At 39.5% G+C, this 288,358-nt stretch overlaps 1 non-coding gene across 1 annotated transcript; it reads right to left on the reverse strand.

The window, feature by feature from the left end:
* Positions 1–31,575: 31,575 nt before the first annotated feature.
* LOC115031880 (U6 spliceosomal RNA) lies at positions 31,576–31,682 on the reverse strand. The gene has a single exon (XR_003837516.1). It is a non-coding gene; the product is annotated as a U6 spliceosomal RNA (small nuclear RNA).
* Between the last annotated feature and the right edge of the window lie 256,676 nt (positions 31,683–288,358).

Genomic DNA, 288,358 nt, shown 5'->3' on the forward strand with positions numbered 1-288,358 from the left:
GCCCTAATACACAGGAAGAGAAGCCACTGTTGGGAGATGCAGATCTTCATACGTTCCCTGGAGCCACAGTCTCCACAACACAATAGGAACTACTTAATTTGAGGTCCATGTGAGTCACATTCACAGCCTAGTGAGTGATTTAAGGTTCAGTTTCATTCAACCCCCAGGCTTGGCATTTCCTCCATCCTTCATCGGATCCCTAGTAATAGGGATGATTTTATTTTTATTTTTAGTATTTTTAAGGAAAGAGCCCACCCAGGGACTTCTTTCAGATGGCATTGTGCACTGTGTTTTGTTCATCAGACTGTTTTAATGGAAGGAAGCTATCAAGCGCCTAGGCACATATCTTACTGGAGAAGATAACAGGTTACTACTGAAAATTTCAGTGTTTAGACATAGATTAAAGCCATAGTTCTCGTCAGTAAATCCTAAAGTTTCCCCAGAGCTTTGTGATCTTTACCTCAGCAGCACTAAACATGGTGAGATACATTCGCTGTTGAATGTATCAACATTTTACTGTGGGAAATGGCCTCTTGCCCATTGGATTCAGCCTTAGGGTTGTCAATCAAGGTGTTCCCGTCTTGGCCAATAGTAGGGTAAGGGACTCTAAAGGCAGCCAAATGCTTTGTCTCTAGAATTTGAATATTAATAGAAGACAAATCTGTTCCGAGTGTCTTTTTGTTCCTAGTCCCTCCAAGATCCCTGAGTGGTCCCACCAGCTGCCTTTCTTTTCAAGAAATGCTTCTGCACTTTATATTTGGCTCCAAAAGCAATCATGTACACCACAAACCAGTTCATTTTTGTTAATGTCAGAGTTACTATTCATTTCTTACATCTACAACTTGCAATAGCTCTTAAGCTCTTCACAGTGGGCCACATTATTTCCAGGTTCCATGCTTGATGCAGTGGAGTCAAAATCCTGGGCATTGAGGCCCAGGAAGATGGCTCAGCTAGTAAGTGCTTGTTGTATAAATTTGAGGACCTGCACCTACATAAAGAGTCTGGCGTGGCAGCTCAATAATCTCAATAGAGGCAGGAGAATCTTTGGGGGCTTCTCAGTGAACCATTCTAGGCAAGTCATTGAGTTCCAGGTTCACTGGGACAACCTGTTTTACAGAAGAGTATGGATTGCAATTGAAAAAGGTATTTGATGCAACATCAGGCTATCACACACAGGCACATATATATGCATGCAAGAAAGGAAGAAAGGAAAGGAAGAAAGGAAGAGAGGAAGGAAGGAAGGAAGGAAGAAAAGAAGGAAGGAAGAAAGGAAGAAAGGGAGAAAGGAAGAAAGGAAGAAAGGGAGAAAGGAAGAAAGAAAGAAAGAAAGAAAAGAGAAGAGAAGAGCAGAGCAGAGAAGAGAAGAGAAGAAAAGAAAGAAAGAAAGAAAAAGAGATCCTTGCTGTTTCTGTGATTCAGCGCAGCTGGCCTAGTTCAGAGATGGCCATTGGGAGACTCTTGTAGGCCTTCCAAAGGCCTCTAAATGTGATCTGGCAGGCTCCGGGAGACAGGTGCACCTGTGATTGGTTGCCTGGCTGGCTCCTTTGGAACTTGAGAGAGAAATGATAGGTGTCAATGTCTGGTAGAAGAGGAAATTGCCTTAGATGCCACAGGAGAAGCTCAGTTTGGATTTTTTCCCTGCTTCTTAGGGTCCTATCCTATAATTTCTTTTTAAGGTGGTGAAATCCTTTCTGTCAGAGCCTGCTTCTTGTCAAAATCCCACTTTAAGTGTCCTCTCCCTAGTGACATCTTCCCTGAATGCACATCCCTGAGTAGTCCCAGCTTATCCTCTTACTTGACTTATACCCACCACAACAGCATCCAGGTTGTTTGTTGGGAACTAATGGGGGTGTAGGGGAAAGAGGGGGGAGGAAGGATAGCCCACGTCTGGCCAGAGTTCCTCCTATGCTCTGGGAAGGTGGAGTGGGAGGGCTGCCGGATGCTTTCCACTCATCCCCGGGTGGGCATCTAAGCCACTGACCCTACTAGATGGGGGTAGACAAGGGGCAGCCCCCTAAATGGGGGCCCCCAGGGTGATATTCTTGGCCTTGGGGTTGTGGGAGAGAGGGCTGAGGGAAAGAGGCTCCCACACAGGCGAGAGTCCTTAGTCCGAGCCTTGACTGGAGCACAGAAAGGCCTTCCATCGGGAGATTAGAAACGGCTCATTAGGAGAAAGGCTATCCCATCGTCCAAGCACAGCGCGGGCCATGATGAACAGAGACAGTCTATGGTTTTAGAGCTTTATTGTAGAAAGGCAGGGGGATGAACAGAGACAGTCTATGGTTTTAGAGCTTTATTGTAGAAAGGCAGGTGGAAAGAGAAAAGGTAAAAGAGAGAGACCGGCCATGGCCAAGAGGAGAGAAGGGGGAAAAGAGGAGAGAGAAGAAAGGCTAGAATAAGAGGGAGAGAGCAAGAGGGTGAGAGGAGAGAGTAAGAGAGCAAGGTGGGGTTAAGCAGCCCCTCTTATGGTGAGCTGTTATCTTTACTGTTGCTAGGTAACTGGGAGGAGTTTAGCCTGAAGGTCAGAAGCTTGGGACATTGTCTAAGTGATTAAAAGCCACGCTTCTCCTGTGGGGGCTGAGGGGGGCGTAACTTTGACAAGAGCCTTGAGTCCAGGAGACATGAGGGAACGCTTACCAGGCCATGTAGGTGAATTATCACCACTCTGGGGTTCAGACCTCAGCTCGACTGGAGACCAGACTGTCTGTGTATAGCTCAATGCCCAACAGTTGTTCATTTATTGTTTTCCCCATAGTTTCAGGAAAGCAGGTTCTTGGAATACATAGCTTAGTAGTTTGCAAAGTGATTGTCTTTCAGGGACAAGGACCTGAGTTCAATCCCTGGAACCTATGTTTAGAAAAAAGCCAGGCATAGTGGAATGTGCTTGTAATCTGAGCACTGGGGAGATGAGTCAAGTGAATTCCTTGGGCTGGCTGGTCAGCTGGACTACCTCCTTGGCAACTGAGAGATTCTATCTCAAAAATAAAGATGAAAGATTCATGGAGGGTAACAGTTCAAGTTACTTTTTTTGGCTGTTACCTGCATGTGCATACATGTACACACACACACACACACACACACAAACTCACATGGTTCCTTTTCTGTTTTGTCCTCTAAGATAAGCATTAAATAAGCCCATTTTAAAGAACAAGGTCTCTTTTTCTGTGAGGTGTTCTTGTGAGTTGTTGCTTGAAACAATATGTTTAAGCCCCAATCCCTGGTACTTGTGACTGGGATTTCATTTGGGAAGAGGGTTGTTTTAGCTGAGGCTGTAGCGGCATAGTGGCTCCTAATCTTGTAACTGATGTTTTTATGAGAAGAGGGATGTTGGGACATGTTGGGAAAACACTGTGGAGATGGAGGCAGAGACTGGGGGTATATTGGGACACCTATAAATATTATTGGCTTGGAGTCAGAGAGTATCATGGGGTCAGATTTTGAACAGAGCCGCTAGAAGAGTCACCTATCTAATGCTTTGATTTCAGATTTTATCCTCCAGAACCAGAAGAAAGGAAACACCTGACATTTTAAGGCTTGTAGTTGGGGTACTTTACTATGGTGGCCCTGGCAAATGAATGAGTGAACTTTTCCCTACATGAATGCCTTCCCTAACATCACAATAAATATGTAAGCTATTTCCTTCTTATCTGAAAATTCCCAATCTTTAAAAAAATGCCAATGTATCATTTATTCTTTCACTAAAACACTGTTGAGACTCTTAGAAGTCAAGAAAGCCTTGGACACACACACACACACACAGACACACACACACAGACACACACACACACACACACACACACCACTTTCTTATGACATTATTCCAGCTAATTAGCCACTTTCTCCTCTGTGATTACCTAGCACTTCATAGAAGCCTTTAGTGTAGCCCTTTTCACACTGCACTCTTATGTAGAATTTTAGCTTTTTGATCTCTAGGTCCTAATGATCTTTACTACCTCCTGCATACTGCATCATGTTTAATAAATCCAAGAAATGAGTGAATTAATGATGGACTAAAAATCACATTCATAATAATCACAGGGAAATATTAGCTCACTGCCAAAGAGTCTATGAAAAGCCATGACCTTTTGGGTTGCATATATATATTTGTGGTATTTATGTATATGCATATGTGTATTGTGTCTAGAGGTGTGTATGTGTTTGTATTATGTGTGTGTATATGTGGGTGTAGGTATGGGTACATGTGTGTGGGAGCATGCATGTGCAAGAGAGAGTGTGGAAGGTGGGAGAGGAAAAGGAAGAAAAGGGGGAACAACCTTGAGTGTCATTTCTCATGTACCTTCTACCTTTCTATTTGAGATAGGGTCTTTCACACACTTAGAACTTTTCAAAGTAGGTCACCCACCTATGCACATGCAAACACACACACACACACACACACACACACACACACACACACACACACACACACACACACTAATGCCACACATACAGATCAGAAAAAGACAGATTAGAAGTTTCCAATAGTACCTTTGGCAGTGAGTTAGTACTTCCTTATATATAATGAATATGAGTTTTATTCTACCTTTACTCATTCATTCATTCATTCATTCATTCATTCATTCATTCATTCACTGGGTTTATTAACATTTTACTGGTATCAGACATGATACTGCAAGCATTAAAATTTTTGAGAACATAGGTGGCCACTAAGTCTCAGAGATCTGCCTGTCTATGCCCATCATCTCAATACCACTATGACTGTAAAAATAATACCATACCTGGCTCTTTACATGGGTCCAGGGGATTCTAACTCAGGTCCTCACACTTGCAAGGCAAATATTTTTTACCAACAAATTCATCTTTCTAGACTCTGAGAATTCATCCTAATGTAATAATATCACAGGGATCATAAATAAATAAAATTGGACTGGTTTGTCCAGGAGGTCATAAGTTCTCTGTTGCTGGAAGCATTCAAGCATAGCATGGTCTAGAAATGACTGGAAAGAGCCTTGTGCTCTCAGGCCACCCACAGATAAAGTGGTGGTTAAATCTGGCCTTCCACCTTCTGCATGCTACCTGATGCTACTTGTGTATCTTTGGCCATGGCATCCTCTGTAGACTGTTGTCCAAGGATCTGAAAAAGTTGCCTGTAAACATTTACTAGAGTCAGAGTTTTCTGAACCCACCACAGTGCTTATGTTTGCAGACAGTAGAGCTATGCAGCAATAATGGGTAGGAGAGAGTTTTCCAGAGAGGACAGGCTATTAGCTGCCCCTGTAGTTCGATGTAATATACCAGAAGTAGCCCTTGGAATCTTAGGAAGGTAGAAACTGAATTTCTCCATGGGATTTCAGGGTCTTTTGAAGTAAAGGGTTCTGGGAGGTAGAGGACTTAGGGGCTTGTGCAAGATTTAATGTAATTATCTGCTTGCAGTCAATATGGGAAGCACATATGCTGCTTTCTCATTTGTGTAGCCTTGTTTATAAAATTTGACTTTCTAATTAATTTTCAATGAAAGTTAGGCTTGCAACATTAAATTAGCAAGACTGTATGGCAAACAAGTTTGTGGGTAAGAAAGAGAATGTAATAGAGAGTCATACTCCAGCAGATATATAAATATGCCCAAGGGGTCCCAAGCAGGAGGAAATGAGGAGGATAGGATATAAAAAGAGAAAGAGGGATTTGATCTTCTCTTGATATTTATTAAGAGTGATGTTTTTTTGAGATTTGAAGGTAAGTAATAAAACTATAGACTTCCCAGGTTCCAATTGCCTCCTGTTTATTGATGTCTATGTGACTTGTTACATTTTCAAAATGCTATTGTAGATGTTTATTCATATCCTCATAATAATCTTCTGCTTAAAGGTGTTATCTCCATTTGGAAAGTTTAGAAAGTGAAGGTAAATGTAGGGTTCAAGTGTGTGTGATCACCAGGGCCTTTTAACCTGTAAGGAAAGCATCCTCCCAGTCATTTAATGTTTTACCCATGTCAAATCCCCAATACTCTGCTAACTCTGACCTAGTTTCAGACGCTTTTGTCCAAAGCAAATGTAGTAGCTATTATGGTTTGGATGTAAAATGTTTCCCATAGGCTCAAGTGTTTGAATATTTGTTCCCCAAATGGTACAATTTGGGGAGGTTTTAGGACCATTTAGAGGTGTATCATTGGATTTGAGTTTGTTTATGTATTTATTTATGTATTTATTTATTTTATACGAGTACACTGTACGTATCTTTGGACACACCAGAAGAGGGCATTGGATCCCTTTATATGTGGTTGTGAGTGACACTGTGGTTGCTGGGAATTGAACTCAGAACCTCTGGCAGAGCAGTCAGTGTTCTTAAATGCAGAGCCATCTCTCTAGCCTGGGTTTGAGGTTTCAAGAGTTAGAGGTTGGTTCGATTTTTCGTCCTGTCTCTGCTTCTTAATCTGCCAAGATATGAGAAGGAGAATCCACAAACTCATGGTGCTGCCCTGGACCAAGCTAAACTACTATGCCTTCTTCACTGTAATGAGCATTATTTTTGAGCCCATAAACCCTCCTTTAAGCTGCTTCTGTCAGATATTTATCATAATGATTAGAAAATTAATACAGTGGTTGATGAAACTGGATGCCTCTTTGTGGCTTGAACTCAACATTTGTGCTTGTTAATTTATTATTATTATTATTATTATTATTAATTTCATTTACATTTCCAATGCTATCCCAAAAGTCACCCACACCCTCCCACACCCACTCCCCCATCCACCCACTCCCAGCTCTTGGCCCTGGCATTCCCCTGTACTGAGGGATATAAGGTATGCACGACCAATGGACCTCTCTTTCCACTGATGGCCGACCAGGCCATGTTCTGATACATATGCAGCTAGAGACATGAGCTTTGGGGGGGTACTGGTTAGTTCATATTGTTGTTCCACCTATAGGGTTGCAGATCCCCCCAGCTCCCTGGGTACTTCCTCCAGCTCCTCCATTGGGGACCCTGTGATCCATCCAATAGCTGACTGTGAGCATCCACTTCTGTGTTTTCTAGGCTCTGGCATAGTCTCACAAGAGACAGCTATATCTGGGTCCTTTCAGCAAAATCTTGCTAGTGTATGCAATGGTGTCAGCATTTGGAGGCTGATTATGGGATGGATCCCCGGGTATGGCAGTCTCTAGATGGTCCATCCTTTCATGTCAGCTCCAAAAGCTGTCTCTGTAGCTCCTACCATGGGTGCCTTGCTCCCAATTCCAAGAAGGGGCAAAGTATCCACACCTTCATCTTCATTCTTCCCAAGCTTCATGTGTTTCCCAAATTGTATCTTATATCTTGGGTATTCTAAGTTTCTGAGCTAATATCCACTTATCAGTGAGTACATGTCATGTGAGTTTTTTGTGATTCAGTTACCTCACTCAGGATGATGCCCTTCAGGTCCATCCATTTGCCTAGGAATTTCATAAATTCCTTCTTTTTAATAGCGGAATAGTACTCCATTTTGCAAATGTACCACATTTTCTGTATCCATTCCCCTGTTGAGGGGCATCAGGGTTTTTTTTTTCCAGCTTCTGGTTATTATAAACAAGGCTGCTAAAGAACACAGTGGAGCATGTGTCCTTCTTACTGGTTGGAACATCTTCTGGATATATGCCCAGGAGAGGTATTGTGGGATTCTCCGATAGCATCTTGTCTGATATTTTGAGGAACCACCAGATTGATTTCCAGAGTGGTTGTACAAGCTTGCAATCCCACCAACAATGGAGGAGTGTTCCTCTTTCTCCACATCCTCACCAACATCTGCTGTCACCTAACTTTTGATCTTAGCCATTCTGACTGGTGTGAGGTAGAATCTCAGGTTTGTTTTGATTTGCATTTCCTGATGATTAAGGATGCTGAACATTTTTTTCAGGTGCTTTTCAGCCATTCGGTATTCCTCAGGTGAGAATTCTTTGTTTAGCTCTGAGCCCCATTTTTTAATGGGGTTATTTGATTTTCTGGAGTCCACCTTCTTGAGTTCTTTATATATATTAGATATTAGTCCCATATCTGATTTAGGATAGGTAAAGATCCTTTCCCAATCTGTTGGTGGCATTTTTGTCTTATTGACAGCGTCCTGGCCTGGCATTTGTGTTCTCTCAGTGATTTTAGGTGTGTTGTCAAGATGCTAGTGTGTGCTGTCTCTAGTTTCTTTTTGGAGGCACTCAGAGCTATGAGTTTCCCTCTTAGAAATGCGTTCTTTGTGTCCCATAAGTTGGGTATATTGTGACTTCATTTTCATTAAACTCTAAAAAGTCCTTAATTTCTTTCTTTATTCCTTCCTGGACCAAGGTATCCTTGAGAAGAGTGTTGTTCAGTTTCCACATGAATGTTGGCTTTCTACTATTTATGTTGTTATTGAAGATCAGCCTTAGTCCATGGTGATCTGATAGGATGCATGGGACAATTTCAGTATTTTTGTATCTGTTGAGGCTTGTTTTGTGACCAATTATATGGTCAGTTTTGAAGAAGATACCATGAGGTGCTGAGAAGAAGTTATATCCTTCTGTTTTAGGATAAAATGTTCCCTAGATATCTATTAAGTCCATTTGTTTCATAACTTCTGTTAGTTTCACTGTGTCCCGGTTTAGTTTTTGTTTCCATCATCTGTCCATTGATGAGAGTGGTATGTTGAAGTCTCCCAGTATTATTGTGTGAGGTGCAATGTGTGCTTTGAGCTTTACTAAAGTTTCTTTAATGAATGTGGCTATCCTTGCATTTGGAGCATAGATATTCCGAATTGAATGTTCCTCTTGGAAGATTTTAGCTTTCATGAGTATGAAGTGCCCCTCCTTGTCTTTTTTGATAACTTTGGGTTTTAAGTCGATTTTATTCGATATTAGAATGGCTACTCCAGTTTGTTTCTTCAGACCATTTGCTTGGAAAATGGTTTTCCAGCCTTTCACTCTGAGGTAGTGTCTGTCTTTTTCCCTGAGATGGGTTTCCTGTAAGCAGCAAAATGTTGGATCCTGTTTGTGTAGCCAGTCTGTTAGTGTATGTCTTTTTATTGGGGAATTGAATCCATTGATATTAAGAGATATTAAGGAAAAGTAACTGTTGCTTCCTTTTATTTTTGTTGTTAGAGTTGGCATTCTGTTCTTCTGGCTGTCTTCTTTTAGGTTTGTTGAAGGATAATTTCTTGCTTTTTCTAGGATGTGGTTTCTGTCCTAGTATTTTTTTTTTCTGTTATTATCCTTTGAAGGGCTGGATTCGTGGAAAGATAATGTGTGAATTTGGTTTTGTCGTGGAATACTTTGGTTTCTCCACCTCTGGTAATTGATACTGTGGCTGGGTATAGTAGCCTGGCCTGGCATTTGTGTTCTCTCAGTGTCTGTATAACATCTGTCCCGGATCTTCTGGCTTTCATAGTCTCTGGTGAAAAATCTGGTGTAATTCTGATAGGCCTGCCTTTATGTTACTTGACCTTTTTCCCTTACTGCTTTTAATATTCTATCTTTATTTAGTGCATTTGTTGTTCCAATTATTATGTGTCAGGAGGAATTTTTTTCTGGTCCAGTCTATTTGGAGTTCTGTAGGCTTCCTGTATGTTCATGGACATGTCTTTCTTTAGGATTGGGAAGTTTTCTTCTATAATTTTGTTGAAGATATTTGCTGGCCCTTTAAGTTGAAAATCTTCATTCTCATCTACTCCTATTATCCATAGGTTTGGTCTTCTCATTGTGTCCTGGATTTCCTGGATGTTTTGAGTTAGGATCTTTTTGCATTTTGTATTTTCTTTGATTGTTGTTCCGATGTTCTCTATGGAATCTTCTGCACCTGAGATTCTCTCTTCCATCTCTTGTATTCTGTTGCTGATGCTTGCATCTATGGTTCCAGACTTCTTTCCTAGGGTTTCTATCTCCAGTGTTGCCTCACTTTGCATTTTCTTTATTTTGTACTTCCCTTTTTATGTCTTGAATGGTTTTATTCAATTCCATCACCTGTTTGGTCGTGTTTTCCTGCAAGTCTTTATGGGATTTTTGTGTTTCCTCTTTAAGGTCTCCTACCTGTTTAGCTGTGTTCTCCTGTATTTCTTTAAGTGAGTTATTAAAGTCCTTCTTGATGTCCTCTACCATCATCATGAGATATGCTTTTAAATCCATATGCTTTTCGGTTGTGTTGGGGTGCCCAGGACTGGGTGGGGTGGGAGTGCTGTGTTCTGATGATGGTGAGTGGTCTTAGTTTCTGTTAGTAAGATTCTTACATTTTCCTTTTGCCACCTGGTAATCTCTGGTGTTAGTTGTTATATTTGTCTCTGGTTAGAGCTTGTTCCTCACGTGATTATGTTAGCCTGTATCAGCAGGCCTGGGAGACTAGCTCTCTCCTTAGTTTCATTGGTCAGAGTATTCTCTGCAGGCAAGCTCTCCTCTTGTAGGGAAGGTGCCCAGATATCTGGTGTTCGAACCTGCCTCTGGCAGAAGTTGTGTTCCACTCACCAGAGGTCTTAAGATCCCGTGGAGGGTCCTGTGGGGTCCTTGCAGGTGTCCGGAGACTCCATGCCCAAGGAACTCCGGTGCTGGTGTGGACTGAAAGGGACTTGTGACCCTGATCAGGCCAGGTTTTCTGCTTCCCTAATTAATGCAGTCTCAGGTCCCGTGCCATTGGATTGGAGCAGACGCTGTGTTCCACTCACCAGAGGTCTTAATTTCCTGTGGCGGGTCCTGTGGGGACCTTGCGGGTGTCTGGATGAGAAATCCTATTCTTACTAAGGCCAAAGGACTTCATGAAAACCTGGGCTGGAGGGTAGAATGAACCTATTCTTGGGGAGACTTTGTGGGAAATGCCGAGTCACTACATTGTGCACGCAAAGATGAAAAATGAGCTAGAGAGAGACATAATCTGATATCTCAGTCAAAGTTTTGCAAATGCCAGGACATTCACATGTGCCAGCTACCAGCATTCCTCAGTTGGATTAGATCCTGAAATTTACATGCATTGCCTTATTCTGCACTCTCTTATCTCCACATTCAACAGTAGAAAGTTCCTCAGATGTATTCTATAAGTACTGCTTCCACCCTGATGCTGTCTGGGCTATATGTCCCCTTAGGATGCCTTTCTTTTACCAGTTTTCTGCTTTGGATGATTGTATCCTGATTCTATCAACCTGTGATGCTCCCATTAACCTCCTATTCGAGTTTCCTCTTCCAATAGCTTCCAGATATCAAACAGCATAATTAATGCCACTATTCTTCATAACAACTCAAATTATGTACATATCTCTGTAGTTATAAGTAAGGAGACAGACTTTGGAAAAAGTGACGTAACAGAGGCAGCACAGCAGGGAAACAGCAGGATTAGGACTCAAGAGATGTCCATGTTCAGGTTCCAAGGTACTGGGAACTCTCCTTTTACATTTCTGAGCTACCCCATTGTTTTAAAATAAAAAGCAATGGATGTGTCAGGAGATGGGAACTATTCCTCAATGAATGACAGGAACTACCTTATGTGCTGTGTTTTTTAGGCAAATGCATGCCAGCTCTGTGAGTATGTGTGAGTTCCTAGGGGAAAAATAAATCATTTACCACTTAACAGCAGTTAGTTTGTCTGGGGAGGCATTTCAGTCAGTATAGTGCTTGTTGTGAAAGCATTAGAGACTGTGTTTGATCCTCAGAATCCACAAAAAAGTCAGATGTCATGCCAAATGCTGGAGATGCAAAGATTGGTGAATTCTGAGGCTCACTGACCAGACAGCACAGTCCAGTTGATGAGTTCCATGGTAGTAAATGCATAATTTGGGTTGTTATGAGGACTAGAGGCATTAATTATGTGTTCGACATCTTGGAAGCTATTGAAGAGGAAACTCAAATGGGAGAGTAATGGGGGCATCTCTGCTGTCTTAAACAAAAGCATAGTAGATGTGTTCTGAGGAGTGGAATGATGTTGTCACTCTGCTCATGCCACATGCACGTGTATTCTCTTGTACACACACATGTATAAACAAAACATTCAGAGGGAGAAGAGGAAGAGAAAAAGACGGAGGAAATTACAACTGGCTTATTCATTAAGCAAATATGTGCCAAGTACCTCCATATACCAGCATTATCTTGGACACTTGAAATAGAGCTGTGAAAAGTGACACTTGTTCTCCAGGGCCTTAATGGCTTGCTGGGGTAGGGACAATCAATCAATGGATATTTTTTAGTGGTGATGAAAACAGCGGAAAAACTGAAGCTGGCACAGGAGTAGAAAGTACTCCAGGGTAATCAATTTCTAGTTCACATAAAATAGTCAGGGAAGGTCACAGTGGTGAGGTTGTATTTGGGCAGACACTTAAAGAACATAATTCTAAGTGCAGACAGAATCAAGCACAGATAACCTGTAGCAGAATCCTCATCTGTCCTATTTGTAACTCAGCAAGAAAGTTTGGGCTATTATAGCAGAGGACGTGAAGAGAAGAATGTTTGCTAGAGTCTTGAGGAAGGTGGGACATGGACATGTGTCATTGGGCTTCATTGGGACTTTAAGGACAGTCTTTTTTATCTTGATGGAGGGAGTGTGGAACTGGGTAGATTTGAGGAATGTGGTATGATCAGAACTCTGCTTCAGGAAGATAGTTCTGTGTGCTACATAAAAACCCCTAAGGCAGGAAAGGTATCTAAATGGAGGATGCATATTTAGGAAGCAGAGATGGTGGTATGGATCAGAGGTATTTCAGTGGAGCATATGAGCAACATACATACAAGTATCAGTAATTACTTGGGGGACTGAAGCGACAAGGCTCACTGATGCGAGAGAAAAAGACAAGTTAAGTGTGAATTTATGTTTGACAGTATCCTGAAATGGCACACTTAGAATAGGAACTTCACAAGGCTAAGATTTTTGCTTCGAACCCAAGTGTAGAGACTATGCCTAGCATGCTACATCATATATGTGTTTTTAATGTAAATGAAAGGAACTGCCTTGGGGCAGGACTCAGACATTTACCTGACATCATTTGTAATTCATTCTTCTAGTCTGTGGTTTGTCTTTTCAGTTTCTTAAGGACTTTGTTTTAAAAGCAATTTTCTTCATTATGATGAAATGAAATGAATCACGTTTAAAAATAGATCATCCTTTTGGTGTCATAGCTAAAGAACTGTTGCCTAACACAAGGTCACAAAGACTTTTCTACCCATATTCCCCTCTAGAATTTTATATTTTCCACATATATTTATGATATTTTTTCTGTATATGTGCATATATGTGTATGCATGTTCATGTATGTGGGGGTGCATAAATGTGTGCAAACATGTTGAGATTAGAGGGTTCTCTGGAGTGAATCCTCAGGAATGCAGTTCACCTCCTCTGAGACAGAGTCTCTCATTGGCCTAGAGCTCACTAAGTTGACTATACTGTCTGACCATTGATTTTCAGGGGTCTTCCTGTCTTTGCATCCCCAGCACTGGGATTAAAAAGATGTATTATCACAGACGGCTTTTATATGTAGATTCTGAGGATTAAACCAGGATCCTCATCCTTGTGAAGTAAGCTCTTTATTGACTGAGACATCTTCCTGGCCCTTGAGGTATGGTTTGATGTACTCCTTTTGTACGTGGAGAGTTGGTTTGATTTGAGCTAGCTTTGACGAGTAATATACATGGCATCAGCTGGACAAGGAAGACAGAGGAAACAGTAGGTACAAAACCACTGTTGTAGGGTTGGAGAACCCAGCAGAGAATGTGACCATGAAGCTGGATGAATATTGTGGTTGGCTGGAGTGCAACTCTCTAAAAACTAGAGATGGGATTTAAGACTTCAGGGAAGGCAATGTCTAGACTACATAGTGACTGGCATAATCTGGCATTTCCCCAGAGTGTATTAGCTATAAGTGCTCTGGGGAAATACCAAGTTACTTCCCAGTTTACAGATGTTTATAAAGTTTCAAAGTAATGGCATTTGGTTTCAGGCCTCAGTTACCATGTGGCTTCCTATTTTGCTAACCATGATTACTTGAGTGCCAAAGAAAATATTAAATAATAACAATAACAAAAGAAGTCAACCCTTACAGAGAGGGTTATACAGAATCTATTTTGGGCAGAATTGACCTAACCCACTGATATGTAACATATCTACATCATCCTGGAGAAAGAACCTGGATGGCTGATACTCTCTTAGAGATGCTATTTCTGATCATTGTCTGGGGTGAAGCTGGGGAAGGTTCTTTCATTAAATATGTGAAAATCCCAAATGAGAGTCAGGCTCTGAGAAGACACCAACAGCATTGACTTCTTACCACATTCAAAGAGAAGCCATTGAAAAGGGCTCAATGCTGTTTTCCATTTACCATGCTAAACACACCTCGTGAAGAAGAAATGTTGGGCTTAGAAGTTCATGTAAGGAGAAAATAGTGTAATTGCATCTTGGTGAGGAAGCCAAGGTCTTGGTCTAGTATTTGGCTTGGATCAGACAAGCATTCCATTCTGGGAACAATGCTGCCAGACAGCAACTTAGAAGCTGGATTATCTGCCAAACATGTTCAACCTTTTGACATTGCAGCATAGCATCCATGAAGTTCACACTTTAGAACTATACAATCAAGTTATAAAAAGGACACAAAACATGTGATATTTTAACCAAGTTTGTGATTTTTGGGTTAGGCTATATTCATAGCTATCCTTAGATACATGCTAACCATGCTAACCATCACTGCTTGGGCACACCTCTTAGGCTCAAGTCCTATCTCTTCCTTGAGGGTGGCTGTGTGACATTGGGAAAATAATTTACAATTTCAGTATATAACTTGCTTTATGTATTCAATAGGAAGAAGGGGTTTTCTCCCTCTCCTTTGTTGGGTATTTCAGCTAATGCCATCCCTAACTTAGTCCTGGGAGCCTCTTTCTTTCCTGGCATCTAGGACTTTCTAGTGGCTATTCCCATTTCCCTATCCTTCATTGATACACACCTTCACTCAATTTCCTGACTTCTCCGTCTCCTCCCACACCTGATCCTGACCCCTTTTTCCATTTCCCATTCTCTTCCTCTCAGTCCCTCCTTCCCTCTAGCTCCCATGATTATTTTGTTTCCTCTTCTAAGTAGGACTGATGCATCCACAGTTTGGTCTTCCTTCTTCTTGAGATTCATATGGTCTGTGAGTTGTATTGTGGGTATTCAGAACTTTTTGCTTTATGAAGTTAGACTCCAGAGAACCAAATATCCCCAAATAACCCTATTAAAAATGAGGTACAGATATAAACAAAGAATTCTCAATGAGGAATCTCTAATGGCCAAGAGACACCTAAAGAAATGTTTAACATCCTTAGTCATCAGGGAAATCCAAATCGAAACAACCCTGAGATTCTACCTTACATTAGTCAGAATGGCCAAGATCAAAAACCCAGGTGAAAGCAGATGTTGGTGAGGATGTGGTGAAAGAGGAACACTTCTCCATTGCTGGTGGGATTGCAAGCTGGTACAATCACTCTGGAAATCACTCTTGTGGTTCCTTAAAAAATTGGAAATAGTTTTACCTAAGGACCCAGCTATACCTGTCCTAGGCATATACCCAGAAGATGCTCCAACATATAACAAGGACACATGGTCTACTATGTTCATAGCAGCCTTACTTATAATAGCCAGAAGCTGGAAAGAATCCAGACGTCCTTCAACCGAGGAATGGATACAGAAAATGTGGTACATTTACACAATGGAGCACTATTCAGCTACTAAAAACAATGACTTCATGAAATTCATGGGCAAATTGATAGAACTACAAAATATTATATTGAGTGAGGTAACTCAGTCATAAAAGAACACACATGGTATTCACTCACTGATAAGTGGATATTAAAGTAATTTTTAAGCATAATTTTTTGAATCTTTGGGAATTTCACATTATTTACCCCAATTCCACTAATTTCTTAGTTCTTCTGTATCTTTCCTCTCCTTTGTAACCTCTTCCCTAAAATAAAATAAAAATAAATATCAGAAAAGAAAACCATACCAAACCAAATAATTAAATCTAAAAATCAAGAAATCATTTTGCTGACTCGTTTATCAACTACAGTCTGCTCTGCATACAACCATTCTGCTCCTCTGTCTTTCCTTCCTTTACAACACATATTTGTTCATCTTATTGGCACTGGAAATTGTGGTGTGTACACAGTATATGATTTCCCATAAACATCTTTACTTTTAAATGTTCATTGTTATGGGTCCAGTTCTCCTAAGTCCATAACACATCAAGGTCTGGGCATGGCCTGATGGCTCTGTGGTATGCTTCCACTGCTGGTCAGAGTGTCTCAGCAAGCTTTTCCACAGTGTCCACCCTTAAAGTGATTTTTAGTGTTTATGTCTTCGCAGTTCTAGAAGGTTAAGTAAAAAGTGCTCATTAAACACACAGCCTGGAGGAGAAAAGCAATATTATATTTTTACTATTTTACAAGGATGCAAAGCACTAATTTAAGACAAATTATTATCATAACATTGTATGTAATTGCCAAGTGGATAATGGAGCCAAGAATCTTCAAAACTCATGTACTTAATAAACTGTGGTAATTCCTTAGAACTAAATGTATTTATTGTATATGTCTAAGAATGCTGTTGATAATTATATCAGTGCTTAGGTACAGAGCTAGTTTTCAAGAATTATTTGAAGACTTTTAAAACAAAACACAACAAAATAAAACCAATCAATTAAAATCTCTCTCTCTCTCTCTCTCTCTCTCTCTCTCTCTCTCTCTCTCTCTCTCTCTGTGCATGCATGATGAGTCTATGCATAACTGTGCAGAAGACAAAGGTTGATGCCAACTTTCTTCCGATATCACTATCTACCTTATTTTTTGAGGCAAAGTCTCTTCAATGAATCTGAAGTTTTGTGACTGGCTATAATGTCTGGGGAGCGAGCTTTGGGGATCATGCCCGTGCTGGGATCACAGATATACATCACTATGACTGACTTTAATGTGATTCTCAGAGATCTGAACTAGGTCCTTATAAGTGTCTAGCAAGCACTTTAGCCACTGGGTCATCTCTCCAGTCTATAATCTTGCCACTCATCAGTCATTTCCTGAGAACTTCCTAACATGTGTATTTGGAAACTCCCAGTGAGGAGGCAGGAAATCAGTTCTAGGATGGGGGAAAAGAAGGTAAGCTGTCTCCTTGTGGGAACAGACAGATGTCCCTTTCCTTTTCCTGGTTTTGCTTTAGGAGAATGTACCATGGCCCCTGTCCATTTCCATTTTGCTTCTCTAGCCAATAATGTTGGCGTGTTTTTGTCCATTTAGGCCAATGAGACTTAATTGCCTGCTAATTTTGTATTGGATTGAATTCATTTCAAGACCAAATTAATTAAAACAGACAGAGCTCCCTTCATCTGTTATTCATGAGCTTGTTAGAACAGAAGAGAGCACGTTAGTTGTATTGAAGATACCACATTGTTTTAATGACATTCTTTTAGGTGTCTGTTAATGGGACTTTTGAGGATCCCAACATGGCTTCTTCAATTTGTGGCTGTAAATTTCATAGGGTTTTGCTTTGGCAAATACTTTGTCTATCTATCTATCTATCTATCTATCTATCTATCTATCTATCTATCTATCTATCTATCTATCTGGTATCCATCTATCATTTATTTATCTTTCTATCCATCTATCTATCATCATCTATCTGTCTATCTATTTATAAATGGATGCTTTAATATCTCAGATTTCAGAAGGTCAGAAGTTGGTTTGGGGCTGTATTGGAGAGTCGGGACCCAAAAGGAATGTCCCTAATGTTTAGCTGCTTACTTTATTTTTTTTTAATATTTGATTTACATCCTTATAACAAATTAGAAATAAGGTTCTGTACATATGCATATTTTGTGTTGAATGCATTCCCCTGCATCCTCCACTTCTTTTTCTGAACCTTTCCCCCTTTCCCCTTAACCAGATTTACTAGTATTTTTATGTCATATATACATACATGGTCTTCTGTATGTATGTATGTCAAATGTGGGAACCAAAATGAGAGAAAATATACAATATTTGTCTTTTGGGGCTGTATTAACTTCAGCAGCATGTTTCCCCCCCCCAAACAGTGGCTTTTTTTTTCTTACAGTGGAACAAATTTCATTGTGTGTATGTGCTGAAGACAAATTAGTGAACAGCTTGTAGGAATTGGCAAGATAATGGTGAGGAGTATTCAGTGCTCTTAAGAAGGAGAAGGTTTGATTACAATTCAGCATCTTAGTGTTACTTCTCCTGGAGTGTTATTCTTTACTATGTGTAACATGCAGTAAGTGTTGACAAGTATGAACTTATCACAGCTGCATTCTAATGAGCAGTGTGGCTTATCCTGGCTGCTAGAATCTGCTCTGCAGGAGAGACATTCTACCCCATTGAGATACCTATTTAAGAAATTTACTCAGAGGCGAACTTCTGAAGTCTGATTTGTGTGTGTGTGTGTGTGTGTGTGTGTGTTTAGCCAGTACATGTGTGTGTGAAGGCCACAAGTAGACATCTGCTGTCTTTGAATATATATATATATATATATATATATATATATATATATATATGTATATATTTGAGAAAGGGGCTCTCAGTAAACCCAAGGCTTAATGTGTCAGCTAGGCTAAATGGGCTGTGAGCCAACAAATCTTCCTATTTCACCTTTTAGTGCTAGTTTACAGGTACTTGCTGTCACACTCAGCCTTTTACGTGTGTGTTGGGGATCTGAGCTCTGGGTCCATGTTTGCATAGAGAACACTTTTCCTCTGAACCATTTACTTAACCTACAAATCATATTCTAAATGAAAATGAAATAAAAGGGTTATAGGAGAAATAATTGAATACATATTTTATAATGAGGTTGTTATATACTGGATATTGAAAACAACACTAGATTTCTGTGCACAGACCTTAAGTTGTACCCTATCAGTATCTCCTTGTTATTTTCACTAATGATACAACAAAGATTCTTTCTCAGGGATTCTTTCTCTATTTCTGTCTTGGGAGGAAATCACACAACTTAATTGCCAAAGCTGGAGTGAGAGTCATGATCCATTCTAGCTAACCATGTGGAGGAAACAATCATCCTGGAGCTGGTTCACAGACAACCTTTGGAGGGCTGGCTACCTGTCAGCATAAAATTAGGCAGGCAAAAGTTTTGTCCTTGGAAAGATTATAGTCTTACCAAAGCATCTTTTGGAGCTGGTGGCAGGAGAAGAGTTAGGGGAAAGTCTCATCATGCACACAGGTTGGATACTACTAGGCTGTCTTCTAGAAGGAAGGCCAAGACTGTAGTTGACAACTGTACAGGGACTGTTGCTGGTTGATACTTGTGCAGACTCTGGAGTAGGGTCCTTGTTTGAGATACTCTGCTTCTCTGCAGATAATTAGTGACTTGTGTTTTAAACAATATTCACAGATAATTGGAACTGAAATTAATAGTTTTTTGAACATCTAGTAGGGACCTAATTGTATCAAATCTCTTTTTTTCTGACCACTATTAGAAGGTTTACCTCTCTCTCTCTCTCTCTCTCTCTCTCTCTCTCTCTCTCTCTCTCTGTGTGTGTGTGTGTGTGTGTGTGTGTAAGCTTCTATTCAAGATGAGAAGCTTGGTCTTTAAGGAGGAATAGTCACTCAGTGAAGAGCACCTGTGCAGGATCCTACCTTTATGTGGGACTCTGAAGTACACAGTAGAAGAATGATGTGGGTGATGTTGAGGTATAATGGGTAGGAAGATGAGGAGGTGAACCTGGGAGTCTAGTTGTATTTGATGGTATGAGAATAGCTTTTAAGGGATATTTATGACCATTTTTTCTGGGGGATCTGAGAGCCATATGAAGGGGTACATTTAATTGGTCATGTCATGAGTCATGGGGAAGGACTTTGCTCTGTGGGGTGATCTTGAAGGTTTTCTTCTTTTCCCATATTTGCTGGATGAACTCAGTTGATACCAAGAACTGATAGGTGGGTAAGGGGTGACAGACAGAGAGAATGAAAGAAGGTGAGAGAAGACTGCAAATCCCTCATTAAGCATGGGTCAGCCTCTCAGGGTTTTAAAGGGGAGCTGAGCACTTTTTACCCTTGGACTTGTGGAGAGTTTAACCAATACTTAGAAAAAAGGTTTCCATAATAGTCCATGAATGTTTAGAAAATGATTGTTTGTTCTGATACTGTGGTACATTCTGACAGTAAGCATAATAGCTGACACTTGTGAAACACTTCTCATCTGGCCAACACCTTCATCTAGTCTTCACAAAGTCTGTGTGATGAATATCATCACTACTGTAGTTGTCATATCCATCTCTTACAGTCATTGAAAACAATCTCATTGACAAGACTGAGTGTTAATATCTTCCTTCTGGAGTCTGCCAAATTTTATACTTATGGGCTTGTTAATCTGCCACAAAGACAACAGATTATCATGACTAGGAAGCCTCAAACAGGAGTGTTACTCACTCATTTGTTCAATCACTCAATTAAACCTAATTAAACTCTTGTGTACACCAACTAGAAAGACTTTGGGAGAATAGTGATGGCAGAAAGCCCCAAAGAGTCATAGTTACCACACCCAAGTGTTTGTAACTTCAGGAAAAAGATAGATTTTAAGGAAATAATCATGAATGCAAATGATAGTAATAGTATTTTCATAGTTATGTGTTAAGAGCTGGTGTACTCCGAGATGGACCAGTCAGGGATTAATGGAAGAAGTTCTCAAATAAAGGAAACTAGGTAAGAACAGAGATAGCTAGAACATCCTACGTGATGAGACACATAGTAAATGATAGTTTTTGTGTAGAGGATAGAGTTGGGAGGAAAGAACACTAAAGAAGAATTTCTATGACCTAAGGACATAATGGACATGATGGACAGAAGGTTGAAATATGAGGCTTTACTATCCACAAAAGAAAAGGTTGTATAGAGAGCATTAAACACACATGGCAATATATCTGTTGCATGTGAAGAAAACTCAGACATATTTTAAAGTACTTTATTCTCATAAGTGCCTATTATTTGATATCAGAAAGAATTTCAGAAAAATAGACCATTTCTGGGAGTGGGGATTCCCAATATTGATCTTAGGTTTGTGAGATCAGCCCACATTTGGGATAATATGGCTGTAAATGTTGGTTCCTTTGGTCCTATGATTTCTTATATTTGATTTATATGAGAAAGGGTCATAAGAGAATAAAAAAACTAACCTTCTACAGATGGTCTTGGCTGCTGGTGTAATCTGCCAAAAGTGGCAGATATCATGGGTTGCATATCACTGCCTGTGTCTTGCTTGTGCTTCTTTATTTATACCTTTGAAAAGTGGTGAGCTCTCCAGTGAGTCTCCCCTCTCTGAGTCAGAAGTGTCTTCAAATACACCAATATTCATCATCCTATGACATGTGACTAGGTCTCACAGGCAGCCTCAGCTTAGAGAGAGGAGGTGGAGCAGAGACTGAGGTGCTGGCACACCAACAATATTTCTACTTGTAAGAAGTTGATATCCGCAGTCAGCAGTAAATTGGACACTTTCAAAGACACAGAACTAGGCACCAATTATAAGGCTCAACCCATTCCTGTGCATGAAGATACAAACCAAACCAACCAAACAACGGAGACATTGCAATGAAGAGCATTTTGAGAAGTGCAAGGCAAAGAAAGAACAGTTGCTGACTACAGAGATTTACTGTTTCCAAAAAGCACCAGCCTCTCTAGGTTTCAATTTCTCCAATTATAAAATTGGGATGAAAACGTTTATCTGCCACAAATGCTGCACTGACAACTTAAGATAATGAGAATCTAGTGTTTAACCTGGAGCTCAGCAGACACTGTGACTCAGCAAAATTGCCATTGATGCTGATATTTATTGGGCATTTACTATGAGCTGGAAATCAGTTTATACTCCGAGCCTATGACCAAGATACAGGAGGCTCTGGATCTCACAGAGCTTCTATTTTAAGTAGGGGGTAGAGAGAAATCAAGATCAAGATCAATATAGAGATAGAAGAAGGGAAGGAAAGGGAGAAGGGAGACAGAAATGACACCTGACATAATAGAATATTATGAAGAGACAAAGGTAAGGTTAGAGTGCAATTTAATACATACTCTGTTGTAATGGAAGGAGACTTGGGATTGAGTGATACATAAAGGAAAGGTTTAATTTTTTGTTTATTGTTCTGTAGACTCGGAAGTCCATGAACAAAGGTATGACATCTCTTTGGCCTCTGAGAAAAACCTCATGGTAGACAGGTAACTGAGAACATTCAGAAAAGACAAAATGTAAGTAATGAACTCTCTATGCCACCCACTTCTGTTGTAGCTAACCCAGCCTCAAGAGAATGAACCTGATTTCCTGAGAACAACATTGTACTCTCTGAAGGAATGAATAGCCCTTAACAGTATCCTCTTTGAATACTGTTGCAATGCCAATATGATTTTCAAAGTGGAGAAGCCACACTGGAAGAACAGCAAGGGCTTCCTTTAAACTGAGTGGATGATTTGAAGTTGAAACTCAGAGGTTAAGAAGGAGCCAGGACATATACCCAAAAGATGCCCCACCATACCACAGGGGTACATGCTCCACTATGTCATAGAGGCCTTATCAGTGACAGCCAGAAACTAGAAACAACCCAGATATCCCACAATAGAAGAAGGGATACAGAAAATGTGCTTCATTTACACAATGGAATACTATTCAGCTATTAAGAATGAGGACATCAGTGTTGAGGAAGGGATTCTAGTGGCCAACTGGTGACTGTATCAGTCTGGGAGAACTAAGAGAGGAAGACCCAGACTCCCAATCAGTGCCAGTGGCTGCAGGTTTTCCTCTCAGTGGGTGGAAGGTGGGGTGGCTTACCTCCAGGGCCTTCAGTCTCTTCAGGAGCACTCTGCTCTCTTCTTTCCCCTCCTCCACACTACTGTGCTCGCTTCTTGAGTCCTCATCAGCTGTCATGTGGAGATCACCCAGTGCTGCTTGCTCTTTTCTCTCTTCTTCAGTTAGTCGTTCCTGAAACCGGAAACAAACAAACAAACAAACAAACAAACAAACACAACAAAAACCCCTAAAACAAAACAAAACAAAAAAAAAACCCCACTGTTTTCACTAATCTACAGCTGGAATATATCTATTCTAAAGGGGAGAAGTCTGGATCTTTCCTGGGCTGAGGTAAAGATAGAATTAGTAAGCAAGGTGAGCAGTGCTTATATTAGTGAGCACAGTAGATTTTTATTTTGTCTGTGAAATATGTGCACAAGGGTTCACATGTGTACACACATGCACATGTGCGTGCATGTATGAAGGAGGCCCATAACTTTATTTATTCATTTTTTGAGACAAGAATTCTCACCAATCTAAAACTCCACCACATAAGCAAGGCTATCTGACAGCAAGTCCCAGGGTTCTGTCATTTCCCATGTCCTCAGTATTGGCATTTCAAACAAACATCACCATTCCTAATCATTTTACATGGGATCTGTGGACTGAACTGAGGTCCTCATGCTGGCAAATCAACTTAACCAATAAGTACTTTATTAATTGTAGTGTTTTCCCAGTCCTACCTTTCAAGTTGTTTTTTAAAATTTTGATTTGTTTTGTTTTCCCCCTAAACTCTGGTAAAGTAAAGCGATAGGGCCACAATATCTGAAGATTCATGTTATCTGCCCAGTTGGAGAATCTGCAAAGGTCACCAAGCTTCAGGCACAATCATATGGTTAATCTAATTGTATTAATACAATACAATCCATCTATGTTTTTTTTTTTGTTTTTTTTGTTTTTTTTGTTTTTCGAGACAGGGTTTCTCTGTATAGCCCTGGCTGTCCTGGAACTCACTTTGTAGACCAGGCTGGCCTCGAACTCAGAAATCCGCCTGCCTCTGACTCCCGAGTGCTGGGATTAAAGGCGTGCGCCACCACGCCCGGCCTCCATCTATGTTTTAAGCAGAGAATATCTCAACTGTCTTGATGCCTTCACTTGTAAAAGGTAAAGAGGATCATAAAATTCAATGGACATATAACACATTAATTAATTCAAGGAAAATAAATGTCATAAAATTTTAAAATGGTTTAAAAAAATGAATGAGGACATCACGAGAACTAGAGAATATCATCCTGAGTGATGTAACTCAGACCCAAAAGGACATGCATTGCATGTACTCAATGTTAAGGGGATATTATCTAAAAAAGTATAGAATACCTAGGATAAAATCAACAGACCTCAAGAAGGTTAACAAGCAGAAGAGCCCAAGTGAGGATACTTCAATCCCACTTGGAAAGTAGAAGAAAATAATCCTGGGAGGCAGAGGGAGGGATCTGGGTAGGAGAGGGGAGAGAGAGGGGAAAAGAGAAACATGATCAAGTATGGGAGTTGGGGAGATAGGAGAGAAGCCCTGAGGGCCAGCAGAATGAATAGAAATATGCAACCTGGGGGTGGGGGAGGTGGGAGGACCCTCTAGAAAGTACTGGAGACCTGGAAGGTGAGAGACTATCAGGTCTCAAGACTCAAAGGGAGGGACCTTAGATGAAGTGTCCTACAGTGAGGAGAGGAAACTCATAGCATCCATCTAGTAGAAAGACAGGGCAACAAGTAGAGGGATGGGGTTGTCATCTCACTGTCAAAAACTCTGACCCAGAATTGTTCCTGTCTAAGAGAACTGCAGGGACAAAAGTGGAGAAGAGACTGACGAAAGGAGGTCCAGTGATTGGCCCAACTTGGGATCCATCTCAAGGGGAAGCTCCAAGGCCTGACACTATTACTGATGCTATAGTGTGCTTACAGACAGTAGCCTAGCATGGCAGTCCTCTGAGAGGCCCAACAAGTGACTGAGACAGATGCAGATACTTACACCCAACCATTAGACGAAGGCAGGGACTCCTGTGGTTGAATTTGGGGAAGGCTGGAAGAAGCTGAAGAGGAGAGTGACCCCATAGGAAGACCAGCAGTCTCAACTAACCTGGTCCCCTGAGATCCCTCAGACTCTGAGCCACCAACCAGGCAGCATACACGAGCTGGTCCGAGGACCCCAGACATACATATACAGCAGAGGACTGCCTGGTCTGGCCCTAGTGGGAGAAGATGCACCTAACCTCGAAAGACTTGAGGCTCCAGGGAGTGGGGAGGCCTGGTGGGGGTGGAGAGGAACATCCTCTTGGAGACAGGGACTGGAGGAATGGGCTAAGGAACTGTAGGATGATGGATCAGGAGGGGACAATGGCTGAACTGTAAATAAATAAAAGTAACAATAATGATGATGATGGCAATAATAATAACAATAAAGAAGATTCCAGGAAGGAAAGTGTAAAAGGAAAAGTCCTCCAGACAGCCAGAGAAACTAAGCTCAGGCCTGAGGCTTCCAGCATCCCATTGGAAGATCAGGGAGAAAGCGAAGAAGGTTGAGCCGAGAAAGCAGGTAAATGGGATGAACAGGAGAGGACAATGCATGCACCTTTCAGGCCACAATAAAATTTCCATCTTATTTCAAAAGCAGTGAGAAACCAGGGATGATGCTAAGTAAGAGTATGACTTGGACCAATTTGTATTTTCATAAGGTCCTTCTGAATTCTGTCAGAGAGTGGATGGGAGAAAGTGGGAGGGAAGAAAACAAGGAGAAGGCTACAGCCAGTTGTTCACTCACAAGCATGCTTTCCTTCTCACTTTCCGTGTTTCTTAAACAATGATCTTTTAAGTCTCATTATAAAAAAAATATCAAGGTCTGTTTCCCCACAGCTTAGATCTATGCTGAAGCTGTGATTCTCTTTCCTTGATGGAGTGTGGTAGAAGATTATGGCTCTCTCAATCTCAGGAATCAAGAGACCTTGATGTCTGCTTGAACAATAATACAGCTGCTGAGTCAATGTACTTGGGCTGATCTGCTGGAATGGAAAAATCAGATGGACTACAGAGAAAGTGTCCCCGCAGAGGCCACCAGGGACCAGACCATCCCCAGCCAAATCAGAAAACATACTACAGGAATAGGTTTGAGTTCAGAAAAGACAGAAGAGCCACTTTTGATGAGCCCCACTCAGTTTTTAGAGCCATAACACTGTGAGCTACATAACTTGTTTTTTTTTTAAGCTTTGTAAATAATTTATCTATGGTTGTATAGGTAGGAAAGATGCATTTTGTCATGTTGGATAGCAAAGGAGTTGAGAACTCTTTGAACTCTTCAGGAGTCAGGGTAGGAGGAAGGTTGTTCCATTTATTTAAGAGAATTTGAATCAGAAAGCATGTTTTCTCTCCCTCCATTTCTCAAGGAGTTTGACTTTTCATATACATTTCTTTTTTTGAATTTAATTTTATTTGTAATTCATTTTTTACACTCGGTATTCCATTTCCCACCCCTCCCCATCCACTCTCTGACTGCTCCACATCCCACACCTCTCTCCCACCCCACCCCATCTCCACTTGCATGCCTCCAACCCCCACCCCACCTGACTTCTAAACACCCTGGGGCCTCCAGTCTCTTGAGGGTTAGGTGCATCATCTCTGAATGAACACAGACCTGGAAGTCCTCTACTGTATATGTGTTGGGGGCCTCATATCAGCTGGTGTTTACTGTTTGTTTGGTGGTCCAGTGTTTGTAAGCTCTCAGGGGTCCAGATTAATTAAGACTGCTGGTCCTCCTACAGAATTGCCTTCTCCTTAGCTTCTTTCAGTCTTTCCTAATTCAACAACAGGAGTCAGCTGCTTCTGTCCATTGGTTGGGTGCAAATAGCTGCATCTGACTCTTTCAGCTGCTTGTTGGGTCTTTTGGGGACACCCATGATAGGTTCCTTTTTTGTGAGTGCTCCATAGCCTCAGTAATAGTGTCAGATCTTGGGACCTCCCCTTAGCTGGATCCCACTTTGGGCCTGTCACTGGACCTTCTTTTCCTCAGGCTCCTCTCCATTTCCATTCCTGTAATTCTTTCAGACAGAAACAATTATGGATCAGAAGTATAACTGTGGGATGGCAGCCCCATTCCTTACTTGATGTCCTGTCTTCCTGATGGGGGTGGGATCCATAAGTTCCCTCTCCCTACTGTCTGGCATTCCATCAAAGGTCCCTCCCTGTGAGTCCTGGGAGTCTCTCACCTCCCAGGTCTCTGGTGCATTCTGGGGTCCCCCCCCAAACTCCTATTTCCTGAGGTTGCCTGTTTCCATTCTTTCTGCTGGCCCTCAGGGCTTCAGTACTTTTCCCTCACCCAATATCAGACCAGGTTCCTCTCTCCCCTCCTCTGCTTCCTCCACCTGGTCCACTTTCCCTCCCAAGTCCCTCGCTCCCCACTTGTGATTGCTTTCTTCTCTCTCCCAAGTGGGGCTGAGGCAGCATCACTTGGGCACTTCACCTTCTTGAGCCTTTTGAATTCTGTGGACTGTATCTTGTGTATTCTGTATGTTTTTTTCCCTTTTCTTTGTTGTCTAATATCCACTTATTAATGAGTGCATACCATGCATATCCTTTTGGGTTTGAGTTACCTCACTCAGGATGATATCTTCTAGTTCCATCCATTTGCCTGCAAAAGTCAGGATGTCCTCATTCTTAATAGCTGAGTAGTATTCCATTGTGTAAATGAACCATATTTTCTGTATCCATTTTTCTGTCCTGGGACATCTAGGTTGTTTCCAGCTTCAGGCCATCACAAATAAGGCCACTATGAACATAGTGGAACACATTCTCCTGCGGCATAGTGGGGCATCTTTTGGTATATCCCCAAGAGTGGTATAGCTGGGTCTTCTGGTAGATCTATTTCCAATTTTCTGAGTAATCTCCAGATTGATTTCCAGAGTGGTTGTACCAGTTTGCAATCCCACCAGCAATGGAAGAGTGTTACTCTTTCTCCACATCCTCTCCAACATGTGTTGTCATCTGAGGTTTTGATTTTAGCCATTCTGACTGGTGTAAGGTGGAATCTCAGGGTCGTTTTGATTTGCATTTCTCTGATCACTAAGGACTTTGAACATTTCTTTAGGTGTTTCTCAGCCATTGGAAATTCCTCAGTTGTGAATTCTCGGTTTAGTACTATATCCCATTTTTTGTTTGGGTTGTTTGGTTTTTTGGTGATTAACTTCTTGAGTTCTTTATATATTTTGGATATTAGCCCTCTATCAGATGTGGGGTTAGTGAAGATTTTTTTCCCAACCAGTAGGTTGCCAATTTGTCTTATCAACTATGTCCTTTGCCTTACAGAAGCTTTCCAGTTTTATGAGGTACCATTTATCAATTCTTGATCTTAGAGCATGAGCCATTGATGTTCTGTTTAGGAAATTTTCCCCTGTCAATGAGTTCAAGGCTCTTTCCCAATTTCTCTTCTGTTAGATTCAGTGGATCTGGTTTTATATTGAGGTCCTTGATTCTCTTGGAATTAAGCTTTTACAAGGTGGCAAATATGGGTCTATTTTCATTCTTTTACATACAGACAACCAGTTAGACCAGCAGCATTTATTGAGGATGCTTTCTTTTTTCCATTGTTTATTTTTGGCATCTTGGTCAAAGATCAAGTGACTGTAAGTGTGTGGTTTTATTTCTGGGTCATCAATTCTGTTCCACTGATCTACCTGTCTGTCTCTGTACCAATACCATGCAGTATTTTATCACTATTGCTCTGTAGTAAAGCTTGAGATCAGGGATGGGAGGTTAGTGATTCCTCCAGCTGTTATTTATTGTTGAGAGTTGTTTTCACTATTCTGGGGTTTTCACCTTTCCAGATGAATTTGCGTATTGCTCTTTCCACGTCTCTGAAGAATTGTGTTGGGATTTTGATGTGAATTACATTGAATCTATAGATTGCCTTTGGTAGGATGGCCATTTTTACTATGTTAATTCTGTCTATCCATGAGCATGAGCGATCTCTCCATTTTCTGAGATCTTCTTCGATTTTTTTCTTGAGAGACTTGAAGTTATTGTCATACAGGTCTTTCACTTGTTTGGTTAGAGTTACCCCAAGATATCTGTGGCTATTGTGAAGGGAATTGTTTCCCTAATTTCTTTCTCAACCTGTTTATCCTTTGTATAAAGGAAGGCTACTGATTTATTTGGGTTAATTTTATATCTGGGCACTTTGCTAAAGTTGTTTATCAGCTGGAGAAGTTCTCTTGTAGAGTTTTTTGGGGTCACTTATGTATACTATTATATCATCTGCAAATAGTGATGCCTTTATTTCTTCTTTAACAATTTGTATCCCCTTGATCTTTTTTTATTGTCTTATTTTTCTAGCTAACACTTCAAGTACTCTATTGAATATATGGGGAGAGTGGGCATCCTTGTCCTGTCCCCAATTTCAGTGGGATTGCTTAAAGTATGTCTCTGTTTAATTTGGTATTGGTTGTTGGTTTGCAGTATAATGCTTTTATTATGTTTAGTTATAGGCCTTGAATTCCTGATCTTTCTAACACTTTTAGCATGAGGGGGTGTTGTATTTTGTCAAGTGCTTTTTCTGCATCTAAGGAGATGATCTTTGCGTTTGTTTATATAGTGGATTATGTTTATAGATTTTCACATATTAAACCAATCTTGCATCCCTGGGATGAAGCCTACTTGATCATGGTGAATGATGGTTTTGATGTATTCTTTGATTTGGTTTGCAAATTTATTGAGTATTTTTGCATTGATATTCATAAGCAAGATTGGTCTGATGTTCTTCTTTTTTGGTTGGGTCCTTGTGTGGTTTAGGTATCAGAGTAATTGTGGCTTCAGAGAACGAGTTAGGTAGTATTCCTTTTGTTTCTATTTTATGGAATAGTTTGAGGAAACTTGGTTTCAGGTCTTTGAAGGTCTGGTAGAATTCTGCACTAAATCCATCTTGTCCTGGACTTTTTTGGGGGGGGGTTGGGGGATTTTTAATGTCTTCTTTTATTTCCTTGTGTTATATGGGCCTCTTTAGATAGTTTAGCTGCTCTTGATTTAACTTTGTTATATGGCATCTGTCTAGAAAACCATTCATTTCATCTAGATTTTACAGTTTTGTTGAGTGTAGGCTTTTATAGTAGGAGCTGATAGGTTTTTGAATTTCCTCCATTTCTGTTGTTATGTTTCCCTTTTCATTTCGGATTTTATTAATTTGGATATAGTCTCTTGGCCCTTTAGTTAGTTTGGCTAGGGATTTATCTATCTTGTTCATGATTTCAAAGAACCAGCTTTTGGTTTTGTTGATTCTTTGTATTATTTTCTTAGTTTCTATTTGGTTGATTTCAGCCTGAGTTTGACTATTTCCTGTCTTCTACTCCTCTTGAGTGAGTTTGCTTCTTTTTGTTCTAGGGCTCTCAGGTGTGCTGTTAAGTTGTTAGTGTAAGATCTCTCTAGGGCACTTTACTAGAGCACTTAGTGCTTTGAACTTTCCTCTTAGCACTGCTTTCATTGTGTCCCATAGGTTTGGGTATAAAGTGTCAACAGTTTCATTAAATTCAAGAAAGTCTATAATTTCTTTCTTTATTTCTTCCCTGACCAAGTTATCACTGATTAAAGAGTTGTTCAGTTTTCACGTTTATGTGGGCTATCTGTAGTTTTTGCTGTTATTGAAGACCAGCCTCAGGCCATGGTGGTCTGATAGGATGCATGGTATTATTTCCATCTTCTCGTATCTGTTGAGGGTTGTTTTGTGACCAATTATATGGTTGATTTTGGAGACCATAACATGAGCTGCAGAGAAGAAGGTGTATTCTTTTGTTTTAGGGTGAAATATTCCGTACATAACTGTTAAATCTATTTGGTTCATAACCTCTCTTAGTTTCACTGTGTCTCTGTTTAGTTTCTGTTTCAATAACCTGTCCATTGGTGAGAGTGGGGTGTTGAAATCTCCCACTATTATTGTGTGGGGTTCAATGTGAATTTTGAGTTTTAGTAAAGTTTCTTTTATGAATTTGGGTGATCTTGCATTTGGGGCATATATGTTCAGAATTGAGACTTTCTCTTGGTGGATTTTCCCCTTGATGAATATGAAGTGTCCTTCTTCATCATGCTTGATAACTTTTGGGTCAAAGTCTATTTTATTGGATAGTAGGATCGCAACTCCTGCTTGCTTCCTTGGACCATTTTCTTGGAAGACCCTTTTCCATCCTTTTACTCTGTGATAGTGCCTGTCTTTGTTGTTGAGGTATGTTTTTTGTCTGCAGCAAAATACTGGATATTGTTTTCATATCCCATCTGTTAGCTTATGTCTTTTTATAGATGAGTTGAGTCCATTAATATTGAGAGATACTAAGGAGAGATGACTGTTGGTTACTGACATGTTTGGTTTTGTAGGTGGTTTTATGTGCTTGTGGCTCCCTGCTTTTGACTTCGTTGTGAGATACTTAATATCTTGTCCTTTCTTTGGTGCAGGTATCTTCCTTATGTTGGAGTTTTCCTTCTAGTATCCTCTGTAAGGCTGGGTTGTTAGCTAGATACTGTTTGACTTTGGTTTTGTCCTGGAATATTTTGTTTTCTCCATCTATGTTGATTGAGAGTTTTGTTGGGTATAGTAGCCTGGACTGGCATTTGTGTTCTCTTAGAGTCTGCATGACCTCTGACCAGGCTCTTCTGGCTTTCATAGTCTCTGTTGAGAAGTCTGGTATAATTCTGATAGGTCTACCTTTATATGTTACTTGGCCTTTTTCCCTTGTGGCTTTTAATATTCTTTCATTACTCTGTGCATTTAGTGTTTTGATAATTATGTGATGAGAATATTTTCTCTTCTGGTCCCATTTATTTGGTGTTCTACAGGCTTCTTGTACCATTATGTCCATCACTTTCTTCAAAATTATGCAACACTTCACAAATTTGTGTGTCATCCTTGCTCAGGGGCCATGCTAATCGTCTCTGATTCATTCCAATTTTAGTATATGGGCTGCCAAAGTGAGCATATAATTTGTTGTTTTAAGCCAGCAAGTTTTGGATAGTTTGGTGCATAGCAAGAGCCAACCAATACAGAAGACAACTGGTACTTAAGTTATCCAGGCTAAAGATAATGGTGACCTGGGCCAAGAAGGATGTAACACATTATAACTAAAGTTGACATGTATTGGAGTTGATGCTGATAAAATCACATCACTGACAATGAAAATGAGAGGGGAAGAGGAACAAGGTTGTTCCACATGAAGAGTACAGTAGCCAATCATAGATAGCATGGCCACAGTTTAGTACTAGATAAACTGCAAATCCCAGAAGGTCTCAATACCATGAGAGCTAAGAATGGTAAGTAACAACTGCTGCATCTCATCTGTCTATTTTTGCTCTCCAGGAGTTCATCGAGTCTTGGCTCATTTAATGACAGTCAACTTGCCTGCCCATTTAAAGATGGCTAAGTACTCATTCACAAAATGTTAGATGTATTTGTTCAATAGTTCTCAGTCAGATTTTTCCAGGGCCATTATATTTTAAGGGAACCTTAGTCAATTTAGGTAGAAATGTCTTCAAAATGTCATTTTCTCAGGACTGCAAAGTTATGATAGGGCAGGACAGTACAGAAATTCCTCCATCTTGTACTTTTCCTGGGGCCATTTTAGGTTTAACTAGAATTTTATCTTATTGATGGAGAATCCTGTGAAAAATTATTCATCTCTATTCTAGCAATATGAGGTCAAGGTGTCCCAGAGAACTTAGCTTATATTAAACTGCCTGCTTTTTCTAGCTTTCCCCTCCAGCTAACTTAGCTTCTGTTAAACTGCTTGCTTGCACATAACCTTCCTTTACAGATGCTGAGCAAGATACCTGGGAATGGTTTTTGCTTTTAAAAACCCCTTACTCTAAATACTTGGCACTACACTTGGATCCTGAATACCTGCATATAGTTCCAACTACCAGAAAAAAGGTTTTCAGTTGACTATAAACTGTCATCTCTGTATATAGTCCCAACTACCAGAAAAAGGGTTTTCACTTGACTATAAATAGTCATCTCTGGTGGGCTCTCTGTCATGAAGGCATGCAGGTGACTTAGTGTTCTAAGTCACTTGAATAAAATGGATTTTTGAAGAGGGGTCTGAAACAACTGAGAAAGACGGTCCCATGGGTACATGGCAGGAAACAGTAAATATAGCCACCATGAGGCAGCTCAGTGCTCCTCAAAATGTGTCTAGGCCAACAGCATTTGCATTATAATTGAGGTTCTCAAGTCTCTCCAGAACTTCTAGGAGGGTGAAGCCTATAGATGTATCAGAATATGTGTGTATGTATGTGTGTGTGTGTGTGTGTGTGTGAGATGGCCTCAAATTTGTAGTGGAGCCAAAACTGGTCTTGAACTTGTGATCTTCCTGCCTCTACCTCCCAAATACTAGGATCATAGGCATGTGTCAGCATTTCTGACTTGTTATTTAAAATATTGAAGTATAATTTATATGCTGCAAGGAATCAACACATTTCATGTGCAGGTCTGAATTTTTCACTATGGTTCAGAAATTGTAATGCAATGTGGGGGTTCACACCTGTAGTCCTATCATTCAGGAAGCTGAGATAGGAGAATCCGCATAAGCTTGAGGCAGCCTGTGTGACATAGTGAGACTCTGTTTCAAGTAAAATAAAACAGCAAAGCAAAATAAGCAAAGCAAGGGAATAGCTCAATATCTCTACTTTCTCCTGAGAATTCTTTCCTGGTGAGCCTCTATGTATCCTATGGCCTGCCCATAACTGAGCTGTTTTCTGACCATATGCATTTTCACAAGCAATGTTTTCAGGAGCACTCTGGTTTATTCTGATTCGTGGTAAAGTTTAAGTTTAAGAGCTGTTGCATTATTTGAAGTGGGAGACTCCCTTAACCTGCAAGAACTTCACTCTGGGGCCTTTTAGTTCCAAATTGCTGTCTTCTACTGAATAAACTATGATCATTTCCCATCTTAACATTTGTAGGGAGGGTTCTGCAATACATGTGCCACATATACGGTAAGGCATTTTTATAAATGAAGTGTGTGCTTTGAAAAGAACACTGGTAAATAAATGGTTTCCTTTCATTCTGTCTAAAACATGAGCTATGGCTTACATTGTTAATCATATAAAGGGTTATAGGAATGCTCCGTCTCTCATTTCACACATGCCTCATATTCTATTCAGATGGCTGCTGTGAGAAATATTAAAAAAGAACAGCAAGTTCCCACACTACTCTGGGTACCGGTGGGTCACATAGCACCAGTGGGGTGTTCTCATCTTGTCAGATTCTCTGGCCAGGTGGTTCCTGAAACATCTCCTCCACCTAATTCACTAAGTTCCCACTGGCAGGTTGCTACTATGCCAGCTCCATGCTTAAAACCCCCTAAGGCCTTTGTGGTTCACATCAGGCAAAACCACGCTTTGTTGCTGCACCTTTCTCTCTGGAACCCAGTTGAGTAGCCACGAGAAGAAAAACACCACACAAACTTAGGTCAGAAATAATGGTAACTCAATCTCTGGGTGCAACAACCAGAATGCTAATCTTGTAAGCCAATTTAAATCTAATTTATCTGGTGGCGAATCCTGGAGGATCTGCCATGAAACTAGGAGACACTAGCAGGTACATCTTGCTCTTTCACTATCCCCAATCCAGAAGCCACTAGCTCTTTCCTGCTTACTCTCTCCCTTCTTCCAACCTGAAAGTCCTGCTTACTATAAATGATATCTCTGGGTTCAAAAGGAAGAGGACACTGAGAATTGTGGAGAGACACAGTCCTTTTTTCCTCATTATTAAGGAGGTTGGATTTTAATAACTATGCAAAATACATACCATTTTCTTTCTATAAAAGTTAACTGGATATAAGATATTTTCTAATTCTATAACATTCAAATATCTGTGTCCTCAGTACAAATGTGTGTGAGAAAATCAAACTTACCAGTGTAAGATGATGTCTTAATTTTAGGTTCTGTTACTGGGATAAAATATATTGATAAAATCAACTGAGCAAAATAGTTTATTAAGATTATAATTTGAGATTACGGTCTACTATTGTGAGAAAGTGGAGGCAGGAGTTTGGACAACCATGGACAAGAGTATGCATTAGTGTTTTGCCTACATGTATTTAAGTGTACTATGTGCAGGTCTAGTGCTCATAAAGGACAGGAGAAGACTCAGATTCTCAAAAACTAGGGAAAGAGATGGTTAAGAGCCATCATGTGAATGTTAGGAACCAAACCTGGGTCCTCTGCAAGACCAGGAAGTGCTCTTAATAGCTGAGCCATCTCAACTCCTTTATATTATATTTTATCTATTTAAGGATACTCTCTTGTTTTTTGACTTTGCTGAATACTTTATTTATATTTCAGTTAAATTGTTATTTAATGTGTATTGAGATGAACCTATATTCTTTATGCAATGACTTGGATAATTTTAGTTTTAGATTGTTTTTCATTCTTTGGCTATATTGATGAATATATGATCAAAATGAAATATTTTAAAGGTAAGGTTCTAGAATATTTGAAAAGAATAGAATTTCTAAGAGTGGAAAAATATTATCATAGATGAAAGAGTATTTAAACTAATAAATAGACTAGATTCAGCTAGAGAGAGAATTGATGAACTGGAGTTGTCACTGAGGAAACCATCTAGATTAGAATGCACAAAGAGAAATAAAAGATGTTAGACTGGACAATAAACCACAGTAAAAAGGAAATGGTACAATATATAACCAATAGGAAATAGAGACAAATACAGAAGTAATATTTAAAGAGTTCATAATTAGGACTTTATCTCAATTTGTGAAAGATACAAGCTTTAAATTTTAATAATTATAATAAATATTGAGTATAAAGATTTAAGAAAACAATGAGAAGAGATATTACACTGTCAATATAATGAGAAGAGAGGTGAGTAAGGAATATCTCACTCATTCTTTAAACATTTTACTCGACAGCCAGTCCCACAGCACCCAAGGGAGGCTACACTTCCAGGTGCTCTAAAACACCCAGAATCCCTTAAAGAGTTACAGGAAAACACAATTAAACAAGTGAAGGAAATGAACAAAACCATCCAAGATCTAAAAATGGAAGTAGAAAAAAATAAAGAAATCACAAAGGGAGACAACCCTGGAGTTAGAAAATCTAAGAAAGAGACCAGGAGTCACAGATGCAAGCATCACCAACAGAATACAAGAGATAGAAGAGAGAATCTCAGGGACAGAAAATACCATAGAAAACATTGACACAACAGTCAAAGAAAATGCAAAATGCTAAAAGATCCTAACCCCAAAATGTCCAGAAAATCCAGGACACAATGAGAAGACCAAACCTAAGGATAGAAGAGAATGAAGATTCCCAACTTAAAGGGCCAGTAAATATCTTCAATAAAATTATAGAAGAAAACTTCCCTAACCTAAAAAAAGAGATGACAATGAACATATAAGAAGTCTACAAAACTCCAAATAGACTGGACCAGAAAAAATTCCTCCTGACACATAATAATCAAAACACCAAACGCACTAAACAAAGAAAATATTAAAAGCAGTAAGGGTAAAAGGTCAAGTAACATATAAAGGTAGACCTATCAGAATAACGCCAGACTTTTCATCAGAGACTATGGAAGCTAGAAGATCCTGGGCAGATGTCATACAGACCCTAAGAGAACAGAAATGCCAGCCCAGACTACCATACTCAGCAAAATTCTCAATTACCACACAGAGAAACCAAGATATTCCATGACAAAACCAAATTTACACAATATCTTTCCTCAAATTCAGCCCTATAAAGGATAGTAGATGGAAAACACAAATACAAGGAGGGAAACTACACCCTAGAAAAAGGAAGAAAGTAATCTTTCAACAAACCTAAAAGAATATAGCCACATAAACATAGTTCTACCTCTAACAACAAAAATTACAGGAAGTAACAATAACTTTTCCTTAATATATCTCTTAAGATCAATGGACTCAATTCCCAAATAAAAAGACATAGTCTAACAGACTGGCCACGTAAACAGGACCCAACATTTTGCTGCATATAGAAAACACTCCTCAGGGTCAAAGACAGACATTACCTCAAAGTGTGGGTGCTTTGGTCCTATTTAGAAGGAGAACAAAATACTCACAGGAGCCAATATGGAGATAAAGTGTAGAGCAGAGACTGAAGGAAAGGCCATCCAGAGACTGTCCCATCTGGGGATTCATCCCATATACAGTTACCAAACCCAGACACTATTGTGGATGCCAAGAAGTGCATGTTGAAGGGAACTTGATATGGCTGTCTCCTGAGACTTCCTGCAGAGGCTTACAAATACAGAGATGGATGCCTGCAGCCAACCATTAAGGTCCTCAATAGAGGAGTTAGAGAAAGGACCAAAGGAGTTGAAGGGGATTCCAACCCCACAGGAAGAACAACAATATCAACCAACCAGTCCCCTAAGAGCTCCCAGGTACTAAGCTATCAATGAAGGAGTACACATGGCTCTAGCTGTATATGTTTCAGAGGATGGCCTTGCCATGCATCAATGGGAGGAGAGGTCTTTTTGTCTTATGAAGGCTCAATAGATGCCCCAGTGTAAGGGAACTGAGGGTGGGGAGGTGGGAGTGTGTGTGTGGGTGGAGGAACACCTTCATAGAAGCAGGGGGACGGAGGATGGGATAGGAGGCTTGTATTGGTAAAGGGGATAACATTTGAAATGTAAATAAAGAAAATATCCAATAAAAATTTAAAAAAAGAAAGAAAAATGCATTCAAAGAAAACCCATTTGCATTTTCCAAGACAGTTGTGCTTACAAAACACCCTTAGTTATTTTCTGCTTTGTAGTTATACTTCCTTTGCACAATAAGCTAATAAAAGTGTTAATCTGGTCTATTTCTCATGTAAGTATGGGTTTGGAAAATGTCACTTTCCTGCAGGCAATAGGTGGCATATAGAAAATAGAGAAAAATATAGTAATGTCACAGTAGAATAGAAGTTTCTTCTTTTGATCCAAACACTTCAATTCCACAGTCAAGATCCCATTTGGTGCCAGGTGCTGTCCAGGGTCTTAAGATTTAGAGATAAGGATGGTATGGGTGTCAGAACCCTCATTGACATTCAATGTCCAACGAAAGACCAGTAAGTGGTTGAACCTGGGCTCATTTCCTGGACTACTGGGTTCTAAAGGCATGTTAGAAACTTCTGAATAATGCTTCTTTCAGTATCTGCAACCTTTGTGAATGACAAGATGATTCTATGACAACCGTGATTCTAGTACATTGCTGACAGATAGTTGGATATGATAACTTTACTATCACAATTGCATGTCAGACATTTATTGTGATAAGGATAGGGGAGTACAAAGAGTCATAATTTGAGGGCCAGGGACCTCATCAATGAGCAGTTCTGTACCTTGCCCTTGGCCAGCAGTTGGGAATGTTATTCTTGGCTCCACTGGCACTTTCATCCTAGCCAGAAGCCAGAAATGTCATAAATGTTTAGAGGTACTTGGCGAAGTTATGTTTTCTTGCCATTGTTATCCAGGTCTATGCCATTTTGTAAAGAGCCTCTGTTTTGGTTAGATGATCATAATTTCCCAAACTATAGTAATTTGTATTTTCAGAACTAAAATCATTTGTTTCCTAGATTCTTTCCTACTGTGGTGAATCTCCAGTAATGGACAGTCACAGGCATGTTTGTCAACCACCTGGCATTCTTTCACTTAGCGCTTCCTGTACACTCCTAGCAATGGTCAATCTTGGGCTAAAAAGAGGACAATTCATGACTCCATTAGCTTCCACCACAACTATTTCTACTTTGTAAATAGACACTGAGCGTATCTCTAACTAGAGATCATCCTTTGAAATATTATTTTTTTTGTAAATAAGAGTAAACCTGTTCTGTTGTTCATCATTTGTTTTTGTTTGTCTTTCTTGTTCCCTTCTTTTCCTTTCATAAAACCCCCTGAAAGCTATACCTGAAGGTATGACAAAACTCCATCTCAGGACCTAGAAATCACTGGCCTGGGCTGAGTTTGGTGGCCATTGATTGTTTCTGATTCTAACGTCACCAAGTTATGCGCTAGATAAGAAAGACTTTATTGCACTCAGATAGTTTTCATGTTTTCTACCATATCAATCGAAAGCTTTTCAGACACCAGGAAATAAACACCGAGGAAATTTTAGAGGGATAAAGGCAGGTAGAGGAAAATAGGGTTGGGATTCTTAGAAGGACTAGGAATTTTGGGCTAAAAGAACACAACTCATGATTCCATTTTCTTCCCCAGCAACTATTTCTACTTTGTAAGTAAACAATGACAATGAGATCGTGGGTATGCCCTTAAATATATATAATAAGAGGAAACCTGTTCTATTGTTCTATTGTCCATCATTAGTTTAATTCCTTGTTCGTTTTTGTCTGTCTTTCTTGTTCACCTTCTTTTTCTTTTATACAATTTCCTGAAAGCTATTCTTGAAGGTGTAGCTTTCATTTCTCATGGAAAAAGAAGTGGGGGATAAAAAGTCCTGTTTGAGGACAAACCTCTGGATGAAAGTATAAAAAAATAGGAGGACCCAGGGCACTGATAAAAAAAACCCTAGATCCAGGCCTAGTTCTCCTACTTCAATGGACTCCCAACTCAGGGTCCTTTTCCATTCTAAGGAGAGATATCAGCTTGTTCCAATAAAATATTTTTACTTTTGCTCTCTAGATTTAGGCCTATTGTCTTTTCTGGACTGCCAATTCTTTGCCTGTCCCATGGAACCAAACTGGGTTAACACTAGAATCAAATTGCAAATATAGGTTTTAAATTTCAGTGAGATCAAATTGATCAGTGTTCTCCTGTATGTACTCCTATTTTGATGCCATGTTTACAAGCTCCCAGCCAAGCCCTAACACCTGAAGACTTTCTTAGTGTTCTGCAAGTTTTATGTTTTCCATTTAAAACCTGGACTTAATTTTTGTAGAGTATTGTGGATTTAGGTTCAGCCTCATTTTTTTTTCCTTTTGGAATTGAATACCTTTTGTACCTTTGTGAAGAATCAGCTGGCAAGACTTCCTTATAACAATTCCATTTATTACATCCTATAGATCTTAGTGCCTTTCCCTTTGCAAGGACAACAATGCTCTGTTTACTGTAAATACACACCCTATCTCGAAACTGAGTGAAGTGAGTCCTTTTTCTTCTCTCTTTTAAAAACTGCTTTATCTGCTTGGTTCCTTTCTCTCTTTCCAATTCATTGATAGTTTTCTCAAGATGTACTGCTGATGTAGTTGGCTAAAACAAATAGACCCCAAATGAAACTGACTCTTTTTTTCTCTCGACTTTGATGGCCAATTTTAATTGACAACTTGACTAGATTGAGGGAGTTCCAGAATATAATCCAAGGATACTCCTGGGCATGCCTGTGAGGATGCCCATGGAGGAATGGTGTGAGAGAGAGTCAACTGAGTGGGAAAATTCACCCTGAATGTTATAGTGTCCCAAAGGCTGGAGACCTTGGGTGGCTGAGACTGGGAGGAGGATGCCAGCTTCCTTCCACATTTGACTCTTTTCAATGGCCTTTACCTGTGACTGTCATGAGGGACATCAGAGTCTAGGTTCTTCACTCTTGGAAATGTGATCACAGTAGTGGTTTTCAATGGCTTTCAGGCCTGCATAATTGACCTCACTTTTGTTCTGAGGTCTTGACCTTCTAAGACCAAACCTGCTATTTTCCTTGGTTCTCCAACATGCTGAAGATAGTGTGGGACTATTGAGCTCATTGTCATGTGAGCCAGTGTAAAATAAAATCCCCTTTTATATTTTCTGTTGGTTCTCTTTCTCTGGAGTGCTCAGACTAACACATAGGTCTAAGCCTCATGTCTTACACAAAAGTTAACTCAAAAGATATATTAGACTGTTAAGTGTTAGACCACAAAGCTTTGAGTAAACATGGGAGAAAAATCTTTATAGGCTAGGCCTATAATTTCAAGAAATAAAAGATAAATTAAAATAACAATAAATAATAATAATAATAATAATAATAAACAACTAGGCTTGGTAGAGAAACTTTTAGAAACCACAAAAACTGTAAGAGAAGGGAAAATAATAAATTAGACAACATCAAAATAAAATAATGTGCTCTGCACAGGAATGATAAGATAAATTATGGAGTAGGAGAAAGTACTTAGAAAAGGCACATCCAGGAGAGGATGTTCTGTGAAGAACACAGAAAAACCAGAGTAACAACTAGGAAAAGGGTAAAAGACAGCAGAGAGAGACAGAGACAGAGACAGAGAGAGAGAGAGAGAGAGAGAGAGAGAGAGAGAGAGAGAGAATAGACACATGAGTTGTCTATCAACCTTTTCCTACACGGGAACATGAACACTGCAACAGAATATCACCAAACACCTGTGGGAATGGCTTTGAATATGAAATGACAACATCAAATGCATCTAGGCTGCTGAGAAAGGAGTGTGAAACCACTACCGATGGGAAGCGGTTCAGCCGCATTGGAATGTATTCTGGCAGTTTTTTTTTCCCTAGAACTAAGCACAGGAATTCTATTTTTGCACATTGACCTTACCTCCAGAAATACCGAGGAAATCTAATTAGGCCCAGTCTTGTGATTATGAGTGATCTTGATTTTCTCCATAGAAAATGTCTGAATTCTGAAACTTTGTTTATTTCCATCTGCTTCTTTTATCTGGTACTTTTCTTTTTCTCTTTTCTTTTTTGGTACTTACCTTTCTATTGGCTCAGATCCAACATCCACCTGTGGCGTTGGCCTTGGACTTTTCACTTTAAAGGAGGCTCTTTAGTTTTTCCACACAGATACTTAAGCAGCAAACTGTCTTCTCTCTGCTTCCCTGGGAATAGTTCTAAGAGCTAGTCTCCCAAGCCTCTGCAGTTATGCCTTCTTGCGTTTAATTCTCTCTCTGAAGCAGATGCCACTGAAGCAGCGTGATTCCAGCCAATCCAGTCAGTGTTTGTTCTTTGACCTTCCTCTTTTCTCTAGAAGTAATTTCCCAGTCCATCTTACTTTATGATTCCCATAGTAACCCTCTCTTAAAATATATATATTTTTTTCTCCCAAGAGGAAAATAATTGGTTTCCAAGCTGGTGCCCTAAAAATAAGGAAACATAATGTGAATATAAATACATTTCTTCAGAAAAGGTTCTTTTAGCTGGAATATAACTGCTTTACCACATAGGGCAACTAGGATGATAAAGAAAATAGAGCCAGTAACAAGTTGATTTTGATTTCTGGGTCTAAGCAGTATTCAATAAACATGAAATTTTCCATCTTCCCTGTGTGTGTGTGTGTGTGTGTGTGTGTGTGTGTGTGTGCTTGTGTGTGTGTATGCACACAGGTGCTTGTTCATCTGTGTGTGCATGTGCATGTGGAGATAGGAGTTTGAAGTCTCAAATAGTCCTCCATACCTCTTTTACCTTAATCAATGAGGCAGGACCTCTCAATCAAATCTGAGCTTACCTACATGGCTAGCCTTGCTAAGATAGATTGCTCTGTGGATGTCCCATGTCTGCATCCCAAGGCTGGAATCACTGGTGGGCTACCACACTTATCAAGCATTCCTGCGAGTTTTGGGCATCTGAACTCCTGTCTACATAATTGCAAGGCAAGTACTTTCCCACAGATCCATCTCCTCAGCCCCGAAAGTGTTAATTATTATTATAATGATTTAGATTTTCCACTCTGTCTGGAGGTACCTACTGATCAACTAGAGCATTCTTTTTTGTTAAAATGAACTATTTTCTAATAACTTTGATTGTAAAGAAAATTTGTAGAGTCTTAAGATATCCATATCTGTCTTGCCCCATATTGACTTCTTATAGTACATTTGTTACAACGAAAAAGAACCACAACTGGACAGTATTGCTGACTAAATTTCACATTTAATTTTTATTTCACTAGTTTTTACCTAATATTATATATATTATATAAGCTTACCTCTGTATCTATATGCATGCATGCATATGCTTTTATAGATAATACACACATATCTGTGTTTATATATGATGAATTATAAGACTAAATCAAAATATATAACAAAGAAAAATGGGGATAGCAACATGGCTACTTGCAATCGAACATGGTACTTGCAATCCAAGCCTCATGCCCTGAGTTCAGTTCCCCAAATCAGTGTAAGGAGTCAGGTGCAATAGTGTGCACCTGAAATCCCAGCACCCCACAGTGAAACAAGAGGCAAAACAGGAGTATCAACAAGGATGTGGAGCAGGTAGTGCAGTGGCAGTAGCAAGAGAGGTAGACCCTGACTCAACGAGGGCATAAAGCAAACCAACTCCTGAAAGTTGTGCACACACACACAAGAGAGAAAGAGAGAGATACAGAGACAAAGACAGAGAGACAGAGAGACAGAGAGACAGACAGAAGGGGCATGTGGGTTGGGGAAGATAAACTGTCTGGAGACACCTACTTCTCAATTAGATTTTTTCCACATTTAAATAAAGAATTTTGGAAGAAGAATGCTAGAAAACCTGTAGTCCATGCCTTAGCCAGAGAGCTAAAAGAAAGCAGCTTTTCTAGGGAAAGAGTGGTGTTCAGACAGATTTACGAGGAAAAGAACAGAAGGGGGGTTCTCAGATTCTGGTAGGCACCAAGCTTGGAATTAAATTGAAACTCACCAGCATCTGTATTTTTCAGTCCAATCGGGCTTGGAATATATTGGCTCATTTGGGAATATAAAATAAGGATGCTGATAATGTTAATAACAGTAAAGAACGACACCCTCAGCACTCCCTATTCATTACATACTCTCTGACTTTGTTTGTGTTTTCTTGGGCTTGCTCCCAGACTACATTTTCTCTTTATTACTGATAGTCTAGCTCATCTCAGGATGGGAAGATGTTGGATGTGACCAAAACATCCACCACTGGCCATTTATTGACCAGCCTCAAGAAAATGCCCTCATATTTTTCTAAAGTTTGTTGAAGTCTGACGTCCTGATTATTCTCATATTAGGTTCTGCTTTGGACAGGATTACTAAGCCAAATTGGAATTCATGGTTGTTAGGCATTTCTGGCACATCATTGAAAAGCAAGTCCAGAGGGGCTTCTTGCCTTACTCTGCCCGTTAGATTTTGCACCCAGATACACGTGCCCACTAAGGTGAGGCTGTTGCTATACTAGGACCTTTACTTGCTCTGGTGTAGGCTATTTCTGGTGTTGAATTTCCAACAACTCTCATAAAATCCTGCCTTTTACTTGTGTGGCCATGGAAGCTGAGCATCAGTTGCTTTATTTAGTGGATGCCCTGGCCAGTTATAATTTGTTTGTTGGTTTTTACCTCTTTCTTCTCCAGCATCCTATATAGCACCTTTCGGCAATGTGAAAGCTAGCTAACAGGGTGGAATCTTTCACCCCAATTTCATGTTGGCTTTTCTATATCCATGTCTTGAAATTGTATGGTGGATGCAAGATGTAAGAAATCTTTTAAATACTTTTAGCATACAATATTAGGCCAACTTGCCCATTGCAAATTTACTTACATGATATAAGTCATCTTTTGTGGAATATGAATATGTTTTACTCATTTGCTAAGCTGTGAGCTATAGAAGATAGAGCCTCTAAAAGTGTGTGACGCTTTGGAAAAGAATGAAATAGTTTGAGATATATTTCTTCTTCTTCTTCTTCTTTTTTTTTAGTTGTTAATTTCTTTTTTTTTAATTTTTAATTTTTTATTTTATTTTTAGTTAGGTATTTTCCTCATTTACATTTCCAATGCTATCCCAAAAGTCCCCCATACCCAGCCCCCCACTCCCCTACCCATCCACTCCCCCTTTTTGGCCCTGGCATTCCCCTGTACTGGGGCATATAAAGTTTGCAAGTCCAATGGGCCTCTCTTTCCAGTGATGGCCGACTAGGCCATCTTTTGATACATATGCAGCTAGAGACAAGAGTTCCGGGGTACTGGTTAGTTCATATTCTTGTTCCACCTATAGGATTGCAGACCCCTTTAGTTCCTTGGGTACTTTCTCTAGCTCCTCCATTGGGGGCCCTGTGATCCATTCAATAGCTGACTGTGAGCATCCACTTCTGTGTTTGCTAGGCCCTGGCATAGTCTCACAAGAGATAGCTATATCTGGGTCCTTTCAGCAAAATCTTGCTAGTGTATACAATGGTGTCAGCGTTTGGAAGCTGATTATGGGATGGATCCCTGGATATGGCAATCACTAGATGGTCCATCCTTTCATGACAGCTCCAAATTTTGTCTCTGTAACTCCTTCCATGGGTGGTTTGTTCCCAATTCTAAGAAGGGGCAAAGTGTCCACACTTTGAGCAGTGAGTAACTAACTCTATTCACAGCCAATGACAACCGAACAAAGGGGCAAAGTGTCCACACTTTGAGCAGTGAGTAACTAACTCTATTCACAGCCAATGGCAACAGAACAAAGAAGTCAGGCACTAGGACTGAAATATATCTCAATTTCTGAGATATATTTCAGTTTCTGAGATATATTTCAGTCCTAGTGCCTGACTTCTTTGCTCTGTTGCCATTGACTGTGAATAGAGTTAGTTACTCACTCCTCTGTTGAGCCTGCAGGGTGAGCAAAGGACTTAGCAGGTAAGTCAGCAATTTGAAGTGTTTTCTGTTATTCTACAAAGCTGCTTTCATTTTTTCTTCATGGGTGTCATGCATCTGGTCATCAGCACACAAGGTCTATGTCTGCTGAGCAAGGCTGTGATTGTCAGTAGTTCTTATTGAACTTTTGGTCTCATACTCTTAAGAGATTGTTAAGGCCTCCCCAAATCACTGTTGGGAATAATGGTTGCTGTCTGGGCTCCATAGTGTACAGGAGCCCAAGGACACTAAAATAATTTTCCCACAGGTGATGACTATTTTTGTCTAGTTTTACTGCTAGAAACATGCAACTTATTCCCCAGCTTGGACACTGCCATATGTTACATGTCTTGTATCTCAGTGGGAACATGAGTGGTTTTCTGGTTCACAAGATAAATTAGGTAAATTGAGAGCCATGAATGGACATTTCTGCACACACAACTGCACTAATGGAACTTTTCAAGCACCCGAGGGGCCCATGAAGTCACAACAGCTGCACTGTCAGCCTTTCCTCATGAGTGTGCTAACACCCCAGATTGTCTGAGTTGTTTCTATGTCCCTTTCTGGAATCTTCATTAAAAAACACCACAATCTTCTTGTACCATAACCTACAGGAATTCTTTGATATGATGTTTACAATCTGCCACAGTTCAAGGATCCCACAAAAGTCACAGGTATCACTAGATTTTGGCATCAGAATGCTCCAGGATCCCATATGATACCCTAGTTAATATTTGCATGACCTTGGGGAGTTTAATGTTTTTGGGTATAAGTTTTCTTTAAAATGGAGGTAAGTGAACCATTCGACTAGGATTGTGGTATAATAGATTGACTTACAAAGCATATGTCTGATAGCTTCATGTAGGTATTAGCATTTCTATTTTTCTGGTGAAGAAACAAAATTGTGTGGGATGTCCCATTCAACACAAGGAGCTGGTAATGATAGAGTGTCATCAGTGTGGGATCCTCCATGAAGATGTTCTTCAGTTCTAGAGACACAATAGGCCTTACAAGTTCTACACTGGAATGTAAACGAAATAGAGGCAGACTTTAATACACAGGTTAAAATTCTGACATCTGTATGAGTCCAGCCTGATTTAATGTAGGCATCGCTGTTTTGCTTTCTTCCTCCATTAATTCATTTGTTTATTTGTTTTGCATCCCAATTGCTGTCTCTCCTCCTGGTGTCCCAATCTTTTGTGCTTTTGGATTTGAATATGCTGTGAGTCCTTCATCTTTAGAGTCTCTTTTCATCTTTCAAGGCCTATTCATATGCATCTCTGGGAAGCTGTTCCTAAATTGCATGCTTAGGCTGAAATCCTGTACTTCAAAGAATTGGAGCTTTGGACTTGGATGGAATTCTTATAACCTTGAGTTTCTTACCTGGTCTCTCTGGGCTCCAGCTTCCATGTTTTAATAGGAATGATAATTATGACCTTATGGGATCTTTGTGAGGAACAAATGACCCAAGAGCATTATGTTTCTGGCTTCAGTGCTTCTTAACAAAAACTTATTTTATCTTTACAATTTTCCTCAGGAATGCTTATTTTATCTTTTTTACTTAGACTGACAGCTCAACATTCTATTTCTACTTCTAGATAACATCACCTATCTACTTCTAGATAGCATCTAGATAGGGTGACCAAACATCACCTTAGGGTGAAGTCAGAGGGTTTTTTAAGCAGCTTGGGAAGACACAACCCCTATCCTCTGCAGGAAAATGATAATGATCGAGCCTGGATATGAGTTATAAGAAAAGTAGAACCCCAGAGGAGATTATATTCTCATTCTAGGCAAGTCTGTCATGCCCAGGCTAGGCTCTAGGAGGAAAGAATGAATTCCAAGATTACTTAGGTGAGGCCCCCTGCAGAACATCACATTGATCCAATATATAGAAAAACTTAAAGCCAATTGGCTCCACTATGCTGGTTTCTCTTCATTTTGATGATAAACCTGAAAAAAGCAACTTGAAGAAGAGGATTTATTTTGGGTCAGGGTTTTAGAGCATTTGCTTCAAGGTCACCTGAATCCATTGTTTTGGGTCCAAAGTGAGGCAGAAAATCACAGTGATAGAAGTTGCTCACTTGATGGTAGACTGGGAGAAAACAAGAAGTGGTGGGGACAGATCTACCCATAGTTACTGACTTCATTCAACTAAGCCTCACTTCCTAGTGCTCACCATCTCCACTAATGCCATTAAAGCTTGAATTCATTAGTGGTTCTCTCCCTATTCAATCTCTTCTCAACAGTGCTATCAGCTGGGTACCAAGACTTTAATACTTTAGCCTGTGGAAAACAGTTCTTATTTAAACCTTAATACTTGATTATAGCCCAGCTAAGGTTCAAGGCACTCTTGCTGTCATTAAACTTCTTAAGCATTGAATGATCTAGAATGTAGAGGACAACCCCATCAAAGTAAAAAACAAATGATTGCATTTTGTCTTTCTCTTTTCTAGAGAGAGGGTACAATGTCTGGCAGGACTTTGTGGGTTGCATTTATGGTGTGTTTTGCTGTTGGGAATTCTGATTTAAAATATTTCCCATCCAAACATACAGGCTAAGCTAGGTGTTATCACAACCATTCACTCCATTTACAGTCAATGCTAGCCATACCATCATTTCTAGAGGAGACTTTGAGGACTGGTTCTCTTTATCTGGAGATAAAAAAAAATCATGTAAGTGTGTGTGTATGTGTGTATGTGTGTGTGTGAGAGAGAGAGAGACAGAGAGAGAGAGAGAGAGAGAGAGAGAGAGAGAGAGAGAGAGAGAGAGAGAGAGAGACAGAGACAGAGACAGAGACAGAAAGAGACAGAAAGTGAGAGTTTCACGTGAAGGTCAGAGGACAGTCTTGGGCAATGGTCTTCACCTTTCCACCTTGTTTAAGCCTGAGAATTGTTTTCACTATTGAGTATGGCAGGCAAGCTTGTACACAAGTTTTCAAGGAATTATCCTGCCTCTGCCTTCCATTCACCATAGGAGTGTGGGAATTACAAATATGTGCTAGCTACCCTATCTAACAGAGAAAAAGTTCTGTTTTTTAAGCCAGCAGGCTCTGGTATTTTGTAATCATATCCTGAGCAGGCTAGTTCTCTTCTTTGAAGTTTTTCCAGGCAAAGAGGCCAACTGTAGTCACATAGTGGCTGCTCCTGAAATTCAATCTATGAAGCCTGTGTATCAGGACAGAGCAAGGGTGGACTCTAGTGGATACTATAATGGGCTGTACAGGCTTTTTACTTCATGACAGAGGCTTTAATTCCTTAAGAATCATATAGAACATTCTGCCATGTCTTCTAGAACTCCTCTCCACAGAAGTTCACATCCTTATCTAAGTACATGCCTATCATAGGAACATCCTGCATCCAATGGCCAGCAGACATAGATATAAAGAGGTTTGGAGACCTTGCCTTAAATTAGAAATACTCTGAAAGACCATCTGAGCACCAGCATTCCCTGAGAGAAGAGCTGAGGCCCATGGGGTCAAGACTGAATTACAACTGAGTATCTTCAGAGGCCCTCTACTTCTCTGGTCCCCTACAGTTGATGGCAACAAAACCTTTCAATGTTTCCTGCATGTGCATGGTTATCTTAGGTCTGTTTCATAAAAAATTTAACTGTAGACACTTTCATATTATAAATATTTTATTATGTTACCTCATATGAAATTTATAGATATTATACCTACTTCAATACAAAATTCAAAGTAACATATGTCCCTTAATTATAAACTGTTGGAGAATCAAAGTAAAGATATAGTCAAACAACATATTAATGGCTTTAATTTTTAATAACACAAAAATATACCAGGTAACTCTAAAGCAGAAGATAAGAAGCAGTCAGGTGCTTGTGTCATAAAATCACCATGAACTGGAGGGTCTCATGTTCAGGGATACTGTTTGATCAATGCTACTCGGCTGCTGCTGGCCATCCTGACATGGGGGGAGTGTATGGATATCTGTCACTGCCAAAAAGCTTTACCTAAAACTCTCAAACCATTCCCTTCATTTACATGGAGGTTGTTTCTCTAGCTAGCTCACTGCAAACACAGGGTGAAAATTATTTGGTGTTTTTATGTACAGCTCAGAAAGCTTCTCACCTCAAGTAATTAGAAGCTTTTTTTCCCCTACAGAACTGCCTGCCAGGATGTCTGCAGGTTTTGAGGGTTATAGGCAGATCTTATTGTTTGGAGCTAATGTGAAACTTGTATGCTTCCCAATACCTCAAACTTTGAGTTCCCATCATTGATACACCAAACCATTTCCATATATTTCCCATGTACCACCTGGATTCTCTGCTAAAAAGGAAGTACCAGAGGCAGTGGGAATGGATTTTGTGTACTAGCCCCAAGCTAAAGACATCTACTTCAGCATACTGTCACTCTGTTACAGCAGTTGGTTTAAGACCAGGCTTGTATGACCCAACCCCAGCACTTCTGCAATGACATCCTCCCTTTGTGATAGGAAGGTGATGATCAAGAACACAACTTGCTTGGCTTCTGGGACCCCACTCCTTTCTTTTCTTTTGATTCTCACCAATTTGAGAAGTGTGTAAATGTGACATCTTTTAAGGATGTCCTTCCTAGTTAGCATTAAGGATTATACCAAGACCTTTGGAAAGGTGGCCTGGAGTCTTAACTAAGTTAATCTTGAATGTCATGATTGGGGAGCTCTGGCTCTAGAATGCTCTCTTTTTCTCTTTTCTTAATACAGGCAGCTAGGGTAGGAAAGGTTAGCTTTTGTGGTTCAATAGCCTAGTAATTGTTAATTAGATGGCTCAGACTGCATTTGAAAAGTTGCAAAGGACATTTGTGGGTGATTACTTTGGCGAGAGACATGTATCTCCCTCTCTCTTTTCTTTCTTTTTTTTTTTTTTCATTTTGTCTCAGGAGGCTCCCTCCACTGCTCTATACCTTCCATAACTAGACTGATCCACTTCTCACTTGAAAACATAGATATAAGCTGGGTATGGTGGCACACACCTTTAATCCCAGCACTTGGGAGGCAGAGGCAGGTGGATTTCTGAGTTTGAGGCCAGCCTGGTCTACAGAGTGAGTTCCAGGTTCCAGGACAGCCAGGGCGATACAAAGAAATCCTGTCTCGAAAACAAAACAAAACAAAACAAAAACCCCATAGAGATAAAGAGGATGACAAAGTGTTGCTAGGGATGCTGGATAGAGTGCATAATCCTCCATATGTACCAATTTCTTTGCTACATTGACAAAGAAACACATTGGATGACTTGGGTGTTTGGCGATTATTTTGTTTTGTGGTTCCTCTTTGATAAAGGACCAGGAAGCCGTACGAAGCTGTGTATTGTAGATTTAGTCATTGAACTAAAACTCAATTTATTTTCCATTGTAGATAAAGCCATTGGTTAAGTAACAGAAGGACACTTAGGCAATTAAATATCTCCTTGGGTGACAATATTTGTTTGACCACTACCTGGCAGAAACAACAAGGACCAAAACATATCAGGACATTTCATACCTCATCTCTAGAAATACATGAAGCCATACTGTGTGTCATTTCTACCCAATGAGTTTTAGGTAAAGCTACACCAATGGCTTGGTGGATCTCTGTTTAAGATTCATATTTCTTTTCTTAAAGAGCTGCAAATTTCTCTGCCTTCTCTCAAACCTTGTCTTTCAGTGCTGAAAAAATGAGAGAACCAGAATGAAGGACAGCTCTGTGACTGACAATCTCCAATACCATCTGGAAGAAAGAAAGACTCCTCACCAAAGTGAAGCAAGTTTTTCAAATTAAACTACAAATATCCAGCAAAGAAATCTAGACCTGAATGTTTATCCTGTCTGTTTGTATAGTTGATTCTGAAGCACACAGTACATGGTCTTGAAGCAAATGGTATCAGGGCTAGATAACTCAATATATGAGACCACTCTCAAGTGAACAGCCATTGAAGGAACTGCAGGACCGGACTGAAGATTGCTAATGGGATAATTACTGCTGTATTTCCAACTTAGAATACACTAGGTTATTCTCTTTGCTTACAGTTAAGAATGGAAACACTTCTCTAATATATATATATATATATATATATATATATAAATATATATATGATCAATACTTGTTGTGCTTCTCTCTGGAGGCTGGACAACTGGATAATTTTAAGTATATTTTGTTCTCTCTGTCTCTGTCTGTCCCTGTCTCTCTATCTCTGTCTTTCCACAGCTCTCTCTCTTCTCTCTCTCTGTCTCTCTCTGTCTCTCTCTGTCTGTCTCTCTCTGTCTCTCTGTCTCTCTCTCTCCTCTCTCTCTCTCTTGTGTGTGTGTGTGTGTGTGTATGTGCATGTGCATGTGCGTGTGTGCGTGTGTGTGTGCATGTGCATGTGTGTGTGTGCGTGTGCGTGCTTTCATGTGTCCGTGAATGCCTGCAGAGTCAGAAAAGAGCATTGAGTCCCATGGAGCTAGAATTAAAGGTGGTTATGAACGTTCTTACATCGATGCTGGGATCCAAAGTTGGGTCCCCTGGAAGACTGACAAGTGATCTTAGTCTCTAAGCCATCTCTCTAGACCGGTATTTTCTCACTCTGGGAATGTATATATTTGTAGGGCAGTGGGCTGCACACAGACAGCCTGGTCTCCAGTCGAGCATAGGTCTTGAATCCCGGAGCCCCAGTGGGTGGAGATTTCCACCTGCATGGGATGGCAGATGTTTGGCCATGTTTCCTGGGCATCTGGGTCCTGTAACATAGCTACAGTCTCCCACAGCCCCCTGCAGAGAGGTGAGTGACTATCAGTCATGCAGACAATGTCCCAAGCTTCTGGCATTTTGGCTAGACTCCACCCCCACAGTTACCTGATAGCCCAGCCCACTATAAAAGGGAAGGCTTAGTCCCTCCTAGCTCTCTTTAAGCTTTTACCTTTCCTACTCTCCTCTCTAGCCCTCCTTCTTTCTTTCCCTTACCCCCTCTCTGCAGATGGCCATGGTTGGCCTCTCTCTTTCTATCTTCTCTTCTTCCCCTGCCTTTCTACAATAAAGCTCTAAAACCACAGTCTGTCTTCACTCATCAAGGCTCGTCGTGCTTGAATGATGGGATAGGCTTTCCCCTAACGAGCTGTGTCTAACATCCCACCAGAAGGCCTTTCTGTGCTCCAGCCACAGATTGGACCAAGAACTCTCACCCAAGTAAGAACCATCTAGCGCCCCCCTCTCCTCCTGCCCTTTTCTCCCTTCAGTCCCGGGGCCGACGAGCCGCCCCCAAGAACCCCATTCTGTTTTCAGCTCTTCTACAATATCCAGCGTAGGATGCTATAGACTGAGAACCTGTTATCTAGGACTGCCCCTTGTCCGCACCCCAGTGAGCTGAGATTCCTTGGCTTCCCACAGCCAGATGCCCATCAGGGGCTGCATGGAAAGTGTGTGGCAGTCCTTCCGTGCCCACCCGTCCAGAGCACCGGAACTCTGGCGGGATGCAGGTTTTCTCCCACTCCCTTTATTTCCCCAGTGCCCACTGTCCCTCATATATTAGCCCATGTTTTGAAGATAGAGTGAATGGAAAACTATAAGGAATAAATCAGTTGCCTAGCGACAAACTGAAATGGAGGAGAACTATCTCTGATTGATCAAACAGAAAAAAAGTTGTTTGTTCTAAGCTGCTAGACTTCTATCACACTTAGTGGGACCATGAGCCTCTGGAAGAAAGTCACTGGCTTAATCATCTCTGAGCTCCTAAGCAGCTGGCATGTGTAAAGCCCAGCACATGTTGGGTGATTAGGCAATCATTCAGCCTGAGGAATAGATCTGGGTCTATACTGAGGGATGACTTCCACTTCCTGTTTGAAATGTTGGTAGACCCTCTGTAGAGCAGGAGCCCTACTGTCTTTACTGTTCTTTCTTGCACACCCATCCCTTGACCTGGAAGACTGGATCTCCCTCCTCCTTTTCCAGATGTTTGCCTGGAAAACAGCCATTCTTTTCTTCAGCTTCACATAAGTGCCAGCACCTCTGCAAAAACCATCCTATTTGACTTTTTTATTCCCACAATGTCTTGTGCAAACTGGCAAGGTATAACTCATTATGCTATGTCTGATGGACTTTTTATTCTCTCTCTTTATTTACTGAAAGTGTCCTGAAGCTAGGAGATGTGTTTCTCCTCCTTTATATGTATGTAACCAACATATTGATCTGAGTTACATGGTAAGTGAATGTTTGTAGAGTGAAGGAATGAAGGCTAAATTTGAAAACCATCTAAATCCAAGAACAATAATTTCAGAATGTCAGCTTCATGACATTACTAGTATCAAAGTGATTATCAATACAACTTGAGGTTTATCATTTTAATTTTATAAAAATAGTCAGAAATTATGTCATTAAACAGTTTTGTGAGGTAATAATGGGAATCAAAAACCATTACTCTCCATAGGGAGGTTCAGTGAGTCCACAACTGGGTATGTGCTTCAAGCCTTTGAAGCCTCAAGCCATCTCCAATTCATCCTCTCTGCTTCAGGATGGTGGTTGGATGTGATTGCTCAGCTTCCGGTTCTTGCTGCCATGCCGCTGTGCCATGACTGATTCTTATTCTTCTCAAACTGTAAGCCAAACTAAACTCTTTCTTCCTTGAGTCACTTTTACTCATGACATTTTATCACAGCAATAGAGAAGTGACTAATTCATATGCAATGAGAGGGTTGATAAGACCTGATCAATATAATTGTCACTATGGTGGAATTATATGGAATAAGTTGAGTCAAAGTAAGAATACCACAGACTTAAACTATTACACTGTGGAATGATAAGTTATTAAATATTCTGGATTTTCTACCTTTCTCTCCCTGTACTAAAATGAATTCTAACTTCGCACAAGTTGGTCTCTTTCTTCTCATATGACCCAAAACTAGACACACACATTGTATATATTGAAGTTATAAGAGCCTTACAAAGGTATTGAGACATACAACCAAAGATTACTTGGAAAAATTTTCAGCTGCTTAAAATCAGCATTTAACTGTCATCATTGTTTAAGTGGCCACACCCAGCAGGTCTTAGCTGTATGAGAAGTAAATTTGTTCATTATGGTTTATGCTTCTTTTCTCAGATAGGCCTTGATCTCATTTATCCCTAACACATCCCTAATTCTCCAACCAGATTGTGTTAGGTTTCATATTTCACCACTGTTGTAAATAATTTACCACTTCCTCTCATGGCTGGTTCTTGGTCTATTACTGTGAATTATTTACTGAAGAAGTTCTGACTTGAGGAACTAAGATAATGCCACAAGTTATTTGTGTGAAAGGGATGTGAGCCTTCTCTCTTTACAGATCTTAGCTTTTGCTCAGCACCTTGGAAACATTAAGTATGTTGTTTTCCTAGCCAATCTCTCATAAAAATAAAAGAAGTTGCTGTCCCAGTTGAATAGAGGAATAAAGGGATGTTTATTCCTTTGACATGGATGTTTGGTAACTGCCACTTCAAAATCTGTGGCCACATGAATCTCTGGAAAGGGAAACCAGTCTCCCCTATAACTTACTTAAGGTGTATCATGTGTGTGTGTGTGTGTGTATGTTTACTTTCAATTTTGCTACTGTTCAGAGAAGTAGCAGAAAAGTTAGGGAGCTTTCAGAAACTCTTACACATGCTTTACATGGCAAAGAGAACTTTATCCTTTCAACATATAGGCACAAGCACATCTGTGTGTGTATGTGTGTTTATACACACACACACACACACATATATATATGTCTTTGTGTATGTGTGCACACATGTGTTCATGTGTATATATGTGTATATGTGTGTATACTCGTGCATGTGTATATTTTTCTCTTCTTTGCTTCCTGAGACTATTAGGTGCTCTAGACCTGTCTTGTACATTCTCCATTTTTCACTTCAGCATTAGTTATTTTGCTAAGGAGCTGCTCTTCATTACTGCTTGCTGATATAGGTCTGAAGAGTTGGCAAACCAAAGAGATGGATTGCATGTATGTATACTAATCTAGGTATAATATATATGCATATCCATAAACATATGTTATCAACTTTATTTATATGAGGTGATTATGAGTTAATAATCATGTACTGAACACTGGCCTGATACCACATAGACCTTTTTTTGAGCATTTATCCTTCTCTAGTCTGTAACCTTTGACCTTAACTAGTTAATATTAGTCAATGCATTGTGTTTTCCAAATTGCTAACCCATGCCACTTTGGCTTTAATGCTTAGCTGTCTTACTATTTACCATGCCTTTTTACTTTCTACATGTTCTAATCAGCTACTGAATACCTATGCCTATTCAAATATTAACTAAAACTAAATATATTTCAATAGAATCCAAAGTTAGGTATCTTAAGTCAAAGGATCAATATTGTAAGTAATTCAGATCTATCCATGGCAAAATGGACAGCACATTTCTATGGCCACACAAACTCCTGCTGTCGAGTTGGGAACTTGTCTCTTCCTGTGTTGCTCCGTTATCCATAGGCCAGTTATGTTATAACTTTGGCTATCAGAGATAATGTTGGCCTAGCTTACAATTGGATCTTACACTTACCTAAGGAATGGGGTTGGGCTACTATTGTCAAGAGTTAGGTAGTATAAAGGACCAAGAATAAAAGGTTCATTAGAGAGAATACTCCAGGGAGGCTGGAAGCTGGGTCATAAGGAATACTGTGGAGAATGAAGGATGACCTAGGGGAAGCCAAGAGAGCATCTTCTGTTAAGGGCATACGAGTCTGTAAGTATCCTATTGCTGAATGGCCTGTTGGTGAGTCAGCCTGCTCAAAGTAATGGGGGTGTTTTGAACTATGGAGAGGGTGGGGCATAATTTTGGAGAGTTGTTTCTTGGCAGACTATACATAAACAGTTTTGGACTTATTGTCATGGTGAGTTGGGAGAGAATTTAAAGCTGGAGAGCTATGTGGTTCTGTATCTTTTAGAACTATCACCTTGATGGCTATCATCTTTTATCATCAGTGGTGGGGCTGTGCAATAGGAGTGTGATTAGTATCCAGGCAGAAGAAAACCAGGACTTTGACTTTGCATCTCCTTTGACCCTGTAGTTCTTGTTTTCTTCTACTTCTTAAAACTCCCACTCCCCATGGGTTGTCTTGACAATCGTTTCTTCCAGGTCTTCTTGTTTCCTGTTTCTTTTTCTTGAGTGTGTGAGTTTATTACAGTCACACAAACATTGCCTCAAAAACAGTACCAGTTTACTAGATTAGAATTCTGTGAGTTAAAAGTCTGACTTAGGTTTCCCTTGACTGAAACTAGACCACCTGAAGGGTTCCTGCTGGACATTGCAGGATCTTTCTAATTCTAGAACCTTCCATCCTGGTCCCATTTTCTTGTTCAGAACCACTTTCTCCATTGCATCATCTGCTTTCAATTTTCTTTTCTTCTTTTAAGGATCTACTTTTAAAGTGCAATTGCACTGGCCCATTCACATGTTCTGAAACATTCTCCTTAACTTAATCACATATTCTGAATCTTTTTTTATCACATGAAGTCACAGACTCTGGGGTACAGAGCTGTATAACTTTTGGGTTCCACTACTATGACTTTGACACTAAGTGATCGATGGACATTTCTGCAACCCACATCGAAACTCATATACATAGAAGTATATGATGATTAGTCTCAATGGCCAACTTGAAGGACTTTAGAATAACCATGGAAAAGGATCTCTGAGCATGTCTGTGAGAGATTTTCTAGATTACGTTAATTGAGATATACAGACCCTCATATGTGGACTGCACCATTCTGTGGGCTGGGAGCCTGGACTGAGTACAAAGATGAGACCAACGTTCATCTCTCTCTGCTACCTGACTGAGGATGTAATGTGACCAGCTTCATCATGCTCCTGCTGCCATGATGTGTACATTATGATGGATGTGAGTATGAGTCAGAATATATCCTTTCTCCTTACATTGCTTTCATCAAGTTTTTGCCACAGCAACAAGAAAGTAACCTATGGAACCAAATATCTTGTTTTTATATGGCCCATATATGAATGTTTTAACATTTTAAGTGGCTGAAGAAATTCAAGACTAGTATTTTGTGATTCAATAAGATTATGTAATATTAAGTGTTAATGCCAAACAGACCATTTTTATGGTCTATTAAAAATGGAGATGTGGACTCCTAGAACCTGTGAGCCCACAGGGTATCTTGGCTATGAAGTACTGCTGGGTTAATGATCCAGCAGGATAACTTTAGTGTCAGAGTCTTCTGTACTGTTCTGATGAGATAGGAAGGCACAGGAAGTCAAAAGTAATGATCAGGTGAGAGAAATGGGGACAAGCAGGTAGCATTGTTCCTATGCACCAGAGAATGAACACAGAGGGAGCCATGAAACACAGAGGCAGCAGCTTTCAGTTGGATTCAGGATGTTCTGCAAGGCAGGTTAGGAATTGCCTTGAGAGAGAGAGAGAGAGAGAGAGAGAGAGAGAGAGAGAGAGAGATTGTAGTTTTCTTTGTTGGTGGTGGTGTTTTGTGTTTTTTCTTTTAAGAGAAAAACACATGGAAGTTTGGCAAAGAATAAAGCTTACATTGTGGACCAATTTTCCTGTGTTGTCAAACTTCATCAGCAGAAGTGACTACCTAGCAGGAAAAGTAAACTGAGAAGTCAACTATGTCTTCAGCTCTTTGCAACCATTATCTCCAGTTCTCACTGTGGTCCTGCAGTCTGTGTAGAAGTAATGAGAGGTATAAAAAAAGAGGCTCTAGAAGTTCTGTGAATGTCTACTTGAGTTCAAACCAGGATTCTAACAAACTGATCACAGTAGAAGGAAATATTTCAGAAATATGATGGAGCCACTGAAGATAAATTCCCATGCCAACAAGGCTGGCTTCTGGGGCTATCCTGAAGATAGATGTCTTAAATAGAAAGAGTATGTCTAGAGGAGGCCAGCAAGGATGCCCAAGTGTCTTATAATGATTCAGGAGAACTGTTCTACATGATATTTTGTCTTATAAAGTGATGAGATTGAAAATTGTCTTTTGTTTCCAAAAATCTGAAGAGCAACAAGCAGAAGTTACCAGAGAAGAGGATTTCAGTTCCCTGAAAGGAAGCACTTTCTACTTCCGTGGTCCCATGGCTAGGATGGACCATCATGATACTGATGGCATATAGCATGAATATTTGCTGTATCTTTGAGAATAAACTTTGTCTGCCGTTCAGGTATAAGCCAAAGAAGATTCCATCTTGATAGCAAGTTGCTTATGAAGTTATTTCTAGCTCTGGGACTCTATAACAATTAGACCTTTTCTCTTTTGTGCCTTCCCATTACCTGGTTAATACTTATGTCCTATGTCTAATCACTTTCTTCTAGGGTGCCTTCCCAGACTGCTGAGGCTCTGTAAAATGCAGGATACATCTTTCATCTAGACTGGGGCTTGTTATACTTGTCTACAGAGGCAAAGATGAGAAAAAAATGTTTTAGCCTTACAAACTAAATGACCTCTTTTAACACTGTTCAACAGAGCTGCTATAGCCTGAAGATAACCACAGACATTCTTCAGTAATGGGATGGCTATGTTCCTATAATAATGTACCCATATAATAAGCTGATAGGATGACTCTGGTTTCTGTGTGGTTAGTTATTCAATGCCCCATGATCTGGACCATTTATTTATTTGTGAAAAGCAATTTCTTATAGAGTCATGAAGCAATGTGTAATCATTTAACTCTTCAGTTATGCTTAATTTCCCCCCTTTTATGGGTAGGTCCCCTTTTCCTTCATTAGACTGAGAAGCACTTTGGAGCCAAGGATCAAGTTAATCTCTAAATAGCCCCATGAGCCCAGCATGATGACTCTAACTTCAGTGTAATTTAACAAGATTTATGAATTTGAACAAGGAGTCATTGAATCATTGACATTTATGCACACAAGCATGAACTGTAGAGACAAGTTGGCTCACAAACTTCCTTTCTTTGATGAAAACTCCAAAGCTCAGGCAGGAGGTGCAACATTCATAATATGGGACTCTTTGGACCTGGATATGTTGACCATGGTGATGTGTCTAAGATAGACTAAGAGTGTCTCATGATTGAATTTCAAGAACTATGTTGAATTGAGATAGGAGAGTTAGGCACATCACACCTGTCATGTTTTTGAATTTAACATCTAGTACATCTTGCCACATAGTTATAATCTGCATTAGCTATTTTTGTTAAAACGAAATACCTGAAAAAACCTTCTGAGAGGGTTTATAGTTTGAGGAGTTATAGTCCATCATGATCAGGAAGACATAACAGAAGGAGAAGGAGAAGGAGGCATCTGGTCATATTGTGTCAACAATTGGGAAGCAGAGAAAGAGATGAATATTGCTAGTTTGCTTTCTCTTTTTTTCCCCAGTTTCTTTGGCCTAGGTTCTCAACCCATGGGATGCTGCCATCACATTCAGGGTGGCTCTTCCTTCCCTAGTTAACCCTCTTTATAAGCCCCTCATTGACAAACCCTGAAGCATGCCCCGTCATTGATTCTGACTTGAGTCAACTTGTCAAAGATGAATTATTACAGCTTTAAACAGCAGCATTACATGCTGGGTCTGCTTAAAAGTACTGGTTGTCACATATGCGAAGCTTCTAAATATCTGGCACTGTATTAATCACTTAGTTTTTAAGTGCCTTTCCTTAGATCACTGTGAGCCCCTTACCAACAACTAAAAGTTTAATTAAAAGAACATACCATGACACATACATACTGTCCATTAAGTAAGTGGTTTCATTAAATACTTCACTGCATATAGGCAATGAGACTTTCTTTGTGATCCCAGCAAAAATAAACTATATACACCAATGACATAGGTAGAGTACAGCTTTTTCAAGAGTAAATTGCAAGGCCTCATTGAGATTTTACAGCTAGAAACCTCAATGTGCATGCTTATGGCAGTCTGATCCAATCTTTGGAAGGATAATGAAGGTTTTTGTAGGATTGACCTCATTTTAATTCATTCCAGATCACAGTGTCATCATGGCTGGTAGATGAACAAAGAAATGCCAACTAAACTCCCAGCTATCAACTTCACTTACACAGTCAGGAATGCATAACAGGTGCTCAGATATTTATTGATTGACCCTTTATTTTCTCATTAGTATGTGCTCTCATAGGGTTTGTAACATAACACACACAACATCAATTCCTGTAAAACTCCAGGGGTTTGACAGTGAATTATTTTGCCCCCTCTTGCTCTTATTTTTTTTCCTTTTCCTTCCTCCCTCCCTTTCTTCCTTCCTTCCTCCCTCTCTCCCTCCCTCCCTCCTTCCCTTCCTTCCCTCCTTACTTCCCTCTTCCTTTCTTTCTTCCCTTCTTCCCTTCTTCCCTTCTTTCCTTCTTTCTTTATTTCCTTCCTTCCTTCCTCCCTCCCTCCCTCCCTCCCTCCCTCCCTCCCTCCCTCCCTCCTTCCTTCCTTCCTTTCTTCCTTCCTTCCTTCCTTCCTTCCTCCCTTCCTCCCTTCCTTCCTCCCTCCCGCCCTCCCCCTTTCTTTCTTTCTTTCTTTCTTTCTTTCTTTCTTTCTTTCTTTCTTTCTTTCTTTCTTTCTGTCTGTCTGTCTGTCTGTCTGTCTGTCTGTCTTTCTTTCTTTCTTTCTTTCTTTCTTTCTTTCTTCCTTCCTTCCTTCCTTCCTTCCTTCCTTCCTTCCTTCCTTCCTTCCTTCCTTCCTTCCTTTCTTTCTTTCTTTCTTTCTTTCTTTCTTTCTTTCTTTCTTTCTTTCTTTCCTTCGTGCTATTGTCGCTGTTGGCAAATTGCCCCTTGGGATACAAAGGGCCAAAGGACTTTCTCTTTTTTCCTCAGCCACAGAAGTTAGGTTCAAGTCAAGCTTTTTTTGTGTCCATTTGGAAGCCCCAAAAGCTGGCACCAGAGCAGAGAGGGTGGAGGAAGAAAAATTAATGACATTAACCAAGATTATGTTCTCTGAATGCTGTGCTCCCCATGACAGCATGATATAATTTGTAAAAGCACAACCTCATGTGGCTGGCTGGGGCTGCTCCAATCAGACCAGGCAGGAACATAGTGGGTAGAGAATTAGCGATGTGCTTACTTTGATAGAAGGAGGATTGGATAAATACAAGGAGAAATAGCCAGGATGGGAGGATTATATTGAAGGCTCAGCTCTGCTGCTTTGAGTTTAGAAACTGTAAGTGAATTGCTTAATTTTTCATGGGAAGAATGAAAGTGAGCAGAGGGGCACAGAGTAGTTGCCCAGCCCTGCTCTGATACCCAGGAGCTCTCTGTGCTTCATTCCTTGTCCCGTCCAGTTTGTACCACATACTCACCCTGAAGTCAGAGGACAACCTTGGTTTTTAATGCCTTATTTGAAGCTCTTGTTCTTTGCCTCAGAGTATTCCAAGTTAGGTGGACCATGGGCTTCATTTTTTTTCTTGTCTCTGCCTTCTATCTCATTGTAGGAGAACTGGGGTTCCAGATGCATGTTCCTACATTACACATTTAAGTGAAACTTTTAAGGTCTTCTCCCTTGTATCACAATTACTCTATGGCTGGACCATCTCCCTAGCCCATATTGTTGGTTCTATAGTAGGCTGACTAAGTCTCCTATAATTCAAAAAGGGCATGTCCATGTCCTAATACCTAACCATCAAGTATGTGAATATTTAGGAAAAGGTCACTGTGTACCAGCTGGGTTCTAAGTCCAATGACATGCATTCCCACAGGAAGAGAGACACACACACTGTGAAGATGAAGACAGAGACTTAAATCGATATGACCATAGCCCAGGAATAACAGTGTACCACTAGAAGCTCAAAGAGCAAGGGATAGGGTGTGTCTCTCTTGCAAAGCCTCAGCAGAGCCCTGTTGGCCCCTATATTTCAGATATCAAGCTCAAGAGTTACGAAAATATAAGTTTATCTTTTCACAAACCCCCTCCTTGATGGTAATTGGCTGAAGCAAACACAGGAATCTAATATACACTCTGAAGACAGGACAAATAGGGCACCTGTCCAAAATATAATCAGGGCAGTGATTGTTCAAAGTCTATTTATATATTGTTTTTCTGAATCAATACCTTAAAGCTTTTCTGCTAGAGTTTTCTGGCAAGTTTGCTCTGTTTACTAGAGAACTAAACTCCCAGAAAGATCTGAACTTCAGGGTTACCTTGCTGTCTCCCTGGGCGAAAAAAGAAATGCCATTTCCCTTTGCCTGCTCTAGTGGTCCAAGTCAGTAGGAAGACAATAGGAGACAGCTCTGTGCCCTCAAGCTTTGCAGCTATGAACACTTTCAGCTTCCACATGGAGACTGCAATTTTAAGAGTGTCACAATGAAGGGTATAAGCTCTAGGAAGTTGCCTGGTGAGACTGACCCCCAAACAGGCAAGAGCCCTGGGGAATGAGCCTCATGGATTGGTAGGTGGCTTAGTTACTCTTTGGCTAAGTGTGATAAAAGACAACCACAAAACCAGGTAAGGCAAGAAGGGTTCATTTTGGCTCTCAGTCCATATAGCAGGGAAGCTCTGCAGGGAGTAGCTTGATGGGCTGTTCATCCTGCATCCACAATCAGGAAACACAGAGCAGTGAGTTCTAGTGCTCAGCTTGCTTTCTTCTCTTTATTTAGTCCAAGACACTAGCCCATGAAATGGTGCCCACCCACAGTTAAGGTGAGTCTATGCCGATTTATCTATTCTAGACAGTCCTTCACACTATACCCAAGGATTCTCTCATTGCTCCTATCAAGTTGACAATCTCAATCATGATATCAGGTAACCCTATGGTGGCTCAGGGTTATATGTATTCTCTGGTATTGGCTATCATGTCTTTTTGTTTATGCTGTCTTTACAGGTCTTTGGGCATTTCTTTAGTTCCACATTGGGGTGGGGTATAATCAGTTTTCTATTTAGAGAATCCAGATTTCAACCCATTCCCTGTATTCAGCTCTATGATCACTGGCCTCACCTTCTGCTTTTTGAGATCTTGTCCACTTCCAGGTTGTGCAGGTAACAAAGTTTACCTTGAAAAACTATTGATGATTGAATATCCATTGAAATAGTTGTAGATAATATTTACTAAATGCTTAGTATAACTCAAGGTCTACACTATGAAAATAAATGCTCTAAGATAATTCTTGTAGTAATAGCAGAGGCAGATTTTGCTTTGTCTTTATTTAATACAAAAGTGACAGAAACTGAAAAGGTTAGAGTATTTACCCTGGATATCCAGACAGGGTAGGATACAATGTTAGTCCTCTACTCAGGACCATCTAACACAAAACCCGTGCTTTAACTCTTCTGACATATTGTGGTCCCTATGCTAGTAAATTGTCAGATTTTTTGTGTGCATGTGTGTGTGTGTGTGCATGTGTGTGTGTGTGTGTGCATTCACTTATATGTGTAAGTATGTCTGTGACAGATTTATATGTTTGTGTGCTCACTGTAAGAGGTAGACTTTCTACCTCTTTTTTTTTTCCAGATAGAGTCTCTCACTAAATCTAGAATTCACTGTTTTATCTAGACCGATTAGCCAGTGAAGCCTCAGGATCTAGTTGTCTCTGTTTTTGCCAAGTTCTGGGGTTTCAGATCCTATGTCCCTACAATTTTTTTTTGTCCCTACAATTTTTTTGTTGTCCCTACAACTTTTATATATGTGCTGTGGGAACTTAGGTCCCCAGGTTTGCATAGCAAGTAATTTACTCTCTGAGCTATGTGCCTAGGCCATATTCTTTTTCATTTGCAAAAATAAAAAAGTATATTTGTACATGTGTGTATGTATACACATATATGTGTAATAATGGCCAAATTATGGTTGAGAGCCAAAATAATCCCACCACTTATTTTTGTAAATAAAGTTTTATTGGAACATAGCCACATTTATCTGATTTCATATCACTTGTGGCTCTATGATACTTTTGGGCTAAAATAGCACAATGAAGAAAAGCTTTTGTGTTAAAAAATTGATAATATATTTGCCATCTGTCACTTCATAGAAAGCTTGATAACCCCTAAGTTAGCCGAGAAAACACTAGCTTTGCAGTAAGCATTGTCAGATTCAAGTTCAGACTCTCACCATTTGCTCATGTGACAGTGGCAAACCCTTTGAGCCTGCAGATATTTTGTTCTTCTGAAAAGCAGGCAGATCAGAGAAGTGAAGGAGAATAGTCAGCAGAAGTTCTGAACAGAGGTTCTTCCCTCTTATGGCTCTCTATATACATAATCAGGTGGTTTCCTGGCACCCTCCTCATACTGCTTTCTATTGCCCTAAAAGAGGCTGTTGGTGTGTGTGGGGGGGTCTACTGGTCCTTGGTTTGCAGGCATCCCTACCCAAGTTCTTCCTTGCATCTGTAGGACACCAGTTCTCACGGACAAATCTGTCCTGTCTAGGGCTTTCCACTGTACTACAGGTCCAGGGTCCTGCTTCAACCAGTAATAGGACCAGACCAGCTAAACTGGATAGCTGTTCTACCCTGAGCTGTACAGAAATCTAGATTCCCCATAGCCAACAGCCTTAGATTCTTTGAAAAAGTGCCGAGGCTTGGCCCCTGTTTTTCTTGACTTCTTGCCAAGCCTATTACATGTGTCTGAACTGCAAGGACTGGAAGAATTACGATTTCCATTTGGCTTCCCCAGCCGTTTAGTCTAATTTGTACTGGCTTTGAAATACAGCGATTGCTGTTTTTGTTGTTTGGGCACTGTTTGAAATCCTGTCTTTTTTTTTCTTCCTCTTTTTCTTTTGGTTGTTTTTATGGCCCCCTACCCCTCACACTCCCAGGTTTGGGGTAGGGAAAGAGTATAATGTGAAAAAATAATCCTCAAATCTGGAAATGCAGCCACCACCACCAGAGACCTAATTCCCACATAGACAGTTTGCTCCAACACTGAATTTCATTAACTGGAGGGCTGCATTGTAAGGCAAAGCATGATAATGAGGTTTCAGCTAATAGGAGCACATGGAATGTTTTTACCATTAGCTTTAGTTTCCAACCTGTTGGGGGAGGGGATGGAGCTGGTTTAGCAGATTCCCTTACCCATGTGGGGATGCATGGAAGACCCTAGTACTTTCCTCAAGCCTCACACTTCTGCTCTCATCCTCTATGCCTGTCAGACCTCTCCAGGGAGGACTCCATCACAAGAATGAATGGGAGTGGGTGGAATCAAAAACTGACTTTGCAATGGGGAAAGGAGTTGCCAAATACCTCGTTTTCAGTCAAGCCTCTAGGATCAATTTTGTTCTTTGCTGCTTGACTTCCTGACATGACTAGACTCACCCTTTTGTCCAGGAATGGGTGACACCATGGTTTTCTTGGGTTTGCCTCCTGCATCTCTGACTGCATTCTTTAACTATTTTTTGTTTAGTAATCTCTATGTGTGTCTTGTGTCCGTGCATGTATGTGGAGGCCAGAGGACAACAACAAGGTATCTTCCTCAGTTGCTCTCCACCTTATGTTTTGAGAATCTAGAGCTCATTTATTTGCTGGTGCTGGTCCATGAGCTCCAGAATCTGCTTGTTTCCTTTCCCTTGGGCCTAGAGTTGGAGATGTGCCACTACACCTGATTTCATATGAGTATTGAGGAGCTGAAGTCAGGTTCTCTGCTTATAGGATGTGGTCGTTTGGAAAAGAATGGCACCCATACTCATATTTGAATGCTTAGGGAGTGGCATTAGGAGGTGTGGCCTTATTGGAGTAGGTATGCCCTGTTGGAGGAAGTTTGTCACTGGGCTTTGGGGTTTCTAATGTCTAAGGCAGGTCCAATGTTACTCTCTTTTCCTATTTGCCTGAAGATACAGATCTAGAACTCTTAAGCTCCTTCTCCAGCACCATGTCTGCTTGCCTGCTATCATGCTTCTTGACATGATGATGATGGACTAAGTCCCTGAGCCAGTCCCAATTTAAATGCTTTCCTTTATGAGTTGCCATGGTCATGGTATCTCTTCCTAGTAGGAGAACATTAAGACATAGAACAAGCACTTTACTGACTAAGCCATTTCCACTGGCCCTTCATCCATCCATTTATGCTTCTTCCTTTTGCATCCATATTGCTCCTGAGCATTAGGAAATTGAGGAATCAAAATAAAATAAAAACCATAGTGTTGCACAAATATTTGTCTAGTTTCTCCATCTCTCTATCTTCTTTCTCTACAGCCCTTTTCTTCCTAGGGACTTTAAATGCCAGGTGCTTGCTGAGCACTGGAGATGAGATGAGGGTCAAAGACTGTCCCGGATATCCTCGCAGTCAACAGCCTGTGACCGTACCTCTCTGTTTATACTATACTCCTAGATTTTCTCCACTTCTGAGCTCCAATATGGCTAAGACAAATTTATTTCCCAAGCTGTAATCTCCATAGAAATTTATGATTCATGTCAGAAATGTAGAGAGAGAAAAGGATTTTACAACTCACACAAGAGGCTAGAGGTATTAGAGAAGGAGAGTTGCTTATGCAAGATCACACAGCATGGGGTGTTTCTTGCATGGACACCCTTTCCACATAATCCCTAGCTACCATCACATCACAAATGCATACTTTAAGGGATGATGAACTCTAGAGCAGGCATTCTTGGTGCTCCATGCAGGAGCCATTTGCTTGGCATACATGCACACTCTTGCTTATCCTACAAGCTGGCAGTGCTGTTGGCTCATTATGCCCATCTCAGGCTTGATTGGAATAAGATTATACTTAGCAGATAGTATCGTGTACCCAAGGTGGCTGAGATATTAGTCTCTCATCTACCCCAATGTGAAACTGTGACCAACGAGTTGTGTTCATTTGAACAGGAGGACACTCTCTGTGCCCTCCTCCGGCTTTCCAGAACAATGCCTTGCACATAGGAGCCCCACCCTCAGTACTTATTGAATTGAATCTAGTAAAACTGCATGAGGAAAAGCATTGCAAATCAAGATAGGGATATGATGGCTGCTACAACAGCACAAAACAGGGCTCTGTCAGCCAGGGGCCAGGGTATTCCGAGGGAAAGTCTCATTATGAGAGCCACTAAGCAGGGTGTGCACATCATTTAAAATAAATAGCTGCTTAAGCTTGTGTTGTCAGTGGTGCCACATGTGTCTCTAGGATTTGTGTGGAAGTGTCTGGGTCATTGTTCTGTTGTAAAATGTTTAGAATTGGGTGGAGCAGGGCTGCTTTTGAAGACAACTGTGAATTCCAGCCACTAAAATCCTCCAGCTGTCTGGCTCTCCCCTTGATGTTGGTCATAGATGTCATTGTTTACTTTCCATGGCCATCCAATTAGATTCCACTGCTTCCTCACTGGAGAATATTGGCAGCAGTTGAAAACTGAGAGCAAGCTCCCGTGACTTTGGATCTTTTATTTTCTTAGATGTCTCCCAAGAAACACTGCTAGAGCTAAAGAACTGTTGAAGGCCAATATTAATTTTTTTCCTAGTGGTTATTTATCTGCTGACATCTTTTTCCATCTGCTCATATTCAGAAAAGCCCTATGAGGTTCTGTCTCTTAAACAACCATGGTGTTATTTTAGTGGTGTGTGTGTGTGCGCGCGCGTGTGTGCGCGCGCGCGCGCGTGCGCGTGTGTCTAGGCTTCAAAGTAATTGGTGCAGCATATTTAAAAGTCAAGCAAATACATCAGGTTATTAGTATGTTTTAAGTCTAATTTCAATTGGTTCATGTGCCTTACTTACTGACACAACTCCATTTATTTACTGTACATGATAAAACTGGAACAAGAAATGAATTTACAGTCTGGAATGAGCCAAATAAATCTCAGTAAAAACATTTCCTTTAACAGCCCCATAAAGACCCTCACATCTCTGGCTACACTACTGGGTGTTGAAAAACATGTTCACAGGACTTAAAAGCCAAGGCGTAAGGGAAGCAGTTTCACTTTACACAGGCCTACTCTTGAAATAGGCCTATATTCCAATCCACCCCCAATCTTTTCTTTAGTACCTAACATCTATAGTCCCTAAATGGTGTGAACAGAAAGTATTTGATCTATCCAGTTCATAGAAAAAAAGACAAACTTTTCAGTTTATCTCTATTGAATAGTGAGATATGGAGGTAATTCAGTGAACCAAACTGTCTAGATAGCTTTGTGAACGGTGTATTCAGAGAATGTGTGCAGCAGGGAAAATTAGTAAAACACCATTAAGGGGCAGTTTGGCAGGGCATGTCCAGAGCCATCAGCTGCTTCTTGTCTGAGGGCTCAACAATGGGGATGTCAGGGTGGAAATGGAGAAATAATCTAATGAGAAAGAAGAGCTCCTGGTGAGTCAGGGATGGCTGGGCAGAGTTGTCTGTGATATGTTGCATTGTAAATGACTTCCTGTGTTGGTAACATTTACTTGTGGAAAGAGTATGTGGTTTTTACAAAGTGATGGTAATAATGTCGAAACATAAAAGGCAACACTATGGTGTGAAGTGGGAAATGAGCCACCAACAGTAACATGTAATTACAAAGGAAATATGAAGATACACGACAAAAGAAGAGGAGTGGACTCTGAGAATCTTTGTGGAAAGGTCACTGTGTGTGTGTGTGTGCATGCTACTGTGCATGTGTGTGTTCAGTGTGAGAATGCTATGTAACTGTACACATATGTTGATAAAACATGTTTTCTATTCAAAATATTATTTTCATGAATAACAATACTAGAGAGCAGAGAGAGTTAAGGATACACTCTTATGATATTTTAGAATTAAACAAATGGATGAAATCTTAGGCATGCCTGGTAGGACCTCTTGTGAGTTATTTGACTTTGAGTTTCAGATTCTGCATGAATAAAGCAGAAATGAAAATGAAAATATTTACTCCCAGACTCTATATACATCACAGTTTACGGTAGTTCTTTATTATTTCAGCCTAATATCCATCTGTCTGTTCACCTACTATTTGTTTATCAACATATTTATTGTTTGCCTATCATCTATCTACTCACTTGTATATTTGTCACCTATCTATCAACTTATATATTTATTGTCCTGAAATGACAGGTAAGACTGGAAATTCACTATACAAACAGTTTCTGGTTGGATTCTGGGAAAGACAGAAGAAAGGCAACTTTTGTAAACAGAGACAGAGGTGCTTCTGACAAGAAGATTGGAAGAAAGTTAGAAAAAAGCAGCCTCCTTGCTTCTGCAGACCTTTTCCTTTTCATTAGAGAAAAATGTGTTTGTTAACCATGCTGTTGTCTTTTAAAATTAGACTTTTAGGACATTGGTTTTATTTTTTTAAAGAGGTGTAGCAGGGGGCTTCGGTGTGGCTCAGTCAGTAGAACACTTGCATAGCCTCTGTGAAACATTGGCTTTGAATCACCACAAAACACTGTGCTTGGTAGCACAGGCCTTAAACCCAAGACCTGGAGAAATGGAGGCAGGAGATCAGAAGTCCAAAGTCAACCTTTCTCAGTTACATAATGAAGACAGCATTAGCTATAAGAGTCTGGGGGGGCAGGGGTGTGGAGAGAGAGACAGAGAGAGAGAGAGACAGAGACAGAGACAGAGAGAGACAGAGAGACAGAGACAGAGAGAGAGACAGAGAGACAGAGAGACAGAGAGAGACAGAGAGAGACAGAGAACTAAATATGCAGTGTTCAGCCATAAGGTTAAGAAGAAGCACCAGAAGGAGAAACGTCTCAAAGTGGCAGTTTAAGATGAAATAGAAAGAGACAACCTTTAATTGAAATGAAACTGGAAAAATAAAGGAGACATCAAATAAATGGGAAGTAAGTGTAAGGAAGGATAGAAGCGCACAATGAGAGGAGCAGAAGTGGATGGACTGAGGCTGGGAGTAAAGAACAAGTCCTAAGGAAAATGTGGGTCACTTCCTACAAGCAACATCAATATCCAGAGGACCAGCCTCTGAATTGTGTCATAATATTCCAAGTGTGCCTTTTCTCTCTCTTTTTTCTTTTATTATTTACTTTATCTACATTTCAAATATTATCCCCTATCCAAGTTTCCCCTCTGAAAATCTCATATCCCTTCCTACTCCCCCTGCTCCCCAACCAACCCACTCACACTTCCTGGTTCTGGAATTCCCCTATAATGAGCATATAATCTTCCCAAGACCAAGGGCCTCTCCTCCCATTGATGACTGATTAGGCCATCCTCTGCTACATATGCAGCTAGAGACACAAGGCTGCTATGAACATAGTGGAGAATGTGTCCTTATTACAAGTTAGAACATCTTCTGGGTATATGCCCAGGAGTGGTATTGCTGGATCTTCCAGTAGTACTATGTTCAATTTTCTGAGGAACCGCCAGACTGATTTCCAGAGTGGTTCTACCAGCTTGCAATCCCACCAACAATGGAGGAGTGTTCCTCTTTCTCCATATCCTCACCAGCATCTGCTGTCACTTGAGTTTTTGATCTTAGCCATTCTGACTGGTGTGAGGTAGAATCTCAGGATTGTTTTGATTTACATTTCCCTGATGATTAAGGATGTTGAACATTTTTTTCAGGTGCTTCTCAGCCATTCAGTATTCCTCAGTTGAGAATTCTTTGTTTATCTCTGTACTTCATTTTTTTTATTACATCTTTTCCTCAATTACATTTCTAATGCTATCCCAAAAGTCCCCCATACCCCCCACTTCCCTACCCACCCATTCCCATTTTTTTGGCCCTGGCGTTCCCCTGTACTGGGGCATATAAAGTTTGCATGTCCAATGGGCCTCTCTTTCCAGTGATGGCCGACTAGGTTGGAGCTGTGACGAAAGGATGGACCATCTAGAGACTGCCATATCCAGAGATCCATCCCATGATCAGCATCCAAACGCTGACACCATTGCATTCACTAGCAAGATTTTGCTGAAAGGACCCAGATATAGCTGTCTCTTGTGAGACTGTACCTCATTTTTTAATAGGGGTATTTGGTTTTCTGGAGACCAACTTCTTGAGTTCTTTATACCTATTGGATATTAACCCCCTATCAATTTAGGATTGGTAAAGATCTTTTTCCAATTTATTGGTTGCCTTTTTGTCTTATTGACAGTGTCCTTTTCCTTACAGAAGCTTTGCAATTTTATGAGGTCCCATTTATCTTACAGAACAAGCCACTGGTGTTCTGTTCCGGAATTTTCCCCCTGTGGCCATATCTTCGAGGCTCTTCACAATTTTTCCTCTATAAGTTTCAGTGTCTCTGGTTTTATGTGGAGTTCCTTGATCCACTTAAGACTTGAGCTTTGTAGAAGGAGATAAGACTGGATCAATTCACATTCTTCTACATGATAACTGCCAGTTGAGCCAGCACCATTTGTTGAAAATGCTGCCTTTTTTTCACTGTATGGTTTTAGCTCCTTTGTCAAAGATCAAGTGATCACAAGTGTGCGGGTTCATGTGTGGGTCTTCATTTCTATTCCATTGAACTACCTGTGTGTTGCTGTACCAGTACCATGCAGTTTTTATCACAATTGCTCTGTATGTAGTACAGCTTGAGGTCAGACATAGTGATTTCCCCAGAAGTTCTTTTATTGTTGAGAATAGTTTTTGCTATCCTGGTTTTTTTTTTATTTTTGTTTTTTTATTTTAAATTCCAGATGAATTTGCAAATTGTCTTTCTAAATCTGTGAAGAATTGAGTTAAAGTTTTGATGGGGATTGCATTGAATCTATAGATAGCTTTCAGCAAGATAGTCATTTTACTATATTAATTCTGCCAATCCACGAGCATGGGAGATCTTTCCATCTTCTGAGATTTTCTTCAATTTCTTTCTTCAGAGACTTGAGGTTCTTATCAGACAGGTCTTTTACTTCCTTAGAGTAACACCAAGATATTTTATATTATTTGTGACTATTGTGAAGGGTGTTGTTTCCCTAATTTTTTCTCAGCCTGTTTATCTTTTGTGTAGAGAAAGGCCACTGATTTGTTTGAGTTAATTTTATATCCAGCTACTGCATTAAATTTGTTTATCAGGTTTACAAGTTCTCTGGTGAAATTTTTGGGGTTACTTAAGTATACTATTATATCCTCTGCAAATAGTCATATTATGTCTTCTCCTTTTCCTATTTGTATTCCTTTGATCTCTTTTTGTTGTCTAAATGCTAGTTCTTCAAATAGTATATTGAATAGGTATGGATAGAGTGGGCAGCCTTGTCTAGTCTGTGACTGCATCTAGGGGCTTCATCCCATTTCTTAGTGTCATTTGAAGCCATACAAACTCTCTTTTCTGCCTGCTGCCTGCCCCTTTGTTACATGATTTGACTTTTATTTGCTTTTCTTCAAACTCTAGCTAACCTTACTCACATTCTTTTCTATGTATGCTAAACACACAATGCTGGTTTTATTACAGTTTTTTTCTTGTATAGTATTTGAAATTTTGGTAGTACTTGATGTTATTCAGGACTAGATGGGCCTGAATATTTCTCTGCTATTCATCCCCATTCAATGGACTCTCGGAAGAAGGGAAGATGTGGAAATTGTCACTTCACATGCATCAAGTCACTCTGTTTATACCCATAGTACACACCTTGTACAAACTTGGCTCACATTTGAGCTAGGTGTTGCATGTCTTTTCTGTTGTAGATTTGCTATGATGCTGTTCCTTGGAAAGGTTCATGTATTGTAGAGGTTTGTCCTCAGCTGGTAGTAGAGTCTTGGGTCCTAGAAACCTTAGGAGTAGGGCCTAGCCAGAAGACATAGGTCACTGAACATGTCTTCTTAGGGGAAAGTCTTTCTGGCCTCTACCTATACATGTCTGCTTCATGTCTGCTATAAGTCAAATAGACTGCTCTGCTACATGCTTCTACTACTACGGTGTTCTGCCAACCACATGAGGTTACTCAACCACAAACTGAACCTCTGAAATTATGAGTGTGCTGGTTAGTGTTTTTTTCTTTCTTGTTTTTCTTTCTGTTTTTGTTTGTTTGTTTTTTGTTTTGGTTTGGTTTGGCTTGGTTTGGTTTGTCAACTTGACACACACTGGAGTCATCTGTGAAAAGAGAATGTCAATGGAGGAATTGTCTCAATCAGATTGATCTGAAAGCAAGTCTATGGGACATTTCCTTGATTAATGACTGATAGAGTAGGGCCAACATTACCCCAGGTTAGGCCACCTCTGGCAGGTAGATCTGGATTGCATAACAAAAGTATTTGAGTAACCAATGGTGAACCAGCCAGAAAGAAACATTATTTCATGGTTTCTGTTTTAGTTCCTGTTTTTAGTTCCTACCCTAGCTTCCCTTAATGATGGACTATGATCTGTAAGCTAAATTAACCATTTCCTCCTAAGTTGGTTTTGAAAAGTGTGTTGTTATAAAAGTTTATGACAAACAATGACAATGAACTCAAATAAGTTGCTCCTGTCAGATATCTTGGCTATAGCCACAAAAAACTTAGAAATATAGAAACTTTGCACCAGAGAAATATGGTCATTGTTCTGATTACCTGATCATATTGTTTGTAACCCTCTGGGACTTAACTGTTGGAAGAGTTCACAATAGGATGGAAAAGCAGCCTAGAAAAGACACAGGATACTCTAAGCAGAGCTTAATGTGCAAGTCTGGATGGATCACAGACCAGACGGCAAGTATGTAAAGTATATAGAGTAAACTCTAGTTCAGATGTACAGGTATTCAGAGAATACAGTACTCCTGGTCCCAGGGGCCAGGTGTTGATGTCTGACCTGGGCATTATACAAAAAAAAAAAAAAATCCTGATTATATAACCATACAGAATGTAAGACCTATAGGATTTTAGAGATAGCCACCTAGATTTCAAAGGAAGACCTAGAAACCCAGGCAAACACATGTCAGAGTCTTTGTGGATGCCCTCTGAAAGGGGACAGCATTGAAGGTTTGGAGATGAGGCATAAGTTACATTAGAGACCCAAGGCTACTAGAGATGTTGGGAATTTGGAACATCTGTGAAGAAAGGTCATATTGGCTCCAAATAGCAAGGTCATCTGGTGGGAGTCTTCATGTTCCTTGGAGCTCAGTTATGGTACCATGCATCCCGGCATATGCCTGGTGCCCCAGACACATAGTAGCAGGATTTAATATTTTTTCCTGCTAGGCTTTAGTATTACTTTGGTGTAATCCTTCCCTATTATCTCTTGTTCCACTCATTTTTGTAATGAAATAACTATCCTGTGCGATGTATGTTGGAAGTGCATAGCCTAAACATTTTCTTAATTTTCATCGTTAAGAGTTGCTTTGAGATTTTCCTCTCCTGTGAGTCTCTGAGGTGGGTCCATGCAGGAAAGCGGGGGCCACAGAAGGAACAGAGCTTCTTGAACAAGGTCCCTACAGAACTTCATCCTCAGCCAAGAGGTGGATCTGACCCTCAGTCCTCTATGCACCTCCCCTGCCAGAGGAGAGCTTGCCTCTAGGGAGTGCTCTGACTCCTGAACTCAGGTGAGATTGCAATTTTCTCTCCAGTGACTCTCTGAGGTGGGTCCTCACAGGAGAGCAAGGCAACCTGTCCCTCTGGAATGGTCCTACCGGCCTACATCTGCAGCCAGGAGGTGGGGCTGTTCCACAGCCCTCTGCAGTGGTCTTCCTAGGAGAGAGCTGGTCTCTCAGGAGTGCTGACACAGGCTAACAGACTCAAAGGAGGAAAAAGCTCCAGCTAGAGACAGCTAGAACATATAACACCAGAGATTACCAGATGGCAAAAGGTAAACTTAAGAATCTTACCAACAGAAACAAAGAATACTTGGCATCATTGGAACCCAGTATTACCAACACAGTGAGTCCTGGATACTCCAACACACCAGAAAAGAAAGATTCAGATTTAAAATCATATCTCATGATACTGGTAGAGGATTTTAAGAAGGAAATTAGTAACTCCCTTAAATACAGGAGAACACAACTAAACAGGTGAAGTCCTTAAAGAGGAAACACAAAAATCCCTTAAAGAATTACAGGAAAACACAACCAAACAGGTGAAGGAATTGAACAAAAACATCCAGATCTAAAAATGGAAGTAGAAACAATAAAGAAAACAGAAAGGGAGACAAATCTGGAGATGGAAAAGGTAGGAAAGAAATCAGAAGTCATAGATACAAGCATCACCAACAGAATAAAAGAGATGGAAGACAGAATCTCAGGGGCAGAACATATCATAGAAAACATAGACACAACAATCAAAGAAAGTGCGAAATGCTAAATGATCCTAACACAAAACATCCAGGAAATCCAGGAAACAATGAGAAGAACAAACCTAAGGATGATAGGTAGAGATGAGAATGATGATCATCAACTTAAAGGGACAGTAAATGTCTTCAACAAAATTATAGGAGAAAATTTCCCTAATCTGAAGAAAGAGATGCCATGAATATACAAGCTGCCTAAAGAACTCCAAATAGATTGGACCACAAAAGAAATTCTTCCTGACATCAAATGCACTAAATAAAGAAAGAACACTAAGAGCAGTAAGGAAAAATAGTCAAGTAACATGTATAGGCAGATGTATTAGAATTACACCAGACTTCTCAACAGAGACTATGAAAGCCAGAAGATCCTGAACAGATGTTATACAGTCCCTAAGAGAACACAAATGCCAGCCCAGGCTACTATACCCAGCCAAACTCTCAATTACCATAGATGGAGAAACCAAAGTATTCCATAACAAAACCAAATTCACAAAATATCTTTCCATGAACCCAGCCCTACAAAGGATAATAAAGGGTGAACTCTAACACAAGGAGGGAAACTATGCCCTAGATAATGCAAGAAAGTAATCCTTCACCAAATCTAAAAGAAGATAGTCACAAGAACAGAATCCCAACTCTAACAACAAAAAGAACAGCAAGTAACAATTACTTTTCCCTAATATCTCTTAATATCAATAGACTCAATTCCCCAATAAAAAGACATAGACCAACAGACTGGCTACATAAACAGGACCCAACATTTTTCTGCATACCGGAAACCCACCTCAGGGACAAAGAAAGATACTACCTCAGAGTGAAAGGCTAGAAAACAATTTTCCAGGCAAATGGTCCTAAGAAACAAGCTGGAGTAGCCATTATAATATTGAATAAAACCGTCTTTCAACCTAAAATTATCAAAAAGGACAAGGAGGGGCAATTCATACTCATTAAAGGTAAAATCTTCCGAGAGGAACTCTCAATTCTGAATATCTATGCTCCAAATGCAAGGGCAGCCACATTCATTAAAGAATTTTAGTAAAGCCCAAAACATACATTGTACCACACACAATAATAGTGTGAGACTTCAAAAACCCACTGTCATCAATGGACAGATCCTGGAAACAGAAACTAAACAGAGACACAGTGAAAGTAGCAGAAGTTATGAAGCGAATAGATTTAACAGATATTGACAGAACATTTTATCCTAAAACAAAAGGATATACCTTCTTCTCAGCACCTCATGGTACCTTCTCCAAAATTGACCATATAATTGGTCACAAAACAGGCCTCAACAGATACAAAAATATTGAAATTGTCCCATGCATCCTATCAGATCACCATAGACGAAGGCTGATCTTAAATAACAACATAAATTATAGAAAAGCAACATACATGTGGAAGATTAAACAACACTCTGCTCAATGATAACTTTGTCAAGGAAGAAATAAGAAAGAAACTAAGGACTTTTTAGAGTTTAATGAAAATGAAGCCACAACATATCCAAACTCATGGGTCACAATGAAAGCAGTACTAAGAGGAAAACTCAAAGCTATGAGATCCTCCAAAAGAAACTGGAGAGAGCATAAAATAGTAGTTTGACAGCACACCTAAAAGCTCTAGAACAAAAGGAAGCAAATTCACCAAGAGGAGTAGACAGCAGGAAATAATCAAACCCAGAGCTGAAATCAACCAAGTGGAAACAAAAAGAACTATACAAAGAATCAACCAAACCAGGAGCTGGTTCTTTGAGAAAATCAACAAGATAGATAATCCCTTAGCCAGAACTAACTAGAGGGCACAGGGACAATATCCTAATTAACAAAATCAGAAATGAAAAGGCAGACATAATAACAGAATCTGAGGAAATCCAAAAATCACCAGATCCTACTACTTAAAGGCTATACTCAACAAAACTGGAAAACCTGGATGAAATGGACAATTTTCTAGACAGATACCAGGTACCAAAGTTATTTCAGGATCAGATTAATGATCTAAACAGTTCCAAATCCCCTAAAGAAATTGAAACACTCAATAATAGTCTCCTAACCAAAAAAAAAGTCCAGAACCAGTGCAGAGTTCTATTAGATCTTCAAAGAAGACCTAATTCCAATTGTTCTCAAACTGCTCCACAAAATAGATACAGAAGGTACTCTACCCAATTCATTCTTTGAAGCCACAATTACTCTGATACCTAAACCACACAAAGACCCAACAAAGAAAGAGTACTTTAGAACAATTTCTCTTTTGAATATCGATGCAAAAATACTCAATAATATTCTTGCAAATAGAATCCAAAAACACATCAAAACAATCATCCATCACAGTCATGTAGGCTTCATCTCAGGGATGCAGAAATGGTTCAATATATGGAAATCCATCAACACAGTCTACTATATAAACAAACTCAAAGACAACAACCACATGATCATCTCATTAGATGCTAAGAAAGTATTTGACAAAATCCAACACTCCATCATGATAAAAGTCTTGGAAAGATTAGGAATTCAAGGCCTATACCTAAACATAGTGAAAGCAATATACAGCAAACCAGTAGCCAACATCAAACTAAATGGAGAGAAACTTGAAGCAATCCCACCAAAATCAAGGACTAGACAAGGCTGCCCACTTTCTCCCTATCTATTCAGTATAGTAATTGAAGTCCTAGCCAGAGCATTTACACAACAAAAGGAGATCAAAGGGGAACAAAAAGGAAAAAAGAAGTCAAATTTTCACTATTTGTAGATGACATGATAGTATATATAAGTGATCCCAGAAATTCCATCAGAGAACTCCTAAATCTGATAAACAACTTCAGTGCAGTAGCTGGATATAAAATTAACTCAAACAAATCAGTGGCCTTTCTCTACACAAAAGATAAACAGGCTGAGAAAGAAATTAGGGAAACAACACCCTTCACAATAGTCACAAATAATATAAACTACCTTGGTGTGACTCTAACTAAGGAAGTAAAAGACTTGTATGATAAGAACCTCAAGTCTCTGAAGAAAGAAATTGAAGAAAATCTCAGAAGATGGAAAGATCTCCCATGCTCATGGATTGGCAGGATTAATATAATAAAAATTGCTATCTTGCTGAAAGCTATCTACAGATTCAATGCAATCCCCATCAAAACTTTAACTCAATTCTTCACAGATTTAGAAAGGGCAATTTTCAAATTCATCTGGAATTAAAAAAAGAAAAACCAGGATAGCAAAATCTATTCTCAACAATAAAAGAACTTCTGGGGGAATCACCATGCTTGACCTTAAGCTGTACAACAGAGCAATTGTGATTAAAAACTGCATGGTACTGGTACAGCAATAGACAGGTAGTTCAATGGAGTAGAAATGAAGACCTAGAAATGAACCCACACACTTGTGGTCACTTGATCTTTGACAAAGGAACTAAAACCATCCTGTGGGAAACAGGCAGCATTTTCAACAAATGGTGCTGGTTCAACTGGAGGTTAGCATGTAGAAGAATGCAATTTGATCCATTCCTATCTCCTTGTAGAAAGCTCAAGTCTAAGTGGATCAAGGAACTCCTCATAAAAGCAGAGACACTGAAACTTATAGAGGAGGAATTGTGAAGAACCACAAAGATATGGGCACAGGGGAAAAAATCCTAAACAGAACAGCAATGGCTTGTGCTGTGAGATTGAGAATTGACAAATGGGACCTCATAAAATTGCAAAGCTTTTGTAAGGAAAAGGACACTGTCAATAAGACAAAAAGTCCACCATAGATTGGGATAGCATCTTTACCAATCTAAATCAGATAGGGGGCTAATATCCAATATATATAAAGAACTCAAGAAGTTGGTCTCCAGAAAACCAAATAAGCCTATTTAAAAATTAGGTAAATTCAAGAATTTTTCCCCTGTGCCCATATCTTCAAGGCTTTTCCCCACTTTCTCCTCTATAAGTTTCAGTGTCTCTGGTTTTATGTGAAGTTCCTTGATCCACTTAGATTTGACTTTAGTACAAGGAGAAGACACTGTGCCCCTTCTTAGAATTGGGAACAAAACACCCATGGAAGGAGTTACAGAGACAAAGTTTGGATCTGTGATGAAAGGATGGACCATCTAGAGACTGCCATATCCAGGGATACATCCCATAATCAGCTTCCAAACGCTGACACCATTGCATACACTAGCAAGATTTTGCTGAAAGGACCCAGATATAGCTGTCTCTTGTGAAACTATGCCGGGGCCTAGCAAACACAGAAGTGGATGCTCACAGTCAGCTATTGGATGGATCACAGGGCTCCCAATGGAGAAGCTAGAGAAAGTACCCAAGGAGTTAAAGGGATCTGCAACCCTATAGGGGGAACAACATGATGAACTAACCAGTACCCCGGAGCTCTTGACTCTAGCTGCATATGTATCGAAAGATGGCCTAGTCAGCCATCACTGGAAAGAGAGGCCCATTGGACTTGCAAACTTTATATGCCCCAATACAGGGGAATGCCAGGGCCAAAAGAATGGGAATGGGTGGGTAGGGAAGTGGGGGGGGGGGTATGGGGGACTTTTGGGATAGCATTGGAAATGTAATTGAGGAAATGCTGGCAAGGATGTGAAGAAAGAGGAACTGTCCTCCATTGTTGGTAGGATTGCAAGCTGGTAGAACCACTCTGGAAATCATTATGGCGGTTCCTCACAAAATTAGACATAGTACTACTGGAAGATCCAGCAATACCACTCCTGGGCTTATCCCCAGAAAATGTTTCAACTTGTAATAGGACACATGCTCCATTATGTTCATAGCAGCCTTATTTATAATAGCCAGAAGCTGGAAAGAATCCAGATGTCCCTCAACAGAGGAGTGGATACAGGGAATGTGGTACATTTACATAATGGAGTACTACTCAGCTATTAAAAAACGAATTTATGAAATTCTTAGGCAAATGGATGGATTCCAAGGATATCATCCTGAGTGAAATGAGCCAATCACAATAGAACACATATGATATGCACTCACTGATAAGTGAATATTAGCCTAGAAACTTAGAATTTCCAACATACAATTTCCAAAACACATGAAACTCAAGAAGAAGGAAGATCAAAGTGTGGATACTTTGTTCCTTCTTAGAATGGGGAACAAAATATCCATGGAAGGAGTTACAAAGACAATGTTCAGAGCAAGAGACTGAAGGAATGACCCTCCAGAGATTACCCCACCTGGGGATCCATCCCATCAACCAGCACCAAACTCAGACACTGTTGCAGATGCCAACAAGAGCTTGCTGACAGGAGCCTGATATAGCTGTCTTCTGAGAGTGTCTGCCAGTGCCTGGCAAATACAGAAGTGGATGCTCACAGTCATCCATTGCATGGAGCACAGTGTCCCCAGTCCAGGAGCTAGAGAAAGTACCCAAGGAACTAACCAGTACCCCTAGAGCTCCCTGGGACTAAACCACCAATCAAAGAAAATACATGGTGGGACTTGTGTCTCTAGCTGCATATTTAGCAGAGGATGGCCTAGTCGGTCATCAATGGAATGAGAGGCCCTTGGTCTTGGGAAGATTCTATGCCCCATTATAGAGAATGCCAGAACCAGGAAGTTGGAGTGGGTGGGTTGGGGAGCAGGGGATGGGAGCGGGGATATGTGATTTTCTGAGTGCTAACTAGGAAAGAGAATAACATTTGAAATGTAAATAAAGAAAATATCTAATAAAAAGTAATTAAAATTTTAAAAATGTTGCTTTGAGTCACAGAGAAGAATTTGATTTTAGGATTTTACACAGTGTAACAATTGCTAGGGAATTGTGAAGATGAACTGAATGAAGTTTGCATTATGAGATGGGCATGAGCTTCTAGGAATCAGAGAATGATATGCCCTAATTATCTATAATTATCAACCTGATGCAGGCTGAGTCAGCTTCAGAGTTCTGAGCATGTCCGAGGAACACTATCTTGATTATTTATTTTTGTAAGAGGGGCCAGCCCACTGTGGGTGATACGATTCCCTACCTAGGTGTTTCTAGGATCTAGAAAAAAACTAGCTAACATAAACCTGGGATTGAGTTAGTAAGCAACTTCATAATTTCTGTTTCAAGTTCCTAATTTCCTGGCGTGACTTCCCTTTGATAAACTTTGACCATGTAGTATAAGCCAAATAAACCCTTTTCTTCCATGTTACTTCTGATCATGGTGTTTTTGTTCTTTAAATAGATTATTTTCTCATACAATATATCCCAATTATAGTTTTCCCTTTGTCTTCTCCTCCCAGTTCCCGCCCACATTCCTTCCCCCATGGATCTACTCCCTTTCTGTTTCTCATTAGAAAAGAGAAATCTTAAGAGATGATAACCAAACACGACAAAATAAAAATATAGTAAGATGAAGCAAAACTACCATATCAAAGTTGGACATGGCAACCCAACTGGAGGAAAAGTGTCACAGCAACAGAGACAAAAGCCAGAGATACAGTCAGGAATCGAATACTAAGATAAAAGATATAATGTATGTGGAGATGATCTGGGTAGGCCCCATGCTTTCTATGTCAGTCTCTGGGAGGTCATATGAATCTTATTTAATTGATTCAGAGGACTTTGTTCTCCTGATGTCCTCTATCCCATCTGGCTCTTACAATCTTTCTCCTGCTGCGTCTGTGTGATTTCCTGAGCTCCGAGGAGAGAAATTTAATGAAAACCTTCATTTAGACACTCTCTCAACATAATGTCTGGCTGTGGGTTTCTGCATTTGTTCCTATCTGCTCCCAGATGACTGGATGATGATGACTGGATAAAGTGCTGATCTATGATTATAGTGGAATATGATTAGAAATCATCTTACTGATTTCTTTTAGACAAGAGATTCTAGATCTCTGTACTATCTAGATTCTGGTTCTTGGCTACCCAAGAAGTGTCATGTGTGACCAGAAATGTTTTGGCTTAGGACCCTAATAACCATGTTCTCAGAACAAAGGAGATTGATTTTCCTCAGAGGGACAGAGGACCAGAATAAGAAACAAGGATGGATATAGAGGGTGAAGGAGAGAAGGTAAATGAAGCAAGAAAGGGAGGAGGGGTATTTGTTCCAGAATGGGACAAAGGACTGCCTCTAGATTGAGAGGCAGGTGTGGCTCATAGATAAATGGCAGTTTATAAAAGAAAACAGGGAAATTTGTGGTAGGATGAGTTGGCTTCTTTTTCAATTGGGCATGTTAATTAAGGTGAGGCAAAAGGGAGCTTTTGATTGCAGGACTTCAACACTGTAATAGCTGGACCTTGGCTGTTGGCCTCAGGTGGAGGAAGTGGACAAATAAGGGAATAGGCCTCCGTGGCTAGCTTTAGCAATGTAATCTAATGGTTTCAGCAAGGCAGAGGGAATGGGAGAAGGGTAAAGCTTACCATGCTTGCTACTCCTGGACTGGCTAGAGTCCCTTCAGGGACTAGCTGGAGCAAGTAAATCACTGGGAATATATCCTTTCGAAATAACGTCCTTTTATCTGTTTTCTTTCTTCTACTCTGCCATAATATTCTTTCTCACCATGAGACCTGAGTCAACACAGCTATGAACTAAAGCCCTTGAAACTGTGAGCCCAAACAAATAATTCTTTTCTTGTATTGATGCTGATATGTATTTTGTTACAGCAGAGTAGAAGTAGCCAATGTTATCCCAAATCCATTTCTTTGTCTTACTTTGTTTATAGTTCTTTTTTCTTATAGTAACTGTACTGGCTAGTTTTGTGTCAACTTGACACAGCTGGAGTTATCACAGAGAAAGGAGCTTCAGTTGAGGAAATGCCTCCATGAGATCCAATTGTAAGGCATTTTCTCAATTAGTGATCAAGGGGGAAAGGCCCCTTGCGGGTGGTGCCATCTCTGGGCTGGTAGTCTTGGGTTCTATAAGAGAGCAGGTTGAGCAAGCCAGGGGAGGCAAGCCAATAAAGAACATCCCTCCATGGCCTCTTCATCAGCTCCTGCTTTCTGACCTGCTTGAGTTCCAGTCCTGACTTCTTTGGTGATGAACAGCAGCATGGAAGTGTAAGCCAAATAAACCCTTTCCTCCCCAACTTGCTTCTTGGTCATGATGTTTGTGCAGGAATAGAAACCCTGACTAAGACAGTAACTTATTAGGACTTCATATCTTAACCCTCTGAAATGAGTTAAGGTTATATGACTTCATGTAATCCAGTATGAACCTTGGGTCCTACAGATATCATGATATAGAGCAGAAATTCCCTATGATGCAAAAGACATGTTTCATAACTCTGAAATAAATGTGTTGAGAAGCCTTTAAAATATTCTTTAAAAAAACATGAATTGGCTAACACATTCTGATACCCTGAGAATGGTACAAGGTCTGAGAAATGGTTATTTTAATAGAATCTTCTGACTGCACAGAGATAGGAAGCTTGGAAATACCTCTGAGTGTAATATGTCACTATCCAGTGATTCCAACCATTCAATATTTTAAACTCTGACCAATCAGTTATTCTCATTTTGGGGGATTTGATAGTTCATTTTTTGCTCTTATACCAGAATACCTTAATGAGATGATTTATAAAGAACATAGACTATTTTCTACAAGCTTTAGGGGCTGGAAATCCTCAAGCATAATGTTTATCTGGTGAAGGGCCTTCAAGTCACACAAAAACTTGGCAGAGGACACTAGACAAAACAAGCCTGTACGAGCTCAGGTCTCTCTTCTCATCCTGTTATTAGGACTATACCCTCATGACCTCATCCAACCACATTTCTCCCAAAGGTTCCACTTCCAATGTTATCAAGAGAAGAAACGAAAGATTAAGTTTTCCACCTTGCTGCTTAGGTTACTCCATCTCACCCCCTTTTGCCACGTGCCTTTTGCCAGTGCTCACCCCCACCTCCATTTCCAGCATTGCTGCTTAGGTTATCCCATCCCTGTGCCTTTTGCCAGTTCTCACCCCCATCTCCATGCTGATGACTCCCTTATCTTTTGACTTTCCTCATAGTCATGCTCAGGAGTTGGAGATCTAGAAAATAACCTTCTTATTAATAACCAACACCTGTGAAAATTATGCATCTAAAATGCAACATGTCATAAATTAACTCATGTCTTTTTCACTAAATTGGTTCTGCCTTGTACATTTCTCATTTCAGTGATGCTACCGATTTACCTGTCAACCAAGCACAAAACACAGCAATCATTCTTAGCCTTCTTTTCTTTCATCTTCATGCACAATTAGTCACATGTCCTGTAAATTCTCCCTCTGAAGTACCCTTAAATTCTGTTCCACCATACTTAAATTAAGTTTCTTATCCCCATTTCTTGGCTATATTACTCAAATCCTGTCTAGCTCATTTCCCTGGAGATAACTAATCCCGCATCAGTCAGGAGTCTATTTCTAAGATACAAATCAGATTTAGTCAAATCCTTTATTCAAAATATTTAGTGCCCCCCTACCATTAATGGTTCATACTACCCCAATGTCATTTTCTGACTCTCATTAATGACTGTCCAATCCCCTTTGAGAACTGCCTATGGACACAAAGGAGCTTTTAGTGAGCCTCTCTCATCACAATAAAAATAAAATTTCTTTTGTGGTTACTGTTTACACACTCTACCCTAAATCTGTGATGCTCTCCAGTGTTTTCTTTTCCTGGTGTAGGTGTGCTGCTTTCCATCACTTAGTGCCAATGTCTTCAAGACATTCTCTTCTCATTACTACTCCAGTGATGCCTCATTGGTACAGTGTGTTCTAATGGCCTTGTTGTTGGCTATACATGCCACTCAAGTGGCAAGGGAGGCTCTCTGCATCAGGGACTCCCTTAGTAAACTTTGTATACTTTGTAAACCCTCAAGGCAGGAAAGTGGCCAGGCCCCCACCTAAGGAGCTCTAGCAACCAGGCCTCTCCCCAAGATGTCTCTGTCATAATGGAGTTTCCAGCCTCTGTAACTGTTACAAAGGTCATCTCCAGCCCCTCAACAGGACCTCCCTAGATTATTCTAGCCACCAATCCCTGCATAGGAAAACCTACTAATCCCTGACCTCTGCCAAGTTTAGGACTTGAAATCCCATCAATCATTACCCTAGAAATCTCTACTGTAGTAAAGTGCCACCCCCCAAAATCCCCTGTATAATCACTGACTGCTCTTTGTGAAACTCCAGGCTGGAGCAGAGGGCAGCAATGCCTTGATCTGTCCTTCTCCATGGACTCTCCAATAAATTTCTTTCATGAGATTTGCTGCCTGGTGTGACTCTATCATTGGAAGAAGACAAGAAGCAATGAAGAGAAGAATGGGACAAGGGAAAAGGAAGAGGGGCTTAGGCTCCTGCACTCAGCTCAGCTGGGCTCCCTCCTTGGGAACTGCAATGCCTCTGTCATGGAGGCTTCCTCTCAGAGCTGTGTGGTTCCTCAGCTCTCATGTCTCAGGATGTCCTTCCAATGGGACACTGTCCTACCTCAGAGCTGTGTGGTTCCTGTTACTCTCCACATTTGAGTTCTACAGGGGGAGAATATACAGAAAGGCTTTGAAACTGTTAGCCTTCAGAAGACGAAGTGGGGTTCATTTGTTTACAGCTTGGTCTTTGCCTAAACAGGAACACAGGCTCATTTGGAGTTTAATTCTCTTCTATAGCAAGCTCTACAGAGTCAGTATGATATTAGAGGGAGACTGAACTTTGAGATTAGAGACTTGAATCTAGACTTTTTTTTAAAATTAATAGGGACAATTCTGAGAATCTAGTGACTTTGTAATTCCAAAATCCCTTACTTTTAGGGGTTATAATTTGCAAGCACTTGGTAAATGGCCATTGCCATTCTCATCCCTGCTCTGGTCTTCTCCATCACAGGATAGTCTTCTTCATCATAAGCTGAAAGGAAGAGTGCATTTAGTCAAGCAATTGCTTGTGATTCTGATTCATTCTCTTTCCCAGGTAGTGTGCACACATGTGTGAGTGTGTGTGTGTGTGTGTGTGTGTGTGTGTATACTCATTAAGCTCTTCAATCCTGCTTCTTCTCCTGGCTGGTAGAGTGGTATGTGCATGGGAATGCTGATTGATGACTCTGGTTTGTGACCCCAGCTTTGGCCTGATAGTGTTAAGGACATGGAATATATCTTTGTTGGTTTTCCTCTTTTTAAAACTGACAATTAAAACCTTTAGATTTATGACATGCATCACTAGACTTTGGCGCATTTATATATTGGAATGACTAACTCAACTTATTTAACTTATGTGCATTGCCTCAAATACATTTTTTTTTTGTAATGAAGACTTCTTCCAGTCATTTTTGAGTAGAATGGATAGTTATTAGCTGTAGTCATTGTGTATAAAACAGGTCTCAGGAACTTATTCCTCCTGTGTATATGAGTTTTTGTTTCTTTGGATTAATATTCCCCTCTCTGAAGTCCAGGTAACAAGCACCCCACTCCTTTACCCATTATTTTTAGATTCCAAATATAAATGAGACCATGTCGTTCTTGTTGTTTTATGCCTTGTTCATCTCACCTAGCACGTAGCACAGGTTGATCCATCATGTCACAAGTGATAGAATTTCTTTCCTTTACAAGGCTAGTCTCTCAGTCTCTCTCTGACTCTGTCTCTGTCTGTCTCTCTGTTTCTTTCCTCTCTCTCAGAGAGGGAGAGAGAGAGAGAGAGAGAGAGAGAGAGAGAGAGAGAGAGAGAGAGAGAGAGAGAGAGAGAGAGAGAGGGGAGGGGAGGGGAGGGGAGGGGAGGGGAGGGGAGGGGAGGGGAGGGGAGGGGAGGGGAGGGGAGGGGAGGGGAGGGGAGATTGCTATTATCTATGAATACAGCTGTCTCTTAACTGTACTGTTATCATTTCCACACATAGGAATGAAATGGCTGTATCAAATGGTAACTGAGATTTTAGTGTTTTGTGATGTACTATATCATTTTCCCACATACCATTTCCCATCAACAGCTAGTATGCTCTCTTTTCTACATTCTTGTTTTCTTCTTGTTTCTACATACTTGTTTTCTTCTATTGTGTTGATAGCTGTCTCTAACCAGTTTGGGGCCTGTCTTTTGATGTACATTTCTGTGATGATTACTGATGTTGAATAACTTTTCACATGACTGCTAGCCATTTGTATGTTTTCTGGGGGTGGGATACTTATTAAGCTTCTTTCCCTATTTTAAAAAAAATTGATTGTTGGTTCATTCCTATGAAGTTGTGGGAGGCTCTTCTGTATTCTGGATATTAGCTCCTTATCATTTCTTCTGTTTGTATCTACTGTCTCACCCTTGATGGGCTGTGCCTCTCATCTGTTGTACAGAAGCTTTGGAGTGTGATGTTATCTCACTTGTCTATCTCTGCTTTTGTCATTTGTGCCCTTGAGACCACACCCAACTGCTAAGTACTATGGCAGAGAACTGAGACCACATCCAATTGCTAAGCCCTATGGCACAGAACTTTACCTTCATGTTTTTCTTGTAGTTATTTCATGCGTTCAGGTCTTATATTTAAATACGTAATCCATTGAGTTGACTTTCATGTATGGTATAAGATAAAGGTTTAGGTTTATTTTTTTTATTTTATTATTTTTTTAATATTTTTTTATTACATATTTTCCTCAATTACATTTCCAATGATATCCCAAAAGTCCCCCATACCCTCCCCCCCACTTCCCTACCCACCCATTCCCATTTTTTGGCCCTGGCGTTCCCCTGTACTGGGGCATATAAAGTTTGTGTGTCCAATGGGCCTCTCTTTCCAGTGATGGCCGACTAGGCCATCTTTTGATACATATGCAGCTATAGTCAAGAGCTCCGGGGTACTGGTTAGTTCAGAATGTTGTTGCACCTATAGGGTTGCAGATCCCTTTAGTTCCTTGGGTACTTTCTCTAGCTCCTCCATTGGGAGCCCTGCGATCCATCCAATAGCTGACTGTGAGCATCCACTTCTGTGTTTGCTAGGCCCCAGCATTGTCTCATAAGAGACAGCTATATCTGGGACCTTTCAGCAAAATCATGCTAGTGTATGCAATGGTGTCAGCGTTTGGAAGCTGAATATGGGGTGGATCCCTGGATATGGCAGTCTCTAGATGGTCCATTCTTTCGTCACAGCTCCAAACTTTGTCTCTGTAACTCCTTCCATGGGTGTTTTGTTCCCAATTCTAAGAAGGGGCAAAGTGTCCACACTTTGGTCTTCGTTTTTTTTGAGTTTAATGCATTTAGCAAATTGTATCTTATATCTTGAGTATCCTAAGTCTCTGGGCTAATATCCACTTATCAGTGAGTACATATTGTGTGAGTTCTTTTGTGATTGTGTTACCTCACTCAGGATGATGCCCTCCAGGTCCATCCATTTGCTTAGGAATTTCATAAATTCATTCTTTTTAATAGCTGAGTAGTACTCCATTATGCAAATGTACCACATTTTCTCTATTCATTTCTCTGTTGAGGGGCATCTGGGTTCTTTCCAGCTTCTGGCTATTATAAATAAGGCTGCTATGAACATAGTGGAGCATGTGTCCTTCTTATCGGTTGGGACATCTTCTGGATATATGCCCAGGAGAAGTATTGCTGGATCCTCCGGTAGTACTATGTCCAATTTTCTGAGGAACCGCCTGACTGATTTCCAGAGTGGTTGTACAAGCTTGCAATCCCACCAACAATGGAGGAGTGTTCCTCTTTCTCCACATCCTCGCCAGCATCTGCTGTCACCTGAATTTTTGATCTTAGCCATTCTGACTGGTGTGAGGTGGAATCTCAGGGTTGTTTTGATTTGCATTTCCCTGATGATTAAGGATGTTGAACATTTTTTCAGGTGCTTCTCTGCCATTCGGTATTCCTTAGGTGAGAATTAAGGTTTAGGTTTATTGTATATGGCTTCATATATGTAGAATGTGAGACATCCTAGCCTCATCATGTACTCTTATGCTTTTTCTTTGTGTTTGCTAGTTAAAAATTCAGCTAACTACACTTCTATGAAGTCAGTAATTCTCCTAAGAGAGGCTACCTTCATTAATTAAAAGATGGCATTATTTAAGGCAGATATTTTACAATTGCTTTTAATGGCTTTCTGTGTCATTGAGACAACTGATAGTACTAGAGCTTTAGTCAAATTAGCCTCAATCTTTTACGTATAAAATATTCAATTATGCAGTCAGGGCTGTTTTCTAAAATGTTCTGAGGTGATGAAACTTGTATAATCTGCTCTGGCTCTAAGTAAGACTACAAGTCTCATGAGTCTATTTGAACACATGAATTGTATTTTACTTGACCAAGACACTGAACTTTTAATTAAAGTCTATTTAAATTAATTTAAGTTTAAATTGAATTTAGCTACATGTGTCTACTAATACTATCACTTAAAGTTTAGTATAAAAAATCTCCTGTGTTTATTGCCCAGATGTATAAAAGTTTTACCAGGACTTTTCAGTGTATATTTCAGAATTTTTCAGGGAGGCAAAGCATTGTAGGTGTAGTTTAGTTTCCGTGCAACACTAAGTGCTTTCCCCACCCTATCTCACTATGTACCCTCTGTAACAGGCATAACCACCCTTTTGAACATAGTTTAACATTTCTATGAATGGTTTTAGGCTTGTGCTCTATTTTAGGGTTGATGGGGTTCTGCATCTGCTCTGGGGTGGGGAAGCGCAGTCTTTGAGTCCCAAGGATAGCCAGAGCTGGCTTGGGTGTCCTGGGTATGTAAGGAGGCCCGCCATCTGGTTCTCAGGTTTTGGACACCCTGGATGCTCCTGGATGCTGCAGAAGAGCTGAGAAAGGAATGGGGGCCCATGGACTGGATCTAGCCTGGGGCAGAGGGGGAAAAGAGGGGAGCTCAGGTTGGATCCCACAGGGATAGTGTCCTTGGCTTGGTCATGGCCATGGTTGGGAGTGCAGAGAAGCCTTCTACTGGAGATTAGACAGCCTCCATGGCTCCCCACAGCAGATCCTTGTGGAAAGTTAAGGCATTCATTGTCATGGTGGAAAGTGGATGAGTAAAACTGTGCCTCCTTCCTCAGGGTGGGCCTGAGGTTAAATACCTTTTGCAGGGAGGAGTGTCTGGAAAGTAGAATTTATTGGCTAAGTCCTTTAGATACCTCATTAAAATGGAGATCTGTCTTGAGGCTACCTGTGTTGCCATTACATGACTGAAGGCCACAAATCCATAGATGTAATGCGGTCTTGTGCCAAAAGCCTAGTGTCCAGGAACCAGGTTAAATGCCTGCAGTCCCTTTAGAGTCACCAGGGTTTTTAGCCTTAGGTCAACTGGGAACCAGGCTGCCTTTCATGGCATGTCCCTTCTGTAATAGGCATAACCACTCTTTTGAGCATAGTTTAACATTTCTATGAAAATTTTTACACTTATGCTCTATATTTACATACTTATAAATAAAGTGTTGTGTTTTGCAAGTGTTGGTCACATTGTACTTCATATATCTTTCTACAGCTTCCCATCCTACTCTGCATAGTTTGAGACACATCCCTTTGACATAGGTACAGCCACCTCACTGCTTTTGTCTCTGGCGTTCAATTCCCATAAATGACTATTTTATGACTTATTTATTACTTTTCCTATAAAGAGAAACTTGTTCAGAGTATATGTAATTTTTCATTTATGAATTATGTTGCAGTTATGACCATGTACATGTCCCCAGGTGTGTGAGAGACTTTCTACATGGGTGAGTGGAATCACTGGATTGTGGGATTGTCTTCAGTTTTGTAATGTGTTAACAAATTGGTCCCTAAAGCATCATTTCAAAGGACCCCCAAATCAGTGTGCAGGTGGAAGGAAACATCTGGAGGTGGCAAAAAAATATGTGCTGACTAAATAACCCATGTGTATACCTCAGTTGACACATCTCCAACTTCCACCTACATTAGTCTAGTTGAAGTTTAAAATAAGAAATGTATGCTATCTCATTGATTGTCTCCAGGCTCTGTATTTTTTTGTATCTTAAAGATACATTGTTCATTGATATTCCTTCCTCTTCCCTTTACCCTGCCACTCCTTTTCTCCTTTTTCCAATTCCCTTCCTCTTTCTCACTTGTTAATGTGGCAAGCAAAGCTACATAAAATGTGGCTGGGAATAGAGACAAAAGGCACAGTTTTCCTGAGAAGCACACAATGGCCACATTAGGTGAAAGAAATGATCTGATGGATAAGGAATGGAAGTGTCATGTCCATGGATGCCAGAATGTCAGGGAGAACATTCTCTCCAAACATAAATTTTTACTTCAATGGCATTTGGGTTAATAAGCAAGTGGGGGTACTTGCTGGGGGTTCAATGGGAGAGTCACAAGCAGGACAGAGTGCAAACAGCAGGCTGTTTAGTACCACCAGGGAACAATTAGTGAAAATTGCAATGGATGAAGCAGGGCAGGAGCCGAGCCAGATGGTAACGGCTGTTGTATGTCATGTGAAAGTGCTTGTATTTCATCTTAAGGGCAAGGATGTGCCACTAGCAGTTGGCATCTGTTGTTACCAAGCATCCATTCCCTTCCTTCTCTAATAGAGCTTCTTTCAACCTTCCTGTGGTAAAAGTCAATTCTACAAGTTTCTGGGAGTAGCCAATCAGTCTTCCTTCACCAGGTAACCTAGCCAATAAACAAACAAACAAACAAACAAACAAACAAACAAACAAATCATAGTTCTCTAAACTTCTTGTTTGAGGGCTAGGGATATGTTCAAAACAGATCAATCAGAATCCTTCTCTGATGCTTTAAGTAAAGACGAGAGAGAAGACTTCTGTTTTCTAGACAGGGAATAAGATTTGTTACAGGAGATTCAATAGTAATAGTAAACCCAATTAAGATGCTAAATATCTGATTTGGGGGAAGCATTCTGTCCTAGAGACTGTGCACTTGGCTATTCCCTTTCTCTCTTTCCCACATTAAGTCTCCTATTTTAGGTCACAAAGGCTCTGCAACCAAAACCCATTCTGTATCCATTCACATATTTCTACTTGTATACCTGAAATTCATACAAGGCCCTGCCTTCTCCCATCAGGCCCATTGCATTTAATGTCCATTCTGCTTGCAGTGGAGTGATGTGTGCCAGTATAGAACTCATCTAGTGCTTCATTCACATTTTCTTTTATACTTTGAAGTTTAACTTTACATTATGGTTCAAGATACATGTACTACATGTAACATGTAGCCACATGCTATAGTCACAGAGCAGTGAAGAGCTATATACAAGAGGCATTTTCAGTGGTCATTAGTTATGAAGGTAACAGAACTTCATAGTGAAAAGTATATAGCACAGGATATAGCACATGTGGAGGAAGTGAAAAGTAACCAATGTTGGACTACAACAATGACATTTATATTGGACAGCTTTCTTATGTTCTTGAGTCAATATGATTGGCTTCTGACCCAGGACTTTTGTATGAAGGTCCATCTTCCTAGAGTTATTTCTGTCACAGGCCTCTTTATGGCTACCTCATTTATGTCATTCAAGACTCAACTCACATGGCATCTCCTGTCCTTGAGGCCTCGTAAACCACATCAAAACTTCTTTACTTTTGATGATAGGTCTCTGTTTCATGAGATGTCCTAGTAGGAACTGGGGGATAGGGAGTCAAAGCAGTACTTCCTGAACAGAGGAATGACTACCAGGTTCATCGCTGTTATCACCTCCTATTCTAAGCTCCTGCCCATTTATAATTTCAAAGGACCATCTATATGGTGTCTTCATTTTTCTGCTGTCTAAGCACTCAGAGGCTCATGTTTGAGATCCAGAGCTATTCTGCATACTTCTGGGGACATTGCAGAGAGCAGAGAGGAGAATCTCCTGCTCCCTGCTCCAGTCGACATTCCTTCTTGCTTTCTCTGGGGCTTGGCAGCGATCTGAGAGCCCAAGAAGAATCCAAACGAATTCTGTGATTGGTCTCTACAGGAAGATTGAGATGCAGGGCCTCGGCTCATGATGGCAGTTTCATGTTTGTAGCTATACATTGCTTTGCAGGCTCAGAATTGGTTGGATATGAGGTCTAATCCACCACCAACTCCCAGATTCCTAGACAGAGACTTCTTTTTTTTTTTTCTTTCTTTCTTTTATTTATTTATTTATTTTTATTTTATTTTATTAGATATTTTCTTCATTTACATTTCAAATGCTATCCTGAAAGTCCTCTATACTTTCCCCCTGCCCTGCTCCCCTACCTACCCACTCCCACTTCTTGGCCCTGGCATTCCCCTGTTCTGGGGCATATAAAGTTTGCAAGACCAAGGGGCCTCTCTTCCCAATGATGACTGACTAGGCCATCTTCTGCTACATATGCAGCCAGAGACATGAGCTCTGGGGGGTACTGGTTAGTTCATATTGTTGTTCCACCTATAGGGTTGCAGACCCCTTCAGCTCCTTGGATACTTTCTCTAGCTCCTCTACTGGGGGCCCTGTGTTCCATTCTGTAGATGACTGTGAGCATCCACTTCTGTATTTGCCAGGCACTGGCATAGCCTCACAAGAGACAGCTAAATCAGGTAGACAGAGACTTCTAACAGCTCACAGAGATGGACAGGAAGGGACCGAGTACAAGACACTAGTAGACAAGAGAGTGGTACTTTAGTCTTAGCTGAAAAAGTTTCTGGCCTGAGGCTATACTATAGTTGCTGGATGTTTAATGCAGCCAGAAGCCAGTATATCCTCATCACTGCTGGGCAGATGAAATTCCTAGACCTGAATCAATTCAGAAAGACTGATGTCTCCGTCATTGTAGTAGCCTCATGTTTGGGATAAGATGCACCCGAGAGAAGGAGTGTACCAGGACACGAAATTACAGTTTTTCTTTCACCCAGCTGCATTTGTTCAGTTTATGGGATAACTCATTTCTGTTCAACACACCACTTTCCTTAGTCTTTGTTTACTAACTCTTCACCTACATCTTACCATCCCCCTGGAGTCTTAGTCCCACTGTGGGTACTCTTGCTCATGATTAACATGCACCTAGAAGCTGGAATATGATTAGAATTTGAATATCACATATACACAGGGCCTACCCCTCTGCGGGAGGCTGTTGAGCTCCTATAGATCAGGTTTGTTAGATACAGGATGCTGTGATGTCTGACTCTTGCAGGGTGCTATGATGGACACCTGACATCATGCCTCATGCCCACTAAGACTGCTTCTTTCTATATACAACAGAAGGGTACTACTGAATTTCTCATGTGCTTTGTCCCCAAGGCCTCCAAACTTGTCTCTTGTTGCCATTCAGTGAGTGAGCACTAATGAGACAGTGCTGAAGAAATTAAGACCCTTGGCCTCTTTGGGTTGCAGGCTATTTGAGAACAGACATATTTAGTCTAGACTAGAGTGCAACTTGAATCCCAGCAGGGACATACAAAGACAAACTTCCTGAAGGATATTGGGAGAATATAAAAGGTGAAGACTCACACAATCTGGTTTAGGACAGCAAAATCCTTGTGCTTTCAACCATCATTTCTTCCTACTTCCTCCACGTGTGCTATATCCTGTTTGTTTCTTGAATACATCTGATGGTATTAATTTCCATAATGTCTACATAGATCACTATTCCACTTCCATCATGTGTCCCCTCTAACATGGCTGCTATAATGAAAGAAGCCTTCCCTGGTCACTGGGTCTTAAGTTATTCTATTTTTCCCTGCCTCTATTAAGTGACTTATTTCTCTTTGTAGCATGTACAATCATTTGACGTAGAAGAGTGTTAATTTATATCTGTCTTCTTTCTGTCTTTTCAAACTAGAATGTAAGCTCCATCAGGCAGTTTGGATATTGAACACCATTAAGTCCCCAGCACCTGCCACTCATAGTAATTATGTTCAATGAATGGGTGAATGATGCAGGGGTCCAAGCAAGTGACCTTCATCTGAACTTGGAGGACAGGCAAAAGAATGGAGAAGAAGTGGAGGGAAAGCCAGCAGACAGATGATGGAAGAAGAAAGGAGAATGAGTTAGTGGCCATGGTAGGACAAAGAACATTCTGGTATGTGGAAAGAGACTGTCACCTCTCTTGAGATTTTCTTGAGTTCCACCAATCAAGCCCGTGTGCTGCTCCTTTACTCAGGGGTGTAAACACCTTCAGCTCAGTCCAATTCTTACTTCTGCAACAGGTCAGCTGTCTCAGTCTTCCAAATATCATGCTTTTTTTTAATTTTTAAATTTTTTTTAGCTCTAGCTTTGCTCCTTACTTCCTGTGGGACCTTGTAGTGTCCCTTCTTGGGTCCTGTCTGGCCCTTATTGCTTGCACTCTACTTTTGGTCTGCTGCCTGAGATTGTCTCAGCCTTTCAGGTGATTCACTTGATCCCTTACAAGTTTCTCCAGGACCAAGTCTAATTCACATCAAAATTGCAGAAAGGCATTTCAAAGCAGCTCTTAGATTTAGAAGGCAAACAGACATGAATCTTATTTCTGGCTTTCCCTTATCACCAGCTAGGCACTTGGGCACATCACTTAGCTTTGTTGGACCTCAGTGTCTTCCATAAAATGTGGAAGAAAACATGTTCCTTGTATGGTTCCTTTGAGGATTAAAGAAAATTAAGTAAAATTCCACTGAAACTGATTACAACATGAAGAGGTGCTCAAAATAAATTAGAGCTTCTTTCCTCTCAAACTGTTCCCACTCACAACTTTTCCCTCGCTCTAAGGTTCCACAGCTTCTAGCATGACTCTCCTACAAAGTCAACTCCATAACTTTCTATAGAACCTAAACCAAGCCAGGCAGCCAGGACTTTAGCTAATTAGTAGGTTAGAATTTTAAGCAACTTGAACTTCTCAGAGGAGATACTGGGCTCCATTAATCAGAGGAGGTCATCCAGACTTGTGTATGGGAGACTCAGGCATCACAGAGTTCAACATAAAATTTAACTGATACAGCAAAGTTTCTGTTTGAAACTGCTGATTATCCATTTGCTGATGCGAGCTGGTGCCCATGTTGGGGCGACAGTTTTATTTATTTATTTGTGAGCTGATGTCCTTTCAATGTTGATTCCATCTTTCTTCCAGTGGCTCTCTGGTACCCATCCAGCAAGTGGAGTGTGCTTAGTTGCGCAGAATCTAATTATGTTATAGAACAGTTAGGGATGGCACAGTACGGTTTTTCTCATCTGTTCTCCTTCCAAAGCACTCAGGAAAATGGATGAGATGGAAATGGTGCAAAGCGACCATTTCACTCCAGTTGATACATAAACAGAGACCAGATGGTGGCATGGCTCCACTTTTGAATGAAAGAAAAGCTTATTTGTTTCTTTTGTTTGCAGACCAAGGAATTACTTCAGGCTCTGCTCACACAATTGGAGGAGTCTGTTTCTCTAGCTCTAATGTGAAAAATGTTTTCTCCTTTCTATATTTACATAATAACAGACAATAATCCTGTGCTCCTGCTATTTGACAGGTACTGAACTGTACTTTCTGGAATTCCCATAATACTCTTCGAAGTGAGTAGTCTTACTATTTCCAGGTCATATAGAGGTTAACTTGCCCAGGCCCACAACTAAATGCTAGATGTCGGGGGTCAGAATCAGATAAACTTCCTCCAAAGCAACATTTTTAATTGCATGCTAATATTAATGCAGGTCACAATGATTAATATATTAATAAGTTAATAAAATGTTAACAGAAAAACAAAATAGAAGATGACTGATTGTGGCCACATATGCTGGTGTTCTCATCAATTTCCCTGTTTCTGATTCTGTTCTGTGTAGAATATATTTCCCTGTATCCTTTGCAGTGAAGTGTGGACATGAGACCAACTACACTGAGAAACTGGAATGAAATTCATGGCTGTTACTTTTGTACTTCTTAGTTAATAACAAATATTGGGGGACAGAAGATGGCTCAGTAAGTGAAGAAACTCACCACAGTCTCCTGGTGACCTTCGTTGTCTTCTGATTCCACATACAATAACACGTGTTATGGCAGACATGCCTTTATCCCACAAAATAAATAAATAAATAAGTAAGTAAATAAATAAATAAATGTAATTAAGATTCATTTGAGAATTACTATGTCTTCCAGACATTATCATTTCTTTCCCCTGGTTGGATATGTCTATTGTCTGGAGATGCCTTGGGAAAATTATGCTAAGGGCAGAGCCATATCACTCCCCTTGCCCCAAGCCTGCCTGCCTGTCTGTCAGTCTGTTGTTTATTTATTTATTTATTTATTTATTTATTTATTTATTTATTTACTTACTTACTTGTTGTGTGTGTGTGTGTGTGTGTTGTATAGTTTGTAGTACAACTTTACAGGGAGTCAGTTCTTTCCTTCAACCATGTAGGCTCTGGCATTGAGCTCAGGTTGTTAAGCTTGGTGGCTTTTACCTGATGAGCCATTGTATAGTCCCCCCAAATTGTAATGACTTAAAGGTTTCTCAGGTGACATTCACTATTCTACAAAAGTCACCAATTTCACTGCTTTTTAAGTGACTAATTTTTTATGGCAGTCTAGACTTCCTTATGAATATGATTTTCCTTATTTCATAGCATCAAAGACCCATTTGCTTTTCAAGAAAATCCAGATCAACTTTCTAATCACGTAATGCTCTGGAATCCTCCACCCACGGGTCACGTATTTCCTATCCAGGCAATCCATTCTATTCTAAAAGTTCTCTTAGAAAGATTTATTTGTTTGTTTTTAGGGGCTGGGGAGATAGCACAGTTTGTAATGTTCTTGCCTTGTAAGCATGAGGACCTGAATTCAATCCCTAGGGCCCATATAAAAACAAAGGTAGAAACACTTGTAATCCCAGTGCTTGGGAGGTGAAAACAAGAGGATCCTTGAGGCTTGCCAGTCAGCCAGCCTAGCTGGATCAATGAGCTTCAGGCCAATAAGAAACGTCTTAAAGAGGGAATGGTGAATAGTAACTGAGGAATGACACCTAGAACTGTCTCCTGGTGTCCATCTACATGTACACACACACACACACACACGCTTTTGAGTATGCACATGAGCTCACACACACTTGAAAAAAGAAAGTTAATTTTATTTTATTTTACTTTTTTTTAAATTCTAAGATAAAATGCAGTTCCTAGGTAGGGCTTCAGTGTTCCTAATGGCCATGGAAACTAGTTTCTATGAGGTTCACCATTTTTAAAAATACAGTGGTCCTGGCTCCTGGGTTAAATTTTCCCAACACCTTATCCCCTTCTTTAAACCTGGCCTTGAGGTTCAAGTACCAACTCCCAGCCATACTTCTGGATGGTCAGAAACTCTCAAGATGTTTAGACATGCAGGACCATTCCAAGCTTGCTATATATGGTTTCTTAGCTTGGAGGATATCAGGAAGAGCACTTCCTCCCTCTCATTTCCAGGCTCACATCCATTTATCTGCATATTAAATTCGTCAACCATTTACTTATTCAGTTCAAGGACGCTTGAAAATCACAGGAATGTTTCAGTCTATACTTGTTATGGCTGGTTTTCTCTAAGCCTCCTGTGATCTTCTCTGTTTTATGGTCCTCCTTGTCCTGGACACACACCCAGGCTTTAACGGACATCCCTGTTGGAGTTCCTGCAATGACATTGCATTCTGTGATTGTCTGGTCAGAACTGTCCCCTCCCTACTCTTCCACCTGATATTACTCCCTGGATGACGACTGACTGGCAGAGGAAGTTCTGACAGACAGCTTCTAAAGAAAAATAAACCTTAATTTGTCATCCCAAATCCCCAATATTGGCAAGCCACAATTAACAGCATTTATTTCCAATATAGGACTAGTTTATGTACATGTAGATTGGCATTTTTAATACCAGGAAAGATGGCTTGACCTTGAAAATGACATTACTAAGATGATTATTTAATTCAGTGATTGATGAACTGTGTTGTATTCAGTAGAAAACCTCTATATCCCCAACACAAGTTTCAGTACTTTCTTGGTTTTAGTGGGAAAACAGTTTAATCAAGTTAAAGGTATTCTAGAGCAGTGCTTCTCAAGCTAAGGGTGGTGAAGTCCTTGGAGGGAGGGAGGCAACAAACAACTCTTTCACAGGCCCTAAAACCGCCAAAACCATAGTTACCTAATTACAATTCATAACAGTGGCAAAATTACAGTTATAAAGTAGCAAGGAAAATAATTTTATGGTTGATAGTACAGCAGGAGGAACTGTATTAAAGGGATATACAACATTAGGAGGGTGGAGAACCAGTAGAAGAAAGGACTCTTGAATGTTTTCCTGGAAATGTTCACTTCTTCTGATTTTACTTATACTACAAATCCTGTGATCTGGTCCTTTCCCTTGCAGGTGACCAAGTCCAAGCCCTTCCCCTGCCACCCTTATCTCTCTCTATTTCTGTGTCTCTGTGTATATGCCTCACCTCCATGTGTAAGTCTCTTTCTCTTTCTGACTTTCTCTTACAAATGCTCATACACACACACACACACACACACACACACACACACACACACACACACACACACACACACACACAGAGAGAGAGAGAGAGAGAGAGAGAGAGAGAGAGAGAGAGAGCTTTTTGACAAAGTTAAACTTTTTCTTCTTTTAAATGAAGTTTTAGCTATTCATACTTTTTTTCTAACTAGGCATCTCCCAGGACAGCTGGTTCAGATCTCTTCTCTGTCCCTAGAGAACCTCTTTTCTGGCCAGGTCATTTCCTTGCATTCTAGTAAGGGGATGTACCTTCATTTTGAGGGTGCATTGATAGCTTACAGACCAGTTCTTTCCTAGGACCACTTAGAAGTTAAGGCCACCTAGTAGCCTAGTGACCAAGCATGAAAAATTACAAGAAATAAAATGGTTTTATCTTCACAGATTTATCTTCCCAGAAGATCTGAGACATCCTCAGTATTTCTTGATGGAAAAGGGTGGGGCAGGTGCTTGTGTCTTTGCAAACATAATTGGCTTAACATAAGCTGCAAGAACAAAATAACCTGGATTGACAGCTTACACAGCAGCTATTTTATTTCGTATAATTCCAGATGCTGGGAAGGTCAAGGTCAAGGTGCTGGTCCATTCAGTTTTACCTAGAGTCCCTTTTACTCATTGCAGATAAGGGTCCTCTTGCTACAACTTTTAAAAGGGGGGAGGGAGAGGATGGAAGGTGAGGAGACACAGACAATCAGAGAGAGACTGAGAAAGAGACAGAGAGATAGACATATATCTCCATATATAGGTGTTTGCGAGTGTGTGTGTGTGTGTGTGTGTGTGTAATGCAAGAGCTGTGTTCTAGTCTCTATTATAGAGGCATTACTTGATGTTTAGGGACTCAATTCCTATGATAGTATCTAGACCTCCATTTTTGGGAAGAGGGCATCAACACACAAATTTTAGAGATTTTGTAAGTCAGTCTATTATTTCTTTAGAAGCCAGTTCATATGTTTCTCTAATATTTAACTTTGACTACTAAGCTTTACCTTGCCAGATTGGGTTGGTCAGAGGAGGTAGCATTAAAACAGCAAGGTTTTAAGGCCATATGTGTAGATGAAAATAACACCATCTTTTCAGAAACAAGAGAATTCATTGTTTATGCAAATGTCATCTCTTGTTTTTAATGAATGCCTTCTTAAATCTTAAAGTATTTCACAAAGAATGAGGAAACAGTCACAGGCAACTCCAGTGAAAATCTTCCAAAAAGTTGAATGTGAATCAAAACAAACTTCTGGTATGCTAGGATAGATAGCTCATGATGGTGACCTGGAGCCCTTAAAGCACATTTGCTTACTTCACATGTGTAAGCTTAGAACATCTCTTGGATTTCAGTGCTGTAGGCTAAAGAGTTATAATCATAATGGGTAAAGGATACCATAATATCACAGGACACCTTGAATATCCTTTCTCCTAGGCCCTTGTTTGACCCCAACCAAATTACTAATCAGAAGTATTCACAAGTCACATCTACTTGTCATCTCCCCAGGCTCTATTCTCAGTGAGTCCCTCCTTTGTCTTTTCAGGGTGCTTGGTCACCACCTCTTTTAGCATTGATCATATTACATCATTATAGTTTATTATTACGTGAGCTCTTGTATGCTAGGTACTGTGCTTAAATGCTTTTCTTTTGATACCTTGGAGATCTCGGAAAAAGCATAAATGAAAGAATAGGGGAAAGACCTCCATACTAGAGAAGTCAGGTTTGCTAGCCAAAGGGCATCTATCTAGAATGTGCAGACATGATGTATACCAGGTTTTGTTATACTTGGTTTATGGATGGAAAATGGACCTGAGTAAAAGTTATGTTTTAGTTACTTTTTCATAGCTGTGGCAGAATACCTAGCAGAGGGTGGAGTTTATTTTTGCTCATTTTTCAGAACATAGAGTTCATCAGGGTAAAGTAGTTATGATGGCTGAGGCAGCTCAGTGTATGCTGGCAGGAACTTGGAGTGATGGCTTCCTACATGGTGCTGAGCAGGAAGAAGAAAGGTTGAGCTGGATGTAGGACAGGACTGCAGTGATCTATTCTCTGTCACCCACCTCCACAAGCTTTATATTCTACCCACAAGGCTCCATGATCTCCCCAAATATCACCTTCATCTGGGAAGCAAATGTTTGAACACAGGAGCCTAAAGGGAGTATACACCACCTTCAGACTACAACAGTCTAACAAGCTTGTTCAAGGTCACATGGAGACTAATTAGTCAACTGAAAATTCATATCAAAGGCGGTCCTTTTCCACTGCTTCATGGATATAATTAACCCCAGTAAGTACTTTGAGAAGTCTAGTAGCCTTGTGAGCTCAGGTGGAATTCACATTTGCAAGACTAAGGGTATCATAAGAAGATTGTAACTCCTTTGGATAGAAGTGACTCAGAATGGAATATTGGAGGCAAACTTCTCACTGATCAGATATTAAAGTGAAATACTGATAGGATTGGTGGTCGCCTGCCTGAAGTAAGGTCATTACCTTCTGGATAGCAACTATTTCAAATTTACCTGTCTTCTCCCCCTAGGGCGACTATCTGAGAGGACTGGAATGGGCTGTGAGTCTGTAGCAAACCCAGAATATCCATTTGCTAGAGTGGAAATGCCCTGATGTTTGATCCCATTTACTTGAGTAAGACTTTATATCCAGGTGTCTCAGGTTTTAAATTACATGTCAGAGGCAATTTGCTCTCTGTATGTGACAAGAGGGGCTGTCCTTTTGGGGCAGCTTATGTGAGTTCAGTGTGTGTGTGTGTGTGTGTGTGTGTGTGTGTGTGTGTGTGTGCGCGTGATGTTTGGTGCATGCTTATGAGTGTGCACAGTGTATGCATATGTGGTAGTCAGAATAGTACATCAGGAGTCTTGCTATATTGTGCACTCTCTCTCTGATTCCCTTGAGACAGAGTTTTTCACTGGACTGGAAGCTTATTTCATCTAGGCTGTCTGGCTAGTATGCTTTTGGGATCCTTTGGTCTCCTTGTCAATGCTGGGGTTAAGGGAATGTACAGACACACCCAATATTTTACATGAGAGCTGTGGATTTGAACTCAGATCCTTATGCTTACAGATCAGGTACACTTACCCACTGAGCCACACTGTAGGCTAAAAGTCAGGATTTTAATCTGAGACCAAGAAAAGCTGGGCTTATCATCCAGTGGGACTGGGAAAGCCTTGGGACAACAATGGGAATAACTATTTAGTTGTGGGTTGTTTGGTTTTTCTTTTTTTGTTTATTTTTAAAAGACAAGTTCTCCTGAAGCCTTTGATGTTCTGAAGTTCACTATGTGTCAGAGCTGGCCTTGAACTGCTGTCCTTCCTGTCTCTACCTCCCCAGTTACAAGGCTTTAGGTGTGTGCCACTCCATTTGGCTGGACACATTATTTTGAAGCTGCCCATTCAGCCTCCAGCAGAAAAGATGAGTGTATAGCTATCTGGTGTGAGCCTAGGTTGGGATGTGGATATATTCAAATTGGGGGAGGGGGAAGGCCCAGACTGGAGATGTAAATTAAGGGAATGTTTACTAATTGTCAGCACAGTTTTACTATATCATCTCATAATTTTAAACTATCTTAAATTTCAAGTGACAATGAGTATACATATTTGTGTTTTCACAGTGTGCTTTGATATGTACAGAGATTAGTGATTAAATCAAATTAATGATCACTTCGTGCACTTCACATCTTCACACACTTACTTTTTGTAGTGTGAACATTAAAAATATCTCTTAGCAATTGTGAAATGTGTGTTGCATCATTATTAAATATAGTTGTCAATGTGATGATTCTCAAAGACATTTTTTAAGTGAAATTTTGTACCCTCTGATTTTGGTCATTAGATTCTTAATATGGTCCTGGGAGATGGCATTTTCTTACTTTATGATAGAGAAAACCAATTATAGATAGAGGTCTTAGCTCTCATCTGGGCAGTGGTGCAGTTGGTTGATAGCCTGGGATTTGCAACATCATTGGCTATATTGTATTTGATATGCCCAGAGCAGAAGCAGGTGTATGGTGGAGCAGGGATGAGTTAGATGCCAAACTTCACTGGAGTTTCTGGCTGCCATGTCAGATTTAACAAGAGTTGACAGTAGATTCAATGATGTGGATGGTGTTACTTCTGGAAAAACTGGCCTTTGTTGGCTCATTCTTTCCTCTGTTAATCTGAGTCTTCCAGGTTCACGTTGGAGAGTCTAACATGTAGAAATGGACATTTAAAATTTGTATCTATCTATCTATCTATCTATCTATCTATCTATCTATCTATCTATCTATCTATCTATCTATGTGTGGAGGCCGGAGAACATCTCAGTGGAATTGGTTCCTCCTTTCTCCTTTACATGTATTCTGAAGACAGAACTCAGTTCAATAGACTTTATGGCAGGTGCCTTTCCACCTGATTCTTCTTGTCAAATGGGCATTTTGTTTTAAATTATCTTCTGTAGTAGTGCTTCTCAGCCTGTGGGTTTAGACTCTTTTGGGGTGTTGAACAACCTGTTCACAGGGGTCATCTAAGACCATCAAGAAACAAAGACAGTTACATTACAAGTCACAACAGTTGAAAAATTACAGTTATGAAGTAGCACTGAAAATAATTTTATGGTTGAGGGTCACCACAAACATGACGAACAATGTTAAAGGGTTGCAATATTAGGAAGGTTGAGAACCACTGTTCTATAGGATCCCTTTGGGAGGTCAAAAGAATGGTGCAACACATTTGAGAAGGTCCCTGTTTCCCCAGGAAGGAGAATATATTCCATAGCTTGTGTATACAGCAGGCCTTTAACAGCTCTCAAAAAGGAGAGTGCATTCCAGAGCCCATGTTTTACATCAGGCTCCCTGGTGAGACTCTGCTGCTCTTTAGAAGTCTCCAAACTGCATCATGGAAATAATGAAAGAGAAATCTAAATGTCCTATCCAGACCTTTCCTGGCTTTAGAGCCTTATTTTCACCCAGGAAACCATGTGAATGCTTTATCTTACTTCGGACCAGTGGGGGTTGGTCACATCAAGAATAGTTGGCTTGGAGGACATCTCAGCCTGTTCAATTTATAGATGTTTGAGGTGAAAGGACACTAAATGTTTCTTAGTGCTGGCATGTTATAGTCTCTCACCAAATTCCTTAACTTTTTTGAGTTTGTATATCTCATCCGTGGGATAGAAATGCTACTTTCTTTCTAGTAGGACTCTTATGGATCAAATGAGGCAGGATCATGTATGGTCCTCGGTGTGGACTGTGGACTAAACTGATCTTCAAATCTATATTTTACTCAAAATCTGAGTTTCGCAGGTCATTTACATAAACTCCCCCAGTCCTTAGTGTGTTTATTCCTATGGAAGTCAGAACTAACCAACCCCATAATTAGACAAGATCATTGCTAGTTTTTCCATCACCTGATTTGGTGTGATGGAAAACTAGAAAACAACATTTCATGCTCCAGTTGGTACTGGCTGCATACCTGGGCTCACAATTTGGAAGTACTGTGCTCTCAGCCAGGCAGCTTTTCTCAGTACCACATGCTTACTGGAAACTTCCAAGCATTGTTGGGATGATCAGTTTCTGTCATCTCCAGCAGCATTACAAGCAGCCAATTAACATTAGCAGTTATTATTATGTCAAAATATTGGTTATTCACCACTTTATCAATGGACAGCTTGGACTGTTTCATTCTTTTCTTGTGAGATGGTCTCTGCCTTCTAATAAACAGATCTTCACCTTCAACCTGTGATCCACAGATAAAGAAAGGTCACTTCTCCTCTGTGTCAATGACAGTTAGGCTGTTCTTTTGGGATATTGATGGGAAAATGCACCCCTGTCCCCGAGTTCTCTCTACACCTGTGTCTATGGCCACCTGCCTCTTCATCTCTTCTTGTCAAGAGATAGGACCTACTTTTCTGTTGTTTGAATCTAGGCTGGCCATCAGACTCAGCTTTTTGGATTTCCCCTATATTCTGGGAATATTGCCATCACTGCCTGACAAGCCCAAGAAACCCTCCTACATTGGTAGCAAGCCAATGTCCAAACAATGTGAATGAAAGTTTTGTAGATCGCCAATCCCCAGTGGCTTACCACAGGACCAAGACATGAAGGGAAAACCAGTTAAGAACAGCCCAAACAGACTTCGAGACTCATAAGCTAAACAAACAAACAAACAAACAAACAAACAAACAAATACACGCTGTTTACTATCTCTTTGTCCCTCATGTTTGGAGCTGTTTGTTATGTTGTGTTGTTGTGCCTGTGGATAACTGACACATGTTTGGGCTTGTTGTGGTTGCACCCAGTATGAATCACACTGGAAAACAAAATTCAACTTATTCAATACCGTAAGTATTGTACTCCTCTGTCCCATTGCCGAGCAAACCCTCAACTTAAATCTTTGTCCTTATGTCTCTTGTGCTCTGCTCCTAAGCTCAAAGTGATTTCCTCACCTTCCATTTTTTTTTTCTGCCACCTCCTCGGTAAGACTGTGGGAATCTTAGCATAGCCCTGGGGCTTTCTTGCTGCTGCTCTCAATTTCAAAGGACATTTGATTCTGGCACAGCCACACAGTGCTGGGCTTAATGACATCTTAGTGCTCCCACTAGAAAAAGCCCAGCTTTTTCCAAGGGTATATAACTTAGCTATATATGATCCACTCCAGGGTAAAACTGAGCAAACAAGTCCTACCACCCAAAGGCGGTTTTGGGTTTTAAATTATGAAATAAATCATCCTGAACTTTTATGTTTTCTTGGGGGTTTGTTTTTGTTTTTCTCTCTTGGTTCCAAACTTCCACAGTAGCTTTCCACTTTGAGATTATTTATTACTTGCTTCTCTTCTCCCTTTGAGTGTATTTGTTTTGTAGAAAGACAAATCACCCCTGTACCCTGGAACCTGAAATCTTGTGCCAGGTGGAGCATATGGGCTGGGAAAGGGTCAAAAGTAAAGTAGTGGGGATGCGGAGCATGGGGGGTTAAGCATCACTCAGGCGGTGGGCTAAGCTGCTAGAGGAAGGAAAAGAATTCTCAAGCCACGCTAGTTCCTGGACATGACTGAAAATCAAATTTTCTTGATGTTCAAGTCCTGGCGTGAGCTTCCCTGCTTTTCCTATGAGACCCAGATCTTGGAAGACTCTGTAAACAGTCTTCTTACTCTGAAGACCCATGTCCATAAAGCTTTACTGCATGAGCTACACCATAAAAATTAGAGACCCCATTGCTATGGAGGTTGTAAAGATATTTTAATGCTGTGGTTTTCAACCTGGAGGTCAGGCACTGCTTGGAACCTACAAATAACTTTTTAAAAGGGGATTCTCACAGTCTTGAATGATTTAGGATTATCTATTGAACATATAGATCTAGTTTCTCACAAATTCATGGTTGTTATTTGACACATGTGCATAGTCACCAAATGTTGTTTTGAATAACGATTTGAAAGCATCTCTAAGGACATCATATATTTTGCTCATTACACTTGGTTCAATATTAAATACAGCAATTTATTATGAGGGAGGAACTTCATTTTATTTTATTTTTATTTTTAGGTTATGAAGGAGCCTTTGTATATGTAACCTACTGGAAACAATGTCCAGATACGAAGGGTGTCTGGAAGCCTGGGTATTCCATTTAGGCTTGCCTAATACTTGTGGGATTGGATGTTTTCTTTCTGAAGATGTTGTCTAGGTTTATACATGGGGCTTAAGAAGGCTACAAAGGCTGTAAGTATGAAAACCATAACAAAATAGTCAGTGGCAGGTTTCTGACTGGCTGGGAGTTCCAGCCTCTAAGTATGCAGTAATTATATTGAGTGGCAATCTTGCTACTCATTAGAAGTTACCCACAGGTTATGCTTAACCTTGATTTTCAGTTTGGTAGATTTAGAATCACCTAGGAAACAACCATTTGGTTTTGCCTGTGAGGGCTTTCTGTAGAGATTTAACTGAGAAAGGAAGGCTTAACCCTGAACATGAGTGGTACCACCTCTCTTGCTGCTATCCTGGATGAGTGCAAAGGTGAAAGCTTTTGATACCCAAGCTTTCTTTTCTGTGTGCTTCCTAATTGTAGCTGTCTCATGTCCCTGTGGCCAGACCTGCTCTGCCTTGATGGACTGTGTCTCCTCAAACCATGAGTCCCAAACTATTCCTCCCTGTAGTGACTTTGTCAGACATTTTGGCACAGCAATAAACAAATGACTAGTGTACCCTAGCATGGGAGGATATAGCTCTGGGTAGGCTGTGATGTCAGGGAGCTATGGAAGCCATCCATGTATCCACAGTGATTCTGACATAATGCACCCTGGACCTAGGATTTATTTCATAAGGGCTTTCAACACACCCTTTGGAGGTGAAAGGACAGGCCTCAACACAGGATATACCAAGACCAAGTCCTCAGCACAAAGAAGACTTATTTGCCCCAGAGGAACAAAGGGCAGGGAATAAAGGACAAAGAGAAAAGACAGGATGAGGGAGAAGGGAAATTGGGCAAGGGAAAAGGGCAAGGATATTGGCTTTGGAAGGACAAAGGACTGCCTTTGAATAGGGAAGAGGCAGATATGACCCATAGACAAATAGTAGTTTATAAAGGGAAACAGGGAAACCTGTTAGGATGAGTTGGTTTATTTTGATTGAGCGTATTAGTTAGGGTACCCAAAAGGGGTTTTTGGTTGCAGGACTTAAGTACTCAGATAGCTGGACCTTGGTGGTCAGCTTCAAGAGAAGGGAATAAAGCTAAATAAGGGAATAGACTTTTCTGTCTACCTTTAGAAATCTAATTTAACAGTTTAGCAAGGCAGACAGATTTTGAGGAAGAGAAAGGTCTGTCAGAGCCATGTTTGCCATGCTTGGGCCTACTAGAGCCCTTCAGGAAGGAGACAGATACAAATTCTTTACCAACGGTTGCATAAGACTCTACTCACGACCTCAATTAGGTAGACAATAATCCTTTCACTATGAATAACTGCATTTTTGGGGGGTGAACCTGGCTTCTTTTAAGATATGAAAGTAGGCAGCTTTGGGACAACACTTCAAGTATAATAAATGCCTTAATCTTATCCAGTTTCTTGAAAGATACCCTGCATTTACCATCTGGTTTCTTATTTTTCCCCAATAATAGAACAGCTCAGATTTTCAGGGCTTTGGACCACAGGGTCTGCTGTTCTCATATTCAGCATGTCCTTCCTCTACTCTTTGCTTGTAGGACCTCACTTACAACCCTGCTTGGTTTCTTTCTCTAGGTTTCTGTAGCTCTTTGCCTACCTCGTTCCCCTCAGGCAAATGCAGTTTAATATAGAATTAGTTGGGGTGTGTTTATGTCTATTTCTCAAATTCAAGTCTCATTGCACAAGTTATACAATTCCATGGTTCAGTTTTATTGTCCATAAATTTGGAAATGATCCCCACTTCACAGTGAAGGATTTAATTTCACTTGAGACAAATTTCATGTGCCGCAGACTGGCCTTGAATTCACTATGTGACTGAGATGGCCTTGGTCTTCTGATCCCCCAAGATAGAGAATCAGATGCTGATAGAGATAGAGAATATTCTACCCTACTATATGCAGTTCTGGGGATCAAACCCACAGCTCTTTTCACACTAAGGAAACACTTTTTATTCTATCAATTGATCAATATTATGAAACAAAATTGGTCAGAGAAGTGCTTACAAGTAAGACTGTATGGAAACCCTTCCCTCTACCTTTTTTTCATTGGAATTCCTTTTGGTTCGTAGGCTAGGGAAACTAGATATTCATGCTCTAGTCATACTAACAAACAGGGATGCCCATGGAACTAGGAAAAGACCAGTGGGATGCATGTCGTCTTTGGTTGGCTTTATGTAGCATCTAGAGTTGCAGAATCTGTCTTGTAGCCCTTAAATGACAAATCAATACAGTAATAGTATGTAGATTCTGTGTTCTGTGGCCAGTTAAAGTACTTAGCAAGCACTGTCATTTGTAAGTTCTGTCCTTTGTGTTTAAAAGCACTTTAAATGGAGAGTTTAAGTGTATAATTGTGTCTATTGAATAAGAATTTCTATTGCATTTTGCTTCCTAGGGGGAAAAACTCAACACAATTCACCTATATTTGCAGGCCATCAGTACAATCCCATCACATGAGTAGGCACAACCATGTTGGGCTGATTTACATTCTTTCTGTTTCTTTCGAGTAAGAAACTGAGCACACGTAAGCACTCCCACAGCTTTTAGTCTGTGTTTTAATCTATCTTTTGCACAGAAACCACACTGATGACAAATTTCTTTCCTCTCACACCTTCAGTGGTTGTCCTAATAAAATGAAGAAAAGAAAAGAAAAAAAGAAAAGGAAAAGGAATAACCCACATCAGTGGGCAACTGTGTTTCTCAACAACTTGACTGTAATCTATGTTCTTAATGTCATCTCCCCCTGCATCCCAGCCAGTCCTTGGTACCACATGCTCTGGTTTCTCTCCCTCCTCTCTCCAAGCAGATACCTTCCCACATTGTGCTTCCAGTCTCTTCTCCACCCATCTTTGATTCAAGATGCAAGGCAAGCTGTGCTGCTATAGCTGTTTGTTCCAGCTGGTAGGAGTGAAGACTTGCTTTAAAAGAGTAATATATTAGGGGATGTATTTAAGGAGAGAATCAACAGGGCTCAGAGGTTGGCAGTTGGGCCACATGCAATTCAGACTGGTCTGACAAAATAGTGAGTGTATATATACAGTCAGTGTACATTTACAAGGCTGTCATCGAATCTGCCCATTCATTCAAGCAAGAGAAACCACCCACCAGTCATTATTGAGGACATTTGCTTTGTAAAACTATACAGTCAGACAAACTTTTGGGGAGACAACAGACATACCTTATAGCTTGAACTGTAACTGCTGTCACATTTTCATCGAGTCATAGCTCTTCCTTCCCCATGAATCCAGAAAAACATTATAGAGAAAAAAAATACTATGTCTAGTTGAAAAGTTGTTCCGTGGGGGCCACATGCACACCTCCCAGGGCCAGGGCTTGGCTAGGGCAGCCAGTGGACTGTTTATTACTGCAGCTTACAGAAATGTATGAGCACATGCAAGCATTTTATCTCTTTCTTTAGAGGAAAGAACCAAATGGGGGTGCCTGAGTGCATAAAGCAGCCCTCCCTTCAAGTCCATATGCAGAGTAAGAAAGAGTTCATCTAAAACAATTCATGTCTCACTGGGTGAGAAATTCATCTGGAAAGGAAAAATTGCAGTGAAGGCTAGATGCCAAGTGATTTCTTTTCTGGGTAAAAGTCTGTGAAAGTAGCATTAGGTGTCTTAGCAACGGGAAATGGGAAGATCTGATTCAGATGTGCAAGGTGCTTGCATGCTTTCTGTTAATCTCAGCTGTAAGTGGAGAGGGGGCATGAAATATCCATCTCATGGGTGCATGCATGAGTGTGTGTGTGTGTGTGTGTGTGTGTGTGTGTGCATGAGATGGATGTAGAGGTCAGAAGACAACAATAAATGTCATTCCTCAGTTGTTGTCTGTCTTTGTTTTTTGAGACAGGGTCTCTTGGCCTGAAACTTAACTGATTTGGCTAGACCAGCTGGAGAGTCAGTCCCACATATCTGTCTGTCTCCACCTCCCCAGTGCTGGGTTTGCAAATTTGACATTTTGCCTGGCTTTTCAAAAGACTTTTTACGTAGGTTCTGGAGATAAAATTCAGTTCCATATATTTCTGGCACAGGACTTTACTGACTTAGTGATATCCTTGGTCCTATTCCACATATTTAGACATTAAGGCATTGTGAGTGGAAGTGCTCACTGCAGAAAGATTGTAGAGAGTTTTCAAAAGGAGGAAATATAATGGGGTCACACCCTTAGGTAAAGAAATACAGGTACCTAATGACTGCTGAGAGAGGGGGAATTAGCTCTCCCAGGGATGAACACCCTAAATGGTTACCCAATAAAAAAATGATCAGCCCTGAAACCATATACCTGTGAACAACAAAAAGAGTCTCAGTAGGCTGCATTCATATATCTGTGAGCACACACACCCAATGATGGAGAATGAGTCAGCTGACTTTCATGCACTCATCAGGCTAGTGCCTCATTATTGCTTTCATTCATTGGCTAAGGCTCAAAGAGTCTTCTGTCTCCATGGCACCAGTCTATAAAATGTTTAGAAGCATGTGAGGCTGATCACAATCAAAAGTCTCAGGTTAGGGAAAGCTAAGCTACAGACCCATTCAACCCTTTAGGAGAAATGATGGTTCAGGGGTTCAATTCACTATCCCAAAGTCACAGAACCAGTAAAGGAAGAACTAAAACTAGAACTCAGTTTATTTGGCTTCTAAGTTCATGCTCCCTTAATTATTATTAGATCAGGGCCAGCACTGCTCATTCCTTAGCATGGTGGTTTGGATTGATGTGTACATTCCAGATCCTCCATTCCTCTTTCTCTCTCTTGAGGTGTTCTGGAGTCTGCAGTGTGTCTACCACGTTTCAACTCTTCAGTGCTTCCTGAGTGGTTCTTAGCTGATCCAATAAATTACCCTGTGCCAAGATTTTAATGGGGGCCTTAATGTCTTGCAAAGCCCAGGTACATTATTTGCATTTTAACAGTGCCTTTTAATTCAGTACCACTTGTTTCAGCTTAATACAACTGATAAGAGGAGGTGAACAAGTTGGAAGCACTTTGTTCTGTGCTATGGTAGATATGGAAGGAAATAAGTTTTGAGTCTCTTTGAAGGCTCCCTGAAGGCAGCAGTGGGAGAAAACCTAAACAATTAAATTGAACACACAGGAAAAAGTGCCAAGTAAGAATTTGTAAGTAAAACAGCATTTTTGTCTTATTGGTTTATTATTTATTATCATTTTTAAGTGTGTGTGTTTATGTATGTGTTTATGTGTGTTTGTTTGTGTGTGTGTGTGTGTGAGAGAGAGAGAGAGAGAGAGAGAGCAAAATATATTGTATAATTTTTTAATTTAAAAAACTGTAAGTGTGTTATAGATGTAAAACAGGAGGATTTCGGTTTAATCTAAATGAATAACTAACGGACTCCTCCTGAGTCCTCACTTGGATCCAAGTTCAAATGTGTAGAAAGTAAGGCTGCTTCAACTGAATGTGGGTTAACCTGCTTTGGATGGGGTCTCAGATGAGCTACAGTAGGCTCTGCTCTATTCACTGCACAGCTTCCTGCTCTAGTCTCAGACTCTTTGCATTTCTTTCAACTCTGCTAGCTCAGCCTGTCATTTGGAGAGCTCTGTGGCCTTTTCAGCCCTGACTTCACATTGCTGAAAGGCTAGCACTCAGTCTTATGGAACATGAGAAGACAGAGAAATGCACAAGACTCCAGGCAGTGTTTGACTCCCACTCAGAGATGCGGCACTCAGAATTGTATGTATATTTTGGGGTCTGTGCTGTAAGATGGATAGGCCTGAGCTGATGCAGAAAGGGTTTACGTCTATGTCATAGAAGGAAGAGATGAAGAGTCAGGACATTATTCCAATGAGAAAATGAAAGAGATGAGTCAGCAAGAGGAAGTATAGAGATTGAGGACTGAAAATCAGCTTTGAGACCTTGTGTGTAAGCAAGGGAAGCATTGATTGTTTTATATTTTAGAAAGTGGAACCAAGGTCAACGAAAAAGGTTAATGTGAGTAAGACTAGGCATATTCAGAGACTGTCCCAAAATTCACAATTGCTCCTAGAAGTACAGAGGTGTTTAGAGCAACTCATTGTGTACTTTCTAGATTCCTTTCCCCTTCTTATTATAAATGTACTGATCTAAAGTCCTGGGAGAGACAGGGCATTGAATGATAAGAGCATTTATTGTCATTGTTAATATCAACAAGCTGCCAGAGAACTGGTCTGGTTTAGAATATATGATGAATGAAGTCAGGAAGATGTGGCCAATTTGTATAGGTATTTTAATGGTAGAGTCATAAAGATTCCTGATGTATATAAAAATAAGTTGTGAAATACACACACACACACACACACACACACACACACACGCCCGTGTGCGCACGTGTATGTGTGTGTGTGTGAAAATCTGAGGATATCTGGGAAGCTGTGGCACCAAATTGCTATCTTTGTAGGTGGGAGCCATTGAGCATTTAGCTGTTGAGAGGAAGGGAAGTTTCAGACAATTTGACTTTGAGCTGTATTTGAGATATCAAGGAGAGAAGTTGAATAAATGGAATCCAAGACTTCATAGAAGTCCACTCTAGGGGTGTGTATTTGTGAACTATATTTACAGAGTTCCGTTTGTAGATCTATAGATATGTGATTGCAGTTCTAGAGAATCCAATGAACAGGTGTGCACTGTGAAATTAAGCATGGGCCAGTGACAGTTGATGCCCCATTGGGTACTACTGTCTTGTTATGTCATTGCCATTCTGATTAATATTCTCTGGTGTTTGCACAATGAAGTTATGTAATAATGCATCTCTACAAACAGAGAATCATTTGGGAATATGTCCAGAATTGTTGTGCATCCAGCATCCCTAGCTTGTACCCAGATACAGGTTCCAATCTAGTGACAGCAGAAAAACACTTAACTGAATGTTCAAAATGCTCCCAAAGGAGCATAGAAGGCAAACCCCTTCTTAAAACTTATGCCAAGACTCCTCTATTCCTGGCTTTAATGGTTATGAGCTAAAAGCAGATCCCCTAGTCTGTGATTTTAGAGGGTCTTTCTTGTATTTTAGACATAATTGATTGTGAAACTTTTGCTTGAATATCTTTCAGGCAACCCTCTCAAGCTCATCACATCCAAGCTGCATTCATCTCTTTTCCTGCCTCCTTGGCAGATTTTATTCTTTTCTATTATCCTCAAATCATGCCCTCGGACACTTGTCTAAACCACAAAACAAAGTATCACTCCTCAACCTCACATATAACTTAGTCAATCATACATTATCATACCTATCTTCAACATCTTCTCAAGATACCTAATCTCCTGCAGCCCTGCTGCCTTTATTCAAATCTAGGCCACCCTGTGGACCACTGTGTCAGCTTCTCACTAGTTTTTTATCTTGGGTCCTGATTCCTCCAATACATTGTATCCTGTAGACAGCTGAAATGAGGTCAGAGAGACTCAAATGTGAACACTATAACCATTCTTTTTTTTTCTTTTTCATTAGATATTTCCTTTGTTTACATTTCAAATGTGGTATCCTTTCCTAGTTTTCCCTCTGAAAATCCCCTATCCCCTCCCCACTCCAAGGTATTTTATATTATTTATGACCATTGTGAAGGGTGTTGTTTCCCTAATTTCTTTCTCATCCTGTTTATCCTTTGTGTAGAGAAAGGCAACTGATTTGTTTGAGTTAATTTTATATCCAGCTACTGCACGGAAGCTGTTTATCAGGTTTAGGAGTTCTCTGGTGGAATTTTTAGGGTCACTTATATATACTATCATATCATCTGCAAAAAGTGATATTTTGACTTCTTCCTTTCCAATTTGTATCCCCTTGACCTCCATTTGTTGTTTAATTGCTCTGGCTAGAACTTCAAGTACTATATTGAATAGGTAGGGAGAAAGTGGCAGCCATGTCTACTCACTGATTTTAGTGGGATTGTTTCCAGCTTCTCTCCATTTACTTTGATGTTGGCTATTGGTTTGCTGTAGATTGCGTTTATTATGTTTAGGTATGGGCCTTGAATTCCTGATCTTTCCAAGACTTTTATCATGAATGGGTGTTGGATTTTGGCAAATGCTTTCTCTGCATCTAACTAGATGATCATGTGGTTTTTGTCTTTGAGTTTGCTTATATAGTGGATTAGTTGATGGATTTCCATATATTAAACCATCCCTGCATCCATGGAATAAAGCCTACTTGATGAAGATGGATGATCATTTTGATGTGTTCTTGGATTCATTTAGTGAAAATTTTATTGAGTATTTTTGCATCAATATTAATAAGGGAAATTGGTCTGAAGTTCTCTCTTTGTTGGGTCTTTATGTGATTTAGGTATCAGAGTAATTGTGGCTTCATAGAATGAATTGGGTAGAGTACCTTCTGTTTCTATTTTGTGGATTAGTATGAGGAGAATTGGAATTAGGTCTTCTTTGAAGGTCTGTAGAACTCTGCACTAAACCCATCTGGTCCTAGCCTTCTATTTACTTAGGGGATATGGGACAGTTTAGGTCATTAATCTGATTCTGATTTAAATTTGGTTACTGGAATCTGTCTAGAAATTTGTCCATTTCATCCAGGTTCTCTAGTTTTGCTGAGTATAACCTTTTGTAGAAGGATCTGAGGATGTTTTGGATTTCCTCAGATTATGTTGTCATGTCTCCCTTTTCATTTCTGATTTTGTTAATTAGGATACTGTCCCTGTACCCTCTAGTTAGTCTGGCTAAGGGTTTATCTATCCTGTTGATTTTCTCAAAGAACCAGCTCCTCATTTGGTTGATTCTTTGTATAGTTCTTTTTGTTTCTACTTGTTTGATTTCAGCCCTTACCTTAGTTTGATTATTTCCTGCAGTCTACTCCTCTTGGGTGAATTTGCTTCCTTTTGTTCTAGAGCGTCTATGTGTGCTATCAAGCTGCTAGTTTGTGCTTTCTCTAGTTTCTTATTGGCAGCACTCAGAGCTATGAGTTTTCCTCTTAGAACTGCTTTCATGTGTCTCATAAGTTTAGGTATGTTGTGGCTTCATTTTCATTAAACTTTAAAAAGTCTTTAATTTTTTCTTATTTCTTCCTTGATCAAGATATCATTGAGTAGAGTGTTGTTCAGCTTCCAGGTATATGTTGGTTTTTTATTATTTATGTTGTTATTGAAGATCAGCTTTAGTGTGTGGTGATCTGATAGGAATCATTGGATAATTTCAATAATTTTTTATCTGTTGAGGCCTGTTTTGTGACCAATTATATGGTCAGTTTTAGAGAAGGTACCATGAGGTATTTAAAAGAAGGTATATCCTTTTGTTTTAGGATAAAATGTTCTGTAGATATCTGTTAAATCTATTTGTTTTATAACTTCTGTTAGTCTCACTGTGTCTCTGCTTAGTTTTTGTTTCCAGGATCTGTCCATTGATGAGAATAAGGTGTTAAAGTCTCCCACTATCATTGTGTGGTGCAATGTGTGCTTTTACTAAAGTTTCTTTAATGAATGTGGATGGCCTTGCATTTGGACCATAGATGTTCAGAATTGAGAGTTCATCTTGGAAGATTTTATCTTTGATGAGTATGAAGTGCTTCTCCTTCTCTTTTCTAACTTTGGGTTAGAAGTCAGTTTTATTCAATATTAGAATGGCTACTCCAGTTTGTTTCTTCAGACCATTTGCTTGGAAAATTGTTTTCCAGTCTTTTACTCTGAGGTAATGACTGTCTTTTTTTTTCCCTGAGGTGGGTTTCCTGTAAGCAGCAAAATGTTGGGTCCTGTTTATGTAGCCAGTCTATGGCCTTTTATTGGGGAATTGAGTCCATTGATATAAAGGAAAAGTAATTGTTGCTTCCTGTTATTTTTGTTGTTAGAGTTGCGATTCTGTTCTTGCAGCTATCTTCTTTTAGGTTTGTTGAAGGATTACTTACTTGTTTTTTCTAGGGCGTCATTTCTGTCTTTGAGTTAGAGTTTTCCCTTTATTATCCTTTGAAGGGCTGGATTCATGGAAAGATATTGTGTGAATTTGGTTTTGTTATAGAATACTTTGGTTTCTCCACCTATGGTAATTGAGAGTTTTGCTGGGTATAGTAGCCTGGGCTGGCATTGTGTTCTCTTAGTGTCTGTATAACATCTGTCCAGGATCTTCTGGCTTTCATAGTGTTCGTTGAGAAGTCTGGTGTAATTCTGATAGGTCTGCTTTTATATGTTACTTGACCTTTTTCCTTTACTGCTTTTAATATGATATCTTTATTTAGTGCATTTGTTGTTCTGATTCTTATGTGTCAGGAGGAATTACTTTTGTGGTTCAGTCTATTTGGAGTTCTGTAGGCTTCTTGTGTTTTCATGGGCATCTCTCTCTTTAGGTTAGGGAGTTTTCTTCTATAATTTTATTGAAGATATTTGCTGGCCCTTTAAGTTGAAAGCCTTCATTCTCGTCTATACTTATTATCTATAGGTTTGGTCTTCTCATTGTGTCCTGAATTTCCTGGATGTTTTGAGTTAGGATCTTCGATAGTTGTGTCCATGTTTTCTATGGAATCTTCTGCACCTTGATTCCCTCTTTCATCTCTTGTATTCTGTTGCTGATGCTTGCATCTATGGTTCCTGATTTCTTTCCTAGGATTTCTATTTCCAGACTTGTCTCCCTTTGTGATTTATTTATTGTTTCTCCTTCCATTTTTAGATCCTGGATGGTTTTGTTCAATTCTTTCACTTATTTGGTAGTGTTTTCCTGTAACTCTTTTTTAGGAATTTTTGTGTTTCCTCTTTAAGGGCTTCTAGATGTTTACCTGTGTTATCCTGTATTTTTTTTTAATGGAGTTATTTATTTTCTTCTCAAAGTCCTCCATCATTATCATGAGAAGTGACTTCAGATCTATATCTTGCTTTTCTGGTGTGATGTTATATCCAGGACTTGCTGTGTTGGGAGAGTTTGGGTCTGATGATACCAAGTGACCTTGGTTTCTGTTGCTTCTGTTCTTATCATTGCCTCCTGCCATCTGATTACCTCACTTGCTAGCTACCTTCAATATATCTGATTAGATCCTGTCTTTCCTATAATCCCTGTTGATTCAGGACTCCTCAGAGTCCAGCTTTCTCTGTGATCCTGTGATTCTGGGATCCTGTGAACCTGAGATTCTGGGTATGTCAGAGTTCTTGGCAGTCAAGCTTCCTCTGAGACCCTGAGTTCCTGGTGTGACCAAGTTCCTTGTATCCTGGTATCCTGGAATCCTAAGATCCTGGGTATGTTACAGCTTGTGGAAGTGATGTCTCTTCTGGGGACAGTGGGGCTGTCTGGTGTGTTTAAAATGAAGGTATACCAGTACTGATCAGTAGGAACTAGAGGTGCTGGTCAGGCAGGGCTCCCGTGTCCTTGCTCCTGCTGTCACAGGCCCATCATGACTGGTGTGTAACAGATGTTGTGTTCCACTCACCAGTGATTCCAAGATCCTGGGCTTGCTAGGGCACCTGTGGCATGGAGAGTCCTCTGCAGACCTTGGGACAGTCTGCTGAGTTCGTGCCCAAGGTGGCCTGGGCACCGTTCTTAATGTCTGAAGTTATTCTTTACTCTAAGGATAATGTCAAGCTGCTGGACAGCTGTATATTCTTCACCATCTGCATTAAGTAACTCCTACTCATTCTTTCTTCCCAGTACCTTCAGAAAGTACTCTTTAGCTCTTCCTCCCAAGTCTGGGATTGATATTCTTTCTGCATGCTTTTGGAAGGTTTGTTGGTCTTTCCTAAACAGTATTTTGTCCATCATATCATACTTGCTACTTTATCTGTGCACTGTAAGCTCAAATAGAATGAAGCAGGGGCAGGGAATCTCTGGCTTGTTTCCTGCTTCTACCCAGACCGTGGGGCATAGGAGAGTTCTCAGGTCATGGAAAGCTTAGAAAATGACAGGTTGGAAAATGAATGAGTAGTTGGGTGGAATGATTTATAGACAAATAAATAAGTGATACATGTGAGGATAATATTTAAAATACACTTATAGAACAAGAGCAACTACTAATGAGAATAAATGCCTACTATAAAAATACATCAGCAGTAGAAAGGCCTCTACTTTACCCCGTGACTTTCCTTTTGTGGTAAACCTGGCCAAAAACTTGTGGCTGGGGAGTTCAAAGACTTGGCTGAAGAACCTATTGCTGTTGTTTTACTAAATAGACATGGTGTCAAATTACCTTTTAAATACTTTAAAGCCATTGCTTAGTGCCACTCTCAGCCTTTATCAGAGAAGATTCTTTTTATAGTAGGCAGCCGTTAATACAAAGACCCAAACTGGTAAAAACACAGAGACTGAGTGTCTGTGGGGTGCTCAGCCCTAAATGGGACATCTCTTTCACACCCTCACCTCCAAAGTCTCAGGGACTATCCTAGAAGTGGCAAAAAGAAGGTAAGAGCCAGAGGCTGTGGATGAGTGCTATAATATAGTGTCTTTGAGACATGAATAGTTATTATACACATGAACCCAATAATGCTTTGGTTGCCAGCACAAGACCTGCACGGAAGGGGTCCATTACCCCTTATCATCATGCCTAGGACTGTGAAGCCACACCTGTCACTGAAGGTCTATGAATCAAAAAGGATATATAGATTAATGCAGGAAGAAGTTTGTTGTGGAGGAAGAGGGTTCAGTGGGATGGGGTGATAAAAGAAAAAAAAAGTTGGTGAAAATGCCTCAAATTTAGTGTCTACATATGAAATTTTCAAAGATTAAATGACTGTAGCAACTAACCGAAATCATAACCTCTTGCCGAATGTCAGCTTTATGTGGATGGATGGATGTAGCATAGTCCTAAGAAATGGGAGCAGGAAAATATTCAGAAACAAGATCAAATGGATCAATACTCATTGGGGTCTTTCAGAGAAGACTTGGAAAAATATGATATTAGAGGGAGACATTCTTGTTCTTGGGTCTATGGACCCCTGCAATTGCTGGTGACTCGTTCATTAAGTTTGTGGATTTAAATGGCATGTTACACCATAGCTTTCATTAGGTTTCCAGAGGGGTCTATGACCTAGAAAAAGGTTAAGACCACTGCTTTAAAAACACCAAATCTTCAAAGGCTGACATGCCCCGCTTTGAGGCTTTACTCACCATGGGGGCTTTGAAGCTATAAAGGCCATTCTCAAAGGTTCCCACATTCATGCAGGGGGCCTGCACTTTTTTCTGATGAGGAGTTATTTTTGATTTCTCTGAAGTATCCTGAGAATGGGCCTAGTGAGTGTAGGGAGAAAGGGGCTGATTCTAGGCCTGCAGACCCAGGTCTGTGATAGATGGGGGGTGGCAGCCACAATGGTACTGTTGCCTATGGTCTACTCCTTGCAAGGAGTCCCAATGAGCCCTGCAGAGAGGAAAGGCAGTAGTTGCCCTTATTTAGCTGGGAGGTGAAATTTATTAGTACTTGAATTCATTTGGATTCAAATAAAAAGTTTTAGAAAAAGTCTTTTCGAGTGTCAGAGTCTGAAACTGGATCACGTTAAGAGAGTAAATGAAGACAATAACGAGATGGTGATCAACATGGGTGCTTTGGCATGAGCTGGTGATTTAGGGAAGAGCGGGTGCTATTGTGTTATTGTATGTGTTCATATGTGCATTTTTTTGTTTTTTTGTTTTTTTGTTTTTTTGCAGAACTAACCACTCTCCTGTAAACACACCCACTCCCATGTGATTTTTAAATCAAGTAAAAATTGCACAGTATAATTTGTGGCCACAGGGGACCTTGAAGTATCCAATCTGTTCATCAGTCCTGAGAAAAATCGAGTGAAGCTTGCTTTGACTGCAGGCTAATGCTTGATGCTCCCTAGTATCTGTTTTACACACAGTCATATGCTTCCTTGGGTCCACTTATGTGACATATGCACATATACATACTCCCACCCACACAGTTAATTTCCCCTCTATTTAGTTTCCTTTCAGATAACACTCAGGTTTTGTGAGTACCAGAGGTGGACATTTCAAATCAAACCAAGTTCTTCCCCTTTAAGACGTATCAGGCTTCTAGGGATGAGTGAGAATGGACAGGGCATTGGCTGGTTACTTAACTGTGTCTTGCTTATGACTATAACTTGTGGCCTTTGCAGTTCCTTTCTAAAAGTGTAAGGCCACCATCTTTAATTAACTTCCTTGATTCAACCTGGTTGTGGTTAATGAAGCAGCTAATTGTTTGGCAGGGTGATTTTTCTTGCCATGGTCTCCATGATTCGTGTTCAGAGGCAGACTGCCTGGTATATAAGAGACTATAAGTTGAACCTCCAGCATACTGGCTGGAGAAATGGCTCATCTGATAAATTATTTGCTTTGTAAGTATGTGGATATAAGTCCTTGTAAAAAAAAGTAGGACATGGTAGTGTGTGGATGTAATCCTAGTCTGTGGAAGTAAAGGCAGGGAGATTAGGGGTGTGTGTATGTGTGTGTGTTTGTGTGTGTGTGTGTGTGTGTGTGTGAGAGAGAGAGAGAGAGAGAGAGAGAGAGAGAGAGAGATCACTGATACCTGTCAAAAGAGTTTCATTATAAATGGGAGATGGGAAGGGAAAGCTCTGAAGTCTATGGCTCTCAGAAAAAGTAGGAATTATGAACACAACAGTTAGATGTTAATGACGGGTGGTAGGTAGGCCTTACCCACTGTCTTTCCTGGTTGTCAAGAACACAATTCCTGCAAAAATAGAGGTCTGAGCCTAGACTATAGCTTTGCCCTGAGGTTGATACTGGGAGAATTTGGGGTGACAAGAATGGCAGTCTGGATTTAATCAGGAACACAAGAAAAGGTTTAAAAAGAATGACAGCCCAGGAACTCATTATTTGAAGTATCTCATATAGTAGGAAGGTGGCCTCTCCGAGAGGGAATGCTTATGGGCAAGTCTTCAGCTATGTCAGTCAACAATTCCTTTGCCATATGTCCCAGTGCCTTTCTCTGTCTTCCTCTGCTCTTATCTAGCACAAAGGACAAAAAAGCTATAGGTTTTATATGAAGCCATGATGACTTCAGTATACTCATGAATATGTAAGCTATCCAACCTGTGAGTACAATAGTACTCACTATATACTATATGCTATAGTATATGTACATAATCAGTGAGGGACCTGACCAAAAGTTTAAAGAATAAATCATCTACAAATACTTAAACAGAGATATAGAGCATCTACAAAAGAGGATGAAACACCTAAGACTACTCAGGGCAGTAAGTTGTAATTACTTCTGGGGTAGAGAAAGGAAAATATGAGAAAAAATACCAGAGCTGGCAAGAGTTGAAACCATAGAAGAGTCTTAGTCAATTAGTAGAGATATACAAAGGTGCTGCTAAGTAGAGATCAGTTTGGAGGAATTACAGGAAATCAATGATCTAATATTTTTCTCTTGAAATGCATCCATCCCCTGCTAGTGTCTACAACTGGCCAAAGTCATTGGGAAGTTAGAGGCAGGGAATCAGGAGGATACTGTCCACAAATGTCAGCCTCTAGTGGCTCAGAACAGGTGGAAAAGGTGGGCCATGCTGGAAAGAGTCCACATAAATTCTCTAGTATGATTCAGACCCAAATCTTATTTTTTTCACATAATTTTCTCCATGCCACTCCAGAACTGGCTATACTAGTGAGACTGAGGACCTGATTAAGGCCCATTCCTTGTCCTGTCCAGATCACTGTTCCAAATCTTTACATAATGGAGTGCACAATACAGATGGTCAAACGCTTGACAAGACCCTGAACTTTTATTCTATTATTCTCATTGTGTTTTTTTAAACCTTTGCTTGTTTTTTATATTTTTTCCCTTTTTTGATATATCTATGATTCTGAGCAGTACTTCTAAAATGTTTGTTGTCTACTCTTGAATTTACAGTACCTGTGTTACTTTTGTATTGCTGTGATAAAACACCAGGACAGAGGCAACTTATACAAGAAAGTTAAGTAAGAAGTTAATTGGGCTTACAGTTCAAAGGATTAGAGTCCATGTTGGTGCTACAAATTAAAACCTGACAGATCACAGCATGATCTACAAGCACAAGACAAAGAGAGAAAACACTGGGAATTGCAGGACTCTTAAAACCTGAAAGCCCACCCCAGTGACACACTTCCTCTAACAACCTCATGCCTTCTACTTCTCCCCAAAGAGTTCCAGCAACTGGGAACGAAGTATTTAAACATATATACTTATAGGGACCACAATCATTCAAACATTATCTTGCACAAGATTGGGGTATAGGAACTAGTATTATCTCAGCAACTTAGGAGTATATGAAAGGGGGATTATAAAGTCAAGGCCAGCATGACTATAGATTGAGCTCAAAGCTGACTTGGAAATTTAATGAGACACTGTCCCAAAATAAAAGTAAAAATAGACTGGGGCTATAGCTCAGCGATGAAGCACTACTTAGTGTATACCAGATCCTAGGTTCAATCTATTCTCACAGGGTGGGGATAGAGAAGGACATTATCTGATGACCCTAACCTAATCACTGAGCATTTTTAGTGCCTAGAGATTACAACAGTAAGCTATTTGTCAACTTGACAGAAGTTAGAAAATGCCCCCAGTGGATTGGAGGTCCTGTGGTACTCTCCCACAATTGATGTGGGAGGCTTGTACCCACTGTAGGCAGTGCCAATACTGAGCATGTGGTTCTGTTCTGTAAAAGAAAGCAGAATGAGCAAGCCAAGGGGAGTAAGCCCATAAGGAATATTCCTCCACAGTCTCTGCTTCAGTTCTTGTCTCTAGGTGCCTTGCCTGAGATCCTGCCCTGACTTCCTCCTGTAAGATGGACTCATATCAAGACTAAAATTATCACTATATTTGTCAGAGGAAATAAGCCCTTTGCTTCCTTTTCCCTTGGTGTTAGCCTAGTCTTTATCACAGCAAAATAAATCTAACTGGACAGAGCTAGTTATTCTGGCTGCTGGCAGAAATCAGCAGATAAGAGACAGGGGGGGGGGATATCAGATGCAATTGCTAGGACTGAAGATGTAAAATGCATGTAACAAAAAAGGTAAGGTGCTTTTTATATTTAAGGCTGGATATTGATCGCAGAGGTGTATGCGAGCCAGGTAAGAATTATAATACTGAAGTGTATCACCAACACAATGAAGGGTTCTTGAGAAGTAAAACACGGTTCCCAGTTGTTTGAAGTTCTATTTTAGTTACAAATTACTAGATTCTTTCAACCATTTGAATTGTCTTGCACTGTTGATTGCCATGGTGTCCCATACTTCATGCCTCTGAATGAAGAGCTAATTTTATGATAAAGTAAATATATCTTTGGGTTTGCACTCTTTGGGCTCTTTCTGTGAGGAGAAACTTCCTTGATAAAATGGCTGTTCAACACACATCACTTTCGGTGCAAACTAAGAAAACATCCTATGAGATTTGAACTTACAGGAAGCATCATATGTTGAAATCAGTGCCCTCTTTATAGTACTGCCTTCTTCCACAAGCTCAAATGTGTGAGTCAAGATGAATGGAATGGAGTGAGAGTATGCCCATGTTAGTCAGCTTTGCATCAATATGAAGAAATACCCTATGAATGTTAATAATAAAGCAATCAGAAATTTATTTTGATTCTTAGCTCTGGAATTTCAAATCTAGAATCAGGAAGCCCTGGCATTTGTACCTCCATGGAGGTACATCATGGCAAAAGAGTATAAGAAAGAGAGTATGTAAGAGAGTTAAAGCCAGGAACACATACATGGTGTGGAGCTGGTGTTACAAAGTTTCCTGTGAGGGCATATTCTCCATTACCCAAGGACCTTTAAAAATGTTTCATTTCTAAAATCTTCTAGAACATCTTCCAGCATCAACTACCTGGTTTTCCTGTGTCATCTATCACTCAAGTGGCTTTAGTTTGTCTTTGATTATCTGTTACTATATAGTAGGTTAAGGTGAACTTTTGTAATTTGAAACCACAAGCATTTATCAGTCAACTCTGTTTCTGGGACTCTCCTGAAGCCATAATCACTGTATGTTGGAGTGGGAACCTCATCTGAAGACCCAGCTGGGAAAGGATTCTCTTGTAAGTTTGCTCATGTGGGATTCAGCAGTTTTATAATGTGTGTGTGACTAGAGACCTTGGTTATCCCATGTGCTTCTTTATTGACTGGCCTTTTTGGCAGGAACCTCCTAACATATCAAGCTTAGCCAGGGCAAAAGTACCAAAAGCAGGCAGAGCTCTCTCAGATATCAGCAGTTAAGTCTGATACTCAGCAGTTAAAGGTGCTTACTACTTTTGCAGAGAACCCAGGTTGGTTTCCCAGAACCCATGTGGTCCACAACTGTCTCTAACTCTAGTTCCAGAGAATCTGATGCTCTTCTCTAGCTTCTTTGGCAACTTCATACACATACAACACATGATGAAACAAACAAGGTAGCAAGCATTCATCCATTGTGCCCCACTACCCAAAAGAACTAAATTAGAGATACTTTAAGACTCAAGGTAACTTTCTGACACCCTCTTAGTACGGCCTTGTCCAAAAGGCTTGAGCAATCGAAAAGCAATTGAAGTTACATAAATCAAGATGATTACTGACTAAGGTCCTAGAGCAGTGGTTCTCAGCTTGTGGGTCACAACCCCTTTGGGTGTGTGTGAAATGACCCTTTCACAGGGGTCACATATCAGATATCCTGTTTATAAGGTATTTACATTACAATTCATAACAGTAGCAAAATTAAAGTTATGAAGTAACAGTGAAATTAATCTTATGCTTGGGGAGAGGTCACCAGCACATAAAGAACTCTGTTAAAGGGTTACAGCATTAGGAAAGCTGAGAACCACTGTCCTAGAGGATAAGGGTTTTAAGTCTTCCTTTTTGTTGAACATATAGGAGATAGTCTTCAGATAGTAAGTGTGATATTAATAGTGGGAGAAAGAAGAAGTGGTTATCAATTTATTCTTGGTGACATTACAGAACTGTGAAGTATAACAACAAACATGTAGGTGAGTTAATTATTTCTTTGATTTCATCCTTCTCCTACTACTTTATAGGAAGAATACTGTTGGAATTATATTTTAATTTTAAGGTGGGAATATGACTGAATGGGCATTGTCACTGACTCTATAATATGGAATTTGGTATCTTGTGTCAGGTAAGAACACAGGTTTTCCATCTCAATCACAAGAGTGTGAAAACCAAATGAAGTAGGGACAAGGTGAGGATGGTGGGTGAATGGATTGTACTTTCTTGCTTTGTTTCATCAGATACACTCCTCACTCTCTTCCATCGTTCTTCTGTGAACCATGATGTTAACTTCTAGGGCTTGTTGGATTCCTTTTGGGTTCAGGCAATGGCAGTTATTGACAGAAGACTGGAAGGTAGGAGGTGAGAGAGCTGGAATATTTATCATCCTTGCCTATTTAGCATCCTGTTTTTCTTTGAGGTCATAGTCTGTCAATGGTTGCTTTCTCTTAATAAATGTCTCCAATGGAAACATCTTGCTCTAACAAGCCACACATCTCACTACTTCCAGGGACAACCATTGCTTTTCATCTAACAGCCTCGAGGTGTATTGCTGTTGATTGTGTATTCCTTTAACCCTTTCCACACATTTACAAATAGTCATTTCTTTACTCATGTTTGTCATGCTATATCACATGTGATTTAGTTGTTGTGATTCAGCAGGAAGTTTTATGATGTTTGGGTTCCTTTCCCACTTAGGAAATATATATGCTAAGTTATGGTGCCAAATCATTTAACACATTTTACTATAAAATTAATCTTGTGTAGTATGTGTGTGTCCAGTGGTGTTTGTGGTATATGCACATGACTATGATGATGTATGACTGTATGCAGAAGCCAGAGTAGGATACAGGATGTCTTCTTTATTGCTCTCTGCTTTATTCCCTTGACACAAGATCTCTCGAAGAACTTGAATCTAAGCTTAAAATTTCAATGGTCAGGCTGGCCAACAAGCTATTATCCACCAGTCTTTGACTCTCAATTCTAGGATTACAGACATATACATCAATATATGGCTTTTTAATGTGTGGAACAGAGATTCAAACAAATCTTCATGTTTGTGCAAACACTTTTATCTCCCTAGTCTCTTGTCTTGCATCTCTTAAAGATGTTGTATAAAAGTGTTGAATGTATGTGTTGTAAAATCTGCTGCAGAGCTTTTTCAGAATGAAGAACTGAGAAACACTGAAATAAATATATAACAAAGACTGCTAGAGGAGAGTCACGGCGAGGCAGTCTCTTTCCAGAAGGATTTATGCATCTGGCTAGATTCATTCAATAACACGGACTTGTAGTAACATTGCTGAGGTTCTCATGAGTCTCACCTCTGATAAAAAAGAAGCAATAAGATTTGGTAGTCTACAGGTCTCCTCTTGAAAGAGAGAGGAGAAGGAAGATTTTATTTTACTTTTATTTTTATTTTTATTTTTGCTAAAGTGTGGAGACTAACAGAGGCAGAACGCAGCACACATTTTATGCAGGTAACATCTCTTGCCAAAGGCTGTCCCTGAGCCTCACCTCTGTTTTTACTTCAGGCTGGTGAGTTGGTAGTCAGAAGACTATTCCTTGTCCCACTGAGACCCATCAAAGCTCAGCTTTCTACTGCTTAGAACTTCACAGGTGGATTATTTTACTCCTGCTCCTACTTCCCGTCTGCCCAAATCTGGCTCATGGTACTCAGTGTGCCCCTGAGCATCTCAGAGGAGCCTAATTAGGTTTGCAAAATGCCTCATGCTATTTTTAAAGCTTGACTTTCAGTTGACTTTAAAGCAAAATATTTGAATAAGTTGCTGTCCTTGGCTTTGAGATGCTGGCAGCAATTGGTCTGGCAGGGAGCTTTTTGATCCAGCTTTCTTCTGGGAGGAAGCACTGGACCATGTTGAGAACTTGTTTCCTCATTCCCTTCAGGACTTGAACTCTGTCTAAGAAAATACATGCCAAAATACAAAATTCAAAGCTTCCATCTGTGTATTTTTTTCCTCATAATCCTTTTCCAGGAATATAGTCTCTAGAGTTATCATTTTCAGTGGGCTTTAGCTAGCCTCTGTGTCCTCTAATATTTGGTGATCTTTTTTTCTGGGTAATACTTATGGATAAGCCCTATGACATAGCATTGATAAAGACCCTCAAAGAATATGGAAAGAACTAATATTATATCCCTATGTAAAGAGGAGATTTATAGACTGTGTATATGATATGACCACAATTGCTTAAACTATGCCCAGGAACTAGAGCAATAAATGCCTTTGAGAAGTAGAAAAATGAGCCCTCCCCCCTTTTTGAGAAATACTTTATATTTATATATAGACCATATGTCACATGCATGGAGAAAATATCATTAACATTATTTAAGATAAATACAGTAGGTTTGAGATCACCATTTACAATTTTCAGATTGTAACTACTCAGGGCACCTGGATGAAGGGTGAGCTGGGGTTCAGGTTTAGGCAGTGCTTGGTGATTGTATAGACTAACCTGGCCAGGGTGAGAACTTTTATATTTCATTCCAAGAGAGACACCTTTTCTGCCCCCCCCCCAGATGCTTTGTGAAGACTAGCTGAGTCGCAGTATACAGAGCTGATGAGTAAGCTAACTAGTTTCCTAATGGTGAGATTAGGGTCCTTGATAATTTCTATAAACAGGAATCATATACCATAAATATTTATGCATTTGTACTTGACATTAAATCCTTGGAGTTGAGGAATGAATGACTCACATTTAAAAAATTTTAAAGATGAGCTAGGGTCAAAGCTTGCCCAGCTGGCTCCAAATCAATAAGAACTGCTTTCAAAATGGCCAGGACCTCTAAAACTAGGTCCTGCAGGGACACACTTCAACACATCAGCAGAGCTCAGGGGATGGGGATGTTCCCAAAGTTCTTCGGCCAGGAGGCAGGTCTGAACGTCAGATATCTGTGCACCTTCCCTGCCAGAGGAGAGCTTGCCTGCAGAGAGTACTCTGATCACTGAAACTCAGGGGAGAGCTAGTCTCCCAGGTGTGCTGATAGAGGCTAACAGAATCACAGGAGAAATAAGCTCTAACGAGGACAATTATAACAACTAACTCCAGAGATTACCAGATGGTTAAGGCAATTGTAAGAATCTTACTAACAGAAACCAAGACCACTCACCATCATCAGAACACAGCACTCCCACCTCAGACAGTCCTGGATACCACAACATACCCAATAAGCTAGATCCAGATTTAAAAGCATATCTCATGATGATGGTAGAGGACATGAAGAAGGACTTTAATAATTCACTTAAAGAAATACAGGAGAACACTGCTAAAGAAGCACAAGTCCTTAAAGAAAAACATGAAAACAACCAAACAGGTAGAAGTCCTTAAAGAAAAACAGGAAAACACAACCAAACAGGTGATGGAATTGAACAAAACCATACAAAACCTAAAAATGGAAGTAGACACAATAAAGAAAACCCAAAGGGAAGCAACGCTGGAGATAGAAACCCTAGGAAAGAAATCAGGAACCATAGATGCAAGCATCAGCAGCAAAATACAAGAGATGGAAGAGAGAATCTCAGGTGGAGAAGATTCCATAGAGAACATGGGCAAAATAATCAAAGAAAATGCAAAATGCTAAAAGATCCTAAGTCAAAACATCCAGAAAATCCAGGACACAATGAGAAGACCAAACCTACAGATAATAGGAGTAGATGAGAATGAAGATTTTTCAACTTAAAGGGCCAGGAAATATCTTCAACAAAATTATAGAAGAAAACTCCCCAAACCTAAAGAAAGAGATGCCCACGAACATACAAGAAGCCTATAGAACACCAAATAGACTGGGCCAGAAAAGAAATCCCCCCCCACACACACATAATAATCAGAACAACAAATGCACTAAATAAAGATAGAATATTAAAAGCAGTAAGGGAAAAAGGTCAAGTAACATATAAAGGCAGGGCTATCAGAATTACACCAGACTTTTCACAAGACACTGTGAAAGCCAGAAGATCCTGGACAGATGTTATACAGACACTAAGAGAACACAAATGCCAGCCCAGGCTCCTATATCCAGCCAAACTTTCAATTACGATAGATGGAGAAGCCAAAGTCATCCATGACAAAACCAAATTCACAGAATATCTTTCCATGAATCCAGCCCTTCAAAGGATGATAACAGAAAAAAAAAAAAAAAAAAAAAAAAAAAAAAAAAAAAACAAGGACGGGAACTATGTCCTAGAAAAGGCAAGAAAGTAATCCTTCAACAAACCTGAAAGAAGACAGCCACAAAAAAGAATGCCAACTCTAACAACAAAAATAATAAGAAGCAACAACTACTTTTCCTTAATATCTCTTAATATCAATGGATTCAATACCCCAATTAAAATACATAGACTGACAGACTGGCTACACAAACATTACCCAAAATTTTGTTTGCTTTCAGGAAACCCATCTCAGGGAAAAAGACAGACACTACCTCAGAGTGAAAGGCTGGAAAACAATTTTCCAAGCAAACGGTCTGAAGAAACAAGCTGGAGTAGCCATTCTAATATCTAATAAAATCGACTTCCAACCTGAAGTTATCAAAAAAGACAAGGAGGGGCACTTCGTACTCATCAAAGGTAAAATCTTCCAAGAGGAACTCTCAATTCTGAATATCTATGCTCCAAATGCATGGGCAGCCACATTCATTAAAGAAACTTTAGTAAAGCTCAAAGCACACATTGCACCTCACACAATGATAGTGGGAGACTTCAACACCCCACTTTCATCAATAGAAGATCATGGAAACAGCAACTAAACAGAGACACAGTGAAGCAAACAGAAGTTATGAAACAAATGGATTTAACAGATATCTACAGGACATTTTATCCTAAAACAAAAGGATATACCTTCTTCTCAGCACCTCATGGTACCTTCTCCAAAATTGACCATATAATTGGTCACAAAACAGGCCTCAACAGATACAAAAATATTGAAATTGTCCCATGCATCCTGTTAGATCACCATGGACTAAGGCTGATCTTCAATAACAACATAAATAATAGAAAGCTAACTTTCACATGGAAAGTGAACAACACTATACTCAAAGATATCTTGGTCAAGGAAGGAATAAAGAAAGAAATTAAAGACTTTTTAGAGTTTAAGGAAAATGAAGCCACAACATACCCAAACTAATGGGACACAATGAAAGCATTTATAAGAGGAAAACACATATCTCTGAGTGCCTCAAAAAAAAAAAAAAAAAAAAAAACCAAACCAAAACAAAAAACTAGAGAGAGCACACACTAGCAGCTTGACAACACACCTAAAAGCTCTAGAAGCAAAGGAAGCAAATTCACCCAAGTGGAGTAGATGGCCTGAAATAATCAAACTCAGGGGTGAAATCTACCAAGTGGAAACAAGAAGAACTATTCAAAGAATCAACCAGATGAGGAACTGGTTCTTTGAGAAAATTAACAAGATAGATAAACCCTTAGCAGACTCACTAGAGGCCACAGAGACAGCATCCTAATTAACCAAATCAGAAATGAAAAGGGAGACATAACAACAGATCCTGAAGAAATCCAAAACACCATAAGATCCTTCTACAAAATGCTATACTCAACAGAACTAGCGAAACTGGATGAAATAGACAAATTTCTAGACAGATACCAGGTACAAAAGTTAAATCAGGATAAGATTAATGATCTAAACAGTCCTATATCCCCTTCAGAAATAGAGCAGTCATTAATAGTCTCCCAAACAAACAAAAAAAACCAAAAAACAAAAACAAACAAACAAACAAACAAACAAAAAAACCCAGTACCAGATGGGTTTAGTGCAGAGTTCTATCAGACCTTCAAAGAAGGTCTAATTCCAGTTCTTCACAAACTATTCCACAAAATGGAAGCAGAATGTGCTCTACCCAATTCATTCTATGAAGCCACAATTACTCTGACACCTAAACCACAGAAAGACCCAACAAAGATAGAGAACTTCAGACCAATTTCCCTTTTGAATATCGATGCAAAATTACTCAATAAAATTCTCGCTAACTGAATCCAAGAACACATCAAAACCATCATCCATTCTGACCAAATAGGTTTCATCCCAGGGATGCAGGGATGGTTTAATATATGGAAATCCATCAATGTACTCCACTATATACACAAACTCAAAGACAAAAACCACATAATCATCCTGGAGTTAGATGGGGAGAAAGCATTTGACAAAATCCAACACCCATTCATGATAAAAGTCTTGGAAAGATCCGGAATTTGAGTTCCATACCTAAACATGATAAAAGCAACCTTCAGCAAACCAGTAGCCAACATCAAATAAATGGTGAGAAGCTGGAAGCAATCCCACTAAAATCAGGGACTAGACAAGGCTGCCCACTTTCGCCCTACCTATTCAACATAGTACTTGAAGTCCTAGCCAGGGCAATTCGACAACAAAAGTAGGTCAAGGGGATACAAATTGGAAAGGAAGAAGTCAAAATATCACTTTTTGCAGATGATATGATTGTATATATAAGTGACCCAAAAAATTCCACCAGAGATAACCTAAATCTGATAAACAGCTTCAGTGAAGTAGCTGGATATAAAGTTAACTCAAAGAAGTCACTGGCCTTTCTCTACACAAAGGATAAACAGAATGAGAGAGAAATTAGGGAAACAACACCATTAACAATAGTCACAAATATTATAAAACACCTTGGTGTGACTCTCACTAGGGAAGTGAAAGATCTGTATGATAAGAACTTCAAGTCTCTGAAAAAAGAAATTAAAGAAGATCTCAGAAAATGGAAAGATCTCCCATGCTCATGGATTGGCAGGATCAATATAGTGAAAATGGCAATCTTGCCAAAAACAATGTACAGATTCAATGCAATCACCATCAAAATTCCAACTCAATTCTTCAATGAATTAGAAAGGGAAATTTGCACATTCATCTGGAATAACAAAAAAACTAGGATATCAAAAACTCTTCTCAAGAATAAAAGAACCTCTGGTGGAATCACCATGCCTGACCTAAAGCTGTACTACAGAGCAATTGTGATAAAAACTGCATGGTACTGGTATAGCGACAGACAAGTAGACCAATGGAATGGAATTGAAGACCCAGAAATGAACCCACACACCTATGGTCACTTGTTCTTTGACAAGGGAGCTAAAACTATCCAGTGGAAAAAAGACAGCATTTTCAACAAATGGTGCTGGCACAACTGGTGGTTATCATGTAGAAGAATGCAAATTGACCCATTGCTATCTCCTTGTACTAAGGTCAAATCTAAGTGGATCAAGGAACTCCACATAAAACCAGAGACAGTGAAACTTATAGAGGAGAAAGTGGGGAAAAGCCTCGAAGATATGGGCGCAGGGGGAAAATTCCTGAATAGAACATTAAGGGCTTGTGCTGTAAGATTGAGAATCGACAAATGGGACCTCATAAAATTGCAAAGCTCCTGTAAGGCAAAAGACACTGTTGATAAGACAAAAACACCACCAACAGATTGGGAAAGGATCTATACCAATCCTAAATCAGATAGGGGACTAATATCCCTTTTTTTTGTTGTTGTTGTTGGTTTTTGTTTTTTTGTTTTTTGTTTTTTTTTTTTTTTTTTTTTGGGTTTTTTTTTTTTTTTTTGGGTTTTTTTGAGACAGGGTTTCTCTGTATAGCCCTGACTGTCCTGGAACTCACTTTGTAGACCAGGCTGCCTCGAACTCAGAAATCCACCTGCCTCTGCCTGTGGAATGCTGGGATTAAAGGTATGCGCCACCACGCCCCGCACTAATATCCAATATAAATAAAGGACTCAAAAATGGACTCCAGAAAATTAAATAACCCCATTAAAAATTAGGCTCAGAGCTAAACAAAGAATTCTCACCTGAGGAGTACTGAATGGCTGAGAAGTACCTGAAACAATGTTCAGCATCCTTAATCATCAGGGAAATGCAAATCAAAGCAACCCTGAGATTCCACCTCACACCAGTCTGAATGACTAAGATTAAAAATTCTGGTGACAGCAGATGCTGGTGAGGATGTGAAGAGGAACACTCCTCCATTGTTGGTGGGATTGCAAGCTGGTAGAACCACTCTGGAAATCAGTCTGGTGATTCCTCAGATAATTGGACATAGTACTACCGGAGGATCCCATAATACCTCTCTTGGGCATATATCCAGAAGATGTTCCAACTGGTAAGAAGGACACATGCTCCACTATGTTCATAGCAGTCTTATTTATAATAGCCAGAAATTGGAAAGAACCCAGATGTCCCTCAACAGAGGAATGGATACAGATAATGTGGCACATTTACACAATGGAGTACTACTCAGCAATTAAAAAGAATGAATTAATGAAATTTCTAGGCAAATGGATGAACCTGGATGGCATCATCCTGAGTTAGGTAACCCAATCATAAAAGAACTCAAATGATATGTACTCACTGATAAGTGGATATTAGCCCAGAAACTTAGTATAGGGAGATATAAGAGACAATCTGTAAAACCCAAGATACAAGATACAATTTGCAAAACACATTAAACTCAAGAAGAACGAAGACCAGAGTGTGAACACTTTGCAGTTCCACCAACATTGGAGGAGTGTTCCCTTTTCGCCACATCCTCACCAGCATGTGCTGTCACTTGAGTTTTTGATCTTAGACATTTTGATTGGTGTAAGGTGGAATCTCAGAATCATTTAAATTAAATTTTTGTAATGACTAAGGATGTTGAAAACTTCTTTAAGTACTTCTTTGAGATTCTTCTGTTAAGAATTCTATATTTAGTTCTGTATACCATTTTTAAAATTGTCTTGTGTTTTTTTTTTAGTCAAACTTCTTGAGTTCTTTATGTATTTTGGATATTAGGCCTCTGTTGTATGAAGGGTTAGTAAAGCTGTTTTCCCAATCTGTAGGCTGCTCTTTGTCCTAGTGATAATAACTTTTGACTTACAGAAGCTTTTCAGTTTCACAAGGTCCCATTTATTAATTCTTAATTTTAGAGCCTGAATCATGATGTTCTGTTCAGGAAATTTTCTCCTGTGCTAACGTGTTCAAGTCTGTTTCCCACTTTCTCTTCTATAAGGTTCCATGTGTCTGGTTTTGCATTGAGGTCTTTGAGACATTTGGACTTGAGTTTTGTGTCAGTTGATAAATATTAATCCATATGCATTCTTCTACAGGCAGACATATAAGTAGACCAGCACCATTTGTAGAAGATGAAGACCAAGCTATACCACTCCTGGGAACATACCTAAAAGATGCTCTACCATGCCATAAGGACACATGCTCCACTATGTTCACAGCAGCTTTATTCACAATAGCCAGAAACTGGAAGCAACTCAGATGGCCATCAGCAAAAGGATGGATGCAGAAAATGTGGTGCCTTTACACAGTGGAAAACTATTCAGCTATTGAAAACAAGGACACCATGAGTTTTGCAGGCAAATGGGTGGAATTAGAAAATATCATCCTTAGTGAGATAACCTAGTCACCAAAGGACACACATACTGTGTACTCACCGATAAGTGAATATTAGCCATAAAATACAGAATATCTATGATATATCCCACAAGCCCAAAACAGTTAAGCAAGAAGGAAGGTCCAAGTGAGGATGCTTGCATTCCACTTAGCAGGGGGAACAAAATAACCATGGGAGGCAGAGTGGGTGAGGGGAGGCCAGGGGAATAGGGGCACAGGATCATGCACGAAGAGGGACAGAAGAGAGTCCAGGAGAATAAGTGGAAATATGCAGCTGCCAGGAGTGGAAGATGGGAGGATGTTGTTTTTTTTCAAGAAGTCCCGGAGATCTGGGATGAAGGAGGCTCCCAGGATTCAATGTAGGTGACCTTAGCAGAAATATCCAATGGTTGGGATATGGAACCTGAAGAGACCACCTCCAGTAGCCAGACAGGATCCCCAATGGAGGGATGGGGACACCAACCCACCTGTACAACTTTTGACCCCAAATTGGTCCTGTCTAAAAGAAATGCAGGGCAGAGATGGAGCAGAAAGTGACAGAATGGCTGACCAGAGACAAGTCCATTTTGAGTCCCATCCCATAATCAGGTACTAATCCCTCACACTATTAATGATGCTGTTACTCTTGCAGATAGGAGCCTAGCATAGCAGCCCTCGGAGAGGATCTACACAGCAGCTGGCTGAGACAGATGAAGATACCCATAGACAAACATTGGATGGAGGTCAGGGGCCCCTATACAAGAGTTAGGGGAACAGTTGAAGGACCTAAAGAAGATGGCAACTCTACAGGAAGACCAACAGTGTCAACTAACCAAGATCCCTAGGAGTTCCCAGACACTGAGCCTCTGACTAAAGAGCATACACAGACTGGTCTGAGGCCCCCAACACTTATGTAGCAGAGGGCTACTGTGTTTGGCCTCAGTGGGAGAGGGTGTGCCTAATTTGCAGAAACTTGATACACCTGGTTGGGAGGATTTGGGGAGGAGGCTGCCATCTCAGAGGCAAAGGGGAGGGCACATGAGGGAGGAACTCTGAGAGTGGAGACCAGGAGGGGGCAAAATTTGGACTGAAAATAAATAATTAAAAATATTATTTTGAATTCTTTTTAAAAATTATTTTAGAGCTTTATTGTAGAAAGACAGAGAGAAAGAGAAAAGACAAAAGAGAGGGGCTGGCCATAGCCATATGGAGAGAGGGGGGAAGGGAAAGAGAGAAGGAGGGCTAAAGATGAGAGTAAGAAAGGTGAGAGCTTAAGAGCTCATTTTGGATTCTTTATTTGTCAATTTACAGATTTCCATTTTTGAGTTAGTTTACTAGTGTTTAAGTTTGCTTCTTTCATAGTGCCAAATGCCTCTAATTCTTTGTAATCTTCATAGACTTGCACTGATGTCTGCATGTTTAAAGAATTAGCTATCTTCCCAGTCATTGTATAGTTGGCTTTAGCAGGGACAGCCCTTCTGCTGCCAAAGGTACATAAGCAGGCTGGGGTGTCCCAGCTCCATATCTGAGAAGAAAAACCTGAAGCAAGGTTCCATGTGACAAATTTCACACCGGAGTATGTTAGAAAAAAATGGCCTCATATAAGGATCTCTATGGTGTCCACATAGGCTTGGCCATAATGATACTCCTTACATATGAGACTATTCTTCGTGTGTGTGTGTGTGTGTGTGTGTGTGTGTGTGTGTTGGTAGCATGGATATTTGTGTGTGTTGATGTGTGTGTTTGTGTGTATATGTGTGTATGTTGGTATACATATGTATTTGTGTGTTAATGTGTGTGTTGTTATATGTGTGTATTTTTTGTGTGTATTGATATGTGTGCGTGTGTGTGTGGGGGTGTGGGGGTGTGTAGTGTATTTTAATATATGGTCTCCAGCTGGATGCTGTGATCTTTTATCTCAATTTCAGAGATTTCTGTAGATGTTTTATCCTAGGGAATGCCCTATATATCCACATGTTTTCAACCCCAGAACTGTGTTCCTCTTTGAAAGCCATCCTCTGACACCTTGCTGATACAACTTTAAAGTATTGGTATGAAATAAACACCAATTATCCTGCTAACATCAAAAGGGCCCCCAGTAGTAATTTCTGAGCTTTCATTCTGTGTTATTGTAGTGCTCATACCTTGGTAGTCATAGAAATTTAGTTTCTAGAACTCACACACATACCACAGTCTACAGGTGCTTAAGCTCCTTACATAAAATGACATTTCCATGTGACTTGTGTGTGTTCTGGGCTATGCTATAAACCATCTCTGGATTCCTCACAATATCTTACATAATATAAATATGAAATAAAAATAAAATTGTCATTTTATAGAGGGGGTTAAAAGAGAATAGTGATAAGAAAAAAAGTCCCTGCATGATCAGTAAAGAAACAATTTTTAATTTTTCAAATAGTTTTGATGTATGGTCAATTCAAGCCATGCACATAAATTTAGGGCCCCCACATGAAAATACAGATCTCCCTGGGTTTTTGTTCAGTCTTACTCTGTTGAAAGGACATGAAGGACCATCCACCTCAACCAGCTGCCTATCTACATGGCTTCACTCTTTCCAACTCCATTTTCTTACCCTAGATTAATACTGCCTCAGGATGATTGGCAAAGTATTTATTGGTTTCTTCTAGAGAAACCTCTGCTACACCTTGCTATGTGTAACTTTGTAAGGCAATTACAAATTTACTTTTTGAAGAATCAAGGTTGTCTGTGATCAATTTTCATATATGAAAAATTGTCTTAACAATAATTATATGATAAGCTATTTTAAATATAAAATTATTTATTTTACATTCATGGGTGTTTTGTCTACACGCATTTCTATGTACCACATGTGTGCCTTAGTACCTGTGGAAGCCAGAAGATGATGTCAGACCACCTGAGACTGGAGTTACAGCCAACTGTAAGTAAGCTTCCATGTGAGTGCTGGGATTTGAACCTGGGTACTCTGGAAGAGCAGGCAGTGCTCTTAACATCTGAACCATCACTTTAGTCTCATGATAAGCTATTTTCTAAAGGTATCCTGCTCTCCCAGTGAGTCACAATAGTAGTGTCATCATAATATTGTCTTATAATTTCAAGATGTTATTATGGTAGGATTAAATTTTCATTTCATGGTTCCGTGGATAGGAGCACTTGCAGCTCTTGCAGAGGACTTTGGTTTGGTTCCTAGCACCTACAGGGCAGCTTGCAATTAACTGTAACTACAATTTCAGAGAATCCAGTGTCCTTTTTGGCCTCTCTGGGCACTGACCATACAGGCAGTGCATTTATATACATTCAGACAAAACACTCATAAACATAAAACAGTAAAAAAAAATCTTAAAAAATTTATTTCATGATGAATGTTTATATGATTTAGAGGTATCCCTCTTAGAATCATGGCAGAAAAAAAATCATCTTTAGAGTATCATGGTCTTCACACCATGCAGATTCAAAATTTAAAAAGTTACATTGCAATTTCAAGTGAACACAGGAAATTGTACTTTATGAACCTCTGTCCCGGTTAACATCCCACTGATATATAAAAGTTATGATAGAATTGAGGTTATTAAATGGGTCTTTGGAGCTAGAATGTCAGTGGATTAAAAGATGAGGGGATGGTAAAGAGGCAGTAGCTGGGGCCTGGTTCAGTGATCTCAAGTTTATGTACCTGTGTGTTTTTGCCCTGCCAGGGTCCCACAGATGGAGAAGATGACTAGTCAATACTTGTCTGACTGGAGCATTGCAGCTAGAAGCAATGGAATTTCAACTGACACCACAAAAACTTTACCATTTATCTTTCTGCTTGGGTAGTACAGATAGAATGAGTTATGCTTGTATTTCTGCCCGAAGGCACTTGCCAATTAGTTCTATAAACTGTTAACTAGTAGCCTACTGGGATGAGGATGAAAGAACTTTCAAGTTCTTTGTGCTGCTTCTTATTAGTGAAGATAAAGTTGCCCCTGTCTGGGTGGGTGGGAGGTACAAGCCTTTTATGATAGTCAGTCAAAAAGGAGGGCTTAAGGGAAGTGATTCAGGAGAGACAGAGTCCCAGAACTGGTCAGAAGAATGCAGTGGAGAAGAGCAAGGTCTGGGATTGGGTAGATGGAGGCTTTAAAGCCAGGGCACTGGCAGGTCTGAGATTGTGTTGGGTCCTCACTCATGCTTAGAGAACAGTAAAGAGCCAGGAGGAGTCCTGCAATTACTGGTCTAGGAGACAAAGATGTGGAAGGTAGTCTGGGAATCTGCTGAGATGCATGGGGATATGGTGAATGGGGGTGTGTACTGCATGATGAACATTCTGATCTGGCTGGAAGATGGCTTCCTGTAGTGACTGATCACCTGCCAAGGTGTATCAAACCCTCCTTCTTCCAGGATGTGTGAGTAAAACCAATGCAACCTTAAGCAGCTTGATATTCATTTCCGGTATTCAAAGTGTGAAGATGAAGGCCCTCAAGACACAATACATTGACTTGTTGTTTTTACCTCCACTGAAAGATGATAACTTAGAGAAGAAAGGAAGGTGTGGGGTACATATAATTTTCAAAGAAACATAACTTTCTGTACTGTATTTTAAAACACTAGAATAATGAGCTTGCTACTGGGAGAAAAAGCTGGACACAATTTGAGTAACTTGTTTTTATATATTTTTGGATGCACATCTACATACATATATGTATATAACAACAATTAATAAAAAAGAGGGCCATAGATATGAAAGAGAGGAGGACTTGGAGAGAAAAGGGAAGGGAGAAATGATGTAATTGCATTGGCTCAAAAAATAAAAGAAATAAAAAAGCATACTCATTTCACTGAGCAAGGGGATTTAAACAGAAATCTGAGTCAGCTATAAGATGGCTCAGACAGAGTGATAGATAACAGGACAGAGCAAGAGTCAGAAGCCCACAGTTATACAAGCATCGTTAACGTTTCACAGCACTGTGCACAGTGACCCCAAGGGGAATCTGAGAGCAAACTAATCACTTTCTGTGACTATGGAATCATTTCACCAGTGAAACCTCTGAAGATATCATGAAAAAGCTAGTAAACCATGGTGCCTGCATTTGGAAATTGGTACCTATAAGACTGCAACTCTTTGCTCAGTGGTCTAAAAAGTAGTTAATCATTATTTGTAGTATTTCAGAACACAACCCAGAAAGTTATGACCCATTTCTTTGAAAAAAAAATTTATATTCATTCTATACATCTGTCCCTTCCATCCCTTTCAATAATTCTATAAATTTCTGAGATCAGTGGGAATTTGAGAGACTTCAATAAATAATGGCGTATTTCTTGCCAGAGTTAGAGAATGATTTAGAGACAAACAATAATCAGCAAAGGGGCATTAGGTGTGGCTTCTTTATTAATCAAATCTGGGTGTGAAAATGGCTTTAGGTCTCTTAGTCATGATATGTGAAGACCTGAACTATGCCTCTCCAATTCATTTGAGGACTCCCCAACTCTTAATAGGGAGATAGAGCTTATCCTCAAGTTACTTTAGGGTTTTGATTCAATAAACTTGCTATAAATTGAAAATGTATTTTGAAAATAAATGAAATATTCCTAACCTATCTCCCACAATAGCTTAACATCACAGTACAGCTGCTGATCACTCGTGTGATTGATTAGATGCCCAGGCTCTCTGCTGCTGCCAACCAGCATTTCAAGATCTCATGGCACCTCCATAGCCCATGAAGAAATCACAGTTCACCACATAATATTCACTGCATACATGTAACTTGTATAGCATCTTCAGTGGGGGACCATCAGTTTCTGGAAATGAGAGTTTTAGGTGGAAATTAGGTTGAGGTGAGGTCATGATGATAGGCCTTCACGAAGAGATTAATACTATTAATCTAGCAATGCAAAAGCCCCTTCTCTGACTTAGTCTTTGGCTTCACTCTCTAGAACTGTAAGGAAATATATTTATGTTATTCAAACAACTTGCCATATAGCATTTTTTCATTGCAGTTCAAGTTGCCATGTTTGAAATTCCTTGAGTGAGTGGTGCCTACCTTGTCAGATATAGCTCGGGAAAAATGCAGCCCTCATCAACTACCCAAAGAACACCTCTGCCCTATGGACAATGCCAACTTACCCAATTACCAGTTAATCCAAGACTGTTAAACACTTCAAGATATGCTTATTCACTTCTAGAGACCAACCTCTGCTGCATATCCAGGTCTACATAAAGGAAAATAAAATATTTGATAATCTAAGTACATCTTTAACACCTTTAAACACTATAGAAGAGACTAGAAGTTCAATATGTATTCTCTCTCTCTCTCTCTCTCTCTCTCTCTCTCTCTCTCTCTCTCTCTGTGTGTGTGTGTGTGTGTGTGCATCCTTTCCCCCTAGGTACCAGTCACATGATGGGTATAGTATAGAATAGAGTTTACTTAAGGTATGGGAAGAGGAGTTGGGAAGGGAAGAGAGAGAGAGAGAGAGAGAGAGAGAGAGAGAGAGAGAGAGAGAGAGAGGAGACATTGGCCATGAACACATGGAGAGAGGGCGGAGGATGGGGGGAAGGAACAGAGAGGGAAGACAGTGTTCTAAGAATTCTTCTTGCCAAAGAAATTGGAACTAGGAGCTAAGGCTTTGAGACCTGGAGAATTCAGAGACCTTTGTAATACTGCTCCATGACATATCATTCCTTGGACTTCTTCATTTTTGTTTGTTTCCATCAAAAGGCCTGCTCTGAGGATATCTGAAAGGAAAGGAATCAGAGAGATTTATCCAAATCTGAGGAGCGGACTTCCCAGGAACAGAAAGGTGGAATATGAGTGGTAAAGAAGAGCCCATTTTTACCAGAGAAGAGCACTAGCCTTCAATGACTAGGGCTTTCACTGGGGTAGATCAAATGGCTGAACATGAAATGTAAGGCTAGAACCTGTTGAAATAAGATGAACTACAATGTAAATTGAAGGAATAATAGTTCATTCTGTTCAGATAATGGACACCACGGTGGGAAGATCCAAAGTTTCTGAAAAAAAGAGTTTTATCAGACCAAACTTAAGTTTTCCTCTTTTAGGGTCATCATCAAAATACAAACTGACCACAAACCACTGACTAATTCATCATACAATTTACATGAAAGAGACCATTATTTGCTATCACACAACCAGGAATAGTCAATGTATGGAAAAACAAACATTCTCAAGTTTCCTTTTTTACCTAAAAATTTAAAAAAAATCTTTCAACAATCCTAGGAGATATAATCTCATATCATACTTATCCTGTGGCTCCTATAATCTTTCTGCTTCCTCTTCCACAATGATCCCTGAGTCTTGAGAATGGAGGCTGTATTTTAGATGTATCTGTTGGGACTTACTGTACAAGTATGCTGCTTGATTGGTTGTGGCTTCCTGGTCTTGATTTGTTGCAATGAGAAATTTCCCTGATGAAGGGTGAGAAATACACTAATCTGTGGATATAAGTGCAAATATTTAGAGTGGAGTTAGGAATTACACTAATTTAGTAAAATGGTGATTATAAGTTTTCCTTCAAAATTAATGACTTCACTAACCCCACCTATTTATATATTCAGAAATATATAAATACATAATACACGTATGTAACAACAGCTTATATATGTATGTAATATGTATGTGACACCAATGTATGCATGTAACAACTTGTCTAGTAGACAGTGTCTACTAGAAGACACTTTCATTTCTGAAACTGATAGAGGAAAAAACAGGGTTCCTATTAGAGCCTGAAATGCTCTTTCCAAGTTCTTTTACTATGAAAATATGTTAAGCTTTGTAGCAGTATAAAAAGGTGTTTGAGAACCCATGCCATGGCAGCTCCTTTCCCATTCAGCTTCTTGCTTTGGAATCTCACTCTGTATGAGTCTATTTCTCATCTTAGTCACAAGGAGTTATTATCCATGCTTTCTGGAAAAGACTTAACCCTCTTAAAGGGCAAATGGTGCTTCCTGTTTCTATTTTGGTTACACTATAACAATATAGACCTTATAGTAAATGCAGATTAAGTCAGTAGATTAACAACAAGATTTTCAGTGACATCAGAGGCAAAAAGAAAGAGTTGATTCTGCAAAGTCTAGAGGGAATCATTTGGTCAGCAGCATGAGGAGGGAATAGTGAATAAAAGAGGTACAGAGCTGGGAAGGAGGAAAACTGGGGAATGAGGAACATTCTTACATAGCATATCAGAACCCGAGTAAAGCAAACCCCCTAAGTTTGCTGTTCTAATGGAACAGGGTTGTGACATTTTTGAGAAACTTCATGTAATAAAATAAAGTTATTAAAAGCATATTTCACTGGAAAAAGGGTGAAAGGGTCAGAAAATTTTAGACTCGAATACTTTTTCTACCTAGATCCCCAGTTTTTACAAAGAATTAAGATTGGACAAGTGGGGATTTCAACATGAAGACATACACTGGGGGTATAATTCTGCAGAAACACATCAACTGAAAAATAGATATTTTCATTTGTATATGGGTGTTTTAATCCTCACCATCATCTTACTTTTGATAAACAATAAAGGAGACAGATGCCAAACTGAAGGCAATGGAGAAAGAGCAAGGCCATGATAAGGAAGTGGGAGCCCTTCATTTGAATCCTCCCTTCTCTACCACCTTCCCATTTTCCTATTTTCCTTCCATGATTTCTGTGTGCTCACAGTCAGAGATATAAGATGAAGCTAGATAATATTCAGCTCATTATGATATCAAAGAATGCACAAGGAGGAAGATAGCCAACAAAATATAATTACAAAATAATACAAGAAATAATAGATATGAATCCTACTTGTGGAAGATACATGAAGAGTTACACATACATAGTAGAGTTGGTGGGAGGTGACTTCACTTTGCACTTGGGCTATTAAAATACATTGGAGTTTCTGCTCTGCCTGGATATAAAGAGGTTAGTGCTGTAAGACCCAAAGAGCCTTAAGTCTAGGATGTCCCACTCACAGAAACACAGAGACGAATATGCAACAAGAGATTTATTGATCCAGCATGCTGGGTCACCTTGCAATTGGGGCAGGGGTGACCCCAATCTCCTAAGCACACACTTTTTGTACAGTTTAAGGGTAGACCTGGGTAGCAACATGAGTTGGTTTAAGCCCATTGATGGCCCATGCTGACCTTTCCATTCCCCCCTTTAGAAATGGTAAATAGTCTCTTCCTTCTGGAGGGGCAAGTGTTTCATGACCTTCCCAAAGTTCCTAAGCAGCATTGATGGCCCCAGGTGAGGTGAGGTCTTAGTCACCAGAAGAGGAAACTGAAACATTTTTGGTCATTATCTGTACTTGCCTTGTGGTCAGGCCTTTCTTGCAAAGCTTGTTTTGCTGGGTCATTCCCGGGAAGGGAGTGTTTGTCACAACCTTCTAGCAGAAGATCCTAAGCATGAAATTCTAGCAAGGTCTTTTGGCTGTCATCTTATGTTCTCTAAGGTCACACAGTACCAAAGGATGACTGTATGGTGTAGATGAATTAAGAGGGCGAAGCAACAATACCAATGTAGGGATGGGTATAGGAATTTGTAAATTATCTATACTTTTTAAAATATGTTGTGTGTGCCAGAAAAAGGCAAGTTATAAATTCAGAATAAATAGGCTGAAGAATTTTAAACAGACAAGTCAAATTGTTAAATGTTCATTTCACCTCATGGAAATGACTAGGTGGCTAATTGAGTAGGAAAGAACAATGAGCCTGATGCAGTACAGTCTGCACCAGCTTTGAAGAGAGTACACATGAAAAACAGAAAAAGGAATAGTCTTACAGCATTAGATATGGCAGGGGCATAGCAAGGTGAATTTCAATAATAATGATATTCTTTGTTTATTGGTTTATCTACTCTTCTATTGTGATAAAACAGCATGAACAAGTGAGTTTATGGAAGAAAGGGCTTATTTGGTGTAGTTTATGCTTCCAGAAGGTTAGAGTCCATAATGGTGTAGTGAGCAGGTGGGCAGTTGGTTAGGTTTGCAGTACCAGATATGAATTTTTCCTATTGACTGGGCCATAGCTTGCTTTTTGGTACCTCCAACATGCGCCACTATTTTATCTCTGGGCATATCTTGCCATGCCACTGTTGTAGTTTCTAGGTATCACAGTTTTGCAAGACTACTGATTGCTTTTTTGCCTTGGCTGTTTGCATGGCACCTTTCTGTACAAGGAAAGCTATTCCTCAGGGATATCTCAAAGTAGTTTTAATTTGCATTTCCTGGTTGCTAAAGATAATGGAATACTATTTGAGATATTTCTTGACCACGAGAATTTTCTGCTCAAACATAAAGTCCATTTTAAACTGGGTAGTTTTCTTGACTCTTTTTTTTTCTGAGTTCTTTATGTATTCTGGATATTAATACTCTGTCAGATATATAGCTAGCAATGATTGTCTCCTATTTTGTGAGCTTCCTCTTTGCTTGATTGTTTCATTAGTTGCACAGAAGGTTCTTAGTTTTGTTAGGCCCCACATGTCAGCTGCTGGATTTAATTCCTTGGCAAATGGAGGCCTATTTGGAAATCCTTTCCTACACCTATATTTTTGAGACTACTGCCATGTTTTCTTCTAGTAGTTTTAGTGTTTCAAGTTTCATAGTGAGGTTTTGATGCATTTGGGGCTAATTTTTGTGAAGGGTAGTAGATATTGATATAATTTCATTCTTTTACATGTGGACATTTAATTTCCCCAGAATATTTGCTGATATCTTTTTTCCATTATCTACTTTTGACATCTTTGTCAAACAACAGTTGGCTATAGTTACATGTACTCATGATGGAATCTTCTATTTTGTTTTATGGGTTTACATGTGCTTTTCTGCCAGTTCTGTATTGTGTCTATTATCATAGCTTTGTAATTAATATATCTTGTACTATGAAATGACAATCCCTGCAACATTGCTTTTCCCTTATCCATTACTTTCCATTATTTTCCATTGTTACTTTGACTACTTATGTATTTTGTGGTTATGTATGAATTTTAAGATATTTTGTCTATTTTGGCAAAGAATATTGTAAGATTTTGATTGGAATTGCATTGAATCTGTATGTTGCTTTTGGTAAAATGGTCATTTTCACAACTGATGAATACCTTTAATAGTTGGCTTTAGTTTGATATAGTAGTAATTATTGAACTAATTAAGTTCTATTTATTAGATAATTACATAATTTTATTTATTTATTTTATGAGATAGGATCTCTCAATGTAGCCCAGGTTGACCTGGAGCTTACTTAGTATCACAGGCTGGCCTTGAACTCACTTCAGTCTTCCTATCTCAAGATCCTGAAGAGCTTACAGATATGAGCTATCATATCTGGATAATGTACATATAAATTTCAATATGATGAATTAAATGAGATTTTTAAAACAAGTAAGATTGTCTAGAAGATTAGTGTTCATAATCTAGTAAGGCAGCTATATCTTGATGAAAAAATTGCAGACATGAACATACAAGTACAATCTGGACAAGACATGAGGAAAGTTCTGGTATCTGGATGTTTGTGGAATGTATGAATAAGCATCAGGTACTTTTGAACAAACTGGTGGGGGCCTAGGAATCAGAGCCAGATGCATTTGTTTTATTTTCTTGGGATGACCAGCTAACTGTAAAGCAGTAGGTTAACATGTTTCAAATGTATTCTCATACTATTGAGGACTAAAAGTCCAAAAGCAAAGTATTGACAAGACTTGGCTCCCTCTGTAGCTCATGACCCATGAGGCAAAGCCTTGCATGGTGCTGAGTCTAGGATGTGGCTAAACCTTGATTATTGGAAGTACTATAAAGTAGTTGTATTAGCCAGGGTTCTCTAGAGTCACAGAACTTATGGATAGTCTTTATATACTAAAGAAATTTTTGATGACTTACAGTCTGCAGTCCAATTCCCAACAATGGTTTGGTAGTAGCTGTGAATGGAAGTCCAAGGATCGAGCAGTTACTCTGTCCCACATGGCAAGCAGGCGAAGGATCGAGAGCGAGACTCCCTTCTTCCAATGTTCTTATATGGTCTCCAGCAAAAGGTGTAGCCCAGATTAAAGGTGTGTTCCACCACACCTTGAACTCAGAGATCTCCCTATCTTAATCTTCTGGAATCCATAGACACTATGCCTCAAGATCTCCATACCAAGATCCAGATCAGAACCTTCTATCTCCCAGCCTCCAGATTAGGGTCACTGGTGAGCCTTCCAATTCTGGATTGTAGTTCATTCCAAATATAGTCAAGTTGACAACCAGGAATAGCCACTACAGTAGTGAATACTTAGTGAAAGGATGAACAAAATGCAGAAGGAGGACAGAAAAGAAGGGAAAGGGAGGGAAGAAAGAATCAAGGAAAAGAGGAGAGGGAGCAATGGAGAAGGTATGATCTTTCTGAAGGTTAAGACCTTCCTTCTCAAAGCAGGAAATTCTTGAGTAACACTTGCCCTTTATTTTATTTTATTTTATTTCTCCTCCTACCAATAAATCTGTCTTGGGGCAATTTCTTGAGTTCCATCAGAGAACCATGTGTGTGGTGTGAGACCTAAGGAAGAAGACCATATCTGATGGAGTTGATTAATTCCCCTTGTAGTCAAAGAGGTGCCTAATGCAGCCTTGGTAGTGACGTGTTTACCACCTTCCAAATTACTGAATTAGGAATTGAAAGTGAGTTGTAATATCTTAGATTGACATATATCTATATATCATAAAATATAGTTGGCAGGCACACAGTTGAGATCCATTCTAATTCTATATAAGGCAAACCATACTCCTTTGGGCATGCTGATTATAGAATGAGAGCCATTTTCTCCAGAAATTGCCTATATCTCTCCATTACTCCATATCTCCAAGTTAGATGAAAATGGTATTCAGTTTTACTCTTCTCTGTAAGGCAGAAGCAAGGAAATCAATTAGACACTGCTGTGAGTGTGACTCAGTGGGCATTGGATCGGGTATTGTCATTGGTTTTGCGTGTGAACAGGAAATCAAAGGGCTGGAGAAGGAGAATTACTAGACATGGAGGTATGAAGGTGGTTTTGAAGCTTAAGGCACATAACATGCTGACGCTCTTAGTATAGGAAGAATCTAGCATTATGTAAAAATATACTTCTGGCATTCATCAGTCTTGTAAAACAGATTCTATCACTACAGGTTGGTTTCATGGCATCTGCTGAGTCTCCTAGCAGAAGGTACAGGGAAGGGGTTTTGGGATCTGGAATCAAGCATTCTTTCAGACAAGACAAAACTCTTTTGTATGCACCTTTGGGAAAGCTTCTAGATATCTCTGTTGAAAGGAAAGCCTGAGTGTGCCATAGACAACTGGAAGATCAGAGGGCTTGAAAAGTTAAGGACTTGATCAAGGTTGTTCATTCATCTAGCAAGGACCATGGTCACATACTCTGTACTGGCTTGGTTACAGAGGATAGGAGTCCAGTGGTGAACAGAATATATATATAAAAAAATCTGTTATCATCAGTATTCAAAAGACAGGTACTTTGTGTGTTCACAAACAAAAATAATTTTATGACATGACTGGTGCCATGGAAACCATAAGTGATGGAATTTGATGAAGGATGCTTAGGGCTTTGTTGCAGATGCTTTTGTACAGAAATTCTTCACAATAGACATGATGCTAAAGCTGAAAACATTTGAGAAGGAGCCAGGGGCAATGGCAACTTGAGAGTGTCTCTGAGAGGAAAAGTGGGAAGGTCCTGGGTAAGAGTAGAAAGAAGGCCAGTAAGAAAGAAAGAAAGAAAGAAAGAAAGAAAGAAAGAAAGAAAGAAAGGAAGGAAGGAAGGAAGGAAGGAAGGAAGGAAGGAAGGAAGGAAGGAAGGAAGGAAGGAAGAAAGAAAGAAAGAAAGAAAGAAAGAAAGAAAGAAAGAAAGAAAGAAAGAAAGAAAGAAAGAAAGAAAGAAAGGAAGAAAAAGAGCGGAAGCTTTCTGCCCGATCAAAGAAGCAGAAACAGTGATCATATGTAGGTAAGATTTCTGGAAATTCTACCTGGCAATCATTGAGTGTTCTGTGTAAAGAAGCTGCTTTTCATGTGGAATGAGACTCTAAGTCAGAAGGATGGGCAGTTGGGACAAAATGAGATCTACAGAGGGAAGAGCCATGACATCTCTGAGCAGCAGAGGGGAGATGGCATCACTTGCTGTGGACTTGCACACATGGACCCAGGATTTCAAGACACCAAAGGAGGAGGAGACACATTTGAGTTAGATTTTCCAGTATGTCAACTAGTTGTGGCAGAATAGTGGCATATGTATGTGAGCTCTTGCAGCACCTGGATGTATAGCAACAGTTATAAAATGCTCCCATTCTACCCTGCCTTGTGTGTGGGACTTGGTTGCTTGCTGATGAGATTTGGGGAAATGAGATCTCTGTCAGTCAGTGATTTCATCTTTGTGTGTGTGTGTGTGTGTGTGTTAGAGAGAGTGGCCAGATTCATGCTCAAGTACACAAATACCAGAGAATGATATCACATGGTATCATGCCCTATCATTCTCTTCCTTATTCCCTCAACCTACTGAGCCATCTCTCTAGCCCTACATTAATCTCTGGATGGATTCATAATGTGATGATATTATTGAGAGATGGTAAAAGGTAGGAGGTAGGGCCTAGGTAGGCAAAATGGATCACCATGAGCATACTCTGTGGTGCCTAAGTCTTATCTAAGTACTTCTTGTACCCTTTTTACCTGCTTCCTAGCCACCATGATGTGATCTGTCCTTCTCTGCCATGTTCTCTCCACTGTGGTGGACTGACATTTCTGAGACCATGAGCCAAAACATGTTCTCTCCTTCAGTTGTTTACATCATATAACTCAAAAAACAAGTGTGTCCTATCCTTTAGAATGTCAAGACAAAACCAAAAACAATGTATACATCAAATGTTGAAGGTTTCTCCTTCTACCTTTCAAATTTGTGAAATGGTCCCCACGGTCTTGGGCTTTCATGGTTCGGGATTCAAAGCTGCTTTTTGGCAATTGTGATAGTATCTTCCACTTGAGTTTTTTTTCACAGGATGTCATGCTAGCAGACATATTAGGGGATTTCTTGCTTCAAGACATACTCCCTTTTATCCTGCTTGTGCAAAGACATCTCATTTCCACCTGAACAGCCAGGATCTTTTATCTCAGTCAGAGCCATAAGCTTTCTTCCACTGCTGATCAGGGAGTTCTGGAAAGTTTGGCTTGAGGTTATTCAGTCAACATAGCGCAGCACAATGTCCACATACTCATTCACTCATATGTGTGTATGCATTTCACCATCTTTAACTTTTTAGTGAGTGCAACAGTAGACTATTGTTGCCTGCCATAAAGAAACTACCTTTTCTAAAAAACCAAGAGCACTGTACTCTAGCTATTTCCTTCAAAAGGGTTTAAAAGTTTTATTAGCTTTAGATCAGTCCTATTTTTCTGCAATTTTTACATTCTTCTGATGTCCCATACTGAGATATAAGATAAAATTCTAGTAAACACATCGTACATTGGATAACAGAAAAATGGGAGAAAAGAAAGAAAAGTAGTTAATAGGCATGCAAAAGTAGTCTCATCAAAAGAAAAAACAACCTAACTCAGAGTTCTTGTGTTTATAATTTATTATGTAGTTGTAGGTCAGACTCATAGCTTCTTTTTATTACCTCTGTCCCATGTTTCTTTTACTCTTAGAAAGCAGGTTGGCTCCTGTGGTTCTGTCCGTGGTTGGGGATTCAAAGATGCTTTTTGGCAACTGTGACAGTATTTTCCATTTGAGTTTTATCACAGGATGGCATGCTAGCAGACACATTAGGGGATTTCTTGCTTCAAGACATACTCCCTTTTATCCTGCTTGTGCAAAGACATCCCATTTCCACAAGAACAGCCAGGATCTGTTATCTCAGTCAGAGCCATAAGCTTTCTTCCACTGCTGATCCTGGGAATGACACACTCAGTGTGATCCAGTAGAAGTCCCAGCTTCTTGCTTAAGAGATAAATTACTTCATCCCAGTGACCACATTTCTGCTTTCTTCCAAGAGCACAGAATTCAAAGTCACAAAGATGGAAATCAAGATTACCAGAGATGGTGGGAGAAAACACTTTCATTTCTACTTCTCTTTTTTATAGGATCCAAGAATCCATGCTTCAAGAAAAACAAACAAACAAACAAACAAACAAACAAAAACTTAGCTTCTGGTGAGTGATAAGCAGCATGCACTGGTAATTGTGAAGGACAATGTCCTGCAAGATCAGATCAGATCAGATCAGGGAACTGCCATATTGAGTCTCCATACAAAATAAGTTAGCATTACTTATTGCTGAGTATCAAATTACTCCAAACATGGTGGCTTACTCAGTGAGATCATTTTGTTCTCTTTCCCCATTTAGGGCATTGATTTATCTTATCTATGTGACTCTAGATCAAGAATTCTCATGACAGCAATCAGCACTGAAAAGGGAATCATCTAAAGGGTTTGTCTCTCCTGCATATGGTATTGATTGTAGATGTTGAGAGACTCTGAGTCAAAATATGTTATTTTGCCTATTGGCTTGAGCTTCATCCTAGCCTGGCCACTTGATTTTAGAATAAGTATCCTGAGATACAAAAGCAGAGAATGCCATGGAGGCTGGCAGCATTTCACATCTTTTTTTTTTTTTTCTATGTCTCAGTTTCTCGTTTATTAACACTCAATTATTAGTCATTTGTTGCTGAGGTGAAAATAATTATATTCTTTTTTTAAATTTTTAATATTTTTATTACATATTTTCCTCAATTACATTTCCAATGCTATCCCAAAAGTCCTCCATAGCGCCCCCCACTTCCCTACCCACCCATTCCCATTCTTTTGGCCCTGGCATTCCCCTATATTGGGGCATATAAAGTTTGCAAGTCCAATGGGCCTCTCTTTCCAGTGATGGCCGACTAGGCCATCTTTCGATACATATGCAGCTAGAGACAAGAGCTCCGGGGTACTGGTTAGTTCATCATGTTGTTCCAACTATAGGGTTGCAGATCCCTTTAGCTCCTTGGGTACTTTCTCTAGCTTCTCCATTGGGAGCCCTGTGATACATCCAATAGCTGACTGTGAACATCCACTCCTGTGTTTGCTAGGCCCCGGCATTGTCTCACAAGAGACAGCTATATTTGGGTCCTTTCAGCAAAATCTTGCTAGTGTATGCAATGGTGTCAGCGTTTAGAATCTGATTATGGGATGGATCCCTGGATACGGCAGTCTCTAGATGGTCCATCCTTTCATCACAGCTCCAAACTTTGTCTCTGTAACTCCTTCCATGGGTGATTTGTTCCCAATTCTAAGAAGGGGCACAGTGTCCACACTTTGGTCTTCATTCTTCTTGAGTTTCATGCGTTTAGCAAATTGTATCTTATATCTTGGGTATCCTAAGTTTTGGGCTAATATCCACTTATCAGTGAATACATATTGTGTGAGTTCCTTTGTGATTGTGTTACCTCACTCAAGATGATGCACTCCAGGTCCATCCATTTGGCTAGGAATTTCATAAATTCATTCTTTTTAATAGCTGAGTAGTACTCCATTGTGTAAATGTACCATAATTTCTGTATCCATTCCTCTGTTGAGGGACATCTGGGTTCTTTCCAGCTTCTGGCTATTATAAATAGGGCTGCTATGAACATAGTGGAGCATGTGTCCTTCTTACCGGTTGGGAAATCTTCTGGATATATGCCCAGGAGAGGTATTGCTGGATCCTCCCGTAGTACTATGTCCAATTTTCTGAGGAACCGCCAGACTGATTTCCAGAGTGGTTGTACAAGCTTGCAATCCCACCAACAATGGAGGAGTGTTCCTTTTTCTCCACATCCTCACCAGCATCTGCTGTCACCTGAATTTTTGATCTTAGCCATTCTGACTGGTGTGAGGTGGAATCTCAGGGTTGTTTTGATTTGCATTTCCCTGATGATTAAGGATGTTGAACATTTTTTCAGGTGCTTCTCTGCCATTCGGTATTCCTCAGGTGAGAATTCTTTGTTCAGTTCTGAGCCCCATTTTTTAATGGGGTTATTTGACTTTCTGGAGTCCACCTTCTTGAGTTCTTTATATATATTGGATATTAGTCCCTTATCTGATTTAGGATAGGTAAAGATCCTTTCCCAATCTGTTGGTAGTTTTTTTGTCTTATTGATGGTGTCTTTTGCCTAGCAGAAGCTTTGCAGTTTCATGAGGTCCCACTTGTCAATTCTCGATCTTACAGCACAAGCCATTGCTGTTCTATTCAAGAATTTTTCCCCTGTGCCCATATCTTCAAGGCTTTTCCCCACTTTCTCCTCTATAAGTTTCAGTGTCTCTGGTTTTATGTGATGTTCCTTGATCCACTTAGACTTGACCTTAGTACAAGGAGATAGGAATGGATCGATTAGCGTTCTTCTACATGTTAACAACCAGTTGGGCCAGCACCATTTGTTGAAAATGCTGTCTTTCTTCCACTGGGTGTTTTTAGCTCCCTTGTCGAAGATCAAGTGACCATAGGTGTGTGGGTTCATTTCTGGGTCTTCAATTCTATTCCATTGGTCTATTTGTCTGTCACTATACCAGTACCACGCAGTTTTTATCACAATTGCTCTGTAGTAAAGCTTTAGGTCCGGCATGGTGATTCCACTAGAGGTTCTTTTATCCTTGAGAAGAGTTTTTGCTATCCTAGGTTTTTTTGTTATTCCAGATGAATTTGCAGATTGCACTTTCTAATTCGTTGAAGAATTGAGTTGGAATTTTGATGGGGATTGCATTGAATCTGTAGATTGCTTTTGGCAAGATAGCCATTTTTACAATGTTGATCCTGCCAATCCATGAGCATGGGAGATCTTTCCATCTTCTGAGATCTTCTATAATTTCTTTCTTCAGAGACTTGAAGTTTTTATTATACAGATCTTTCACTTCCTTAGTTAGAGTCACGCCAAGATATTTTATATTATTTGTGACTATTGAGAAGGGTGTTGTTTCCCTAATTTCTTTCTCAGCCTGTTTATTCTTTGTGTAGAGAAAGGCCATTGATTTGTTTGAGTTAATTTTATATCCAGCTACTTCACCGAAGCTGATTATCAGGTTTAGGAGTTCTCTGGTGGAATTTTTAGGGTCACTTATATATACTATCATATCATCTGCAAAAAGTGATATTTTGACTTCATCTTTTCCAATTTGTATCCCATTGATCTCCTTTTGTTGTCGAATTGCTCTGGCTAGGACTTCAAGTACAATGTTGAATAGGTATGGAGAAAGTAGACAGCCTTGTCTAGTCCCTGATTTTAGAGGGATTGCTTCAAGCTTCTCACCATTTACTTTGATGTTGGCTACTGGTTTGCTGTAGATTGCTTTTATCATATTTAGGTATGGGCCTTGAATTCCTGATCTTTCAAGACTTTTATCATGAATGGGTGTTGGATCTTGTCAAATGCTTTTCCGCATCTAACGAGATGACCATATGGTTTTTGTCTTTGAGTTTGTTTATATACTGGATTACATTGATGGATTTCCGTATATTGAACCATCCCTGCATCCTACTTGGTCAGGATGGATGATTGTTTTGATGTGTTCTTGGATTCGGTTAGCAAGAACTTTATTGAGGATTTTTGCATCAATATTCATAAGGGATATTGGTCTGTAGTTTTCTATCTTTGTTGGGTCTTTTTGTGGTTTAGGTATCAGAGTAATTGTGGCTTCATAGAATGAGTTGGGTAGAGTACCTTCTGTTTCTATTTTGTGGAATAGTTTGTGAAGAACTGGGATTAGTTCTTCTTTGAAGGTCTGATAGAACTCTGCACTAAACCCATCTGGTCCTGGGCTTTTTTTGTTTGCGAAACTATTAATGACTGCTTCTATTTCTTGTGGCTGTCTTCTTTTAGGTTTGTTGAGGGATTACCTTCTAGTTGTTTCTAGGGCGTGGTTCCTGTCCTTGTATTGGTTTTTTCCTGTTATTATCCTTTGAAGGGCTGGATTCGTGGAGAGATAATGTGTGTATTTGGTGTTGTCGTGGAATACTTTGGTTTCTCCATCTATGTTAATTGAGAGTTTGGCTGGGTATAGTAGCCTGGGCTGGAATTTGTGTTCTTTTAGTGTCTGTATAACATCTGTCCAGGATCTTCTGGCTTTCATAGTTTCTGGTGAAAAATCTGGTGTAATTATGATAGGCTTGCCTTTATATGTTACTTGGCCTTTTTCTCTTACTGCTTTTAGTATTCTATCTTTATTTAGTGCATTTGTTGTTCTGATTATTATGTGTTGGGAGGTATTTCTTTTCTGGTCCAGTCTATTTGGAGTTCTGTAGGTTTCTTGTATGTTCATGGGCATCTCTTTCTTTAGATTTGGGAAGTTTTCTTCTATAATTTTGTTGAAGATGTTTGCTGGTCCTTTGAGTTGAAAATCTTCATTGTCATCCACTCCTATTATCCATAGGTTTGGTCTTCTCATTGTGTCCTGTATTTCTTGGATGTTTTGAGTTAGGATCTTTTTGCGTTTTACATTTTCCTTGATTGTTGTGCCGATGTTCTCTATGGAATCTTCTGCACCTGAGATTCTCTCTTACATCTCTTGTATTCTGTTGCTGATGCTCGTATCTATGGTTCTAGATTTCTTTCCTAGGGTTTCTATCTCCAGTGTTGCCTCATTTTGGGTTTTCTTTATGGGTCTACTTCCCTTTTTAGGTCTAGTATGGTTTTGTTCATTTCCATCATCTGTTTGGGTGTGTTTTCCTGTTTTTCTTTAAGGACTTCTACCTGTTTGATTGTGTTATCCTGTTTTTCTTTAAGGACTTCTACCTGTTTGATTGTGTTATCCTGTTTTTCTTTAAGGACTTGTAACTCTTTAGCCATGTTCTCCTGTAATTCTTTAAGTGAGTTATTAAAGTCCTTCTTGATGTCTTCTACCATCATCATGAGATATGCTTTTAGATCTGTGTCTAGCTTTTCTGGTGTGTTGGGGTGCCCTGGAGTGGGCGAAGTGGGAGTGCTGGGTTCTGATGATGTTGAGTGGTCTTGGTTTCTGTTAGTAAGATTATTACGTTTACTTTTCACCATCTGGTAATCTCTGGGGTTAGTTGTTATTGTTGTCACTGTTTATAGATTGGAGCAGACTCTGTGTTCCACTCACCCGAAGTCTCAAAATCCTGTGGCGGGTGTTGTGGGTAGCTGGCGGGTGTCAGCCGACCCTGCGCTCTAGCTACCCAGGTGTTGGTCAGACCGGATGAGGCTTGTGGCCCTACTCAGGCCGGATTTCTGCCTCCCCAACCAAAGCAGTCTCAGGTCCCGCGTCAGCATTTCACATCTACCACATGCCATTGCCCAAAGAATCACTGGACACAGAATGAAGGATCCTATGCTTGGACTTGCTTTTATCAGAGAGCAGCATCTCCAACTCTTGGGTATGGCTGACACAGAGAGTATATTTAAATGCAGAGTTGTCTAATTCTAAATTTCATGCACTCTATGTTTATGCACCCTTGGATTAAGAAACCCAAATTTAATTCTAGATCAGACATGATCTGGCTCATTTTGCCTTTGCTGTAACTCACTCTTTGAGAATGTCCAAATCATGACCTCTCCAGACCTCAATCATTTAGTCTATGTCTGTGAATTGTGTAGTGTGAAAGGCCTCTAAAGCTTCTTTTTATGGTTTCTTGAATGTATCTGGGCTAGTTCAGGGGAAGGGGAATGGCTGATACTTTTAGATCTTCTGAGACAGAGTTTGTCTATCACTGGTTCTTAGTGTATTTGCACTTTAAACATGGTTGATTATTTTTTATTACATACAAATGACTATTAAGCACATGGAAAGTTGTCATTAAGAGAAGAGAAGAAATATTCCAAATATAGATAAAATCATAGCATACTTCCTTGAGTCACACAGCTTCTTGTCATATACACAGGGGACATTCACAGTCCTAAGAGAGTTCCTGTCTATCAATTGCTAGCATACTGCCTGTGGACTCAGGTGCCATTCTTTCTTTAAAAATGTCCTGTGCTTGCCAGTTGTCATCAGTAAGAGTCCTTACCAAGAGGGACATGGAGTGGACCTTGATGAATTGACTTTTAGGATTTAGAATTTGCTTAAGTTGTTAATTTAGACTGAGATGGGATTCATAAGAAATATAAAAGTCAAGATACAATTACCTAAACTTTATCTACCAAATACTGCTCTGTGCTTCTTTAGGGCCAATCATTGTTCCCCAAGCTCTGTGAATGCTATGATATATGAGTTCTATTTGAACCTTGCAACTGTCTATGAATAGAAAAAAATATATAGTTTAAAGGGAACCATGACAGATACTAAGGTAGGAACCAGTAACATCATGGAAATACTTATGACAAAGAAGACTCACCCATTGGGAGTTTACAAGGAAGGTGGGACCTGATGAGTGGTTTGAATAGCATCATTGGTTCTAAGTGAAAAGATGGCATAGGACATCCTGGTTAGGGGCAGAGCAATATCAAAGACTCACAGATTGGAATGACTGCCTGATATTCATGTACATGGTCAGACAGCAGCTCAAAATGTAGAAAGAGAAAGGACAACACCTGAAGCCACGGGCAGTTTTTGGACATAGACAGGAACCACATCTAAGGAACATGCATGTCTGCTATGCACATGACAGAGAGCTATGCAATCTCAGGAAGTGTGTTATAATAATAAATGTGCTAGGAATATTTCTATTCCCTCTGTATAGGAATTGTCCAGATTCCAGAGATAGTGCTAGGCCTGGGAATATAGAGGCAAATGGATGTGTCTAGCCCTTAAACAGTTCATAGTGTAATGATGAAGTGTAATAGAAGAAAGAAAGCACATGCCTCTAATGCTAATACTCAAGAAGTGGAAACAAGAGGATTAGAAATTCAAGATCATAATTCTTTAAACAGTGAGTTTGAGGCTGATCTGGTTTACATCAGACCTTGTATCAAAAAGTAAACAAGTCATGTAAAGATGGCTTAGTAGGGAAAGATGTGTGTTGCACAAGCCTAGGACCCTAGCTCAGCACTCATAACTCCTGGAGAAAAGAAAACTGGCTTCACAAAATTTTACTCTTGTTCCACTTATGTACCTATACTCCCACCAATAATAACTTAAATATTTAACTTTTTATTAAATGTAAAATGCCAAATAGACTAGAAACCAAGTTCCTAGTTAAAGTTTGGGGATAAGAGGGAGTAATGGTATTCAAGAACAAGGTTTAGGAGATTGGGGTAGAGGCAGAAGGAACACTCAGGAAGGTTGTTCATTCAGTGAAAAGTCCTGAGATACCAAACACACAACAAGATATTTTGTAAGTATTGGAGACATAGATATATATGACTGGTGTGGTCTTCCATCTTCCTAGAAATTATAGGAAAATAGGAAGATGCAAGTCCAACATGAAAACAAGCAACAATGATGCCTGACATTTATTAGGCTCCTGATGATAAGCCCAAGGTGCTACTGAGTTAACTTAATTACTATATCAAGCATATCAGTAAATGATATGATTATGATGATCCTCTTTCTACTAATGCTAAACTAAGGCATAGATGCAGCAGTTATACTGTGAGACTAGGGTAGTGGTTTTCAACCCTCCTAATTCTGTGAATCTTTTACACACTTTCTCATGTTGTGGTGACCATAAAATTATGTTCATTGCTATTTCATAACTGTAATTCTGTGACTGTTATGAACAGTAATGTAAGTAGATGATATTTCTGATGGTCTTAGGTGACCCCTGTGGATGGTAGCTCAACCCTCCCAACGAGATCATGACCCACAGGCTGAGAACCACTGAACAAGATCATTATCAGATGTGAGATGTGTGAGTTGAATCCAGGTAGCCTGACCACAGAGACTTTTCTAGAGTGTGACTCATACTAAGAAGAAATCACAACAAGGTGGTGAGGTAGAGAGGGACTGGTGGGGTATGGGAGATGCCTAGATGAATGAATGCTTCTGGAGATAGCCACACAGGAGATAGTCTCTGAATGATGGGAGGATTTGGCAATGGAATGATCCCTGCAAGAAAGCCTAATAACTTCCACTGAACCATTGAAGGTGCAGCAGAGAAAGCAACAAAAATATCATTTACCTCCTGGTTGGGTATGCAACTCCACAGAGGACCAAGCTGTAGGTGCTTTCAAAGAGGCCCCCAAGAGGTGGGGTGGGGGAAATGCGGACATGGGTCACCCAGAAGTCTCCCTTGTTTAGTGGTTGCTGTAGATCTGGCCCATGACAATTCTACCCAGTGTTGCAGCTATTTCTGTCTGATATCTGTTGTCCCAGGGTACCATATGAAGGCTTTATATGATAAGCACAGAGCAATTTGGCCCAGAGTTCCATCCAGAAGCTTCCTAATAAGCAAAGGTCATTTGGATTCTGAGCAAATAAATGTGCTTTTCCTGGGATTGCTAAAGCTGAAAGCCAAGTCTCAGGGAGACAATATGTAAAGCAGGTGTCTGTGCAGTGTGCAAGCAATAAAGTGTATAGATGAGCACAGAGGAACTCTCTGCTGGTCAGAAGACCAGAAGCCTCTCCTAGAAGGTTGAATATAGGGGCCAGCTATTGGGGCTTTGGAAAAACTGGCTAAATTACTAATAAGGCAGAAGAAAAATAAAATGACAATTATAGCCCTAGATTAGAAATGTGAAGATCTTAGTTTTGCAGTGTCTCAGCCACCTACCAGATTACCAAGTCAAATCTGCCAACACCCTCTCTTTTCCTTTTCCTTGTTCTCTGGAAGTGTAAGAATCTTATTTTGAGCTAATGACATGTTTTCTATGGTGCCACTTGTTATGAGGTCTAATACTTAACACACAGGCTATCTTTCCTATAAAGTAACTGAAAAAGAATAACAGTGTGATGAAAAGCATATTTCCAAATAATTTGCTTTCTTAAAAATCATTTTAACAAGTGAATTCTGGGAATAATTCAGAACTTTGTGGGATTTATTTTTGTTTTGACTAGGCATGAATTTTTTGAAGATAAGAAGTACACACAGAATAATCAAGAATACTGTCAAGGCCCACCTTTCAGTGCTGAGTGTTCCTCCAGCTGCTAAGTCACACTAAGTCACACTCTTGTCTTTAGGTCATTCCTGGAGCCAGAACATCCAAGAGAGTCCTGCTCACCTCACAAAAAAGCTATTGTTAATAATAATAATTTAAAAAACCCTCACACTTTTGCTGAAAGAATAAAAATTATGGTGCTTAGGAATGGTCCATAGGCGTGACATTGGACTTGAGCAACCCTTCCCTTAAATAGTCACTTTTATTTCCTCCCGAAGCCAGATATTTTTTCTCAAGACCAGAAATCTGGACTGAAGCGATGAACTGTCAAGTGCAGATGCTCTGGTTCCCAGGGGATGTGGGGACAGATGTTCTCTAGACACAGTGTAACTTGCTGTATTTGTTCCTCCAACATACAGGCATCTGCACTATTCCTTTGAAACTAATGTGGTTCTATAATTATAGGGGCTTGTGGCTAATGGGCCACTTGACTAATTAGCCTCAGAATTGGCAAGCTGGGAGGTGGTTTTAGTATCTGGCAAAGGAGAAATGGAGATGAAGAATACTTGGTTTGGGATTTGAGGGATGGATGTGGTCACCACCACTTCCATGTTTGATTATGGTATCTCTGTGTTGGCACAGGATAGCTTCCAGGGAGACAATCAGATACTTGCTATGCCCAGTAGCTTTTCTTTGTGGACCTCAAGTGATTCAGGGTCCTGTTGTGATTTAATTGAGTCCAGTAATAACTGGTATTGAAGATACATTGATAATAGGAGGAGAATAAAGCCAGAAAGCAACATATTGAACATTCTTCTCATTAGTAGTGGGTGGGATTGATTAAGCTTGCCTACAAGCTCCCTACCCATGAATATACTTCACAATGCCATGCAGACAATCATCAACAATCCATACTGGTTTTTGGAGACTGTCTTCCAAGGGAAAGATTTGTAGAAAATAGTTTTTACCATAATCTCCATGCTCGTATACCAATTGCTCAAGTACATCTTAACAATCATCATTTACTTATATCAAATTGTGAAGTAAAGGGAATTTTATCTATAAGCCATTCAGAAAATTTGCTTTCATCAGCTAGTAAAAAGCCTAATTATCTCTTTCTATTGAATAACATCACAAAATTCTTGTCACTACAAAACCTACAAATGAGTATGACAGCAGAGTTTAGGACAAGAGTATTGCAGAACTGATCAGTTAATAAAAATCTGTGCTATGCTGTTTCTGTTTATTTAGTAATTGCCATTGTATCTTTAATTTCATCACAAATTATGTAGTTTCTATTTTTGTTTTTAAAAGATTATATCTAAAAATATGTACATGTAGAAAATGTTTATGACAATAGTAATAAGAATAAAAATAGCTACATGACAAAGTTTTCTGATTTCTGTAGCCTCTTTCTTAAAGAGGATTTAAGCTGTATATGCTTCAGGCCTCTGTAGACTGTCCCTTTCTTGGATGTGGCACAAATAGCACTGACAGCTTAGACCTGCTCATAATTGACTTCCAGAAAGTTTGATGCCATACAGGCTTGGGGTTCAACTTTTTCTGGACAAGTGCTATTTGGGATGTTGTCTTTAGTTTATCTTGGGGTCCATTATGGTTGTTGTCACTTAGTGCTTCTGGAGTCTATGTGAATCCCATATAAATTAGAGTGACTCTGTTTAAGGTTGTGGACCTTGTCTGCTTAGTTCAGTTCAAACATCTACTCAGATTTGGACTCATTTTGGCCCAGATTTAGGGATGCAGGGATGAGTCGCATGCAGTGTGAAGAAGCTAGAAATGGAGAGCAATTCTTAAGATAAAAATCTAGGCTCAGACGCTAGATAAATATACAAAGACAGTAGCTGAAGTGTGGGATGGACACCTCTAGAGCATGCACGATGGAGAGATGACACACTTATTCCTAATAAAGGTGATAATCTCACTATACCTATCTCTAATTATGCTCCTCAATGAGAATAACTACTGGTATACTACTACTAATATAGTAACTGCTACTATTACTAATAGCTCCATTTATGTAGACTCTGCACTAGCATGTAAACTTCTCTGAGTCATTTAGTTCAAGGACTGGTATGTAGCAGGTATCCCAAAGACTGCTGCTTCAAGGAATGAAATAGCTATTAATCTATGTCAGGCATTGCATAAAATGAGCCTCATGAGACATTTCACTGACACTGGAAGATAAGACTATGACAGAAATGCTGAAAGTAAATGTTTTCTAGATGGGAAAACTGAATGATGCAGGCAGATCACTCAAGGTCCCATAGGTCTTGAATGAGTTTTTTCTTGCCTTGTTCCAAGGCTAGAAACTTGTCTTCTTCTAACATTCCCAATCCCAAATCAAATCCCAGACCATGTTGTAGTATCCCAAGAATGCCAAGTGTCAGTCTTTGGGATAGTCCTGGACATACATAGAGACAGTTTTCTGAAAGTATAATGGAATGCTCAGATGTTCAGACATTAGTTGAACTTGCTATGCTACCTGTCTCATTGGCTGGGTGAATATGGTCTATTTCTGAAATCAGGAGTCATGTGGCCATCAGTTCTGGATGCACAGAGTGTACTTGGCTTATCCTGTAGAGTATCTTTGGCTCATTTTTTTTTTTTGACGTGTGCCTGAGTGGGTCCATATCATGTCCAGCTTCTTTTTCCACCTTGATAAACTACTGCATCTTTAAAAGTTTCTTACTGACTAACCCTTTTTTTATTAGATATTTTCTTTATTTACATTTCAAATGCTATCCCAAAAGTTCCCTATACCCTCCCCCTGCCCTGCTCCCCTACCCACTCACTCCCACTTCTTGGCCCTGGCATTCCCCTGTACTGGGGCATATAAAGTTTGCAAGACCAAGGGGCATCTCTTCCCAATGATGGCCGAATAGGTCAAGTGTTTCTATGTCTGCTTCCCCCAGCAATGGTGAACCCCAAGAGTCAAGGTTTATGTGATGTGTCTATTCCTATAAACCCAGAGGAATTTTCTACTTCCAAATGATGATAGATTTGCAATGTCATTCTGATGGTTGATCTCTGAAAAAAAATCCAATTTTAGATTTAGTAAGAAGTAAAATTATTTTATCTATTATAGATTAACATAGTCAGAACATCTAAAAACAAAACTAGTGCCCAGCACAGGGAAATTGCATTGAACATGAGCCATTCTTAGTAGTTGTGATAGTTAATTTTAATTGTCAATTTGATACAACCAGGAATCACCTGGAAGAAGGTTCTCTGGGGATGCATGTAATGGATTATCCTTTTTCATTATCTTACTTATTCACTTTACATCCTGCTCACTGCCCCCTCCATGTCAACTCCTCCTACAATCCTTCCCCCCATCCCCTCATCCCCTTCTACTCTGAGCCAGTGGGGACCCCTGAGTATCCTCCTACCCTGGCACCTCAAGTCTCTGTGAATCTAGGCACATCCTCTCCCATTAAGACCAGACAAGGCAGCCCAACTAGATGAACATATCCCATGTACAGGCAACAGCACCCCTGGCTCCCCACTCCAATTGTTCAGGACCTACATGAAGACCAAGCTGCTTATCTGCTCACATACGTGTGGGGAGGCCTAGGTCTATTCAGTATATGTTCTTTGGTTGGTGGTTCAATATCTGAAAGCTCCAAGGGTCCAGGTTAGTTGACTCTGTTGGTCTTCCTGTGGCATTCCTATCCACTTTGGGGCCTACAATCCTTCCTCCTACTCTTGCGTGAGTCCCCAAGCTACTTGCTCAGTTTGGCTGTGGGTGTTGTCTGCATCTGTCTGAGTCAGCTGCTGGATGGAGCCTCTCAGAGGACAAGCCATGCTAGCTCCGGTCTGTAAGCATAACGGAGTATCATTAATAGTGTCATGGATTGGTGCTTGCCCATAGAATGGGCTTTAAGTTAGGCTGGTTGTTGGTTGGCTGTTCCCTCAGTCTCTGCACCATCCCCCATCTCTGCATTGCTTGTAGACAGGATAAATTTTGGTTCAAAAGTTTTGTGAGTGGGCTGGTTTCTCCATTGTTCCATTGGGGTTCCTGATTGGCTACAGGAATCAGCCTCTTCAGGTTTCGTAGACCTAATGCTTTTGAGTCACAGCTAAGGACACCCCCATTGATTCTTGGGCTCTTTCCTTACCCAGATCTTTGTCTTGTCCTGGAGATACCCACCACCTCTCCACCCTTGTCAGTTACAGATTTCCATCCATTCTCATGGGCATCTGGCCCTCTTTCATGTCCTTCTCCATACCTGATCCTGAATCTCCCTCCCCTCACCCATCCTTCTAGTTCCCTCCCTCCACCTTCCTCTTATGACTATATTATTCCCTCTTCTAAGCTTCTAAGCATCCTTGCTTATACCTTCCTACTTGCTTAGCTTCTTTGGGTCTGTGAAGTGTAACATCTTGTATTTTATGGCTAATATCTACTTATAAGTGAGTTCAAACCAAGCATGTCTTTTTGGGACTGGGTTACCTTACTCAGGAAAGTATTCTCAAGATCTATCCATTTGCCTGCAAAATTTATGATGTCTTTGTTTTTAATAGCTGAATAGTATTAGATTGTGTAGATGTACCACATTTTCTTTATACATTTTTTTTTTTTGGTAGAAGGATATTTGGCTTGTTTCTAGTTTCTGGCTATTGGGGGAAAAAAGCTGCTATGAACATAGTGAAACACATGTTTTTGAGGGATGGAGTAGGAACTTTTGGGTATATACCCAGGAGTGGTATATCTGGATCCTGAGGTAGAACTATTCTTAGTTTACTGAGAAACTATCAAATTGATTTCCAAAGTGGTTGTACAAGCTGGCACTCCCACCAGCAATCAAGGACTGTTCGCCTTGATCCATATCTTTTTAAAAAAATTAGGTATTTGTTTCATTTACATTTCCAATGCTATCCCAAAAGTCCCCCACAGGCTCTGCCACCCACTCCCCCACCCACCCACTCCCACTTCTTGGCCCTGGCATTCCCCTGTACTGAGGCAGATACAGTTTGCAAGGCCAATGGGCCTCTCTTTCCATTGATGGCCCACTGGACCATCTTCTGCTACATATGCAGCTAGAGACACCAGCTCTGGGGGGTACTGGGTAGTTCATATTGTTGTTACAAATATAGGATTGCAGATCCCTTTAGCTCCTTGGGTACTTTCTCTAGCTCCTCCATTGGGGGCCCTGTGATCCATCCAATAGCTGACTGTGAGCATCCACTTCTGTGTTTGCTAGGCCCCGGCATAGCCTCACAAGAGACAGCTATATCAGGGTACTTTCAGCAAAATCTTGCTAGTGTATGCAATGGTGTCAGCCTTTGGAGGCTGACTATGGGATGGATATGTGGATATGGCAGTCTCTAGATGGTTCATCCTTTTGTCTCAGCTCCAAACTTTGTCTCTGTAACTCATTCCATGGGTGTTATGTTCCCAATTCTAAGAAGGGGCAAAGTGTCCACACTTTGCTCTTCGTTCTTGAGTTTCATGTATTTAGCAAATTGTATCTTACATCTTGGGTATTCTAAGTTTCTGGGCTAATATCCACTTATCAGTGAGTACATATTGTGTGAGTTCTTTTGTGATTGGGTTACATCATTCAGGATGATGCCCTCCAGGTCCATCCATTTGCCTAGAATTTCATAAATTCATTCCTTTTAATAGCTGAGTAGTATTCCATTGTGTAAATGTACCACATTTTCTGTATCCATTCCTCTGTTGAGGGGCATCTGGGTTCTTTCCAGCTTCTGGCTATTATAAATAAGGCTGCTATGAACATAGTGGAGCATGTGTCCTTCTTACCAGTTGGAACATCTACTGGATATATACCCAGGAGAGGTATTGCTGGATCCTCCAGTAGTACTATGTCCAATTTTCTGAGGAACTGCCAGACTGATTTCCAAAGTGGTTGTACAAGCTTGCCATGCCACCAACAATGGAGGAGTGTTCCTCTTTCTCCACATCCTTGGCAGCATCTGCTGTCAACTGAGTTTTTGATCCTAGCCATTCTGACTGGTGTGAGATGGAATCTCAGGGTTGTTTTGATTTGCATTTCCCTGACGATTAAGGATGTTGAACATTTTTTTCAGGTGCTTCTCAGCCATTCTGTATTCCTCAGGCGAGAATTCTTTGTTTGGCTCTGAGCCCCATTTTTTAATGGGGTTATTTGATTTTCTGGAGTCCACCTTCTTGAGTTCTTTATATATATTGGATATTAATCCCCTATCTAATTTAGGATAGGTAAAGATCCTTTCCCAATCTGTTGGTGGCCTTTTCATCTTATTGATGGTGTCTTTTGCCTTGCAGAAGCTTTGCAATATTATGAGGTCCCATTTTTCGATTCTCGATCTTACAGTACAGGCCATTGCTGTTCTATTCAGGAATTTTTCCCCTGTTCCCATATCTTTGAGACTTTTCCCTACTTTCTCCTCTATAAGTTTCAGTGTCTCTGATTTTATGTGGAGTTCCTTAGTCCACTTAGATTTGACCTTAGTACAAGGAGATATGAATGGATCAAGCTCCATATCTTAATCAGCATGAATTATCTCTGAAATTTTTGACTTTAGCCATTCTGATGGGTGTAAGATGGAACCTCATAGTTCTTTTGATTTTCATTTCCCTGATGACTAAGGACTTTGAACATTTCTTTAAGGGCTTTTTGGCCATCCATGATTCCTCTGTTGAGAATTCTCTGTTGATCTCTGTACCCCAATTTTAATTGGGTTATTTGGGTTGTTGGTGTTTAAAATTTTGAGTATTAACCCTCTGTCAGATGTATGTTTGGTAAAGATCCTTTCCTAATATATAGGCTGCCTGTTTGCCCTATTGACAGAGTCCTTTGTCTGACAGAAGCTTTGCAGTTTCATGCGGTCCCATTTGTCAATTGTTGATCATAGAACTTGAACCATTGGTTTTCTGTTTAGGAAATTGTCTCCTGTACCAATGTGCTCAAGGGTATTTTCTACTTTCTCTTCTATGAGATTTAGTGTATCCAGTTTTATGTTAAGGTTCTTGATCCACTAGGACTTGAGTTTTGTGCAGGGTGATGAATATGAATCTATTTTCATTCTTCTATTTGCAGATACCCAGTTAGACCAGCACCATTTGTTGAAGATGCTTTTTTTTTCTTCCATTTTGTGGTTTTGGCTTCTTTATCAAAAATCAAGTATCCATAGATATGAGGCCTATTTCCGGGTCTTTGATTCAATTCCATTATCAACATGTCTGTTTCTGTACTAATACCATGCAGTTTTATCATTATTGCTCTGTAGTATAGCTTGAGATCAGGGATGATGATTCCTCCTGAAGACTTTTTATTGTTCAGGGTTGTTTTGGCTATCCTGAGTTTTAATTTACATATGAAGTTGAGAATCTGCTTTTTCAAGGTCTACTGTAGCTGTTTGTATTTGAATTCTGTCCCCCAAAACAGTTTATATGAGAGGGTCTGCACATAGCTACTGAGAACCTGCCCCCAGTTAATTCTGATTGGTAAATAAAGATACCAGTAGCTAATAGTTGGTAGAAGAGAAAGAGGTAGAGATTTAGATTTCTAGTACTTGGGACCTGGAGGAGGAAGAGGAGGAGGGGGAGGGGGAGGAGGAGGAGGAAGAGGAGGAGGAGGAGGAGGAAGAGGAAGGGAGGAGATGCCATGTGAGAGGAGTGCAGGACAGAGAGGCAAAGCTGCCATGTAAAGCGGCAGGGAGAGTGTGGCCAAGAGGGCTGCTCAACTGAGTCAGGACCAGCCATAACTTGAAATTATCTGCGGGAGGTAGATTCTAGCAGCATGGAGGCTAGGAAGATGCTCAGACATTGTGCAACATAAGATATATTAAAACATAAAAGCTGTATGTGTGTTCTTTCATTTAAGAACATAAAACATTGAAGTGGGAAATAACCACAAGCAGACATTTAATAAAAATATTAATACTAAAGTCTATAAAAATTGTGTTGGAATTTTGATGAAGAATGCATTGAATCTGTAGGTTGTTGTTGATAAGATGGCCATTTTTACTATGTTAATCATGCCTATCCATGAGCATGAGAGAACTTTCCATCTTCTGATATCTTCTTCTACTTCTTTTTTTTTTTTTTCAGGGACTTGAAGTTCTTCTCATACAGATATTTTACTTATAGTTCTCTATTAGAATTTATTTTGGGGGTCGCTTATGAATACAATCATATCATCTGCAAATAGCAATACTTTGACTCTTTGTTTTCCATTTTGTATCCCTTTGATCTCCTTTTGTTGTCTTATTGCTGTGGCTACATAGTACAATATAGCACTTCAAGTCCTATATTGAATAAATAGGGAGAGAGTGGGTAGCCTTGTCCTGTCTCTGATTTTAGTAAAAATTCTTTAAATTTCCCTCCATTTGGTTTGAGGTTGGCTATTCTAGGCTGTATACTGTCTTGATAGTGTTCAGGTATGTGCCTTGTATCTCTGAACTCTCTAAGACTTTTACCATGAAGCTATGTTGGATTTTGTCAAAGGCCTTTTCAGCATCTAATGAGATGATCATGTGTTTTCTTCTTTCAGTTTGTTTATATGGTAGATTATACTCATGGATTTTTGTATATTGAACTATCCTTGTATCCCTGGGATGAGGCCTACTTGATCACGACTGATGTTTTTGATGTGTTCCTGGATTCAGTTAGCAGGGATTTTATCTAGTATTTTTGCATCAATGTTCATAACACAAATCAGTCTATCGTTCTCTTTCTTTATTGAGGCTCATGTGGTTTAGATATCAGAGTGATGTTGGCTTCATAAAATGAGTTTGGCAGTGTTCTTTCTGTTTCTATTTTGTGGAATAGGTTGAGGAGTGTTGGTATAAGTTCTTCTTTTAAAGTCTGGTAGAATTCTGCACTATAACCCTGGCCCTGGGCGATTTTTGGTTTGGAGACTTAATGACTGCTTCTATTTCTTTAGGGGTTATATAGCTGTTTAAATATTTAACTGATGTTGATTTAACTTTGGTAAGGGACAAATGTCTAGAAAAATCATCTATTTTGTTACTATTTTCCAATTTTGGGGAGTACAGGCTTTTGAAGTGAGACCTAAAGATACTTTGAATATCCTCACTCTGTTGTTATGTATCCCCTTTAATTTCTGATTTTGTTAATTTGGATACAATCTCTCTGTCTTTTAGTTAGTTTGCCTAAGGGTTTGTCTGTCTTATTGATTTTCTCAAAGAACCAGCTATGGGTTTTGTTGATTCTTTCTAATGTTTTCTTTGTTTTTAAATGATTGAGTCCAGGTCTGAGTTTGACTGTTTCCTGCCTTCTACTCCTCCTGGTTATGCATGCTTCTTTTTGTTCTACAGCTTTCTAGTGTACTTTTACATTGTTTGTATGAAAACTTTCTAATTTCTTTTTTTTAATTAGGTATTTTCTTCATTTACATTTCCAATGTTATCCCAAAAGGCCCCCCGTACCCTCCCCCCACTCCACTCCCCCACTCCACTCCCACTTCTTGTTCCTGGTGTTCCCCTTTATTGAGGCATATAAAGTTTGCAAGACCAATGGGCCTCTCTTTCCAATGATAGCTCACTAGGCCATCTTCTGATACATATGTGGCTAGAAACACGAGCTCTGTGTGTGTGTGTGTGGGGGGGGTACTGGTTAGTTCATATTGTTGTTCCACCTATAGGGTTGGAGATCCCTTTAGCTCCTTGGGTACTTTCTCTAGTTCCTCCATTGGGGGCCCTGTGATCCATCCTATAGCTGACTGTGAGCATCCACTTCTGTGTTTGCTAGGCCTCCTCAGCATAGCCTCACAAGAGACAGCTATATCTGGGTCCTATCAGCAAAATCTTGCTAGTGTATAGAATGGAGTCAGCATTTGGAGGTTGATTATGGGATGGATCCCTGGATATGGCAGTCTTTAGATGGTCCATCCTTTTGTCACAGCTCCAAACTTTGTTTCTATAACTCCTTCCATGGGTGTTTTTTTTCCCAAATCTAAGAAGGGGCACAGTGTCCACACTTTGCTCTTCGTTCTTGTTGAGTTTCATGTGTTTAGCAAATTGTATCTTATATCTTGGGTATCCTAAAGTTTTGGGCTAATAGCCACTTATCAGTGAGTACATATTGTGTGAGTTCCTTTGTGATTGTTTTACCTCACTCAGGATGATGCCCTCCAGGTCCATCCATTTGGCTAGGAATTTCATAAATTCATTCTTTTTAATAGCTGAGTAGTACTCCATTGTGTAAATGTACCACATTTTCTGTATCCATTCCTCTGTTGAGGGGCATCTGGGTTCTTTCCAGCTTCTGGCTATTATAAATAAGGCTGCTATGAACATAGTGGAGCATGTGTCCTTCTTACCAGTTGGAATATCTACTGGATATATGCCCAGGAGAGGTATTGCTGGATCCTCCAGTAGTACTATGTCCAATTTTCTGAGGAACTGCCAGACTGATTTCCAGAGTGGTTGTACAAGCTTGCCATGCCACCAACAATGGAGGAGTGTTCCTCTTTCTCCACATCCTTGGCAGCATCTGCTGTCACCTGAGTTTTTTGATCGTAGCCATTCTGACTGGTGTGAGGTTGAATCTCAGGGTTGTTTTGATTTGCATTTCCCTGATGATTAGGATGCTGAACATTTTTTTCAGGTGCTTCTCAGCCATTAGGTATTCCTCAGGCGAGAATTCTTTGTTTAGCTCTGAGCCCCATTTTTTAATGGGGTTACTTGATATTCTGGCGTCCAGCTTCTTGAGCTCTTTGTATATATTGGATATTAGTCCCCTATCTGATTTAGGATAGGTAAAGATTCTTTCCCAATCTGTTGGTGTCCTTTTTGTCTTATTGACACTGTCTTTGCCTCACAGAAGCGTTGCAATTTTATGAGATCACATTTGTTGATTCTCGATCTTACAGTACAGGTCATTGCTGTTCTATTCAGGAATTTTTCCCCTCTGCCCATATCTTCGAGGTTTTTCCCCACTTTCTCCTCTATAAGTTTCACACTCTCTGATTTTATGTGGAGTTCCTTGATCCACTTAGATTTTCCTTAGTACAAGGAGATAGGAATGGATCCATTCGCATTCTTCTAGATTATAACCACCAGTTGTGCCAGCACCATTTGCTAAAAATGCTGTCTTTCTTCCACTGGATGGTTTTAGCTCCCTTGTCAAAGATCAAGTGACCATAGGTGTGTGGGTTCATTTCTGGGTCTTAAATTCTATTCCTTTGGTCTACTTTTCTGTTGCTTTACCAGTACCATGCAGTTTTTATCACAATTGCTCTGTAGTACAGATTTAGGTTGGGCATGGTGATTCCCCTAGAGGATTTTTTAACATTCAGAAGAGTTTTTGCTATGCTAGGTTTTTTGTTATTCCAGATGAATTTGCAGGTTGCCCTTTCTAATTCATTGAAGAATTGAGTTGGAATTTTGATGGGGATTTCATTGAATCTGTAGATTGCTTTTGGCAAGATAGCCATTTTTACTATATTATTCCTGCCAATCCATGAGCATGAGAGATCTTTCCATCTTCTGAGATCTTCTTTAATTTATTTCTTCAGAGACTTGAAGTTCTTATCATACAGATCTTTCACTTCCTTAGTTAGAGTCACACCAAGGTATTTTATATTATTTGTGATTATTGTGAAGTGTTTTGTTTCCCTAATTTCTTTCTCAGTCTGTTTATCCTTTGTGTAGAGAAAGGCCATTGACTTGTTTGAGTTAATTTTATATCCAGCTACTTCACTGAAGCTGTTTATCAGGTTTAGGAGTTCTCTAGTGGAATTTTTAGGGTCATTTATATATACTATCATATCATCTGCAAAAAGTGATATTTTCACTTCTTCCTTTCCAATTTGTATCTCCTCTATCTCCTTTTTTGTCGAATTGCTCTGGCTAGGACCTCAAGTACTATGATGAATAGGTATGGAGAAAGTGGGCAGCCTTGTCTAGTCCCTGATTTTAGTGGGATTGCTTCCAGCTTCTCACTTGTTACTTTGATGTTGTCTACTGGTTTGCTGTAGATTGCTTTTATCATGTTTAGGTATGGGCCTTAAATTCCCGAACTTTCCAAGACTTTTATCAGGAATGGGTGTTGGATTTTGTCAAATGATTTCTCCGCATCTAACGAGATGATCATGTGGTTTTTGTCTTTGAGTTTGTTTATATAGTGGATTCTGTTGATGGATTTCCGTATATTAAACCATCCCTCCATCCCTGGGATGAAACCTATTTGGTCAGGATGGATGATTGTTTTCATGTGTTCTTGGATTTGGTTAGCAAGAATTTTATTGAGTATTTTTGCATCGATATTCATAAGGGAAATCGGTCTGAAGTTCTCTATCTTTGTTGGGTCTTTCTGTGGTTTAGGTATCAGAGTAATTGTGGCTTCATAGAATGAATTGGGTAGAGTACCTTCTGTTTCTATTTTGTGGAATAGTTTGTGAAGAACTGGGATTAGATCTTCTTTGAAGGTCTGATAGAACTCTGCACTAAACCCATCTGGTCCTGGGCTTTTTTTTGGTTGTGAGACTATTAATGACTGCTTCTATTTATTTAGGGGATAAAGGACTGTTTAGATCATTAACCTGATCCTGATTTAACTTTGGTATTTGGTACCTGTCTAGAAACTTGTCCATTTCATCCAGGTTCTCCAGTTTTGTTGAGTATAGCCTTTTGTAGAAGGATCTTATAGTGTTTTGGATTTCTTCAGGATCTGTAGTTATGTCTCCCTTTTCATTTCTGATTTTGTTAATTAGGATGCTTTCCCTGTGGCCTCTAGTGTTTCTGACTAAGGGTTTATCTATCTTGTTGATTTTCTCAAAGAACCAGCTCCTCCTTTGGTTGATTCTTTGAATAGTTCTTTTTTCCACTTGGTTAATTTAGTCCCTGAGTTTGATTATTTCCTGAAGTCTACTCCTCTTGGGTGAATTTGCTTCCTTTTTTTCTAGAGCTTTTAGGTGTGTTGTCAAGCTGCTAGTGTGTGCTCTCTCTAGTTTCTTTTTGGAGGCACTCAGAGCTATGAGTTTCCCTCTTAGAAATGCTTTTATTGTGTCCCATAAGTTTGGATATGTTGTGGCTTCATTTTCATTAAACTCTAAAAAGTCTTTAATTTCTTTCTTTATTCCTTCCTTGACCAAGGTATCATTGAGAAGAGTGTTGTTCAGTTTCCATGTGAATGTTGGCTTTCTATTATTTATTTTGTTATTGAAGATCAGCCTTAGTCCATGGTGATCTGATAGGATGCATGGGACAATTTCAATATTTTTGTATCTATTGAGGCCTGTTTTGTGACCAATTATATGGTCAATTTTGAAGAAGGTACCATGAGGTACTGAGAAGAAGGTATATCCTTTTGTTTTAGGATAAAATGTTCTGTATATATCTGTTAAATTCATTTGTTTCATAACTTCTGTTAGTTTCACTGTGTCCCTGTTTAGTTTCGGTTTCCATGATTTGTCCATTGATGAAAGTGGTGTGTTGAAGTCTCCCACTATTATTGTGTGAGATGCAATGTGTGCTTTAAGCTTTACTAAAGTTTCTTTAATGAATGTGACTGCCCTTGCATTTGGAGCATAGATATTCAGAATCGAGAGTTCCTCTTGGAAGATTTTACCTTAGATGAGTATGAAGTTTCCCTCCTTGTCTTTTTTGATAACTTTGTGTTGGAAGTCGATTTCATTCGATATTCATATGATCTGTGAATTGTATCTTGGGTATTCTGAACTTTTGCGCTAATATCCACGTATCAGTGAGTGCATACTATGTGTGTTCTTTTGTGATTGGGTTATCTCACTCAGGATCATATTTTCAAGTTCCATATATTCGCCTGTGAATTTCATGATGTCATTGTTTTTAATAGCTGAGTGGTATTACACTGGGTAAATGTATCACAGTTTCTGGATTCATTCTTCTGTTGAGGGACATCTGGGTTGTTTCTCACTTCTGGGTATTATAAATATGGCTGCTATGAACATAGTGCAGTATGTGTTCATTCTTATTACATGTTGGAGAATCTTCTTGGTATATGCCCAAAAGTGGTATAGCTGGATCCTCAGGTACCACTATGCCCAATTTTCTGTGGAACTGCCAGACTGATTTCCAGAGTGGTTCTACCAGCTGGCAATCCCACCAGAAATGGAGGAGTGCTTTTCTTTCTCCACATCCTTGCCAGCATGTACTGTTTCCTGAGTTTTTGATCTTAGCCATTCTGACTTGTTTGAGGTAGAATCTCAGGGTTGTTTTGATTTGCATTCCCCGATGACTAAGGATGTTGAACATTTTTTTAGGCACTTCTCTGCCATTCAGTTTCCTCAGTTGAGAATTCTCTGTTTAGCACTGCTCCCATTTTTAATAGGGTTATTTGGTTCTCTGGAGTCTAACTTCTTGAGTTGTTTGTATACATTGGATATTAGCTCTCTATCAGATATAGGATTGGTAAAGATCTTTTCCCAATCTGCTAGTTGCCATTTTGTCCTATTAACAGTGTCCTTTGCCATACAGACACATTTTTATGAGGTCCCATTTGTCAATTCTAGATATTGGAACATAAGCCACTTTTGTTCTGTTGAGGAAAATTCCCTTGTGCCCATGTGTTCTAGATTTTACCCCATTTTCTTTTATATTAGTTTCAGTGCCTCTAGTTTTATGTGGAGGTCCTTGATCCACTTGGACTTGAGCTTTTTACAGGGAAATAAGAATGGATCAATTTGAACTCTTCTACATGTAGACAGCCAGGTGAACCAGCCTCATTTGTTGAAAAAAATTTTTTTAATGAGTGGATGGTTTTAGCTCCTTTGACAAATATTAAGTGACCATAAGTGTGTGGGTTCATTTCTGGGTCTTCAATTCTATTCCATTGGTCTACCAGCCTTTCTTTGTACCAATACCATGCAGTTTTTATCACTGCACAGCAATAGTATAGCCTGAGATCAGGAATGGTGATTCTCCCAGAAGTTCCTTTATTGTTGAGAATAGTTTTTGCTTTCCTGGGCTTTTTGTTATTCCAAATGAATTTGAGAATTGTTCTTTCTAACTTTATGAAGACCTGAGTTTGAATTTTAATGAGAATTACATTGAATCTGTAGATTGCTTTTGGCATTATGGCCATGTTTACTATGTTAGTCCTGCCAATCCACAAGCATGGGAGATTGTTGCATCTTCTAGGGTCTTCTTTGATTTCTTTCATCAGAGACTTGAAGTTCTTACACAGATCTTTCACTTACTTAGTAAGAATCACAGCAAGGTATTTTATATTGTTTGTGACTATTGTGAAGGGTGTCATTTCCCAAATTTTTTTCTCAGCCTGTTTATGCTTTGAGTATTGGAAGGCTGTTGATTTGTTTTGGTTAATTTTATATCCAGCCACTTTGCTGAAGTTATTAGGTTTAAGAGTACTCTGGTGGAAGTTTTGGGGTCACTTAAGTATACTACCATATCATCTGCAAATAGTGATACTTTTATATCTTCCTTTACAAATTGTATCCCTTTGAGCTCCTTTTGTTGTCTAATTGCTCTGGCTAGAACTTCAGGTACTATATTGAATATGTAGGGAGAGAATGGGCAGCCTTGTCTAGTTCCTGATTTTAGTAGGATTGCTTCAAGTTTCTCTCCATTTAGTTGGGTGTCAGCTACTGGTTTGCTGTATATTGCTTTTACTAGTTTAGGTATGGGACTTGAATTCCTGATCTTTCCAAGACTTTTAACATGAACGGATGTTGGATTTTGTCAAATGCTTTTTCATCATCTAATGAAATGATCATGTGTTTTTTTCTTTGAGTTTGTTTATGTAGTAGATTACATTGATGTATTTCTGTATATTGAACCATCCATGCATCCTTGGGGTGAGCCCTATTTGATTGTGGTGAATGGTAGTTTTGATGTGTTCTTGGATTCAGTTTGTGAGAATTTTCTTGAGTATTTTTGCATTGATATTCATACGCAAAATTGGTCTGAAGTTCTCTTTCTTTGTAGGGTCTTTTTGTGGATTTGGTATCAGCATAACTGTGGCTTTTCATAGAATGAATTGTGTAGTGTTTCTTCTGTTTCTATTTTGTGGAATAACTTGAAGAGTATTGGTATTAGATCTTCTTTGATGGTCTGATAGATTTCTGAACTAAACTGATCTGATCCTCGACTTTTTTGGTTGGAAGACTTTTAATGACTGCTTCTATTTCTTTAGGGGTTATGGGACTATTTAGATGATTTATCTGATCCTGATTCAATTTTCATATTTGGTATCTGTCTAGAAAATTGTCCATTTCATTCAGATTTTTCAGTTTTGTTGAGCATAGGCTTTTGTAGTAGGATCTGGTGAATTTTTTGAATTTCCTCAGTTTCTGTTGTTATGTCTTCCTTTTCATTTCTGATTTTGTTAATTTGGATACTGTCTCTGTTTCCTTGGGTTAGTCTGGCTAAGGGTTGATTTTTCCTGTTGATTTTCTCAAAGAACTAGCTCCTGGTTTTGTTGGTTCTTTGTATAGTTCATGTTGTTCCTACTCAGTGAATTTCAGCCCCAAGTTTGATCATTTCCTGCTGTCTACTCCTCTTGGGTGTATTTAATTCTTTTTGTTCTAGAGCTTTCATGTATGCTGTTAACCTGCTAGTGTATGCTATCTTCAGGTGTTTTATTTTGGAGGCACTCATAACTATGACTTTTCCTCTTAGCACTGCTTTCCTTGTGTCCCATAAGTTTGGGTATATTATGCCTTCATTTTCAGTAAATTCTAAAAAGTTTTTAATGACTTCATTTCTTCCTTGAGCAAGTTATCATTGAATAAGGCATTATTCATCTTCTATGTGTATGTGGGCTTTCTGTTCATTTTGCTGTTATTGAAGACCAGGCTTAGTCCATGAACATCTAATAGGATGCATGGGATTATTTAAATCTGCTAGTATTTGTTGAGGCCTGTGTTGTGACTGATTATATGGTCAATTTTGGAGAAGGTATCATGAGGTTCTGAGAAGAAGGTATATTCTTTTGTTTTCAGACAAAATGTTCTATAGGTATCTGTTATATCCATTTAGTCCATAGTTTCTGTTAGTTTCACTGTGTCTCTGTTGAGTTATTGTTTCCATGATCATTGATGAAAGTGGGGTGTTGACATCTCCCACTATTATTGTGTGAGGTGCAATGTGTATTTTGAGCTTTAGTAAAATTTCTTTTATGAATGTGGGTGCCCTTGCATTTGGAGCATAGATGTTCAGAATTGAGAGTTCTTGGTATATTTTATATTTGATGAGTATGAAGTGTCTTTCCTTCTCTTTTTTGATAACTTTTGGTTGAAAGCCAATTTTATTTGATATTAGAATGGCTACTCCAGCTTGTTTCTTGGAACCATCAGCCTTTTACTCTGAAGTAGTGTCTGTCTGTGACACTCAGGTGTGTTTCCTGTATGCAGCTAAATTCTGGGTCCTGTTCACTTATCCAGTCTGTTAGATTATGCCTTTTTTGGGAAATTGAGTCCACTGATATTAAGGGATATTAAGGAATAGTGATTGTTGCTTCCTGTTATTTTTGGTTTTAGAGGAGGAACTATATTTATGTGGTTATCTTCTTTTGGGTTTGTTGAAAGATTACTTTTTTGCTTTTTCTAGGGTTTAGTTTCATTATTTGTGTTGGAGTTTTCCATCTATTATCCTTTCTATTGCTGGCTATGTGGAAAGATATTGTGTAAATTCCATTTTGTTATGGAATATCTTGGTTTCTTCATGTATGGTATTTGAGAGTTTTGGTGTGTATTGTAACCTGCTCTGGCATTTATGTTCTCTTAGTATCTGTATGACATCTACACAAGATCTTCTATCTTTAATAGTCTCTGGTGAGAAGCCTGGCCTAATTCTGATAGCGCTGACTTTATATGTTACTTGTCCATATTTTCCTTACTGCTTTTAATATTCTTCCTTTGTTTTGTGCATTTGGTGTTTTGGTTATTATATGATGGAAATAATTTCTTTTCTGGTCCAATCTATTTGGAGTCCTGTAGGACTCTTGTATGTTTATGGGCATCTCTTTCTTGAGCTTAGGGACGTTTTCTTCTATTATTTTGTTGAAGATATTTACTGGCCCTTTAAGTTGGAAATCTTATCTTTCTTCTATGCTTATTGTCCTTAGGTTTGGTCTTCTCATTGTGTCCTGGGTTTCCTGGATGTTTTGGATTAGGAGCTTTTGCATTTTGCATCTTCTTTGATTATTGTGTCAATATTTTCTATAGTATCTTCTGCACCTGAGATTCTTCTGTATCTTGTATTCTGTTGTAGATGCTTGCATCTATCTCCTGATCTCTTTCCTAGGCTTTCTATCTTCAGAGTTTTCTCCATTTGTGATTTCTTTATTGTTTCTATTTCCAATTTTAGATCTTGGGAGGTTTTGTTCAATATTTTCACCTGTTTGGTTGTATTTTCCTGTAATTTTTAAAAAGGATTTTTACGTTTCCTCTTTAAGGTCTTCTACCTGTTTCTTCTGTTCTCCTGTATTTCTTTAAGGGAGTTATTTACATCCTTCTTAAAGTCTTCTATCATTATCATGAGATGTGGTTTTAAATCAGAGTCTTTCTTTTCTGGTATGTTGTTGCATCCACAGCTTACTGCTAGGGGAGAACTGTGTTCTGATGATGCCATGTAGCCTTGGTTTCTGTTGCTTTATGTTCTTGTTCTTGCCTCTCCCATTTGGTTATTTCTGGTGTTCACTGGTCTTGCTGTCCCTGACTGTGGCTTTTCCCTCTTGCAAGCCCATGTGTCAGTACTCCTGAGAGACCACTTCTCCCTCTTCCTTCGTAACTTTTAATAATCTTTCTTTGTTATTTGGATTTTGCGTTTTGATTTTTATGTGCTGGAAGTATTTTCTTTCCTGGTCCAATTTAATTGGTTTCCTATAAGCTTCTTGTATGCTTATAGGCATCTTTAGGTTGGGAGAATTTTCTTTTATGATTTTGTTGAAAATATTTCCTGGGCCCTTTAGCTGTGACTCTTTACCTTCTTCTATTCCTATTATTCTTAGGTTAGGCATTATCATGGTATCCAAATTTTCATGGATGTTTGTGTCAGAAATTAATTTGATTTAACATGATTATTCTTAGGTTATATTATTATGGATCTGTAGGTTTGTGTGGTCCAGGTTCAACAGGTCTATATGGTTCAGGAGCTGCAGGTCCAATGAAGATGGACAGATAGATGGCAGGAGAATGGACCTGTGAGAACAGGCTGCTCAAGGCAACTTGGCTTGCTCCAGAAGATACAGCATGCAGAGAAGATAGATAACAGGGTGAAGTCTTATTTATATGGTTCAGCATCCACAGGTCTAATTAAGGTGGGAGGAGAGGGGAGAATGGAGGTCTCACTGGCATAACAGACTGTTCATTGTAACTTGGATTGTGCCAGAGGTCTCAGCCAGCAGGGAAGATGGGTGTGGGTAGGGAAACTTACCTGTATGGTACAGGATCCACAGGTCTGCTGAAGGTGGGAAGAGAAGTACAGGGAAAGAATGGGTTACCTTACTTATGTTAATTGGTGCCAAAAGATCTGCTCACTATGGGTGACACTATTCCCTTGCTTTGGGATCATGAGCTGTAAACAATGGAGAGAGCAAGCTGAGCATTAGCATGCTCAATCATCAATCCTTTTCAGTGCCCTTGACTATGGATGCAATATGACTGGTTATCTCAAGTTGCCACTGAGACATCTCTCTTGAAATAGACCATAATTTAAACTTCAAGCCAAATAAATTCTTATCCCCTTTGTCAGAATATTATAACAAAGCAACAGAAATAAAAAGGAAAGAACATAGTCGTGATTGTACAGCATATTCTTTTGTGTTTTCTTTTAATGTCTAAGCTAGACATTTCTGTAGCTTTGACAAAAATAGCTAAGAGAATACTGTAATGAGAAAACAACCTAAGGGAGGGTTCAGCTGTGGTTGCCTGGTCTGATGCTGTGAAGAACATCATGACAGCAGGGGTGTGGGAGGGAGAAGCTTCCTTATCTCAGGGCAGCCAGGTAAAAGAGAGTAACAAAAAGGTGGAGAAGCAAGATATACCCATCAAAGAGATGTCTCCATAACCTACTTCCTAGACCCCAGTTACTCCCTTTCCTACCACCTGTAAAAATAGCTTTACCAGATGGGGACTAAGTATTCAATACTTAGAGATATCATGTTCAAACCATAATAACAACTATGACTTCTCTGTAAATGCAAGATGGTCTCTCTATATGAAATATCACCCTTGGGCTTTATGTATTTCATCGATATACTGCCAGCAAGGCCTCATGTTTCTGGATATGATTCTATCACCAATGATTTATTTGTTACTGAACAAGTTACCCTCTGGGTTTCTGTATAATATAGGTGAGGTTGAAGCTCCATAGATGCATATGCTCTTAATTCTTTGTTTTCCTAAGCAACAACTCCCCTCTCAAGTCCAGTATATCAGATGGAAAGTAGGAAAACATCCTAATCACATTGCAGCTATTAGCTTTCTGTACTTTCCATGGTGCCTCTTAAAAGGTATAGACAGGGAGTACACTTTGCTAATCTTCAGGCATCTAAGAACTTGACTTAAATAAGTGAAGATTGTTGAAGGATGTGTAGCCTCACCTTCTTACTTGCAATTCTTGGAGTCAGGCTTTCTTTACTGCTACATGTCAAAAGCCATGCAAAAGAAGGCATCTGCATATGTGTTGTCTACCTCAGAAGTCTAGTGATATTGGAGAAGAGAGTAAAGATAGTTTTGAAGTACTACAATCAGCCCTGAGGGATCTTTCTCCCTTCTGTAACTCTTGTCCCTTGGGCCCCTATAAACTGCAAATAAATAATTGAGGGCTGAGAGTAAAAGAGTTGGTTTTTGTTATTGTTGTTTCCTTTTATTTTTGAGACAGGGTTTCTCTGTGTAGTCCTGTCCTGGCACTCACTATGTAGACCAGGCTAGCCTCGAACTCAGAAATCTGCCTGCCTCTGCCTCCCAAGTGGTGGGATTAAAGGCATGCACCACTACCCTTGGCCTAAAAGAGTTGTTTTAAAGTCTAAGTGCTCACACATGGCAAAGGCTGTGCATATATTTACCATAATTCCTGTATACAGAGGTGCTGAGCTAGATGGCCAGGTATAGAAAGTAGAGGCAGTAATGAATATAGGCAGAAGCACTTTTGATTCTTTGATGTAATAAGGGTGCCAGTAAAAAGAACCAATGTTTATTGAGGGTGTCTGTACAAAACATTGGATGAAGACATTGGCATTGGTTGACTTCTTTCTTTTCCTGGAATGTTGGTTATTTATGAGCCCAGTTTTAGAGAATGAGAAACTGAGGTAAAGTCAAAACAAAATGTTTGTCTAAGGCCACATATCTAGCCCATGACTCATCCAAGAATCCTTCACTTAAGTAGTTCACATTAGCTTCTAGATAAGAAGCCTAAATATTTATATAGGAAAGGAACCAGTGTTTATTTAGCACCTACTAGATTGTGTTGAATTCCTCTTAATGTATGTAATTCCTAGAATATCCACAAGAAGAAAGAAACTTCCTTCTTTCCTTCTTTCCTTCTTTTCTCCGTTCTCTCTCTCTCTCTCTCTCTCTCTCTCTCTCTCTCTCTCTCTCTCTCTCTCTCTCTCTCTCTCTCCCTCTCTCTTTTTCTCTCTCGCTCATCATTTCTCCCTTTCTTTCCTCCAGGGGAGGATCGTACAGTATAGACCACGCTAGCCTTGAAGTCACAGAAATCTACTTGTCTCTGACTCCTAAATGTTAAAGGCATGCTCCTCCACACTGGGCTAGAAGGAAGTGTTTCTGTTTTGGCTTTACAGAGGTGACCTCTAAATTTTGGGAAAGTAGGTATTCGAGGGTTGTAGAGTACACTTCTGAGATAATATTCTGACACTTCCTTGCTCTTAAGGTAGATAGGTAGCATGGAAGTAGTAGGAGAGTCAAGGAAATTAAGGTAATAAAAGTGGCAGAAAAAAGACCAGAGCTCACAGAGAGGTGAGTGAGCCTGGCAGGTAGGGATCTGGTCAGCTAGGCTGATAGATCCTAGGTAAAAGAAACAAAGTTAGGCAACCTCCCCACTGCCACAGTTTGGAAATGAATGGGTCAAGCATGGATAAAATACTCTCTGGCAGGAACTCCTATCCTCCCAGAAGGACAGCTCTAGCTCCAGGAGAACTCTGTTTTTCCATTTGCTGGCATCTGATTTTTCACCCTTTTGTCATTTTCTAAGTGAATAGAGTAAGGAATGCTGCTCTGAGGGTGTAGTTGGGATTAAAGCTGAAACATTGTTCCTGTTGTCTGGAAATTGCAGAAGTGAGAAGGATACAGGGAAAAGAACCACATAGTACTTTTTGTCTGTCTGTCTCCTCTATCTATGATATAGAATCCCATGTAGCCCAGGATCTACTTAAACTCACTACATATCCAAAGGTGATCTTAAACACCTGATCTTATTTTTCTACCTTCCAAGTGTTAGAATACTACAACACCTAGTTTCTGTGATGCTGAAAGGCAAATACAAGGTTTCATATGTGCTTGGCAAGCACAACCTGAGATAAGTCCCCAGCCTAAATTATACTTTTATTACTAGTTAATTGATCATATAAATGAATATAACATGACAAATAGAGATTAATGATATGAGAAAGAAGCATGGTTCCAGGGGAGCAGAGAATCCAGATTTTCCCTCATCAGCAAGAAAAAGTACTAGCAGGGGATTCCCAGGAAAAGCTCCACTGGAGGAGCCATGATATTCATGGGACCAAGAGTAGGAATCATTAAAAAATGTGAAGGAAAATCAGAGCAGTTGGACAATCTAGAGGATAGGTATGATGGGATTGTAAGCAGGTAAGCAAGGATCTTAACCTTGTATAGCATTTTAGTGTCAACGGCAATTTGGAAGCCCATCAGCAAATTTCAAGCAAGGATATAAAAAGTTTTGTGGATTTCTGTTTAATTGTGGACTTTGAAGTTAAGTGCTTCTAGAACAGGCCACCTAGAAATGAGTCCACTAATAGGCTCAAGGTGGAGTGGCATGCAGGACATAGGATAAGCAGGAGCTATTCTTAGGATATAAATAAGATATTGTTAATATAGCAACCTTCCTCCCCAAAGACTGGATCAATTGTGTCCTGTGTGTAGACATGGACAGCTGTTGTCTGCATTTCAAAGTGAAGTGGTACCATGGGTAGAAGAGTACAGGGGTTTTGTTTCCATTGTTAATTCAAAGCGGAGATAGAATGAAGGAGCATTTCTGGAAGATCAAGACTGTATTTTGTCTGAGGTACAGTGGATGGAAAAATTATGATGAAGAGGGAAAGATTAAGAGCAGGGGTCCAGTAAGTGACAGACAAGTTCTAAGACAGTTTAGAAAGTAGGTAAGTGGAGTCCTGCTTCTGGTCAGTGATTCATTTGATTCAGAATTCCATAACTGTGAACTTCCAAGGCTATTATTATTAACATTTCTTCTTCAGGAGGCTTGCTAATTTATCCTATCATAGCCACACCCCTCTAATCTCTTATGTCCTTAACAGAAATCTCACTGATGTGTTCTTTAAAGCTTAGGCTGGTAATGGCCTAGTGAATTATGGGGCTAATGGCTGTCTTCCCAATACATCTCTCAAATTTCCTCCACTCTAGGTTGCCAAAGAACTCCTTATCATTTTCACCTACTCAAGGTAGCTGTTAGTTAATGACATTTTTAGAAAGCAATTCCACCTACCTTGGGGCTCTAAGAAGGCAGATGAGTAAGAGGGCTTGTATAGAAGGATTCAGTGTTGCGGTTTAGCAAGAGATCACACTGATTTTGGGCTCTCCTAACATTTCTTGTCTTTTTATTCATGGCAAATATTTGGCTTAGTGTTTCTAATTGTTAGGACTAGACTTTTTCCTCTGGATTATCAATTTCCCACTATAATTGTTTTGTGACTTCCATTTACTTAATTCAAGGAGGATCAAGGAATATGAGTTTATTAATTTTGGAAAGAATCAAAGAAGTCTTCCTGGTAGAGTTAGCCTTTGAAGTAGTCTTGAGTAATGGAATGGGCTCAACAACTCTTAATGTGTGACATAGAATATGTTTATTATCCATGTCTGTGCTCAGATCTTTCAAATGAAGAAATTTGCAGTTAGTATAGAATCTATCAACCTTTAATGATGTTCATGTCTTATGAAGTGGACACATTGAGGCTAAAATTATAGAGCAGAGATAGCCAAGAACCCAGAGATGCAATAACAGGAAGTGCAAGGAAGTCCTCAGGAAACCATTTGTACAATAACTTCTGACTTCCCAGGACATAGCCAAGTCTCTTGTTCCAAATGGAAGCCAGCTGTTGCCATTCTCCCATGAGCTCTGTGTTCCACAATATATCCATAGTGTTCATGTTTAATTCTGAAGTATGATAAACATGGACATATCAGAGGTTATCCCTATAGTAGACCCCAGATTTTGGCTTTAGCTTAATGGCAAGCTTCAAAACTGGTATCTTAGGACATCTGGAACATAAGAGGTCACCTGGAAAAGACTCTGATCCCCATAGTTCGAATAAAGGTCAAAACAAAGAATTGAAAGTTCTAGCAATAAAAGGATCATGATTCTGGTGGTAAAATTGGTAGAAATCACTAATATATAACAAATGACAGTGTAGTCTATACAGGACAACTTGACTGAAACAAACTCTGAAAGGCAGACCATGTACTTTCTAGATAAGGCAAGAGGCTGTTTACATTAAGTTGGCACAGAAAGCAACAGGGACACACAGAACATCTGGGTTTGCTAAGTAATTTTTAAGTGTTCTACTTATGAGTCACATATTTATGTCTTATTAGAAATTTTGGATTGGTGCTTTTATTAACATAATCTCTGTCTCGTGTATAGAAACTCAATCACAGGGTACTTAGGCAGTTGGCTCAAGGCTGCACAGTTAGAAAGATGAAAATATGCTACAGTGATAGTTAATCTTCATTGTCACATGACAAGATAGAATCACCATGGAAACACACCACTGGCTGTGTCTATGAGGGTGCTTCTACAGATTTTAGCAAAACCCACCTAAAAAGTTGGCAGCAGTACTCCATGGGCTGGGGGTCTCAGGAGACTGAAACAAGAAAGATAATTGAGTATGACCACTTATCACTCTCTGTTTTCCTGGCTGCATTGTCAGTGTGACCAACCACCTCACTCTCTTTCTGCTGTCTCTTCCCATCTCATCATCTTCTTCTGCTTTAAGATGCATCTTGTGATCCCAGCAAGAAAAATAGCTCATGCTTCTTCTTTCCTCCCAATGATAGTTAAGATTTAGCACATATTGAATTATGAGATCCATATGTTCACCACCTCTGTGCAATCTCATTTTATGGTTATTAGCTTTAAAGTGGCTCTCAGTAGGGATTGTCAGGGGTCAAGTGACATGTTCCAAGAACTCAGGTGTAGAAGTGAATCTAGGCTACCTGATTCCATAATCTTCCCCAAAGAAGAAGATGGAAAGTGGTGATAGTATCTGTGAAGATGGGCATATGAGAGGCAATGAATAGGTAAAACCTTATGGCTTAGTGTTTAGAGGTAGCAGAGGAGCCTGGGGTTCTATACATTTTCTAACAGCTTCTTCTTTATGCTTCAGGAAAGGAATACAGATGCAGGAGGCATGGAAAGCTACTTGTTTGGGGTTTTGGAAACAAAGACTCAAGCAGCTTAGGATTCTGAAAGATGCCTCTGGTTGTATGCCCTATCTCTAACTAAAATTAAGAACATTGTTTTTACTTCAACAACTCTGTTCTCTCATCTGGAAAATAGAAGAGATAATATATGCTTTACACATATGTCACAACTGTGTCTTTCAGATAAAAGACTGAGTTATGCAGAACACTGTGTCTCAGTGCTGTGGGGAGAGCCTGGGTGCAGATGAGTGACAGCTGAAAGGCATTTATTTGCTCATTCCTTTGGTGATGGGATTACAGAGTATTCCAGCCAGAATAGATCTTGGAGACTCATTCCCAAAACTTCCCCCAAACTAGGAACCCATCCCAATATGTCCTGGAGTTAGCCTTTGTGAGATCACCTCTAATCATACCTGCACATGGGTCTCTCAAAGATATTCTTCTCATTGTTAAAAAAAATGGTGCCCATGGAAATTTTTAATCTGCTTAGTTTAGTTGTCCTTTAGTACTTTTTCCTTTTGTTTCAGTTTATTGTTAACATGACTTTGACCTACCTGGCCATACGCTAGACACTGAGTAGAGCATTGCTCTTGAGTAATTTCTAATATAACTGGGGGCATGGGATGTCTATGCAGAAAATGGGGAAGAAATGAGTTGTCAGAAAGCAACGATTGGAAAGAATAAATGCTAGACAAAAATAGAGGGGAAAGAGTAATCTGTGTGGACTGAATAGCTGGGAATATCTATTGGAGTTAGAACACTGGAACAGGCAGAGAAAAGAAGAGAACATTCTGAGTAGGGGACACCATGTGAAGAGGCTATGGGTTCTGTCTACCCAACTTTTCTCTAAAGTGTGAGTAAGGGAAAGGTCATACCATTTTCTTTAGACCAAAAGGGAAAGAGAAATATGGACACACCAGTTAATAAGGAGCAGGAGATGGCAGTTCCAGGGCACTGTGGGATTTGGTGAAATGGAATATACTTACAGGTTAACCTCTGGAAACTACTGAGAATCACACAGGCTGGGGTAGACACTGCATTTAATTTTTATAGTCTGTAGAGCAGCACAAATCCCTTAATGCCTCTGCTAGTATTTGGACCTTATTCCTTCCCAAAGCGCACGAACTAAAAAACTAAAAACTTGCTCTGCAGAGCAACATTATTGGAAGGTGATGGAACCTTTAAGATGCAAGAATATTCTCTCTCTCTCTCTCTCTCTCTCTCTCTCTCCCTCTTCTCTCAGTGTGTGTGTTTTGCAGGTCACCCACCGAGGGAGACCTTGAGGGGGATTACTATGAGATTCTGCTCTTTTCCTCTCTGTATTCTTTTATTCCAGTGAGATTAAACAAATTCCTCCATCACATACTGTTGCCATGGAGTGACTGCAGGAAAAGTCCAAATTAGTGTGGTCACTAGATCATGAACTTAAGCCTTCAAATCTATAAGTCACAGCAAAACTTTCCTCTCTATAAGTTGATTGTTTCAGCTATTATGTTACTGTGCCAGAAGGCTGATGAACAACCTCTAAGACTTTATTTTCTAGCTATAAACCAGAACTGAGAACAGTACCCAACCCACACATGCTGTTATGAATTCAAATAAATCAGGATCAGTGAGATGTAAGTAAAATGCCCACAATAAATTAAGGCACATATGGAGCAATATATATGTCTTAGTTAGGGTTTTGCTGCTGTGAACAGACACCATGACCAACTCGAGTCTTATAAAAACAACATTTAATTGGGGCTGGCTTACAGGTTCAGAGGTTCAGTCCATTATCATCAAGGTGGGAGCATGGCAGCATCCAGGCAGGCATGGTGCAGGAGGAGCTGAGAGTTCTATGTCTTTATCCAAAGGCTGCTAGTGGAAGACTGACTTCCAGGCAACTAGGGTGAGGATCTTATGCCCACACCCACAGTGACACACCTACGCCAACCAGGTCACACCTATTCCAACAAGGCCATACCTCTAAATAGTGCCACTCCCTGGTCCAAGAATATACAAACCATCACAATTATATATAAATATATATATATTGCTATATATAAAATATATAATGTATATTGTATAATATTATAATAATATATAATATATAAAATAATATAGTAATAGCACAGCTATTATTATGGTTACTTTTCTCATTCTCCTCTACTTTGGTAACATGAGGTCCCTCATCCTTATTAAGCTTTAAGTTCAAATATTTTTCATCTCCGTCAAAGACATTAATCTTAGTATGACTCAAATTGGCAGTTGAGCTCTCCGTTTCTGATGCTTACAAAGATCCAGCTCTGGCCAGAAAGGTTTGTAAGTAACAACAGAGACTTAGCTAAACACAGGAAGAAGAACACAGGTATACATCTCAGCATTGTCCTTGGACACGTCTGTCCTCTCATGTCCTGGTGCCCTCCTCTACCAGTGAGCCTCTGTTATTTTTACAATCACCAATGCCCATCCCCTGCTGCATCCAGAGTCTGGCTCTAAGCCCCAGTTCTGTATGCAGCACTCTGAATAATTGAAGCTGATTTGTGCAGGAAGTAAGCTCATTATTTAAATGAATGCTTGTATTTGACAAACTCTTTTTCCCTTTCATGAAGCTCACTCCAGATTATCTCACCTGCATTGAAGCACATCCTGTGAGCTCCTCATGGCAGCTCATTGTCTTCTTCTTAAAGAAAAATGAGGTCTAGAAAAGCCATGTGATGGATGATGCCTTAACTATTGAGTCTCTTGGTTTGGGTTTCTCATTCCTGAGCTGATTTTATCATGGGATCTGTACAGAAATATATAATTTTGTAAATTAAAAATTCTTCATTTTTTTTTGTTGCAACTGTTTTATTTCTTCCCCAATCGTGTCCTTTGTCCCAAATTTGTCTAAAGCCTCTCTATTGCAGTTGCCAAAATTTCAGGTTCCTTGCATTACAAATATTAATTTGACTAATGAAACTTGAAAAGTATCTGATTGCGTTTTCCAGTTATTATCACAAAACAGAAATTACAGGAGCACAAGAGGGCACACTAACAAAGGAATATGGATTATTCTCTCTTACAGAAACTCTTGGTGAACCTGAGGCGTCTGGTAGGTGGCAAGGCTAGATGGGTAAAGTATACCTTGCTTGCCTGGTTGAGATGAAGTGTTGGAAAACTTAATGCTTGAAAACACTGGTTTCAAAACTATAGATTCTGGAAAGGGTGGACCAGATTTTGAATTATATTTTTTTATCACCAGATTAGCGATAAAGGAAAAAACACTTTCTAGGCCTAGGTTTTATTATTTTTAGAGGCATGACAGCCTTTAAACCAAGATGGTTTCTACATCACTAGGCTAGGATGAAGCAACAGAATTAATATAGAATATTAATTATACTGTATCAAATATACTATGAGCTCAGAAAGTAACATTAGTTTAGAAACAGGAAACCATGTGTCTCTGATTCTTACTATTTCCCAGAACCTCCCCATGGTAGCCTAAGCCATCAGAGGGCTTCTGACCCATACATCTAACCAGCTATCATCTGTTCCTGAGCCCCGAGTCTTCCAGGTAAATGATCTCAGCAGATGCAAAAGGAATTGTCTAATTTCTCTGTGTCACATAATAACATGACTTCCAGTATTGTTCATTTTGGTGCCTAGAAATATCTCAACTTTCTGTTTTCTTCTGTATATGTTGTTATCCTTTGATCCCAACAGTCACCAAGACACACTTTTCCAAGGAAGATGCAAAAATTACCAGGTATATAAAAAAGTGTTCTGCATCATGAATCATTACAGAAATGCAAGTCAAAGTCACAACAAGCTGTCACCTCACAGTTGTAAGGATGGCTGCCACAGACAGACAAGAGGATTTGTGAGGGGTAAAAAAGGAAGCTAGCTCTGCAGCTTGTTGGTGAAAATGTAGATTGATACATTCAGAGTAGCTTGGATAAACCTCAAGGATGTTGCACAAAGGGAAGAAAGGAGAACACTATATGATTTCACCTGTACGTGACTCTAAAATAGGTTAGATGCAGAGCAAAGGAGAGAAGAATATTGGTTACTGGGACAGTGAGAAATAGGAAATAGTAGATTTTGCTACAGCTACAAACCTGTAAACTTATTGGATGTTAAACCAATGTAAAATGCCATTGATAATATTGTGTTACAGACTGAAATTTTACAAAGAGAAGAGATTTTAGGTATTCTTACTTCCCAATTTAAAGCATACATGTTGAAGGTGATACATAGATTAATCTGTTTAAAGTAATAATTTCACTATGTGTATTTACTTAAGATACATACATCACAAAAACAAGGAAAAGGAAAAACACCAAAGAAAGAGAATCAAACACAAATCAACCTCCCTTATTCTTTCTCGGCTCTTTCAAACCAGCACTGAAAATTGGCCAGATGGAATTCTACTCCCAATTTGTGCCTTGAACTTTCCCCCTTACATATTGCTGAATTTATAACCACAGACTTGAACATTTCAACATCAACCATGACTTTTCCTTTTCTTACCTTATGTTCATTAACCAACATTTTCCCATGTCCACTTCTCTTATTCTCCACAGTCTCTGGTAGCTATCATTCTCTTGACTTCTATAAAATCAATTTAGGATTACATGGGAATGACATGTGCAGAATGTGTCTTTCTATGCCTACCTTATTTCACTTAACACAGTGTCTTCTAGGCTTTGCAGTGTAGTCATAAATCAGAGAACCTTATCTTTTTATGGCTAAATAATAATACATATATAATGTATACATATAATATGTATTTATTGCCTACAGTATATTGATACTTTGATGAATAGTCTGATTTCATATCTTGGTTATGCTTCAATGAATGAAGGAGGGTATCTGTATGTTGTTTTTCAATATAAATATATACTTTCATATTGACTTAATTTAGCAATATGATTTTAATTTTCTCCATATTATTATCATTTCTATTAAAATACAAATAATGAGTAGTGGATTTCACTATCACACACACATACTCTAGAGTCTATATATCAGAAAGATAGGCTATGTCTGTCATTCTGAGTCTGGTTTAATTTACTTAACACAATAATCTCTATCCAATTCCATGTATATCTTTTTGTGGCTAAATTGCTGATTTCTTTTTATTTTATTGTTGAACATTGCACTATATATACATCATATCTAGTTTATGCATGTGCCTTTTAATATCATTTACAAATTTTGGATTATTTAATTCTTTTTCATTAATGTATTTTCTCATATATTGCTTTCCAATCACAGTATTCCCTCCCTCCCTTTCCCCCAATTTCCCCCATCCCCCCTCCAATCCTCCTCTGTTTCCCTTCAGAAAATGGCAGGCCTCTAAACTAACATGGCATATCAATTTGCAATAAGATTAGACACCCCCTCATATTAAGGCTGGATGAGTCAATACAGTAGGGGTACAAGGGTCCCCAAAGCAGGCAAAGTGTCAGAAATACCCCCTCCCACTCCCTATGTTAGAAGTCCCAGAAAACACCAAGCTACACAATTATAGCACATATACAGAGGGCCAACATACATTAGATCCATCCAGGCTCCCCATTGTCTCTTCAGTGTCAGTGAGCTCCTATGAGTCCAAGTTTGTTGATTCTGTGGGTTCTCTTGTGGTGTTTTTGACCTCTCTGGCTCCTACAATCCTTCCTCTACTCTTCAGCAGGATTCCCAAACCCCACCTAATATTTGGTCGTATAGGGTTGATTTAATTCTTACATATAATCAATTGTGAGTGTATATCATTCCCACACATACATACCATTAGCCTCTCCTAAGCCTGCTGAATCTTGCTGATCCCCTTGGTCAGAGAAGCTTCTTCTGACACTGGGTGATAATTAAAACAGACTGACTATAGTCTTGCAGACTCTAAATGACTGTGAGTGACCATCCTTCGTATGTGTGTTCTTTTTTTATTAATAATTTTATTCATTTACATTTTAAATGATATCCCCTTCCTAGTTACCCTCCCCCAAACTCTGCAGCCCATCTCCCCTCTCCCCCTTCCCCTTATGAGTGCTCCTCCATCCATTCACTCACTCCTGCATCACCCCTATAGCATCCCCCTACACTGGGGCATCAAGCCTCCCTCCCCTCCCATTGACCTCAAGTAAGACCATCCTCTGCTACTATGTATCTGGGGTCCTGGCTCCCTCCATATATACTCTGATTGTTGGTTTAGTCCCCAGGAGATCTGGGCGGTTCAACTAGTTGATATTGTTCTTCTTATGGGGTTGGAATTCCCTTCAGTCCTTTCCCTAGCTCTTCCATTAGGGTCCCCAGGCTCAGTCCAGTGATTGGCTGTGAGTATCTGCATCTGTATTGGTCAGGTGCTGGTGGAACCTCTCAGGAAACAGACATACCAGGCTCTTGTCAGCAAGTGCTTATTGGTGTCAGCAATAGTGTGGGAGTTTGGTATCTGCAGAGAGGATGGATCCCTAGGAGGGGCAGTCTCTGGATGGCCTTTCCTTCAGTCTCTCTTCCATTTTTGGTTCCTATCTTTTCTTTAGACAGGGACATTTCTGGGTTAAAAATTTGAGATACGTGGGTAACCCCACCCCTCAACTGGGGACTGTGCCTATCTACTGGAGGTGGTCTCTACAGGTTGTATCTCCCATTTGTTGGATATATTCTGTCCTCTGAGGCCTAGAGAATACTGTGGGAGAGAGAGTGGGAAGATTGTAAATGGCAGGAGATTAGAAGGAACCCTGAAATCCTATCTTCTGGGCTGGACATGGTCACTGCAGTCAGGAACATACAAGCAGCTGTGACCACTTATATTATTTTGCATATATGTTATAAAAGCCTTTCACCTTTTAAAGGACTCTTCATTGCTTCTTTGGGGGGGGGCAGATATGAAATAAAGCTACCTTAGGCATTCATTTTCAGAGTGCCATGTGAATGTAGATTTTGAATATATTTGGTTAAAATACCTAGAAGTTTGGTGGCTAAGTTGTAGTGTAAGAACAGTCCTCCTGAAGTGGTTTTACACATTGAATTTCTAGCAACATGAGTGACAGTTCTTGTGATGCTACATCTTTTCAGTGTTGTCAGTGTATTGGATCTCAGCCATCTTGATAGGTGTGCTATTGCATCACATTTCACTGTGATTCCCCAGTGGCTCCATGTGTAGCATGTAGCCGCCTTTTACACGTGTGGTTGTTGTTTGTATTTCTCTGTTTAGATGTCTGTCCAGATCTTTTACCATTTTAAATCTGGTTGTTTGTTTCTTGCTTTTGTGTTTTAAATGTTCTGTAAGGCCTGTATCAGACATGTATTCTGTAAATATTTTCTCTCAGAGTCTATGGCTTGTCTTTCCAGTTTCTTAATTTTCATGAGCAAAAGCCATAAATTCTCATGAAGGGCAGCTTGCCAGTTTTTTTCTTCCATAGATCTTTTTGTGGGTACTGAACTTAAAAATGCAGTAAGTTTCAAGGTCGATTTTCTCCTGTGTAGCCTTTTAGAATTCTGGTGCCTTTAATTTGGGCTAGTGGTCTGCTTTGCTCTATTTCTCTAAGAGGTAAAGATCTAGTTTAAGTCCAATCATCTTTTTGTTTTTGTTTATTTTTATTTTTTTATTTTTGAGATTATAAGTACATTTCCCCTTTCCCTTTTCTCCCTCTTAATGCTCGTGTGTATATTATACACACACACACACACACACACACACACACACACACACACTGTTTTTTTTTTTTTCAAAATACAACCTGCTCAGTCTGTATAATGTTACTTGCATGTGTGTTTTCAGGAATGAGCATTTGGTACTGAATAACCAGTTACTGTGCTCTTTCCTGGAGAGGATGATCTCTCTCCCTCACAACATTCCTTTCTTGCTGGTAGTTCTTTGTGTAGGGGTAAGACCTCATGGGCTTTACCCATCTACTTTGGTATGTTTATTATTATTGCCATTGTTCAGCTCATGGCTATGCAGTCTTACTGGTGAGACATTATAGGTGTAGCTTATGATGTCCTTAGGAGACAGAGTCTCACAGAAAGCTCTGTTTCTCTAGGTCTTTATAAACTTTCTGCTCACCTCTTCTACCATGATCCCTGAAGCTTAGGTGTGGAGGAATAGAATCTACAACTATAACTTTCCTAAACCAGAATAATCCTTGCCTACGTTCTAAATGCATGCCCTGTATTCACAGATAAGTGGAGTCCTCACCTATCATCCAAGGAAACTTCTTGCAACAGACAAAGACTTTTACAGAAAACCACAATTGATCAAATTGCAGAGTTGTAGAACCCAGTTCCAAATGAGACATCAACAATACAGTGTCTCCACCTTCTGTTTTTGCACAGGGGTGACTTGTGACTCTAGCACCACTTGTAGAGAAGACAATTCTTTCTCCATGGAATTTCTGTCACTCCTTTGTTAACACCTAGTTGATCACTTTGTTTTTGTAGTCTGTATTCTATTTCAGTGATTTGTTTACTTATTCTTTTACCAATACTGAACTCTTTAGATAACTCTAAATCTATATGGGTCTGACATTGGATATGGTAAGTTATCTGATTTTGGTTTCCTGGTTGGCTCTTTGTGAGGACTGTCATGCATGCTTGTCATCCCAAAAGTCAATTTGTAAATGATCTTAATAAGGCTCATAAATATAAGAGTGATTAATTGCTCTGAGTACTCATTCCCTAGGAAAATTTTAGAGAGGGTTTCTCTATTTCCATCCCAGTATAGGAGACATATTTCAATTCATACTCCAACTCTCATATAAAGTTTTAAGTCATATGTCATCTTACCATAAGTGTATATGGCTATCCTCCAGTAGAGTCCTCAAGAGACAGGTTGAGGAGAGTGCCCAGATTTGTATATTGCTTATCTCTTGATCCCTCTCAGCTTTGGTTTCTCGTATTCATCTTTCATTGCAAAAACCCCCAATTCACATCGAGAATCATCCAAATAAGAACTGATGTTTCTGTATGTATCTTTTTCCAGGGTTCTCTAGAGTGCTTCATTAGGATTCCTCCATTATCCCCAAAGGATGAAATGGGATGAAAGAACAAATGCTTATGTCTTAGCCAAGTCCTCTAACCAGAGATAAACATCAGTTTCTTACTGGACATGCATCCAGCATCTCAGTGGAGTTCTCTTAAAATTCTTCCCTGGCCCTCTCAAATGTCTATCTTAGGATAGAAAAGATGTGCTCAGAGTCTATAGGAGGTCCACAGTTCTCAGTTAGTTATCTCCTCTATAGGCTGTCTGGGGTGGTGGAGGTAAGTCTTGAAGCATTAAGGATGTTGTGGCTTGGTAGTAAGATCTGAGAGAAGAGCCCTGGCAGATTCAGGAAACTGAAGCTACTTTGATCTTGTTATTTTTAACTTTGACCCATTAGCTGAATATTAAGGGCAAAGAGAAACTGCTTGTTAAAATGGAACAACAGTGAAAATGCATGACTGAGTATCTGTCTCCAGATATCTATACTTCATACCATAACTTACTAGGGGCTTCACAAGTTGGGCTCCACATTTATTCCCAACCAATACCTACTACCTTCCATCCATCCATCACATCCCTTGCACAATTATTCCATACTTTGGATCATATACAACAAGTTCATATTGCTTTGTCCACCCAGGACACTCTTTGATACTGTGATATGGCTTGGTTACTCCATGGAAGTTTGTCTACATCCCATTCTATCTTTTTATCCCCATTTAATGCTATCTATGTATTAACTATCTCAACCATTTAAAAGATTAGCTCCATCAAGTTAGGGACATGGGTATCTTGTTGAGTTCTATATTTCTAGACTTAGGATACCATAAGTACTCCAGAAAAACTTGAGAAATACTTTTTAACATTTGTTTGAATTCACTGACAATGGTGGCAATGGAAATTGAATGCATCTTGTGAGTTATTTATTATCACCTCTGTATTTTATTTGTAGCAGCCATCATATCATTCCAGTTCTATGAAAGAAATTGTCACCCAAAGACAGAAAAACCCAACACAGAGCTATCTAGATGCTCAAAGGAACATGATGTTATTTATAGAAAATTTATCTCTTTGGACTTTTATTTTCATTTTGCGCTTTTGAGCTAAATAAATACAGTGTTCATTCAGTAGATGAATGCAATATCTACATCCAACCCAGAAAATCAGAAGTTCTAGCTGTCTAAGAATATATTCAATACTTCATTTATGGGCATGGCATTCTGGAATTTCCCTACCTTCTCTACATTTCCCTTCATCTACATTGCCATGCCAACTTGCGTTATCATTATACAGATCTTGTTAGACAAGAAATTCTTGATATTTCATTGATGTGTTTTCACTGTCATGCCTATCTAGCCACAGGCATACTGGTCCACTAGTCTTATAGTCTTTCTGCTCCTCAGCTCCCTGATTGTGTGATTTTTTTCCATGAGCCTTAGGCATAAGGGTTGTGTATTAGTCAGGGTTCTTTAGAAAAACTTATAGAATAGATATGTCTGTCTGTTTGACTTGGTTAGTTAGTTAGTATTCTATTGCTGTCAAGAGACACCATGATCATAGCAACTCTTATAAATGAAAACATTCCATTATCATCATGGTAGGCAGCATAGTGGGACAGAAGCAGACATGGTGCTGGAGAGAAAGTTGTGAGTTCTATACCCAGATAGGAAGATGTGAGAGAGAGAGAGAGAGAGAGAGAGAGAGAGAGAGAGAGAGAGAGAGAGAGAGAGAGAGAGAGAGAGAGATCCTGGTTTGAGCTTCTGAAAGCTCAAAGCTCATTGAGATGATACACTTCCTCCAACAAGGACATACCTATCCCAATAAGTCTACATGTCCTAATTCTTTCAAATAATGCCATTCCTTATTAGGATATGGGGGCCATTTTCATTCAAAACTCCATATTATCCATCTCTATAAAAAGGATTTATTACAATGGCTTATAGGCTGTGGTCCAACTAGTTCAACAATGACTGTCTTCGAAGAGAAGAGCCAAGAGTCTAGTACTTGTTCAGTCCATAAATCTGGATGTCTCAGATGGTCTTCAGTATACAGCAGAATTCTCAAGAAGAAAGATATAATGCCAGTGAAGGAATGGACTCACTAGAATGATCAAGAATAAGGAGGCAAAAAGAGCAAGCTTTCTTCTTCCATGTCCTTTATATAGTCTTCTAGCAGAAGGTGTGGCCCAGATTAAAAGTTTAATCTTTCAACATCAAAAATTCTAGATTAAAAACGGATCTTCCCATTTCAAATTAAGAAAAAAAAATCCATTTCAGATATACCCAGCCACTCAAGTTTTAGTTAATTTCAGATGTAGTAAAGATGACAACCAAGAATGGCCATCACAGGTTGCACTTAAGATGAATCAGGCAGTCTGTGGCTGCTGAGAGAGGGAGAATCTGTTTACTATATGGAGAGCTCCTACTAGATTGCTCAATTCTAAGTCATCATCCTGGACACATATATATAGGAGTAATGTTAAGTAGACTCAGTAGAGGGTGTGTGTGTGTGTGTGTGTGTGTGTGTGTGTGTGTGTGTGTGTGTGTGTGTGAGTGTGTGTGTATGCATGCAAGTTCATGACCTCTTCTGGACAATGTATATATGATATTGGAGCACTGTTGGAATCAGGCTGGAGAGAAGGGCAGGAGTGATTTAGATACCAACCACACTTATGAAGGAAGTTCTGAAAAAGAAAAGTCTGCCATGCTGTACTGATTTTCCTTAGCCACCTTTACATGTATCATCTCCCTGCAGTATCTCTCCCCCTTTTTGTAGCCCTTTCAATGAGCAGACTGTGTTCTGAGAGATATCTTAGCTGAACTTTCTAGGATGATTCTAAACTCACTCTTGGAAATCTGTTACTAACTCTACCATTATAACATATACTGAGTTACATAGTTCTGTTTTCTTTTTAAGATGTTCCACAAGGCAACTGTCTATTTCTGATATTGTTGTCATGTATTTTGGGAAGTTGCCCAGTCTTTTTTGTATAAAGTGCATTTGCAGAGGACCCCATATACTTCCTTTATTCAAATCCTCTTGAAATGTATGGGAATAATTCAAATCCACTCAAGTCTGGTATTTAGGAATAGAGAAACAGAACTCACTGCCTTGATGTACCTTGACCATGTATATAAGAGGAGAGTACAATATATGGGGGTCAGAAGGTTTGGAATGAGCTTCTAGGTATTCTGCAGAGTAGAGAGGCAGAATTAAAAATCCAGAAGGTCATATTCTTTGTCTTGTTCACAGAAATTCTGTGAACGTCTCAAATTGTGCTAGATGTTTGGCATGGATGTAGGAATTCCCATTTACCTTAGCCAAGAATGCTGAGCACTGTATAATCATATAAAAGTTTAGTCCTACAAAGTTTAAATGCCATGTCCATCAATTCCAGCATTAAGCATGGCTTACAGAAACAGAGATGAAGTCAAGTGTCAATCAGAATTGGCATCATGGCATGGCTTGGACATATTGAGGGAAGAAGAGGTCATAGTGGGATTCTGGATAGCACTAAACATGGCATTTGGTTTAGATGGCTTATGAAGGGATAAAGGAAGTATGAAGTCAAGGAGAATACTTAGAGGAAGACTCAAGATTTCTGTATGTCTACCATGATCATTCTGACACTGGAATTTTGGTTTGGAGATTTTGAAGTATTTTAATATGTCCTATTACATGTGACAATTTTGAAATGTATGTGTCATATTCCCTTACTTTGTTTCTCAGAAAATGCAGAAGCAGAGAAGGTATATTGCCCATCTGAAGTTGCACAGACAAGAAGCTGTTAAGGTAGGAGTTTAGCAGATCTGCATTCAATTTAAATCTTTAACTTCTTTTTATTTACCACAAAGGAGTTTGCTCAGCATCTGCAAAACATCTAGCACAGTTTGAGATGTTCACAGAATTTCTGTGAACTCAACAAACAAAGAATCTGACCTTCTGGATTTTGAATTCTGCCTCTGTACTCTGCAGAACTTCTTGTTCAGACCTGAATACATGAAGCAGCAGGTAATCAGATCCATAGAAACCAGATGTTTATGGAGGAAGATGCTTTACAACATTGGATTATAATCATCAGAGCCAGCATTTTGGGGAAGTACATCATTTAAACCATCATCCCATAAGACAGACATCACAACCACTACCTTATATGTAAAGAAATTGAAGCTTGGTTCCCATAGATAGATATGGATTTGCAGCAAGGAGAGTGTCCTAGTTTAATTCATGTTGCTCTAATAAAATATTCTGACAGACAAACAACTTTGGGGAAAAAGCAACTTTTATCTTAAAATCCCAGTTATAATCTATTATTCTGAAGAATTAAAGGCAAGACTAAGCACCTAATCACAGTACACTTCTGGTCAATAGCAGAGGGAAAAATACGCATGCACATGATTTGGTTGTTTACTTGTGTGTTTTTCCACTCTCTTCTTATGTAGTTTAAGAGCCTTTGTCCAGGTAATGGTAATACCTACAGTGGGCTAGGTCTTCTCTGAGGATCTAACTCCAAGCACAAGCCCTTATTCACAGAGCTGCAGAAACTCAGTAGAAATGGCACTGTGTGATTTTAGAAAAAAAATAGAGAAAGCATGGGATGCATCCCAGAATGGGATTCAAAGGCTAAAAATTTCTTCCTCCAATTCTGATTAGCACACTGCCTTAGTTAGGGTTTTACTGCTGTGAATAGACACCATGACAAAGGCAACTCTTATAAGGACAATATTTAATTGGGGCTGGCTTACAGGTTCAGAGGTTCAGACCATTATCATCAAGGCAGGAATATGACAGTATCCAGGCAAGCATGGTACAAGAGGAGCTAAGAGTTCTATATCTTCATTTGAAGGCTGCTAGCAGAATACTGACTTCCAGGTAGCTAGGATGAGGATCTGAAAGGCCACACTCACAGTGACACACCTATTCCAACAAAGGCACACATCCAAATAGTGCCACTCCCTGGGCGAAGCATGTTTAAACCATGACACAGACTATAGGGTTTCTGCAGGATTCTATAGGATTTCCAGTCACTGTGGGGTAAGGGTCTCCTTCAAAGAGATTCTGAGGTTCATAACTAATTAAAAGTCAACATGACCCAGTAAATTCAGTCAACATGGGTGCAAAACAAAATTCTAACTTAAAAATATTCATGGAGGCAAGTTAATGCAAATAAAGCATTTAATAATAATAATAATAATAATAATAATGATAATAATAATAATAAATTCATGGCAAAGCTCTGAATTTTGTAAGCTAAATGGGAAAGTTGCTTGAGAAAGTGTGTGGTAGGAAGAGAGAACACTCATATCATCAACATTCTATGCAGAAAAACCTTCCCACAAACATGAAGAGGATGTAAGGAAACCCATTAGCAGATGAAGGACTTAAAGAAAGTTGGAAGGAGGAAATTTCAGTACATAAAGGCAAGTGGATTACTTTAAATATGTGGAATTGGAAAGGGAAGTTAAGTAAAATTGGAATTGGAAAGGGAAGTTAAGTAAAATTGGGATTTAAGCATTGGTTTCTCATCCAACGGGAAGGAAAAGGACAGGTAATTAAAAATTGCAGCATAGAAACTCAAAAATCTTCATAGAACTGCAGTTACAACAAGCATTAGCTCAGTTATGATGAATATTTGACAGCTTTTAGCATCTACTGCTATAAAAATGGTGAAGATATAAATATACTTTATATTATTAAATATCACACATTTTTCAAAATAGAAGTTAAAAGTATCATATTAGCAGTAAAGAGAGATTCAGGAATGTTTTTTATGGATAAAAAATGGTAAGGAAAAATTGATGTTATTAGTATTTTATTTAGAATTTTAAAGTAAGTGACAAGATATTTACCTGGCAGAATATTTATTGTTGTCTGTTATCCTGAGATTTGTATTAATGGCACTGTCTTCTTAAAATGATCTACTTAGATGACAAATTTTATGGCAACTCTCTTACAGAAGAACTAAAACAATTAGATAGATACATTAATTGATAGATTATTGACAGAAAGATTAGTCAACAATTAGACTAACAATACAGACTCCGTAATTTCAAATATCAAGAAAGGAAGTAGGCATCTGGTTTGAGGTTATGTGGGTTTAATGATCAAAGATACTACTACAAAGAAATTACAAAGAAGTAATTTTCTATTGTAAAGCAAGGTCCATAATGGTCAGAAATTTGCTTTATTTAGTGTTTTTCTCGGGTAGCCAGAAGAACGTCTGGCACAAAACAGACATTTAATAAAATCTTACTAAGTAAATAATAAAAAGATGCATATGTAAGAAGTAGGTTTGGTAGAGATCAGTTGCTTTCAATACTGTTTTTACATTATTTAAATGTCTTTTTCATTAAAAGAATTATGCATTTACTCCAAACTTATAAATTTCTTCAATGTCTAGTATTTGGGGAAGAATGAATAATATAGATGGATTCAAAATAAACTTAAAACTTCATAACTCTAAAACTAAAAACCATAAAATTCTAGCTATATATTTATTTTCTATGATATATGTAATCTTATTAAAACAACTGCATTTTATTTTATATCATAAACCATTAACCAGAATAACGAATGGCTGAGAAGCACCTGAAAAAATGTTCAGCATCCTTAATCATCAGGGAAATGCAAATCAAAACAACCCTGAGATTCCACCTCACACCAGTCAGAATGGCTAAGATCAAAAATTCAGGTGACAGCAGATGCTGGCGAGGATGTGGAGAAAGAGGAACACTCTTCCATTGTTGGTGGCATTGCAAGCTTGTACAACCACTCTGGAAATCAGTCTGGTGGTTCCTCAGAAAATTGGACATAGTACTACCAGAGGATCCCGCAATACCTCTCCTGGGCATATATCCAGAAGATGTTCCAACCGGTAAGAAGGACACATGCTCCACTATGCTCATAGCAGCCTTATTTATTATAGCCAGAAGCTGGAAAGAACCCAGATGCCCCTCAACAGAGGAATGGATACAGAAAATGTGGTACATTTACACAATGGAGTACTACTCAGCTATTAAAAGGAATGAATTTATGAAATTCCTAGGCAAATGGTTGGTCCTGGAGGGCATTATCCTGAGTGAGGTAACCCAATCACAAAAGAACTCACATGATATGTACTCACTGATAAGTGGATATTAGCCCAGAGACTTAGAATACCCAAGATATAAGATACAATTTCCAAAATACATGAAACTTAAGAAGAACAAAGACCAAAGTGTGGACACTCTGCCCCTTCTTATAATTGGGAACAAAACACCCATGGAAGGAGTTACAGAGACAAAGTTTGGAGCTGAGACAAAAGTATGGACCATCTAGAGACTGCCATACACGGGGATCCATCCCATAGTCAGCCTCCAAAAGCTGATAGACACCATTGCATACATTAGCAAGATTTTGCTGAAAGGACCCAGAGATAGCTGTCTATTGTGAGGCTATGCAGGGACATAGCAAACACAGATGTGGATGCTCACAGTCAGCTATTGAATGGATCACAGGGCCCCCAATGGAGGAGCTAGAGAAAGTACCCAAAGAGCTGAAGGGGTCTTCAACCCTATAGGTGGAACAACAATATGAACTAACCAGTACTCCCCAGAGCTCGTGTCTCTAGCTGCATATGTAGCAGAAGATGGTCTAGTCGGCCATCATTGGGAAGAGAGGCCCCTTGGTCTTACAAACTTTATATGCCTCAGTACAGGGGAACGCCAGGGCCAAGAAGTAGGAGTGGGTGGGTAGGGGAGTTGGGGGGAGGGTATGGGGGACTTTTGGGATAGCATTGGAAATGTAAATGAAGAAAATACCTTTAAAAAAATCCACATGGAGGAAAGTGAAAGTACATAGACTTGTGGAAGGGAAAACATAAAAGAAATTTCCTGATGTTATAGCCACAATGCTTTTGAAGTAACTAAGATTGGTACCTCACTCTCATCTAAAATGCTTTAACTGCTTCTTGATTTAATCACCTCTCAGAGGTTCCACCTTTGAAAACAACCACAGTAACAATTAACTTTCTGCATGAGCTTTGGAGGAGACAGACAAATCATATCAAGCCAAAGGATGTCCTTCAGGATGCTGTCAGCAAACCAAATGCCATAGCATCCTTTGCAGAAAGATCAAAACTAAACACACACACACACACACACACACACACACACACACACACACACACACACACTAGACTTCTATATAGACTTGTACAATAGACTTGTGTGGTCTTTGGGGGTGGGTCATGCTTGGGATCCTGGACACTTTATTGGTGAATAGTTCTAGAAGCAAATGGTGCTTCAGATCTGGAAACAAAGCAGAAGACTATGATTTTCTGTTGTAGTCACCCTCGCAGCCTGACAAAAAAACATTCTTATTCTGCTTTGATCAACACTATAACAAGTATTATTATTGGGTGCTTATCTAAGTCTCTCAATTCTACTTTTCTACTACTGTATTGATCATTTGAGTTTTCTTTCTTTTCTTTTCATTGGCATCTCTAAGGAATCTTTTATTTATTTATTTAGTAAAGCTTTCTAATAGTCAACCTTGGACTTGTTTCTTATATATTTATTCTTTATTTTATAAAGTTCTGTCATTATTTCTTTTTTATGAAGCTTAGGTTTAAATATGTTCTTTTGCTAGTCTTTGAAGAAGGACATATAGATTATTTTTATGGCTTTTCTACCCTAACAAGTGCATCTAAGATGATAAGATTCTCTCTCAATATGGAAATCATTTTCATTATCATTCAGTTGAAAATGCTTTCTAATTTCCGTTGTGATTTCTTTTTTGACTGAAGGGTTATATAGAAGCACACTGCTCAGTTTCTAATCATGTTGGAATTTTCTAGTTGTCTTATTAATACTAATGCTTATCTCATTTCCACTGTGGCCAGAGAACACAGCTTATATGAGTCCAGCCTATTGATGGCTGTTAAAACTTGCTTCATGGTTCAGAATATTGCCAGCTTCAGGAAATAGTTTCTTTTTCTTTATGCCCTTGAAAAGTGTGCCATTTGTTGTTCTGCACGTCTTATGATTTTAAAAATAAGACACTTGTTTGCACACTACAGTGCTGGTTTAATTGGGGGCTGGGAGTTTTATGTAAAAATCACACTGCCTATTTCAAATGATCCTACCATCAAGCTTAAAGCATAGTTTGGAAAATGAATTTATGAAGGTAATAAACATTTGTAAGGAAACATTAATGTTTTGTTTTATTTATTCTACTTAACCTCTATACCTATTGCTAATCTCAGTCATCACAGAGAAAATCTATACCTTGTTTATCCCCACACTATTGGACATCTTCACTTTGCTTTTCTCTTTGCTCTGCTCTGCATCTTGGGATGCTGCATGTGGACACATCATTGGTTTCTTTTCCCTCTGGTTTCCAGATGGCACTTGGCTAATGGAGAGTCCCAGTAGGATATCAGACAGAAGGGAGACACTGACAGTGGGTTATTTTTCTCTTCCTGTTTCCTTTCAGTATGTTCATTGCAGTCTTCAGATGAATAGCAAGGCTCCTTCAAGGAAGTCTTCTCTGTGTAACTTTGTCCTTTCATGTTCCCATTAGTATTCTTTCTTCCTCTCTCCTGAAGGAGTAGAATTCTTTGCTGTGCTTATCTAGAGGGGGCCCCATCATTTTCATGACATATCATCTCCATCTGTGTCACTGATAACCTCATGCCAACTTCTATGTTGGGCAAATACTCCACACACCTTAACACATACATCATGGCAGAGTTAGGAGAGAAGATTAAATGCTGTTAAATTTCATATGCCTAGCATACTGACAGATTCTATGGTCTGTTGTGCTTCTAAGTTGTGTGCCATTGAAATAAAACAGGTTGTTGTCTTTAGCATCATCCCCCAGAATGAAAGGTACACATGTAGCAACATTCCATGAGGTTTTTTGCATTTGTCAAGCAATGGATATCATATTGGACATGTTCCTCTGACCCATTTATTGAGTAACTCATAATTTTAACTGTTTTGTATGAGTCTCAGAATAAAATAAGACTTGGAACAAGCTGGGTTTCTGGTGCAGTGTTCTAGATCTTTGAGATGCCCTAACCCCATTGCTATTAGAGACATATATAGCAAGGGTTGAGTATGGATCCCCTGAAAAGTCACAAAAGGAGCCTTATACTTGATGTTTGTAATGCATTCTGGTTTTGTAAAAATTAATCTCCATTTGAAAAGTATCACTGAACCCTGGTAGGGACTGAGACACTAAGGGACCATGAGACCTAAGCTGTCCTTCATATCTTTGCTGTTATTTGCCACACTGATGTATAACATTGGTGTTTGTAGAAGCATTACATTATGGAGTATAAATGGAATGTATGAGACTTGGTCTCAACTGTTCTGTAGAAGAAAAGCCAACTGCTCCACAGGGGCACTGGTAACCATGGACTTCCTCTCCAGTTTGGTTGCTTCTCTTTCAGCTTGCATCTTTGACTTCATAAGGACTCCTCTATGACCAGGCTTAATGAAGCATAAAGTGGAAATAGATGAATGGTGCTTATCTGCTCTTCTTTTTAAAATTATTTTATTTAACATTAATACATGCATATATTGTGTTTAGATCAAATTCATCCCCCTTTCTGTCCCTTCTAATTTCTTCCCTATTTCTCTTTCCACCCTTCCCTCTCAACTCCAGGGCTCTCTCTTTTAAAACATAATGCTCACTGGGTCTATTTAATGTTGCCTACATATATATGGCTGTGAGATAATCACTGAGCAGGAATGGTGTCAGTCTTTTTTTTTTTCTTAAGTTCTTAAATATTCACTTATTTTAATTGATTTTTAAATGTGAGGTTATGCATATACCAGAGTACACAAACGGAGGTCAAGGGCAGTTTTTAAGTGGGTTTTTTTCCTGCTACCATGTGGTATCTGTCAGGCTTGGTGACAAGTATCTTTACCTTAACTTTAAAGTAGATCAAAAAAGGAAAGTATTCCAGTAAGCAAACTTGAACACTGTATTTAGCTACCCAATGCATGTGCTAGGCAAAAAGGTCTGAGCTACAAGTCTGTGCTGGCTCAGAAGCAGTGTAGACTTTTTTGAGACAAGAATATATGAAAATTAGGAACAAAATGTTCTGAAATGCACATGCTCCTAAGATGGGTGAAGACATTTATATTCCATATAAATCATTACTCGACGGTATCCATCACTGAGAAATCTTCTATTAAGCATTCATATTAGAATATCTTGTAAATGCATGTTGGCTCCTGGATGCTTTGTGGCTTGCTTAAGAGTCCTATAAACAAAACATGCCTATCAAGAGAAGGAGAAGTTCTTCTTCTTGATGTTGATACCATTATCAGTGTTGACCTGACTGAACCAATACTGCACATCTAACTTTAAGCTTTAGAAATGACATCAATACAAGGGGTAAGCAGAAGGCTATCTGTTAAAAAAAAATGTGGATTCCTTGGTCTTTGTATTCCATACTTCCTGAATAACAATCCAAGTAAGGATTTGCCTTCCCTGCTCAAACTTCTGTGTTAGTAGCAACATTCATGCTATAAAAATCAAGAAATGTTTAAACTATTAATTATTTTTTACCATAACATCTATCACCAGTTTATATCTAACTTTGGAACTAATCGTATAGCAAAGAAAGTGAAGTCTTAGTGTTCATTTTACGTTTCACTTATTCATTCATTTAGGTAGTGTGTGAATCTGTATGTGTGCCACATCTCTCATTCTACCATAGGAACCTGGAGATTGAACTCAGGTCTTAAGACTTGGCAGCAAGCACCAGCTCTATCTTTGCTTATTTTGTTGGTTTTGACACAGGTTCCCTTGCATCCCATGCTGTTCCTAAATTCCATGTACGTACAACAAAATAACTGAGAGAAACAACCAAGAGACAGAGGACTTATTTTGGCTCACAGGTTCAGAGACACTTAGAGAGGCTCTCTTGTGTACTGTATGCATCACAGGTCAATAAAAAGCTGATGGTATATTAGCTGAGGCAGGGAAAAGGAAGTGGGAGTTCCAGTAGGGAGAAACTCTCAGAGTCAGGCATGGGAATAGATTTGCCCCAAACTCTGAGGAGGCATATAAATGAAAATGAGAAGAGGCAACCAGCCATGTGACACTCATAGAATATAATAAACAAGTTAATTAAGTTATGAGCTAGTCAGAGAACAAATCAAAGCTTGCGGCCTAGTTATTAATTCATAAATAATAAGTCGCAGAGTTGTCATTTTGGGACATGGGTCATGGGTGGAAAAAGTTACAGATAACAGCTTATGAGTAACATGACTATAGGCCCTAGGTGCAGAACATCATGACAGGGTAAAAACATAAAATAGAGGAGGTTTGTCACTTCATCATTGCCAGGAAGCAAAAAGAATAAGACACAAACAAGCCAGGGGACTGGAATATTCTTGAAAGACATACTCCCAGTGAGCTACTTCCTCCTATAAGCCTCCACACTCTAGTTTATTCTTCTTAATAATGGTACTAAATCATGAATGTGACAATACAGCAATCTAAGTAGTCTATGTGACAGAGGCATATTCACCAGCTAGGAACCTAGAATCCAGCACCTGAGTCTTTTAGGGACACTTCTTATACAAACCATGATAGTGTTTTCTGTAAACATTTATCAAATTATTCTTATATGAGTTCATTATTTATTTGCTTCAGCAACCCTTGACAATATATTTGCTAACAATATAAAGCAGGGATGAACACATCAAAATTACCTCAATTTATTTTTATTATTCATATTATTTGCAATACTTCTTTTGAATGACGTTAGAGTGAGCCTAAAAGTCTTCCTCACTTGTGTTGTTTTTTAATTTTTAATATTTTTATTACATATTTTCCTCAATTACATTTCCAATGCTATCCCAAAAGTCCCCCATAGCGCCCCCCACTTCCCTACCCACCCATTCCCATTCTTTTGGCCCTGGCATTCCCCTATATTGGGGCATATAAAGTTTGCAAGTCCAATGGGCCTCTCTTTCCATTGATGGCCGACTAGGCCATCTTTCGATACATATGCAGCTAGAGACAAGAGCTCCGGGGTTCTGGTTAGTACATCATGTTGTTCCAACAATAGGGTTGCAGATCCCTTTAGCTCCTTGGGTACTTTCTCTAGCTTCTCCATTGGGAGCCCTGTGATACATCCAATAGCTGACTGTGAACATCCACTCCTGTGTTTGCTAGGCCCTGGCATCGTCTCACAAGAGACAGCTATATTTGGGTCCTTTCAGCAAAATCTTGCTAGTGTATGCAATGGTGTCAGCGTTTAGAAGCTGCTTATGGGATGGATCCCTGGATACGGCAGTCTCTAAATGGTCCATCCTTTCATCACAGCTATGAACTTTGTCTCTGTAACTCCTTCCCTGGGTGTTTTGTTCCCAATTCTAAGAAGGGGCACAGTGTCCACACTTTGGTCTTCATTCTTCTTGAGTTTCATGCGTTTAGCAAATTGTATCTTATATCTTGGGTAACACACTTAAAGAAATACAAAGGAACACTGGTAAACAGGTAGAAGACAGTAAAGAGGAAGCACAAAAATCCCTTAAAGAATTGCAGGAGAACACTGCTAAAGAGTGTTTTTTTTCAACCTTTACCATTAATAATGACTTCCAGCTTAGATTTGGAAAGTTAGAAATACAGTCCAAAATGGTATGAAATATTTTCAACTGTCTAAGTATAATTTATCAAAGTGTTTTTATAAGAGCTTTACCCTGTAGATACATATTATTTCTTGTAATAGATAAGTGTTATATTTTCTGTCTTACATAGTATAAAATATTCATATCCATTTTTACTATATATTCATTTGTAATCATGTGCATATGTCTCTTGGGGAGTATGTGGATATTTGTGCAGGTCAGAGGAATTGGATCCCCCTGGAGCTAGCATTAGATGCAACTGTAAGTGGCCTGGTATAGGTGCTTAGAATCAAATTCTGCTCCTTTGGAAGAACAGCACTTGTTTGTAACCACTGAGCTACTTCCCAAACCCTGAATATTAATATTTTAAAACATAAATTTGCTAATTGTATTGTCTTAAAATTCATTATTTGTTGGGGGGGAGTTAAAGAGACGGCTTAGAAGTAAGAGCTCTTGCTGCTTTGTAGAGGACTGAAGTTCTGTTTTCAGTACTCGTGCTGGGTGGTTTATAGATGCCTATAACACCAGGAGATCCAATATCTTCTGGCCTATAGCTAAAGAACCAGCATGTGCACACACACATGAACATGCATAGAAACACACGCATGCACGCACACAGGCACACACATATAAAAATAAATCTTATAAAATTGTTATATTTCTAATGTTGCCATTTTCTTGTTGCCAGTGAAATTCAACCTTTTCCCACGTTTGTTTATCAGATCAAGTTCTCCCATGACATTTTTGTATCTTTGTTCATTGGTTGATCTAGAGTTCACCATTCTTTTATGCTGATGAATGTGAGTCACTTATAGAATAAGTAAAAATTTCATCAAGACTTGCTGTAGCCACAATGTCAGTCTGGCTTTAGGTTTTGCATGTCTTCAGGTAGTCATTGAATCTGTTGATCTCTGTATTTTATTGCATTGCTTTCGGTAAGCTTTGGGAAGCTCTCACTTCCCCAGAGATTAAATCCTTATTCTTTTCTCCTTTTCCTTAGTTTTTCTAAGGATTGGGTATTTTAAAATATTTAATTATGCAACCATCCAGAATTGATTTCTCTGTATGAACTGAAGCAAAGGACTGAAATGGATTTTCTCTTTAAATTGCTGTTCACTGGTCCCCAAATCACTTGTTAAGTACCTTTCTTTTTCTCACCAATGGATAATATCTCCCTTATTATGAATCAAATGCTCCACTGTACTGTGTTCTATTTCTGGACTATCTATTTTGTACATTGATTTGTCTATTTCTATGTCATGGCACAAATCAAAGAAGCGTTCTTCAGATATGTTTATAATAAGACACATAAGGAGATGGGATAACCATTTGAGGCCAATTATAAGATTTTGAGTAACCAAGAAAAACTTCTTTTCCTCACTTTTTCAAGTTCCTCCTAAGAAGGTGTCTCATTTAAACAAAGAAAGGCAAAAGGTATTAGAAGCTCACATTTGGTGAAAGGATGGAAGACTTTAAAGACAAGCTTAAGTCTCCTGGCTTGAATAAGAGTCAGTATCTTCTATGGTTCGGAATTGTGTCTGAACCTTAAGAAATGATCTTGTTTAATCTTCAGGCAAGTGTTTGTGGGACATAGCTTGTCGGGATTTTTCAGGTGTCTGCAGCTCACCTGTATTCAATAGAACTCTAATAGTGGAAACAGAATGCAGTGTTTCTCTAGCTTCATCCTTTGCCAATATCAGAGCCATCACAGCTTTCTTTTCACTCTTTACAAATCAAGTTGTTACCTTCTGGCATTAAAAGTCAGAGGACCTGTACTGGGCATTTATGAAAGTCAAAGATATTTCTTACTCTTTTGGGGTCTGAAGCTCTTGATCAAGATGCCTGAAGGTCGGTGCCTGGTAAGGATTGTTTCTTGCTTCCGGGATGATGCTCACTTGGGGATGCAGAAGGTAAAAAGGGAATATACTGTGCCCTCATACAGCAAAAAGGTGGCAAGGATGGCATATCCTCTCTAGTTCTTTCATAAACTGCTAATGTCATCTTGAAGGAGCAGTTCTCATTGTCTACTCTATCTTCTAAACATCCTGCTTCATAATACTGTCACATTGGGATTAAGTTTCTACAGAAATTTTGGAGGGTATGAAAACATGCAAACCATAGAATTTTTCCAGTGCACCTCAAATTTGTGTCTTTTGCATATAAAAGGTATATTCATTTTCTCACAATAGCTCTTCAGACTTTTATCAGTTACAGCATCCACTTTAAAATCTATGATCAGTGATTCATCTAAGTATCTAAGTCGGGTATGAGTAAGATTAAAGTTTAGTACACCCTGAGGGAAAGTTTCCTTTCCACTGGGAGCACTTGGATTGAAACAAGTTTGGTTTGTTTTTGTTTTTGTTTGTTTTTAATAAAACTATACCTGTGGAGAGAAGACAGTTCCCAGCCCCAGTTCTTTCTGCTGTGTGGAGCAGTGTTCATTAGGCCATAAGTCATTCTATTTAAACATTACTTAATTTAAGTAAAGTGCTCAAGTACAATAACTGTGACTCTTATTTGTGCCAGAAGAAAATCCACTATCTATTCATAACCACAGTGAGATACAACATACGTCACTTGTTTGTTGCCATAAAAAATGGCCACCTGTGAATTTAATTGAGAGTATATGAACACATGTAATCATCAAGAGCACATCAGAGAAGCAAGTCCTGTGAGCTTATCAGTTGTATAAGACTAATGAATAATGCACTCTTTTACTTAAAACATATAGTTGAAGGGGCTACTAACACAGTGAAAGAACCGTATCATACATCATAGACCCTGCCTGGGATACTTGCCCAGGTCATGACCTCCTGTTTCTGTTTAGAAACTTCCTATCATTGCTGCTTTGACCTTGCCACATGGGAACTTCAGATATCTAGACCCTCACTTGCCAGCTCCACATTCTGACATCTTTATAATTACGACTGGGTTTGGGAACTTCAGGCTGATCCCAGCAGTGATTCTTTGAGTTTTCTCTTTCTCCTCCTCTTAGTATTTTTTTAAAATACTGTATAACTTCTCCTCTTTCTAGTGTTTCTGTGCACATATATCAATGTAGAAGGTGTGATTTGATGGTTCTTATAATTCAGATACTAGTAATTAATACTAGAGAGGAAGACACAGACCAGTGTGATCATAGACTTCCAAGGAAATCAAGATACTTGGTAAGCAAATAAAGTTGATGGTGCTTGCAGATTCATTGTTAGTCAACAAATACTGATATTTGGTTTTCATCTATGTTAATGGCATAGCTTTCTTACAATAGTGAGGGAGACATGAGATAGTCATCCTCATGCCAAGGTGAGACAAAGGAGGGAAGAAAGGAGTAACACGTTCCAATTAATCCCCAAATCCATCAAGACAAACATTATAAAAGCAGGCTTGAGATAATACTATTGATTTACTGGAAGGGGGATAATCTCCAAGGCTCAACAGAATGCTGGAGACTTTAGATTTGCTGGTGTAAGCAAACTTACACCTATCACAGGTTGGAGTTTTATGCCTGTAGCTCCCCTAAGATGTCAAGAAATGCCATTCTGGAGTGCCATAGGTCAGCCTTGCTCTCATTGCTCCACTTGGCATTATCGTAGTGGGAGTTTTCTTTGGTAGCTCCATTGATATGGCAACTCTGTGCCAAAGCCCTCAGGATTTCTGAGTTGTCTTTGAAGTCTAGGTGGAAGCAGCCACCACTCTTGAGATGATAAGCACTGATGTTAGCAGAGTCAACCGCACAGATGACACCAAAGTCTACCACTTCTTCCTTCCAGAGGAACAGACTTGGTCACACTGGGACTTATGTAAGCCATATGGGGGGACCAAGCAGTGCTAGGCTGAAATTCAGGAGCAGAAAGTTATGGGTATCAGAAGCAAGCCCCCAAGCTTTGATACATAACTTAGGCCAGTGGTTCTCAAACTTCCTAAAGCTGTGACCCTTTAATACAGTTCCTCATGCTGTGGTGACCTCCAACCATAAAGTTATTTTTGGTGCTACTTCATAACTATAATTTGCTATTGTTGTAAATTGCAAAGTAAATATCTGTGTTTTCCAGTGGTCTTAGGTTACCCCTGTGATTTGACACCAAATAAAGAGTTCATGAACCACAGGTTAAAAACCGCTCCCTTAGACCGCCCCCCCCCCTTGAAACTATTTTTCCATCAAGGCCTTACTCCTCTATGCTGTGTTGGGAGTGGCAGACTTAATCATCTCTAAAATTCCTCCAGGTTTCTCTCCTCTGTCTCTGTCTCTGTCTCTCTCTCTCTGCATATGTATGTTTTACTGTATGTTGCTGTATGTTCAAGTTTCTGTGGGTTCGTGTAGTGTATGTAAACATACATTAATATCGAAGCTGGACAACAACTTTATGTGTTAATTCTCAAGAGCTGTACATAGTTTTGAGACAAGTTCTCTTATTGTCTTAGAACTCAACAAGTAGGCCAGGTTGGCTGGACAGCAAGAACCTGGGTTTGTGTTTTCTGTTTCCCCAGTATTGGGGTTACAAGAGTGTCCCATCACACCCCAACATCCAGAGTATGGATTCTATGAAAGAAAGCTCTTGGTTTTCACTGTCATTGAGGTTCTAGTGCCTAGCATATATTTAAGGTTGAGTAAATGGTTGAAGAGGAAATGAATAATAAGTGAATATTATTTCCTTGCTAATTCATTTTTAGAGGATGATATTCTCATTATTCTCTCAAGTTACTTTGATTGTATTACACTATACATGCTTGGCTTCCCTTTTCTTTTGTCTTGGCTTAGTATATTATTTGCATATCAGAATAGAAATAGTTCTCAAAAATTGTTGCTTTAGTCTCTCATCAATGTGAAGTTCCATTTTATAGCTTCCTGGACAGATGTTTGGCCAGCTTCTGTCTAACTACCTCCAGTCACAGAAGACAAAGTGTATCCAGACCTTATGATAGACACATCCCATCCAATCGGATCATTTTGGGCTGCATATTATAGCAAGAAGAAGAATCTTTGTCTTAAGATGTATTTAGAACACTGAAATCTGGTCAACTTATTATATTAGATGATCAAAGTCAGTGATTCCATTATAATTTGGATCAAAAGTTTACAGTATCGTCAAGGATCTGACATGACCTCTTAGCAATTCTCTGAGCTAGATGCACATCCACACTGTGTTAGCATTCTCTTCATGCTATTTCTCCCTTCTCTTTCTTTTTAATAGGAATAGGTGGCAAGTGCAGTTTTTAGAACTTATAGCCAAATACCATCATTACTTTGTAGAAGAGAAAAGAATCTTCAGCCTTTACACTAGAACAGATCAAGAGGCTTGCATTGGCTAGATTCATTAAGACTGGCAATCGAGGAGTTGAGGTGGTGGGATGTGGTGATTGATTTAGCCCAAGTTAAGGGCTCCAAGGCCATTGTAATGTGGAGAATCAGTATCATGAGGTATCCCAGTTGTATAAATGCATTACAATTAATCTATCTGTCCTGAACATGCTTGGCTCCTCTACAGTTTTAACTAGAGTTCTAAAAAAAAAAAAAAACAGATTTAACTGTCTATTCTTCTACCATGCTATACATGTGACTCAAAACGTCACCTTATTCCTGGGTAAATTCCATGGGTACATTCTGATTTACCTAATACAATTATGCTGTGAAATGTCCTTTCAATTAATCTGAGGTTACATAACCTAAGACTGAACCAATGCTTTAAACACTGCCAAATGATTATATTCTGTACTTTGGGACATTATCCCCTTTCTTGATAAAAATGAATAAAGGAAGTATATAATTCTCACTGATACCAGGAGCCATTTTGTGATGTTCATGGATATGCTTAGAACAAGGCTACTAGTACTGCCAGAAAGAATGGGAACTGGAAGAACCTAGTTATTAAGGATACTCTTGTGCTCCAAAGAATTACATGCTTAGATTCAACTCCATGATCCACTTTGAGTTCTGTGAGGAGATGCTGTTTCTGTTATTTAACTTTCTTTATGTTGATATTCAGTTTGGGGACATAATTGTCCTCAGTGATATCAATACAACAGAACTGGAGCCAACAGGTAGGAGCATCATTCTGGGATTCCTTCACCCTTTACCCTTCTGTTGCTCAACAATGAGATTCTGTTTGTTTGAAACATAATTGTCCTCAGGGATGCCAGTACAATAGAAGTTGGGCAGGAAGCCAACAGGTAGGAGCATTTTCCTAGGGTTCCTTCACCTTTTACCCTCCCTGTTTCTCCACAATGTAAGGATGAGTTCCTTCTTACAAGTACAATGCTTCTTTATCCCTTTAGATATGCACTTTAGGGAATTAGACCCCCTGAAAAATCTCCTCAAGGTGTGACAGAAGACCTCTTTATCATGTTGGTAATTCTTTAGAACAAATGCTGTAAGCCTTAACAACATATTCCAAGTGTGATCCAGGCCCTCTGAGTACAATGTGAACAATGGTCCAGTAAGCTATGATTCAGCTTTGTGTATTGAAAAGAGAGCTGGACTAGGTAACAGTTATAATGAACTGGAACATAAAGCTTTTAGCTGCACTAAATTTTAACCTTCTTCCTGATAAAATGGGGATAATAATTCCTGTTTAGCATGAGCAGTTCTATACAAATCAGATAAAGTAACATGGATAAAAATTCCCTTAATTGTAAAACTAACAAAATCAAAATTGGTGATTTATGCTTCTTCAAATGGTGTCAGCTTCCGGCATCAATGGTATTGCAGAGTTTAATTATGCTCTGTTTTGTTTCAGAAAAATTCAGCCATCTTACAAGAGAACATAGAAAAGGACAAGATAGCATAAATTTTAAAAAAAAGAAAGAAAAAAAGAAAACTCTTGGAGATTGACCATGCTCCCTTGAGTATATATGCAACAAAAATTTGGATTGTTTTTAATTTTCTTCTTCTCTCTTTTTTTTTTTTTTGAGGGGGGCAACACAGATGAGGCAGACCTAGGATAACTGGGAAGTGAGTGTGATCAGGGTTTGTGATGTGAAATTCCAAAATAACCAATAAAAATATTATGAAAATAAAGAGAAAAGTAAATAATGATACTGCCAGACACTATAAAGTTAGTGTTAGACACTCAATAAACATTTTAAATAAATATTTGAGTTGATCAAAACCTTTCTTCTGGTCTCTTTAGAAGTCCAAAAGACTACAGAATTTGTCTATTATGAAATTCTTCATTCTCATAAAATAAGAGTAAATGTAACCTCTTCAGGGCATTTTTTTTCTGGATTTTCTAGCTGATGAGTCATTGCATTTTCATTAGTATCTCAAAAGTGACATCTGTATAACTCACATTAGCATACTAAGGACCTTACACTTCTAAGATGTGGTTCAGCTGTGAGTATCTTCCTGGGGCCCTTCCAGGACTCAGTCCTAGGCTACCTTCATGGCCAAAGGACCAGGTAGACTCTTTTCACTATGGGTTATTCTTGAGTGTCTCTGTTCTCATTTTGAAAATGTAAGAGTCCAATATTCATAAAACATAGTTTTTCTTTATGTAGCTTAGTACCTTCTGGGTTTCATTTGCTTTTCTTTTTTCTTTCTGACCTTCATTTCAAGTGTATCCTAGCTGTTTGTTTGTTTGTTTGTTTATTTCCCAGTTTTCCCTACCTCCTCCCTCATCCACTTCTCTCTTTTTTTTTTCTCTTCAGAAAAGGGCAGTCCCCCCTCCCCATAGATATCAACCAGCCATGGCATATTACATGTCTGTAGGACTAGGCATTTCCTCTTTAATTAAGGCTGGATAAGGCAACCCAGTATGAGGAAAGGGTCCCAAAGACAGGTAACACTGTCAAGGACAGACCATGTTCTCACTCTTAGGAGTCCCACAAGAAGACCAATTTATACAACTGTAATATAGGTGCAGAGGACCTAGGTAAGTCCAGGCAGGCTCCTTTGTTGGCATTCAGTCTCTGTGAGTCCCTATGATCCCAGGTTAGTTGATGCTGTGGGTTTTCTTATAGTGTCCTTGTCCCCCCAGGCTCCTACAATCCTTTTTCCTCTTCTTCCACAAGATTCCCCATGCTCCATCCAGTGTTTGCCTGTGGTCTCTGCATGTTTCCATCAGTTGCTGAATAAAACCCCTCTGATAACAATTGGGCTAGGCTCCAATCTTTAACTATAGCAGAATATCATTAGAAATTATTTCATTGTCTTCTCCCCCATTTGTGTTTGATTCTATCCTAGTTCTCTGGGCTATCCAGCCTTTGGTTCCTGGATCTCCAGCCAGTGTCAGAGTGGGCTTCTTCTCCTGGCATGGGTCTCAAGGTGAACCAGTCATTATTGACCACCCTCACAATTTCCTGACCACCTTTTCCCGAGCACATTTTGTAGGCAGTACAAATCGTAGGTCATCAGTATTTGTGGCACGGTTCCATTTTCAATCTTCTTATAAGAGATCAGTCAGATAATCTTCTTCTTTTAGGAAATCCCAACCTGAGCCAGAGAGTCTTGACTCTTTTATCTTGTGCCAATGCATAACTACATCAATATGTGAAACTTTAACCTTTAATCAGCTCTCTAAAGTTGCATTATTATTCAGTCTAAATTAACATCCTCCCGTGTTTATACTGGACTCTGCTTTTTCTAAGGTGTCTGGGTTTCCTTCTGTTCAGGGGGAAGACCAGACATTATCTTCCAAAATGAGAGACTCATTGAATGATAACATGAATGAATGATGCACAGAATTTCAAGCCACTCTCTGTAATTGTGTCCATAATAATAAAATTTTATACCCATCAAACTGGATGTGGTAGCTACTTTATTACTTTATGTAGGTGCTCAGGTTTGACTCTGAAAGCTCAGACTTTGAATACTGGTTCCCAAATTGATGGCAGTATTTTGGGAGACTGGGGACTGTCAGGAAGTGGGACCTAGCTAAAGAGGTCGTTAGAGTTGAGCCTTTGAAAGTTCTATCTGAACTTCCTACACTGGTCTTTTCTTTCTGGTTCACTATACTATGAACAGACATAAACACATTCTTCCATCTCTAGGATTTGAACTTCTCTGCCATATCTTGAGTCCAGAATAAACTAGAAACTATGAGCTTATATAAATCTTTCCTTCCTTATGTAGTTTTCTGGGAGGTATTGTGATCTCAGTGAGTAGAGTTAGTTTAATTTGTCAAGGCAATGCTGTAACTAAAGACATGTATAGGGAAATAGAAATGGAGAGGATGGCATGCCTTCCAGGTTGACAGAACTACTGAGTAGCAGATTAGAACATGCATAATTGTAAAATTCTGTCACTCAGTTCAACATTACTGTGGATGTGTAAGGGTCAACAGTTAAAAGAATAGACCAATCAACTCAGCAAGCATCCAGTGAACTCACAGTATGTGTTAGGGCTTGTATTTGGCCCTATTGCCCCGTTACTTATCACTCATTAGTGTATACATTAGTTTTTCAATAAAATTTTATTCTTTATCTTAAGGGGAACAAAACTCTTTATCTAAAAGTATCATTTAAAAATATTTCCTTAGATTTAGGAGCAAAATGATAACTGTCTCATGAATGTGGACACAATAAAAAGGAGAAACTCAATACCACCTCCAACCCTGTTATGATAGCATTATTTCAATGAATTATTGAAATGATAATTAGCTGGGGTAATTCCCATCAAAGTCTCTTACAACTACTTCTAGTCTTTGGAATACTGACCTCCTTTGTCCTAGGTGGTTTTGCCATCTGCACTTAAAGATCTCTGCCTTTGATATCCACTCTAGGTAAAGCAATAGCATATGCTACTATTTCAATGGATCCTGGTACTGCTATGCTCACAGATGTAGCTGTTATCTTAGGACCCAAAAGAGTCTGCATGAGAATGTGTTTGTTGGAGGTGAGAGCAGAGAGTATAAAGTGTAAATCTTCCTGTTAGCTGGAAATGAATACAAATCAGCCCTCATTTGTATTCATTTATTCCACAAGCCCGCGGCTTTGAGAGATTGCACAGTTCAGCCCACTCCAGAAGAAGGTAAAGAAAGAGCTGGTCTTGGACAAGGTGCTAATTTATAAGAGATTTGGGGCATGTGATTTGCTAACTGAGCCTCAGAGCTTCCATTTATATAGCATGCTCATTAATAACTGTCTATGGAGCAATCATCTTCCTAAGGACCATTTTTCAAATCCACACTCAACACTTGATGCTCTTGACTCATTAAACAGGTTTCTTAAGTCTCTGAGCCTCAGTTTCCCAATGGGAGCACTGGGAATGAGAATAATACAGTTAACCTTCATACCTGCAAGCACCATGGTTTGGACTAACTGCCAATTGAAAGTATCTTTTTTAAAAATATGCACACATTGAATGTATACAGACTTGTCACTTGTACTAGAAGTACAGTGTTGCAAATATTTATATGTCATTTTTAATTTATTGAGTATTAAAATAATATACAGATGAATAAAGTACATGGAAGGGTATACATAACATGCATGCAAATACTATATTTGAGAACTTTAGCCCCTGGATTTGGATATATTTAGGAGTCCTGGAACCAGTCCACTGATGATACTGATGTGTGACTACTGATAATTCATGGTGCCTCTTTAGAGAATGAGTGAAGTAGAGCATGTAAAGTATTTAAGACAGAATACAGAGAGCAGTGAAACATGAGTTGTTCTCATGCATATTATTCTCTTAGCCTAGGGTGTTGTCAGAAGCAAATGAGACTTTAAGCATAGTTCCATTTGATACAGTTTCATGAAGTAATTGTAATTAAATATTTACAATATTTAAATTCAGTGTGGATTTAGGGGTTTGTTGGTACTGAATACCCTCCCTGCCATCCTGTCCTGTTTTAAGATAATAGAAACAAATGTTACTACAATAATGGGACTGCAGTGATGGTCTAATTTTGTCTCCTGTTTTATAGGTAGAAAAACAAGACAGAATTATTAGTCAATATCCAGTTACTGAGGGAGACACTGGGACAAGAAATCATAACTTATGAGCCATAATATGGTTTTCTTTCTCTGTGTTGCTTTTTTTTAATTGGATATTTTCTTTATTTACATTTCAAATGTTATCTCCTTTCCCAGTCCCCAAACCCGGAAATCCCCTATCCCATCCCCTCTTCCCCTGAATCTATGAGGATATTCCTCCACTTACCCACCCACTCCCACCTCCCCGCCCTCATTTCACCTACACTGGGGCATCTATGGAGCCTTCATATGACCAAGGACCTCTCCTCCCATGGATGCATGACAAGGCCATCCTCTGCAACATATGCAGCTGGAGCCATGTGAACTCCTTTATTTATGGCATAGTCCCTGAGAGCTCTGGCGTGGGGGGGGTGTGAGGGAAGGAGGGAGGGAAGGAACTGGTTGGTTGATATTGATGTTCTTCCAGTGAGGTTGCAATCCCCTTCAACTCCTTAAAACCTTTCTCTAACTACTCTATTGGGGACACCATGCTCAATCCAATGGTTGGCTGCAAGCAACCATCTCTGTATTTGTAAGGTTCTAGCAGGGCCTCTCAGGAGACAGCCATATCAGGTTCCTTTCAGCATGTACTTCTTGGCATCCACAATAGTGTCTGGGTTTGTTAACTGTATATGAGATGAATCCCAAGGTGGGACAGTCTCTGGATGGCCTTTCCTTTAGTCTCTGCTCTACACTTTATCTCCGAATTTGCTCCTGTGAATATTTTGTTCTCCTCTAAGAAGGACCTAAACACCCACACTTTGGTCTTCCTTCTTCTTGAGCTCCATCTGGTCTGTGAATTGTATTTTGGTTATTTGGAGCTTTAGGGGCTAATATCTACTTATCAATGAGTGCATACCATGTGTGTTCTTTTATGATTGGGTTACCTCACTCAGAATATTTTCTAGTTCTATCCATTTGCCTAAGAATTTCATGAATTCATCATTTTTAATAGCTGAGTAGTACTCCATTGTGTAAATGTACCACATTCTCTGTCTATTCCTCTGTTGAAGGACAAAATGGCAACCAACATATTGGGAACAGAGCTTTACCAATCCTACATCTGATAGAGGATATATTCAACATATACAAAGAACTCAAGAAGTTAGACTCTAGATAAGCTAATAACCCTATTAAAAAGTAGGGTACAGAGCTAAACATAGAATTCTCAACTGAGGAATACCGAATGGCTGAGAAGCACCTAAAAAAATATTCAAAAACCAGGTGTGGTGGCGCACGCCTTTAATCTCAGCACTTGGGAGGCAGAGGCAGGTGGATTTCTGAGTTCGAGGCCAGCCTGGTCTACAGAGTGAGTTCCAGGACAGCCAGGGCTATACAGAGAAACTCTGTCTCAAAAAACAAAACTAACTAACAAACAAAAATATTCAAAATCCTTAGTCATCATGGAAATGCAAATCAAAACAACCATGAGTTTCCATTTCACACCACTCAGAATGGCTAAGATCAAAAACTCAGGTATCAGCAGATGGTGGTGAGGTTGTGTAGAAAGAGGAACACACCTCCATTGCTGGTAGAATTGTAAGCTGGTACAACCACTCTGGAAATCAATTTGGTGGTTCCTCAGAAAACTGGACATAGTATTACTTGAAGACCCAGCAATACTACTCCTGGGTATATATACCCAGTAGATGCTCTAACATGTAATAAGGACACATGCTCCACTATGTTCATTGCAGCCTTATTTATAATAGCCAAGAGCTGGAAAGAACCCAGATGTCTGTCAACAGAGGAATGGATACAGAAAATGTGGTACATTTATACAATGGAGTATTACTCAGCTATTAAAAACAATGAATTTATGAAATTCTTAGGCAAATGGATATATCTGGAGGATATCATCCTGAGTGAGGTAACACTCAGTGAGTTAGGTATCAGTATGCACTCACAGACAAATGTTTTTTTATCCCATATATCATCCCATATACAATTACCAAACCCAGACACTTTTGTGGATGCCAACAAGTGCTTACTGGCAGAAGCCTGTTATAGCTGTCTCCGGAGATGCACAACCAATGCCTGACAATTACAGAGGTGGATCCTCACAGCTTACCATTGGACTGAGCAAGGGTCCCCAATGAAGGTTCTAGATAAAGGACCCAAGGAGCTGAAAGAGTTAGCATCCCTATAGGAGGAACAACAATATGAACTAACCAGTACCCCAGAGCTCCCAGGGACTAAATTACTAACCAAAGAGTACACATAGTGGGACTCATGGCTCCAGTTGCATATGTAAGAGTGAATGGCTTAGTCAGTCATCAATGGGCCAAGAGCTTCTAGGAAGGTTCTATGCCCCACTGTAGGGGAATGCCAGGACCAAGAAGCAGGTGTGACTGGTTTGGTGAACAGGGGAAGGTAGGGGGGGGGATAGGGGGTTATTGGAGGGGAAACCAGGAAAGAGGACAACATTTGAAATGTAAATAAAGTAAATATCCAATAAAAAAGTTAAATAAGAAAAATTATTTGTTTAGCTCTTTACCCCATTTTTAAAATAGTGTTATTTGGTTCTCTGCATATATTGGATATTAGCACTCTATCAAATGTAGGATTGGTAAATATATTTTTCCAATCAGTTGGTTGCCTTTTTGTCCTTTTGACAGTGTCCTTTGCCTTACAGAAGCTTTGCAATTTTATGAGGTCCCATTTGTCGATTCTTGATCTTAGAGCATAAGCCACCCATTGGTGTTCTGCACAGGAATTTTCCCCCTGTGCCCATGTATTTGAGGCTCTTCCCCATTTTATCATCTATAAGTTTTGATGTATCTAGTTTTATGTGGAGGGTCTTAATCCATTTGGAATTGAGCTTGTACAAGGAGATCAGAATGGGTTGATTTGCATTTTTCTTCATGCTGACCACCAGTTGAACCGGAACCATTTGTTAAAAATGCTGTCCTTTTAATGAATGGATGGTTTTAGCTCCTTTGTCAAATATCAAGTGACCATAGGTGTGTGGGTTCATTTCTGGGTCTTCAGTTTTATTCCATTGATCTTCTTGCCTGTCTCTGTACCAATATCATGCAGTTTTTAATCACTATTTCTCTGTAATACAGCTTGAGGTCAGGCATGGTGATTCCCCCAGAAGTTCTTTAATTGTTGAGAATAGTTTTCGCTATCCTGGGTTTTTTGTTATTCCAAATGAATTTGCAAATTGCTCTTTCTAATTCTGTGAAGAATTGAGTTGAAATTTTGATGGAGATTGCATTGAATGTGTAGACTGCTTTTGGCAAGATAGCCATTTTGACTATATTATTCCTGCCAATCCATGGGCATGGGAGATCTTTCCATCTTCTGAGATCTTCTTCGATTCATTCTTCAGAGACTTGAAGTTCTTGTCATACAGATCTTTCAATTGATTGGTTAGAGTCGCACCAAAGTATGTAATATTATTTGTGACTATTATGAGGGGTGTAGTTTCCCTAATTTCTTTCTCAGCCTGTTTATCCTTTGAATATGGTAAAGCTACTGATTTGTTTGAGTTAATTTTATATTCAGCCACTTTGTTGAAGTTGTTTATTTGGGTTTAGGAGCTCTCTGGTGGAAGTTTTAGGGTCACTTAAGTATACTATCATATCATCTGCAAATTGTATATTTTGACTTCTTCTTTTCCAAATTGTATCCCCTTGACCTCCTTTTGTTGTCTAATTGCTCTACCTAGAACTTCAAGTACTATATTGAATAGGTAGGGAGAGAATGGGCAGATAAACCATCTAAACAGTCCCATATTTCAGAGATTGTTCTGAAATTTTCTTTCTTTGTTGGGTCTTTGTGTGGTTTAGGTATAAGTGTAATTGTGGCTTCATAGAATGAATTCGGTAGTGTTCTTTCTGTTTCTATCTTGCAGAATGGTTTGAAGAGTATTGCTATTAGGTCTTCCGTAAAGGTTTTATAGGATTCTCCACTAAACCCATCTGGCCCTGGGCTTTTTTTTTTTTTTTTTGATTGAGAGACTATTAATGACTACTTCTAATTCTTTAGGGGTTATGGGACTGTTTAGATGGTTTATCTGATTCTGTTTTAACTTTGGCACCTAGTATGTGTCTAGAAAATTGTCATTTCATCCAGAATTGTGTCCTTATGATGCCTAGTAATCTTGGTTTCTGTTACTTATGTTCTTATGCTTGCCTCCTGCCATCTGAATATCTCTAGTACTACCTGCCCTCATTATATATGACTAGAACCTGTCCTTTCTGTAATCCTGGTTGTGTCAGAACTCTTCAGAGTCCAGCTGTCTCTGTGATCCTGTGATTCTGAGATCCTGTAATCCTGAGATCCTCGGTGTGTCAGAATTCCTGGGAGTCAAGCTGCCTCTAGGACCCTGAGATCCTAATGTGACCAAGCTCCTGGGATCCCGGGATCCTGGGATCCTGCCTATGTTAGAGTGCCTGGGATTTGAGCCTCCTCTGGGTGCTGTGGAACTGACTGCAGAGTTTGTGCCCAAGGTAAACTGTTGCAGACCAGAAGGAACCCGAACCTCTTTTTGGGCATGGTTTCTGCATTCCCTGGATCCTGCTGGTCCCAGTTACTCCTGGTAGTGTTGAAACATATGTTGTGTCCTACTCACCCCTGATCCTAGGATCCTGGGCATGCTAGAGTGCCTGGGAGTGGAACCTCCTCTGGATGCTGTCGGACTGATTCAGAGTTTGTGCCCAAGGTAAACTGGTGCAGAATGGAAGGAACCCCTCCCCCTCCGTGTGTGTTGCTTTTTATGTGTGATGAAGTAAATTGCTTTTTATATAGTTGGCTGAATGAATTGTTTATGGTCATACATGACTATTTGTGAGGTTCCATGATTAACACAGATCATTTGGCATCAGAATTGCATATATCACCAGTCTATGTGTGTTCTGAGTCTCTCAGCCTGATCCTCTTATTTCCTCTCCTCAGGCATGAGTGAGCATGAGCTTTAAGTCAGAAATAAGGTATAATGACAAAGAGTAGTGTCTGTCACTGACAAGTGAACTCATTTGCATGCAGAGTACAGATCCTCGAGGTTTATGGAAGCTAGCATTGTTTGTGTGTGCTTTCTGCTATTAAATTGTGTACTAGAATCCATCTAAGGAAACATACTGACCTTGATGAGGGCTTTTGGTAAAAGAGAAGATAGCTGTAGCATTAGGACCACCTTGTAGAGGGAAGACTAGAGTGATCATCTGGCTGGAGAACCCTTGGTTGTGAGATTTTGAATGAAAGTAGACTGTGGTACATGCCTTTGGACATTCTGACCCCCTACTCAGTCATCCACGTGCTTTAGGGAATGTCTGCAAAGAAGTTTTATCTAAAATACCCAGATTTAGTTTAATACAATGAAATATGAGGTCAGAATATGTCAAGTTGGGCTCTTTTACTTCATAACCCCCAACCTGGTTCTATGTACCTCTAATGTTGTAAACCACTTCACCTCTAATGTCTATTTCCTCATATACAAGGTGGGAAGGATTCATGTGGCTCATTCATAGGGTGATTAAATATTAGTCTCTTGCTTAATAACCAATAGTCTGATTCTATTTGGAAACATGGCCTTTGGGAAGTCGTTAGGGTTAGATGAGGTAGTGAGGGTATGGCCTTGATGAAATTACTGCCTCATAACCAGGAGACACTGGAGACACACTGCAGAGATACACTGATGATCGGCATGTTAAGTATGCAATGGTTGTTTCTAAGCTAAGAAAAGAGCCCTAGCCAGGAATCCAATGATTTAGCATTTTTATTTTTATTTTCATTATTTCAAATTGTGAGAAAATAAATTTCTCTTATTTAAAAGACTGTCTTGGGCATTTTATTCAGTTTAAGATAGTGGTTATAAAAATTAACTACACAATCCATACTTCCATGCCCAGTGCTTAAGTTGTGTGTGTTTTATTATTTGATATGTATGCATATAGAGATATATAATCTATCTCCATATATGTTTTAATACACACACACACATATATATATATGTGTGTGTTTATGTATATGTGTGTAACATGAAATGCTTTGGTCTAAATTATAATTTGTGTATTACAACACTAGGATCAGTACTGCAGCCTATAGTTTGTAGTGCTATACTTGAAGGGTAGGCCTTCTGGTAGCATCTTAGACTATCAGTATATATCCCCATGGGATAGAAACTGACTTGTTCCTCATCTACATTCTGGAAAAACTACCACTGGGTCAGTTTTGGCATCTCTAAGGCAACAGCTGGCTTAGTGAGTGGCGTAGTTCCAGGTTATAATGCCAAACCTACATAACACAGCAGGAGAAAATATAAGCCTCCTGCTGACTGTATTCTCCAGCTCTCCAAGAGGTATTTGTGATGCCAGTGCCTCCTTTATGTTAAAGAATCAGTCCTGGACCATTCAAGGGCCTCAAAAGGAAATTCTGGGCTTCTTGGTAATCTGAGCACATGGGAAACTAGAGAAATGAATTGTACTATTAAAAGAGATGTGACTTTATTTGTTCTGAAACTAGTTACATGAAATAATAGCTTGGACCTTTAATGAGCACTTATGATTCTCCAGGCATAATAGCAAGCAATTTATATAACTCATTCCTTTCCATATCTGAAACAGAAGAGTAGGCTATATTATTTATTTTTTAACACAAGGTGACTGAGCCCCAAGGAGGGAAATCACATGTCCATGGTCACAAATCTATAGTTTGGCAGAGCCAGAATGAGAGTCACCATTTGTGATCACACAGCCTAGACCCTTCACACTGTGAAGCACTTGGAAAGTACTTGGAAAAAAGAAATATTGTAGAAAACATGCCACATTAAAGGATGAGCATGTGCATTAGTGAATCTTTTGGCAGAGAACTAACTTAATGTTTGGTGTGTCTTGACTATAAAAACTTGTTCTCAAATGTAAGGACTAGCCATTATTGGGCTTATGAATTTGCAAGGTGAACTTGGCCATGCCATTTTTCTCTTTCAGGCAAAAGGGTAATTCAACAGGAAACTTGGTATAGCATAAGAACTTCTTAGTATGCATATCAAGTCTCCTAACTGAACCATGCCTTTTCCATGGGATCGAAATTGCCACAAAATGGGAGGTAGGAAGAGTCCTTTTCTAATACCAGAGATACTCCAGGGCTGTGTGAGACTGCTGTGTCAGGAGGCAACATAATTAGCAAAACCTGACACCAGTGTCTGCCACCATCTTGAACAATATCTGTGTTGGAGACAACATCTGCCTGCTTACTCTGCCCAGCTAACATAGAGGCTCTACTAGACCTGCTTTCCTCATATCCCCTGCCAAATGGAGTTGGCAGGAACTTCTTGTCCCTGGATGGCCATGTGGTATCGACATCTTGAGCACAGGGCAACCAAGAAAGTCCTCCAGCTGGTCCCACAATCAATGCTGGTTTTGATGCTGCTATCAGAATTCCTAGGCAGTAAATACTGACCATAGCCCGAGGGACAAGAGAAAACACAATAAATAAGATTGAAGTGGACAGCAAACATATTAGAATGTCTCTGCTGCAAGGTGCCTGCAGAATTTGTTTGTTCAGCAGAGCTAATAATGTTAGCTACTACCAACTGAGTGGGGGAATTGGTGACAGTCTTTTTCTCAGGTATTTTTGTGTAGTATTTCAGTGGATCCTGACAACAATGCAGGGAGGGACTTCCAGTATCATATCCTCCATTTTATAGGTAGGGAAACTGAGGCTCAAAAAGACTAAGTAACATGAGCAAATGACCCACATGTCTTAGAAGTGGCAAGGTCCAGGTAAATCCGAATTAGCCCCGACTCTTAAAACCACTACCCCACAATATTGTTGCTGTCATGTGTATCCCCATAAAAACAAATCCTGAAAGACATAATCACAGGAGTCCATCCCTGTTGTGGCCTATATGTGGAATATTTCTCCAAAGAATTCTGTAAAACCTTGGTGTACGAAGGTAGGGTATTTAGAGGTGAGTTGACTGTGTGGCCTCTAGTCTCTTGTTGGAGAATGGTTCTAATGCTTTGATTCAGTCAGGAATCTGTGTGTCCAAATGCTAAAGGTCCTTGTCCCTAATTGGTTTTTGATAGATCAACAAAGATGTCAGTGGCAAATGGCTGGACACTGGACAAGACCCTTAGAGTTGCTTGGCAAATGACACAGAGGGAAACGGAGAATTGCTGTGACTGGGATAGAAGTATGGGACACAGGAGTGGTAAGAAATAAAACAACCAGCCATGTCACACTTTAGATTAAGTGGCCACTGGCCACTTTCCCTTTTAGGTCTGGGGTATCAGGGAAATGTTTAGAACTGCCCAGTCTTGGAGGTAGCCAAGGCATTTTAAAAATAAGTTTTGGTTTTGTTTTTGTGTGTGTGTGTGTGTGTGTGTGTGTGTGTGTCTTTCATTCACATATCCAAAGATAGTTTCTAGGCAGGTGCACATGTGTGATCCACTAGGAGCCAAATCGGTATAGCAAAATCTCCCACTACAGCTTCCTTAATGGTTTAATTTTTTTTGAGTTCATAGCTTAATAAGCTGTTTAGAAATTTGTTTATCTAGATGTAGGTCATTGGAATGTGGCTTAACTCCTTGATGAGTTATTGTCCTACCATAGGAACAAAATAATGGAGCCAAGTGATGGTGGATGGAAACTTATGAAACCTGAGCCAAAAATAAATCTTTCCTCCTCTAAGATGATTTTCTCAGACATTTTGTCATAGTGTCAGAAAGCAATATTACTTTTTTCTTTCAGAGCATATGTAAACATAGTCTATGTATTTCATATATTTTCATATCTTTATGACTGTATATATTTAGCCATGGCTAATACAGTTTTCAGGACACGAATTATAACTCTGACCTGAGACATTTCTTGGATAAAAGAAAATACTTTTGAAATTATAAATAAGAACAAGTGTGTCCTTTGTTTTTCTAGTTTTAATTTCATTTCCAAAATCAGAGGTGTTTGGATTCAGAATTTAAGAAGACCATGCTACCTCCAAAATGTTGTCACTGCTTAGAAAATCCTGTTCACCAGGAACAGTAAGAGCTGAGTGAATACAGACAGTCCTTTGTTTTTCTAGTTTTAATTTCATTTCCAAAATCAGAGGTGTTTGGATTCAGAATTTAAGAAGACCTTGCTACCTCCAAAATGTTGTCACTGCTTAGAAAATCCTGTTCACCAGGAACAGTAAGAGCTGAGTGAATACAGACAGTCCCGATGCATGAATGTTTCACATCAATATCATGTTTTTCCCTCTCTCCTTCCTATAAAATATCATTTTTCTCCTACTCTATCTGCCCAGGCATTATCAATCAACATAACAGTAACTTGTATCATCTGGAACAAAGCATCTGTACTCTGTTGTTTTGTCCTTTAGCTCAGTTCAAAGTACATGTCAGCTACATCTGTACTGACTGACTAGAGTTGTGAGCAAAACAAGGGCTCAGGAGAGAAATGGCTGGGGCAGAGGCAAAGGCAGCATCACACTGAAGAATTGCATGTTAGGGCTTTGGGAGCAGAAAAAGGGGAAATGTTCTGTAGTTGCAGAGTAAGAGATTTGGTGGAGACAAATGCAAAAAGATCTTATCAGGAGTTCTCGGCATCAGCTGTAATTCTATCCCTTTTAAGTAAGAAGGATGGGAAAATCTGATTGGCATTGATTAATTCTTGGCAATGAGACTTTCTCAAATGCATCTCTCTGTATTGACCAGGTCATATGGCACAGAGTGTTTTAAATGGGTTACAAAATGGTAGTTCACATAGTAGGTGACTGCAAATGACGAAGTTCCTACCAGACTTTACCACATATTGCCTCATATTCTGTACTTGAGATTTGCCCCTGACCTGGGGTTCTTTTTTGTAAGTTGTTACTACTCTTGCTTTTGTATCATCTTTGTTTGTTTGTTTGTTTGTTTTTTCGAGACAGGGTTTCTCTGTGTAGTCCTGGCTGTCCTGGAACTCACTTTGTAGACCAGGTTGGCCTTAAACTCAGAAATCCGCCTGCCTCTGCCTCCTGAGTGCTGAAGACAGATACTTTAATTAAGTAGAGCAAACCGCCAGTGCCTGCATATGTGGAACATACAGGTATTGTGGATTAATGTAGATTTAACTGCATTGGTTTGTTTATCAACTTGTCTCCATGGCAGGGTGCAGTTCCACAGGACAGACATGATACCACAACCCTTTGTAATCAATCCGTAGCACTCCACAAATGTTTGTTGAATTTCAAATAGTAAGAACTTTCAGGGCACCTGGTACAGAACCCTGCACATGATGAATAATAAGTAATTTCTCTCATTTATTCAGTGTTTATTATGCACCAGAAGCTATGCCATTACTTTCAATAGACTGTCACTTTGAAGGCATTCAATGGCTCTCTGAATAACCTTATGTGCTGGGCACATAACAATCACTATTTCACTTATGAGGAAAACTGAAGCTTAAGAGGAAACAAGTAGCAAACTCAAGTCTTTATTCCTCATAAGTGGTTGAGTCAGGAATAAAAAACCAAACTGAACCTATATATTTAACCTCACTATTGTCTTGTACCAGGAAAAAGAAGGTGAAGGAAAGAACAAGCTATAGTGTGAGAACAGGATCCAGTTGAGATTTCTGTGTCCTAAACAGCACACATTTACCTATATCCATCTTGATGATAGCAGATTATAATCCTATGATTATGTTGATTGCTGTCCTATATTGACAACTTAACTGGATTTAGAATCTCTATGGTAACAGATCTTTAGAAGGATCTGAGGATGCTTCCAGAAAGGCTTTTCAGAAGGCCTGTTATGAATGTGATTGACACTGTTGCATGAGTGATAGGTCTCAGACTGAGGAAAAGCTGAGCACCTTTTGCTTTTTGTATCTCCTTTTGCTTCTTGACTATGGATGCAATGTGATCAGCTGCCTCAAGGTCCTGCCATGATCTCCCCACCATGATGCACTGTACCCTAAATCTAAGACCTCAAATATACCCTTCCTTCCTTAAGTTATATTTGTCAGATACTTTGTAACAGCAATGAAAATAAAAGTGACTAATACATGTGTTTACAACTGATTATGAATGATCCTTTGCTCAGTAGTCTCCTAGGGAAGAGTTGGGGCTAGTGAAGCAATCAGCTCACACAGCACAAAATATTCCTGCTCCTTAGGACTGGCTACAGATCCAAGGACAGATTCTTTGAATTTATTTGATAGAATCACATCAACTGAAAGATATCTTTATGCATTGAGGCAGAATATCCTCTTTGGAAATGGTCAAGGGTCACTGGAATCCAAGAATAAAGAGGTGGGATGTTTTTTGGAAAGAAGGAAAATCCAATTTTCCAGATGAGGGCTAGGAATACAGCAATATAGGAAAGGGTGGTATTTGAAGCCGTCATGCCGTCTGCTCGCATATCTTACTCATTATATACAGAAAAGTTTGCAAATTTTTTTCAAGACCCTATTTTTTTTTTTAGTGTCATAGAAAAAAAGAGTATTATGTACCTTATCATGCCATTTGTTGTACAGTTGAAGTAAGATTATGTGTGTGAAGAATTCAGTGTCCTGCAGGCACATAGTAAATAGAGTCAGCATTTTGACAGCATACAGCTTAAACTCCCAAGCCTGATTTCTGAGTGTGGGTGTTTGTATACAAGCCATTCTTAAAGCAGAATCAAGAAAATTTGGGCAGCAAAACTCTTTCACATATGATCTTCAAAGGACCATTTAGAAAAAGTGTGTTGATTCCAGTCCATGCATACAAGATACAATCAAACAACATTACACTTTAGAACACATCTTATATCTTTCCCCTCTAAACAAAGACATCTCGGCAACTTGGCTGATTGTTTCACAATTTGATGGCTTGGATGGAAGCCACAGTGGAGAAATGAAGAGTGCAGGCTGGCTCTCTCCACATCTGCTGGCAGTTCCTCCAGATGTTCTATCCTCTGTACTACAGACATTGGGAAACTAAAAACAGTATTTCTTAGACTCCTCTTTAGTAATGGACACATGAATAAAGCAGAATGGGTTAAGATATTGCAAGGATCAGAGTTGCTGGTCTCCTGTATTCCCTTCTTCCCTAAGCAGGGCAACTTATCTGTCACATCCTGTCTCCATTTCAGAGTATTTGACATTTGCTTGATGTCAGTAGAGGCTCTTTGATGATATCATTGGCACCTTCCCAAATGGAATCATCATTGGTTTGGATATGGACCCATTTATGTATTTATAGAGGCATGGGGTGAAAATTACTCCTTATAATCTCAAAGACTCATTTGAGGGAAAATCAAAGTGGTTTTATGGTCTTTATGTAAATGCTGCATGAGTACATTTTAATTTTTCCCACAAACTGCACAGACCAACTTTGAGAAATGCCTGTTTATGAATGACCAGAGATCACATCTTCCATTTTTAATCACTTAGAGATGTGGAAGACTTCTGGTTAGTCCACTTATCCCTTCCCAGATTAGTAGTCAAGGCCAAGCAAAGGGAGAATTTGGGCTGGCCTATCTCCCTGCTGGCTACTGAACAAAACATAATACTGGATGTACCAATGAAGAGCCCCCAGAAGTCCTTTCTCACAACTTGCAATTGTGTTTGCTAAAACATGTATTAATGTTTCCCGTTCCTTGTGCCAGATAATATTGTCTCCAGAAGAACAAACTAAATCTGTGCCATGCTGTAATTCTCAGGTGCCAGCAAGCTGATGTGTTTTACTATGCAGTAGAGATAAACTTTCTCCAAGGAATATTTCTCAGCCTATTTGGCAAATTTAATTTCATATTCTTACTTGCAAGTTGTTTCTCTGTATTATTTAAAAAAATAAAAGCACAGGAACCATTCTTCATTTGATAAGACTCAAGCAGCTACAACTCAGTCTCAGTTTTCCCTTGGGTCCCTCTACAAAGCAGACAATGCAGTTTTTTCTCTACCCTTCATGGCCACAGAATACCCAGAAATCAAGGCTTCTGCAGGTCCCCCTGTGTTAAATGGCATAGAGTGAAAAAAACTGGGCTGTCAAGTATGTAAATCCAGCCTGGCAGACAGCCTTTTTTGTCTGTTCTTGGTGTGGAAGGCTCAATTAAGAGTTGAACTCTAACCCCTAAGCTCCAAAGGCTTAAAACAAGGTCCTGCAAGGTGTCCATAGAAGGAATGTTGAAGTTAAAGAAGGAAGCTTAAAAGAATCTCAGAGATATGGGGCTATGGTGTTATTTTTCATTTCAAATGTGGCCCTACATTGAAAAGATTTGTTCCTGGAAAAAAAATCAACCCTAATGAGATCTGCCCTACAGACTATTCTGGGACTTGAGAGTCTTCAATAAGGTCAAGCAAGCTATGAACTACTCAAGGCCATTTGACTCAGATAACATCAGTCATGCTCAGCAATTCTGACTTCAAGAGGCCAAGATTAAAAGTGATATCTGAGTCAGTTATAACAGGATCTGGCATAGCACTGAGAACCATTTGGATATTTGGGATTAGAACTTTCTCATAGATGGGGGTCTTCTTTTCCCCTTCTTCACTGTTTTGTCCTTACTTTTGATAGAGACGGTTAGTATCTCTGATTGTACTGGAACTTGGTCCTGACAAGCCATTGCCCAACCTTTGCTTGCACATGTCTGTTTATCTGCTACCTTCTCCTCCATATATCAGTGGTTCATGTGTATTGAAGATTGCTGGTGCTTGGCTTTAGGAGCTGGGTTGTAGCCCACCCTTGCTTGAATGTAGGCTGACTGGAACAGCCTTGCTTCAGAGAGACTTGAGTTTTATCACTTTGAGGTTTTAGCTGGGACTCCTATCTCGCAATTCACCTTGGCATAATATTGTTAGTTCCCATGAAACTTGACAAGAACTCTGAATCCTGGATAATCACACTTTGTTCTCTGGATTCGTGCCTCATTTTTTGCCTTTCTTCATCTGGATAATCCACCAAGTAGGACCATTTTACCCACATCTTGCTTAATATAACATTTAATCAAGGAAGAAAAAAAGGGAAGGAGGGAGGGAGGGAGGGAGGGAGGGAGGGAGGGAGGGAGGGAGGGAGGGAGGGAGGGAGGGAAGTAGGAAGGAAGGAAGAAAGGAAGGAAGGAAGGAAGGGAGGGAGGGAGGGAGGGAGGGAGGGAGGGAGGGAGGGAGGGAGGAGAGAAGGAAGGAAGGAAGGAAGGAAGGAAGGAAGGAAGGAAGAAAGGAAGGAAGGAAGGAAGAACTACTCAGTGTTCCCCCTCCTGCTACCTTAGGCTTGGGTTTGAACCTTCTGCTTCCACTGTGACTGTTATCTTCTGTAACATCAATCTGTAGTCTAATTGCTTTTTCTCTTAATACACTTAAATCATCTTGAAAGCTAGGAGCCCAGCTAATATGTTTGTGGGTATATCTTAAATGAGTTACTTTAGGCAAAACTTTCAGTCACTCAGTAAAATAGTGGAATGGCTGAATATTTCTGTGCTCGGCGTTTTAGGGATTAAAATAAAGAAAGAGAAAGGAAAAGTGAAAGGCGGTATGATGGGTAAAGAAAGAAAGAGGAATCTGATAACAGGGGTGTTCTTTACACACTGACCTACAGCTCAGAAGCCTGCAGGCAAGTTCTTACTTCTTTTCTGTAGTAGAGTGGAGTGGATGAGAGCAGCCACAGAGGCAACTCTCAGGGGAGGGGTGACACTCAGAGCCAAAAGCTTTTGCACAATGGTTAATTGTCAGAGGCTGCAGGTTTCCTGTGACTAAGGAAGACAGCCCCATTTAGAGGGCCATGACACTGCTGAGCTAGCAGGCTACAGGAACAGAGTGTTTTCCTTGAGTCTGTTTATCATTTTATTTTTTACTGGGAGCTGGGATGTAGAAAGGGAAAAATAGCGCTCCTTCCTTTTAAGAAAGTCAAGCTCTGCTGGGTTGCATGGTCATAGTCAGGGTCAATCTTTCTGTCTGCAGCAGTGCTACATCAACTCTTTCAGCAGCCTGAAAAGTTACTTTCAGAGGCTTTCACCAAGTTGAAGCTGGGAGTTTTGACTTTGCCACAGAAAAGAAGTTCAGGGAGTGTCATCTTGAAGCAGAGCTGGGGTTTATCAAGAAGAAATTTTATTGCAGATATTTATATGAGCATTCAAGAGAGAGAGAGAGAGAGAGAGAGAGAGAGAGAGAGAGAGAGAGAGAGAGAGAGAGAGAGAGAGAGAGAGAGAGAGAGAGTGCTTAGCAAAAGAGCAGCATATACCCAGGTATGGGCTTCTTAAGAGAGTAGAGTTTTTAAATGTCTTAATAGAAGCTATCTCCATGATTCTGATGATTTCTGAAATCACATCTCTCTGAGGGTTTCAAAGGAACTTTTCTTGTTTTCCCTTTCTTAGGGAAATGAGATGGCAGGGTGATTCCTGGAGTGCTTTTTGCAGGATTACAATCTGATAAAGAGTAACTCCATGGACCACATAGGGTGTAAGAGTGTACTATAGATGTACTATAGATGGAATTTAGACTAGCTTGTGAGACACCTAGGATTTTCAGGGTTACAGTTGAGAGAGGAAAAAAGTTGAAATTATTCATAGAGGTTTAGAGCTTAACCATGGCTGATAGCTATTTCAACATACTTATTTGAAATACCTTGATATAAAAGCAATATTGTTTATATATAGGTAAACTTCAGAGCAAATTTTATGTTGAAATTCTTGACTGTTAGGCAATGAGAGATTTCAGTAACAAACTGAAGTGAAGTTTTCCTTCCCATTTCCTGGTACTCTTTACCTTCCCTACCTTTCCATTCTAGCCCACTTCCAAGTAATCAGATGTTGACAAAATAATAAAAAACATATAAACTAGAACGTATATGTGCTAGAACATGAAAAACAAATCAGAATTACTCTGGTGATTGCAGGAAAGACCATCTAGACATGACACATGTCAGATGTAAGGCGTGGAACTGTGAAGAACCATGGTGTTTACATGTAGTCTGTGAACGATCCAGAGGGCTGGGGTAGATGCTCTGAGGTTGTCCACAGTGTAGGTACTGGGTTTAAACTAAGAAAACTATGTATGGAGACCCATGCTGACAAATGTGATCCTCCTCCTAAGGCTTAATCTATACCTGGGTAAACAGGCCCCTAGGCCAAACCTGGCTAGTCACCTGTTTCTGAAAAATTGGTGCTTTTGAAATTCAAAGACATTTTGTGAATTTACTGTGTCTGGCTTCATTAGTGCTAGCTACATGGCTAGAGCCATCTAATTGTGACAGGATGAATTACCAATCCAAATGATTCTTCAATATAGGGAGTTTTCAGATCCTTGTCCTTAGCCCAGGAGTGACAAGATAAAACTGACATTTTAGAAAGACCATGCTAGCAGCTGTGTGAGACTGCATGAACTCTGACTTGGGGGAAAAAAAGTATTTCTAGCAGACTAGAAATCCTCAAAATTGCTTGATAAAATCCCGAGTGTGTGTGTGTGTGTGTGTGTGTGTGTGTGTACGTATAAGAGAGAGAGAGAGAGAGAGAGAGAGAGAGAGAGAGAGAGAGAGAGAGAGAGAGCATTCACATGTATGTGTGTTTGGAGGCTATAGGTTTGTGTTAGATATCTCCCTTCATTTCTCTCCAAGTTATATGTCAAGTCATGATCTCTCATTTGAACTCTCATTCATTTGATTACTCTAGTTACCAACCTGTCATGAGGTTCCTACTGCTTCTGCACTGGGATTGCAGAAAGGCTATCCTGGGAATGCAAACTGGAGAACTGGCACTTGTGCAATGAGTACTTTGCCCACTAGGCAGTTTCTCCAGCCCCTCCAAGTATCTTGAGAAGTTTACTTTGAAATATTCTCCAGGCTGTGTGTCTAGCTAGATATCTCCTTGACTAAGGGCCTGTGGGCCTGGGCAAAAAAACAAAATAAATATAACCAAGAAAAAAAGAAGAAGAAAAGAAAAGAAAAAAAGAAAAACAAGGAGATGGTTGGGTCTTCTCTCTACCAGCAGGAGTTTTTTCTGAGAGTAAGGGGCATTTGCAAATGAAGATTAAAGACCTGCAAACAATCCAGCAAGTGATAACTGCAAAGCTGGCTTAACAGGACTAAAAACTAAAATGTATATTTATATACATCATACTGACTTGGACCTGTTTTCTGTGTAACTTGCTTGGATGGGTTTGAAATGGCAGGGCCAATTGTTTGGCCACTGTCTTACCCTATTTTAAAGAGCTCCCCAGAAGTCCCCACTTTGCTACTGATGACATCCACCTGGTCTAATGGGACTTGGAGTCTTTTGCAAAACATGTTTAACTTTTCATCCTCCTGGGAAAGGCAGGGATGGATGAAGACTTGATGAGCGTGGTGTGAAGACTGTCACTGGGCTCCCATCAGCAAACATTTCCCTCCATCTCATAATAATTCTCCATCTATGCTGATGTCCTTAGGGATTCAGGATTCCTAAGATTGAGTTCTTTGCACTGATTATCATTCATGTGAATCAGCTTGTCAGTCTGAGCACAAAGAAGCCATATGCTAGCAAGCCCTAGAAAAGTCTGCAGACCTGATGGTGTCTATTCCTCCCAACTGTGACTCACTCTTTCCTTGTGCCTTGGGCCTTCTGGCCTTCTGTGCCCAGCTGTGGTCCTTCTTCCTAATGCATCAATTCAGTACTTCCCCCAAGAGCACCCAGAGAACAATGTGCATCAAAGCTGATGAAAGCATTTGTTTTAAAATTCTCTAGATCCCTTGGGATGAAGCCCCAAAGTGCTCATTTCTCACACACCCCTTGAATGATTCATGTGTTTGTTCAATCCTGAGAACTGTTGGACATAATCTAGATATCTAGAGGACCTAGTTCTCTCATTGTACTGGATATGAGCTATTTTTAATTAGTCTGTTGACAACAGCTTCTTCCTTTGACCTTCTTATTACTTTAACCCACAAATGTTATCCTGGTCATTTCTGATTCTCCCAAACCCAACCTCAGAATTGTGTCATTGTGTGTGCACTCATTTTCATGTGTGCTTGTGCATCTGAAGGACAAATGTCAGTATCAGATGTTGTTTCTTAAACACTGTTCGATTTGGTTTTGGAGACAGTGTCTCTCCCTGGACTGTAACTTACCAAGTACCCTATGATGGTGGTTTCATAATCTCCATGAATCTTCCCTTATCTATTTCCTCAGCACTGGAGATTACAAGAATGAGCCGCCACACCCAGCTTTACCTATGTGTGTTCTTGGGATCAAACTCTGGTCCTTGGGGTTGTAGGATAAACACTTTAACTACTTTACTGAGTCATCTCCTTAGAGTTCCGGAGATGTCTACTTGGGCTTTCACTGGGTTAAACCTAGTTTATCCTGTCTTTTCCCTGTGCTGAATCCACTCTTCTCTGTTTGGTCAGGTCTCAGTTCATATGCCACTGGCACAGACCTCCCTTGATGGTCATATTTAAGAGACTCCCCACAATCTGAGTACAATCCTGTCATTCTATGTTCTTGTAGCATGTAGCACAATTTGAGCTTATACTATACCTCATTTATCTATGTGTAGGATGCATGGAAACATAAACTTGATGTCTAGAATCTAGTACAGTGCATGAAACACTCATCAGTCTTTTGTTAAATGGATTTAAATGGGCATTGCCATTTTGGATGAAGGTGGCAGATTGTGGGAAAACTCAAGTCATACATGACAGTCTCCCTGAACAAAGGTGAAAATTTAAAGCTTCATTCTGACAATTTGGGGCACCCCATTGTCAATCCCAGAGATGGGAAGAAGAAGGACCACTGACCCAACAGATCATGGTCATATTAATTAAAGCAAGCTTTTGTAATAGTGTACATGGGCTGCCATCCCTTAAGGTGGGATCCAAGTGATTAACATTGGATGCGAGGAAGACAAGGCTTTTAAACTGCTCAGGGGTATCAGGTTTCCAAAGAAGAGAAAATAGGTGAGGTTATAGGGGAAAAATATAACAGATATTCAAAACAAGGCAATTAAAACAGTCATATTAAGGTAGTCAGAGGTGGGGGGGTCATAGGACTTTTTGAAAACAGGGAGTACAGAACCATTTCTGGTTAAGGTTACAGATGGAGCACAACCTAATCCCTGAGAAACAGATATTTAATCACAAATAGGAATGAACTTAGTTTGTCTTTACTATAAAATGGCTTTAAGATGGAAGCAGGTCGGTTCTTCACCTACCATGTGGCCCCAGTCTATGTTTTAGGCATCATTTCTCATTAGACTAGCCTTTTTTAACTCAGCTTGCTAAAACACTTGCTAAAGCTTATTCCTGAGATCTTTGTAAACTCAATTCCCCTCCTTCCCAGTGTTAAGGCCAGAATTCCATTCTACAAGTACTATCTGTCTCTAAGGCTACGTCACTGCTTATATTTACATTTAGGGAGTGTTATGGAGGTGCCTAGTGCTGAAAATAAAAGCCTAAAAAGATATATCTCTGGATGGCCTCAAGAATCTCCCCACCTCACCCCTGGTGCCAACACACACACACACACACACACACACACACACACACACACACACAGGAGGGGGGAGATTCACATCCATTTGTGTCCAATTGGAATAGTTTTAACAAAGTCTTCAAGCTCTGAAAAATTTTGTTCCAGGCATACCTGCAGAAATTTCCGGCCAAAGGATGGAAGAAAATCCTGGGTAGTGTTTCTTCATCCCTTCCATGCTGCCATGTAGGAATATTTTCTCTGTTTTTGATTGGCTCTCATATTTTTTTTTTTGCCTTGATCCTTCAGACATCTGGGCATCATTTAACATTAGGTTAAAAACTGATGCAGCAAATTTCTGAAAAACAAACAGACAGACAAACAGACAAACAATGTTATATTAAAGGCGTTATATTGAAGGTGAAAATAGATTAGCAATCTCCTTAAATATTAGGTTCTCTTGAGCCCTTTCAGTAAGGAGATTTCTACACCAATATCAGACTTGTACCTGGCCAGGCAACTTCAGCCTTGGCTCTTCTATCTGGAGAACGGCTTGCAGGCGAGAATACGCAAAAGAATTGCATTGTATGTGCCCTAGGTCGGCTCCACAGGGACAAAGGACAGTTGAGTGGACTTTATTTGTCCTACCCACATCCTTCTAGAGCTGAGGTAAGCTGAGCTGAGAAGAAGCATATAAGGAACCTCCAAAAACAGTGCCATAAATAGGCTTTGAGGACTCACAGTCTTCACTTTAAAGTCAAGTCCTCCCTTGATTGGCTATAAAACACTGGCCAGATGGCTTTTCAGCCATAGTAGTCCTTTAGAGGAGCATTGCATTAACTTAAGTGCAGTGTTAGGCAGGAAGGTAGAGATACTGTAGGTGGTTATTACCTATGCTTCCTTCTCCTTAGCAAACATTCAGATAATCACCATACTGGTCATCTTTGACTATATAGCCATTCTGCTGCTATTGTTAGAAGCTAAATCCACATTATTTAATCCCAATGTTCTGTGGGAGATAAGATGTTCTCACTCCTGCAGGCAGATTGTCCAGAGATGTGATATGCATCCATCACCCTGTTCATTCCTTTGGGGTGCTGTTGGTAAAAATCATACTTGTTTGTACCAGATCCTGCCTCCCCTCTCCTAATGGAGAGTTATTTAAGGTTATAGATTTCTGTTTTCCAAACATCAAAGTGACAGCTACATCAATACTGTTATGATTTCCTGTGGCTGAGAGATTAGAAAACATATACTCCATGTGAAAACAGGAGATCCAGCTGCTCCTGACAGACTTTCACAAGAAAGAGATGGCTCCCTTTCTCTGAACTCTCATTTATTCAAGAAACATTTAACAAGCATCAACTTTTGCATGAGATACTGTGAGGCAGAGTTAGAATGAACTTCTAATACAGCCAAGTCTAACTCAGTCTACTTCACTTTGAAAGAATGAACGAACCATCCCTGAAATGGATGTGAGAACAGAAATGGAAAAAACACTCTACCTTCAAGAAGTTCAATGTCTGGGTGGAGAGGCACTTAAAGTATTAATTATAATATTCTGTCATGTTAGTACAAATATTTTGTCAGCTTGTTATTTGCTTTACACATTTTATATGTGGATTTTAACATGAAGAGATTTAATTTGTAGGTAGTCAAAGCCATATTTATGCCTGTCACAGAGTAGGAGTGTGTTTTTGAAAGCTCTGATGTTTGTATTGATGATTTTTGTTATTAACTGGCAGTCTTTATTTTCATTAAATGAGACTATATTGAGTTTGTGGTAAGAAAAATTATTTTCTTTCATTTTGGAAAGGAAATCATGAGAATACCAGATAACACAAATGAACCAAAGACTCCTATGTATTCAGAAAGAGTGAAGTTATGGGATAAACTTTCTGGTTATGAAAAAAACCAATGCCCTGCTTTCTTTAAAAATTATCCTGTGAACAATATCAAACTAGAAAAAAAGTTATCCCAAAATTGTATTGAAATTTAATTTCTATAGACTGGCTTCATTTACCAAGCATCTTAGTGAGCAGGATATAGCTGTGAATGTGAGAACTGTATGAGAGAGGAGTATTGTCCTAAATTGTTGATTTAGTAGATTGGGATCCTCTGGCACTTAAGTGAAGGATGATGCAGATTGGATTTTCCCACAAAGAATACCTACTGGGAGAACTCCTTAGCTGTAGGCTACCTCACTTTCTCCCAGATGCTGTGTGTGCAGTTGCAGCCCTAGGATTCTGGCCATTCACTCAGTTGAAGAGTGTCCCTTTCACAAGGCACCTCTGTTGTACTAAATCAACAGTAAAGGTATTGATAAGAAGTTTAAACCTACAGGATGAAGAAAACAGAGAGAGATTTCTGAGAAATAGCAATCAGATAACTTAGTTGCCCACTGTTTTCTTGATCCTGCCCATTTTGACTAGAATGGCACATAATTAAACATAGTTTTAATTTCAAAACTAAATAAATTGAATATTTTGTTCTTATAAATAAATTAATTGGTTATTTGTACTTCTTCTTTTTTTCTTTCTTCGAGATAGGGTTTCTCTGTGTAGCTTTGACTGTCCTGGAACTCACTCTGTAGACCAGGCTGGCCTCGAACTCAGAAATCCACCTGCTTCTGCCTCCCAAATGTTGGGATTAAAAGTGTGTGCCACCACTGCCCGGCTGTACTTCTTATTTGAAGAACTATTCAATTCTTTTTATATTTATTGATTTAGTAATTTTGGGTTTTCTTTAATTATCTGAGCATTTACAAATTCTAGATATTGATTCCGTGTGAAAAGAACAATTGGTAAATTATTTTTCTATTCTGTAGCATGTTGTTACACTCTGTTCACTGGTTCCTGGCCAGAATCTTAGGGCTGCAACTGCACACTCAGCAGCTGGGAGAAAGTGAGGTAGCCTATAGCTAAGGAGTAGACAGTAGACAAGGTATTCTTCATGGGAAAATCCAATCTGCATCATCCTTCACTTAAGTCCCAGAGGATCCCAATCTACTAAATTAACAAGTTAGTAGCCTAAAGCATTTTAATTTTAGGCTACTCTGTTAAATATTTTTTTCCAGACAGGGTTTCTCTGTGTAGTCCTGGCTGTCCTGGAACTCACTCTGTAGACCAGGTTGGCCTCGAACTCAGAAATCCACCTGCCTCTGGGATTAAAGGCATGCGCCACCACTACCCGACTTTGTTCTTCCTTTTTTTTTTAAGATTTATTTATTTCTTATATGTAAGTACACTTTAGTGGTCCTCAGACACTCCAGAAAAGGGCACCAGATCTGGTTAGGGATGGTTGTGAGCCACCATATGGTTGCTGGGATTTGAACTCATGACCTTTGGAAGAGCAGTCGGTGCTCTTATCTGCTGAGCCATCTCACCAGCCCCAGCTACTCTGTTAATTATTGGGGCAATTTCCTGAGCTATTTTGGGTTCTTTTCTGTAATTTCTCCCTATATGTTTATACCTCCTATATTTTTCTCTAGAAGTTTTCAGTCTTAAGTGAATGTGCTTGATCCATTTTGAAGTGATTCTTTGTATAGAACAATAGTTTAAGTCTTCTACATGCTGATATCTGGTTATCCCAGCACCATTTGTTGAAGAGACTGTTCTTTAATTCCAGTGTTTATTTCATCCAGTGGTTGTAGTTGAGTGTAATTGTTTCTCTGCTCTCTTTTATAGTCCACTGGTCAGTGTTTTTAATTTGGTGCCACTTTTATGCCACCTTTGTTAGTATGGCTCTATAGTATAATTTGAAGTCTGCTGTGGTGACTCCAGTATTCCTATTTCTGTTTAGGACTGATTTGGATATTCAGAGTCTTTTGTGATATGCAACGATTATTTGTCTTCCTTTTTAAAGATTGTCTTTGGTGGTTTTGGTGGGAATTGCATTGAACTTGTGTTTTACTTTGGGCATTACAGCCATTTTCTGAAAAAATAATTCTGCTGAGGTAGAATTATGGAAGATCTTTCTGATTCATACTATTTCTTTAATTTCTTACCTTTTTTTAATACATGGAGGCAAGATTTTGCTAATGAAGTTGGCCAGAGCTGCTTCCTCCTCATCTATTAGGATACATGGATGTGAGAGGGCCCCTGGTATTGCTCTTTTCTATCTTGATATTTTGAGGGGTGCCCTCATTCTTTTGTGAACTTTATGCTGGCCACTGTTGGAGCAACCTGATATGTTGGACATCCTGAAATTTGTTGTGTGACTGTAGAGAGGTACAGATATCATTGTTAAGGTCATGGAGGGAGAAGCCTGGTATCAGGCAAGCCTGCCTATCTATCTATCTATCTATCTATCTATCTATCTATCTATCTATCTATCTATCTATCTATCTATCTATCTATGTGCCAAAGCAGTTACCCTCTCAATCCATGCCTTACAGAGTACCTCTTCCACCCCTTCCCCTTCTCTGAGAAGGTGCCCCCACCCCCGGATATGATTAGAAGAAAGATATTGTTTAAATTTTGTCTTGCCATGGAAAATCTATGATGAATGAAGAGTTTTGCTGGATGCAATACAGTGAGTTGGCATCTCTTGTCTCTAAGGGTTTGTAAGATGTCTGTCCAGGATCTTCTGCCTTTTAGAATCCCTCTTGATAAGCCATGTAATTCTGATAGGTCTGCTTTAATATGCTACTTGACATTATCTCCTTGCAGATTTTAATATTCTTTCTTTGCTCTGTACATTTAATATTTTGATTATTGTGTGGTGGGAGGATTTTCTTTTTTGGTCCAATCTATTTGGTGTTCTGTAAGCTTCTTGTACATTTATAGCTATCTTTTTCTTTAGGTTAGGGAAGTTTTCTTCTATGATTTTTTTTGAAGATTTTTCTGGCCCTTTGAACTTGGAATATTCACCCTTTTCTGTTATTTTTAAGTTTGGTTTTCTTCATAGTGCCCCAAATTTCCTGGATATTTTGAGTCAGGAACTTTTTTACATTTTTAAAAAACTTTTCTTTGCTTGATATATTCATTTCTTCTATGTTATCTTCTATGTCTGAAATTTTCTCTTAAATGTCTTCTATTCTCTTAATGACTCTTGAGTCTGTAGCTCCTGTTCCCCTTCCTAGGTTTTCCATCTCCAGGGTTACCTCCATTTGTGATTTCTTCATTGTTACAATTTCTATTTTTAGGTCTTGGGCCATTTTATTCATTTTTTCACTTGTTTGATTGTATTTTCCTGTATTTCTTTAAGGAATTTATTTGTATTCTCTTTAAGGGCTGTTACCTGTTAGAATGTGTTTTCCTTCAAGGCAATTGTTTATATCCTGTTTAAAGTCCTCTATCATCTTCATGAGATGGTATTTAAGGTCACAGTTTTGTTCTTCAGGTATGTTATGATATATAGGGCTTGCTGTAGTAGGAGAAGTGATTTCTGTTGATTCTGTTCTTATGCTTGACTTTCACCATTTGGTTGTCTCTGGTGTTGGATGGCCTGGGTGTTCTAGGTTGGAGCAGGCCTCCCAGGATACAGGTGGAGCTATGTGTCTTGTGTGCCTCACAGCAGGCCTCCTGGGAGGCAGTGGAGTGGAGTGGGGTACTGATCCAGACTGCTGCCGGTGTAGGTGTGGGCCAGAAAGTTTCTTTAATTTCTTTCTTTAGCATTTTAATCTTTCTGTTGTAGATGCTTTTATTTCATTAATTAGTATTATTCCTAGATTGTTTTAAGGCTTATTTCAATAGGACTTTCTTTCTGATTACTTTCTTCCTATTCTTATAGAATAACTACTGATTATTTCATTTTAAATTTTATCTTTTCTTTTTGACAATTTCATATGCATATGCTATGCATTATGACTATATCCATCCCCTAGTAAACTTTCTTTCTGTTGGCTGTGTAAGCTGCTTGGGCAGAAATGTCTTCAATAATCTGACACAGCATGGACTCTGCACACTACTGATTTTTGTGTATCAATTTTCTATTCTGCTTCTTCACTGAAATTGTTTATTAGATATAAGAGCCTTCTGTTGGAATCTATAGGAATTTTTAATTTTTAGAATAAAGACACCTTGACTTCTATTATTTCTTTTTATTACTTTAGTGTTCTAAGAATTCAAACTCTATCATGAACTAGATTAAGGAGAGAAGACACCTTTGTTTCATCCTTGCCCAAAGTGAAAATGCTTTTAATTTTTCCTTATTTATTATAATATTTGCTATAGTTTTGTCATATATAACTTTTATTACATTGAGACATGTTCCAAATTTCTTCAGAGTTTTTATCATGAAGAGATGCTGACATTTATTATGTGTGTTAAATTTCTGTCCCTGGAACTAGTGATGTACTTTATTGCATTTCTTGGCTGGCATGTGCTAAATTATCCTTACATCCTTAAATGGAAGACAATTAGATTCATGGCCTCTAATCTCTACCCCCTTCCTATATACTAGCAATTTTTACTAATTTTAAATTTTTTCATGCAACGTATTTTGACCATATTTACCCCTTCACCAATTCTTTGCAAATCCTCCCATTTCCCTACTCACCCAACCTTATGCTTATTTTTTTCTCTTTCTCAAAACTAACTCACTGAAAACAAAAAATAAAAATCAAAGGAAAGGAAACGAACTAAAATAAAACCCAATAAGACAAAAGGTACCAAGACAAAAAAGCAATTAAAAAATCATGGAATTCGTTTTCCTGGAACAAAGTAGTGAGTCAAACATCACATCAGTATCTAATAGCAAGCAATGAGCATAAGAACCAAATTTAATGAAATGGAGATTTAAATGATTTGTTATAGTTTTTCTCTGAACACACACACACACACCAAAATATATAAATACAACCTCCTCAGGTTTTATGATATTACATACATGTGTATGTTTTCATTGCTGAGCAATTTGTACTGAATGAACGATTAAGGAGCATATCTCTGAACAACACTACTTCTGCTTTCAGCATTCCTGTAGTTCTTTATCCCTGGGTGGGGTCCAATGAGATTTGCCAGGATGTTGGTTGGTAATGTTTTTGTTCAATCTTGTTTAGGCAGCCATATTGTTGAGGTGTCATTGGTATAACTTCCCTGTCATTTCTAGAAGACACAATCACATCTCAAACATCCTGCTTCTCTGGCTCTTACAAATGTCCTTTCCCTACTTCCTCAGTGTTCCTGGAGTCTTAAGTGTAGGAGCTGTGTTGCCAGCCCCAGTCAATACATCTACAGCACATTCTCCTGTTGAATTTAAGACTGGTGGGAACCATGGCTTGTTCTCTTGATCATATCTTCCTAGAAGAACCTCCTGGCTTACCTTTTGGATGAGGCTTTTATTTCTATCAGAGCAGGAAGTCAGAGCTGTAGCTTTGGACATCTATTTACCTCATGTCCTTTTCCTTTCCTATACCTTTTTTGCTGTCCTGTCACTCTCTTTGTGATCTCTCATACCTGCTTCTCTTTTTCTTCAGAAGAAGGTGGTACAGAGGCAGCTGCTACTCCTTCATACTGCATTTCAACTCTGCTCTTATGATGGGCTTTTCTTTGGGGAGGGGTGGGATATGACCACATGTGTGTGTGTTAAATTTAAATCTAATAATGGGAACTCAATATATGAAAACAAACACTGAGAATTTATACAATGTCCAATATGAAATATTATTTCAAGTAATGAAATTTAGTGCTTAAAATACACTCATAACTAGAGGAGCTAAAAGTGATTGCCTCTGGAGAAAAAAGCAGATGCTGTTGGGGACAGGGGCAAGAGATTGGGGCAGAAATAGCTTTTCTTTTTTTTTTTTAATTTTTAATATTTTTATTACATATTTTCCTCAATTACATTTCCAATGCTATTCCAAAAGTCCCCCATAGCGCTCCACACTTCCCTACCCACCCATTCCCATTCTTTTGGCCCTGGCATTAGCCTATATTGGGGCATATAAAGTTTGCAAGTCCAATGGGCATCTCTTTCCAGTGATGGCCGACTAGGCTATCTTTCGATACATATGCAGCTAGAGACAAGAGCTCCGGGGTTCTGGTTAGTACATCATGTTGTTCCAACAATAGGGTTGCAGATCCCTTTAGCTCCTTGGGTACTTTCTCTAGCTTCTCCATTGGGAGCCCTGTGATACATCCAATAGCTGACTGTGAACATCCACTCCTGTGTTTGCTAGGCCCTGGCATCATCTCACAAGAGACAGCTATATTTGGGTCCTTTCAGCAAAATCTTGCTAGTGTATGCAATGGTGTCAGCGTTTAGAAGCTGCTTATGGGATGGATCCCTGGATAAGGCAGTCTCTAAATGGTCCATCCTTTCATCACAGCTACGAACTTTGTCTCTGTAACTCCTTCCCTGGGTGTTTTGTTCCCAATTCTAAGAAGTGGCACAGTGTCCACACTTTGGTCTTCATTCTTCTTGAGTTTCATGTGTTTAGCAAATTGTATCTTATATCTTGGGTATCCTAAGTTTTGGGCTAATATCCACTGATCAGTGAATACATATTGTGTGAGTTCTTTTGTGATTGTGTTACTTCACTCAAGATGATGCCCTCCAGGACCATCCATTTGGCTAGGAATTTCATAAATTCATTCTTTTTAATAGCTGAGTAGTATTCCATTGTGTAAATGTACCATAATTTCTGTATCCATTCCTCTGTTGAGGGTCATCTGGGTTCTTTCCAGCTTCTGGCTATTATAAATAGGGCTGCTATGAACATAGTGGAGCATGTGTCCTTTTTACCGGTTGGGACATCTTCTGGATATATGCCCAGGAGAGGTATTGCTGGATCCTCCGGTAGTACTATGTCCAATTTTCTATGGAACCGCCAGACTGATTTCCAGAGTGGTTGTATAAGCTTGCAATCCCATCAACAATGGAGGAGTGTTCCTCTTTCTCCACATCCTCGCCAGCATCTGCTGTCACCTGAATTTTTGATCTTAGCCATTCTGACTGGTGTGAGGTGGAATCTCAGGGTTGTTTTGATTTGCATTTCCCTGATGATTAAGGATGTTGAACATTTTTTCAGGTGCTTTTCTGCCATTCGGTATTCCTCAGGTGAGAATTCTTTGTTCAGTTCTGAGCCCCATTTTTTAATGGGGTTATTTGACTTTCTGGAGTCCACCTTCTTGAGTTCTTTATATATATTGGATATTAGTCCCTTATCTGATTTAGGATAGGTGAAGATCCTTTCCCAATCTGTTGGTGGTTTTTTTGTCTTATTGATGGTGTCTTTAGCCTTGCAGAAGCTTTGTAGTTTCATGAGGTCCCATTTGTCAATTCTCGATCTTACAGCACAAGCCATTACTGTTCTATTCAGGAATTTTTCCCCTGTGCCCATATCTTCAAGGCTTTTCCCCACTTTCTCCTCTATAAATTTCAGTGTCTCTGGTTTTATGTGAAGTTTCTTGATCCACTTAGACTTGACCTTAGTACAAGGAGATAGGAATGGATCGATTCGCATTCTTCTACATGTTAACAACCAGTTGTGCCAGCACCATTTGTTGAAAATGCTGTCTTTCTTCCACTGGATGTTTTCAGCTCCCTTGTCGAAGATCAAGTGACCGTAGGTGTGTGGGTTCATTTCTGGGTCTTCAATTCTATTCCATTGGTCTATTTGTCTGTCACTATACCAGTACCATGCAGTTTTTATCACAATTGCTCTGTAGTAGAGCTTTAGGTCCGGCATGGTGATTCCACCAGAGGTTCTTTTATCCTTAAGAAGAGTTTTTGCTATCCTAGGTTTTTTGTTATTCCAGATGAATTTGCAGATTGCACTTTCTAATTCGTTGAAGAATTGATTTGGAATTTTGATGGGGATTGCATTGAATCTGTAGATTGCTTTTGGCAAGATAGCCATTTTTACAATGTTGATCCTGCCAATCCATGAGCATGGGAGATCTTTCCATCTTCTGAGATCTTCTATAATTTCTTTCTTCAGAGACTTGAAGTTTTTATTATACAGATCTTTCACTTCCTTAGTTAGAGTCACGCCAAGATATTTTATATTATTTGTGACTATTGAGAAGGGTGTTGTTTCCCTAATTTCTTTCTCAGCCTGTTTATTCTTTGTGTAGAGAAAGGCCATTGATTTGTTTGAGTTAATTTTATATCCAGCTACTTCACCGAAGCTGTTTATCAGGCTTAGGAGTTCTCTGGTGGAATGTTTAGGGTCACTTATATATACTATCATATCATCTGCAAAGAGTGATATTTTGACTTCATCTATTCCAATTTGTATCCCTTTGATCTCCTTTTGTTGTCGAATTGCTCTGGCTAGGACTTCCAGTACAATGTTGAATAGGTATGGAGAAAGTGGACAGCCTTGTCTAGTCCCTGATTTTAGAGGGATTGCTTCAAGCTTCTGACCATTTACTTTGATGTTGGCTACTGGTTTGCTGTAGATTGCTTTTATCATGTTTAGGTATGGGCCTTGAATTCCTGATCTTTCTAAGACTTTTATCATGAATGGGTGTTGGATCTTGTCAAATGCTTTTTCTGCATCTAACGTGATGATCATGTGGTTTTTGTCTTTGAGTTTGTTTATATACTGGATTACGTTGATGGATTTCCGTATATTGAACCATCCCTGCATCCCTGGGATGAAACCTACTTGGTCAGGATGGATGATTGTTTTGATGTGTTTTTGGATTCGGTTAGCAAGAACTTTATTGAGGATTTTTGCATCAATATTCATAAGGGATATTGGTCTGAAGTTTTCTATCTTTGTTGGGTCTTTTTGTGGTTTAGGTATCAGAGTAATTGTGGCTTCATAGAATGAGTTGGGTAGAGTACCTTCTGATTCTATTTTGTGGAATAGTTTGTGAAGAACTGGGATTAGATCAACTTTGAAGGTTTGATAGAACTCTGCAATAAACCCATCTGGTCCTGGGCTTTTTTTTAGTTGGGAGACTATTAATGACTGCTTCTATTTCTTTGGGGGATATAGGGCTGTTTAGATCATTAACCTGATCTTAATTCAACTTTGGTACCTGGTATCTGTCTAGGAACTTCTCCATTTCATCCAGTTTCTCCAGTTTTGTTGAGTATAGCCTTTGGTAGAAGGATCTGATGGTGTTTTGGATATCTTCAGGATCTGTTGTTATGTCTCCTTTTTCATTTCTGATTTTGTTAATTAGGATGCTTTCCCTGTGCCCTCTAGTGAGTCTGGCTAAGGGTTTATCTATCTTGTTGATTTTCTCAAAGAACCAGCTCCTTGATTGGTTGATTCTTTGAATAGTTCTTCTTGTTTCCACTTGGTTGATTTTGCCCCTGAGTTTGATTATTTCCTGCCATCTACTCCTCTTGGGTGAATTTGCTTCCTTTTGTTCTAGTGCTTTTAGGTATGTTGTCAAGCTGCTAATGTGTGCTCTCTCTAGTTTCCTTTTGGAGGCACTCAGAGTTATGAGTTTTCCTCTTAGAAATGCTTTCATTGCGTCCCATAAGTTTGGGTATGTTGTGGCTTCATTTTCATTGAACTCTAAAAAGTCCTTAATTTCTTTCTTTATTCCTTCCTTGACCAAGGTATCATTGAGAAGAGTGTTGTTCAGTTTCCATGTGAAGGTTGGCTTTCTAGTATTTATTTTGTTATTGAAGATCAGCCTTAGTCCATGGTGATCTGATAGGATGCATGGGACAATTTCAATATTTTTGTATCTGTTGAGGCCTGTTTTGTGACCAATTATGTGGTCAATTTTGGAGAAGGTACCATGAGGTGCTGAGAAGAAGGTATATCCTTTTGTTTTAGGATAGAATGTTCTGTAGATATTTGCCAGATCCATTTGATTCATAATTTCTGTTAGTTTCACTGTGTCCCTGTTTCGTTTCTGTTTCCATGATCTGTCCATTGGTGAAAGTGGTGTGTTGAAGTCTCCCACTATTATTGTATGAGGTGCAATGTGTGCTTTGAGATTTACTAAAGTTTCTTTAAGGAATGTGGCTGCCTTTGTATTTGGAGCATAGATATCCAGGATTGATAGTTCCTCTTGGAGGATTTTACCTTTGATGAGTATGAAGTGTCCCTCCCTGTCTTTTTTAATGACTTTGGGTTGGAAGTCAATCTTATCAGATATTAGAATGGCTACTCCAGCTTGTTTCTTCATACCATTTGCTTGGAAAATTGTTTTCCAGCCTTTCATTCTGAGGTAGTGTCTATCTTTTTCAATGAGATGAGTTTCCTGTAAGCAGCAAAATGTTGGGTCTTGTTTGTGTAGCCAGTTTGTTAGTCAATGTCTTTTTATCGGGGAGTTGAGTCCATTGATATTAAGAGATATTAAGGAAAAGTAATTGTTGTTTCCTGTTATTTTTGTTGTTAAAGTTGGCATTCTGTTCTTGTGGCTGTCTTCTTTTAGGTTTGTTGAGGGATTACCTTCTTGTTGTTTCTAGGGCGTGGTTCCCGTCCTTGTATTGGTTTTTTTCTGTTATTATCCTTTGAAGTGCTGGATTCGTGGAGGGATAATGTGTGAATTTGTTTTTGTCGTGGAATACTTTGGTTTCTCCATCTATGTTAATTGAGAGTTTGGCTGGGTATAGTAGCCTGGGCTGGAATTTGTGTTATTTTAGTGTCTGTATAACATCCGTCCAGGATCTTCTGGCTTTCATAGTCTCTGGTGAAAAATCTGGTGTAATTCTGATAGGCTTGCCTTTATATGTTACTTGGCCTTTTTCTCTTACTGCTTTTAGTATTCTATCTTTATTTAGAGCATTTGTTGTTCTGATTATTATGTGTCAGAAGGTATTTCTTTTCTGGTCCAGTCTATTTGGAGTTCTGTAGGCTTCTTGTATGTTCATGGGCATCTCTTTCTTTAGATTTGGGAAGTTTTCTTCTATAATTTTGTTGAAGATGTTTGCTGGTCCTCTGAGTTGAAAATCTTCATTCTCATCCACTCCTATTATCCGTAGGTTTGGTCTTCTCATTGTGTCCTGTATTTCTTGGATGTTTTGAGTTAGGATCTTTTTGCATTTTACATTTTCCTTGATTGTTGTGCCAATGTTCTCTATGGAATCTTCTGCACCTGAGATTCTCTCTTCCATCTCTTGTATTCTGTTGCTGATGGTGGTATCTATGGTTCCAGATTTCTTTCCTAGGGTTTCTATCTCCAGTGTTGCCTCATTTTGGGTTTTCTTTATTGTGTCTACTTCCCTTTTTAGGTCTAGTATGGTTTTGTTCATTTCCATCATCTGTTTGGATGTGTTTTCCTGTTTTTCATTAAGGACTTCTACCTGTTTGATTATGTTATCCTGTTTTTCTTTAAGGATTTGTAACTCTTTAGCAGTGTTCTCCTGCAATTCTTTAGGGGATTTTTGTGCGTCCTCTTTACTGTCTTCTACCTGTTTACCAGTGTTCCTTTGTATTTCTTTAAGTGTGTTATTAAAGTCCTTCTTGAAGTCCTCTACCATCATCAGGAGATATGCTTTTAGATCCCTGTCTAGCTTTTCCGGTGTGTTCGGGTGCCCTGGACTGGGCGAAGTGGGAGTGCTGGTTTCTGATGATGGTGAGTGGTCTTGGTTTCTGTTAGTAAGATTATTACGTTTACCTTTTGCCATCTGGTAATCTCTGGGGTTAGTTGTTGTCGTTGTCACTGTTTAAAGATTGGAGCAGAAGCTGTGTTCCACTCACCAGCAGTCTCAAAATCCTGTGGCTGGGGTCGTGGTTAGCTGGCGGTACCCCGGTGCTGGTCCAGCTGGAAGAGGCCTGTGGTCCTACTCAGGCAGGTTTTCTGCCTCCCTAACTAATGCAGTCTGAGGTTCCGCGCGCTATTGGATTGGAGCAGAAGCTGTGTTCCACTCACCAGAAGTCTTAAGATCCTGTGGTGGGTGTTGTGGGTAGCTGGTGAGTGTCAGCTGACCTTGCGCCCTAGCTACCCCGGTGCTTTTCTGACTGGAAGAGGCTTGTGGCCCTACTCAGGCCGGATTTCTGCCTCCCCAACCAAAGCAATCTCAGGTCCCGCGTGATTGGACTGGAGCAGAAGCTGTGTTCCACTCACCAGCAGTCTCAAAATTCTGTGGCGGGGGTCGTGGGTAGCTGGCGGGTGTCAGCAGACCCTGCGCTCTAGCTACTCCGGTGCTCGTCCGGCCGGAAGAGGCCTGTGGCCCTACTCAGGCCGGTTTTCTGCTTCCCTAACTAATGCAGTCTGAGGTCCCTCGCGCAATTGGATTGGAGCAGAAGCTGTGTTCCACTCACCAGAAGTCTTAAGATCCTGTGGCGGGTGTTGTGGGTAGCTGGCGAGTGTCAACCGACCCTGCGCCCTAGCGACCCTGGTGCTTTTTTGACTGGAAGTGGCTTGTGGCCCTACTCAGGCCGGATTTCTGCCTCCCCAACCAAAGCAGTCTCAGGTCCCGCGTGATTGGACTGGAGCAGAAGCTGTGTTCCACTCACCAGCAGTCTCAAAATCCTGTGGCGGGGGTCATGGGTAGCTGGCGGGTGTCAGCCTACCCTGCGCTCTAGCTACCCCGGTGCTGGTCTGGCCGGAAGAGGCCTGTGGCCCTACTCAGGCCGGTTTTCTGCTTCCCTAACTAATGCAGTCTCTAGCTTTTCTTTTTTATTGTTAAGTCTTATAGCATCATTTGACTTGCCTTATATTATTCATGTATATCGTTAATAGACATATAAATTACTTTTAAAATACCTGCAGGTAGAGGACAGGGACATGCAGGTCATACCTAGATGTTATTTTGAATTTAATTTTAAAGGAAATGAAGATAAAACAAGAGAATTTCATCATGAAATATATCTCCTACTGAAATATATCAAGGACCAATATTTTATTCAGATCTGAGGCAGTTAGACCATGTCTACCTTCAAATCACAATCTTGGAACTTCAAAGTCAAAGCACATACACTGTTTAATTTGATTCTCATGTGAATCTATTATCATTATAAGGCAACAATGATACTAATTTATCTCCATTTTACAAATGAGATATGTGAAACTCATATAGATAATATGACTTAGGACATTCATCTCACAAGAATCAGAATAGACATGTCTCAGGCCAAACATAGCAGTCTTTCTGATGTTGTGGTTTTAGGAATTACAAAATAGCTCAGCTATAAAGGTGCTTGTCATGCAAGTATGAGGAGCTGAGTTCAATCCTCACTACTCATATGAAAGTTAGACACAGTGATGCATATCTATAACACCTCTGGGGATGAGGATGAGGGAGATGAAGTCAGGCATATCCTGTGGTTTTAATGGACAGCCATCTTTGCTGAATTAGTGACTGTGGTAGTTTGAATATGTTTGGCCAGGGAGCAGCACTACCAGGAAGTATGTACTTTTTAAGAGGAGGTGTGTCACTGTGAGTGTGGGCTTTGAAACCCCCACATAGCCATGTTGGAACCAATCTTATCCTAGCTTCCTTTGGATGAAGATGTAGACCTCTCAACTGCGTGGAAGCTGCTGTGTTTTCTGCCTTGATGATAGTGGACTGAACCTCTCAACCTGTAAGCCAGCCCGAATTAAATGTCCTTTACAAGTGTTGCCTTGGTCATTGTGTCTGTTCACAGCAGTAAGACCCTAACTAATACAGTAGTTGGTACCCTGCGTGGGATATTGGTGTGATAGGCTTGACCATGTTTTTTCTTTGGAAGAATGTGGATTTGGAAAGCCATGGAATGCTTTAAGTGGGGCTTAATGGGTCATCCTTGCAGGAATATGGAAGACAGTGGTTCTGAGGGTCATTTTAACTATGTAGACCTTCTGTCCCAAGACGTTTCAATGGAGAAGAATGTTAGTACATGGCCTTCAGTCTGTTTTGTGATATTTTGATGAAGAAGATGGCTAGTTTTTGCTGAAGAGTCTGCATAAGGATAAGGTGAAGATATTTAGATTAATTGCTTTGAACAAAGGAAGTCTCAAGAACAAAAACAAAACCAAAAACAAACATGGTATAAATTCTGTTGCGTGGATACCAAAGTCCACTCTTATGAAGAGCACTTTAATGGAAAGGAGCAAGCTGAGAAAGGAAAAATATAAAATGTGTGGTTCAAGTAATAAAGGGGCACCAGGAAGTGCAATGGAGATTAATTCTATGTTCAAGGAGATAACAGATTAAGGGACTGGTGACCTCAGAAAGATCCCACCCAGCTAAGCTTATTGTTTTTGCAGTTGAACAAAGGATAGTCATATCTAGGAATTGTTATTACTTGTTTATTGTTTTTATTTGAAATTTTAATCTGAAATGAACTACATTCCAGACATGGAAGACATATTTTTTTTTAATCTGGATCTTGAGGAATAGTGGCCATGAAAAGCTTAAGTTCAGCATGATGGTACACATTTTTAATCCCAGGAGACAAAGTCAAGCAAATTTCTGAGTTGAAGGCTAGCCCAGGACAGAGAAAATTCTAGGTGAAGAAAATCTTAAATGCAAGTGTGGCAGTACATGCCCTTAATCCCAGTATTCAGGAAATAGAACCAGCAGATCTCTGAGTTCAGTTCAAGTTCAATCTACAGAGCAAGTTCCAGGACAGTCAAGCTTAGGCAGACAATAAATTCATTGAAAACAGAAATATGGTGATAATGTAATAGAACAAGGGAGCCAGGTTCTAGTCCCAACAAGCTGCAGAACTCAGCAGCTTTAAACATTTGGCCATGGTTTTATGGTCAAGAGGACGAGACTACTTGGATAATTGATGCTAGTTATCTGGCTCTAAGAAATTAGAAGTGATTTAGAAAAAACCAGCATCACTGAGGTAAAATACTCTGGGAAGTATCTTCTGAGAGCATAAAGATATTGTGTTCCAGAGATAGCCTAGGTTGTATCTCATGCTGCAGTTGTACGTGGAAATGAGTAAGAGACACCCAGGTGGTACTGGTTTTGAAGATATGAAGGGATCGTGAAGAGAAGCTGAGAAGAAACACTGTAAGAGGCCATGGAAGTCCATTGATGAAGATAAAAATTGCAGTTGACAACCCAGGATAAAGGGTCCATGCAAAGAAGTTGAGGTTTGGCACCATGAAGGAAGCCTGTGAGAAGCTGTTGGTGAAGCCTAGTTGAAGCAGAAGACCCCAGTGATTTGGAGATGCCAGTATCATGGGATGAACACCAAGAACAGCAGCAGCAGTGGAGTGGAGTCAACAACAGCCTAGAATTCTATAGAGGAAGATCTGGAGAGTTGATGCAAGTCCTTTGGAGGATTCCAGAAGATCTTGTGTGGATCCCAGACATTGGAACAAGGAATGGTAAAGTCAAAGTTGAATTGGAGATCCCAAGATGTTAAAGATTCCAGAGTGGTGGAATACCTGCTGAGATAAGCTACTAACAGGGAGTAGAGGCAGCCCAGGAGAAAGAAGTTTATTTCAGTTCACAAAAATGAAAAAGGAGTTGGAGATCTGAAGACTGCTTTGACATCAGACATGGAGATGCAGAGTTTGGAGTTTCCCCAGCTGTTTTCCTGACATGCTTTGGGAATTACAGTTAAGTGATTTGATGAATCTCAGCAGAGACTTTGAACTTTGGACTTCTAACATTGTTGAGACTGCTATAGACTGTGGAGACTTTGGAAGTTAGACTAAGTGTATTTTGTATTATGCTATGTTTAGGTATGGTCCCCATAAACTCATGTTTGAACAAGCCTATGGGGGCCAGGGAGTGGAATGTGACAGATTTTATAAGCTTGACACAGGGAGTAGCACTATTAGGAAGTATGGCCTTGTTTAAGGAGGTGTGGTCTTGTTGGAGAAAGTGTATCAGTCAGAGGGTAGGCTTTGAGACCCTCCTCCTAGCCATATGGGAGCCAATCTGCTCCTGGCTTCCTTTGGATGAAGGTGTTTTGCTTGCCTAGAAGCTGTCATATTTCTTGCTTTGATGATAATGGATTGAACCTGTAAGCCAGCCTCAATTAAGTGTTGTCCTTTATAAGAGTTGTCTTGGTCATGGTGTCCAAGTCCTAGGTTTAGTGAGTGTGATTATTTGAATGAAAATTGCCTCAATAGGTTCACAGGGAGTGGTGCAATTAAGAGGTGTGCCTTGTTGAAGAAAGTGTGTCACAGGGAATGAACTTTGGGTTTCAAATATTCAAGACTTGCCCAGTGTCCCTCTCTTCCTGATCTTTACTGGTCCATGCATAGAACTCTCAGCTACCTCTTCATCATGTCTGCCTGTATGCTGCATTGTTTCCTGATGTGACAATAATGGACTACAATAATGGCTCTCAGCAGTAAGCAATCTCCAATTACATGTTTTCCTTTATAAGAGTTGCCATGGTGATGGTATCTCTTCACAGTAATAGAAACCATAACTAAGGCACATTGTGAAGGCACAGTTGAACATTATAATGGCACAATGCCACAATGTTCCTTCTTGATAATATAATTGACACTATTGTGATAGCACAGTGGACCATTGGCATGTCACATTGAGCATTGTGATATCATATTTCAGTATTTTTGTGGACAATGCATGATCATGATCACATAGCAGAACATTATGATGTCAGAATTAAGTGTTTTTCTATCACAGTTCATCAATGTGTTTATACTATACAGCAGTATGATGGTACAATAGATCATTGTATTAGCAGTATACTGCTCTGTGATGTCATAGTTTCAGTGTGATGACAAAATGGAGTAGTGCTATATTACAGTTTTTGTTTTTTTGTGTTTTTTGTGATAATGTGTTTTTGCAATGCAGCATTGTGGCAGCACAGTAGAATACTGCAATGTCACAATTCAGCATTGTATGTCATGGTTTAGTACTGTGATGTCACAAAGGAACACTGCTATGTCACAATATATAAAAATAAATCATGGTGGCAACTGACTATAAGCAGGAATGCTTGCACAGTGTCCAGAACATATCAAGATACCAAGATAGAACAAGTGGTAAGAACCTGCATTTAGCAATGGAGTCTTTGGATTTAATTCTTACCCTGACTTTTATAATTGGAAATTTGAACTTAATCTTTAGAGCTCCATGCATGGTTCCTGAAATATGAGACTTGGTAGAGTCTGTACAGAGATCTTATGGAATAAAGATTCCAATGATAGTCAAATTGTCTTGTAATGTGCTAGATTCAGGAAACCTAAATGTGTATATCATCACATGAAGCATAGCTTCTTCTTCTTATCTATAAAATATCTTCATCTATAGATGATATTCCTCTATCTACAATGAATGTCACCCTAATGAATACCATTGTACTCATATATCAGAATGGCTATACAGGAAGAAAGAATAAATTTTGTTCATTCCAGAAATTATACCCAGAGAAAATGGACAGAAATTATAGAAGTGGGTTTCTACCTAGAAAAACAGAATTCTTAAAAGAATTCTTAGTTCTCAGAAGAGTGGTGCCTACTACCTGGGTAGTCTTGCACTCTGAAGCACTTGGAGCCATTGTGGCATATATCAATGGCCTAGAAAGGGAGCTCATGGAATTCTCACTTCTCTTAAAGATTTTAGCTTTTACACATTAAAATTATCTTCTTTAATCTTGTTTTTATAATTCTGAGGATGGCAAATATCTCATTCAAGGGAAGCTAAATCTCCTGGTCTGAAAGATTGTCTTTTCCACCATCCTACATATTGAATTGTCTACAAAATATTTTTCATTTAATAGGATTAAAGAAACAAGAATCACTAGAAATTAAGAAACATAAAAATACACAGATGATTTAAGAGTGTTCTTAAGATGACAGGCAAGATCTTGAATGAACTCAAAGGATGTATAACTTTAATTAGAATGGATATATAGACAGTAGAAATAAAGTAGAGGCATTTGTATTATAGATGTATCTAACATTTTACATAATTTATCCATAAATAAATAAGTGAATAAAATCACAGAGGAACTGTGAAGAAACAGAGGAGAAGAGATATACCTATATACTATACCTATAAAGTATGTATATTTATCGTGATAAGAGAAAGAAATAGGTAGTCAGACTTAAGCGTTCTAAATTCTTCACACTTTCAGGAAGGCAATAGCACTAAATTTAGAATACTAAGTATGACTCTTGGTTTAGTAACTTCAAGATAGATAGTGCTAGTCTAATGAATAGTAGGTGGAAATAACACACTATTTCAAATAGTTCACTGAGCATACAGAGCACATGTGAAGGTCACAGACATGAAGATCAGTGAGTATGTAGAGGGAAAGAGGGAAACTCATGGACCAGCACTTTGATTGAGTCCCTCAAGGTTTCCCACATAGAGTTTTACTTGGTAGATTGAAAGTAAACAGTCATGAGTTTCAAGAGGTCACTGAGAGGCAGTCATTACAACACAGTTACATGGTTATTATAGGATCTAGAAATCAGTAGGCCATTCAAGTAGAGTGTGACCAGCTATAGAAAGCAGTTATGTGCATTGTCCATATAAAGGCCCAGAGGGATTTTATAAATTGTGCAAAAAAGTGATGGAGCTCTCTCTCTGGCATGTGAAAGTACAACTTATACTCATGGTAAATATAGAAAAATATTAAACTATAATAGTTCATGATAATAGGGAGGTTAAATTGAAATGGTAATTCTTAAATAATAAAAAAAATCTCCAAATTGAGATTTGGAGGGAAAACATGCTTCAACCATATCTATAATCTGAGTTCCAGCTTCCTGACATAATATACAGTTTCCTTCTACCCATACCTCTTTTCTGCTCCTTATCCATACTTTCAGTTTAAAATCCCTATTCATACATGGATATCCCTACCTGTAGCTAATCAACTTATGGTTTGATTTTTTTTTAATTTTAAAACAAAATGATAGATGTGCAATCCATGTCCAAAGCAATAATTCAATGACAACCAAATCCAAGTCCCTGTCTTTCTACCTGACCAAAGTTGTAGTTTGTTTTGTTGTCTTATTAGGATGAAAGATTATTTTGTCCTAGTTGCCTGTAATTGTCAACTTGGCACAGCCTAGAGTCATTTGAGAAGAAAGCCTTCCTTGAGGAATTACCTAGATCAGATTGGCTTGTGAGCATGTTTTGGGAGGCATTGTCTTTATTATTAATTGATGCAGGAGGGCTAGGCCTAATGTGGGAGGCACCATTCCTAAGCAGATGGTCTTAGAGTGTATAAGAAAGATAGCTAAGCACAAGCCTGTGAGTGAGTGAACAAGCAAGCAGCATTCCTTTTGTTTCTGTTTCAAGTTCTTGCTTAAATTTCTGTTTTGACTTTCCTCAATGCTAAACTGTAACCTGGAAACATAAGTCAGTCTCTTTCCTCTCCTAAGTTGTTTTTTGTCTGAGTGTTTTATCACAGCAACAGAAAAGAAATAGAACACTGCTGAAACTTAAGGTATCACCTCAAGATAAAAAAATAAAGAATGAGGAAATCAAAGCACTTAAGCATCTCTTCCCTCCCCCATCTCTCTCTCTTTGGCTAAGAAGAAAAAAAAAGGTAAAAAAGAAAAATCCAAGGAATTCCAATTTCTGGAAATGCTAATATTAGCTGGAATCAAGTTCTTACTGAACCTGGCTTCTCAAGTTTGCAAAAGTTAACTGTTAATGTTTAAAGGGATTTTGAGAACTTGTTAAACCATTGGTGGCTGGAAATCAATCATAGTAGAATTAGTTACACAATGAAAATTAGCAAATCATTATGGTAGGTTTAGGTGTGGCCCCTATGGACCCATATGTTTGAACAAGCCTACGGGGACTAAGGAGTGGAATATGATACTTTGTATATGCTTAGGCCAGGGAGTGGCACTATTAGGAGGTGTGGCCATTTTGGAGTTGGTGTGTCACTGTGGGTGTGGGCTTCAATATTCATGTTCTAGATGCCTGGAAGTCAGTATTCTACTAGCAACCTTCAGAGGAAGATATAGAACTCTTATTTTCTCCTGCACTATGCCTGCCTAGATGCTGCCACGCTCCCACCTTGATGATAATGGACTGAACCTCTGAACATATTTGCCAGTCCCAATAAAATGTTCTCCTTATTTAAAAAAAAAAGAAAATTAGCAAATCTTGATCATCATATCAGAACTATTATTTTATTGATATCCAAGTCATATAGAAAATTTGTCATCATGACAAGCTGGGATTAGAAATTATATACCTAGCAAAGAACCTCCCCATATCAGTTGGTTTGATAATTGTGACAAAGACACTTGGCAGAACAACTTGAGGAAATATTTATTTGGGACCATGACCTCAGAGATTTCAGTCTACTATCCCATTGAGCAAATGTTAGAGAAAATTTCTTTGATTCATGATAGCAAGGAAGCCAATCAAAACATCCTGACTCACAGGAAATGGGTAGTGTGACAAAAAGCAGCTAGCAATGACCTACCTTAGAGGACCCACCTCCAATGACCTACTTCCTCCCAACTAAGCCCCAACATCTACTTTTCACCATCTCCCAATAAGCCATCACAGCTCAAATCCACTAAGGGATTATTTCATCCATTTTGTCACAGTCCCTGTGATATAATGATCTTTGGAAATATTATCATGCTCACACCCAGAGCTATTCACTGCTAATTTAGGACTTCTCAAGTCACTAGAGTTGACAACTGAGATTAACTGTGACACTTCTTTAATATGTGATGGGGTATGTTTTCAAAGGAAATCAGTGGATATTTGCAAGAAAATGAAGGTTATTTCATTTGAGCCTGCCTAGTAGTATCTCTTTAGCAAACACTTTCATTTTCTGTTTCCTAAGACATAAAATAGAAGAAGAGAATTGTGTCTTCACTAGTTTGGTGAGGCAAGGGCTGAGGAGATAAGTTAGATATGTCTTGTGGTGATATCCTTTGGAAACATGTCTTAGTCATGGATTTTATTGCTGTGAAGAGACACCATGACCACAAAAAATTTATAAAGGAAAACATTTCTCTGGGGCTGGCTTATACTTCCAGAGGCTTAATAAAATATTGTCATGGTAAGAAGCATGGAAGACATGGTGATGGAGAAGATGGGAGTTCTACATCCAGATCAGTAAGCAGCAGGAAAAGAAAAATGACCCTAGGCCTGGCTTGAGCATCTGAGACTTCCAAGCCAGTGATTCACTTCCTTCAACAAAGCCACATCTATTCCAAGAAAGCCACACCCTCTAACAGTGCCACTCCTTATAAGGCTGTGTGGCTATTTTCTTTCTAATCATCATGAGTGACATGGTCAAATCAGGAAAGGGTCTATATTATGGGAACATTTTTTCAACAGTCATTTTATACTGTGTCCTTAACAAACATCCAGGTCTTAGAAAAAGCTGAAAAAAAAATCATCAGACAAGGTTTTTACTTTCCAAATGTGTCCTTCATCATTTCCCAAGGGTAACGGCAGGAAGGCCAAATAAGTCTCCAATTTCCAGAGCCAAGCTAAATACCGTTCGTGTCTGAAGAGCCTTTAGGTGCAAATTCTTATCTGGCTATGGCCAGTCAAAGGTCAAAGGTGAACACATCTCAACGATGTCAATGAATCCTTTTAAAATCTAGAATATTGCACACCAATAAGCATTTTGACTGGGTAGGGGCAATAAAATTGCTTCTAAAGATAATAGCGTTAGGGTTGTATTGAGAGCCTCAAGTTGACAGATTTAGGCTCAAATATGGTTTAGCCCCTTTCACTTGAATTACATTAAGCTTTACCTACATTTCAGATTTTTTGGAGATTACTGAATGAACCTAACTGAGCATTGAGGTGAAGATTTCCCAAGGGTTCCTTGTTATTGTTGTTATCTTTGTCTGTTATGATCCTAATTTTTCCAGAGCCAGTTGTTCACTTTTGATTTGCTGTCAGAATTAAGAAACTGATATTCAGGAACTTTGTAGAATCCCAGTGCATGTCTGTGGGCTGGAATTTCTTTGCCCCTATAACCAGGTGAAACATTCTCATCAACCAACATTCTTATGTAGCAAGTAGAGGAGCTAGGATTTGGTCCATGGTTTCCTAAGCAAACTTCAATGTCTTGTCCCCTGTAAACATGCCAACAGGCAGTCTCCTTTGCAATGTCTTACAACAAGACCATCATGGTATACTTTGGAGACTACTTTCCACCTAGTTGCATAGAAAAGACATAAACAATTATTACTGCTTTTCTCATTGCTTCAACCAAATTCCTGATGTGAGACAAATAAAGAAAGAGAAAAGTGTGCTATCTCTTTAGCTTTTGATCTTAGCCATGCTGACTGGTGTAAGATGGCAAGTCCTTCCCCCAGCCTTGAGTAGGCTAAACAATCCCCCACTCCCACCCCCATGGTTTTAAAACCTGGCTTGAGTCTGCTCCTGGCATTTGCAATTCCCTGCCAGAGCTTTGAGGAGTTGGCTGCCTGCTGAGTTTGCTTTGCAACTCAATCCAGCTGAAACAAAGGGATGAGTTTGTGGGTTTTGCCTATATAAATGCAGAGCTGAAAATTTAATTTTGAGCCTTGATCAGAAACCTTTGTCTTGGCTTCATCCTTCTCTCATTCACCCATCCTTTTTTTCATTTCCAGACTCCCTTTCTGGTATACCCAGTTCATCCATGGTTGCTGTACAGCTACAAGATGGACTCTCAAAGATGTTTGGTTTGCATTTCCCTGATTTCTAAGGACTTTTAACATTTCTTTAAGTGTTTCTTAGCTATTTCTCTGTTCAGAATTCTCAGGCTAGTTCTGTGCCCCCATTAATTTGGGGTTACTTGGGTTGTTGGTGTTTAACTTCATGAGTTCTATATAAATTTTTGATGTTAGTCCTCTGTCAGATGTAGAGTAGGCAAAGATTCTTTCCCAATCTGTTAGGCTGCCAATTTGTCATATTGACACCGTCCTTTGCCTTACAAAAGCTTTGTAATTTCATGAGGCCCCATTTATCAATTGTTAATTTTAGAGCCTAAACCACTGGTGATATGTTCAGGAAATTGTCTTCTGTACTAATACATTCAAGGATATTTCCTACTTTCTCTTTATGAGATTTTGTGTATCCAGTTTTATATTGAGGCCCCTGATCCACTTGGATTTGGGTATTGTGCATGATGATAAATACAAAGCCACTTCAATGCTGGTGAGGATGTGGGGCAAGGGGAACACTCCTTAGTTGCTGCTGGGAGTATAAACTTGTACAATCAAGTTGGAAATCAATCTGGCATTTTTTCAGAAAACTGGGAATAGTCCACCTGAAAACCCAGCTATATCATTCCCGGGCATATATAAAAAAGATGTTCTATAATCCCACAAAGATAATCCCACTTGCTCAATGTTCATAGCAGCTTTATTTGTAATAGCCAGAAATAGAAACAACCCAGATGTCCCTCAACCTAAGAATTGATAAAGAAAGTTTTGTAGTATTTGGTAAGTATTCCACAACAGAATATTATTCAGCTATGAAAAACAAATACATCATGAATTTTGTAGGCAAATGAACGGATCTTGAAATATCATCCTGAGTGAGGTAACCCAGTCCCAAAAGGACATGCATGGTATTCACTTAAAAGTGGATATTAGCCATAAAATACAGGATGCCCATGCTATTACTCCACAGACCCAGGGAGACTGGACAGGAAGGAGGACACAGACAAGGATGCTTGAATTTCACTTGGAAATGGGGAATGGAATAGTCATAGAAAGCATATAGAAGGAGAGAACGGGTGGGAGAGAAGAACATGAAAGTAGTGGGGGAATATTTGGGGTTGAGTGAGAGGAAGGGCAGGGGGATGGCCAGATGGTCATGAGAATGAATGGAAATCTGCAAATGACTGGTCTGGGTTAGGGGTATCTCCAGGAAGAGACAAAGACCTTGAACAGGGAAGGTACCCAATCAATTGGGGTCACCTTAGCTGTGACTCAAGGCGTTGAGGATATGGAGTCTGGGGAGGCTGTTTTCTGTGGCTAGGCAGGAAGCTTGGTGGAGTGATAAGGACATCAACCCACCTATAAAACTTATGACCCAAAACTTATCCTGTCTACCAAAAATGCAGGGATTGAGAATGGAGCAGAGACCAAGGGAATGGCCAACCAGTAACCAACCCAAGTTGAGACCCATCCCATGGGAAGCTCGAGTCCCTGGCACTATTAATGATACTCTATTATGCTTGCAGACAGGAGTCTAGTATGACTGTCCTCTGAGAGACTGCGCCAAATAACTGACTCAGACAGATACATATAAACATGTCCAAAGAAAACTTCAGGATTCTTATGGAAGAGTAAGAAAAAGTATTGCAGCTCCTAAGGGGATAAGAACTCCACAGGAAGACCACCAGTCAACTAACCTGGACCCATAGGTTTTTCAGAGACTGAAATACCAAGCAAAGAAAATACACAGGTTGAACCTAGGCCTCCCCACACATATGTAACAAATGTGAAGCTTGGTCTTCATGTGTTCTCTGAACAACTGGATTGGGGACTATCGGAAAAGTAGTTGGCTATATGTGTGGTATGTTCTAGCTAGGCTGCCTTGGCTGGCCTCAGTCGGAGAGGAAGTGCCTAGCCTCTTAGAGACCTGAAGTGCCAAGGAGGGAGGATATCCAGGGGGACCTCACCTGCTCAGAGAAGGGAAGAAGGAATGGGGAAGGCTTGTGGGAGGGGGTCAATGAGTAGCATGTAAACTGATAAAGTAACAACTAAATTTACATGTATGTCATCCCTAGTATCCTGGGGTTTCCATTGCACCTTGGGCTTTACAGAGTCCTTTACATTTACACAGGCCACTCAGGAAATTTATGAAGGTAATATCACCATGCCTTCCAGCTAGTACCTTTGTGGAGCTTTGGTGGAAGCCTCCACATCTCCGTCGTTCTCCATACTTGCAAAACCAGCACCATCTGCACAATGCTGAGGTCAGTCATTGTAAGATAGTGTTGACCCCCTTGGAGGATAGCTGTTATAACTTTCAGTGGATTTTGAGGCTGATTCTAGAACATTTTGCTAGGTGGCCCTGATCAAGCAATATGTCCTCAAGATTATTTTGTTCTTTTTTCAAGTGTAAGTTTTTAAAATGAGTTTACATTTTTATATCCTAGGGCTTTAATGTGTGGGTTGTTGCTGTTGTCTCAATATAGAGTGTGACTTTTCCTTGTAAGTACACTAATCTCAATTACTAAAGTTTAATGAGCATCAACCTTGTCTACCTTGTCTAAACTTTCAGCAAGTTCACATTCCTCCCCTCAACAAACTTTACAATATTTACGAATTCTGCTAGACTTTCAATTCTTTTCTGTTCAAATCAGACTAAAAGAATTGAGCAGTAATCATGCCCCATCCTGAACGTTATGCTCTCTTGAAATTTTCTTTACCAATATTAGTATATTACCTTTTAATTTTGACCTAATCAAATTATAACTACACAGCCAAAATATGTCCATATTATTTGTTAGAAGTAGCATGATTAAGCACTGGACAAATTCCCAAAAGATTCCTCATTTTGAGCTAAAACTCATGAGTATGGTATCTACTGTTCACATTACTAGCTTTTAGTTTTCAAAACTCATGTTAGAATGTGATTAAGCTCTTATTATGACAATGTTGAGTTCCTTTAGCTCAGTATTATATGCTTCTATATTCTTCAAGGAGTGCTGACAAAGGCTTACAGACTAACAGGAGAACAAGCTCTAGCCAGAGACAGCAAGAACATCTAACACCAGAGATTACCAGATGGAAAAAGGCAAGTGTAAGAATTTTTTTATTTTTTTATTTTTATTTTTGGTTAGATAAAATTTATATTTTATTAGATATTTTCTTCATTTACATTTCAAATGCTATCCTGAAAGTCCCCTAAACCCTCCCCCAGCACTGCTCCCCAGCCCACCCACTCCTACTTCTTGGCCCTGGCATTCCCCTGTACTGGGGCATATAATCTTCACAAGACAAGGAGCCTCTCCTCCCAATGATGACCGACTAGGATATTTTCTGCTACATATGCAGCTAGATACATGAGCTGTGGGAGTACTGGTTAGTTCATAGTATTGTTCCTCCTATAGAGTTGCAGAACCCTTCAGGTTCTTGGGTACTTTCACTAGCTCCTCCATTGGGGGCCCTGTGTTCCATCCAATAGATGACTGTGAGCATCCACTTGTATATTTGACAGGCACTGGCATAGCCTCACAAGAGACAGCTATATCAGGGTCCTTTCAGGAAAATCTTGCTGGTATATGCAATAGTGTCTGGGTTTGGAGGCTGTTTATCTGATGGGTTCCCAGGTGGGACAGTCTCCGGATGGTCCTTCCTTCTGTCTCAGCTTCAAACTTTGTCTATGTAACTACTTCCATGGGTATTTTGTTCCTCATTCTAAGGAGGAACAAAGTATCCATACTTTGGTCTTCTTTCTTCTTGAGTTTCATGTGTTTTGCAAATTGTATCTAGGGTATGCGAAGTTTCTGGGCTTATATCCACTTATCAGTGAGTGCATTCCATGTGTGTTGTTTTGTGATTGGGTTACCTCACTCAGGATGATATCCTCCAGATCCATCCATTTGCCTAAGAATTTCATAAATTCATTGTTTTTAATAGATGAGTAGTACTCCATTGTGTATATGTACCACATTTTCTGTATCCATTCCTCTGTTGAGGGACATCTGGGTTCTTTCCAGTTTCTGGCTATTATAAATAAGGCTGCTATGAGCATAGTGAAGCATGTGTCCTTATTACCAGTTGGAATATCTTCTGGGTATATGCCCAAGAGAGGTATTGCTGGGTCTTCAGGTAATACTATGTCCAGTTTTCTGAGAAACTACCAGACTGATTTCCAGAGTGGTTGTACAAGCTTGCAATTCCTCCAGCAATGGAGGAGTGTTCCTCTTTCACCACATCCATGCCAGCATCTGCTGTCACCTGAATTTTTTATCTTAGCCATTCTGACTTGTGTGAAATAGAATCTCAGGGTTGTTTTGATTTGCATTTCCCTGATGATTAGGATGTTAAACATTATTTCAGGTGCTTCTCAGCCATTTGGCATTCCTCAGTTGAGAATTCTTTTCGTGGCTCTGTTGAGGTTATTTGATTTTCTGGAGTCCAACTTCTTGAGTTCTTGGTATATATAGGATATTAGTCCCCTATCTGATTTAGGATTGGTAAAGGTAACTTCCCAATCTGTTGGTGGACGTTTTGTCTTATTGACAGTGTCTTTTGCCTTACAGAAGCTTTGCAATTTTATGAGGTCCCATTTGTTGATTCTCAATCTTTTTTTTTTATATTTTTTATTACATATTTTCCTCAATTACATTTCCAATGCTATCCCAAAAGTCTCCCATACCATCCCCCCTCCCCCGCCACTTCCCTACGCACCCATTCCCACTTTTTGGCCATGGCGTTCCCCTGTACTGTGGCATATAAAGTTTGCATCTCCAATGGGCCTCTCTTTCCAGTGATGGCCTAGTAGGCCATCTTTTGATACGTATGCAGCTAGAGTCAAGAGCTCTGGGGTACTGGTTAGTTCATAATGTTGCATCTACAGGGTTTCAGATCTCTTTAGCTCCTTGGATACTTTCTCTAGCTGCTCCATTAGGGGCCCTGTGATCCATCCAATAGCTGACTGTGAGCATCCACTTATGTGTTTGCTAGGCCCTGACCTACTATCACAAGAGACAGCTATATGAGGGTCCTTTCAACAAATGCTTGCTAGTGTATGCAATGGTGTCATCGTTTGGAGGCTAATTATGGGATGGATCCCTGGATATGGCAGTCTCTAGATGGTCCATCATTTTGTCTCAGCTCCAAACTTTGTCTCTGTAACTCCTTAAATGGGTGATTGTATCCAATTCTAAGAAGGGGCAAAATGTCCACACTTTGGTCTTCGTTCTTCTTCAGTTTCATGTGTTTTGCAAATTGTATCTTATATCTCGCTATACTAAGTTTCTGGGCTAATATCCACTTATCAGTGAGTACATATCATTTGAGTTCTTTTGTGAATGGGTTACCTCACTCAGGATGATGCCCTCCAGGTCAAACCATTTGCCTAGGAATTTCATAAATTCATTCTTTTTAATAGCTGAGTAGTACTCCATTGTGAAAATGTACCACATTTTTTGTATCCATTCCTCTGTTGAGGGGAATCTGGGTTCTTTCCAGCTAATGGCTACTATAAATAAGGCTGCTATGAACATAGTGGAGCATGTGTCCTTCTTACCAGTTGGAACATCTACTGGATATATGCCCAGGAGAGGTATTGCTAGATCCTCCAGTAGTACTATGTTATTATCCTTTGAAGGGCTGGATTCATGGAAAGATAATGTGTGAATTTGGTTATGTCGTGGAATACTTTGGTTTCTCCATCTATGGTAATTGAGAGTTTGGTGGGTATAGTAACCTGGGCTGGAATTTGTATTCTCTTAATGTCTGTATAACATCTGCCCAGGATCTTCTGGCTTTCATAGTCTCTGGTGAAAAGTCTGGTGTAATTCTGATAGGCCTGCCTTTATATGTTACTTGGCCTTTTCCCCTTACTGCTTTTAATATTCTATCTTTATTTCGTGCATTTGTTGTTCTGATTATTATGTGTCGGGAGGAATTTCTTTTCTGGTCCAGTCTATTTGGAGTTCTGTAGGCTTCTTGTATGATCATGGCCATCTCTTTATTTAGGGTTGGGAAGTTTTCTTCTATTATTTTGTTGAAGATATTTGCTGGCCCTTTAAGTTGAAAATCTTCATTGTCATCAACTCCTATTTTCTGTAGGTTTGGTCTTCTCATTGTGTCCTGTATTTCCTGGATGTTTTGAGTTAGGATCCTTTTGCATTTTGTATTTTCTTTGATTGTTGTGCTGATGTTCTCTATGGAATCTTCTGCACCTGAGATTCTCTCTTCCATCTCTTGTATTCTGTTGCTGATGCTCACATCTATGGTTCCAGATTTCTTTCCTAGGGTTTCTATCTCCAGCGTTGCCTCACTTTCAGTTTTCTTTATTGTGTCTACTTCCCTTTTTAGGTCTAGTATAGTTTTGTTCATTTCCATCACCCGTTTGGATGTGTTTTCCTGTTTCTCTTTAATGACTTCTACCAGTTTAGTTGTGTTTTCCTGTTTTTCTTTAAGGACCTGTAACTCTTTAGCAGTGCTCTCCTGTATTGCTTTAAGTGAGTTATGAAAGTCCTTCTTGATGTCCTCTACCATCATCATGAGATATGCTTTTAAATCTTGGTCTAGATTTTCAGTTGTGTTGGGGTTCCCAGGACTAGGTGGGGTGGGAGTGCTGTGTTCTGATGATGGTGAGTGGTCTTGATTTCTGTTAGTAGAATTCTTACATTTGCCTTTTGCCACTGGTAATCTCTGAAGGTAGCTGTTATAGTTGTCTCTGATTAGAGCTTGTTCCTCAGATGACTCTGTTAGCCTCTATCAGCAGACCTGGGAGGTTGGCTCTATCCTAAGTTTCAGTGGTCAAAGTATTCTCTGCAGGCAAGCTCTATTCTTGCAGGGAAGGTGCCCAGATATCTGGTGTTCGAACCTGCCTCCTGGCAGAAGTTGTGTTCCACTCACCAGAAGTCTTAGGATCCCGTGGGGGAATCCTGTGTGGGTCCTTGCGGGTGTCCAGAGACTCCAGTGGCAAGGCACCCAAGTGCTCGAGTGGACTGGAAGGGACTTGTGCCCCAGCAGAGGCTGGGTTGCCTGCTTCCCTAGTTAATGCAGTCTCAGGTCCTGCTCAATTGGATTGGAGCAGAAGCTGTGTTCCACTCACCAAAGGTCTTAGGATCCCGTGGGGAATCCTGTGCGGGTCCTTGCAGATGTCCGGAGACTCCTCTGGCAAGGTACCCTGATACTTGAGTGGACTGGAAGGGACTTGTGCCCCAGCAGAGGCTGGGTTGCCTGCTTCCCTAGTTAACGCAGTCTCAGGTCCCGCTCAATTTGCACCTGACATTTTCACTTCCATCTCTTGCATTCTGGTGCTGATGCTCGCATCTATGATTCCTAATCTGAACTGAGAATTCATCCTGGAAGATTTTACCTTTGATGAGTATGAAGTTCTCCTCCTTGCCTTGTTTGATAACTTTGATTTAATTCCTAGGATTTCTATCTCCAGAGCTGTCTCCCTTTGGGTTTTCTTTATTATTTCTAGTTCCCTTTTTAGATCTTTGATGGTTTTGTTCTATTCCATCACCCGTTTGGTTGTGTTTTCCTAGTTCTTTAAGGGATTTTGTGTTTCCTCTTTAAGGACTTCTATCTGTTTAGCCTTGTTTTCCTGTAATTGTTTGAGGGATCTTCGTGCTTCCTCTTTAAGGTCTTCTAACTGTTTACCAGTGTTCTCTTGTTTTTCTTTAAGTGAGTTATTAATGCCCTTCTTAAAATCAGCATCCTGAGCTATGATTTTAAACCTGAATCTTGCTTTTTGGGTGTGTTAGGATATCCAGGACTCGCTCTGGTGGGTGTACTGGCTTCTGATGATGCTGAGTGGGCTAATATCAATATATATATATATATAGAACTCAAGAAGTTAGACTCCAGAAAACCAAATAACCCTACTAAAAAAGAGCTAAAAAAAGAATTCTCAGCTGAGGAATATCGAATGGCTGAGAAGCACCTAAGAAAATGTTGAACATCCTTAGTACTCAGGGAAATGAAAATCAAAACAACCCTGAAATTCCACCTCACACTAACCAGAATGGCTAAGATCAAAAACATAGGTGGCAGCAGATTTTGGAAAGGATGTGGAAGAAGAGGAACACTCCTCCATTCCTGGTGGTATGGCAAGCTTGTACAACCACTCTGGAAATCAGTTTGGTGGTTCTCAGAAAACTGGACATAATACTACTGGAGCATCCAGCAATACCACTCCTGGGCATATACGCAAAAGATGCTCCAACATGTAATAAGGATACATGCTCCACTATGTTCATAGTATCTTTATTCTTAGTAGCCAGAAGCTGGAAAGAACCCAGATGTCCCTCAACAGAGGAATGGATACAGAAAAGGTGGTACATGTACCCAAAGAATACCACTCAGCTATTAAAAACAATGAATATGTGAAATTCCTAGGCAAATGAATGGATCCAAAGGATATCATCCTGAGTGAGGTAACCCAATCACAAAAGAACAGACATGATATGCAGTCACTGAGCCCAGAGTTTCAGAATACCCAAGATAAAAATTGTAAAACACATGAAACTCAAGAAGAATAATGACCAAAGTGTGGATTCTTTGGTCCTTTTTGGTAAGGGAAACAAAATACCCATGGAAGGAGTTCCAGAGACTGCCCCACTGAGGATCCATCCCATAGACAACTACCAAATCCATGCTAGAGCTGGCAACACACCAGCTGACAGGCCAGCCTGTTCTTAGCCCAACAGACAGGCTGACCTGTTTTCAGACCAACAGACTCTCTGACCTGGAACTCTAAAATCTCTCCACCTGGCTCATCATGTTCCTATGGCAGGTGGTTGCCACACCAGCCCCTTTCTTCCAAATTCCTATGACTAGTTGGGGTACACTTCTCACAAACCCACACTTTGCTGCCGTACCTTTCTCAACCCAATTGAGTTGCTGCCACCCAAATTAAGTTAGAACCAACAGGCAATACAATCGCTGGGCAGAACAACAGGCATCCTAATGTGTAAGCTATTCTAAGTTACAAGTTCACTGGTAACTGATTCAGGTACATTCACCACCTGAACTGGGGTGGGGTGGGGCTCTGCTAGCTATATTTTCTCCTTTATCATCTATCCTGTCCAAACGCCAAGTTTCTTTCTCATGCATTCCCCTTTCCTTTCTCTGACCCGAAGTCCTGCCTATTCCTCACCCAGTGATTAGTCCCCTGAAATCTTTGTTTATTAGGGAAATGTTCTGCCACATCTCACCTTTTCTGTCCAATAAAAAACATTTTCTCTCAAATAAAAAACCTACTATAACTATTACCATTCTGTAACTTATAAAGTACAGAATAGACCTGATACCCTGACCATTATTTTTGTCAATTAAATAGAACACTCTATCCTAACTTTAAAGGGGCTTACAAATTCAGATCTCTTATGTCCTAGTTTAGCTTGTATACTATCTGAAAACAATCCAATTAAATATTTCTCTCAATGCTAAATAGCCTGGGTTGGCTATAAGACTAGAACTAACCTGTCTTTCAACCCTGTCTGAAAATATGGGAAGCCTAACATAGCTTCCAGAACTGAGACAGATTGTAGAGACTGATGTCTACCTATACAGCCCCTGTATATCAGCAAGTTGGGTCATCAGTTCTCAGTCTTCTGGCCCAGAATAATTTGACAGACCTTTGTTACATAGAATTTTGAAGGACTGATTACCCTGTCTTGGCAGAGATTATCAGTCGACTATTCCACACAGTGTGTCCTTTTCTGGACAGTATTTTGTCTGTAGATGAAATAGGCAATTTCTGCCCAGTGGCTACCTAGCTATAATGTACAACCTCACCTGAAAGTAGAGACACTCAATTTCTTCTTTGAATTCACAAAAGGGGAGATGCTAGGAGTAGATATATCTCAACAACAAAAGAATAAATGACATTAACTGTCACATTCTGTGGATTTCTGATGTTTTTGAAAACCATTCATTTATGTAAAGTAAACTGGACTGTTGTCTGTTAACTACTCTCAACTATTTCTAAATAAAATATCTTGCAAGCACCCTAGCAATTAACTCAGAGCCAAGAATTTGCTATCTTACCTTTAACTCAAAGGCTTAATCTCAGATCAGTTTATAATAACAGTTACAGAAGGATTGGGTCTAAGCCTTGTATTCTTAAATGCATTGTATAGGCATAATGCCTATGTGAGAGTATGAATATTAATCCCAATTTTATATCAATAAGAAATTCATTTCATTACCAATGAAAACCTTAACTTTGTATCAAAATAAATTTTGTACCAAAGTAAGAAATGATAACTTCAACTTAGTAACTATTATAAAGATTTCTGTCAACTGAGATTATGGCTACACAATCAATTTTAGCTATTTCCTCCCTGTTCAAATTATGACCATCTCTAAATTCCCCAGAAAGACAACGTAGAATAAATACCTCCAGCTCCCACACCCAGGGAACTAGGATGATAACTCTTCATAACTACTTCCTGCTGAATATAGGCATTGAGCTATCTTTGAAGGAGTGGAAGGGTAGTTTCTGACGATGTCTGTGTCCTGAATGGATTTGTCTGAAAGTCCCTGAAATCAGGATTTCAAGTAGGTCAGTTTAGCATGTCTGACGATGAAACTCACCAAAGCTGTATAGTCTGTAATACACAAATCTCAAAATTTCATTTTAGAATTATTAAGATATCTGCATGAATTATATTAGTCAGTGTAGGATATTTAGACTAGTTAGGATGACATTCTGTTTAAATCATGTCTTAGTCAGGGTTTCCATTCCTGCACAAACATCATGACCAAGAAGCAAGTTGGGGAGGAAAGGGTTTATTCGGCTTACACTTCCATGCTGCTGTTCATCACCAAAGGAAGTCAGGACTGGAACTCAAGCAGGTCAGGGAGCAGGAGCTGATGCAGAGGCCATGGAGGGTTGTTCTTTACTGGCTTGCTTCCCCTGGCTTGCTCAGCCTGCTCTCTTATAGAACCCAAGACTACCAGCCCAGAGATGGCACCACCCACAAGGGGCCTTTCCCCCTTGATCACTAATTGAGAAAATGCCTTACAGTTGGATCTCATGGAGGCATTTCCTCAACTGAAGCTCCTTTCTCTGTGATAACTCCAGCTGTGTCAAGTTGACACAAAACTATCCAGTACAAATCATAAGTCTAATTCATGCCATGTGAGGGATGGCACAAAGAATATTTTTTGTTTGATTCACCTGGATTTATATTCAGGCAGTCTGCCTCTCTCAAATCTGATCCATAGAACTCTGGAAGATGTGTAGACACTAATCACCTTTTTTTAAAAACACAAAGACAAAACCTTCCTCCCAAATCAGCATTCCTTCAGTTGGCAACCAAGAAAGCTTGTATCCTGCTTTCTCTTCCAGGGGAGTAACAAAACAAACAAACAAACAAACAAACAAACAAACAAACAAAAAGAACCCTCATAATTCTACTCATTTATCTATCTGTTATGCTCTCTACTTGGAGCTACAGACTTCCATTTTATTAATACCTATTATATCGTCTATCTATTGTGTGGATTCCTTTCTAATATTTCCCACTACAGTCTATGTTCCTTGTTGTCTACTATAGAAACATCCAAACTGGCCAAAGACACAATCACAGATATTGGGTCCTCAGTGTGTGTTGAACTAACTCAGATCTATTCAAGTAATTGGAGAGCAACTTCCTGGGGAAAGCAATCTCATTCCATGTGTCCTGAAACTGAGGGTCTTTCCAGAGTGCAGAACTTACAAAATTGGGAAACATATCACATTCTCACCAAAACTACAGCCTAAATTCAGTTTTTAGACCACATAAAGAGGCTGTACATTTATAAATGTTTAATAAACACAACTGTTGGGCTGCTTGCACTGAAAAACAATAGTTTACCTCTCATCACAGGCTTAGCATGCAAAAGACATCCCCCCAAATCAGATCAATTGTATGTGATTATACATGATGTGCACATGTAGGTGTATGAGAAGGCCAGATGTCAATGTTGGGTGCCCTCCTCAATTTCTCTTCACTTTATTTTTGAGACAGGAGTTCTGTCTTAGACAGTGCTCTGCTGCTGTAAAGAGACACAATGACCATAGCCACTCTTAGAAAGGAAAACAGCTAATTGAGGCTGACTTAAAATACAGAGGTTTGGTCCATTATCATCACGTGGGAAGCATTGTGGCACACAGGCAGACATGGTGGTGGCAGGCAATAGGAAGAGAGAGAGAGAGAGAGAGAGAGAGAGAGAGAGAGAGAGAGAGAGACTGAGTCTGTCTTGAGCATTAAAAAACTCCAAGCCCACTTCCAGTGACACATTTCTTCTAAGAAGACCACACCTACTTCAGCCAGTCCACAGCTCCTAAAAGTGCCACTTCGTATGAACTTATGAAAGCCATTTTCATTCAAACCATCACATTCCACCTCCTGACCTCTATAAGCTTATAGCCATATCATAATGCAAAACTGCATTCTGTCCAACTCATAAAACTTTCATAAAATTTCCCATCCATAGTCTATAACAGTCTCTACACTGTTTAATAGTTCAAAGGTCAAAGTCTCTCCAGATATTACCTGTAATACACTGTAAAATCAAAGTGGAAAAAAATCAGATTACCTACTTCTGATATATAATTACACAGGCTATATATTATTGTTCCAAAAGTGAGAAAAGGGAGCATAGTGAGGAAATACTGGACCAAAGCAAGACTAAAAACCAGCTGGGCAAACTCCAAACCCTGTATCTCCAGGTCAGAGTGCTCTTTAGATCTTTAATTCCTTTCACCTTTGTTGATTGCAACTCACTTCGGTTTCTTAGGCTGTTTCCACTCCTTGTTGGCAACTCCCCTAGTCAGGCATCCCATAACTATGCCATAATCCTGGTGTCTTCAACAATTTGGTGTCTCCAAGGCAATTTAGGCTTCACATTCACAGCTTTACACAATGGCCTCCTTGCGCCTCCATGAAGAGACACCCCTGACACACAACTGACCTCTGTGACTTTCTTTAGTTATGGAGGGAGACTCCATAACTCCTTTTTTTTTAATCCCTAACTCTAAAGGCAGAACCATGTGGACAGAGTTGCCAAGTTCGTTACTTGCTGGCACTGGACTACGGCCTCCTCATTCAAATCCATTCTTATCAGCTGTTCGTTTTGGATGGTTTCCTTTACTGCCTGAGCTTCCCTGTCCTGGAACTTGCTCTATAGACTGGCCTTTAATACAGAAATCTGGCAGCCTCTGCCTCCTGAGTGCCACCAGACCTGGCCCTATGCTTTTCTTTAACAAGTTGGAAATGTTTCTTTTCACAAGGTAGCTGGATGAGTTCTTGCCCTAAGGTAACCACTTCCTTTCTTCCATGTACCATCAAGTTTTTCTTTAAACCCTTTGTCTCCTTGAGCACTAGACTTAGTTCCATTACCTGCCCTAGATCTCCTTTTCTCCTCAAACTGTACATTTTGCACTTTCCTTGCTCAATTTGCTCTTTTTTGTTATAGACCTGAATAAGCATGCCCACTAGTAATCAAGTAACAATGTTAATACTAGACTATATTGAAATCTCCCTGCCAAAGTTTGTTAATTCTCAACTCTCCAATTTAACCTCAGACAGATTTTTTTTTCTTTTTTGGACAAGGGTTGAAAGCAGCCACATTCTTCACCAAAATATCATAAAACAGTCTCTAGGCCACATACCAATTTTGTTGTCTCCTGAAACATTTTGAGCCAGGCACCAACAGTTCAAATCACCCTCAGTACCAATGTCTTCAGTGCTCCTACCAGTATGTTACATTAAGCCCCACTTAAATCATTCAATTGTTTTCTTAATCTGAAGTCCCCAAGTCCACATTCTTCAAAGTATGGTCAGGCTTATTATAGCAGGAGTCAGTCCCTAGTAGCATATTTTGTCTTATGTTTTCTGTTACTGTGTAGAGACACCACAACTGTGGTAGTTTGCATGAAAATGGTCCCTATTGACCCATAGGAAGTTGTACTATTAGGATATATGGTCTTGTTGGAGTAGGTGTGGCTTTGTTGGAGAACGCCCATCACTAGAAGGTGAACTTTGAGGTCTGAGTAGCTTAAAGCAGGCCTAATGGCTCACAGTTAACTTTCTGCTACATGCTGATCCAGATGTAGAACTCTCAGCTGCCTCTCCAGCATCATCTCTGGCTACTATGCTTACAACAATGGCAATATTGGACTAAAGCTCTGTAATTCTTTCATTCTCACATTTCACATAATTTTAAAACCAGTACCATGAACTTTCAGAAATATTCCCCACAAGAGCAATACCCTACCTAATAAAAGCTTCAAAGCACATCTGATACTATAAAATTAACCAATTACCCATGGCTAGAGAGGTCATAAACCATAAAATAGAGCCTACTACTTCCATTTACATAAACCAGTGTAATTTCTAGCTGCATTCTAAATACTCATCCTTATACCAACATTTGAGTGTAGCTCTAATCTTACCCCTCATCAAAGAAGTTTCAGGTTTTCAGTAGATGGAGATGATTACAGAGATTCAAAGCTAGTCAAAATGTAGGACATAAGTGACAATGGAGTTTCCAACACAATTTACTAAACAACTCCAACAACCCCTATACACAGTGTCTCAGGAATGACACCAAAGAGGGGGTGGAAAGTTTGTAAGAGCCAGAGGATAAGGATGCCTACTGAGAGGAATAATCAGTTTTCCACCAAACATGTTTTCTGATGTCAAGGGGTCAGAGTCAAACACATGTACATAGGAACAGCAACAAATGGGCCCAGTAAGTTATATTTATGTGTATGTTTGTGAGCATGCATGAATAACAATAACAGTTGAATAATAAAAGGAGATGAATTTGAGAAAGAGTTGGGAAATAGGGGGAGGAGATAGAGTGGGGAGAAGAGGGAGGGTGTAAGTTAAATATAGTGTTCATGCACAAAAATCTCAAAAAACTAAAAATAAATAAAAGGGTGAAGAAAAATAACAAGAAAGCAATGATTTATATCTTTTGTTATCTTTATGTTTTTCCTTTACTGTGCATGTTATAGGACTAGCTGCTTAAGTTCCTGTCTGGTCTTATTCAAATGATGAGCTATAACTTGGAATTTATTGTAAGTTATATAAACTATTTCTTCCCTAAGTTGCTTTTGGTTAAGATTTTGCCATAGCAGCAGAAATGAAACTAGAGCATCAAATATGACATGAATATGCTGAAATGACATGAACTGTGAAATGACAATGATATATTAGGAAATCACAATACTGAATTTTGAGACCAGAATGGTGTACTATTGAGAAAACAATGCTTCATTTTGCCATCACAATGCTACAATGAGGCATCACAGTGCTGCAATATGATATAAAAAGATGGATGATGAAACTACAATAATGTCATCACAATGTTGAACATTGACATCACAATGTTGAATTTTGACAATACAACAATAAATTGTGACATTACAATGCTTCATTTTGCCATCATAATACTGACATCTTACATCACAAATGCTTACTTGTGATATTAAAAAGTTAAATTGTTCTCTTACAATAATGGACTGTGACATTACAATACTGAACTTTGACATGACAATGCTAAGAATGGTTCATTTGCTATGACTACACAGAACACAAACACCACAGTGCTGGACTTTATAAACACAATAATCAATTTAGCCAACACAGTGCTGAACTGTGATATTAATGTTGAATTGTGATATCACGGTGCTATCTGTGATATCACAGATAACATCTGTGTTCCATTATGTCCTATTATGTTATCTTAATAGTATATCATGTCATCACAATGATCCATTGTGACATCACAGTTGCATGTTATGCAACATAACATTTTATTATGCCATTACTCCTGAGCTCTGACATTATTATGCTGAACTGGCAAACAATGGTGCTGACATAGCAATATTCCATTGTGACAACAAATGTTGAACTTTGACTTTTTAATGATGCATTGCATTGTATCATCAGTTTTCCACTGTGCCATTAACATTTCCATTTTCATGTCATATTGCTGCTTGTAACACAATAATGCTGATATGTGCCATTACAATGCTCAATTTTTCCATTTCAGTGATACGTGATATGACAACATAATTCTTTCCATTGTGTCCTTAGAGTGTGTCATTGTGCATTGTGTCATTTTAAAGCTAACTTATTTGATTTGTATACAACCTAGAAATTGCATAAATTGGGAGAAAGTGACAAAAAGGAGGTTCAGAAGTATGAACACTGTTTTGGGGAGGGCAGTCAGCTATATTTCAGCTCTGAGTTTCTATTGTTCTTTGATGATTATAGGAGATTATATGGGACATACAGCTCTAGAACATGTGAGGGAGTGTCCTCAAAGGCTCTTCTTTGTTTGGAGCACAGGAAAAGAACATGGGGTTTTCCTTTAGATTTTTCACTTGCTCCAGATTCTGGGTGCTAGCCATTGAACATGGTTTGGAGCCATAATTTCTGGATCTGTTGGATTTTAAGACTCATTTTATGATGTGCAGACTACAAGGAGAGCTGGTATTCTGTAGCAAAGCAGCAGGAGGGATGTGGATCTGGGGCTGTTTGTTTGTATGACAATTCTGATTCATTAATACCAGCATTCTTCATTTTGTATTTCTTGACTGGGGACAGAAAGTAACCCTGTACTTCAAGCTCATATTACTTTAACTTCCCCACAATGATGACCTGTACCCTTGAACTGTGAGCCAAAATAAACATTTCCTTTCTTAAGTACTTTTGACATCTATTCTGCTTCAACAATGTAGTAAGTAGCTAATCGAGAAAGTATCCATGTTTTCAGGCAAGGGCTGTGTCGTGGTACTATACAGATAAACAGAGCTGGTATTGGTTTTATTTTTGCAAAAATTATAACAGTAGTACAAGAAAGTAGTTGGAATCCATTGAAATTTCAATTTGACAGAGAATTATGAATATATAGCAAGGGAACCTATGGGGACTCTATAGAAGTGGAAAGAGCCAAACTAAAGCATGAAGAATGAGAAGTAAGCCTCTATTTTTGACACGATGGAAATTTTAGAAAAAGGGCTTATTGTTGAAGTATAATATAACCAAAGAAACAGTGGAATAGATTAACATAGTTGATTTGAGGAAGAAAAACTGATTCAAGATAACTTACTTCATTGTTACCATGATGAAGAGAATAGTGGGATGAGAGGCTTACAATTGAGTAGAGAACAAGCAAGGATGAGATGCAGCTTGACCAGGGGCTAGCAGCATTATCTCGAGGGTGATAAGCACCCCTGGAAGATGATGAAATGCCATGGTCATGTTTGTATGATGGAAAGCAGATTTAGGATAATATATGGTTCAAGCAACTAATGAGAATGAAAACAGCCACAGAGATTCTAGGCTCTTCTTCATCCCTTCCCTCTTTTATCCTTCCCTTTTGTTCCAAATATTTACTATCCCTTGGTCTCAATATAACTACGTCATTTCTAGACTGCATTATAGGCATTTCTATGTTTACATTAAAGGCAAAACATGGTAAGAAAGGGAAAGAGAGCTGAGTGGATATGCTGAGTCTATAGCTTTTAAAACTGTCTTCCAAACATATCACATGATATATAATGGGCCAATTTGCCACACTTAGTTTCAGATAAATATGAAGAGAACAGTGCTCCTAGCTGGGTACATTATTTGTCTACCATTGTGAGACAAAGAGACAACAGATGCTGTGTAGGTGTCTACCATACTGCTAATAGAATAATTGTGAGTCTAGAGAAAGGTACGAATGTCATTACTCGTAGTTGGGATTTTAGTTATGTTATATCATATCAAGACCTGTATTTCATTATTGGTCCATGTGAAAAACTTAGTCATAGTTTATATACTCTTCTTGTGTCACATGATTATCATTCCTGTTATTATGGAAAGCATGTCAGAAAGTCCTTGGGAGATAAGGTAAAAAGCTTTCCCCACATGTAAAGAAGTGTTGAATTGTTCTATTAATATTTTTGAGTAAGAGACTCAAGATGTAGACCACTATCTACTTGAAGAATGCTCTGTGAGGTCTTAAGGATACATAATCAATGTTTATCTCAGCAGCAGACAGGTTTAACATATGCACCCACTGCTCAAGACTCTTCTAAACATAGCAGATAGTTTTTTTTTTAAAGCAGTCACAGATAAAAGGATGCATTGTTGGAATGCACTGAAACCGGATTAATCTAGAGACGGCAGCACTGAAGCAGAGTACTGCTGTGTTGGGAGCCTGTTACCCAGCATGACTAAGCAGGAGGAAACAGAAGCAGCAGATAATACCCATATCTGATGGGAAGGGTGGACTCCAGAGGTCTGCCTGTTGTGACAATGCCATCTCCTTTCTTCATTTCCTGAACAATTCCACCATTGGCAGGAAAGAGAGTGGCTGCCATTCCTGCTGCCTGCCTGCTGAGCAGACCCAAGATGATTAATTTTCATTTGCAGAAGGCTGAATTATCTCTGCCCCCAAATGCTAGCATGCACAGTCCAGTAATTTCTTATTTCCTTCAACTTCATTTCAACATGGGTACAGATGCTTTTCTGGGCCAGAAATAGAGTATCATTAAATGGCTATGTCTTTTAGAAATTAGTATGTTTGCCTGAGGATGGCAATCACAACATATTTATTATTAATAGCAATAGCAGCTTACAAATACTGAACACTTGCTTTGTTGTGCACTTAAATGTGATTTTTGTTTCTTTTCTTTTGCTTTGTTTTGAGATAGGTCTTCTTATGTAGCCTAGGTGGGCTGCTAACTTATGATTTTCTATCTCTCAGGAGCTGACATTATTATCATATGTCACCAAATGTATAATTTTTCAGATGATGCAGTAAGGTCTGGAGAGTTTTTATTTCTTACACAATGCTTAGTCATTTTGGAGTTGTGATTTAGAGCTGGATTTAGCCTTTTCTGATAGCTGAATCCTTAACTTATACAGCACACAATAAACGCAGGAAACATCTCTTATATGCTGATCACCATTCTAGGTCTGTGAGTGCAGTTCCTGACCAGGAAAGGATGGGTTTGATAGACTCAGAAATCTGTATAGGAGGCCGTGATTGAAGACCGAAATAGTGGTCTTAGCCTGGAGGATAGCTCAGTGTACTCTTGAGCCTGGTTCAGAAATCCTGAAAGTCAACCCTTCCTTATCCTATATGGTAGTGTGACATTGAGTCATTGCCTCATTGATCCTCTGATTCTCTATCTATGAAGTGGGGAGAACATACAAGCTGAATAATGATAATTACTTCAGGGAAGAGAAGGAAGGTTCTATTACTATGGGCATTCTCTTATTCTATTGGGGTGGGTGGGATGGAATGGGGAAAATATAATTCCTCGTCCTTATCTCACAACCTCCTCCCTGAGAGCCTCAGAATTTTTATTTGTGTTCAAGTGTCTATCTGTGTCTCTGTATTTTGACATTGTATGTTTGTGTGGTCTTGTTTGTGTGTGTTACATGTGTGTGTACTCTTAGCAAGTATGCGAATGTGCATGCACATACATCGGAGGGCAGGAGATGATATTTGATCTCTTTTTCTATTACTCTTCACTTTATTACTTTGAGTCAAGAGTCTCTCACTGAACCACAAACTTACAGTTTTGGCTAGACTGGCAGGTCAGAAAGCTTCTGGGATCTGCCAGTTTCTACCATATAATACTAGGGTTACATGTAAATGCAGCCATGCCTGACATTTTACATGGACTCTGTAAAAGATCTTATGTTTACATAAGAAATATTTAACTGTCTCCACAAAGCCACACCTCCATCATTGCCTTCATTTTAGATAGGCAGTTTCTGCCCAGCAGCCTTTGCCTAAGTTCCATGGAGAAGCAGATGCAAGTTGCTGTGAGCCCAGAGGACATTGCACATATCTGACATCCTGGGAGCTAGATATTGAACTGCTGACAAGATGGAAGGTCTTTCGACACTTGCATCTAAACTTACCTATTTAGTCAGGGCAGATTGAGTACGGATTACTTGATTAATTCAGTTGATAAATATTTATTGAGTTCCTGCTATATTATTAAAAGCTGTTCTGGGTTTTCAACTAAATTGTGGCATAGAAATAGTGGATATAGACACTATTGCATACACCAGCAAGATTTTGCTGAAAGGAACCCTGATATAGCTGTCTCTTGTTAGGCTATGCAAGTGCCTGGCAAACACAGAAGTGGATGCTCAGTCAGCTATTGGATGGAATACAGGGCCCCCAATGGAGGAGCTAGAGAAAGTACTCAAGGAGCTAAAGGGATCTGCAACCCTATAAGTGGAACAACAATATGAACTAAACAGTATCTTCGGAGCTTGTGTTTCTAGCTGCGTATGTAGCAGAAGATGGCCTAGTCGGCCATCATTGGGAAGAGAGGCCCCTTGGTCTTGCAAACTTTATTTGCCTCAGTACAGGGGAACGCCAGGGCCAAGCAGTAGGAGTGGGTGGGTAGGGGAGCAGGGAAGGGGGAGTGTATAGGGGACTTTCTGGATAGCATTTGAAATGTAAATGAAGAAAATACCTAATAAAAAATTGGAAAAAAAAGAAATAGTGGATATATAAAGGATCCTGTACACGAGGAACCCAAGCAATCTTGCTCTCCAACCCACAAGTCTCCTATGCATTTCTACTGGAGTTCACACCCTGTTTCATAATCCTTCCTAATGAATTGCTAGTATAGTATTGACAAGTTCATGTTCTTCCTTGTAAATGAAGTTCGTACTATGTGCAGAGTCTATAGACTTCTTTTTTTCATTAGATATTTTCTTCATTTGCATTTCAAATGCTATCCCAAAGGTCCCCTATACCCTCCCCCTACACTGCTCCCCAACCCACTCACTCCTGCTTCCTGGCCCTGGCATTTTCCTGTACTGGGGCATATAATCTTCCCAAGACCAAAGGCCTCTCCTCACATTGATGGCCAAATAAGCCATCCTCTGCTACGTATGCAACTAGAGACACAAGCTCTGGGGGCGGGGGTTTACTGGTTAGTTCATATTGTTGTTCTTCCTATAGGGTTGCAGACCCCTTTTGCTCCTTGGGTACTTTCTCTAACTTCTTCATTGGGGCCCTGTGTTCCATCCAATAGGTGACTGTGAGCAACAACTTCTGTCTTTGCCAGGCACTGGCATAGCCTCACAAGAGAGAGCTATATCAGGGTCCTTTCAGCAAAACCTTGCTGACATATGCAATAGTGTCTGGGTTTGGTGGTTGTTTATGGGATGGATCCAGAGTCGGGCAGTCTCTTGGTGGCTGTTCCTCCAGGCTCTGCTCCAAACTTTGTCTCTGTAACTCCTTCCATGGGTATTTTGGTCTCAATTCTAAGAAGGAACAAAGTATCCACACTTTGGTCTTCCTTCTTGAGTTTCATGTGTTTTGCAAATTGTATCTTGGGTATGCTAAGTTTCTGGGCTAATATTGACTTGTCAATATTTTTTTGTGATTGGGTTACCTCACTCAGGATGATATCCTCTAGGACCATCCATTTGCCTAAGAATTTCATAAATACATTGTTTTTAATAGCTGAGTAGTACTCCATTGTGTAAATGTACCACATTTTCTGTATCCATTCCTCTGTTGAGAGACATCTGGGTTCTTTCCAGCTCCTGGCTATTATAAATAAGGCTGCTATGAACATAGTAGAGTATGGGTCCTTATTACAAGTTGGAACATTTTCTGGGTATATGCCCAGGAGAGGTATTGCTGGAACTTCCGGTAGTACTATGTCCAATTTTCTTTTTTCCTTTCTTTTTAAAAATTTTTTATTAGATATTTTCTTCATTTACATTTCAAATGCTATCCTGAAAGTCCTCTATACCATCACCACACCCTGCTCCCCAGTCCACCCACTCCTGATTCCTGGCCCTGACATTCCCCTGTACTGAGGAATATACTCTTTGCAAGACCAAGGGCTTTTCCTCCCAGTGATGGCCAACTAGGCCATCTCCTGCTACATATGCAGCTAGAGACAGGAACTCAGAGGGTACTGGTTAGTTCATATTGCTGTTCCTCCTCTAGGGTAACAGACTCCTTCAGCTCCTTGGGTACTTTCTCTAGCTGCTCCATTGTGGGCCCTCTGTTCCATCCAGTAGATGACTGTGAGCATCCACTTCTGTATTTGCCAGGCACTGGTATAGCCTTACAAGAGACACCTATAACAAGATCATGTCAGCAAAATCTTGCTGGCATATGCAATAGTGTCTGCATTTGGTGGCTGATTATGGTATGGATCCCCTGGTGGGGCAGTCTCTGGATGGTCCATCCTTCCATCTCAGCTCCAAACTTTGTCTCTGTAACTCCTTCCATGGGTATTTTGTTCCCTATTATAAAGAATATCTACTCTTTGGTCTTCCTTCTTGATTTTCATGGTTTTTTTTTTAAATTGCATCTTGGGTATTCTAAGTTTCTGGGCTCTTTAATGACTTCTACCTGTGTAGCAATGTTCTCCTGTATGTCTTTAAGTGAGTTATTAATGACTTTCTTAAAATCCTCTACCAGCATATGAGATATGATTTTAAATCTGAATCTTGCTTTTCGGGTGTGTTGGGATATCCAGGAGTCGCTGTGGTGGGCATACTGGGTTCTGATGATGCAGAGTGGTCTTGGTTTCTGTTAGTAAGATTCCCTTTTTTTTTTTTTTTTTTTGGTTTTTCTAGATAGGGTTTCTCTGTATAGCCCTGGCTGTCCTAGCAGTCACTTTGTAGACCAGGCTGGCCTCAAACTCAAAAATCTGCCTGCCTCTGCCTCCCGTGTGCTGGTATTAAAGGCATGCACCTTTCGCCATCTGGTAATCTCTGGTGTTAGATGTTCTAGCTGTCTCTGGCTAGAGCTTGTTCCTTCTGTGATTCTGTTAGCCTCTGTCAGCACTCCTGGGAGTCCAACTCTCTCTTGAGTCCTGTGGTCAGAGTACTCTCTGCAGGCAAGCTCTCCTCTTGCAGGGAACATACACAGAGGTCTGGAGCTCAGATCCACCTCTTGGCTGAAGATGAAGGCATGAAGGGACCCTGTCCAAGAAGCTCTATTGCTTCTGCAGCCCATGTGCTCTCCTGTGAGGACTGGTCTCTGAGAGACCTGGGATACAAGATGACACTCTCACCTGAGCCCTGGGGTCAGAGACCTCCCTGGAGGCCGACTCTCCTCTTGCAGGGAAGGTGCCCAGAGGTCTGGGTCTCAGCTCTGCCTCCTGGCTGAATATAAAGTCCCAAAGAGACCCTATCCAAGAAGCTTTGTTGCTTCTGTGGCCTGCATACTCTCCTGCATGGACCGGTCTCTTAGAGACCCAGGATACAAGATGGAGCTCTCACCTGAGTCCTGTAGTCAGAGCCCTCTCTCTAGGCTGACTCTCCTCAGTGATTCTAGGATCCTGGGCATGCTAGGGCGCCTGCTTTGTGGAGAGTTCTTTGGGTACTGTTGTACTCTTGGTACTGGGTACTGTGGGCACAACAATCAGTTGTGCTCAAGGTGGCCAAGGGCTGGCACTGACCAGAACGAACACCAGCTGCTGGTTGGGTGGGTTTCCTGTGTCCCTGTTCCTGCTGGCACAGGCCTTTCCCAGTTGTTTTGGAACAGATGTTGTGTTTCACTCACCAGTGATCTTAAGATCTTGGGTGTGCTAGGGTGCCTGTGGCATGGAGAAACCTCTGGGGATCATAGGACTGTCTTCTGAATTTGTGCCAAAGGTGGCCTGGGCTCTATATTCTTCGTAGCAGGATAATTTTACCTCATCTTTCAGTTCTAAACCTAGGCTTACTTACCACTTTAAGAAAGAAATTCTTAAACTCTTTCTTGCTCTGTTACCCTTTCACCATAGTATTTGCCATGGAATGTTAGATTTTTTTTTCTGGCTTTATATTTTAAAGACAAACCCAAGTACTACCCACCTTAATTTGAAGAGAACTTATTACAAGAAATAATAGTCTAGTATATTTTAAAAAGTAATAAAGAGGAAATTATTTTAGAAATATGCAAATTAATGAAATTGACAGAAGAGGAACTAGAAAATCTTAAACCTTATGTCTATTAAAGTATGAAGCTAATTATTAAAAACCTTCATCTAAAGAAAATGTTATTTCCAGATGATTCAATAGCAATGTCTGTTAAACAATTAAAGAAGAAATAAGATTTCTATTCAGTTTGTAGAATCAATATAAAGAAAAAATATTGTTATGTACCTCATAAATAAACATAATACATTCTAAAGTTAAATGGAAAATCAAAATTTCAATTTAAAAAAAAGGATACAAGATGTATATGACCTTGATGAAAGAATTTTTGTTAGAAAGAAAATATTCAAACCATACCAATCGTTCAGGGACCTGAAAAATTTAAACTGTTATTCATCAAAAGCCATGGCAAAAGAGATTATTGATGGATGCTGGGTGTGTTGATGGGTTTGATTGTAGTGTTTCTTTTCCACTCTCAAAGTATATAGCAAACATCATGTTAGTTGTACATCTAAAATATGTAAAAGATTTAAAATAAATTTAAAAAAAGTAAGCTGGTAACTGGATTAATATTCATCAGGTAACCTGTATCAAAATCATATAATTTCTACAACTCAATAAAATGATGATAATAAGATCCAACATTAAATGTGGAAATCCTAGTCAGATGAGGCAGTGTAGGCTTGTACACCCAGTACTTATAAGGCAGAGGCAGGGGAAACAAGAGTTTGAGATCAAGCCAGATTATGTGATAAAATTGACTTTAAAAACACTGGGGAAATCTTAAACATATACTTCATAGTAGAGGGCACATAAATGATTGAGAAGCAAATGAAAAATACAAATAAAGATATGAGAGCATTAACTCTAATAAGAATAGCTATAACTGAATGTAAACAAACTACTAGCAGGTATAGAATTAAAAAAACAAACAAAAATAAGCCTGTGAAATAAATTTAGACAGATGTGAAACAAAGAAAGTTGAGTACAATGTCAATGGCATAATCTAGGAGGCAAGTACATAGGATATCATAATAAAATGTTTTTAATTTTTCATAGGTTGGAAATAATTACACAATGCCAAGGAAATCAGAGAAAATAGCAACTGAATTATTTCCGCATCCTAAAGTTTTGGAATAGGTATAACTATTCTATCACATTTTCAGGCTCTAGGCTGAAAAACAAGTGATATTTATTAGCAAAAAGACAAAAAAGGAACTTCTAGTGGTTATGCAAATGTCCTATAGTATGTCTGTTTTAAGGCTATACGATAGCCTTGTACACACACACAGAGAGAGAGAGAGAGAGAGAGAGAGAGAGAGAGAGAGAGAGAGAGAGAGAGGGAGAGAGAGGGGGAGAGAGAGAGAGAGATTTAAAAAACTATACTTGAAATGAGTACATTGGTTTACAGTGTTTAA

Source organism: Mus caroli, unplaced genomic scaffold (genome assembly GCF_978045245.1).
Source record: "Mus caroli unplaced genomic scaffold, Mus_caroli_1 scaffold_10, whole genome shotgun sequence".
NCBI classification, from domain to species: domain Eukaryota; kingdom Metazoa; phylum Chordata; class Mammalia; order Rodentia; family Muridae; genus Mus; species Mus caroli.